Source organism: Notolepis coatsorum (genome assembly GCF_963971535.1).
Source record: "Notolepis coatsorum genome assembly, chromosome: 9".
NCBI lineage: Eukaryota > Metazoa > Chordata > Actinopteri > Aulopiformes > Paralepididae > Notolepis > Notolepis coatsorum.
This window is the reverse complement of record NC_140173.1, coordinates 57849579-58137936: the sequence shown is the minus strand read 5'-3', so window position 1 is coordinate 58137936 and position 288358 is coordinate 57849579. Positions and strand designations below refer to the sequence as shown.

At 45.0% G+C, this 288358-nt stretch overlaps 4 protein-coding genes across 4 annotated transcripts in view; 2 read left to right on the top strand and 2 right to left on the bottom strand.

Annotated features, from left to right (window-relative positions):
* Positions 1 to 103891, bottom strand: part of LOC311234361 (uncharacterized protein) — a 134051-nt gene extending 30160 nt beyond the window's left edge. Inside the window, exons 1-11 of the mRNA XM_084321515.1 lie at positions 103741 to 103891; positions 52203 to 52285; positions 43701 to 43781; positions 32966 to 33022; positions 30800 to 31000; positions 29240 to 29356; positions 25813 to 25858; positions 25544 to 25634; positions 18255 to 18396; positions 17322 to 17426; positions 1 to 19 (exon numbers count right to left, since the gene is read on the bottom strand). The exon at positions 1 to 19 is cut by the window's left edge and continues 75 nt beyond it. Coding sequence (XP_084177641.1) covers positions 1 to 19; positions 17322 to 17426; positions 18255 to 18396; positions 25544 to 25634; positions 25813 to 25858; positions 29240 to 29356; positions 30800 to 31000; positions 32966 to 33022; positions 43701 to 43781; positions 52203 to 52285; positions 103741 to 103798 — 1000 coding nt within the window. The 5' untranslated portion in view covers positions 103799 to 103891. The remainder of the gene's footprint in view (positions 20 to 17321; positions 17427 to 18254; positions 18397 to 25543; positions 25635 to 25812; positions 25859 to 29239; positions 29357 to 30799; positions 31001 to 32965; positions 33023 to 43700; positions 43782 to 52202; positions 52286 to 103740) is intronic.
* Positions 103892 to 144804: 40913 nt separating this feature from the next.
* On the bottom strand, positions 144805 to 221630 carry pyroxd2 (pyridine nucleotide-disulphide oxidoreductase domain 2; the record flags this gene model as incomplete). The annotated part of the gene is made up of 16 exons (XM_084321436.1): positions 144805 to 145057; positions 148666 to 148786; positions 149910 to 150016; positions 193674 to 193828; positions 196160 to 196313; positions 202245 to 202317; positions 204946 to 205080; positions 209453 to 209594; positions 210038 to 210135; positions 210446 to 210507; positions 212066 to 212219; positions 216387 to 216542; positions 216668 to 216741; positions 219583 to 219676; positions 220372 to 220391; positions 221507 to 221630. 16 exons carry the CDS (start codon positions 221628 to 221630, stop codon positions 144987 to 144989), a joined length of 1740 nt encoding a protein of 579 aa, XP_084177562.1. The 3' UTR covers positions 144805 to 144986.
* A 198-nt stretch (positions 221631 to 221828) lies between these two features.
* Positions 221829 to 257512, top strand: LOC311234893 (rho GTPase-activating protein 19-like). The gene is made up of 11 exons (XM_084322159.1): positions 221829 to 221898; positions 222952 to 223202; positions 227091 to 227171; positions 228517 to 228726; positions 230126 to 230352; positions 230579 to 230665; positions 246372 to 246437; positions 247407 to 247646; positions 250723 to 250818; positions 251856 to 251969; positions 257123 to 257512. Exons 1-11 carry the CDS (start codon positions 221843 to 221845, stop codon positions 257165 to 257167), a joined length of 1473 nt encoding a protein of 490 aa, XP_084178285.1. The 5' UTR covers positions 221829 to 221842; the 3' UTR covers positions 257168 to 257512.
* A 27705-nt stretch (positions 257513 to 285217) lies between these two features.
* Positions 285218 to 288358, top strand: part of slit1a (slit homolog 1a) — a gene marked incomplete at its 5' end in the record, with an annotated part of 46812 nt that continues 43671 nt past the window's right edge. The window contains 1 exon segment of the mRNA XM_084321878.1: positions 285218 to 285294. Coding sequence (XP_084178004.1) covers positions 285218 to 285294 — 77 coding nt within the window.

The window sequence follows — 288358 nt, the reverse complement described above, 5'->3', positions numbered from 1 at the left end:
TCTCCTCAAAGCCGAGCTCCTGGGCAGACAGAAGCATACCCGTGTTAGGGCCTTTCATAGAACCCAAGGTCGCTTCACAATCAGCATACAAACGCATACCTGTGTTAGGGCTGAAAGATACTGGGTAACAATACAGAGTGATGCTAGAAAGCTACAGTAAAGAGCGGGGCGGTTGTAACACCTTTTTTGGAGATGTTGAAATGAATGACGTTTGTTACAGTTTTTGTTCTGATCTAGTCAACAGATACCTTTAGCTTTCTAAAGATACCGGATGGAGAGTAGCCTATTCTATTCTAAATCTATTATCTATTAGCAGTGATTATTATATATTAACTTGATCGATGTATAAGTGATTCAATTTGAAGATGATTCTGTTTGAAGAAAACAGTGTTTGGAAAAATTGCTAAGTTTTATTTTTTATTATTGCAATAAAAGGGACCTGATAAGCATATTGCTTCTTACATTTACATTTTACATTTAGTCATTTAGCTGAGGCTTTTATCCAAAGTACAAGTTCTGTACAACAAGACGGCAGGAAGGGCACAACTGTTTCAGCTGAGTAACAATGTTCTTCAAACAGTGATGCTTCTTCCTATTCTTCCAATTCCTTTTCGGACAAAAGACTTGTTTTGTTTACCTTGTTATTTCTTATTCATATTTATTGTTCGAAATAAACTATCCATTCATTCATAAAGTTCCAAATAGCTTATTTAAGATCAAACGTCTTCCAACGTGTTGATGAGGGGAAACCCCCCAGGCGTCGAAACAGTAATCAATAAAACAGTAATCAATAAACCCCCAGATTAGGGCTTTACGGTGGAGAGAAACAAATAATGGGTTTAACAACAACGACGACGACAACAACAACAGCGGCATGCTTGTTTATGAGGAGAGGAGAGATGAACGAAAAGGAAGTAAGGCCAGGGACCTGGATTGTCATTGTTAACCCTTTCTCCGCCGATGACGTGTTAAGACGTCATTCCTCGCCATGCGTAATCTGCCAAATTTCAATTTCAAGAGAAATTCTGCTGAATAATATTATGGGGAAACTTACTCCTTGCTTACAAGTCTTGGTTATAATAGACTCAGGTCTACTGTAAGCTTTAAGTCCCACATTAACAAGGTGACAAAAACATAATTCTTCCACCTTAGAAACAAAGCTAAAGTACAACCATTTATAAAGCAAAAGGATGCTGAAAAACGGATCCATGCCTTTATTCCAAGCCGACTGAAGAAAATACTTCAGCTTATTCAACTCTCAGCTAGGCTATTACATTGGCTTCCAGTAACATTTAGAATTGATTTGAAGGTCCTCCTCCTTATGTACAAAGCCCTAAATGGAACCAGACCAAGCTATATTGGCAATTTTCTTGTCAACTACATGCCCCCAAGAACACTACGATCATCTACTTCTATCATCTTGTATTTTTATTTTCTGCATTGCATAAAATACTGTATAAACAAGTAACACTGTACATTGAGGGGGGGGGGAGGAGACACTGTACAAACAAACACAATTGTACATTGAACTATTGACAAAACCATACTAGGTAAATGACTGTACATTGGAGGGGGTTGGAATGATTGGGTTAGGATATTTACAGGGGCCAGTGTTGAATTGCAGCCTCCCGTAGGTGTCCCTTGAGAGAGGTTTTGAAAGTGGGTAGTGATCCACATTCCTTTACAGCTTTGGGTAGGGCGTTCCACATTGATGTGGCATAATTGCGAAACGTGTTTAGTCCCTTATTTGAGCCGAATCTGGGTTTAACATGATTTGTGGAGCTCCCTCTGGTGTTGTGATCGTGGTATTCACTGACCTTTGGGAAGTATTTTGACATGTACATGGGTACCTTGGTCGTGTAGTGTATCTTGTAGACCAGGCCCATTGCAAGTTGTTGTACTCTGTCGTCTACTCTAAGCCATCCTAGGTTGTCGAAGTGGGCAGGGGTGAGGTGGGTTCTAGGAGTAAGGTCAAGACACATAAGGTCAAGACACATTCTCTCCTATGTCACTTTCACCGTCAAATATCTGTGACAAAACTTCACTGGCAGAAAACCTTTTCTTCAAGGTAATTTTCAAATTAGAATTTAGAAGGCTGCTATGCAAGCTATGTTTGCTCCTCCCCTATGTTGCGTAAAGTTTAGGTAGTCAAAAATCACAAATAACAATAAAAATACAGTCCGGGATATACATTCTAAAATATATACATTCTAAAATATACAGCCAAAAATATACAGTAACATTTACAGTAATGAATGTAGAATTTTTTTTATAATTTTTTTTACGTGTATATGTAAAAATAAGAAGTCAAAAGTCCAGGGCCCTCATTCATCAATGTGTGCGTAGAACATGTTCTATTTCCACACGTAAGCACGGAATGTAGAACCAGTGTACACACAGGGAAGTCGGGATTCATCACACGTGCGTACGCAGGCTCTATGCTCCTCCGTGTTGATGAATACCACTTTGTTCTACCGTCAATGCTCGTGCATGATTATCCATATATGGTCATGAAAGTGAGGAAACACCCCCCATGGGATGTGAAATAATGGACTGACCCGAGCGGAACTGTGAGAAACTCCACGGAGATTGTTCACTGCTGTCGAACCAAGAAGACACTATCGCGTATTATGGGATAAATAAAAGGCGGACTTGTAAACGGTGATGTCAGATATCAACGGCTCCCTAAGACCATTGCTGCAATTCTGCCTGGACAGCTCAAAATACTAATAAAGACCGTTCGTTGACCACTGTTTGGCGTTGGTTGTGTGTCATTATAACCGTGCTGTAATATGAATGCCTTTATTAGTTGTGTTCGATTGGCTATATGATTTTTAGAGGCATCTATTTTGTTGTCGGCTAATAAAGACCGCGCTGGAATATGACTGCCTTTTCCCGTGTTGTTTGATTAATACCCAGGGATTAAAGTTCTCCTCAATTTTATTCCAAATCGCGATGGATCTCCCGTCAATTTTCTACCTGCTGCATATGATTTCTAGAGGCATACTACAATCTATTTTGATGTCAGTATTGGGTAGCCTATATAAACAATAATACGAGAGCATATACAAGAACAATGAATCTCACTGCATGTATGATGTAGCCTGCCTTTCAATATATGAACTTGAATCCCATCATATACATAGTCTGTCCACTATCTGGTGTCATTGCAATGCGTTTTCTATTCTTTCTTATACAGTAAAAAGGGGGAAGAACACTATATTCATATGACTTGTATTCTGCTTACAGCTTCGAAATTCCACTTGTTTCGTTTAACGTAAAGCCTTTTAAATATAATCAAAACATTCCCGTGTTTCGGCGGTCTGTGCGCAAAATAATAACGAGTTGAGCTTTATGATTTATGATGAATTGAAAATGGGGGACCCTGATGTAAACAAGACGAAAGTCTTTCTCTGGTCTGCATCCCCTTAACAATTGTATGTACTGAGCTGTACTGTACTGTACCCATTCTGCAATCTGTTAATAAACTTTTCAATCAATCAATCAATCAAGCTACGCGGAGCGCAGTCAGTCAGTAGCCTACACCCCGTATATTCCGATAACGCTATATAAACCATGCTGCATTCATTCTGAGAGAAAGATCTATTATTCCAAATGCTATTTATAGGGTTTTGACCATAATTACACTACTGTTGCTATTTTACAATGAACTATAATGAATTACGGTTCATACAGAACATCCAGTGTTATTATGCACAGAAGCTCATTTCCTTGTTGTAATAATATATTCTACCACTGGGCGCCAGGTACGCATGGTCCGAGCTGTGCGTAAATATAAGCACGAAGTCAAGTTCAAGTTGAAATTGATGAATCCCACTCTTTGCTTAGAAATGATCGTACGCACAGGGTAAGCACAAATCTGTGCGTAGAACACGTTGATGAATGAGGGCCCAGGAAGATTACCAGAGTTTGTACTGTCACTCTGTGGTGAGGCAGTGAGGCACAGTGATGCGTTGTATACTCTGATGGTTGTTGGAATTAAGGACTTCCTGTGCCGTTCAGTGTTGCATCTAGGGAGTCTTAGTCTAACACTGAACATGCTCCTTCTATCAGCCAAGTCTGTGTATAGCGTGTGGGAGGGGTTGTCCATGATGGCGTGGAGCTTAGCAAGGCTCTTCCTCTCTGACAGAGGAAGAGTCTAGCTCCACTCCCATGTTACTGGCCTTCCTGACCAGCTTATTTGTTACATATAAGGTACATGTACATTACAGTGAAATGCTTGGTTCTGTATGAGCCCCCTGAGATTGTGCTTCAGACAGTAAAAAAGTCAAAAAAATAAAGACCAAACACTATACAAAATATACAAACTAGTACAAGTACACAATGCAAACAAATGCAAAGATGAGTTAGAGAGGTAGTGCAAATCTTTTACTAATAAATAGATACAATATGGTGTAGTGTTAAAAAGTGTTTAAAGTGAATGTTAAAGGTGAGTGTTATTCCATACACATGGAATATGTATCTCGATACGATAGAGGGCACACATAGTGAAAACAAAGAACAATTTACCGCCTAATAGAGGCCTTGTACAGAGTGTTTAGAATGCCCATTTCTCCTTGTTAGGGACCAAGCAGTTAGACAGTGAGGAAACAGGAGTTGTAGATGAAAACTGGGTTTTTATTTACCCACAAGGTGCAAAACCATTGCAAACCAAGAATTTGATAACTAGGACTATAGATGGGTTTCTCGTCCACGTCAGACTCAGCAAGGAGGCCAAAAGGAACGTAATAATCCTGGTCAGAACAATGGGGCAGACTGTATAGAGGATACTTTGTAGGACATGACCTTGAGAACATTTGAAACTGTTTGGGGAGAGATTTCACACAGACCCAACCAGGAATGAGGAAGATATGGATAGTGGTTTACAATTGTATCTCTTTGTTCCTGGATTGTAGCCAGCTCTTCATAACAACTCATCAACAATAGTCTTCCGGGATTCTGAAATCGGGGAGGAGATAGCGGGGGGAGCAAATGAATGAATGTGGATGAGAGCCGTGATGCAAGTGATTGCAGCTACGGCTGTGGGGGTGCTGGAGACATGATCGAAAAGACTTGTATGCGCCCGAATCTCCTGAACACGGATCAGAACTAAATCGGCAGAGAAAAAGACCATTTTTAAGCACCTATTCCCCATGCACATGCGCAGATTGCCCACGGATTGTGACGCCAAGCACACCCGCCCTGGACTGTTCCATCAGAGGGGGGAGCTTCGGTGGTAGTGTGAGTGGCTACAGACCACTGTACTTAAATATAAACATTAGTCTACCTGGAGACTCAATGAGGTAATTGTACAGTAGATGTCGCCATAAGACGCGTCTGGCCATTTAGTGGGATCATTGTTTCATTATCCTGTTCGGCTGAAAGGACACTGGCCACCGAAGCTCGCCCCTCTGATGGAACAGTCCAGGGCGGGTGTGCGTGGCGTCACAATCCGTGGGCAATCTGCGCATGTGCATGGGGAATAGGTGCTTAAAAATTGGCTTTTTCTCTGCCGATTTAGTTCTGATCGATTAGGAATGCAACCACTTACATCACGGCTCTCATCCACATTCATTAATTTGCTCCCCCCGGAATCTCCTCCCCGATTTCAATGTAACGTGGAAGTGTAGTGGTCTATTAGGCGCTCTACAAATTAAAGTTATTATTATTATTATCATTCTGTTTACAATTGAACATTCCATGAAAATTATCTATAAATTCTGCATCTTCTGAAACATTTATAAACAGAAAATTCATAAAAATGGCACCAAAATTTGGTAAATTCCAGTAAATATTGCAATTTTGAAACTTTTTTCTTCTCTTAAGTATCATAACTGGATTCAGTATCCCGGATAACCCCCAAAACAACTCCAACATTGTTGAAATTGATCAAGTAGTTTCTGAGATTTGGCCATTTAGGCGATTATGCAAATGTATGCTAATTATACAAATGAAAAATATATGTTTAAAATAGTACACTCATTTGAGTAGTGGAAAAGGGGTAGGATTAAATAAGTGTATACTTCTTCCTACTCCTTTTCGAACATGCAGATTGAGTTGTTTTTCTTTTTTGTTATTGTTTGTTGTATTCATTGCATGTTCGAAATAAAGACTTCAAATCAAAAATCAAAAATCAAATCAAAAAAGTTGCCCAACATTTACAACTTAGCATCCGGCAGTTTCTGAGTGCTGGGGATCCGTACTATCCATATCCATCATAAAACTTTGGTGGTTCCGAAATCTCCGGGTTCACATTGGGGCTCTATGGGATGGCAAATAGACTATATTCATATTTCACATATTTCACCCACGGATCCTTGACTGGTGCTGTAGGACTCCGCTCAACTCTCCAACACCGCCACCTGGTGGCCGATCGGCGAGTTGCCAAACCAGAAGTGGGGCCGGAAGTGCTTGGTGTCCCCCATATTCCGTCCGCCACTCGCGATAGTTGCCAAACCAGAAGTGGGGCCGGAAGTGCTTGGTGTCCCCCATATTCCGTCCGCCACTCGCTATCGCTCGCGGGACTCCATCTGGACACACTGGATAATCGATCCGTTGCTGTAACTGAGGGGTACAATTCCCTGACTGTATTGTTAAGTATGGTATTATTAAACCACTACCTCTTGTACTTTAACTTCTGGCCATCCAGTACATGATATAGATATGATGAACACTTTCCCACCTGATGAAACGAAGTCCACACAAATGTACAAATCGAATATTTAATATAGCAAAAGGTATATACAACGTTCACTTGTTTACACTTATGATTTGAAATGCACTTGTATGGCAAATGAGTATTCGTAGGTAAATCAATATTGAATGTCCAATCTCTGGTTACGCAGGGAGTAAGTATACAACCTGGTTCTTTAGGGAACTATAGCGATGGTACTTAAATGATTATAGCTGGATACACTAAGGGGGGGGGGGGTCCCGCTGGTTGTAAGACAGTAGGAGGGGGGGTTAGAAGAGCCGCTGGCGGTATCCCATCTGGCCGACGATTTCTTGGGAGAATTCAAAGTCTTGAACACGGTGCCCACAGAACCTCGGTCCGCAGATGAATACAGCTGGACCCTCTGGTGGACGGTAGCTGCCGGTCCACAACGGAGAGACGTGAGGCGACCTCACTGGAGTAGAGCGCCATCTCACCTGGACTCCTCTCCGGGGGGTAGTTCCAACACTCAGCAGTGTTGGCCGTTATCCATGGAATAATCAAAGCACCCAAAGCATAATCCAAGCCGTGGAAGGCTCGCCGTCGTCCGGGTAAAGTAATCCAATGTACAGGTCCGCTCGTCCTGGCCCGGAGCTCCTCGGATGCAAGCACCACTAGTGGTCTGCCCAGCCTGGTTAAGACTCCAGATAACGTCAGGAACGATGGGGGTGCTGATAACTTTATAACTCTAACCGAACGATGCACCATACATAGACTATTATTAGCTTAATAGAAATACGTCCAACTCGACGGTATAGTGCCAAACTATGACAATTCAACTATTAATCCACACGATATCTCAATGCCTATTCTGAGGCCAAGTAGGCCTTACTGCACCACACGTGCGTCGTGGGTGAGGCTTCGCGTCTGTTACTCGGTTGGAGGGTAAAGAACTAATGGACTAAAAAAAAGTTCTACTTTACTTGCGCCATATATATATGCGCTGTGAACAAATAGTATCATTCGTATTTCGCCAGACGTATTCCTACGCGGAACCGGGCTTGCCACGACATGTTGGGCGGCACGATTGAACTTGAACCTAGGGGTATGGCTGCCGGCGCCAGGTTCTCGTCCAATGGTAGAATGAAACTATTATGGGCTGTTTAGTAGACTAAAGGGATATTCAGTGCATATTGTACAAGGAATATACAGGGGATATCAAACGATATACAAATACTATTAAATATATATATATAAATAAATATATATATTCGGTTTAATCTGATCCTTCACAACAGCCGCCCCCTAATTAGTCCCACCTAATTAGCTAAGCAGAGACAGATTAACCGCACTGTCTACCACTCAAGGTCCGCTGTAAGGGTCAGTCAACTCACAAAGTCATGGGGTCATGGTCATCATCGATAGTGTCTGGGAGTCGGGGCAGTTCTATTAGCCTCGCCACAGGTCGTGTGTAAGTTCGCCCCTGGACGAGCACTTCAGCTGCTCGGACCTTGCCATCGGCACCGGTGATCACTTTGCTTACGCGGCCAGCCGGCCACATAGCTCTGGGTAGTGACTGGTCGATAATCATGACGACTGTTCCTTCTGTCAAATTGTCTCTCTCTTTTACCCACTTCTGGCGGGTCTGTAGAGACGGTAGGTAGTGGAGTAGGAAGCTGCTCCAAAACTTGTCAGCTAGTACTTGACTGTACCTCCACATTCTTCGGCCGTTCGCTTCTTCAGGCCTGTACATTGTCTGGGGTAGCGCGGGGTCCAGCCGCCCCATTAAGAGTGTGTTGGGGGTGACTGGGTCGACATCTGCTACATCACTGGAGACGTAACCGAGGGGTTTTGAGTTCAATACTCCCTCGATTTCCGTGAGGACTGTCATTAGGACTTCCTCCGCCACAGTCTGGGCCCCAAGCACGGCGTACAGGGCTGTCTTTATAGAACGTACTTCTCGTTCCCAGGTTCCACCGAAGTGGGGTGCGTTCGAAGGATTAAACTGGAAGTCAATCTGGGATGGAGCTAGGTGGGTCTTAAGTTCTGGGCCCATAGCTTGGAAGCTCTCTCTCAGCTCTCTTTCTCCGCCTTTGAAGTTTGTCCCGTGATCAGACAACAATGTAGACGGTTTTCCTTTCCGTGATGTGAATCTTCGGAAGGCCATAAGGAATGAGTCTGTGCTCATGGTCGGAAGGAGCTCGATATGTATCGCTCTGGTGGTCATGCATTTGAATACAATACCCCACCGCTTCTCGGTTCCTCTTCCTCTCTTTATATACAACGGGCCAAAGCAGTCCATGCCTGTGGAGTGGAATGGCTTGTCGCCGAGTCGGAGGCGACAGGGGGGTAAGTCAGCCATCCGTGGTATGCTGGGCTGCGCGCGCCACTTTCGGCAGTCTAGACAGGTTCGCTGGAAGCGTCGCACCGCTTCTCTTCCTTGAAGTATCCAATAGCGACGTCTGATCTCCGCGAAGACTCTCTCTGCTCCTGCGTGGTGTACATCCTCGTCGTATTTCTTTATGATCAGCTCTGTGACCTTGTGTCGGCTGTTCAAGACTATCGGGTACTTAATGTCATCCGGTAGATCGGGGGCTCTCCGCAGGCGACCACCCACTCTGATGAGATTATGGGCGTCACTCTCGGGTGCCAGGTGGAGCAGTCTGCTGTCTGATGGGACGGGCTTTCCTCCCTGTAGGCAGTCTAGCTCATCGGGGAACGAGTCTCTCTGGGCTCGTTGTAGTAGAAGAAGTTCTGCTTCTTCGTAGTCAGCTGCTGAAATGTCAGTGGTGGACTGAATCTCTGGGTGGTGCCACAGGAATGTCTTTTGCTGCGCACTCTCTAGGGTAATGCAGTCATCTATGTTGGGGTCTGTGGAGGCGACTGTGCTCAGTCCACAGAACATAGGTTTCTTGTTCTCAGCCTCCTCGTTACTTGCTTCCCGTGGGGTGGGCGTAGGCCACTCTTCTTCCGGGAGCTTGAGGAATTCTGGTCCGTCACTGTAGATGTTGCGACGGGGGAGGTCATCCAGAGACATTCCCCGGGTGATGACGTCAGCTGGGTTGTGTTTGGTGTCCACATACCGCCAGCTCGCTGCTTCTGTTAACTCTTGAATCTCGGTGACTCTGACTCCCACGAAGACTTTGTATCTGCATGAATCAGACTTGATCCATGTGAGTACTGTCGTGGAATCTGACCACAAGATTGTTCTGTGCACCGGAATGGTGAGTTCACATTGGATTAACGTGGCTAGATGCGCTCCTGCTAGGGCTGCGCAGAGCTCTAGACGCGGGATAGATTGTTGCTTTCGTGGGGCTATTCTTGAGCGAGCCAGGATGAAAGCAGTGTGTATCTTTCCTCCCTTCTCTTGTGCACGCAAGTAGGCCACCGATCCATAGGCTACTTCGGAGGCGTCGCTGAAGACGTGTAGATCAATCTTGCATGTCTCTGGCCTCACTGTGGATGGGAAGTAGCTGCGGCGTATATTGACGCCTGGGAGTGAGCGGAGTTCCGTCTCCCACTCTCTCCATGTTGAGGCAAGGTGTGCGGGTATGGGGTCGTCCCAGCCCTGGTCCTTGTCCCATAGTGCTCGTACAATCATCTTTGCCCTGGTGGTGTAAGGTAGAATACATCCCAACGGGTCATATTGTCTGGCGAGTGTTCTGTACACACTCCGTCTGGTGGTCGGTGTCGCCGTCGACCTTCCCTGATCTGGAGTCAGGGGTTTGTGTCTATAGTGGAGCGAGTCTGTTTTGAAGCGCCAGACTAGTCCTAGTGTCATTTCTTGGGCTTCTCCTGGGATGGTCGCCATCCAGGTCTCGCTGCTGGCAGCCTTGTCCGCGGGGGAGAGGCTGCGCAATACGTGCGGGTCACTGCTGGCCCACTGCCTGAGATCAAAGCCGCCTTTGATCAGGGAGGCGCGTAGCTTGATTAGGAGAGCCTCGGCTTCTTCTTGAGTCGAAACGCTTTGTAAACAGTTGTACACGTAGAAACTGTTCTTCACACTGTGTCGGACCTCTTCATCTGCTGCTGGGTCCTCTGCGACGTGTTTCTGTAGTGCAAATGTAGCACAGCACGGGCTGCATGTGGTTCCGAAGGGGAGTACTTCCCACTGGTAGATGGCTGGGTTCTCATCTCCGATCCTCTCTCTCCATAGGAACCGCAGCAGGGGCTTGTCCTCCTCCACTAGTCTCACCTGCAGGAACATCCCTTTGATATCCCCGCTGATAGCCACCTTGTCCTGGCGGAAGCGCAGTAGCACGCCTAGTAGGGAGGGGCCGAGTGTGGGGCCGGGCAAGAGCTCTTTATTCAGATTTTGGGATCCGATCTGGTAGCTGCAGTTAAACACAATGCGATCCTTGCCGTTGTGATGGACCTTGTGATGCGGCACGTACCATGATTCGGTCGTCTGATCGGCCTCTTTAATGTCAATCTTTGTCACGTGTCCCGCTGTGATTAGCTTCTCAATCTCAGCGCGGTACACACGCTCTTGAGCGGGGTCTTTGGCTAGGCGCCGCTCCGTGTTCAATAGATAGCGCTCCGTGGCGTCTTTCTTTGCGTGAAAGGTGGGCATTCCCTCTCGCCTCAGGAGTGGAGTTGCGTATCTCATCACTCCGCCGACTGTGACTCTCTTTGTCCCTTGCTCGAGTAGGTTGATGGCGTAAATGTCTTCTTTAGAACGAATATCTTTCTTTTCGTTCTTAAAGGGCATTGTCTCTAGTGTCCATAGCCTCTCGACATGCTGCAGGAGAGTGGTGTCTTCTTCTGTCGTTCTGGAGTGGAGGCAGCTAGTGGCTGCTGTTCGGTTGAGAGATTTAGCGAGGGGGCCTTGTAGTGTCCACCCGAGGCGGGTCTCGACTGCTGCAGGACAGCCTCGGGGTCCTGTATGGACCCGGTCAATCGGGACTATGAGTTCTGCATGGTCGGAGCCTATCAGCAGGGTCGGGGTAGCGCCGTCTATGAGCGGGATAGGTAGTTGTCGCAGGTGCACATATTTATCAATCAACTTGGCGATAGGGTAGGTGTACTGCGATAGTCCTATTTCTTGGCTGGTGAAAGCATTTGTAATCCTATACCGTCGCTCTGGCTGCCCGTTTGCTGCGATAGTGAAGGAGACATTCTCGCCCTTTATCGTCTTTAAATCTCTTCTTATTGTCCGAATCGTCATTTCGTTCTCGCTCCCCCGCAGTCCCAGCTGGGCCGCAGCGGACGCGAGCAGAAGGGTCTTCTCTGACCCGTCATCAAGGACGGCGTAAGTGTCCATGACTTTATCTTGGTAGCTCAATGTCACACGGACTACCTTTAAGAGCACTTGGGCGCCGCTGCTGCTGGCGGGGTCAATGTACATGACACTTGCCTTGGTGCCGCTCGATGGTGCAGGTGAAGGCCGTCTTCTGTTACTGTCGTGTAGTATATCTAGATGGGCTCCGTCGCACCGACTGCACCTTTTCTTTAGGCGGCATTCGGCTGCCATGTGACTGCGCGCACATCGGTAACAGCGCCTGTTGGACTTTATCCATTGACTCACTTCTTCTGCATTCATCTTTGTGAACAGGTCACATTGTGACAGCCAGTGTTCTTTCTCACAGTAGGGGCACGCCATCTTCCACTTCTCTTTTCTCGAGGGGGTGCTGTGGCTCTTACTGCTCGGTACCGACTCCGATTGGTGCATGACAGTCACCGATCTTCTTCCATCATTTATTCTCCTGGGTCCCTCTCTGGAGCTTGGCGTGCTCCGCCCGAACGTATCCAGTCGTAAGCTGCTGACTTCTCTCGCCAGGAAGTCGGCTAGATCAAGGAGGGATGGTTCGGGGCCGTTAGGATCCCGGTAGTCTCTCTGCCGCCTAAAACGCTCTTGTCTTGCGGGTGGCAGCTTCTCCAAAATCCTCTCGACGTTAGAGTTGGCGTATAGCTCATGCATGCCCTTTTCCCGTTGCGCTCCCAGCATCCCTACCAGGGACTGCACTTTGATTGACAGGTCGTCTAATGAGCGATTGTCTGTTGCTGGGGGTAGGCGATCAATATGCCTTATCTCTTGGATTACGTAATCCCATATACGTCCATATCTCTGGTCCAGCGCGGCTAGGGCCGCTGTGTATGGGGTCGTAGAGGTGGCATAGGCTAGCGCTATATTGTGCGCTCGCGGTACTTTCAGGTGCTTCAGTAATATTGCATACTTGTGGCGTTCATCAGCGACATCCACCATCATTGTCTCTAAGCACATCCGGAGCTCCGTGTACTGTGCTCGATTCTCATAGGTGAAGTCTGGAAACGACGGCGTGGCAATGTATGACGCCGTGGATGGCTGATACATCGGCGAGCGTTGGGGGAGAGACCTCCTAGGCGAGTCCCCTCTTGCGCCTCTCTGTGGGCTGGTACCGACAGGGTACCATGGCCCGCTGGTCCAGGTGCTATTCCTCGGGGCTGGTCGTGCGTCGTGCTCACCCGTGAATAGAGTCGGGGGTCTGTAGCGCAGCGCCGCGGGGGTATAGCCTGGGCTGTACTGGACCTCCTGGTCCGGTGGAGTACTGTGCTGTCGTCGGGCTTGGTTCTCCTCCTCTCCCTCTTCTTCCTCTATCAGGTCTTCCAGATCCTGTAATCGTTTATTTAGCTTCTCCGCAGTGTATGCCGCTCCTTCCTTGTAGCTGGGTCTCGCTTGGACCGGTCTGGGAAGGGGGTCTGCGGGGGGTATAGGCTCGGTCTGTTGGTCAAGTTCAGGGTCGCTTGCTCGGTTAGGAGACGCTGCCCTTGACTGTTGTCTCGACGAGTTCCTTGAACCCCTGGCGGAGGGAGAGGGTGTTGCCTTGCGGATCAGCTGCTCCATTAGCTGCGCTTGTAACTTGTCGCGCTCGACTTCGCGCTTGGTGAGATCTGCTTCTCTTTGGGCACCGGCAGCGGCGCGCTGGGCGTCGGCCCGGTCTCTTGCCATATTTTCTTCCGTCTGAAGGCGTCTCATCTCCAGGTGTGTGCGCTCTTCTTCGCTCCGTTGCTGTGCTTGGAGTCGATCGCGTTCGCCCTGAAGTCGGTCACGTTCGGTAGAGGCTGTCAGGCTGACGAGGAACGCCTGTTGTAGCATCCTCTCCGCTTCGCTGGGGGAAGGCGGTTGTGGAGGTGAGCCGCTCCTGGGTGAGCCGCTCCTGGGTGTACTCGTTGGGGAGTCCTGGAGCTCTATTTCCTCGGCGCTCTCCTCCTCTTCTTCCGTGCAGAGTTCTCTCTCTGTAGGGTTGTCTTCCTCCCGGGGCTGGTCGGGGACTACTTCTTCGGTATTGGCGGGGGGTAAAGGCATGTCAGCTCCCTCCTGGTCCCCACCGTGAGCTTGGTCAGTTACATTAGAACCTACTAGGGCCTCTGTGGTCGGGGAAACCTGGTCGTTAAGGTCAGACATAATTTTACTTTCTACTTTTACCGCGTTTACCATTTGTCGAAGGCTAGGTAGTTGACTGACAGCGTAATCCTCTAAGTACTGAGGTGTCTGTCGTCGGCGCCGCGGGCGTTCTACGTTAGGAGGACCGTTTCGTGGAGTGTTCATCATAGGCCATTTTAATATTAATAACACTATATTAATATTACACTAGTTACCCTCCGGCTCGAAGGACCAATTGTAACTGAGGGTAGGGCTGGGCGATATGACGATATTATATAAATATCGGGTACAGTTCATTAACGATACACTTTTTCAACGTATCGTGGATATCGTGATGTTTTGCCCAAGAGGATTGTGTCGCGTCAATCTGTCCACACGTTACTCGTTCATATCTCAGCCCGTGCTGAGATATGCCCATTCCGCGGTCTGTTAATAAAGTTTTCAATCAGACAGATGTATGGAAAGGCTTTTATTATAACATTCGTTGTAGTAAAATCATTATGCCTCATTTAGTCATCCTGTTTAGCACTGGTCTACTACTCGACGGCCGCGGGGAGCTAACGATAGTAGCTTTGTTGACGTTGTTCAGCCACAGGACATTCAGGAAGTAAAAAACTAGGAGCTTACCGATTGGTGCTAAGAACAGCAGGGCGGGTGCAAGCGCTGTGACGTAATTGGCAGACTTGACTGTCAATCAAAATTATATGTTTCCGTCAGAATGAATGAGTGAAGACTTTGTTAAAGGGTTGCAGAATGGGTACAATACAGTACAGGAGGATGAAGACCAGAAAAAGACTTTCGACTTTTTTACATAAGGGTCCTCCATTTTCAATTCATCAAAACATTTAGAGACATACATATATACAGTAGTTTCATTAAAATGCTATTGATTGATTGATTGATTTAAAACTTTATTAACATATTGCAGAATGGGTACAGTACAGCTCAATACATACAATTGTTAAGGGGATGCAGACCAGAGAAAGACTTTAGTCTTGTTTACATCAGGGTCCCCCATTTTCAATTCATCATATTTCATATCTAAATCATATAATATCTCATTGCTAAATATATGCAATATATAATCTAATAATCTAAATCTAATATATAATATAAAAATGCTAAATGCATGGGTATTTTATTTTGTCTTTAATGTTAGCTTGCAAAATCAAATACTGTCTTGGTAAGCCTCATAATGAATTGTTTGGGGTAAAAAAGAAAAACATCGTGATGTGTATCGTGTATCGCCGAAAGGTCAGAACTCAGAAAATATCGTGATATCATATTTAGGCCATATCGCCCAGCCCTAACTGAGGGGTACAATTCCCTGACTGTATTGTTAAGTATGGTATTATTAAACCACTACCTCTTGTACTTTAACTTCTGGCCATCCAGTACATGATATAGATATGATGAACACTTTCCCACCTGATGAAACGAAGTCCACACAAATGTACAAATCGAATATTTAATATAGCAAAAGGTATATACAACGTTCACTTGTTTACACTTGTATGCAAATGAGTATTCGTAGGTAAATCAATATTGAATGTCCAATCTCTGGTTACGCAGGGAGTAAGTATACAACCTGGTTCTTTAGGGAACTATAGCGATGGTACTTAAATGATTATAGCTGGATACACTAAGGGGGGGGGGGGGTCCCGCTGGTTGTAAGACAGTAGGAGGGGGGGTTAGAAGAGCCGCTGGCGGTATCCCATCTGGCCGACGATTTCTTGGGAGAATTCAAAGTCTTGAACACGGTGCCCACAGAACCTCGGTCCGCAGATGAATACAGCTGGACCCTCTGGTGGACGGTAGCTGCCGGTCCACAACGGAGAGACGTGAGGCAACCTCACTGGAGTAGAGCGCCGTCTCACCTGGACTCCTCTCCGGGGGGTAGTTCCAACACTCAGCAGTGTTGGCCGTTATCCATGGAATAATCAAAGCACCCAAAGCATAATCCAAGCCGTGGAAGGCTCGCCGTCGTCCGGGTAAAGTAATCCAATGTACAGGTCCGCTCGTCCTGGCCCGGAGCTCCTCGGATGCAAGCACCACTAGTGGTCTGCCCAGCCTGGTTAAGACTCCAGATAACGTCAGGAACGATGGGGGTGCTGATAACTTTATAACTCTAACCGAACGATGCACCATACATAATAGACTATTATTAGCTTAATAGAAATACGTCCAACTCGACGGTATAGTGCCAAACTATGACAATTCAACTATTAATCCACACGATATCTCAATGCCTATTCTGAGGCCAAGTAGGCCTTACTGCACCACACGTACGTCGTGGGTGAGGCTTCGCGTCTGTTACTCGGTTGGAGGGTAAAGAACTAATGGACTAAAAAAAAGTTCTACTTTACTTGCGCCATATATATATGCGCTGTGCACAAATAGTACCATTCGTATTTCGCCAGACGTATTCCTACGCGGAACCGGGCTTGCCACGACATGTTGGGCGGCACGATTGAACTTGAACCTAGGGGTATGGCTGCCGGCGCCAGGTTCTCGTCCAATGGTAGAATGAAACTATTATGGGCTGTTTAGTAGACTAAAGGGATATTCAGTGCATATTGTACAAGGAATATACAGGGGATATCAAACGATATACAAATACTATTAAATATATATATATAAATAAATATATATATATTCGGTTTAATCTGATCCTTCACAACAGTTGCCATACCTCAATAAACAACATTATTTGGACGTATATAGTATTATACAACCTGGAAATGGATCGCATAGATCAACATCCCATAATAGCGATCTTTTTGCTCCAGTATCATCCCCCATCGCTACGAGGAAGCTGCGGTGAGTTTCAGCGTTTTTGATTATTATTATCCATACAAACTGCTATGATCTATATATCACCCATACTACATGAATCATTTAACGTCGGTCATTGCATTATAAACGACCCCCCCCCCCCCTCCGGTCACCAGCAGATGATGAGTCATGACGTTTAGGACCTTGTACAATTGAAATTTTTAATCTGGCGTCAATCGCTATCAAACTGCATTTGATGATCTGCATAAATGCATACATTTTTGTATGAATGTGTGAATGAAAAAGTTAAACATTCCTACATCCTGAACGATAGATAATCGATGTTGAATGGGCCATAGTAATGTCAATTTAGCAATACAATTTAAAAAGTTATAGCCCTGCAAAGAAGGTGAACATCTCCATAGACAAATAGAGCTGGCAGACTGGATACAAGGATGAGAATAAGCTCCGGCAGATAAAGGGTTAAGAACCAGTTTGGCCCTTTTGGAAGACATATAAAAAGCGTCTCACCATTAACTGCAGCACTTTGCAGTTGAAGAGGTCGTTGACCGCCTCCTCACAGTCCTGGTCCAGCTGGAGCACCTGCTGCATGGCCTGCTCCGCCTCACTGTACCTCTACACTCACACACACATATACATGTACACACACACACACACACACACACACACACATATATACATGTACACATACACACATATACATGTACACACACACATATACACACACATACATATACATGTACACACACACATACACACACACATATACATGTACACACATGCACACATATACATACACACATACAGAGACACACAAACACATACAGAGATACACACACACATACAGAGACACACACACACAAACATACAGACACACAAACACACAGAGATACACACACACACACACAGAGACAAACATACAGATACACACACATACAGAGACAAACACACACACACACACATACAGAGACCCACAAACACATACAGAGATACACACACACACACACACACACAGAGAGAGACACACACACACATACAGAGACACACACACATATACAGAAAGACACACACATCCATACAGAGACAAACACACACACACATACAGAGACACACAAACACATACAGAGATACACACACACACACATACAGAGATACACACACACACATACATACAGAGACAAACACACACATACAGAGACACACAAACACATACAGAAAGACACACACATACATACAGACACAAACACACACATACAGAGAGAGACACACACACACACATACAGAGACACACACACACGTAATGAGGTCATGCACGCCGCCGCGCTCACGGTGAGGTGTGACATTGTACCCATTCCATCGGTGTGGCTTCCTCACACTCTGTGTGCCACATAGTGATGCAGTGACTATCACCACGCCGGGGGGGGGTTAGGGTTAGGTGCCCACCTTCATGCCCATGAGGGCGCTGCCCTTGCGGAAGTGTCCCTTGGGCCAGTCGGGAGCCAGCAGGAGGGAGCGCTCGGCGTCCACCAGCGCCTGCGGGTACTTCTCCAAGCAGCTGTAGCAGTACGAGCGGTTCCCAAAGAACCTGGACGAGGAGTGGAAACAGTTAAATTGTTATTTAACATTTCTTTTCTCTGTTTGTTTGGATTCGTTTTATGGGGTCTGTGCTTTATTGGACAGTAAAAACTTGAGTGTGTGTGTGTGTGTGAGAGAGAGAGAGAGAGAGAGAGAGAGAGAGAGAGAGAGAGAGAGAGAGAGAGAGAGAGAGAGAGAGAGAGAGAGAGAGAGAGAGAGAGAGAGAGAGAGAGAGGAGAGAGGAGAGAGAGAGAGAGAGAGAGAGAGAGGGGGAGATAGAGAGGGGGAAAGAGAGAGAGACAGAGAGAGAGACAGAGAGGGGGGGAGAGAAAGACAGAGGGAACACAGAGTAAGAGAGAGATAATGGAAATTGGAACGCTATTTGGCCCTAAACAGAGAGTACACAGTGGCAGAATACCTGAGCACTGTGACTGTAGCAAAACTAAGGAGAGCCTTGACTAGGTACAGACTCAGCGAGCACAGCCTAGCCATCGAGAAAGGCCGCCATAGGCAGACCTGGCTCCCAAGAGAAGACAGACTATGCACCCACTGCACACAAGACGAGGTGGAAACCGAGCTCCACTTCCTAAGTTCCTATCAACCTGCCCACTATACCAAGACATCAGAGACCTATACTTCCCACAAATTTCAAACACCCAAAGAGACTTTGAAAACATGGGAAATAACTCAAAACTCCCATAGCTATATGTGCAAACACAGCAGCAAGATTTGTGAGCTGCCGTGACAAGAAAAGGACATCCAGCGGAATACACCCACTGTCAATCACACAAAAAATGTATTCTGTACTGTACGGATTTCTTCTGATTTCTCTGTTTTGCTTTGTTTTGTTTGGCAATGTAAACGTATGTTTCCCATGTCAATAAAGCCCATTTGAATTGAGAGAGAGAGAGAACACAGTGAGAGTAACAGTAAGAAGCATTTTGTATGAAAGTATTCTGTACTTCTGTATGACAACTATTAAAGAACTTGAAACTTGAGAGAGAGAGAGAGAGAGAGAGATGAGAGAGAGAGAGAGAGAGAGAGAGAGCAAGAGAGAGAGAGAAAGACAGAGAGGATACAGAGTAAGAGAGAGCATTTCTGTGTGTGTGTGTGTGTGTGTGTGTGTGTGTGTGTGTGTGTGTGTGTGTGTGTGTGTGTGTGTGTGTGTGTGTGTGTGTGTGTGTGTGTGTGTGTGTGCGTGCGTGCAGGGATGTCGACAAACAAATGCTCATACACAGGGCAGCACCGAACACACTTCTTTAACACTGACACGATGCCTAAACGTTGCTTATCAGCGGATACAAAGTACCGGGCTAATCTTTTTGTTCCGGGCTAATGTTAAAATTAGATATTAGCAAATTGTTAATGGTTTAAATAATCAAAAACAGCTGCATACTACATGCGTCATTATGATCAATCTAAAAGCAATAAAACCAGCCCAAGCAAGATCACTTGCATTCATTTTCAATATAACTCAGCATAAACAAACAAACAGCCACTAATGGGGCTGTAAAGTATAATGGCTTGGTGAAGTCAAATTAAGGCACCTTTTCGTCCACACGGAACCGCGTTCTGGGAGCCTGAATACACTATTTTCTGATAATGGGTCCCAGAGCGGACAAATCTGAAGATGCAATAAATCAATCAATCAACGCCACCCTTGTGTTCCCGTCTTTACAAGCCTATAGCATCTTTCCTGAACCGATGACGCGATAGCCCACCTTTCCCTTAACCCGCATGCGCATTATTAACATAGCTACAACACACAGTAACGTTAATAGAATTACATACATCATTGTTTACAATGAATGGGTGGGGCTAGTCGAAAGGACTGGACACAGGGACAAGTTAAACAATCAATACATTTAATACAACAGGTAGTTCGAGCTGCCCTGTCGAGCCTATGACCGCACCATATTATTATACGGCTTTGGCGTGCTCTCCTGCCGATTAAAATCAGCAGCTCTTCCTCCTCATCATCGATTGCCTGTAGCTGCATTTGCGCATGTGAGCCGCAGTGTCTCTCTCCTCTCCTTTGGAATCTAGCGTTAGCTCAAAAGCACAGAACCGGACGACACAAGTTGTTCTGCTAGCGAAAAACAACAATAACCACACTTCCGGTCGGGGGGTTTCAAAATAAAAGAGCGACTAAAACAGGAAAGACGTTTATTTTGTACATTAGTGGCAGCGATATAGCGTTTTCAGTGGTTTAGTTTGGACGCACATATTTCTTGAGGCAATTTCGTGTTTACGGAAAACAATTTTTTAAATGAAAACGAAAAAGATCGGTTCCGTCTTCGTCTGGACAAGGCCTTATATAACCTCTTGTAAGTAATTTTACGGCCTCTGTTGCCGCTTTTCTCAACCCTAACGCCCCCACGACTGTTGTGATTGACAACCTAGGGCAATTGAGAAGTTATAATGGAGGTTTCACTGGATTCATTGTGGTTTATTGCACTTCACGATCTAAAAGATATTAAATGTTACAGGGTATCTGCCGGTTTCAACAAGTTAAATTTAAGACTTTTTAAGACCTATTTAATACCACTTAGAGCCAAATTTAAATAAACACATAGCGACACTGAACTGGCGACCAACTTAAATGCTCTCGCCAGACGCACCAAGCTCCCGGTAGAACCGCAAAAAATTACTTAAATACAAAAACATTTCATACATTTAATATTATTTCATCTCCCGACAGTCGATTGCAGAGAGTACACAGTGGCAGAATAGCTGAGCACTGTGACTGTAGCAAAACTAAGGAGAGCCTTGACTAGGTACAGACTCAGCGAGCACAGCCTAGCCATCGAGAAAGGCCGCCATAGGCAGACCTGGCTCCCAAGAGAAGACAGACTATGCACCCACTGTCAATCACACAAAAAATGTATTCTGTACTGTACGGATTTCTTCTGATTTCTCTGTTTTGCTTTGTTTTGTTTGGCAATGTAAACGTATGTTTCCCATGTCAATAAAGCCCATTTGAATTGAGAGAGAGAGAGAACACAGTGAGAGTAACAGTAAGAAGCATTTTGAATGAAAGTATTCTGTACTTCTGTATGACAACTATTAAAGAAACTTGAAACTTGAGAGAGAGAGAGAGAGAGAGAGAGAGAGAGAGAGAGAGAAGAGAGAGAGAGAGCGAGAGAGAGAAAGACAGAGAGGATACAGAGTAAGAGAGAGCATTTCTGTGTGTGTGTGTGTGTGTGTGTGTGTGTGTGTGTGTGTGTGTGTGTGTGTGTGTGTGTGTGTGTGTGTGTGTGTGTGTGTGTGTGTGCGTGTGCGTGCAGGGATGTCGACAAACAAATGCTCATACACAGGGCAGCACCGAACACACTTCTTTAACACTGACACGATGCCTAAACGTTGCTTATCAGCGGATACAAAGTACCGGGCTAATCTTTTTGTTCCGGGCTAATGTTAAAATTAGATATTAGCAAATTGTTAATGGTTTAAATAATCAAAAACAGCTGCATACTACACGCTTTTCTCAACCCTAACGCCCCCACGACTGTTGTGATTGACAACCTAGGGCAATTGAGAAGTTATAATGGAGGTTTCACTGGATTCATTGTGGTTTATTGCACTTCACGATCTAAAAGATATTAAATGTTACAGGGTATCTGCCGGTTTCAACAAGTTAAATTTAAGACTTTTTAAGACCTATTTAATACCACTTAGAGCCAAATTTAAATAAACACATAGCGACACTGAACTGGCGACCAACTTAAATGCTCTCGCCAGACGCACCAAGCTCCCGGTAGCCCAGCAAAAAATTACTTAAATACAAAAACATTTCATACATTTAATATTATTTCATCTCCCGACAGTCGATTGCAAATGAAATGTAAAATGTTTGAATACCTTTTAAGGGCTTAAATTGAGAATTATGAATGTAATACTTTTTAATACCCCGCAGCTATGTTAGACAGATACTGATAGTTGTCAAGTATGCTCATGTGGTTAGTGGCTCAATATAATGCAGCTGACAGACAAGAGGGGGGGGTTATTGTATATTTGTATAATTTGTACCCATTGTACCCAAGCTGTGAACATCTGCCCTGTTCTGAACCATCCGCTGCACTGCTGTTAGTGGAGGACGACGCTCCAGGACAACTTGGCAGTAGATCCATCGTGGAGTGGACCGCCAGGTGGCCGGTACCCATGCATCACATTTCTCCAGCATCAGCCCCGATTCCCATATTGAGTATCAGATCGGTGTGTTTAGGTTTTCCTTTGGGGCCTCCGTTCACACCTCTTCCTCCCATTCCTCTCCCCTTCCACCACAGCTGCATCATCATTACCCTCTCTGCTTCCACCACAGCTGCATCATCATTATCCTCTCTGCTTCCACCACAGCTGCATCATCATTACCCTCTCTGCTTCCACCACAGCTGCATCATCATTATCCTCTCTGCTTCCACCACAGCTGCATCATCATTACCCTCTCTGCTTCCACCACACAGCTGCATCATTACCCTCTCTGCTTCCACCACAGCTGCATCATCATTATCCTCTCTGCTTCCACCACAGCTGCATCATCATTACCCTCTCTGCTTCCACCACACAGCTGCATCATTACCCTCTCTGCTTCCATCACAGCTGCATCATTACCCTCTCTGCTTCCACCACACAGCTGCATCATTACCCTCTCTGCTTCCATCACAGCTGTATCATTACCCTCTCTGCTTCCACCACAGCTGCATCATCATTACCCTCTCTGCTTCCATCACAGCTGCATCATTACCCTCTCTGCTTCCATCACAGCTGCATCATTACCCTCTCTGCTTCCACCACAGCTGCATCATTACCCTCTCTGCTTCCACCACACAGCTGCATCATTACCCTCTCTGCTTCCATCACAGCTGCATCATTACCCTCTCTGCTTCCACCACAGCTGCATCATCATTACCCTCTGCTTCCACCACAGCTACATCATCATTACCCTCTCTGCTTCCACCACAGCTGCATCATCATTACCCTCTCTGCTTCCACCACACAGCTGCATCATTACCCTCTCTGCTTCCATCACAGCTGCATCATTACCCTCTCTGCTTCCACCACAGCTGCATCATCATTACCCTCTGCCTCCACCACAGCTACATCATTACCCTCTCTGCTTCCATCACAGCTGCATCATCATTACCCTCTCTGCTTCCACCACAGCTGCATCATCATTACCCTCTCTGCTTCCATCACAGCTGCATCATTACCCTCTCTGCTTCCACCACAGCTGCATCATTACCCTCTCTGCTTCCACCACAGCTGCATCATTACCCTCTCTGCTTCCATCACAGCTGCATCATTACCCTCTCTGCTTCCATCACAGCTGCATCATTACCCTCTCTGCTTCCACCACACAGCTGCATCATTACCCTCTCTGCTTCCATCACAGCTGCATCATTACCCTCTCTGCTTCCACCACAGCTGCATCATCATTACCCTCTCTGCTTCCATCACAGCTGCATCATTACCCTCTCTGCTTCCATCACAGCTGCATCATTACCCTCTCTGCTTCCACCACAGCTGCATCATCATTACCCTCTCTGCTTCCACCACAGCTGCATCATCATTACCCTCTCTGCTTCCACCACACAGCTGCATCATTACCCTCTCTGCTTCCACCACAGCTGCATCATTACCCTCTCTGCTTCCACCACACAGCTGCATCATTACCCTCTCTGCTTCCATCACAGCTGCATCATTACCCTCTCTGCTTCCACCACAGCTGCATCATCATTACCCTCTGCTTCCACCACAGCTACATCATTACCCTCTCTGCTTCCATCACAGCTGCATCATCATTACCCTCTCTGCTTCCACCACAGCTGCATCATCATTACCCTCTCTGCTTCCACCACAGCTGCATCATCATTACCCTCTCTGCTTCCACCACAGCTGCATCATCATTACCCTCTCTGCTTCCACCACAGCTGCATCATCATTACCCTCTCTGCTTCCACCACAGCTGCATCATCATTACCCTCTCTGCTTCCACCACAGCTGCATCATCATTACCCTCTCTGCTTCCACCACAGCTGCATCATCATTACCCTCTCTGCTTCCACCACAGCTACATCATCATCACTCGCCGAGCCACCGGGACGAGCCGCCGTCGGGACATTTGCGTCACAGCAAGTGGGTTTCATGTATATTAGAGGAATTACGGTATTTCCCTCAACGGATTTACCATAGGCAATATATTTTGTTATTGTTGTTATATGCTGGCCTGGCTGTGCAGTAAATACCATATAATGGTATGGTGTTAATGTTTACCAAGAGAGTAAGCCTACCTCAGAATTGTATAAAATGAAGTTATTATTATTATACCAGTATTGTGATTGCACTATTTTACTTTATTTAACTTTTTTTGACCACCTGTAATTGCACTGTTTACTACCGTATTTCATACAGTACTTGGTTTCAATAAATGAACCCAGTACATTTTACTGGGTTCAAACTGACAGAAAATGTTGATTTATTCATTATGATCCGTTTGAAAATTAGAAATATAGGCCTCTCTCTTATACATGCTTCCTCCTAATACAAGCCTGGTATCCGCTACAGTTGAAACAAATACAAGCCGGGGTTACTATTAGAGGAATACATTTTTTTTTATAAATATCCTCAAACTAAATCCTCAATTTGAATAAAGTGAATGAACAGAATGAATAGACAATCGAATTTTGATTTAGAATTTGAATGTTAACGTAACGAACGAACGTTCGAACATTCGGGCTCAGCCTTAGTGTATGTATGTATGTGTCTGTGTATATATGTATGTATGTATGTATGTGTGTATGTGTAACGGTTGTTACAACGTCACCTCAAACTTCGATGCCCCGAGTGGGAGTCGAACCCCAGTCTCCCACACTGCAGGCAGCAACACAGACCGCTATACCAAGAGGTGAATCCACTTCTAAGTAATGGGTTTATGCGTCTTTTGAGGATGTGAGAGTGAGTTTAACCCATAGCACCGCTACTCACCCCAGTCCTTCTTGACTGCGCTTCACGATACCATCCGTTACATATGTATGTATGTATGTATGTATGTATGTATGTATGTATGTATGTATGTATGTATGTATGTATGTATGTATGTATGTATGTATGTATGTATGTATGTATGTATGTATGTATGTATGTGTGTGTGTGTGTACCTGTAGTCCTTGGGGTCGTATCTGATGGCCTCTGTGAACATGCTGACAGCCTGGATATACCGACCCTCCTGCACCAACTTGATCCCTTTCTCTAAAGACAAAGAGAAAGTGAGTGATCCGAGTCTTCACACGTGTTTGCACAGAGAGGCGTGAGAGTCCACCTCCCATTAGTCACTGGGGTTTTGGTTTTCACTGTAATGAATAACGTGGTGGACTGGTGCTTTTGTTTCGTTTGCCCCCCCGACACGCCCCCATGCAGCAGACATTACCTGTCAGCGAGGCGCTCCTCTTGCACACGGCGTCCGTTCCGTTCACCTGCAACGAGATTGTTGTCTTTTTCATTTGACGTGCAAGACCGCAATGACACAATCAAGCTCTCAGTGGTGGAAAATAAGGAAGTATTTTGACTCAAGCACTGTACTTAAGTACAATTTCAAGCTACTTGTACTTTTCGGGAACTTTATACTTTTAGGAAAATTAACTGTACTTTTTATTTCACTACATTCATCTAAACCCATCAGTAACTTACTAGTTACTTGGAGAAAAATATTTTGGCATAAAAAACATGGCAAAAAAGTATGAGGGCGCCATACCCGAGATAAGTCGGGTTATCTCGCCATGCGTTGAGCGTCATACCCGAGATTTCTCTGGTTTTGATCCTTTGATCCCTGTTCAGCCGGAGCCCTCTAGGTCTCCCTGGCTCATCTGCCTACGTTGGAATTGCAATGACGATCGAATATCACCAGGTGGTAGTATCGCCTACCTTCTGAACTGGAACAGCATGGTGTGGATACACCTATTCTCTTACAGCGATAGCCTTGAGATTATTTTGCCTGAAGCCTATTTCCCGTATACACGAGTATAGACATATACACGGGTAATCGCAATAGCGATGCAATCACTGGGAATTATTATTTTTGGAAAACCCTCTGGCTAAGGTAAGGTATATTTCTATGTCTATTCTATCTGCAGGTTTCAACAAGTTAAATATAAGACTTTTTAATACTACGGCACTTACAATTTTAATTCTCACACGTTCCATACAAACTCTTGCCAGACGCACCAAGCAATATTTATACCTGTGCAAATTCAATTTAAGACCAATACCTTTTACGGCCTTAAATTGAGAATTATAGATGTTATACTTTTTAAGACTTTTTGAATACCCCACAGATACCCTGCAAACATCCGAGTACATATGCGTACTCCTTTTTGCTACTGCGAACTTACTACAAGTCTGACATAATCTACTCCTACAGGTAAAGCGCCTCACTGGTCCTGTGTGATTTGTGACAGGAGCGCCCAGGTTTCCCCCTACAGTAGAGCAGAGTACAGCGAGACATTCCAAGAACTGTTTACAACGCCACCCACCCAGAGTTCACCTGGCCGTATTCTAGACTTCAGACCTGCCAGAGCAGCAGACTCTGCTGTCAAAACAACCACACGACTCCCACTCATGGATCTACATAGCTGGTATAGTATATATAGTATGAGGTAGGCTGGAAATACCATAGACCACAAAGCAAATGCTCGCCGATTGGGTGCGACGTAACGCAGAGGCGTGAAATTACTTTGTTATCGTGCTACTTTGGTCGCGCAGATGGCGCAAAAGTTGCTATATAATAGTTGATTGTTTGTAAAAACAATGCTGGGATTATAAACATTGCACTTTACCCACGATCGACTGAATATTGCAACTTCCAAGGTAATGTAAGAACAAAGCAGTCAAAGTAATTCCACGTATTTTACGCAACGTCGCGCCCGATTGGTGAGCGTTTGTTTTCTGGCCTATAGTATTTTCACCCAGGCTCACCTCTCTGCTCCTAACTAACCCTGATCTCACTGCTCACCTCTCTGCTCCTAACCCTGATCTCACTGCTCACCTCTCTGCTCCTAACCCTGATCTCACTGCTCACCTCTCTGCTCCTAACCCTGATCTCACTGCTCACCTCTCTGCCTCTAACCCTGACCTCACTGGAGTCTCTGGCGTCCGCTCACCTCTCTGCTCCTAACCCTGATCTCACTGGAGTCTCTGGCGTCCGCTCAAGTTCAAGTTCAAGTTCTTTAATAGTTGTCATACAGAAGTACAGAATACTTTCATACAAAATGCTTCACCTCTCTGCTCCTAACCCTGATCTCACTGGAGTCTCTGGCGTCCGCTCACCTCTCTGCTCCTAACCCTAATGTAAGAGCCAAAGCTATATATATTTCAGTTATTGTATTATATGAATGTTTAATATTAATTGGATTTAGATAGTCATTGAACCGTCGTATTTGTCATAATAGAGCATTCTGGAACCTAGAACCCTATAGAACGTTTGTGGTGACGTCTTAATAGATCTTTCTGGAACATAAAACAGTCTGGAACATGTGGGGTGAGGTCATAGTAGGACATGCTAGAACGTAAAACATTCTGGAACCACCGTATGGACGTCCTGATAGAAGGTCCTGGAATCTTCGTGATGTCACTGTATGAGGTCATAACCGAACATTCTAGAGCCTTTGGGTCTCTATATAAGCGGGCGTTCAGTTAGAACGTTTAGGGGGTGTGAGGTGATGAAGAAGGAGTTTGAGGTGATGAAGAAGGAGGTCGCGGTTCGGAGAGTGAGAAGGACGGGTAAGTTATCGTATGCTGAGGCGGTTAGCAGGGTAGGACAGGGAAGCCAAGAAAGGGTGCAGGGGGTTGGAGAAGGGCATTTGGCAGAGAGGGTAGAGCAGGAGGATAGAGAGAGGGTAAGGGAGGAGAAATTAGGTATTGTGGCCTTCGTGGCAGGGGTAGTTACTGGTCTGGCAGAGGCTAAGGGTAAAACAGAGAGGGTGAAGATGATTGTTAGGATAGCGGTTCAACATTTGGGAATGGAAGGTCTGAAATGGGAGGAGGTGGTTAGGGAATTGGGTGTGGGGGCTGAGAGGGACTAAGCAGCCCAGAATAAGATCGCAGGGGGCAAGGAGGCTCCCGCGGAGGGGAGCTCAGACAGGAAGTAGCAGCATTAGCTGCACTCCAATGGACAATGTAGGGGATGACGGGATCCAGTAGACTGCGGGAAAAGAAGAAGAAGAGCCCATCAAAAGAATTGCGGAGGGCAGTAATACGCCACGATGCATCTACACTGCCGGAAAATCAAATAATAAGAAGAAGAAGAACGGCCTCTTTGCAGCTTCGACCAGACTGGATAGGACCAAACAGAGGACTGAAGCCAGAAGCCAACCAGTGGATTTGCGGCTTCCACCTTGCGAAGGAATTTCCATGTGTCGAGTCGGCGGTGATTTTGGAGACTGGGAAAATACAGTTTTCTTACCTTGTAGTAGTATGTGTATGACTAAGTGACAGGAATATTTAGGAAAGTAGAGCTAGGACCACTTCTGTAAAGAAAGACTTTGCAAATAAACCATTTGAATATCTTTACTATACACACTGGAGCGGCTGTGGACATTGCTTTTCTTTATCAACGGACGTACTACTCACGAGTAAGTAATTTGACCAGTGGAGTGGATCGCCGGCCCTCACACCTAACCCTGACCTCACTGGAGTGTCCGGCGTCCGCTCACCTCTCTGCTCCGAACCCTGACCTCACTGGAGTCTCCGGCGTCCGCTCACCTCTCTGCTCCTAACCCTGACCTCACTGGAGTCTCCGGCGTCCGCTCACCTCTCTGCTCCTAACCCTGATCTCACTGGAGTCTCCGGCGTCCGCTCACCTCTCTGCTCCGGGCCTCGTTCTCCTTGTTCTCCTTGGACTTGCGGTTTGAGCCCTTGGGTTTGATGTGACTGGCGGCGTTGGCAAAGAAGGCACTGCTCACGTCCCACTCCGGCTCCTGGGGTGACGGGGGGGGGGGGGGGTGACAGGGGGGTTACAGAGAGTGGGAGAGAGAGACTGAGAGAGTGACGTGGGGACGGAAGTTGGTATCAATTCAAAAACAAGTGTTTTCTCAGCTGGTTTGGAATAATTGACCATGAAGTCACATGCCGTATAAACACAACTCATTGGCCATGGTCATTATAATGAGTATCATATGTTATTTGATTACAATAATCTGTTGTTGTTGTTGTTGTTGCCAATCAAGATGTCTGCGTTGTTGTTGTTGCCAATCAAGATGTCTGCGATGTTCATGTAATGAAAAACAACCCACTTTAAATCAATATCAATAAATCAATCAATCAATCCTTCTTAGTCTTTTACTATGATGTACTATGATACTATGCCTATACTACTATCTACTATGCCTATACTACTATGCTACTATGCCTATACTATTATCTACTATGCTACAATGTATATACTACTATCTACTATGTACTATGCCTATACTACTACCTACTATGCTAATATGTCCATACTACTATCTACTATGTACTATACTACTACCTACTATTCTAATATGTCTATACTACTATCTACTATGTACTATGCCTATACTACTACGCTAATATGTCTATACTACTATGTGCTCAGAGTGTAGCACTCTGCACTGCTAGACGAACAATGCCACAGAGGTGTACCCCTCGCTTTGGATAAAAGCTTCAGCTAAATTACTAAATGTAAATGAGATATAAATGTAATATTGTGGCTTATGTCGGACGACACACTGGTCCTGTAAGTTCTTCAACCAAAAGCATGTGAGAATGTCTAGTAGTGATCCACGTTTGGGTCACAGCCGACCCGTGGGGGACAGACGCATCTATTCACCCGCAGTGCTCCATTGACCGGTCTCAAACCCCACCCTCTTTTCTTGATCCTCCAATCACAACTGTTGCTTTACCGTCCCGGGTCGCGTCTATTCGTTTCCTAACGCATTTATGCTTCCGCGTTCGCGCTTTGCGAATCCGATTGGCCACTGCCGTTTCTGGTGCCATCTGATTGGCCACTGCCGTTTCTGGTGCCATCTGATTGGCCACTGACGTTTCTGGTCATGTGACATGTGCGCCCAATCGCGTGACGCGCCCATTTCCGCCGCGACCAGCAGCAAACTACCTAACGCCTAGTTTATCACTGGTTAAGCTTAGGCGACTCTTTCGAAGTTGGTTAAGGTTAGAGTTTGGAATCAGGGCTGGCGTTCTATCGGCCTGCTCTAAGACAAACTCTAACCTTAACCAACTTCGAAAGAGTGCCTAAGCTTAACCGGCGAAAGAACTTGCCGTCACACGATTGGTGCGCCCAGAAACAGCAGTGGCCAATCAGAGCGCAAAACGTGAATGCGGAAGTATAAATGCGTTAGGAAACTAATAGACGCGTCCCGGGTCTCTCCTCTCGTCCCTACCTCTTCACTGGGTCTGGCTGGGGTCTTCTGGGGCCCTTTGGTCCCTGAGGGGGCTGGGGCAGCAGGAACACACTTGTCACGGGAGACGGCTGGTTTCTCCTCCTTTCTCTCCACCGTTTCTGCCTCCTCCTCCTCCACTTCGGACTCGCTCTCTTCCAGTTCGGACTCGCCGACACCGTCCTCCTCGTCGTCATCATCCTCCTAAAGGTTAAAGGTTAAAGGCGGCGGAAGACAAATGGTTTCTGACCAAATACACCGGAGGACAATCAGTGCAGTGTATTCCTCAGTAGGGCTGGGAGGCACAGGCTGCCTTGCCTTGTTTTTAAATGTACACAGCCATGGATCCACACAATGGTGTGCGTTTTTACAATACCGTCATCAACAACATATTTGATCAAATATATATATAAAATTGCACATTGCTGCAGTAACACTATTATATTTGCCCATATACTATATTTGTTTGAGTATACTCTTCATATTTTCTGCACAATTGCACAGCCCTATTACATGTTCTGTTCCACTGTCTTTCTATTCTAATTTAGTGTATATACTCAACTACAATCCTGCACAATTGTACAGCCCCGACCTATATTCTATTGTATATTTTATTCAAATTCCTTGAATGTGCAAAGTAAACTCACTTGGCAACAGGGGTGTAAAAAGTACCCAGAAATTATACTTAAGTGAAAGTGTGGGTACCGTCTAAAAGTTTTACTCAAGTAAAAGTCAGAGTATCTGGCTAAAAACACACTTGAGTAAAAGTTAAAAAGTTTCTACTTACTTAAACTCTACTTTTAAGTACTAAAAAGTAAAAGTAAAAAAAGAAATCTGACTGTCTATTCTTCTAATAGCAGGTGTTTAATCAAAGCTCCCCGTGTTCTAGTCTTGCACAAGGACCAATCAGCATGGGTTTTTAAATAATTGGCCCAGCACGCCTGAGATACACACACACACAGAGCTTGGTCAAGGGGGAGGGGCTAGGCCCAATGTGGAGTGACGCTAGCGCTAGCGCCAATCAGCGCGCGCCTGCCACAGCGTCTAGAGGGGCTCGCTCCGCGGTTGCAACTGGAGGCTACTCGATCTTTCACATGACCGACCAGGATGTTCCACCGGTGTCCCTTTGAGACTTCATGAGGTAAAATCAAGGATAAAGCTTTATAATTATGGAAATTTCCAGAACATGTAAAGTACATGTGACACCTGTGTCACTGTGGGTCCTTATGGGTTAAAAATGAGCACGGTACAGCCTCCGACAGCGGTGTCAGTAAATTAGACAGACGGGCAAAGAATAGACGTCCAGATACGAGTGGATGAGATCACAGGCAGTACCACAGTCTATATAAGCTAGTAGAGGAGTCTGCAGAGTCTGGATCAGAAATTAAAACAAAATGTATCATTGTGAATCAATATCAGTGTTTCATCATATCCAGATGGTAAAGAGGGCAATTGTAGTCCCAACATGATTTACAAGTAATGGAACGTAGATGAATTGAAAATGGGGGACCCTAATGTAAACAAGACGAAAGTCTTTCTCTGGTCTGCATCCCCTTAACAATTGTATGTATTGAGCTGTACTGTACCCATTCTGCAATCTGTTAATAAAGTTTTCAATCAATCAATCAATCAATCAATCAATTCGACAGCCAATATGGGCGGGTTCATTTTCCATTGATTGGCTGTTTTTAAATAAAGTGCGGCCGCAGGATTAATAACGTTAATGTTAGTTCGGCCAGAGAAACAAATAACTAAAATTGTTTTTAGGTCTGCATTTTAAATGTAAGGAGTAAAAAGTATGTTTTTTTTTCTCTGAAATGTAATTGAGTAAAAGTACAAGTATACAAACCTAATAATACTTGAGTTAAGTACAAATTCCCCAAAACAGTACTTAAGTATTGTAACGAAGTACAATTACTCAAGTACTTTACACCCCTGCTTGGCAATAAAGACTTTTCTGATTCCGATTCTGATTCTAGTGAATTTGTGATGGTTGGAATAAAGTAGACAATCGTATACAACATAAACACATCAAAAAGATATCATATCATATCGTAAATAGGTGCTGGAAATTAAACACCCGTCAAAACCAAGACAAATATGGTGCTATGATATTTCGTCCATGTCGCCCAGCTCTGCTCTAGTGCTCTGGTTCCAGCGTTTTCTCACCTGCTCCACGTTTTCACTCTGCTTCACCTGCTCCTGCTTCTTACGGTGTCGCTGCCGCTGAAACAAGACGCATCGCACCTCAGCAAAAACACCAGGGCACGTCACACAGCATCACACCTCAGCAAAAACACCACGGCACGTCACACAGCATCACACCTCAGCAAAAACACCACGGCACGTCACACAGCATCACACCTCACGTCACACAGCATCACACCTCAGCAAAAACACCACGGCACGTCACACAGCATCACACCTCACGTCACACAGCATCACACCTCACGTCACACAGCATCACACCTCACGTGTGATGATCACGTTGACTGTAGTTTACTAGTCAGTAAGCCAGGAAGTACCGTGCAACATACAAACATGTCCGTGTAGCAACACAAGCCAATACCTTTACAGGACAGGGGCCCGGGGAGGGAGCTCCGGGGTGTGTGTGTGTGTGTGTGTGTGTGTGTGTGTGTGTGTGCGTGCGTGCATGCGTACGTGCGTGTCTCTGAAAAAGACAGAGAAGTCAGAGGAATAACGACCTGTTGAATGCAACTACGGTTCAATAGATTAAATTAGTTTAAGATATTGAACTGTAGTTACATTCAACAGGTCGTTATTCAATAGATTAACACTTTGGTTGCCTAAGGTTAAATTAATGATATACCATAGATTGCCAGCGCTATTTGTCTATGGAGAAAGTCCCCTTCTTTGCAGGGCTATAACTTTTTAAATTCTATTGCTACATTGCCATTATTAGGGCCCATTCAAAGTCCTATATGTATTGTTCATTGTGTAGCAACGTTAAACTTTTTCATTCACATATTCATAGTAAAGTATGGTCTAATGTATAAGTATGTTTTCATCTCTTTCTGCAGCTTTCTCCAGAACGTGATATATAGCCCCAAATGCATTATATTGATGATGAAATACAGTTTGATGGCAATCAGCGCGATATAAAAAATTCCAACTAGACGTACTTCTAGAAGTTACTACACGTCATCTGATGTTGACCGGATGGGCGAGGGGGCGTTTATAATTCCGTGGGCAGCGTTATACCAATCATCTAATGTGGGTCAAATGTTGATAATATCAGTTATTATCGAAGACGGTAACGTTACACGCTGAAACTCACCCCAGTCTCCGCGCGCCGTTGGGCGATCATCGTCGAGTAGAAATTTTATCATTATGGGATATATTTTTACCCGGTCCATCTCCAGCTTGTATAATGGTATATACGTCCAAATCATGTTGTTTATCGAGTTATTGGCAATCGATCACCGTGTAGCGTGACGAGCCAGAGTCACATGAACTATAGCGAGCGCCCGGAAGTACTACGGTCGTCATGACAACCTCTATTCAACATCCTGTTTTGGCGATTGCGCCGATCGGCCACCAGATGGCGCTCCTGAACCGCCAGAGAGCTCAGTGGGTCCTGCTGGTGGATCTCAGGCCAGTGGAGGGACATTATGAATCCGATCGCAGATTTTTGAAATATTGATATAAGGACGCTGTACAGCGTCCCCCGGCAACTTTAGCATGGCCAGCAAAGACGTGAAAAGACGTGTCCCGGCACTCAAAGTGTTAAATTAGTTTAAGAACAAAAAAAATAAATACATTTTAAGAGAATCTCAAATACATTATTTTATTTAAGTGTAGGCTATAGTTAATGTTTAATTGTTTACAGTTTTTGTATTTTTCTGACATGGGGGCTCAACAATAAATGACAATCAGAAATGTCAAGTTGCATGTTGTTATTCTAACTAGCTTAGTTCTGTTGCATTTCCAATTTATTTATTTAAATTATAAATTGATCAGGAATCGATAAGGGAATCGATAAAGAATCGGATCGATAAGCAGAATCGATAATGGAATCGTATGGATAGAATCCTATCAATTCCCATCCCTACTCACGTCACACAGCATCACACCTCACGTCACACAGCATCACACCTCAGCAACACCACGGCACATCACACAGCATCACACCTCACGTCACACAGCATCACACCTCATGTCACACAGCATCACACCTCATGTCACACAGCATCACACCTCATGTCACACAGCATCACACCTCACGTCACACAGAATCACACCTCACGTCACACAGCATCACACCTCACACAGCATCACACCTCACGTCACACATCACCACACCTCACGTCACACAGCATAACACCTCACGTCACACAGCATCACACCTCACGTCACACATCACCACACCTCACGTCACACAGCATAACACCTCACGTCACACAGCATCACACCTCACATCACACATCATCACACCTCATGTCACACAGCATCACACCTCATGTCACACAGCATCACACCTCATGTCACACAGCATCACACCTCACGTCACACAGCATCACACCTCACGTCACACAGCATAACACCTCACGTTAGGGGTGGACGGTATGGTCTAAAATTTATATCACGGTATAATTTGAAGCATAGACGGTAACGGTATATATCACGGTATCATCGTTTTTGATAAAAAAAAAATTTTATTTTATATAATTTTCTTTTTTTTTTTATAAAATATATATATTATATAATTAGACTTGTACTTGTATTATCTGCGAGACATCGCCACCACGCAACAAGCTCCACTGTCTGTGTGTACTCTAGTAGCCTCCAGCTACGGCCAGGATTCTCCAGAGCTGCACCTGGACCTATACTCTAGTAGCCTCGAGCAGAGCTACGGCCAGGATTCTCCGGCGCTGCACCTGGACCCTATTGTATTGGTACTATAACGTTAGCAAGCCCTCAGCTCGAATACGCATCGAATCAGTGTTATAAGACATTGATATCAGGAGCTATCTGTAGCTACTGCTAGCCGGATATATAACGTTAATACAACGCCTCAGTGAATTATTTAGTTCAATGGGACATTTCGTTTTGAACGGTGAACTAATTTGCGTTAACGTGAGCTAACGGCTAACGGAGCTATCATACACGTCTACTCTACTAGACTTGATGGAGCGTTTGTTGATGTCAGGAGCTATCGGTAGCTGGCCGACTAGATACCGTTCGGTTAGACAATGCCTCATCATGTATTAAACTAAAAGTGAATAGTTGACTGGGTCATTTTGTAACGGTAGCTAAGCTAACGTTAGCTCAGGGAGACGTCCCGTCCCACTAGACTACTAGTAGACCCGTGTTTACATGCGTGCGGGAGGGGCTGGCACGCCCACTGCGCGAAGCCTCCTAAATAACTTTTTCTAGTTCGCACATATCTATTATCTATGACTAATTCTATCTATTTTTAGGGGCAAATGCGAGTGAAATAGTCGCGCTGTGGTTACATGACGTCATTGCTATTTTAGAGCTGCACTACCGGTTATACGGTATAGTCAAAATCCATACCGTAGAGCAAATTCATACCGTTTATACCGTATACCGTTTATACCGTCCACCCCTACCTCACGTCACACATCATCACACCTCACGTCACACATCACACCTCACGTCACACAGCATCACACCTCACGTCACACATCATCACACCTCACGTCACACATAATCACACCTCAGCAACAACACGTCACACAGCATCACACCTCAGAAACAACACCACGGCACGTCACACAGCATCACACCTCACTTCACACAGCATCACACCTCACGTCACACAGCATCACACCTCACGTCACACCTCAGCAACAACACCACGGCACGTCACACAGCATCACACCTCACGTCACACAGCATCACACCTCACGTCACACAGCATCACACCTCACGTCACACATCACCACACGTCACACAGCATAACACCTCACGTCACACAGCATCACACCGCACGTCGCACATCATCACACCTCAGCAACAACACCACGGCATGTCACACAGCATCACACCTCACGTCACACAGCATCACACCTCACGTCACACATCATCACACCTCATGTCACACAGCATCACACCTCATGTCACACAGCATCACACCTCATGTCACACAGCATCACACCTCACGTCACACAGCATCACACCTCACGTCACACAGCATAACACCTCACGTCACACATCATCACACCTCACGTCACACATCATCACACCTCACGTCACACAGCATCACACCTCACGTCACACATCATCACACCTCACGTCACACATAATCACACCTCAGCAACAACACGTCACACAGCATCACACCTCAGAAACAACACCACGGCACGTCACACAGCATCACACCTCACTTCACACAGCATCACACCTCACGTCACACAGCATCACACCTCACGTCACACCTCAGCAACAACACCACGGCACGTCACACAGCATCACACCTCACGTCACACAGCATCACACCTCACGTCACACAGCATCACACCTCACGTCACACATCACCACACGTCACACAGCATCACACCTCACGTCACACATCATCACACCTCAGCAACAACACCACGGCATGTCACACAGCATCACACCTCACGTCACACCAGGGGCGGGGCTAGGGGGTGACTACTTGGGCTCAAGCCCTGAATGTTTTCTAAAAAGGCCTGAATCTATTTTAAAAAAAATATATATATATATATATATATATATATATATATATTAGATTTTTTTTTTTTTTACAATTAATCATTGTTAAATGAAAATATGTTTGCACCAGATTTAGCAGAAGCTAATTTACATCTGTAGTCTATCCAGCTGCTAACTGTATTTGAGTGAGTTAAGTCTTGGTGTTATGGTAGACTCAGACCTAAGCTTTAAATCACAATCAACAAGTTGACAAAAACATAATTCTTCCACCTTAGAAACATAGCTAAAGTACGGCCATTTATAAATCAAAAGGACGGTGAAAACCAGATCCATGCCTTTATCTCAAGCCTCTCGACTACTGTAATGCACTCTTTACCGGCCTCCCGAAAAAATACAATGATATCTATTTTATTGCAATGCACTATTGCATTATTTTATTCTATTTTACTAACTATTTTATTGCACTGCACTATTTTACTTTGTATCAGTGATAATCAAACCATAAACAGACACATATTAACACTTTCTGTTTACTGTTACTGTTGAAAGGCCAGCGCCTTTTAACATGGGGATACGTGGCTGTGTTGGCAGGCCTAAAGCTATATTATATATTATAGCTATGGATCTAATAATATAGTCGATTGTCATTGAGTTTCTTCCGGTCAAGATGCAAAAAACTGATAATTTTTCCATCCATACATTTCCGTTTTATACCGTCGTGAATATGAGTGTAGTTTCAGGGTGGTCTGGTGTAATTTCCAAAATGACAGACACCAAGCCACATCGTTTGAAATGGAGTGCAATAGCGGCCGCAAGGTGTTAGGCGGCGGTATTGGACTTTTGAGATCTCAGACCCATCCCCAGTGATAACACAGGCTGCCGGCATGTCTTTATGAATGGAAATATCGAATAAAAGAAACAACGATGAAAACCCGACTATACTCTGGTTTTCGGGGGTCCTGGCGCTCAACGTTCGGCGAGTTAACCCTAGATCTTATATCCTAATATGAAAAATGGATATGATTTAGCTCAACACGGGCCGCTGCTAGGAATAGCTTTAATTTCGAGGAGGACTTGGAGATCTTACTAAGGATACATGGTATCGAGAAATGGTGTTATTCCAACGAGATAAATAGATACAAAATGTATCACACACGTCGTCATCGATGGTACCGAATGTTCATCATCTTTTCTGTCTAGTTTCAAGAAGGATCTCAATGTTCTGGTGGCAAACCATTAGGCGTTTCCAGTAGATGAGGGGAACATGCCATTCAGTCCCCAGAAGGTGTCATCAAAGAGGGAAAGTGGGGGTACCATCAAGAGGTATGAGTTCCTCCCCCTTGTCATGGGGTATTTCCTAGAAAAGCAGGAAGTACCCTTTATGGGGCCGTGGACTGGACGACCCTTGTATTGACCCATCCACCAACAAGAAGACGACATTCAAGTGTGAATGCAGCGCGGCTACACAACTGTTACTAAACGGGGCCCGCTTGGCTAGTACTTCTGACCTTACGCCATTTGGTCAAGTCATGTTACGGACGCTCTCCAGAGATGAACTACAATCAAGGAACGACGTTTTCCTGTCCAAACAGGGTAACTACTTCAGGACATCCGTGGAAGAATGTGTCGCCAAAGGTGTTGTGTGCCAAGAGGACGTCCGAAAGGTCCTACCATCAATTTACTTCAACAGCATGGCTAGAGGACAGTATGTCCTCAATAATATAATCCAGGCCTCTAAGATCGAGATCATAGAAAAGAAGGCGGCCTCTGACTATCTCATGGATACATGGCATATAGGCAGCCCACCATTATGGGACAAGTTGCCATGGCCGAATGTCCTAGCTGATATCGTTAAGTATCAGGGGTATGCTGTTGACTACTTCTGCCGTGTATTCCACCTCTGGGCTAGGAATAAGATGGGGAAACGTAATACATTTGCCATATAGGGTGTGGCCAATGCAGGGAAAACAATGTTTCAAAAGGCCATGACCTTGGTAGTACCACTATGTGCATCAGTGAGTAAGCAGAGCGATACCTTTCCATTCAATGATTGTGTCAACAGTCTGATGATTATATGGGAAGAAGGCCTTATGAGGGGGTCTGTGGTCGAGCAGTGCAAAGGGATCATGGAAGGTAGTAATACCTGGGTTGATGTGAAGGGAAAGGGTGGGGCTATGGTCAGGCCTACTCCAGTCCTCATGACCACCAACTTTGATACAAGTATTGTGACAAATGGCAACACGACAACCCATGCTTACAAGGGGCCGTTGTATGCTAGAATGACACAGTACCACTTTGAAAAAGCAGTGACATTCGACACCCCGGCGTTCCCCTACGCCTATCCCACAGACAGCAAGTTAAGGCTCGCTATCATAGAGTTATATCTGTGGGGCGGTTATGCTAAGTGTAAGGAACACACGATCCTCACAGACAGTCATAATCCTCTGATAAAAAAGGCATAATAGGAACATGGGTAATAGCATTGGAAGTGCATGTATTGGTGCGGATGCAAGGGCCCCTACATCATTCATACACAGGGGTAATGGACGCATAATACCGGCACACAATTACCTAGGAACAGATAGTTCTGTGGACAATGAAGAACCCGTGACTCTCTATGAGGCCGCTAAGGAGCATGATATACCAGATAGTAAGTACCTTAAGTATGGCATTATACTAGGGATGCACCGATATGAAAATTTGCCACAGATACCGATTGTTCAACTAACACAATCGGCCGATACCGATACCGATTCCGATATTTGTGGCAACAAATTTTTTTTTAATATTTTTTAAATATTTCTTTTTTTTTAACTACTGTATATTTGTGTTACAAATTGTGCTCACCGATATGAACATAGGCCTCTTTACTTACTTAAAAAAGGAAACATCAAGAAATAGCACTATCTCTCTCAGTATGTTCTGCAGGGCTGCAGCTAGATACTAGTTCTCCCAGCATGGTCTACCTGCTGGGCTGCAGCTAGATACTATTGTCTCAACCAATGAAATTTTGATTGACAGTCGATTCTGCCAATTACGTCACACACCGCTTGCACCCGCCTCTGCTGTTACCACCAATCGGCAAGCACGTATACATTTTTTACTTTGGCTTTTGTCCGCCATTGATTTTGAGTTGACGAGAGCTTTTCTACAACAACAACAACAATGGCGGTGCAGCTGACGTTTAGCTTTTAGCTCCGCAGGATGACTTAAATGAGGCATAATGATTTTACTGCAACTGTTATAATAAAACAAAGCCTTTCTATACATGTGTCTGATTGAAAACGTTATTAACAGATTGCAGAATGGGTAAAACTCAGGGCTCTGTGAGCAACGGAAGGAACTGAGCTAGTATGAACGCTTGCTACGTTCGGGTAAATAATATGCTGATGTTATTGAACGTGTAACACTAACTATATAACGTTAATGCCACAAAACGAATGCCTTGTTAATCATAAGTAGTAACTTTGATGCAGTACTAGCTTGTGTGTGTGCGTGTGTGTGGGGGGGACTGGGGACGGCGTTGTGCAGGTCGCGAGTGAACTTTTTTTTGTCTTGACGCTACACAAATTGATGGATATTTATCGGCTACTGCCATCGGCACATTCGAGCTTATCGGCCGATACCGATACCCGACCGATACATCGGTGCACCCCTACATTATACCCTATATATCTGTTATTAATAACTCAGACATCATACAAAATGAATACGTGGTGAGGCAGTGGGCCCAGAGGGAGTTGCAATATATCAGATTCCTCAATAAGGGTATCGTAGAATCGGAATGGATCTTACCCAGGACAATACCTGCCGTGAAGGTACAGATGTTATTGACATTGGCCCGGGACCGGCCATGGGACATGTAGGAGACCAATCTGGAGGTGGGTGTGCAATACCACATTTATAACCCCTATGGCCTCATTGACAGACAGTGCCAGGAGGACTAACATTCTGTTCCCATTTGTCATGACAAGATACCAGATGGAATAGGACACTGTCAAGGTCGAATGGAAAACTATCAACCAACAGAGTACCGTGATATTCGAAAACAGGACACCATTGATGATGAATGTAACAGTCTGATATCATTATATTGTAATAAAGAAACATGACACAAATGGTATTTGTCTGTATTTTATTCTGCCATGAAATCGATCCTACGCCTTACATTCCTCCTCATATTTCTACTAACAGCTGGAATAACAGGTGGGAACCAATCTTCAATATCAGTTGAGTCATCATCTTCGATATATACCACGCCCATGTCAGTAGATGTTGTAGGTCTCATCACATCAGCAGGCAGCACGTCTACAGGAGAAAGAAGAGAAGGACAACAAGACGGGCTCAGTCCCATTTCCACATCATACACCCATCTTCTCTCCCGGGTGTAGGCCTTCACTGTACCAGATGTAGGACATGGACGTACATACCAATATGCTTGCCTATATTGCCAATCATGCTTCTTGTATCCATAACTCTTCTTCCTGGATTTGCCTCTGTAATGGCTATCGTTGTCAGACCCAGAGTCATCACGATACGAACAGTCCTTAGGTACAGCGTATTTTATCCTGACCTTTTCGATACGTTGAACTTCAACCATGTCGGTGAATTCATCCAGGTGTGTGATGGTCACCCGTTCTGCCAATATGCCCAGGGCAGCCTCTACGGTCTTCTTGCCACAGAAGAACTTTGTCTGTGTCCACTTGAAACGGGAAGGTGGAAGGTGAGATTGCGTTGCCCCATCCTGTTCATCTTCGGAGTCAATATCAAGGGTTTCCCATTCACCTCCCCATTTACCCACGATCAAGGTATTCATGTCCGCAGACTTTTCCTTACGATCGGTCTCATTATCAGGAACGTAGCTGAACAGATAGGAGCAAGAACGGCCTTTGCCTGTGTTGGTAGACATGGCCATGGTGCAGTGCAATCAATTTAAGTGTTCTCTAGTGGCTTTTGACCGCTTTAAGGTGGTGGTATAAGTTAAAGGTTGTGGTGTCGAAGTAAAAAAATCCTATCTGGGCTAAGCCCCGGATCTCCTACAATCCTAAATCCGCCCCTGCGTCACACAGCATCACACCTCAGCAACAACACCACCACGGCACGTCACACAGCATCACACCTCACGTCACAGCATCACACCTCACGTCACACAGCATCACACCTCACGTCACACAGCATCACACCTCACGTCACACAGCATCACACCTCACGTCACACAGCATCACACCTCACGTCACACAGCATCACACGTCACGTCACACAGCATCACACCTCACGTCACACAGCATCACACCTCAGCACGTCACACAGCATCACACCTCAGCACGTCACACAGCATCACACCTCACGTCACACAGCATCACACCTCACGTCACACAGCATCAGACCTCACGTCACACAGCATCACACCTCAGCAACACCACGGCACGTCACACAGCATCACACCTCACGTCACACAGCATCACACCTCAGCACGTCACACAGCATCACACCTCAGACACCACGGCACGTCACACAGCATCACACCTCACGTCACACAGCATCACACCTCACGTCACACAGCATCACACCTCACGTCAGACAGCATCACACCTCACATCACACAGCATCACACCACACAGCATCACACCTCACGTCACACAGCATCACACCTCAGCATGTCACACAGCATCACACCTCAGCAACACCACGGCACGTCACACAGCATCACACCTCACGTCACACAGCATCACACCTCACGTCACACAGCATCACACCTCACGTCACACAGCATCACACCTCACGTCACACAGCATCACACCTCACGTCACACAGCATCACACCTCACGTCACACAGCATCACACCTCACATCACACAGCATCACACCTCAGCAACACCACGGCACGTCACACAGCATCACACCTCACGTCACACAGCATCACACCTCACGTCACACAGCATCACACCTCACATCACACAGCATCACACCTCACGTCACACAGCATCACACCTCACGTCACACAGCATCACACCTCACGTCACACAGCATCACACCTCACGTCACACAGCATCACACCTCACGTCACACAGCATCACACCTCAGCACGTCACACAGCATCACACCTCAGCACGTCACACAGCATCACACCTCAGCAACAACACCACGGCAAGGCACACAGCATCACCTAATATCCTCTAGTTAAAGAGCTGTTTGTGTCGTCTGGTTGACTTTTGGATCACAGGAAGGAGCAGCTGTGTTCTCACCTTCCTCTTGGCTCTGCGTCGCTCTGCTCGCCGTTTGACCTTCTCCTCCTCAGTCAGACCCTCCTCTCCATTTAGTGTATCCTGCACACACACACACACACAAATCTTCACTTAGGCCAAGCAAAATAAATTGTTTGGTTCCGGTTGCCAACCGACCCTGCCGATTTAGGTGCAACCGAAATGTATTTTACGAGTTTAAAAAAAAAAATATATATATATATATATATATTTTTTTAACAATAAAGTTTAGTGGGGCGCTCCAGTAGCACACCATAGCGTGCTGAGTCGCGAAGCGGTCGCCCCTAGTTCGTTTCCCAGTCCCGGTGGCCATTTGCCGCATGTCTTCCCTACCTCTCCGCCCGTTCTCCATCTCTCCTCTATTGGTCCTGCATGGCCAGAAAAAGCTGTGAAATGCTAATAAAGATAATAAAAAAAATAATAATAATAAAGTTTAGTTAAATCTTAGTAAAAAAAGTGCAGTCCATGTCAATAATGAGAATATATAAAAAGCAAGTATTTCACAATATTTGCACAGCTCTCTGACGTCAGGATATTCAGTGAGTAGTATTTAGGGGTGGCATTTTTAATACTACTACCTTTGTACATTGTACTTTTGTAGTACAGTGTCTTTGTATTTTAACCTTTAGTATTATGGATATTAAACATGCATCCATGTTGTCGTGAACATTTTTATTAAATAAAAAAAATTCCCTATCCATAGTCGCAGTGGGAAAACATTTAATAAAATTAATTCCCTACCTACCCATGGCCTTAACTGACAACCAACAGGAACCAAACTATTTATTTTGTTAGGCCTTATATACCACCCCCCATAATGAGGGATTCATACAGCATAGGCTGGAGAGATGAGGAGTTGTTGATTGGCAGGGTTGACAATTAAATTAAGCAATAATGACAAAAGGAAAGAAAGAAATATTAAATATATATTCATGACGTTACATAATTTTATTCCAGGGCTTTCTCCCTAAACAATTGCATGGGGGCGCAACTTCACCATGACAACACGCCAGCGCCACAATGTGTTTAATATTTTTTAATAATGATATATATTTTAGACTATGAGAAGTGTATGTGTGTGTCTGTGTGTGTCTGTGTCTGTGTCTGTGTGTTAGAGCTGTCCCTGAAGCCTGTTTTTGGGATTCGAACTTCGCCAGGGTTTTTCGAACGGACGTTCGAACCATAGTTTTTAATCGTGCAAAGAAATTTGATTGATTAATTTCCTGATAATGTAATTATGGTGACCCCCCCTCCTCATTCTCGACTAGAGACTGTGTTGTTGCGTCTGTGTTTGTGTGTGACTTTCGAATTATTGTAAACACAACATAGTACTGTGATATTCTGATATATATCACATTCTGATATATATTTTGTGTAATTTCTTTTTTTTAAACAAAAATAAATAAATTATTTTTTAAAAAGCAGAGGTTTTAATTAAGATTCGAATGCCAACGGAACGGAACGAAGGTCCGAAAGTTCGAACGTTTGGGCTCAGCCCTAGTGTGACTGTGCGTGCATGTTTTTGTGTTCAACATTAACACTTTGACTGCCATGAAACGTGTTTTGACGTCATTGCTGGCCATGCTCAAGTTGCCGGGGGACGCTGTACAGCGTCCTTATATCAATATTTCAAAAATCTGCGATCGGATTCATATGTCCCCTCCGCTGGCCTGAGATCCACCAGCAGGACCCACTGAGCTCTCTGGCGGTTCAGGAGCGCCATCTGGTGGCCGATCGGCGCAATCGCTTTAACAGGAAGTGGCATAGAGGTTGTGCTAAGTCCGTAGTACTTCCGGGTGCTCGCTATAGGTCCCGCGACTCTGGCTCGTCACGCTACACAGTGATCGATTGCCAATAACTCGATAAACAACATGATTTGGACGTATATACCATTATACAAGCTGGAGATGGACCGGGTAAATTTACATCCCATAATGATAAGATTTCAACTCTACGATGATCGCCCAACGGCGCACGGAGACTGGGGTGAGTTTCAGCGTGTAACGTTACCGTCTTCGATACTAACTGCTATTATCAACATTTGACCCACATTAGATGATTGGTATAACGCTGCCCACGGAATTATAAACGGCCCCTAGCCCATCCGGTCAACATCAGATGACGTGTAGTAACTTCTAGAAGTACGTCTAGTTGTAATTTTTTATATCGTGCTGATTGCCATAAAACTGTATTGCATCATCAATATAATGTATTTGGGGCTATAGATCACGTTCTGGAGAAAGCTGCAGAAAGAGATGAAAACATACTTATACATTAGACCATACTTTACTATGAATATGTGAATGAAAAAGTTTAACGTTGCTACACAATGAACAATACATATAGGACTTTGAATGGGCCCTAATAATGGCAATGTAGCAATAGAATTTAAAAAGTTATAGCCCTGCAAAGAAGGGGACTTTCTCCATAGACAAATAGCGCTGGCAATCTATGGTATATCATGAATTTAACCTTAGGCAACCAAAGTGTTAAACTCATTCTCGTTTTTTGGATCCTTTGATATTTTTCCTTTGATCCCCGTTCTAAACACTCACTCGGGAGCTGCCTGTGTCTCCCTGGCACAGCTGCCTACGTTGGAATTGCAATGATGATCGAATCCCGCCAGGTGGCAGTATCGCCTACCTTTTGAACTGGGGATATCAGGTGTCTTCCAGTACAGAGTTACCTCCGGCTGCTTCCTCCTCGGAGTGGATCAGGACATAGAAATCGGTCGGAGATTTTGTGCCTCAGACCTAATCTTTCCCGTATGATAGCCATGCCCAATATACACGAGTAATTGCGATCGCCATGGGACGACTGGGATTTATTCATTTTGGAATACCTTTTGACTGAGGTAAGGTCTATTTTAGGTAACCTGCTGGTATTTTTTTTTTTTACCTAAAACATGCTTTTGTACCGATCACTGTGTCGTATTTTACCGGACCTATTTTACTTGATGATTTTGTGAAGACACATATGTTGGTATTCTATTTACCTTTGATTTGGAAGTATTTGGGGTTTCAGGCGAGCAATGCATAATGGGCATAATGCATATAACGAGTCATATCTCGCGATCTATGAAAAAATACTAGATTATTTTGGAAAGGGGCAATGTTTAGCATGGAATAGCACACAAACTAAAGTATGTAGAGATGAACTGGTTAGTCAGTGTTGGACTATGAACAATGCCTGTCAAATGAGCCATACTATTGTCTGCATAGCTATAATACAGAACACACCATGGGTCCGCAAACATCGCTAAAATGGTCAATAACACTGGCGCTATTGAGTAGAGATGGGAAAACAGTGTGGCGGTCAATGAGTTAAACTACTGTGCAACCTTATGCACTGTACTTAAATAACATAAAATTATTTGGAACCTACCCTTGTGTTTGCTATTTTATTGAAAAGAAATGTTTAAGAAATTATAGCAAATGTCTTTCTTTATTGCAAATTTTTTGGGGGGCACAGCCCCCCTCCAGACCACCCCCTGGTTGAGACTCGTTTGAAGATCCTGGGTAAAGCCCTGTCTTCCATGCCCTCCCATCATGAAGGACTCACACTGTATAGGTTTGAGTATAGTGCTAATCAGATGTATGTACAGAGTTGTAGTATTAATACAGTACAGTGATACAGGTATAAAAAAGACACTATGGTAGCAAGTCATACTGGACAGCAGCGTAACTAGTAAGAGTAGGTAATGGATATACAGATATAGATATATCAACAGATATGTAAAAGTATTATGTATATACAGTATAGTGTTGTCACGATACTGGAATTTCGACTTCGATACGATACCTTGAAAAGTATCGATACTTCGATACCATTTCGATACCAAAAAATAATATATATATATATATATATATATATATATACATTTTTTTTTTTTTTAAACAAATTTAGCTTTTGTTGCTGGTTGATTCTCCTCAGCTTCTCTCTGGTACTATAAGAGAAGATAAATATAACACTTTTAAAACCCTTTGTTTATCTTTAGATCACACATTTAAAAATAACTGTTCATCTCACTTCAATCATTTTTATTGCAGAACATGGTATTTTCTCAAGCAGACAGATGTAAACACTGTAATCTGTGTTGCATGTACCTGACAAACTGAACTGTTTGTATTACAGTTAGTAACAGTTTCGATTTTTATTGAGAGAGAGAGAGAGAGAGAGAGAGAGAGAGAGAGAGAGAGAGAGAGAGAGAGAGAGAGAGAGAGAGAGAGAGAGAGAGACTATGCTCTGAGCATTTAATAACGTTACATTTTCAACAAGATTGCTGCTATTTAAACACTTCATGGAAACGGGGTAACGTTAACCTTATGTCGACTGTAGTATTGTATGACCTCGACATAACGTTTAAACGTTAACGTTACTCCGTTTCCATGCAGTAATTATAAAAGTGGCCAGCTAAGCTAACGGAGCTAACGGCTAGCAGTAGCTAACGTTAGCTGGTAGCTGTAACGTTACTAACAACGAATCAGCTGTTGATATTATGCGCCATCAGTAGACAACGTATCATGTATTAAACTAGAGTTAATGGTTTAATGCTTCAGTCACAGTGACGTTGAAAGAGCAGCTGTCACGAACCTCTTTCATTTCTTTATGGAGATCCACGTTGCTCTGTAACACCGCTTGCAAATAGCATTGGGGCATCATTAGCTTGTCCTTCGTTGTTTACTACAAACCCGAAGTACCTCCAAACAGCACTTCTGCTGTTTTCTTTATCCACAAGCACAAGTTGCGGAGGCTCTGCATTTGCCATCTTCAGCTAAAATGTTTGTTTACTAACTGAAGACGGCTCTGTGAGGGGGAGGGCTGGACTCGGAGGAGGCGGAGGGGCAAGCGTCAACAACTTTCGGTAGAACACTCGCCAGCTGGTACCGATACTGCAGAAAGTATCGGTATTTCGAGAAATGAGTATCGAAACCATTTTAAATATTCAGTATCAATATGTATCGATACTTTGATATTTTTGACAACACTAATACAGTATGAATAAATATGGTATATACAGCATTATTGTAGATAAGGATTATATGCAGGTATATTCAGACATATATATATATGCGGTAAATTATATGCTATATAAAGCACTACTGTACATACTCCTCACTAGGGCTGACCTTCGAAGCTTTTTTTGGCAATCGAAGCTTCGGGGCCGAGCTTCGGAAAAACATATATATATATATATATATTTTTTTTTTTGTATCTTATGTTGTGGGACTTGTACAGCACTTTGGTAAACTTTGTTGTTTTTAAATGTGCTCTATAAATAAAGTGGATTGGATTAATTAATTAAGTAGCCCCTTTCGTGACTGTGACGCAGCCAACAAGGTTTCACTCGGCTGCGCTGCCTGGGTGCAGTGGGGCTGCTCTCACAGCCAACGACATGACATTACATAATTATGTTGCAACCTTCGTCTATCAAGCAAACAATTATATAAATATTTATATGTAGTTGATAAGAGACAAAGGCAGAATTCGACTTAATTAAGCACGTTTTATTAAGACATATTTTTATATGGGTCGGGACACTTTAAAAAAGCAGCACAATGAACACAAATCTGTCCGACATAGTCTTAAATAACAAACGGCATTGCTTCGCTTCTTCGTCGACATGTCTGCTGCACATGTCCTTGTTGTTTTCAACACAGATAATCTCCACGTGCTTGTTGTAGAGAGGTGGAGTTGAGGCGCCGCTTACTTTCGTTTCATTGGAATGGAGGCGGGAAGGCGCCGCTTACTTTCGTTTCATTGGAATGGAGGCGCAAGATTTGAGACAAATAAGTATTTTATTTTATTTATTTTTTAAACTTCGATTTCTTTTTAATGTTCGTAGCTTGTGCCATCGAACGAAGCTTCGAAGTATTTAAGACAGCCCTACTCCTCACTAACCTAGTGGCTTTGTAGTGTGTGGGTCCGGGCGTGTGTACGTGAGATGTGGGTGGACTAATGATGCGCAGGTGTATTCTATCAGTACTAATCAGCTACCTAATTGTCTCTACTCCTTCAGTGGCAAAAGTATCTCCCATCCTTCACATATCCATGAGAGAGCCACAATACTATCTGTTGTGAAGGGCCAGATTAAACTGAGAATCTACCTTTATTGTTTGATATACTTTGTATATTATTTATATATATACACGGAATATCCCTTTACCTGCGTTCAAACCAGAGTAATATTCGCTCTCCTATTGGACAGCGCCCCCAGGCGCCAGCGCGCAAGCCCCCAACGGCAAGTTCAAAGACAAGTGCAGGCATGTCGGAACATGCCCGGAGTCAGCGTAGTGATACCAGACAAGGACTGAGGTTGGGACTAGATATTCACTTAAGTATAAATACAGCGCAAGGTGCGCACACCGTGCTTAGCTTCGTGTCTTCGTTCAGTACCTTACCCACCTTCACCACGAGTCAACGTGCAGTGAAGTGAGCAACCTTGCGTCTAACAGAGCATTGAGAACCGCGTGCGAATAGAATAGTAAAAGTGTCAGAGTTTAATGAAGTAACGTTGAGTTCGACTTAATCTAATGTGAAGTAAATAGTCGTTCATTTATTGTATATCGTGCGGCCACAGTTCGTTCGTGTGTAGCATTACCCAGCGGTTCGTCGTGTCTTTAGCTAGTGTACTTAACCAGGGTGTGTGGCCTAAATACGTCGCCCACACCCGAGGAGTCCTAGGCGGAGAATCGTTGGACATGTACACAGGAGAATCGGCGTCGGCGATTGCAGAACCATTACTGGTTGGATTATATTGATTTGGAACGTGGTACCCGGAGAAGAGCATCGTTGATTTCCACTATCGTTTGGGATTCAACCTTGTGAGGATTACAACTCGGGCCGGCCTCGTGGACGGAGGCTGGCTAGCTGTCATCAATGCCGTCGAGCATTTGGATTACAATTATTACTTTGCTGCTGATCAAGGGATTTACAAGGACCGACTCCTGTACCTGGAGTCTCTTTATTCCTCATTGAATCAGACGGAGTACCCGAACATTCCTCTACCCTCCAGGCCTTACACCCCCGGAGGGAACCCATTGTCTCCCGGCGGTACCAGTGTTGCCCTATATAGTTGCTACTATACGACAGGTGGTGTCAACTTAGACCCATCGTAGGATTTAGGCCTGCCGCGATAAGCAATAAATCGATTAATTGCTGCGATAATTAAAATGAATGCAATGATTTTGACGGGCGCGATTAATTGCTATTTGCGCGTTTGTTTTAATGAGGCGGAACCAGTGCCGCTTGTCAGTCACTGTCCGTGTTGGGAGGCGGGTCGCTGACGTTACTAGAGTACAGCACGGGAGCCCCGTGGGGCAACGCCACAGCTTAACTACATTTCTCAATAGTGTGGCTCCTTTTAACCAAGTAGCATTATTTGTAGTGTAACGTTAGCTATTTTTAGACCCAAGTAGTTACTCGCTACTGCCCGGAGAAACTGGACTGCTAAATAAAGATGAAAGATAGAGCTTTGATTCTCATTCCATGCTAACAACATTAGCTAACAAACGAAATACAACGTATAGCATAGCTACAAGTACAACACAGAATAACGTTAATACAATTACATGGGTCATTGTTTACAATGAACGGGTGGGGCTGGTCAAAGGACTGGACACGGGGACAAGTTAAACATGAATACATTTATTATAACACTCCGGTAGTTTCGAGTCGTGCTGCAGTGCCTACGCACCGCAGCTATTCTATTATATACTGCTTTGACGCTTCCTCCTCATCGTTGATTGCCTGTAGTAGCTGCATCTAACGTTAGTAGCTAACGTTAAAACTAACCTAAAGTTAGTTGTTCACCAACAATCTCAACATTTGTCATTAGCTCAAAAACAACCGGACGAGACATGTTGTCGGCTCATATGTTCTGCTTAGGATAATCGCAACAATACTTCCGGTCCGGTCGGTGGGCTTCAAAATAAAAGTCTAAAACCGGAAAAGACAGAGCGGTGGGCTTCAAAATAAAAGTTTTGGGAAATAAATTTCTCAAAAAAAATTCTCTAACCGGTCGCAATAATATCGCTTATCGCGATATTTTCGGGGGCAATTAATCGCCCAGCAAAATGTGTTATCGTGGCAGGCCTAGTAGGATTCCTGCTATTCTTAGTGACTCATGCTATTGACTGACTTTACGTATATTCTTCGCCATACAAGCGCGACCCTAATTCTCATTCTGTAACCTAACGTTGCCTAATAATAATAAATTACCCTCAAATACTATTTCTTTGTCAATGCCGTGTTCTTGTGGGTGTTCACCATCTATATTTGATGTACTGTCTGGCCAGTAATTAAAGTACATAACTAGCAGTGGTTTAATCTATCACAATCTTTAATACAGTCAGGGTTTTGTAACCCCTCAGTTACACTATCATAGTTATATGGTTTATGATGTGGTGGAGCACATGTAACCATACACACACACACACACACACACACACACACACCTCTGTAGTAATGTCAGTCAATGTTTACCTGTGACAGAGTGACATCATCAGTGGGGTCAGGGGTCGCCACACCACAGTCCATCTGTTCCTCCTGCTGCTGGACACTGGGACCTGTACACACACAAACATCAGCCTTCCAACATAATTTCTGACCTTCTTTTACACAGGGCTGGCAGTGACAGACACACACAAATTAACACTGAGTGCCAACTAGGGCTGACCTTCGAAGCTTTTTTTGGCAATCGAAGCTTCGGGGCCGAGCTTCGATTTTAATTCGAAGCTTCGATTTTTTTTTTTTTTTTTTATATATATTTTTTTTATCTTATGTTGTGGGACTTGTACAGCACTTTCGTAAACGTTGTTGTTTTTAAATGTGCTCTATAAATAAAGTGGGTTGGATTAATTAATTAAGTAGCCCCTTTCGTGACTGACGCATCCAACAAGGTTTCACTCGGCTGTGTGATTTAATTCAAGGTGGATCGCTGTTGTCGTTTGAACAACTTCAGATTTCATGGGAACTACCAATCCCCCAAATCAAGAATGTTTAAGATGAATGAAGTAAGATTTTGATTATTTGAAATATGGCCTGTGTAGACTAAACTATGCACAGAATTATGTCAGTCTACAAGGTCCGGATTCTACATGGTCCGGCAATGTAGACCTTGTAGACTCCACTACAGACCAATTATCAGTGAATGTTCATGCATTTTTAAGAAGGGCAACTTCCACAAAAAAACAAAGAACTCACCAAAACATCTCAGTAGCACCTTATCTAAATGTTATATTTCATATATGGAGATTCATATTTATTTATGTATTGCATGCATTTCTACATTTTATTTCCTATTTTGTTTATTCATCCCAGTATCTTTCTTTCTTATGTGTGGAATTCTACAAGGTGCGCGCACACACACACACACACACACACCTACATACACACACTTACATTTAGTCATTTAGCTGACGCTTTTATCCAAAGCGACTTACAAGTTCTGTACGACAAGACAGCAAGAAGGGTACAACTCTATCAGCTGAGTAACAATGTTCATCAAAGTGTTGCGTGTTACAGTGTAGGTTAGTTTATTAGGACAAGTGCATGACAGTAAGGTTAGTCACGGACCCACGGTTAGATTTTTTTTTTTTTTTTTTTTATCATTTCAGATAATGGTTGAAGAAGTGAGTCTTTAGTCGACGGCGAAAGATTGGACGGGATTCGGCTGTCCTAACTGGGATGGGTAGTTCACACACACACACACCTACACACAAATCGAAGTAAAAAAAGAAAAAAAAAAAAAAATCTTTTTTTGAAAAAAAAATTATAATTTTTTATTTATTTTTTTAACTTCGATTTTTTTTTAATGTTCGAAGCTTGTGCCATCGAATCGAACGTTCGAAGCTTCGAAGCATTTAAGACAGCCCTAGTGCCAACGACGCTATATGTCGTTAGTTCATGCGGACCGTTGAATGCCAGCGACGCTATATAGCGTTTGTTTGTCTTTTTTTTTTATTAGCGATTTGAATTCATATTTTATCAATCTAGCCTCACGTTAGTGCAGCAACCTCTCTCTGAGCTCCATTGGGAAAATACCGCCCCCTATCGTCTCTCCCTGTGTAACTGCACCCCGTTGGATTAGACTGATGGGGGGGGGGATCCAGTTTCCTCATTTTACTTATCCGGCAAGCCATCCGAAGAGATCGAAGTGATTGCAGAGCCGGAAAACAGCGTGGAATACATATTTCCAGTACGCAGCAGTGAATCAATAAACACGATCGATATTTGGAATGGCGATCAGGAATTGGAATAATCTTTTTAGAGAACATCTGATCTGAGGTAAGGAATCTATTTTACCAGTCTTAGGATAATCGGATCTGTTTTCACTGAGATATCAGCGTTTGCCCTATGTGTGTGTGTGTGTGTGTGTGTGTGTGTGTGTGTGTGTGCGCACGCTGATCAGGAAATGAGAATAGATTTTTCAGCTCGCTTCTCTAGCGTGCATAAGTACACATATACTATCGATAATCTAGCGTTTATTTGAAAATGATTCATAAATAGGCTGAAAAATGACAGTTTTTTGTGTATTCCAGAATATTCCAGTAAATGCCGTTTATCACGGAATCTTTATATTTTCCTGAAACTTTCAAGAAAACGAGGGCTTTTCAAAATGCTATAAAACGGAAATGAACCGATTAAAAAACAATCCGTTTCGACAATGTTGACTGCAAACAAGTCATTGATAAGCGACGGCCAGATTAGACACATAGCCATAATTTAAGACATAGATTACGCGTTCACAACGCTATCATTGAAGTGGGTGCTGGCATTCAACCATGTTTTACCATGTTCACCAGTGGCATCCAAAGTGTTAATGAACGAACCAACAAACTACAACCAACTAATCAACCAACCAGCAGAGTGCAGTGGTTATAGAGGTGAGCAGCTCATAATAGGTAAATGTTGAGTAAATAAGATGGCTTCACCATAGACCCACAGACCACTTCCTTTTAAAGAATGTAGATTCACCATCGTTGTAAACCATGAATAAAGGTAAAACTCTTAGTCTCAACCTATACAGAAGTTTGAGCACAGCGAGGCAGAAATGTATTCTATTCAAATGTGTCGTCATCATACAGCACAAGTACACTACAACAAAAATAAGTTTGGCATCCAACCAGAGTGCAAATGTAACAGTAAAGTACAATAGTAATATACAATGCACTAGGGGTGGGGGGGGGGAAATCGATACGTAGTAGTATCGCAATACTTTGCGTGGCGATACTGTATCGATACAGGGACGCCAAGTATCGATATTTAATCATTCATAAAAAATAAAAATAAAAATATTTTTTTTTGTATAAGGAAGTTGCATTGTTAATTTCAATACCTGTAATAGTACAGTAGTCCACACACACACACATGTGCATTCAGTTAAGTTGGAATATGACTAATACAATATGACTGTAATACAAACAGTTCAGTTTGTCAGGTACATGCACAGTGTTTACATCTGTCTGCTTGAGAAAATACCATGTTCTGCAATAAAAATTATTGAAGTGAGATGAACAGACTGAACTTTATTTTATCAGATAAAACATGTTGACAAAGTTTTACTTTGCAGTTGAAAAAAGGTAATAAAATAAATGTGATCAAAAAAGAATATTAAAAAAAAATCCGCAATACTCAGCGTATCACGATATATTTAGTATTGAGATACTATCGTATCGTGACGCAAGTATCGCGATAGTATCGTGAGGTCTCTGGCGATTCCCACCCCTACAATGCACACAGGTGATTAAACTGGGTATTAGGGATGCGTCTATGCCAAACGCAACGCAGTTCGGTTTCCGGGTTCCTCTGATTGGCCACGACGCCCACGTGCCCCCTTATCCACTGCTGCCGCTACAGCTCGCCTGTGTGTTGCAGCACGCGCGGCAGAACGGCTTTAACGCTCGCTTCCTGAGTCAAGAAACGCGCTGTTGGTAACACCACCCACTTCAATGACAAAGCTCTCTTGTTTAATAATATTGGCGCGCCGCCACTCTGAGTCAAGAAACACAGTCATCTTAATATGCTGCTTATGCAGTTATCAGCTGTATTTGGCATAGACACCTGAGTCAAGAAACGCGCTGTTGGTAACACCACCCACTTCAATGACAGAGCTCTCTTGTTTAATAATATTGTCGTGCCGCCACTCTGAGTCAAGAAACGCAGTCATCTTAATATGCTGCTTATGCAGTTATCAGCTGTATTTGGCATAGACGCCTGAGTCAAGAAACGCTATTGTTGCGCCGCCACTCTGAGTCAAGAAACGCAGTCATCTTAATATGCTGCTTATGCAGTTATCAGCTGTATTTGGCATAGACGCCCGAGTCAAGAAACGCTATTGTCGCGCCGCCACTCTGAGTCAAGAAACGCAGTCATCTTATTATGCTGCTTATGCAGTTATCAGCTGTATTTGGCATAGACAACTGAGTCAAGAAACGCTATTGTCGCGCCGCCACTCTGAGTCAAGAAACGCAGTCATCTTAATATGCTGCTTATGCAGTTATCAGCTGTATTTGGCATAGACACCTGAGTCAAGAAACGCGCTGTTGGTAACACCACCCACTTCAATGACAGAGCTCTCTTGTTTAATAATATTGTCGTGCCGCCACTCTGAGTCAAGAAACGCAGTCATCTTAATATGCTGCTTATGCAGTTATCAGCTGTATTTGGCATAGACGCCTGAGTCAAGAAACGCTATTGTCGCGCCGCCACTCTGAGTCAAGAAACGCAGTCATCTTAATATGCTGCTTATGCAGTTATCAGCTGTATTTGGCATAGACGCCCGAGTCAAGAAACGCTATTGTCGCGCCGCCACTCTGAGTCAAGAAACGCAGTCATCTTATTATGCTGCTTATGCAGTTATCAGCTGTATTTGGCATAGACGCCCGAGTCAAGAAACGCTATTGTCGCGCCGCCACTCTGAGTCAAGAAACGCAGTCATCTTAATATGCTGCTTATGCAGTTATCAGCTAGCTGACTAAATGTAAATCTTATGCAACGCCAGTTAAGAAACGACCGCCTCAGCAGCATCACGCATCAACTGTAATGTGGAGTGGACTTAAACATATTTACAATTAGCATTTTATAAAGTAGAACTGTAATGTTTACTTTCTCAGTCAGCGCTAAGTGCAGCATCTCTGCCGCGCACGCGTCAACACACAGGCGAGCGTCAACACACAGGTGAGCTGTAGCGGCAGCGGTGGATAAGGGGGCGTGCTAGCGCGGGTCACGTGGGCGTCGCGGCCAATCAGAGGAACCCGGAAACCGAACTGCGTTGCGTTTGGCATAGACGCATTAGGGATGGGTACCGAATTCGGTACTTTTAAAAAGGTACTTACCGAAACACGTCGGTACTACCGAGTATCGATTCATGTGAGATACCGTAAAAAAAATTTATATATATTTTTTTGCACTTAAAAAAAAGCTGACGTTCCACTCTACTGGTTAAAGTTGCTTACTAGTGAGTATTACGTTCGTTGATAAAAGATAAATAAGGTCCACAGCTCCGGTGTAAAACAAAGATATCCAAATGGTTTATTTCTCTTCTACAGCGAAGTCTTTCTTTACAGAAGTGATCCTAAAGCTATTTTCCTAAATATTCACGTCACTACTAGAAGGTAAGAAAACTGTATTTTCCCATTCTCCAAAATCACAGCCGACTCGACACATGAAAATTCCTCCTCACCTGAAATCCATAAATCAACTTGCCGGCTCTTTCCACAGCAAAACGGTAGGCAAGGCATCCTGGTCTAGAAATGCAGGCTTCAATCTATGTTGTTTAGTCTATCTGTTCAGTACTGCTCAGCACTGTCTCAAGATGCACAATGAGATCTTCAGAGAGAATCGTTGAATATATATAGATACACAAATGTTCTAGAATGTTTGATTACGACATCATACTGTGACATCACGAATGCTCTAGAATGTTCCATTATGACATCATACTGACATCACAAATGTTCTAGAATGTTTGACTATAACATCATACTGTGACATCACGAATGTTCTAGAATGTTCTATTATGACAAATAATACGGTTTAAATGACTTTATCTAAATACAATCAATATTCCTAATGCCGTTTCAATGTAAGGTTATAAAAATAAACATATAAACATTCATATAATACAATAACCTAAATATATAGCTTTGGCTCCTCTACAATACGCTTACCTAGGATTTGAATTGATTCAACAACAAAGCAGTCGGGGCAATGGCAAGCCGAAAACGGTCGAAAGTGTAGTTATTTGAAGTTTTGATTATTTTTTTCACGACTGGAGTAGGTAGATTACATTTTTAGAGACTAAAGTACCAAAAAAGGGTACCGTTGGTACCGGTATAGATTCACAGGTACTGGTACCGGTACCGTATCGCTTCAAATGTGAACGGTACCCATCCCTAACGACGACGCGCGAGCAGCTAAAGCTGCTGCGAATCCAAAGCCAGCTGCAAAGGAACTGGCGGGGCTTGTATTGACGAGGCGTTTGCAAAATTAAATAAGTTTGACAGAAGGGCTCAAGCGATCTCTAACTTGATCACAGAAATGAATGATGGCACTTGACGATCAGCCCTATTCCCTCGTCGAAGACAAAGGATTCTGTCGGCTAGGGATGGGAATCGAAAACCGGTTAATTGTTCGATTCCTGGAATCGCATGCCTCCGTGACTATCGCTGCCAGGTTTTTCCTACAGTTGCGCATAACGTTAGCGTTAGCATGCAGCCATAGAGCAGACTATTTTTATTCCTTAAGGGCTCATAATTGCCTGGGTTTTGATCATATGCTCCCTAAATGCTCCCGCTGTTTGGCTGCTTCTATGTGCAGTGAAAACTAGTCCAATGTTTTAGAACGTAGTCATAGCTAACCAAGTGGATACAGAGTCGACACACCAATCACGCAACAGAGAGATAACAGCTGACTGGACTCAAGTAGGGTGGGGGCGAGCGGGACTCGGGGGAGGGAGCAGTCTGTGCGTGTGTGCGTGTGCGTGTGTGTGTGTGTGCGCGCGAGCGCTGGTCTTCAGAAAGAACAGATGACAGAGGAGTCAGGAATTACGACCTGTTCAATGCAACTACAGTTCGACAATAGATTAAATTAGTTGAAGATATTGAACTGTAGTTGCATTCAACAGGTCGTTACTTTTTTTAATCTTTTTCCCCCCTCCTTTTTCCAATTTTTCTCCCATCCCACTGTTAGTCGTTATGCCAATTCCCAACCCCCTTCCTGGTTGTTGTGCACTCCCCCCTACTGTTGGTCCGGGAGCCGGAGACTGTCACATGCTTTCCTCCGACACATGTGCAGCCAGCCGGCCTGGCAGCGCAGATTCTCACTGGGAGAGTGTAACGTGTGGAAGGTCACACTACTCCCTCCAGATCCTTCCCTCGCTGTGCAGGCGCCCCGACCGAACTGTGGGGGTCGCTGTCCACAACGCCCAGGACCCACCCATCAGCTTTCCCACCCCTAACACTGCCAATTGTGTTAGTATGAACGACCAGCCAAGCTGATAGCAACGCAGAGAGCTGGATTCGAACCCAGCGTCTCCAGCGTTGATGGCGAGCGCCTTGCCCACTACACCACCTAGCCGCCCAACAGGTCGTATAGATTAAATTAGTTTAAGAATAAAAGAAATTAGAAAAAAATTATAAATAAATAAATTAGTTTAAGAGAATCTCAAATACATTATTTTATTTAAGTGTATAGTTTTTTTTTTCTGACATGGGGGCTCGACAATAAATGACAATCAGAAATGTCAAGTTGCATGTTGTTATTCTAATGGACCTGTGATGTTAACTTTGTTTGGTTTATTTAATTCTTTTTGAGGCGTGCTGTCCTATAAATGCCAAGTAATCGTTGTTTCATGGACCAAGACCACAACAGTCTCCTCTCCTATAGCGTCAAATGTTTTATCTGCTGACAAAGCACAATACCTGTTGGTTTTTAGTTGACTCATTGTTCAGGGAAACACATTGTTAATGACATTGACGGATTGTGAATTTTGTGATTGACTCAAATTATATTTATTTGGAAAAATAAATATACAGTAGTCACTTTATTTGAAGAGTCAAAACTGTTCTCTTGGCTTTGTATAGTAGTAACGCTCATGTCATGATAAATCTGGTTAGGTCAAAACTACAAGAATATACATAAAAAAAAAGAAATTATAATACAATAAATATATATATATCGGTTATCGGTATCGACCTTGAGGAGCAGAAAGTTATCGGTATCGATATCGGGGTCAAAAAATCAATATTGTGCACCCCTAACTGAAACATATATAAATTGCCCATATTATTAAATAGCATTGCATTACATCAGATGGACGGCTTTGGACATCTTTACCTCCGCAAAGCGGACCATGAAATGTAGGGCAGGGTGAGCGAGCGTGTCAAACAAAAGGAAATATTCCTCGGATGACTAGCAGTGAATTGACCTCGCCTTCCTCTTCCTCTGATTACCGAATAGCAAAATCTGATACAATATTGGGTGGGAGACAGGAAGCGGTGATGATGTCATAGTTTCTTAAAAAGTACAATAACAGCTGAGCCGAGACAAAACACTAGTTGGGAGGGTAAAAGGAAAAACTGCTCGGAATTCCAAGACAAAGTCTCGGTCTGTGGCATCTTTCTGGTCTAAAAGGAGGATGTTTACCAACCAAGGCCGTTTTTTTCCACTGCCACGGGCACAGTTCACGCAGCCTGACTCTCTCTCTCTCTCGCTCTCTCTCTCTCCCTCAGTCTCCCGGGCACGTCTCTATCAGAACACAGCATCTCTTCTCAACCACTTCCAAAAGGCTGAATATGGACAGAGAAAACAAGCATGGCTCAGAATAGGAGGAGGGGGGTGGAGATGGAACCGGTCTCCCTGGAGTTGAGTCAGGCTCGTCTGGGTGCAGGGGGAGCATGTCTATGTTCCCCGGGTCCTATGTTCCCCGCTTGATTGATTGAAAATTTTAGACCACCAGCCCTGATTCCAAACTCTAACCTTAACCAACTTCGAAAGAGGGCCTAAGCTTAACCAGTTCGAAACAAGGCGGACATTAATAATTAATAAAATAATAGAAATTAATAAATTTTTCAATCTATTAATCAATCAAGCGGGGAACATATGCCCCGGGGAACATAGGGATGATCCCGGTGCAGGGAGAGACAAAACAGTCCCTGGACCAGGAACTGCTGCAATGTCCAGTTTCTGTTCTGTTCAGCTGAGATTTCCTGATGAATGACACACACACACACACACACACACACACACACACACACACACACACACTCGTACTCTGTGACTCATCTCACACAAGACGGTGATGATGGAGCAATCGTAGCTCATTCCTCTGCCTCCAATGCAGTACTTCTGTCAATGCAATGTCTCGATATGCGGTAGGAAGGAAGTCACAACAACAACACAAAACGCTCTTCTTCCCCTTTCTCTCTCTCCACTCAAAACAGGTTTTCTCTCCACGCTGGGAGATTCTGTAAGGTGTTTGGCTGAGGCCTATACTGCACAAGCTTACCTTGTTTTTTTTGCTATGTATTATAAGTGAAATATCTGTTTTATCTTGTGACAAGGGGTTGTCAGGAGTTCAACCTTGCTCTGTTTTAGAGAAGAAAGCGTATAAAGAATTGCAGTAACAACAAAGTCACTGGATATGGATAGTCAAAGAACATTAAAGCCATTTTTCTCAAGTTTCACTGTTTGCATAGTCACTGCGGTTAGCTTCTGCAGGACAGCATACAATTCACTAGGGGTGGGGGGGGGAATGTATACGTAGTAGTATCGCGATACTTTGCGTGGCGATACTGTATCGATACAGGGATGGCAAGTATCGATATTTAATTATTCGTAAAAAAATAAAAAAATAAATTTTCTTTTGTATAAGGAAGTTGCATTGTTCATTTCAATACCTGTAATAGTACAGTAGTCCACACACACACACATGTGCATTCAGTTAAATTGGAATATGACTGTAATACAAACAGTTCAGTTTGTCAGGTACACGCAACACAGATTACAGTGTTTACATCTGTCTGCTTGAGAAAATACCATGTTCTGCAATAAAAATGATTGAAATGAGATGAACAGACTGACATTTATTTTATTAGATAAAACATGTTGACAGTTTTACATTGCAGTTGAAAAAGGGTAATAAATCGCAATATATCGCAATATTAATATCGCAATACTCAGCATATCGCAATATATTTAGTATATTCGCAATACTATCGTATTGTGACTCAAGTATCGTGATAGTATCGTATCGTGAGGCCTCTGGTGATTCCCACCCTTACAATTCACATACACTGGCACTGCATGTCTTTAGTTTTAGCTGCGTCCAACTGCTAGTAGGCCATTTGCCACAATGGTAGATCTTGACGTGGAAAGGCACCACAACAAGTAGCTCATCACATCAGTCAGCCAGATGGTGACGCTATAATAAACAGATGGAAAAGCCATGACATCTACACTGCAGGTCCGAGTGACGCAACACTTCAGGATTGCTTGCCCTACTCCTCTATCCTAGGCTGTTTGCCAGATTTCAATTCTGGTCTGAACAATTGACAGGAAGAGAGTTGAGCATAATTAAAACATTAATACCAAGAAAACAGTCATGGGTACAAGAGACTGTGTATCCAATGGCATGAAACGCAAAAGAATAGCCTACAATTTCCATTGCACATTTCAAGGCCAATCCTTGGCTACTAAGGGGTGTAACGGTACGTGTATTATTCGTCCCGCGAATTTACGGTACGGCCATCACGGTGCGGTGTTTAAGTTTAAGTTCATTTGGATCCCCATTAGCCACAGCAATGCTGGGGCTATTCTTCCTGGGGTCCATAACACATAAAATACAGTTACAGACTTATACACTCACAACATTTACATGTCATACAGACAATTAAAACAACAATAAAAACCCTAATCAAATTCATAATACAATTAAAACAACAATAAAAACCCTAATCAAATCCATAATACAATTAAAAACAACAATAAAAACCCTAATCAAATTCATAATACAATACAACAATATATACGCCTTATGAATTCAATACAATAATACCTACTCATAATTATTTCATAATACAATACAGCATAATATACTATTTAGCTTTTACATACCAGCCAATTATACAATATTTTAATAATATATCTGATATATATAATATATCAGACACATGCCTTTTCATCCATATATACCTATCTCTTTATCAGACATTTTCATTTACGTACACACTATCTATTCGGGAATGTCAATTTCTTTGGTTGAAAATGTTGTTTTACCACGATTTTGAAACGACATTTACTATTCTCCTGCTTAACATGTCTGGGAAGAGAGTTCCATTCCTGCATACCACTGAACATGACAGTTCGCTTCATTGCATTCGACCTCACTTTTGGAAGTGTAAAACCTCGTGCAGAAGCATGTCTGGTGGAATGGTTGTGTCTGTCAAGACTTATAGATAAATTGTTATATAAAATTGAGGGGATCTTTGTAACAAGAATATTCCTAATGAATACAAGGAGTGAGCAGAGTAATTTATGTTTGACAAGTAACCAAGTTAAACAACTGTGCATGGCTGCAACATTAGTTCTGTACTCGCAGCGAAGCGCTATACGTGCTGCTTTGTTTTGTACCATTTGTAATTTTTTCAGTTTATTCGTCGTTACATTCGACCATACTGCAGGACAATAGTCAAGATTTGACAAAACCAGAGCTTGAATTACCTGTTTGATAGAATTTAGTGGTAACAAATGAGCACATCTTTTAACAACAGAAATCCCTCTTCCCATTTTCACTACTATATTGTTTATATGGTGTGACCATGACAATTTACTGTCTAATGTTACCCCTAGGAGTTTAGTCTCCTGGACTTGATTAATTACCACATCACTTATCAAAAGTTTCAAGACTGGGTTCGTTCTTAGAGTATGGTTTGAACCGAAAATGATGCTACTTGTCTTTGATATGTTTAGAACTAGTTTGTTATTCTTTATCCATTCCATCACTGATTGCAACTCTGCCTTTAGGACCGTATTTAATTCATTGGCTGTTGAGGCTGATGTGTAAATCGTTGAATCATCCGCATACATAGAAATATAGGACTTTAGGACAAGAGGCATGTCATTTGTAAATATGGTGTAGAGCAAAGGCCCAAGGCAACTTCCTTGGGGTACTCCACACCTTACCGTTTTAACTTCTGAGTAACTCCCATTAAAAAAAACTATTTGTTTCCGGTTTGCTAAATAAGTTTGCATCCAAGATAGTGCAGATGAGGAGAAACCGTAACATTCAAGTTTTTTAAGTAAGAATTTGTGATCTATGATGTCGAATGCTGCAGTAAAATCAAGCAAGACAGCTCCAACCATTTTCTTTTTATCCATCTCTTTCAGCCAATCATCCGTCATTTGGGTTAAAGCAGTCGCTGTTGAATATCCTTCACGATATGCATGTTGAAAATCTGTGGTCAATGTGTTAAAAGAAAAGTAGCATTTAATCTGTTCACTTACTATACTATGTGCAGCCATACGAAGAATACGCCTCACAGCGCAAACACACCAGTCGCACATGCACGCACTCGCGAGGTCCGTGCGAGAACAGCGCACGTGGCCGGGCACACCGAGGCACGTTTACATTGGAACAGCTGCAGGGTCATTACAATTTTACAGTTTTCTTTCGTTTTCTTGTTTGCCCAATAATGTTAACCAAATGAAACCAATGGAAAGAAACACACCAACAAACACACCAACATTCTCCCCCGCCGGACTCGAGTAGGGTACATCTGCAGTGCCGCAGCTAGGGATGGGAATTGATAGGATTTTATCGATACGATTCCATTATCGATTCTGCTTATCGATTCGATTCTTTATCGATACCCTTATCGATACCTGATCAATTTATAATTTACATGAATAAATTGGAAATGCAACAGAACTACATTTACATTTAGTCATTTAGCTGACGCTTTTATCCAAAGCGACTTACAAGTTCTGTACGACAAGCCATCTGGAAGGGCACAACTCTATCAGCTGAGCAACAATGTTCATCAAAGTGTTGAGTGCTACAGTGTAGGTTAGTTTATTAGGACAAGTGCATGACAGTACGGTTAGTTAGGGTTAGATATATTTTTTTTTATTCAGATAATGGTTAAAGAAGTGCGTCTTTAGTCGACGGCGAAAGATTGGACGTGATTCGGCTGTCCTAACTGGGGTGGGTAGTTCATTCCACCATTGTGGGGCAAGGACTGAGAATAGGCGACTTCTCTTTGATGACCCTCCCGGAGCTTGGATAGGAGTAGGTCTGAGGCGGCCAGAAGATGCAGAGCGTAGGGGTCTAAGCTGGTTAGAATAACAACATGCAACTTGACATTTCTGATTGTCATTTATTGTTGAGCCCCCATGTCAGAAAAATACAAAAACTGTAAAAAATAAAACATTAACTATAGCCTACACTTAAATAAAATAATGTATTTGAGATTCTCTTAAAATGAATTTATTTTTTTATTCTTAAACTAATTTAATCTATTGAATAACAGGTCGTTATTCCTCTGACTTCTGTCACACACACACACACACACACACACACACACCTACCTACCTACCTACCTCCCTCCCTCCCTCCCTCCCTGGGCCCCTGTCCTATAAGGTATTGGCTTGTGTTGCTACACGGACACATTTGTATGTTGCACCACCTTGGTACTTCCTGGCTTACAGTGTACAGACTTGTAAACAAACACTCCGCCTCTTATTATATGTGAACTAAAGAGTACAAGGTTTACACAACAGCCCCCACCTGCTGTTTTATTGTATTTGTACCTGTACTATCCGCTGTCAGCTGTTTATCTCTCTTTGTGAGCTTGATTAAATAGCGTTAGCTCACGTTACCTAGCGTTAGCTCCGTGGCTAATTTGAGCTCACCCTGAACTAAATCAATGACTAGGTTCTAAAGCATTCAAGTAGTTTTCACTGCACATAGAAGTAGCCAAACAGCGGGAGCATTTCGGGAGCATATTACCAAAACCCAGGCAATTTCGAGCCCTTAAAGGGGAACTCCAACATTTTGGGAAATTAGCTTATTTAACATCTTCCCTGGAGTTAGACAAGAAGATACATACCTTTTTTGTCTCTGTGCGTGCATTTTACCTTTGGGAATAGACGCTCCGTTAGCATAGCTTAGCTTCATCACTGGAAGTGAGGCAGGACAGTAGCCTTACAGTGCCTTACAGTGTATTGCAAGGTCTGACATTGACCAAATTTGATATGCATGACCTTGGTGGGCTCTAGGTCAACTCCTGAAAAGGGGGTCAATGTCAGACCTTGCAATCAAAAGTTAGGGGGCGCACTGAAATTATGGCAAGGGTTATTAGCCCCCTAACTTTTGATTGCAAAGTCTGACATTGACCCCCTTTTCAGGAGTTGACCTAGAGCCCACCAAGGTCATGCATATCAAGTTTGGTCAATGTCAGACCTTGCAATACACTGTAAGGCTACTGTCCTGCCTCACTTCCAGTGATGAAGCTAAGCTATGCTAACGGAGCGTCTATTCCCAAAGCTAAAATGCACGCACAGAGACAAAAAAGGTATGTATCTTCTTGTCTAACTCCAGGGAAGATGTTAAATAAGTTAATTTCCCAAAATGTTGGAGTTCCCCTTTAAGGAATCAAATAGAGTCTGCCATGGCTACATGCTAACGTTATTGCGCAACTGTAGGAAAAACCTGGCAGCGATAAGGGAATTGAAAGTCACGGGAGCCACACGGTTCCAGGCATCGGCCAATTAGGAACCGGTTCCCAACGGTTTTCGATTCCCATCCCTAGCCGCAGCCCCATACATTGCTGGACTCACAGGCACAGCTGATTAAATAAAAAAAAAGAAACATACTTTTCCTATTGAAAATCATTCTATTTAATAATAATAATTATAATAATTATCATAAATATAATATATAAAAAAAAAAACGTTTTAAAAAAGTTTTAAAAAATTATATTAATAATAATTATTATAAATATTTTTTTTCTGCTGTACCGAACTCGTACCGAACCGTGACCCCAATACCGAGGTACATACCGAACCGTGGCTTCTGTGTACCGTTACGCCCCTATTGGCTAGGATATCCAGACCAAAACGGCGACAGTTCCCGGTTCGATTCCGGCTCCTCCCGGGAGCGTGTCGAAGTGTCCTTGAGCAAGACACTTAATCCGTAACTGCTCGCGATGAGAGGATTGGCACTTTGCACGGCCACCTCCGCTGTCGGTGTGTGAATGTATGAGTAAATGTGTGAATGTGAGGCATAAGTTGTAAAGCGCTTTGGATAAAAGCGCTATAGACCACTGCACTTCCGCATTACATTGAGCTCATGGAGGAGAGTGGGGAAGAAAATGAATGAATGTGGATGAGAGCCTCGACATTAAGTGGTTGTTGCTAAGGCTGTGGTTAGGGGTGGGACGATACATCGATCCAGATCGATATATCGATCTATTATCAATCATCAATTATCAAATAGGATCGATGCAACGTAAAAAGATCGATTCATATTGCAATACTCTTATTTTGAAAATCCCCTGGCGAGCATATCCGCTCGGCCCCAACAACAACAGTAGCTCATGTGTAGACATTAGACAGCATTGGTTCAGAGTCCGCCTATTTTGCGACCCGAAATAAGTGCCTGTTTTTTTTCCTTCACAACGGGTCAAATGCATCTAACATGCTTTGCATCCTCGCCATTCCTTTATGCCCACGTTGCGTTAAATAACTAAATTAACGTTGCGTTAGCATAAGGGAACTGCTTTTTCTGCGGATGGTTCTCAATAAATCTTCAATTAATGTGTTTATTGTATAGCAATAAGGTTGGATGAATGCGCCAGTTGTATAAAAGCCATTACACCACGTGCAACCGTGGGTTGTGAGAATTAAACCATTTCTAGGGGGGTCTCTAACGACCACCCTAGGAATGGTCTAATTCTCACAACCCACTCCTGCACGTGATGTAATGCTTTATTCAGTACCGTTTCAAGATGCACAATGAGATCTTCTGAGAGAATTGTTGAACAGATACACAAATGTTCTAGAATGTTTGATTATGAGATCATACTGTGACCACAAATGTTCTAGAATATTCTATTATGACATCATACTGTGACATCACAAATGTTCTAGAATGTTTGATTATGACATCATACTGTGACATCACAAATGTTCTAGAATGTTCTATTATGACATCATACTGTGACATCACAAATGTTCTAGAATGTTCTATTATGACATCATACTGCAACATCATGTTCGAGTCCCATTTGAATAATATAAAAATAATATGTTTGGTAAGGCTGTCCCCGAAGCCTGTTTTTGGGATTCAAACTTCGTCAGGCTTCTTCGAATGGACGTTCGAACCTTCGTTTTTATTTAAGGATGTAAATTTAAAAAAAATAGACAATTAGACAAATAGACAAAATAGACAATTCCGCCCGGGAAATTGTGAAAGTGTGGGTGATGCCTGTGCACCGCCAGCCAACGGGAGAGGGTCTGTATTGTCTCTATGACAAACAGTTCAAAAGATACAAAAAGGGGGTGCGGCCTAAGGATGTGGTCAATATAGACCAATGAAAGAGGATATCCCTACTGAGTACAATGGTACAACCAGCAAGTATCACGACAAACGGTTCAATTTAGAGGAGAGTCTAACTTCAAGAAACAGGCTGTTCATTCAACAATGTATATTTCAGTTTGTGGCGTGAATATGAGTTGCATAAGATAATAGAGTGTGAAGGTATACTGAATACTGTCTATCTGTATGTCATGTATGTCATTATATGTTATGATGAATTGAAAATGGGGGACCCTGATGTAAACAAGATGAAAGTCTTTCTCTGGTCTGCATCCCCTTAACAATCGTCTGTATTGAGCCGTACTGTATTGTACCCATTCTGCAATCTGTTAATAAAGTTTTCAATCAATCCTTTTTTTTTTTTTGCTAAATCAACTCTGCCTCTCTTTGTTAACTAAAGCTATGCCTATAGCATGTAGCCTGGAATACTTTTTGGGACGCTGAATTCAGTATGCAGTAAAGGAATATAGCATCAGCCAATGGACATATCGATCTACCAGATGGCGATCGATAACTGAGAAATCCTGTTTGGGATCCAACCGGCCCATGGTAAGAGCTTTTTCACGTAAATTACAGCCCGATCGGGCCTTGCTTTGATAGCCATCCACCCGGTCAGTGAATGAGGTTAATGAGGCTAATGCCCAGGGACCGAAACTAAAGCCCGCCGCCCGCCAGGGGCGCTGTTTTTACCTTTGGCGCTTGACACTTAGAGGGCTGCCCGCCGTGTGGCGTGTAGACGTGTGGTTCATAACGATACTCTTGTGCGAGTACAGATTATAGCCGCGCTCGTCTTTTTTTTCTCCGCCGCGAGATCGTTAAAAAACTACAAGTCCCACATTGCACTCAAGTCAACGGTCCAATCACAGTAGAGCGACGTGACTGGTTTCATGAGAAAAAAAGCAAATGACCAATCGGAAGCTCTTATTTGGCTTGTTTACTTCCTGAAACGCCACCATTGCCGTATGCGGGCAGTCTGCTCTAGCCAGCTACCGTTACTGTTTAAACAATGACCCAGTCAACTATTCACTTTTAGTTTAATACATGACGAGGCATTGTCTAACGGTATCTAGCTGGCTAGCTACTGATAGCTGCTGATATCAACAAATGCTCCAGCAATAGTCGACTCGAGTGCACAATACCTCCGTTCCCTCGCTAGCTAGCTTAGCTAGCTCACCATCTGTCCCAGTAAACTAAATTGTCTTAACGTTATCTACCGGGCTAGCAGTAGCTACAGATAGCTCCTGATATCAATGTCTTATAACTAGGGATGGGTACCGAATTCGGTACTTTTGAGGTACCGAACCGAAACACGTCGGTACTACCGAGTATCGAATCAAGTGAGAAACCGAAAAAAAAATTAAAAAAAAATTAAAAAAAATATTTTTTATTATTTTTTTTTTTTAGTTTTTTTAGTTTTTTTTTTTTTAGTTTTTTCTTTTCATGTCAACGTTCACACGCACAATATATGCTTACCTAGGATTTGACTTGATTCAACAACAAAGCAGTCGGAGCAATGACAAGCCGAAAACTGTCGAAATTGTAGTTATTTGAAGTTTGGATTTTTTTTTACGACTGAGGTAGGTAAATTAAATTTCGACAGTTTTCGGCTTGTCATTGCTCCGACTGCTTTGTTGTTGAATCAAGTAAAATCCTAGGTAAGCATATATTGTGCGTGTGAACGTTGACATGAAAAGAAAAAAGTAAAAAAAAAAAAAAAAAAAAAAAAAAAAAAAAAATTTATAGTACCGAAAAAAGGTACCGTTGGGTACCGGTATCGATTCACAGGTACCGGTACCGGTACCGGTATCGGTATCGGTTCAAATGTGAAAGGTACCCATCCCTACTTATAACATTGATTGAATGCGTATTCTAGCTGAGGGCATGTTGAATGTGATTTGACAATAGAACCGTAACGTTATAAATGGGGTCCAGCTGCATCGCCGGAGAATCCTTGCATGCTGAATGTAGGGTCTAGCTGAATATAGGGTCTAGCTGCAGGGCCGGAGAATCCTTGCTGGAGCTGGAGGCTACTCAATTATAGACAGTGGAGCTGTTTGCAGATAGCAAGCATTTTGACTTATTGCGTGGTGGCGATGTCTCGCAGATAATACAACTACAAGTATGCTTATATAATATATATTTTATTTAAAAAAAATGTATATAAAATATATACATATTTTTTTTTAATCAAAAAAAAATTTTGGCAGGTAAGAAATATGCTTGGCGGGTAGACTCTTCCCATCTACCCGCCACTGGCCGGTGAGTCAAAAAGTTAATTTCGCTCCCTGCTAATGCCGTTATTGGTAATCAATAATCAGAAACGACGTCCCCCGCCCCCCCCTTTCATGCATTCATGGTGGACCATGATACAGATAATATGCATTTTGAGTTTTAGCTCTAGCTTGTGTATAGCCGAAACGGCAATCAATTTAACGTTATTAGCTTAGCGCTCTGTATCTCGCCTTCCAGGAAATACCCCAGAACATTGCGGTATATAGTTCATATTCACGATGCTATAAAATGGGAACGTACTGATGAAATCTTTTTTTATTTAAGGCATATTGAAGGGACGGTTTATAGTGTCAATTGACAATGGACAGATAGCAATAATATAAAGTATAGATTTAGCTCTGCAAACAGCCTCACGCACAATGAAAGGTTGTTATGATAAGCTGGCCTTATAGAGTGAGATTAGACGGATCCCAGTGGCCGCGAAAGTGTTAAATACAACAAGCAGCCATTTGTTATTTAAGATGAGGTCGGACTCGGCACTGACAGATGTGTTCATTGTGCTGCTTTTATAAAGCCTCAAATACAATATTTCATGAAAGCAAAGTGTTTTGTTTGTCTAAGATTTAAAAAGGTTTCAACTTTACAGCACTGACAAAGTTGAACAAAGTGCTGTACAAGTCCCACAACATAATTATTATATATTTTTTTATTATTATTAATTTATAATTATTATTATTATTTTTTTTATCTCGAAGCTTCGAATTAAAATCGAATCTCGGCCCGAAGCTTCGAATTCCAAAAATAAATTCTATGGTCAGCCCTAGTTGCAACTTAACACGACTTAGGGACGCACCGATCCGATATTGATATCGGCCCCGATATGACTAAAATAGCTGGATCGGGTATCGGTAAAGATATATATATATATCGGATTATAATACTTTTTTTTATATATATAATACGAAATAAAATAAGAAATAACAATTCAGTACATTTATATCTATGTGTTTATTTGTTACATTTTGTTTCACTAAGTTAGGAAAGTAATTGCACAAAATAATGATCCCAGTCTCTCTCTTCCACACAGTGAGGCATACAGTTTATTAATTGAACAATGGGTATCGGATCGGTACTCGGTATCGGCCGATACCCAAAGCCCAGGTATCGGTATCGGGACTGAAAAAGTCGGATCGGTGCATCTGTAACAGGTACAACCTAGTACCTGCCACGAAACTTCGACCGCGCCTTGAGTGGGAGTCGAACCCCGGGCGTCCGCACGGGGGGAAGCAACACAAACCGCTGCGCCAAGAGAGGAACTCCTCTCTAAGCGCTCAGTTTGGATGCCTCTGGGGAGTGAGTTTCACTTCCTGGTACCGCTACCGTGCCTCAGCCACTTCTCAACGTCGGAAGTTCTTCGTGACTGGGCTTCGCGGTACCATCCGTTACATTCACCCCCCCTGAACTCACACCACCCAAGGCATCCGGGTCACGGCACCACTGTAACAGGTACAACCTAGTACCTGCCACGAAACTTCGACCGCGCCTTGAGTGGGAGTCGAACCCCGGGCGTCCGCACGGGGGGAAGCAACACAAACCGCTGCGCCAAGAGAGGAACTCCTCTCTAAGCGCTCAGTTTGGATGCCTCTGGGGAGTGAGTTTCACTTCCTGGTACCGCTACCGTGCCTCAGCCACTTCTCAACGTCGGAAGTTCTTCGTGACTGGGCTTCGCGGTACCATCCGTTACACATCCCTACTTTGCATGCTTGTCTAACACGATGTCTAAAAGTAGAGGTCTGCACCATTGTTTTATGCAGATAAAAAGGCCCAGCAGGGCTTCATCAGTGTCAATGACACATTATACAATGGCATGCAAATTTCTCGATTCTGATCAGCCAGTCAAGTTACACGTGGTTATTTGTCATAACCCCACGCTCTTGGTCCCAGGACCCGCCCACAACCGAATTACTATCACTCCACCGTGCAAGTTTTTAGAAGTGAAAGCAAGATGGCGGGCAATAAACGTTACGAATGTATATGTTGACAGCGTCATAACGACTAAATGAAAATGTGTTAGTTTCTTACACAATGTTGGATTATGTAATTAGTGGGTCATGAGTCATTGTGGAACAAAATAAAAATTGCGCGAATTGATTGATTGATTGATTATTATTGATCGAAGTTGGTTATGCTTAGAGTTTGTCTTTAGAGCAGGGCGATAGACCACCAGCCCTGATTCCAAACTCTAAGCATAACCAACTTCGAAAGAGGGTGACTTCGAATGAGTCGCCAAGCTTAACCAGTTGGAAACAAGGCGGACAGTAATAAAATTTGCAATCAATCAATCAATCAAGTCAATAATCCATGCTCACTTAAAACAGCGCGCCTCCCAGCTGCTTCTATATTAAGTAGGTTAAAAAAAAGAATTTCCTCCTATAGGGCAAAGAAAACTTATTTTAATTTCTTTTTACCTACTTTCTATAGAAGCATCTAAGAATGAAGTTCTATAAAAAGTAGGTTAAAAAAAAGTTGGATGTGTTAGTTTGTTGGATGTATTAGTTGAGAGACAGTTGGATGTGTTAGTTTGTTGGATGTCTTAGTTGAGAGACAGTTGGATGTGTTAGTTTGTTGGATGTGTTAAGTTGAGAGACAGTTGCACTTCCAACTGCTCTCTTTATTTTTTTGGGAACTACTTTTTCTGCGGATGGTTGTCAATAAATCTTCAACTAATGTGTGTTTATTGTATAGCAATAAGGTTGGATGAATGTGCCAAAAGCATTACATCACGCGCAGGAGTGGTTTGTGAAAAATAAACCATGCCTAGGGGGACCACCCCTAGGCATGGTTTATTTTTCACAAACCACTCCTACAAGTGGTGTAATGCTTTTGGCACATTCATCCAACCTTATTGCTATACAATAAACACATTAATCGAAGATTTATTGAAAAAACCATCCGCCAGAAAAAGTAGTTCCCACAACAACAAAAAAGAGAAGTTGCCTCCATGTGGAAGCAGCTCGGAAGTGCATCCAACAAACTAACACATCCAACTGTCTTTCAACTAAGACATCCAACCAACTAACACATCCAACTGTCTTTCAACTTTTTAACCTACTTTCTATAGAACTTCATTCTTAGATGAGTCTATAGAAAGTAGGTAAAACAAATTTAAAAAAGTTATCTTTGCCCTATAGGAAAAAAAACGTTTATTTATTTTTTTAAACCTACTTTATATAGAAGCAGCTGGGCGGTGCGCTGTTTTAAGTGAGCGTGAGTTATTGAATTGATTGATTGCTAATTTTATTACTGTCCGCCTTGTTTCCAACTGGTTAAGTTTAGGCCCTCTTTCGAAGTTGGTTAAGGTTAGAGTTTGGAACCAGGGCTGGTGGTCTATCGCCCTGCTCTAAAGACAAACTCTAACCTTAACCAACTTCGAAAGAGGGCCTAAACTTAACCAGTTGGAAACCAGGCGGACAGTAATAAAATCAGCAATCAATCAATCAATTCAATAGGCCATGCTCACTTAAAACAGTGCACCTCCCAGCTGCTTGAAAGTAGGTAAAAAAGAAATAAAGAAATTGCAAATTAATCAATCAATCAATCCGCACGATTTTTATTTTGTTCCACAATGACTCATGACCCATCAATTACATCATCCAACATTGTTTAAAGAACTAAGACATTCGCCGTGACAGAATCGGTTTATATTTAGTCGTTATGACGCTATCAACATATCCATTTGTTAAAGATTATTGTCCGCCATCTTGTTTTTTCCTAAAAAGCCGCACGGCGGAATGATAGTAATTCGGTTGTGGGCGGGTCCTGGGACCAAGAGCGTGGAATTATGAAAAATACATATGTGTAAATTGACTGTTTCAGCCAATCAGAATCGAGAAATTTGCATGCCGTTGTATAAAAGCCATTACACCACGTGCAGTCGTGGGTTATGATAATTAGACCATGCCTAGGGGGGGGGGGTCTAACAACCCTCGGCTGCGCCTCGGGCCTAACTACCACCCCTAGGCATGGTCCAATTCTCATAACCCACTCCTGCGCGTGATGTAATGCTTTATTTGACTGCACTAGGATCAATGCACCACAAAAGGATTCAGAAGAAACCTAAGTGTCCAGGGTTTACACCCATCTCTGCTACTATTCACATTATAGGCTCATATAATATCATATATAATTATCCCTCGCATTCCTTTGTTGAATTTAACAAGCTCCCATCTGGGAGGTGTTACAGGACACTGTGACACAAACAACAGAAGAATGATTTTATAAGTGTCACCTGATAGGAGTATACTACAGTGTCCATTACAGGGATGTTACAGAAGAGTATGCCAGGGGAGGAAATTAGGCCACTTTACTGGCCAAATGCTAGTATTTTTTACGTTTGGCTGGTAAAAAAAAATCAGATACCCGCCAGTTGGCTGGTAAGCCAAAAAGTTTGTTTCCTCCCCTGCTGGCGAGTATACAAAAAAATAAAACATTCTGCAATCACTGCACTGGCAAACGGTGCGCGTCTTCTGAGTGTTCGCTTTAGTTGACAGTGCCACGAGAGCACTGCACAAGACCACCCGCGGACATATAATGTTTAATAAACGTTTGCGCAGTACTGGCCAACCCGCGGACATATAATAATAAAAGTCCCGCGGTACTAGGCTAGCCATCAGGAGCACTCGCAAACAGATAACGTTAAACACAGCAGAAGATGGAAAACAGACAGACTGACCAACGGGGAACTGCATCCAACCCTAGTACAACCCTTGAGTATAAGTTACTAAGGACACATTTAAATCACAGAGATGTAATGTTAGTCTACTGGAACTGTATACAGTAGTTAGCTTCTAGTTAGCGTTTTAGCTATAGCTGCTTGCTAGCTAACGTTAGCCCCGTGTGCTCAAAGCAGCCAGCTAGGTGTATCTGTTATGACTATAATGTTTCCAAAAAAGCACCGGACTACAACGTAAGGTTAGACATTTTATTTCATGCTCAAAAGCCCCTGGCTTGCACATCGCAGTCACGAAAGGGGCTAGCTCAACCAGTGCACTGTGCACAACAGCAGACCAACCCAACTGACGTTACCACAACACTTGACGGTACTTCACAGCACTGTCGTAAGACCACCGTGCTGTCTTAAAGGCACAGTGTGCCTACCCAGATGCATACACAACATTGACGCGGCTTGACATACAAAGAAGTAATTATCACAATTAGCGATTTTTTTTTGTCTGGTAAAAAATCTGTTTGGCTGGTAAAAAAAATCAGATACTCGCCAGTTGGCTGGTAAGCCAAAAAGTTAGTTTCCTCCCCTGAGTATGACGTTAGAGATACAGGAATGTTACAGAAGAGTATGATGATAGAGAGAGTATCTGTCTGGTACAGGAATGTTACAAAACAGTATGATGATAGAGAAAGTATCTATCTGTTAACAGTATGATGATAGAGAGAGTATCTATCTGTTACAAAACAGTATAACAATAGAGACGAGAGAGTATCTATCTGTTAACAGTAGGGGTGCATGATATTGATTTTTTGACCCAGATATCGATAACTTTCTGCTCCTCAAGGTCGATACCGATACCGATATATATATATATATTTATTGCATTATAATATTTTTTTTTATGTATATTCCTCTAGTTTTGACCTAACCAGATTTATCATGACATGAGCGTTACTACTGTGAACAAAACAAAGCCAAGAGAACAGTTTTGACTCTTCAAATAAAGCGAATTTGAGTCAATCACAAAATTCACAATCCGTCAATGTCATTAACAATGTGTTTCCCTGAACAATGAGTGAACTAAAAACCAACAGGTATTGTGCTTTGTCAGTAGGGATGGGTACCGTTCACATTTGAACCAATACGGTACCGGTACCTGTGAATCGATACCGGTACCCAACGGTACCTTTTTTCTGTACTTTAGTCTCTAAAAATGTAATCTACCTACCTCAGTTGTGAAAAAAAATATCCAAACTTCAAATAACCACATTTTCAACAGTTTTCGGCTTGCCATTGCCCCGACTGCTTTGTTGTTGAATCAAGTCAAATCCTAAGTAAGCATATATTGTGCGTGTGAACGTTGACATGAAAAGAAAAAAGTTAAAAAGAAAAAGAAAAGGCATGAGCGGTCAGGTGGCGTAGCGGAGATTGCGTTCATCACCAACACCAGAGACGCTGGATTCGCCTGTTCGAATCCAGCTCACAGCTCCGGCGTTGTCACCAGCTTGGCTGGCTGTTCACACTAATACAATTGGCTGTATTAGAGGGTGGGAAAGCTGGCGGGGTGGGTCCGGGTCGTTGTAAACAGCGACTCCTACAGTTCGGTCGGGGCGCCTGCTCAGCGCGGATAGGATCTAAGGGGGGTAGTGTGATCCTTCCACACGTTACTCCCTCTCAGTGAGAGTCCGCGCTGCCAGGTGAAAAGAAGCGGTTGATTGGCTAGACGTGTGTCGGAGGAAGCACGCGATAGCCTCCACTCTCCCAGACCGACTGTGGGGGGCAAGTGCGCAGCGACCAGGAAGGGGATTGGGAATTGGCATAACGACTAACATTGGGATGGGAGAAAATCGGAGGAAAAAGGAGGGGGAAAAAAGATCAATAAAAAAAAGAAGAAAAGAAAAGTGTAAAAAAAATATCTTTATTTTTTTAATCGAAGCTATCAATACTTTTATCGGGTTTATCGGGATGACGTCATAATTACTGATATCGGCCCGATAATTATCGTGCATCCCTAGTTAACAGTATGATGATAGAGAGAGTATCTATCTGTTACAAAACGGTATGATAGAGAGTATCTATCTGTTACAAAACGGTATAACAATAGAGACGAGAGAGTATCTATCTGTTACAAAACAGTATGATGATAGATTAGAGAGTATCTATCTAAGAACAGTATGATGATAGAGAGTATCTATGTTACAGAACAGTATGATGATAGAGAGAGTATCTACGTATCTGTTAACAGTATGATGATAGTCAAGTCAAGTCAAGAGTTTTATTTGTCACGGCATACGAGTATACAATGAAATGCGGGTGGTCTTGCCCGCAACGATGTGCATAATACAATAGTAATAACATATAATAGAATCCAATAGAACGACATTGTGCAATAAAACAAGTAAACAGAGTAGGGCATATCGGTATATGTACATAAGTTATTTACAGAGCATGGTAGGACATGCTAGGTCCTGTGGTAGTGCAATACACTGTTAGCTACGGATGAGGCACTCAGTTATACTATACTATTCTTAAAGTGACCTTTCCTTAGTGGCCATAAGTGTGGGCGTGTGCAGCATGAGTGTGTGCTTGCTCATGTTAAAGTGGCTGCTAGTGTGTGAGCGTGTACAGTGTGTGTGTCGTGTGTGTGCTCATGTGTGCTTGTGTGTGGAGAGTTCAGTGTTCAAGGCTCTGATGGCCTGGGGGAAGAAGCTGAGCCGAAGTCTCTCTGTCCTAGTAGCTGGTGTTCGCAGGCGTCTGCCTGACCTCAGCAGCATGAACAGGCTGTTGTTGGGGTGGTAAGGGTCTTTCATTATTCTGCAGGCTCTGGATTTGCACCTCTTGTTGTATAGAACCTGCAGGGGTGGTAGTGCATAGGCTTGGGCGGTATTACGGTATACCAGGGTATTTAGAAATCCCGACGGTATTGAAAATCAATACCGTCCGTCACCGTCAAAATCACAGATGCGCTTCAGTTTCTTTTACAGTGAAACAGAGTTTTGAGTGTAGTGCACACACGCGCCAGCAGAGGGCGAGACCAGTCTAGTGGAGCGAGTGGGTCACAACGGTGTTCACGTTTTACGGTAATGTTGCAACAGTGCTGTGAAAATACCGTAAAGCGTTGTGACGAGAGTTGGTGTGTGTTGTGGTGCACTAGTGGAGCAAGCAAATAATCCGTCTCTTATTATATGTGAACTAAAGAGTACAAGGTTTACACAACAGCCCCCACCCGCTGTTTTATTGTATTTGTACTGTCCTGTACTATCCGCTGTCAGCTGTTTATCTCTCTCTGTGAGCTTGATTAGCTAGCGTTAGCTCACGTTAGCTAGCGTTAGCTCTGCGGCTAATCTTAGATTACCCTGAACTAAATCAATGACTAGGTTATAAAGCATTCGAGTAGTTTTCACTGCACATAGAAGTAGCCAAACAGCGCGAGCATTTCGGGAGCATATGACCAAAACCCAGGCAATTTCGAGCCGTTAAGGAATCAAATAGTCTGCCATGGCTAGGCTACATGCTAACGTTAACGGTACAGGCTTCTACCATTCTGAGACTGAGAGCTAACGATGATTTGTTTACTTGGTAACACGGGTTTCCCCCCCCCCCCCCGCTGATGAAAATGAAAGTCATACCGTCATATACCGGGGTATTATGTCATCAAAATATGACTGTGAAAAAAAGGATACCGCCCAAGCCTAGTAGTGCAATACCCGTGGTACGCTCGGCTGAGCTCACCACTCTCTGTAGGGCCTTCTTGTCCTGTGCCGTGCTGTTTCCATACCAGGCAGTGATGTTTCCAGTCAAGATGCTCTCGACAGCTCCGGAGTAGAAGGACTGGAGTATCTTCCCAGATACTCTGAACTTCCTTAACTGTCTCAGGTGGTAGAGGCGCTGCTTCGCCTTTTTTACGACTGAGTCTATGTGTGTTGTCCATGTCAGATCCTCTGAGATGTGGACCCCCAGGTACTTAAAGCTGCTCACCCTGTCCACGGTAGCCCCGTTTATCCTCAGTGGTGTGTGTGTCTCCTGCTGTCCTCTCCTATAATCCACGATCAGCTCCTTGGTTTTACCAATGTTGAGGAGCAGGCTGTTGTGCTGGCACCAGCATTCCAGTACCTCAACCTCCTCCCGGTAGGCCTTCTCGTCGTTGTCCGAGATCAGCCCCACCACCACTGTGTTGTCCGCAAACTTCACTATGGAGTTGGAGCTGAACTTGGCCACACAGTTGTGTGTGTATAGTGAGTACAGCAGGGGGCTCAGAACACAGCCCTGGGGGGACCCGATGCTCAGGGTGATGGTGTTGGAGGTCTGACCCCCCACCCTGACCGCCTGGGGCCTTTCGCTCAGAAAGTCCAGTATCCAGGCGCTCAGAGCGGAGCTCAGACCCAGCTCGATCAGCTTGTCCACCAGTCTGGTGGGGACTATGGTGTTGAACGCTGAGCTGTAGTCAATGAACAACAGTCTCACATAGCCCCCCCTTCTGGCGGTCAAGGTGAGAGAGGGTGCTGTGCAGTACTTGGGAGACCACATCATCAGTGGACCTGTTTGGCCTGTATGCAAATTGCATAGGGTCAATATCACTGGGGAGGGAGGCACAAATGTGATCCTTGACCAGCCTCTCGAAACATTTCATGGCCACAGAGGTGAGTGCCACCGGTCTGTAGGGCTGTCTTAAATGCTTCGAAGCTTCGAACGTTCGATTCGATGGCACAAGCTTCGAACATAAAAAAAAAATCGAAGTATAAAAAAAAAAAAAAAAAAAAAAAAAAAAAAAAATCTTTTTTCAAAACATTTTTTTTTCAATTTTTTTTTTACTGCGATTTGTGTGTGTGTGTGTGTGTGTGTGTGTGTGTGTGTGTGTGTGTGTGTGTGTGTGTGTGTGTGTGTGTGTGTGTGTGTGTGTGTGTGTGTGTGTGTGTGTGTGTAAACTACCCATCCCAGTTAGGACAGCCGAATCCCGTCCAATCTTTCACCGTCGACTAAAGACTCACTCACTTCTTCAACCATTATCTGAAATGATAAAAAAAAAAAAAAAAAAAATCTAACCGTGACTAACCTTACTGTCATGCACTTGTCCTAATAAACTAACCTACACTGTAACACGCAACACTTTGATGAACATTGTTACTCAGCTGATAGAGTTGTACCCTTCTTGCTGTCTTGTCGTACAGAACTTGTAAGTCGCTTTGGATAAAAGCGTCAGCTAAATGACTAAATGTAAGTGTGTGTGTGTGTGTGTGTGTGTGTAGGTGTGTGTGTAGGTGTGTGTGTGTGTGTGTGTGCGCGCACCTTGTAGAATTCCACACATAAGAAAGAAAGATACTGGGATGAATAAACAAAATAGGAAATAAAATTGTATGCATGCAATACATAAATAAATATGAATCTCCATATATGAAATATAACATTTAGATAAGGTGCTACTGAGATGTTTTGGTGAGTTCTTTGTTTTTTTGTGGAAGTTGCCCTTCTTAAAAATGCATGAACATTCACTGATAATTGGTCTGTAGTGGAGTCTACAAGGTCTACATTGCCGGACCATGTAGAATCCGGACCTTGTAGACTGACATAATTCTGTGCATAGTTTAGTCTACACAGGCCATATTTCAAATAATCAAAATCTTACTTCATTCATCTTAAACATTCTTGATTTGGGGGATTGGTAGTTCCCATGAAATCTGAAGTTGTTCAAACGACAACAGCGATCCACCTTGAATTAAATCACACAGCCGAGTGAAACCTTGTTGGATGCGTCAGTCACGAAAGGGGCTACTTAATTAATTAATCCAACCCACTTTATTTATAGAGCACATTTAAAAACAACAACGTTTACGAAAGTGCTGTACAAGTCCCACAACATAAGATACAAAAAATTAAATTAAAAAAAATTAAAAAAAAAAAAAAATCTTTCTTTCGGAGCTTCGAATTAAAATCGAAGCTCGGCCCCGAAGCTTCGATTGCCAAAAAAAGCTTCGAAGGTCAGCCCTATCGGTCTGTAGTCATTGAGACATGTTGGGGAGGTTTTCTTTGGTACAGGGATGATGGTAGACATCTTGAAACAGGCGGGGACCACTGACTCCGCCAGGGATCGATTAAATATGGCGGTGAGCACAGGACTTAAGTATGCGTCCCGTTATTCCGTCTGGGCCAGCAGCTTTTCTGGTGTTCACCTGCATAAATGCTCTTCTCACACTGTGTACCGACAATGAGAGAGCGTCCCCGCCCCCCCACGGATGCCCCCTCCACAACAGCCAACGCGCCAGTGACTTCACTAGCCGTTGAGCTAGCGGCGCCACTGTCTGCACCAAACCGAGCGTAGAAAGAGTTGAGTTTGTCCGCGAGAGGCGTCGTCGCTCCCCATTGAGGGGGTGCTGACTTTGTAGTCAGTTATCGTCCTCAATCCCCGCCATAAGCCTCTTGTGTCATTCTGTGCCATTTGTGTCTCCATTTTGTCAGCATACGTCCGTTTTGCAAGTTTAACAGCCTTGCGCAGAGTATAGACTGTAGCCTTATACTCCTCCATGTTTCCTGACTCTCTGCCCAGGTTGTAGGTAGTGGTGCGAGATTTCAGAGCTGCTCTGATAGTACTATCCACCCACGGTTTCTGGTTTGGGAACACCCGCACCTTCTTTGTGGGGATAATACTGTCTGCAAGTGATGTTATGAAACTCACGACCGTGTCTGCGAACTCGCTGACGTCACTGGCGCTGATAGAGAGAGTATCGATCTGTTACAAAACAGTATGATAGAGAAAGTATCTACGTATCTGTTAACAGTATGATGATAGAGAGAGTATCTATCTGTTAACACAGTATGATGATATGATGATATAGAGAGTATCTATCTGTTAACAGTATGATGATAGAGAGTATCTATCTGTTAACAGTATGATGATAGAGAGTATCCATCTAAGTACAGTAGGATGATAGAGAGAGTATCTACCTAAGTACAGTAGGATGATAGAGAGAGTATCTACCTAAGTACAGTAGGATGATAGAGAGAGTATCTATCTGATACAGAACAGTATGACGGTGACCATTGGTTTGGGGTCACTGGACAAAAGTGCCAGAAATAGAAAAATACATTCTTCAGATCAAACATCTTCCCTCTATTATGCTTTGATTTTGGACATGTTACAAATGGCTCATCATCATTGACCACACGGAGCGGCACGACATGAAGAGCAAAATAGCCACTGTGTGAAGAATGACGGTCAACGATGTTGCATTTTTTTATTTGTGGAAATCCTCCCGATACCTAGTTTCTCCGAGGTATTGGGTCTGGTATCAGATAACAGTAGTAGCAGTACATCCTCGTCCCGCGGAAGGAATCTCAGCTGTCAAAAGAGTCTCTGGCCCACGACTCAAATGTCAAGACAGGAAGTTCTCCTGAAGCACTGTAACTCCAAATCCCCATTCGCTCAAATCGGGGGCTTTGCCTTCATCCTTCATCACAGCGGAATGTGCACTTTAACAAATAGCCTTTAATGATCCCGATCTGTGGGACAACAGCAACAAAAGACACTCTGTTTCCCCCACGTCCAAGGACGCCGGCTGAATTAGTGTCGGCCTGAAAGGTGAGCTCTCTCCACAGGAATGTCAAAATACAACAGTAAGTTAAGTACAGTAATATCACCGTGGTGAACCCTGCCGCACTAACTATAACTGGGGCTGAACAACAGGCCTGGCCTGTGTCTAATTCGTATCGATGTCACAGTAGTGTGAAAGATTATCCATGTTGCACACAACCGTTTCGAGAACGGGACCGGCAGTGATGTTTCAGGCACACCCAGAAATACTAGGTCCACATAGACCCTGAATGGCTGCAAGGCAGGGCTGTACGCTAAGCTTTTTCACTAGGGGCACAGATGCCCCTAAATGAAAAATTTAGGGGCACATAATCTTTTTTAGGGGCACTTTTTTTTTATAACAAAACCCATTTTTATTTTATTTCTTTCTTAATGAAAGTACTGTATATTTGTATGTCTCTAAATGTTTTGAAAAGATGAATTGAAAATGGAGGACCCTGATGTAAACAAGCCGAAAGTCTTTTTCTGGTCTTCATCCTCTAGTCTTAGCAGTTGTTGTATTGAGCTGTACTGTATTGTACCCATTCTGAAATCTGTTAATAACGTTTTCAATCAATCAATCAGACAAATGTATAGAAAAGCTTTTGTTATAACATTCTTTCATATAACAAAAGATTATATTATTGTTTAAGAAAATGTTTTAGCCCTATGCTAGACTATTATTTTAGGCATGGCAACAAATAATACAATACATTTTATAATAATAATAAAATGAATAAATAGAATATTAATAAATAAATAGGCTACACGTCTCTTTTTGTTTTACAAATTGGGCTCACCGATATGAACAATTGAACATAGGCCTCTTTACTTACTTAAAAAAAGGAAACATCAAGAAATATGTTTATGGTATTCCACCATGCCATGTGTGTTTTATTTTATAATGCTCATGATTATTGCTGAAGTCTGAGTCATACAATACTCACTGGCTTTCATAACAGACTAACTTGTCTTGCTCAAGACTTGTTTGAGTTTTAAGAGACGGCACTGTATCTCTCTCAACCAAAGCCCCATGTTCTCCAGTGTTCCCATAATATCTGTTCAGGAAGGGACAGCACTGTATCTCTCTGAACCAAAGCCCCATGTTCTCCAGTGTTCCCATAATATCTGTTCAGGAAGAGACAGCACTGTATCTCTCTCAAACAAAGCCCCATGTTCTCCACTGTTATCCCATAATATCTGTTCAGGAAGAGACAGCACTGTATCTCTCTCAAACAAAGCCCCATGTTCTCCACTGTTATCCCATAATATCTATTCAGGAAAAGACAGCACTGTATCTCTCTCAAACAAAGCCCCATGTTCTCCACTGTTATCCCATAATATCTGTTCAGGAAGAGACAGCACTGTATCTCTCTCAACCAAAGCCCCATGTTCTCCACTGGTATCCCATAATATCTGTTCAGGAAGAGACAGCACTGTATCTCTCTCAAACAAAGCCCCATGTTCTCCACTGTTATCCCATAATATCTGTTCAGGAAGAGACAGCACTGTATCTCTCTGAACCAAAGCCCCATGTTCTCCAGTGTTCCCATAATATCTGTTCAGGAAGAGACAGCACTGTATCTCTCTCAAACAAAGCCCCATGTTCTCCACTGTTATCCCATAATATCTGTTCAGGAAGAGACAGCACTGTATCTCTCTCAACCAAAGCCCCATGTTCTCCACTGTTATCCCATAATATCTGTTCATGAAGAGACAGCACTGTATCTCTCTCAAACAAAGCCCCATGTTCTCCAGTGTTATCCCATAATATCTGAGTTTGCAATGCATGTCAGGTACCACAACAGAACAATTTTGATTGACAGTCGATTCTGCCAATTACGTCACACCGCTTGCACCCACCTCTGCTGTTCTTACCACCAATCGGCAAGCGCTTATTTGTTTTTTTACTTCCAGAAAGTCTGCCATTAAAGGAAAACTCCATCATTTTGGGAAATTAGTTTATTTAACATCTTCCCTGGAGTTAGACAAGAAGATACATACTTTTTTGTCTCTGTGCGTGCATTTAGCTTTGGGAACAGTCGCTCCGTTAGCGTAGCTTAGCTTCATCACTGGAAGTGGGAGAGATCCGGAGCTTCATCACTGGAAGTGGGGGAGATCCGGAGCCTGACGTTCCCTTACACTGTATACAGTCACGAAATACACTCCAAATACAACTCCAAAACGTTCATGTAAACATGTTGTGACCCGTGTATTCACCACGTGGAGAAATAAAAAATAATTGAATTAGACAATTACGTTTTATAAGCAAATATACTCGGAACAATTTTTTGCCTAACCACTCCTCTCTGAGCGCAGCCAGTGATTTCAACGTGTTGCCGTGTTTGTTGACATTCTCATTCATTCAAAGGATCCGAACCGATTGAAGTTTATGGATACCATGACTTAAAACCTAAACTAACGTTACAACTAACCTAAAGTTAGTTTAGGTTCGTGTTAATGTTAGATAATGTACAAAATAAACGTTTTCCGCTGCTATAAACGTTGCACTTTTATTTTGAAAACCCCAGAAAGGAAGTCATTATATATGCTTTACCATCCTGATCTGTGTTAGCTCCGGTTAGCTCAGAGCGTCCGGTATAACAATACCAGCCATTGATTACTGTTTTCTAAATTGGGGAGGCTTTTAATCGTCAAGGTAAGAGGATTTTAAGTCATGGTATCCATAAACTTCAATCGGTTCGGATCTAATGAGAATGTCAACAATCACGACGACACGTTGAAATCACTGGCTGCGCTCAGAGAGGAGTGGTTAGGCAAAAAATTGTTCAGAGTATATTTGCTTATAAAACGTAATTGTCTAATTCAATTATTTTTTATTTCTCCATGTGGTGAATACACAGGTCACAACATGTTTACATGAACGTTTTGGAGTTGTATTTGGAGTGTATTGCGTGACTGTATACAGTGTAAGGGAACGTCAGGCTCCGGATCTCCCCCACTTCCAGTGATGAAGCTCCGGATCTCCCCCACTTCCAGTGAGGAAGCTAAGCTACGCTAACGGAGCGACTGTTCCCAAAGCTAAATACACGCACAGAGACAAAAAAGGTATGCATCTTCTTGTCTAACTCCAGAGAAGATGTTAAATAAGCTAATTTCCCAAAATGTTGGAGTTTTCCTTTAACACATCCTGCGCCATTCACGTTGTACGACGTGTTTCAAGTTCATGCGAATTCTGCCAATCCACGGCGTATGACGTTATTGAGATCATATTTCATTTTTTCGCCATGTTATTCATAATTCCCTCACGGAGCCTGGGCTGATGCAGTGGGAGCATGCACAACTCTGCAACGCTTCAATACTGCACCCTGGTGGATGATCGGCGAGTTGCCAAACCGGAAATGGACGAGTCAATCTCGGTGCGTCTTGGAAATGCGTCCGGCACTCTCATATTGTCGCGGGACTCAAGATACACACCGTGTATATGGATCGCTGCCATAACTCAATAATCAACATGATTTGGGCTGTTATTATTATTATACAAACCGGAAATGGATCGACTCGATCGCCGCCAAATAAGTGGGATATTTTTGCTCCAGTCTCACCGGCCAACGGTAAGAGGATGCTGACATAATTTTCAGAGCGTTTGTTTATTATTATCCATGCAAACTGCTCTGATCAATATATCACCCATACTACATAAAGCATTTACTGACTAGCACAGAATTATAAACGACCCCCCCCCCCCCCCCCCCCCCGTTCACCCGCGCATGATCAGTCATAACGTTTAGGATCATGTACAGTTGACATTTTTTATATAGCCTGTATCGCCAACAAACGGCATTTGATAATCTATATATGCGTTTATGCCTATATCTCACGTTCTAGGAATTACTGCAGAAAACGATAAAAACATATTTATATTCTAGACGGTATTTTCGTATGAACCTATGAATGAAAAAGTAAAACGCTCCTACATCCTGAACGATAGATAATCGATGTTGAATGGGCCATAGTAATGTCAATTTAGCAATACAATTTAAAAAGTTATAGCCCTGCAAAGAAGGTAAACATCTCCATAGGCTTAGACTGGTGGCAGTGATCAAACATTGATGGATACAAGCGTGGCAGGGAATGTGTTAAGCTACACGATAAATCAAAACAAAACTACAGAAGCTCACGCTAATAACGTTAGCTCCCCGCTGCCCACGAGTACCAGCGCTCCGCAGGAGGAGGACCAAACGAGGCATGATGATTTTACTGCAAAGAGCTTTTCTATACATTTGTCTAATTGAAAACTTTATTAAAGGTCCCGTGTCTTATAAATGGCCTTTTCCAGTGTTTAGCATTGTTTTATAGCAATGGGGGGTTAGTATCAATGGGTCTGTGTCTCTAATTACCATTTTGGCGGATTGCTCTAATTCAGTTGAGACAATCTCCTCCCCCAGTGAATTAGGTCATTCTGATTTGACTGTTTTGCTAACGTGAATAAGGCACTGATCTGCATAACTAACGCCCCCTCTATGGTTGTAGCGCAACCATTCGCTCAACAGCAGAGCGAGTAGAAATACCCGACACTTCCTCAGGCGGGTTTTGACAGAGAGAGGCAGAGAACGAGCGAGCGAGAGGGAGAGAGAGAGGGACAGGAGCTTCTGTCTGGGAAACAAACGCTCACGCATTTTACACACAACCTGACCGGCGTTTACACACAATCTGACCGGCGTGCGGGGAAACACTAGGGCTGACCTTCGAAGCTTTTTTTGGCAATCGAAGCTTCGGGGCCGAGCTTCGATTTTAATTCGAAGCTTCTAAAAAAAAATTAAAACTTTTTTTTTTAATATTTTTTTTTAAATATTTTTATTTTTATTTTATTTTTTATCTTATGTTGTGGGACTTGTACAGCACTTTCGTAAACTTTGTTGTTTTTAAATGTGCTCTATAAATAAAGTGGGTTGGATTAATTAATTAAGTAGCCCCTTTCGTGACTGTGACGCATCCAACAAGGTTTCACTCGGCTGTGTGATTTAATTCAAGGTCGTTTGAACAACTTCAGATTTCATGGGAACTACCAATCCCCCAAATCAAGAATGTTTAAGATGAATGAAGTAAGATTTTGATTATTTGAAATATGGCCTGTGTAGACTAAACTATGCACAGAATTATGTCAGTCTACAAGGTCCGGATTCTACATGGTCCGGCAATGTAGACCTTGTAGACTCCACTACAGACCAATTATCAGTGAATGTTCATGCATTTTTAAGAAGGGCAACTTCCACAAAAAAACAAAGAACTCACCAAAACATCTCAGTAGCACCTTATCTAAATGTTATATTTCATATATGGAGATTCATATTTATTTATGTATTGCATGCATTTCTACATTTTATTTCCTATTTTGTTTATTCATCCCAGTATCTTTCTTTCTTATGTGTGGAATTCTACAAGGCGCGCGCACACACACACACACACACCTACACACACACACACACACACACACACACACACACACACTTACATTTAGTCATTTAGCTGACGCTTTTATCCAAAGCGACTTACAAGTTCTGTACGACAAGACAGCAAGAAGGGTACAACTCTATCAGCTGAGTAACAATGTTCATCAAAGTGTTGCGTGTTACAGTGTAGGTTAGTTTATTAGGACAAGTGCATGACAGTAAGGTTAGTCACGGTTAGATTTTATTTTATTTTTTATTTTTTTTATCATTTCAGATAATGGTTGAAGAAGTGAGTCTTTAGTCGATGGCGAAAGATTGGACGGGATTCGGCTGTCCTAACTGGGATGGGTAGTTAACACACACACACATCGAAGTAAAAAAAAAAATTGAACTTTTTTTTTGCTTTTTTTTTTAAACTTCGATATTTTTTTTAATGTTCGAAGCTTGTGCCATCGAACGAAGCTTCGAAGCTTCGAAGTATTTAAGACAGCCCTAGGAAACACACGCATTTTACACACAACCTGACCGGCGTTTACACACAACCTGACTGGCGCACGGGGAAACACACACGCATTTTACACACAACCTAACCGGCGAGCGTGGAGGGTCTTCTCCCTGGGATAACTCTCATATCAGTCAAAATATCTTTGACTCCCACGCACACGCCCATATTCCGATCCGTGCAATAATATTCACAGCGATATATATTGTCATTTGAAACAAGTTACCAATGCATTGTCCCGTGGGATTATGCCCCCCGCGGCGAAATTTATTAGTATCCCCCTCAATCTTTCTACCTCTCTCTCTGTCTGCCAGTCGCAGACTGTGGGCGACTGTCACTCAAAGCGCTTATGGGCGGAGCCCAGCCCAAACAGCTTGGAATCTTGAAGTTGAAAAATGTAAATATAAAATAATGAATTAAAAAAAAAGATACTTTACAGATATTAGGGATGCCCCGATCACGTTTTTTGCCACCGATACCGATCACCGATCGTCGTGAGCCATATCGGCCGATACCGATCCGATACCGATTGTTTTTGATTAAAAAGAAATTAAAAATTATTTTATATAAAAAAAAAAAAAAAAAAAATTTATAAAATATATATATTATATAATTAGACTTGTACTTGTATTATCTGCGAGACATCGCCACCACGTTTAAGTCAAAATGCTCGCTATCTGCAAACAGCTCCACTGTCTGTGTGTACTCTAGTAGCCTCCAGCTCCAAAAAGTATTCTCCGGCGCTGCAGTGGGACCCTATTGGTAACTTACTGTGCTTTGGTCATTTCACATTCAGCAAGCCCTCAGCTCGAATACGCATTAAATCAATGTTATAAGACATTGATATCAAGAGCTATCTGTAGCTACTGCTAGCCGGCTAGATGACGTTAAGACAACTTTAGTTCAATGGGACATTTCGTTTTGAACAGTAAACTAACGTCAGCTAACGCAAGCTAACGCAAGCTAACGGAGGTATGAACATGGACTACTAGATTTTCTGGATCATTTGTTGATATCAGGAGCTATCGGTAGCTAGCCGGCTAAATACCGTTAGACAATGCCTACTAAACGTGAATAGTTGACTGGGTAATTTTGTTTAAACAGTAACGATAGCTAGGTAGCTAACGTTAGCGCAGGTCTGCACTACAGACTCGAGCAGAGGAGCCGCCTCTCAGTCCAAGTGTTTACAAACTCTACACGGGGGCGGGCGGGGCTAGGGAGGAGGAGCAGCGGCAGTTTGCAGGTTGTGTGTGTCTGAGACAGACAGCGAGTGAGAGCTTCGCTTGATCGGTTTCCGCTATCGGCGAATATGCCTCATTATCGGAATTCACAGATTGCATATTTATACTGAGTATCGGCCGATAACGATCGGTGGCCGATCGATCGGGGCATCCCTAACAGATATGTTCCATAGTAGGGCTGGGCGATATGGCCTAAATATGATATCACGATATTTTCTGACCTTTCGGCGATACACGATACGCATCACGATGTTTTTCTTTTTTTCCCCCAAACAATTCATTATGAGGCTTACCAAGACAGTATTTGAGTTTGCAAGCTAACATTAAAGACAAAATAAAATACCCATGCATTTAGCATTTTTATATTATATATTAGATTTAGATTATTGGATTATTAGATTATATATTGCATATATTTAGCAATGAGATATTATATGATTTAGATACGAAATATGATGAATTGAAAATGGGGGACCCTGATGTAAACAAGACGAAAGTCTTTCTCTGGTCTGCATCCTCCAGTCCACTGTTGACTGTTGTTGTATTGAGCTGTACTGTATTGTACCTATGCTGCAATCTGTTAATAACGTTTATATTCATTCAGTCGGCAAACAGAATCATTTTGATTGACAGTCGCGTCTGCCAATTACGTCACATCGCTTGCACCCGCCCTGCTGTTCTTAGCACCAATCGGCAAGCGCGTATTAATTTTTTACTTCCGCTATTGGAGAGCTCAATGAAAACAACAATGGCAGCGGTAGCTTGCCGCGGCCGACTTTTACCTTTTAGCTCTGCAGAATGACTAAACGACTGGAGGCATAATGATTTTACTGCAACGGATGTTATAATAAAAGCATTTCCATACATCTGTCTGATTGAAAACGTTATTAACAGACCGCAGAATGGGCACAACGGAGTCAGCACGGGCTGAGATATGAACGGCTAATGCTTGCTATATCTAGGTCGACCTCGGTCGTTGCTATGTAAATACGCTGATGTTATTGAAAGTGTAACTATATAACGTTAATGCCACAAAACGAATGCCTTTGTTATCATAAGTAGTAACTTTTGATGCAGTAGTGTGTGTGTGGGGCGGCGCTGTTCAAAAGTGTCAACGTGTGGACCAGATTGACGCAACACAAGCCTCTTGGGCAAAACATCACGATATCCACGATACGTTTAAAAAGTGTATCGTTAATGAACTGTACCCGATATTTATATAATATCGTCATATCGCCCAGCCCTATTCCATAGACTCACAGGAATTGTGTAAAGTTGCCAAAATAGTGAAAGGAATAGCAATGCATGTCCCCTTTAACCGATTGCAGAATGGGTACAATTCAGTACGGGCTCTCTGAGCAAAAGGAAGGAACTGAGAGATATGAAGAGACCAATGCTTGCTATGGTCGGGTAAATATGCTGATGTTATTGAACGTGTAACTATGTAACGTTAATGCCACAAAACAAATGACTTTGTTTTTTCTTTTTTTTATCTTTTTCCCCCTCCTTTTTCCTCAGATTTTCTCCCATCCCAATGTTAGTCATTATGCCAATTCCCAATCCCCTTCCTGGTCGCTGTGCACTTACCCCCCACAGTCTGTCTGGGAGAGTGGAGGCTATCACGTGCTTCCTCCGACACACGTCTAGCCAATCAACCGCTTCTTTTCACCTGGCAGCGCGGACTCTCACAGAGCGTGCAGGGAGCGAAATTAACTTTTTGACTCACCGGCCAGTGGCGGGTAGATGGGAAGAGTCTACCCGCCAAGCATATTTCTTACCTGCCAAAAAAATTTTGATTAAAAAAATATATATTTTATATAAAAAAAAATTTTTAAATAAAATATATATTATATAATCATACTTGTAGTTGTATTATCTGCAAGACATCGCCACCACGCAATAAGTCAAAATGCTTGCTATCTGCAAACAGCTCCACTGTCTGTATGTATACTTGAGTAGCCTCCAGCTCCAGCAAGGATTCTCCGGCCCTGCAGCTAGACCCTATATTCAGCTAGACCCTACATTCAGCATGCAAGGATTCTCCGGCGATGCAGCTGGACCCTATTTAACGTTACGGTTCTTTTGTCAAATCACATTCAACATGCCCTCAGCTAGAATACGCATTCAATCAATGTTATAAGACATTGATATCAGGAGCTATCTGTAGCTACTGCTAGCCCGGTAGATAACGTTAAGACAGTTTAGTTTACTGGGACAGATGGATCTAACGTGAGCTAGCTAAGCTAGCTAACGAGGGAATGGAGCACTCGAGTCGACTATTGCTGGAGCATTTGTTGATATCAGCAGCTATCAGTAGCTAGCCAGCTAGATACCGTTAGACAATGCCTCGTCATGTATTAAACTAAAAGTGAATAGTTGACTGGGTCATTGTTTAAACAGTAACGTTAGCTCATGGAGGTCCGATATAGACTAGAGCAGACGGAAGTAAACAAGCCAAATGAGAGCTTCCGATTAGTCATTTGCTTTCTTTCTCGTGAAACCAGTCACGTCACTCTACTGTGATTGGACCGTTGACTTGAGTGCAATGTGGGACTTGTAGTTTTTTAACGATCTCGCGGCGGAGAAAAAAAAGACGAGCGGCTATAATCTGTACTCGCACAAGAGTATCGTTATGAACTACACGTCTACACGCCACACAGCGGGCAGCCCTCTAAGTGTCATGCGCCAAAGGTAAAAACAGACCGCCCCTGGCGGGCGGCGGGCTTTAGTTTCGGTCCCTGAGAGCGTGTAACGTGTGGAAGGATCACACTACCGCCCTTAGATCCTATCCGCGCTTAGCAGGCGCCCCGACCGAACTGTAGGAGTCGCTGTTTACAACGACCCGGACCCACCCCGCCAGCTTCTCCCACCCTCTACTCTAATACTGCCAATTGTATTAGTGTGAACGGCCAGCCAAGCTGGTGACAACCCCGGAGCTGTGAGCTGGATTCGAACAGGCGAATCCAGCGTCTCTGGGGTTGGTGACGAACGCAATCTCCGCTACGCCACCTGACCGCCCAACGAATGCCTTTGTTAATCATAACGTTGATGCAGTAGCGTGGGGGGGCGGGGGTTGTGCAGTTCGCTTGACTGAAACCCCATGGTACGCTACTGAAATGTTGTTTTCAAAGTTTGAACATGTGGACTGGACAACACGTTAGCTTAACGTTACATGTAAGTAGTAGGGATGCACGATATTGATTTTTTGACACCGATACCGATAACTTTATGCTCCTCAAGACGATAACCGATATTTATTGTATTATAAAAAAAATTAATGTATATATATATATTTTTTATCAAAAAAAATTTCAACATGAAACAAAACATATCACAATACAATAATAATACATAAAAAGACTTCCCAGGACAATAACTTAACACCAACTTAAATGTGACCTAACCAGACAACAGAAACAAAAGCCAAGACAACAGTTTTGACTGATAAAGTGACTATATTTATTTTTCCAAATGAAAATTCACAATCCGTCAACAACTTGTAATACATCCAGCCTAAGACGCTCAAAGCTTTTTGTTCTTTTTTCAAAGCGGAGCCTTGAAAAAAAGGCTTTGAGTGGACACATCACCACCACAACAAGTCACCTGCGGCATCACCACCGCTATGATGGCGTTAAAAGCCTACGACGCTAGAAGCTAGAAGCTAGAAGCTGCTGTGAATCCAAAGCCAGCTACGAGTCGTTTGCTAAATTAAAGAAGTTTGACAGAAATGACCCAAGGGCTCAAGCCGCTAGCTTTTAAGCAGTCCTTGGTGGTGCAAATTAACCTGGCTACTACGGAGCAATAAGTGACTGCGTTCAACCGAGGGTTGCATAACAGCCATGGAAGGGGCTAGCTTTGCTTAGCTCCTCGCGTCGTCGTAGGCTTCTAAGTTAACACAATAACACACCGTCGTAGCGGTGGTGATGCCGCAGGTGACCCGTCAGGCTGGATGTATTACAAGTTGTTGCCCTTTTCCCTCCTTGTGGAACTTCTGCATTGCATTTATTACAAATAGCAAGCAAACTTTTTCCTCTGAAATTCCGAGTACCGACGCGGCAATCTTTGTTTTAACGTCCGCGCCGATTCAGAAACTTACGTGGCTACGTCACAGCCAAGAAAGGGAGCGCTGGATTTGTGTAAACGCCCTGTTCCTAAACCACACGCTGTCAGTCCTACCACAGTACTGGCAAAACGGGATGAGCCTACAGTCAAAACAAACGCACTTCATTCCAATTCACCCACACGGAATTTTTTTTTACCAAAAGATATATTATATTATCGGAGCTATTAATAACGTTATCGGGTTTATCGGGATGACGTCATAATTGCTGATATCGGCCCGATAATTATCGGCCCGATAATTATCGTGCATCCCTAGTAAGTAGTAGAACGAATAATCTAATTCAGATTCAGGGTATGGTCACCCAGGTTCTGAATTAATTTAGGAGTGAAATGCGAATGAAAGGGTTGAAATCAGTACTCGCAACGCAAGGGTGCCCCCAAATATTTTTTTCTATTCGCACAGGCTATTTTTAGGAGCAATATGCGATACCCTCATCGCACAGTACCTGCAAGGAGATCGACCGTTAACCCTTTCACCGCACTACAAAGGGTTAACCTTTCACTACCACACTACAGAAGGTTAACCCTTTCACTACCACACTACAGAAGGTTAACATTTCACTGCCACACTACAGAAGGTTAACCCTTTCACTGCCACACTACAGAAGGTTAACCCTTTCACTACCACACTACAGAAGTCAAGTTTCTTTATTAGTTGTCATACAGAAGTACAGAATTGGTAACCTTTCACTACCACACTACAGAAGTTTAACAGTTACACTACAGAAGGTTAACCCTTTCACTACTAGGGATGGGAATCGAAAACCGGTTCCCGTTGGGAACCGGTTCCTAATTGGCCGATGCCTGGAACCGTGTGCCTCCCGTGACTTTCGATTCCCTTATCGCTGCCAGGTTTTCAAAACAACGTTAGCGTTAGCATGTAGCCATGGCAGACTTATTTGATTCCTTAAGGGCTCGAAATTGCCTGGATTTTGGTAATATGCTCCCGAAATGCTCCCGCTGTTTGGCTACTTCTATGTGCAGTGAAAACTACTTGAATGCTTTAGAACCTAGCCATTGATTTAGGTCAGGGTGAGCTAAAATTAGCCGCGGAGCTAACTCTATTTAACGTGAGCTAACGCTATTTAATCAAGCTCACAAAGAGAGATAAACAGCTGACAGCGGATAGTACAGGTACAAATACAATAAAGCAGCAGGTGGGGGCTGTTGTGTAAACCTTGTACTCTTTAGTTCACATATAATAAGAGCCGCAGTGTTTGTGTACAAGTCTACACTGTAAGCCATGGTGGTGCAACATACAAATGTGTCCGTGTAGCAACACAAGCCAATACTATAGGACAGGGGCCCGGGGAGGGAGCTCTGTCTCTGTGCGTGTGTGTGTGTGTGTGTGTGTGTGTGACAGAAGTCGGAGGAATAACGACCTGTTATTTAATAGATTAAATTAGTTTAAGAATAAAAAAATAAATACATTTTAAGAGAATCTCAAATACATTATTTTATTTAAGTGTAGGCTATAGTTAATGTTTTATTTTTTACAGTTTTTGTATTTTTCTGACATGGGGGCTCAACAATAAATGACAATCAGAAATGTCAAGTTGCATGTTGTTATTCTAACCAGCTTAGACCCCTACGCTCTGCATCTTCTGGCCGCCTCAGACCTACTCCTATCCAAGCTCCGGGAGGGTCATCAAAGAGAAGTCGCCTATTCTCAGTCCTTGCCCCACAATGGTGGAATGAACTACCCACCCCAGTTAGGACAGCCGAATCACGTCCAATCTTTCGCCGTCGACTAAAGACGCACTTCTTCAACCATTATCTGAATAAAAAAATATATATCTAACCCTAACTAACCGTACTGTCATGCACTTGTCCTAATAAACTAACCTACACTGTAGCACTCAACACTTTGATGAACATTGTTGCTCAGCTGATAGAGTTGTGCCCTTCCTGATGGCTTGTCGTACAGAACTTGTAAGTCGCTTTGGATAAAAGCGTCAGCTAAATGACTAAATGTAAATGTAGTTCTGTTGCATTTCCAATTTATTTATGTAAATTATAAATTGAGCAGGTATCGATAAGGGTATCGATAAAGAATCGAATCGATAAGCAGAATCGATAATGGAATCGTATCGATAAAATCCTATCAATTCCCATCCCTATTCACTACCACACTACAAAAGGTTAACCCTTTCACTGCCACACTACAAAGGGTTAACCCTTTCACTACCACACTACAGAAGGTTAACCTTTCACTACCACATTACAGAAGGTTAACAGAAGGTTAACCTTTCACTGCCACACTACAAAAAGGTTAACCCTTTCACTACCACACTACAAAGGGTTAAACCTCACTACCACACTACAGAGAGTTAACCTGTCATTACGGCTGTCTTAAATACTTCGAAGCTTCGAAGCTTCGTTCGATGGCACAAGCTTCGAACATAAAAAAAAAATCGAAGTAAAAAAAAATTGAAAAAAAAATTGATTTTTTTTTTTTTTTTTAACTTCGATTTTTTTTTAGTATTTAGTATTTTTAGTATTTAAGACAGCCGCTTTGTGTGTGTGCGTGTGCGTGTGCGTGTGCGTGTGCGTGTGTGTGTGTGTGAGAACTACCCATCCCAGTTAGGACAGCCGAATCCCGTCCAATCTTTCGCCGTCGACTAAAGACTCACTTCTTCAACCATTATCTGAAATGATTAAAAAAAAAAGAAAAAAAAAAGAAAATCTAACCGTGACTAACCTTACTGTCATGCACTTGTCCTAATAAACTAACCTACACTGTAACACGCAACACTTTGATAAACATTGTTACTCAGCTGATAAGAGTTGTACCCTTCTTGCTGTCTTGTCGTACAGAATTTGTAAGTCGCTTTGGATAAAAGCGTCAGCTAAATGACTAAATGTAAGTGTGTGTGTGTGTGTGTGTGTGTGTGTGTGTGTGTGTGTGTGTGTGTGTGTGTGTGTGTGTGTGTGTGTGTGTGTGTGTGTGTGTGTGTGTGTGTGTGTGTGTGTGTGTGTGTGCGCGCATGGGGCCATTGGGTGGGGCCGGGGGACAAATACACTGGAGGAAAGTAACCCAGCTCAGCACTGCCCAAATTATATCATCACTATTGCCTGTTTGAAGGATATCATCCTCAAATACATATACACCTACATGCCTTGTAGAATTCCACACATAAGAAAGAAAGATACTGGGATGAATAAACAAAATAGGAAATAAAATTTAGATAAGGTGCTACTGAGATGTTTTGGTGAGTTCTTTGTTTTTTTGTGGAAGTTGCCCTTCTTAAAAATGCATGAACATTCACTGATAATTGGTCTGTAGTGGAGTCTACAAGGTCTACATTGCCGGACCATGTAGAATCCGGACCTTGTAGACTCACATAATTCTGTGCATAGTTTAGTCTACACAGGCCATATTTCAAATAATCAAAATCTTACTTCATTCATCTTAAACATTCTCGATTTGGGGGATTGGTAGTTCCCATGAAATCTGAAGTTGTTCAAACGACAACAGCGATCCACCTTGAATTAAATCACACAGCCGAGTGAAACCTTGTTGGCTCAGTCACGAAAGGGGCTACTTAATTAATTAATCAAACCCACTTTATTTATAGAGCACATTTAAAAACAACAAAGTTTATGAAAGTGCTGTACAAGTCCCACAACATAAGATAAAAAATAAAATAAAATAGGAAAAAAAAAGAAGAAAAAAAAAATTTTTTTTTCGAAGCTTCGAATTAAAATCGAAGCTCGGCCCCGAAGCTTCGATTGCCAAAAAAAACTTTGAAGGTCAGCCCTAATTACCACACTACAGAAGGTTAACCTTTCACTACCACACTACAGCAGGTTAACCCTTTCACTGCCACACTACAAAGGGTTAACCCTTTCACTACCACACAACAAAGTGTTAACAATCTCACTACCACACTGACACTACAGAAGGTTAACCTTTCATTACCACACTAGCGTTAACCTTCTGTAGTGTGGTAGTGAAAGGTTAACCTTCTGTAGTGAAAGGGTTAACCTTCTTGTGTGGTAGTGAAAGGATTAATGGGAAATCCAATAGGAGATGGCGCCGGTGTTTCACTTACATACAGGTAAGCCTATATTGTATCCCAAGAATGTGAGTGATTGTGAACACTGATCTTTCCACGAACCGGTGGTGAAATGAGACACATTTTGTACAGTGACATAACCTGGCTAATAACTGTGTATAATTAAAGGAACACAACAACATTATGGGGAAATGCGGAGTCAGACAATAAGATGGATACCGATTTCTCTCTGCAATCAGTGGAAAGCTATCCGGCTGCAAGCTAGCCTAGCTTAGCACAAATTAATGGAAGAGGATACAGACCACTAGCCTAGCTTAGAATTTCGGGAGATGTGTTTTTGGCCAACAGCTAGACTAATGGTCCGTATCCGCTTCCATTCATTTGGCTAGCTTGCAGCTGTAAAGCTTTCTACTGAACGCAGACAGAGGAAATTGGTATCCATCTTCTCGTCTGACGTTGGAGAAGACGATAAGCACATTTCCATAATGTTGGCATGTTCCTTTAAGCCCCCTCATGGAGCAGGGACAGGGACAGGGCTGTGAGATACAGTGTCTGTGAAAGGATTCCAGTCTGGGCAAAGGCAGCAGACACCAAGCATTCTAAGAATTAGGCTACCTTGTAAACACCACTACTCAACATGGCACAACACATTTAGGGAGAGAAGCATAAAGCAGAACTGCCACAAGGAGGAAGCACCATACAGACAGAACTTGAACACTACAACGATAATAACACTTATTGAGTGTTGATACTAAGTCAGGACTACACTTTAAGTGGGCCGATCAGTAAATATGGTATTGAATCTTTGGTATGTAGAAGCATGGTAATGGTTAATTGGATATGGATTAGGGTACATCTCTATAATTTTTGTCCAATGACTCAAAACTAAATGTCTAAATTTAGCCTATACTATTCATTAAAGGAACACGCCAACATTAGGGGAAATGCGCTTACCGTCTTCTCCAGTCAGACAAGATGATAGATACCAATCTCCTCTCAGTAGAAAACTATCCGCCTGCAAGCTTAGCACAAATGAATAAACTAATATACAGACCAGCCGGCCTAGCTGGTAGCCAAAAGCACCTCTCTTCCGGTGTTTTAAGCTAGGCTAGTGGTCTGTATCCGCTTCCATTTGTTTGTGCTAAGCTAGGCTAGCTTGCAGCCGGATAGCCTTTCTGCTGAACACAAGAGAGGAAATTGCTATCCATCTTCTGGAGAAGACGGTAAGCGCATTTCCCATAATGTTGGCGTGTTCCTTTAGGGCCCGCGTCCACCTAGCGCATATTTAGGACCGCACGCGTCTGTTTTCAATGTATTACAATGGGGAGGGAGCGCATGCGGCCGCCTCTAGGAAGTGCGCTGCCCTCGGCGTCTTTTCTCAGCGTTTTTGTGCGGACGAAAGTTGAAACTTTCTGAACTTTCAGAGCGATGCGCTGAGCGCATATTCAAACAACCAATCACAGCCAGTCATCTACCACTCTGTTTGTAACCTGACACCGGAGCTGCCTGCCTGTCTGGCTGTCTCCCACAGACCATTGAGATTCGCGACAAAACTAATAATAATAACTACACGAATACACTACTAAAAAGCTAATAAAAAGCAAAGGGCGAACTGTGGTGTCAGGCAATAACTATATATATAATTAATATACAATAAAGTTATTCAAATATGCTATAATATGTGCAAAACCGCGGCATGGCTGTAGATTTCTTTCTGTCATGCGCGTCAAGCCAGCTCTGCCGGCGCACTCCCAGCATGTTTCACGGAGAAATATGCGCTAGGTGGACGCGGGCCCTTAATGAACAGTATAGGCTAAATTTAGACATTTTGTTTCATTGGACAAAAATGATAAGAGATATAGTATACCCTAATCCATATCCATTACCATTAGAGACAACCACTATGTGTCGTCTACATACCAAAGATGCAGAAAATCAAGTCATTCTGATCTGGCTTCTAATGCGTTACACATGGCTCTTCTAGTTATTATCAGATTGTGTTACTAATCTGCAATACGGCCCTACTCCTGTTATTTTAGGCTGATGTTGGCCTCCAACAAGAAGGGCTACAACAACAGTATCCAAAACACATGGACGTGTGTTCACAATCAAAAACCGGTTAGCACGTCACAGCAATTCCATCTTGTACCTATTGCATAAATAATACTTCCATCCCCCCGGGCAGGAAATCAAACTGCTCAAAGATAAATATAGGCAGGTTGCGCACTAACTGGGGTTTCTGTATACAGGCCAGAAGCCGTTGGCAGGGCCTAACAAAAATAATGGTTTGGTTCCGGTTGCCGACCGACCCTGCCGATTTAGGTGCGACCCAATTTATTTAAAAAAAAAAAAATTGTTTTTTTTAATTACAATAAAGTTTCATACAAATCTTAGTCAAACCTTTAGTATTATGGATATTAAACATGCTGGCAGAGTACATGCATCCATGTTGTTGTGAACATTTTAATTAAATAAAGAAATTCCCTATCCATAGTCGCCGTGGGAAAAAATTTAATAAAAAATTTAATAAAATAAATTCCCTACCTACCCAACTGACAACCAACAGGAACCAAACAATATTTTTTGTTATGCCCAGTGGCTTTTCCTTTTTTTTTTTTTTTAATTAGTTACTATTTCCGATAGACAAGGAATTTTCATTTCCGGGGGAATTGAAAGGGGTTCCGACCCTCAGGTTAGACAGGTTTAGCCTGGCTGACCTCACTTAGCGTTGAACATACAGTAGTGTATTATTCTTCGGGGGGGGGGGGCATTGTATTGGTAATAGCTGGAGGCTGTACAAAAGCAAATAGGAATATTAAAAGAACAGATAACAAAAGAAGCAGAAACAAACAGGTAGAGACACGTTTAGGTGCAGAATTCCTACACAGGCCTACATATTAGATTAAAATGTATTGTCATCATACAGCACAAGTACTGTACAACGAAAAGAAGCTTGGCATCCAACCAGAGTGCAAATGTAACAGTAAAGTGCAATAGTAATATACAATGTACAGGTGATTCAACTGGGTATAATAAGACATATTAGTACTACTGAGTAATAGTGCTAATCAGATGTGTACAGTTGTAGTATCAATATGTACAGTGATACAGATATAAAGACACTATGTAGTCATACTGGCCAGCAGAGTAACTAGTACGAGTAGGTAAGGGATATGTACAGATATAGAATCTACAGGTAGGCTATGTAAAAAGGGTTATATGTACAGACAGGTGTGGAGATATATATGTAACGGATGGTATCGTGAAGCGCAGTCAAGAAGGGCTGGGGTGAGTAGCGGTGCCAGGATGGTATCGTGAAGCGCAGTCAAGAAGGGCTGGGGTGAGTAGCGGTGCCAGGATGGTATCGTGAAGCGCAGTCAAGAAGGGCTGGGGTGAGTAGCGGTGCCAGGATGGTATCGTGAAGCGCAGTCAAGAAGGGCTGGGGTGAGTAGCGGTGCCAGGATGGTATCGTGAAGCGCAGTCAAGAAGGGCTGGGGTGAGTAGCGGTGCCAGGATGGTATCGTGAAGCGCAGTCAAGAAGGGCTGGGGTGAGTAGCGGTGCTATGGGTTAAACTCACTCTCTCATCCTCAAAAGACACATAGACACGGACACGGTACAAAGAAGTGAATTCACCTCTTGGTATAGCGGTCTGTGCTGTTGCATGCGGCGTGGGAGACCCGGGTTCGAAACTCCCTCGGGGCATCAAAGTTTGAGGTGACGTTGTCACAACCGTTACATATATATATATATATATATATATATATATATATATATATATATATATAAGAATAAATCTATTATTTTACATACTTATGATAAATGTGTGATATACGTAAGAGATAGGCTACATGTGTACAAGAATAATAGAGTAGCCATGCAGAATACATGCTTGTGACAACTCCCCAGGTTTACTGATGGGGCTGGTTTACATAATGAGAGAGAAAGCGTAGCAATTAGCCTACATACCAAGCCCAACCGCTGTCCGTGTGTGCCACGCAAAGAAGCTGTGATGACCCGTTAGATACACTTGTTGTCACAACACTTGTTACCATACAGCACTGTCATCAATATCAAAAGCAACACGTGGTTGAAAAGTGATGTGAATGCACTGCAGCCATTGAAGTGGTGTAAATACTTGACTTAAGTAGTCTTTAGTTGACTCACTTAAGTCGCTAACCTCGTCTCCACAAAAGAGCCACACAGAACATACAAATAGCCCGAGATTACCCGTGTTGTGGTGGCGTAGGGGGAAAAATACCCATCTGTAATATTCTCAAATAGCCTAATCCCATTATATTATGTGGGTAGGCCTTTTGCAAACCGGCTGATGCATATAGTTGGGGAACACTTTTTAACTCTACACACCATATTTAATCTATGTATCACTAAAGATTTGCACTACATCAGTGCATTTACATACATACATACATTTATGATGAATTGAAAATGGGGGGGGACCCTGATGTAAACAAGACGAAAGTCTTTCTCTGGTCTGCATCCCCTTAACAATTGTATGTATTGAGCCATACTGTATTGTACCCATTCTGCAATCTGTTAATAAAGTTTTCAATCAATCAATCCTCCCTACCTCATTCTTGCATTTGGGTTCATTCCACTTCATTTTGTACGTTTGTATATTTTTGTATAGTGTTTGGTCTTTATTCTTTTAACTTTGTTTTACTGTATGCAGCACAATCTCATGGGGCTCATATACAGAACCAATCATTTCACTGTAATGTAGTACATGTGCCTTATCATGCGAGTGACAAATAAAACAAAACTTGAAACTTGAATAGCCGGGTACATCATAGCGGAGACATTCCTCATAATACATTCTTCCATGTCAGTGTTAAGATACAGATTGATTGATTGAAAACTTTATTAACAGATTGCAGAATGGGTACAGTAGTAGTACAGCTCAATACACACAATTGTTAAGGTGATGCAGACCAGAGAAAGACTTTCGTCTTGTTTACATCAGGGTCCCCCCCGTTTTCAATGCATCAGGAAAATTGGATTGGAAAATTTACAGGATATGTCCTGTAAAAGAAAAACAACAGACACTGGCTCTCTTATGATGTTGACAATAAACTTTTTCAAACTTTGAAAAAGGTTGTTTTAGATACACGCTGGTGTGTGTTAAACTAATGATTAGTTCGCCTGTCTTGTGCCAACACCTCGAAGAGCAGCGGTCAGCAGGGAGGGTGGATATTTCTATGCATATTTTTGTACAAGTTTTAGTTTATAAAAACAGGGGAAGTTCTTGGTAAGCCTCTCTAGGCTTCTAACTTCTCCTTCACAATCGTTATAACTTATTGTGTATCGTTTTTACTTCTGTTTAACTGTGTTAATAAACAAACAAACAAACAAACAGTGCAACATTGTAGCCGATCGATCACCAAGTGTTTCATTGTTTCAATTCACTTTGAACGCAACAATCAACGGAAACCTAACGGAGTAGCGAGTAACAACAAAACAATAGCACAACAATTATTTTCCAGCCTGCATTATTGGTTATTATTATTATGCGGAATCATTGTGACTTTTTGTGTGGACCGGGATGAAAGTTTTTCAAAGTTGAAGAGAAAAGTAAAGTTTCTTACCGCTCCCGAGTCCCAAGAGCCTGCAGATATCCCTGGTGAACTTCATGAGTGCAACCATCCAGCATTATATTCACTCAAATATCCACAATTAAAAAAATGTGTGCATTCGTATTAACACGTTTGTAACATGGGGGACAACAATCGGTATCGAATCTACGGGAATCTTGGTGGTTTTTTTAGTCCGCTTCCTGAGCGTCAGGCGTCGCCATTGGAACCACCACCCTTACTATAGCGTCTTAAAGGCACAGTCCGCAGCGAGCAGCCACAGAGGAGTAGGGGATATCTGCAGAGCCGCAAGCCCTGGGCGTCTGGGCGGGGTTTCGGGGCTTGTACTCGGTTTGAGGCGGGTCTTCGGGGCGTGTACTCGGTTTGATTGATTCAAGTTTCAAGTTTCTTTAATAGTTGTCATACAGAAGTACAGAATACTTTTATACAAAATGCTTCTTACTGTTGCGCTCCAGAGACTGTGCAAGACAAGATAAGTATGAAATAAAATAACATAGTAAAATTAGAAGTAAAAAAAATGAGGTCACAGTGTTCAGTTTAGACATATGTACAATGTTCGATGCAGAATAGACATAGTTACCATACAATATACAATACTGTGCAGTGTACTAATATACAATACTATATAGTGCAAGGCAGAAATGGAGAAATGGGACGAGGTGCAATTTAGGTACAATTCACAGTAGGTGTACGAGTTGTAGTGCAAATCCTTTATCAATAAATATAAAGTGTAAGTGTGTTTGTGTGATCTAAAGTGTGGAGAGTGGGTGCTGCAGTGTGTTGTTTGTTTGAGTGAGTGTGTGCGTGTGGGTGTGTGTGCTGTGTGCATTTGATGGTTGTTGCATAGTGATTATTGTTCGTTTAGCGATTATTGTTCGTTTAGCAGCCTGATGGCCTGGGGATAGAAGCTTCTTCTGAGTCTTTCTGTGCTCGCCTTAAGACTCCGGTATCGCTTGCCTGACCGCAGCAGTTCAAAGAGGCAGTTGTTCGGGTGGCTCGAGTCCTTAATAATTCTCTTAGCCTTCCCCTTGCACCGCTTGTTATAAATGTTCTGGAGGGTGGGAAGCCCCCCTCCAATTGTGCGTTCGGCTGAACGTGTCACTCTTTTTTTTTTTTTTTTTTTTTTTTTTATTATTTTTTAAACAAACATATAAACAAACATGACAACACACGATAAGATATACAAGCATTAATTGTCAGGGCACATCCAATAAGATCACCTTTTGGTTAGTTGTTTTATATAAGATATACCCATAATACCTGTTATCTAAAAAAAAAAAACCTACACACATATGCTCAGCTCGAACCCCCCCCTTCCGGACCCCACCTTGAGAAGTACCTCCACTATCCCTCGCACCTAACCAGACACTACCATTATAAGCTAGCTTTTATTCTCTCCACCACTTCTAACCACATTGACATTTTGGATTCATTGAGACCCAGAATTCTTGCTGTAGATATTTCATGGTAAATTACATCGAGATATGTAAGAAACCAAACTTTACGGCACATTTTTTCCGGTTGAAACCAGCGTGATGCGATCAGCTTTTTGGCTACTGTGATACCCGATAAAACCAATCTCTTTAGCTGTGGATTCACTGCAAACTCAAAAACATCATTCAACAGCAATACCGAGGGGTGTACAGGTATATTCCAAGATACGAGTTTTGATATTTGTTGGGTCACATCTTTCCAGAATGCCTTAACTGGTGAGCAGTCCCAATACATGTGCATAAATGTCCCTTCGTCCCCATTTGTACATTGGGTGCATTTGGAATCTTGTTTGAGCCCCATTCGGCACAGTCTTATAGGAGTCAAGTATGTCCTGTGAATATAGTTAAGATTGATTTGTTGATGATCCGGGTTCCTTGATGTAAGTCGGACATTTGCCCAGGCTCCTTGCCAATCAAAGTCATTTTCCAGGTCTGGTATATCCCTCCTCCAGACAGAGTCAAGTTGGAGGGTTTCATACGAGGACGTTAGTAATTGATGATAAAATTCTGAAACAAAACCTCTCGATGTCTCTCTTGAGTAGAAGAATTTGTGGTATCTGTGGTGTTCAATTGGTCTGTCTAATGGAACACCGTGAGACTTCAAACATAGCTCTAACTGTTTGTGAAAAAGCCATGTGGACTTGGTGAGATTAAATTTTTTGCGTATTTCTTTATCACTACAAAAACCCTGTTTGTTAAAAACATCCCCTAATGAGTGTATGCCTTGCTCTTCCCATATAGGGAATCTTATAGGTCGTTTTCCAATTAAGAGAGCATTGTTATTGAATAAGGGAGTATGATTGTGCCATTCTTGTGGGTTAGGATTTTTTTTTTGTGATTCACGCCATATCCGGATCGCATGAGTAATTATGGGGCCAAATTTTCGTTCACAGTGCTTGATTGGTAGTTTAGTGTATGCTATGTCCTTCAGTCTATGTGGGGCTACTATGTTTTCTTCTATTTTTCTCCAAGATGCTAATGCTTGGGAGTCAAACCATGTTGTCAATGGACTTAATGAGTACGCCTTAAAATATAGGAAAAAATCTGGAAATGCCATGCCACCATCTGCTTTATTTCTCTGTGCGGTGGATCTTTTTATACGTGGTGGTTTGTTATTCCAAATAAATTTGTATGTGGAGGAGTGTAATCTTTTCCAGTAACCCTCTGGAGGGGGTAACGGTAGCATTGAACAGAAGAAGTTGATTTTAGGTAGTACATCCATCTTAACTATTGATATCCGTGCTTGTACTGTGTTCTTAAGTTTTGCCCATCTATCAAGGTCGTCTTTGATTTTGTTTTGGATTTTTGTGTAGTTGTGCTTCACCGTTTGTCTTATGGTAGGGAATATTTCCACTCCCAAGCATCTGAAATGTTTTACCATCGGTATCTGTCCTGGGAGGGTTGTATCTTTTTTTGCAGGGGTGTTAAGTGGAAGGAAAGCCGACTTCGGCCAATTTATCTTAAATCCCGATAAATCACCAAAGTCCTCAATCAACTTGAGCAGATGAGGCAATGTGGTGTTGGGGTTTTTCATGAACAATATTACATCGTCCGCATATAAACAAATTTTTTGTTGTGTGCCCTTGATTACGATAGGTTCTATGGATTGGGATTGTCTTATATATTGTGCTAAAGGCTCTAATGATAGATTGAACAGTCCGGGACTAAGAGGACAACCCTGTCTGGCAGAGCGTGATACCGGAAATATTTCAGAGATGATTGTGCCTGTTGTAATCATGGCCGATGGGTCTTTGTATAATACTTTAATCATATCGATGAATCCTTTTCCTAACCCCATCCTTTCTAGCACTGCCCACAGATACGACCATTCCAGCCTGTCAAAGGCCTTCATAGCATCCAGGGACAGCATCGCCTTAGGTATGGTGTCCTCCTTGTCGGCATCAAGTACGTGCAGTATACGTCTTATGTTCTCAGTGATCAGGCGGCCTCCTATGAAGCCAGTTTGGTCCGGGTGAACTAAAGACGTCATATGCTTTTGTAATCTGATGGCTAATACCTTAGAGTACAGTTTGATATCTGTTCCGAGGAGGCTTACAGGTCTATAACTACCGCACTCGTTGGGGTCTTTGTCTTTTTTAAGGAGGACTGTTATGAGTGCAATATTGTCAATTTTATGGAAGTTCCCCTCCTTGACTGAGTATAAGATCATATTTAGTAATAAGGGGCCAATTATGTCCCAACAAGAAAGGTACATTTCTGATGGGAAACCGTCTCTTCCTGGAGCCTTACCACTTTTCATTGCGGTTATGGCCTTCTTGAGTTCCTCTAGTGTGATCGGTATTTCTAACTGTTTAGCGTCATCCTCTGAAAGTTTAGGGAGAATAATTTGATTAAGAAATGTGTCCATTTTGTTTTGATCGAAGGTCATTTCTGATTTATATAAATCGGAGTAGAATACTTTGAATGTATCGTTTATTTTTACAGGATCTGTTACAAGTACTTGTTGTGCTCTAATGGTAGTTATATCTGCAAATGTTGCATTAATTCTTAATCGCATGGCTAATAGGTGGCTGGGTTTGGAACCATGGGAGTACTGCTGTTGTCTTGTGCTGCGTATTTGTATTTCCGATTGTTGTCTGTATATGGCATTGATCTCTATTTTTAGTACGTTAACTTGATTTTCTAGTCGAGTTGAGTTGTTGTATTTCAGAGAATTAAATAACGTTGAGTAAAGCGTTTCCAGCTCATCCAGTTTTGTGCTTTGATTCTTGCGCATTTTGGAGGAAAAGCTATCCGTGAAGTCTTTGATCATTCCCTTTACCGACATCCATATTATTCTGGGGTCTTGCACCGAGTTTGCATTCTCCCGTTGGAATACTATAAGAGCTTCTTTGAGTTGTGTAATGAATTCCTTGTTGTTAAGCAGCAACGAGTTAAATCGCCATCTTGGGGCTCGGGAGGATAGTATACCAAATGTACCTTTAAGGAGTAAATAACAGTGATATGGGTATCATTTCCACTTCATAATTATCAAATAGTCTCTGTGATGCAAAGACATAATCTATTCTGGATAGTGTCTTATGTCTCGCAGATCGACAAGAGTACTTTCGGGTCGTGGGATTAAGTAACCGCCATAAGTCCTTTACACCTGTAATCTTTGACCAATCCTTTAATGCCTTCGATGAATTCTTTTGTTCGCTGGAAAAGGCGAGGTAAGATTTGTCTATCCTTGGGTTCCAGATGGCATTAAAATCCGCTCCTATTATAAATGAGTAATCGGGAATGTCTAACATTGCATTGGTTAGTGTAGTGAAGAAATCTTCTTCGTACAAATTTGGGGCGTATACCGCTATCAACGCTATTTTCCTGTTCTTATGTTCAATCTTAGCTATAGTTATCCGACCTTCTACATCAGACCATACTCCCTTTAGTACAATATTCAACTTACGTTTAACGACTATTGCTACACCCCGAGTTCTCGTACCAATAGAGGAGTGACTGATATTATGGTATATGTTGTCCGCTAATTTACCTATGTCTTTCCCTAGAATGTGTGTTTCGCTTAGCAGAGCAATGTCCACATGTTCTTTTTTCATCAGTGTGAGCACGCTTTTGCGTTTGAGTTGGTTATTTATTCCCCCGGTGTTCCATATCATTATATTCAAACTAGCCATAGTCTATACATGTTGCATTGTAATTTTTGGTAATGCTTCTAGAGTGCGAGGCAATAATAGATATACATCCCACTAGTGAGGTCCCGTTGAGAGCCGAGCTTAAAAACATACATATATACAAATAAAAATCCCCTACCCTTCCCTCCCACCGAGAGTCGTACAGGATTGTGTTCCATGAACACAACCTTTGCGTATGACTCTCTCCCTTGCACCACCGGATATCCCAGAATGATCCAATTATCCTTAACATTCCTATGTATACCATAGGATCTAACACTCTAAATTCTACCATAAGTAGAATGTCGACTGTGGCTTGGCCACTTACCCGTAAAAAATAAATAAATAAAAATTTAAATGAGATAAACTAAAAATAAAGACCAAAAATAAGCTTCAATTGTCATGCCTTAATCACTTACATTTTATATGAACTTGTAATTTATAGTAATTTATAGTAACCCATGAATAATATGAAGGTATTGAACTGAAGAGAGAGCCTCAATAAATCAGAGAGAGCGGATGAAAAAAAAAAAAAAAAAGAAAAAAAAAGTAAAAGGAAGAGAACATTAACTTAGATCTTAAAAGAGCATTGCTATGCTTAAACATCTAAAGTATAAATTGGAGAAGTAGTGAAATTATTTCCCATTAATAAAAAACAGTTTTTAAATACGTATATGCAGCATTTCCCCCGACCGGGGTGGGCGATGATCGTTGTGTAGAGTGATCTTACAGCCGGCCGGCTATGATGGCTCTGTGGTTCTGCATCTAGATAGCTGTTGATTATTTCCCCGAGGGGTTTCTGGTAGAGTGAATGACCACGTATTGCTGATATTCCAGAATGCTCCATATATCAAAGAATGCTTCGATGTTCTAGATTATTCCAATATGTCATTTTTATATTGTCTGAATGTTCCAGTATGTTCTGGAGTGTTCCAATCTTAAATCCAATATGTCCGCAATAATATAAACACGTCGGGGAAAGCATTCAAAAACTCTGAGCACGTAGGTCTCTCTGTCCCAAATCCTCGGTTATTAAAGGTTGTACTATATGGTGACCTTGCATAACTGAGATTTAAAAGGCCATTTATACACTATTCTGCTCCTGTTCAGACAGGAATTTGGCTGCATCTTCAGGCGAGTTGAGGAGAACCTTTGCTCCTTGTTTGTCGACGACGCGAAGTATTGCAGGGTATATTAGTAGGGGTCTGTATTTCCCCAGGTATAGTTGAGACATCACCGTCTTGAACTTGGCACGCAGTTCCACTACCTCACGACAATAATCTTCAAAGCAGTGTATTGGTACCTCCATGTATTTCAGATTGCCTTTCATCCTGCGAGTTTCACGCATAATCATTTCTTTTATTCTGACTTGGCGCAGTATAACTAATATCACTCTGGGCTTAGCGTTATTGCCAATGGAGCGGGGACCCAATCTGAAGCACTCATCCACCTCCGGTATTTTAGGAAGGATTCCTGTTCCCAAGATTTTCTGTAATTCTGTGGCAAACTCTTCAGGGTTTTCACATCTCACTGATTCGTCCAGACCGACAATACGAATATTCAGCCTGCGTTTTTGATATTCCATCTCGAATATTTTGGCTTTCTGTTCTTTATTGATTCGCGTGAGCTCCAACGTTATTTCGCTGAGCTCCGTCTTGATTTCATTGTAGTTCCCCTTCATCTCAGCAGTTAGGTTAACTGTGTTAGCCTCTACTTCCTTGTAGATGTGAGTGAAATTGATTCCGTGGGCTTCCACTACTTTCTCCAGAGCCTCGGTGCGTTTATTCTGTGCGTCGGCGTCCGCTCTCAGCGCATCAATTTTGCCTTCAATAGATTCTTTAATAGCATCTACTTTTTGAGTTATTATCTTCTCCGACAGTTGTGATTGGTGGATAATTTCCTTCATTATTGTCTTCCCCATTTCCTCCATTTTCCGGATGATATGTTCGGTATCTGCGGAGGTGTTTGATGGGGATGAACTTGAAGCGGCCTCTGTCAAGTCAATATTTTCTGCTGTCCGCTGTACGAATCCTGGGTCCCGCGGCGGGACCTCTTCGACTGGTTTTGGTTTCGCTGTGTCTTTCCTTGTGTTTGGCATCTCGATTCTTTTGGTAAATATAGTTAGTTGATAGTCTCAGTTGATATATGCGTCAAGTTTTAAATGCATTAATGGTTTAAAAATATGTTTTTAAAACGAAAAAAAAAATAACGGGTGAGCAGCTGTGTCACATGCGACCTACTCCATTCTAACGCTAAACGTGTCACTCTTTGTAGTCTGCTACGGTCTTGTGCAGTGCTATTCCCAAACCAGGAGGTGATGTTGCCGGTCAGGATGCTCTCTATTGTACATGAGTAGAAGTTCCTAAGGATCTTCTGACTGACTTGGAACTTCCTTAGGCGCCTGAGGAAGTAGAGGCGTTGTCGTGCCTTCTTCACAACACTGTCAATGTGTGTGGTCCATGTCAAGTCCTCGGATATGTGGGCTCCGAGGTACTTGAAACTGTTCACTCTCTCAACCGGTGCCCCGTTGATGCTGAGGGGGCTGTAGTCCTTGACCCCCGACCTCCTGAAGTCCACAATCATCTCTTTTGTTTTGCTGACATTCAGGGAGAGGCAGTTCTCCTGACACCACTGTGACAGGTTCTCTACCTCTTCCAGGTAGGCCCTTTCGTCGTTGGCAGAGATCAGGCCCACCACTACTGTGTCATCAGCAAATTTGATGATGGTGTTGTTGTTCCGCTGTGCTACGCAGTCATGTGTGTACAGGGAGTAGAGGAGGGGGCTCAGAACACAGCCCTGGGGGGCCCCTATGTTGAGCGTGATGGATGAGGAGGTGCAGTTGCCGGCTCTTACCACCTGGGGTCTGCCCGTCAGGAAGTCCAAGACCCACTGGCAGAGGTCAGAGTTCAAGCCCAGGTCCCTGAGCTTGGCTATGAGTTTGGAGGGGACTATGGTATTGAATGCTGAGCTGTAGTCGATGAACAGCATTCTCACATAGTTCCCCTGCCTCTTGTCCAGGTGTGATGCTGCTGTGTGCAGCACATGGGCTATGGCGTCCTCCGTGGACCTGTTGGGGCGATATGCAAATTGCAGAGGGTCCAGGTTGATGGGGAGGGAGGAACAGATGTAGCCCTTCACTAGCTTCTCAAAGCACTTCATGGCTATGGAGGTGAGGGCTACAGGGCGGTAGTCGTTGAGGCAAGCGGGGCGTAGATTTTTTGGGTACAGGGATGATGGTGGACTTCTTCAGACAGGTGGGGATGACAGCCTGTTCCAAGGACAGGTTGAAGATGTCAGTGAATACCGGGGCCAGTTGGTCGGCACAGACTTTTAGGACGCGGCCGGGGATGCCGTCCGGTCCTGCTGCCTTCCTGATATTCACTTTTTTAAAGATCCGTCTCACCTCATGCTCTGTTACCCTGAACACTGAGTCTCCATCAGCAGACCCCCCCCCCCCCATTGCCGTGGTTTGTAGGCTGGTGTTGTTATTCACAGCCTTAAACCTCGCATAGAAGGAATTGAGATCATTTGCTAAGGAGATGTCACTGTTCAGTTTGAGGGGGGTGCCTTTGTAGTCTGTCATTGTTCTGAGGCCCTGCCACATGCCTCTAGAGTCAGCCTGTTCAAACTGAAGTTCAACTTTATCCCTGTAACGCCGTTTTGCCTCTATTACTGCTCTCCTGACGTTGTATCTTGCCATCTTGTGTTCTTCCATGTTGCCTGTCACCAGCCCGGTGTTGTATGCTGATGTGCACACTTTCAGAGCCTCACGGATGGATTTGTCTACCCAGGGCTTTTGATTTGGGTAGATTTTAATGATTGATTGATTGATTGATTGATTGATTGATTGATTGATTGAAAACTTTATTAACAGATTGCAGAATGGGTACAATCAGGGATGCACGTCCTAGTAGTTTGCTGAGCAGAAGTACACGCAATCGCGCACGGATGTGTACGCGCAGTCGCGCACGGATGTGCACGCGCGCGCACACGAAAATGCGTTCACAATTTCCACTGAACTCGTCGCCGTGCGCCAACTAAGTACCCGGCGGCCGGCACTTATCTATCACCTAGACTTTGCATAATAATAGGATACCGATAGCATAACAAAGAACGAGAAGAGCCAAACCAAAATACAAGCCCTGTACCAATTGGTGGGGGGTTGCTTGAGCTGTGGAACCTCTCACTATGTGACAAATGGTCCCGCCTGGAAGGATCAAGGATGAGTTAAGTTGTGCTTCAGAAGGAAACTGTCCTTCTGTAAACTAAGTTACATTGTTAATTTAGTTTGTATTTACTTTTCTAGTTTAAGTTCATTCAATTAAAGAAATTGTAACTACAATTACATTTAAAACATTGTTTGTTTTTCAACCATATCTGTTGACAATATAATTTCTTTATATATTGAAGGCTACATCCTGATACCTTTTTCAGCTTCTCTATTTCAAGGCAATATTTACAAAAACTAAACTAAAACTAGTAATTTCCTATACAAACATGTTTCCTACTATTTATTCTGCATAATAATCATCTGTTATGTGCGCATGCGCGCGCGTGCACGTGGCGTCCGGGCAGTTCGCATATTACGACTGCACCACTGGGTACAGTACAGTACAGCTCAATACACACAATTGTTAAGGGGATGCAGACCAGAAAAATACTTTCGTCTTGTTTACATCAGGGTCCCCCATTTTCAATTCATCAAGACATTTATGACATACATGACATACAGGTTCTTACGTACTAGAGGCTGGTCACTCCTGTGTCACCAAGGCATGCACGTGAGGGATGCCAATTATCCAATTAGTGCTGATTGGTTACCTGCTGGGGAGCTTCAAAGGCAGACCCAGTAACACACATGCACTGTCTGTGCCTAGTGAAAGAGCTGTCAGGTTCTTACAGTCCTTGTCCGTTGGGTTACCAGTACATTAGTTTATAGTTATATTAGTAGTTCCTTGTTTTAGTAGCATTTTTGAGTTAGAGCACAGGGTTTTGGTGGTGATTACACATAGGTTGCGTACCCATGAGCCAGGGTCGTAACAGTTGGGGGCTCGTCCGGGATCTTTTACCCCTAGAACTTTGTTTGGTGATTTTTTTTTGTGTTGCACGGGGTGTCATCATATTATGGTTTGGGTGGTGTTCGTTACACATGGTGTAACGTGGGGGCTGAGCCATTTTCATCAAACAGGTGAGTATGCCGTATTTGTTTGTAATTTGATGTGACTACTTATGCTGTTAAAATATATAGTTTAGTAGGCACCACATGTAGATAGGGAAATTATTTTCTGGTTGTGGGTTAGCATCCGGTGCACCACGTACTCCTGGGGCGGTCAATGAAATGATTGTATATGATCTTTGACTGGTAGCAGGTGTGGTTGAAGAAAGTTAGGTCTACAGGGCATTAGTTTAAGGGTAGGTAGGTTAGGGCGGCCAGGAAACACAGGTAGTGTGGTAGGGCTTGATTTAGTGTTTCTTAGGGTAGACATGTGGTAGGCCGGGGTTTTCTGCAGTTTAGACGTAGAAGCATATGTGGTCACATCAGGTTAGAAGGCGCACCTGTTTGGAATATTTTGTTGGATTTATTTTGTTTGTTTAAGTGTTTGGTGAGCATACCTGGTAGCACCTAACACCCTTTAACACCACACGTCTATTTAGGGTGGGTGTGTTTTTTTTATTTTTTGTTTGTTTGTTTGTGCAACCTGGAAAGGTGCGCTCCGTAGAGCTCACATTTCCACTGCGTTCCCTTCTGGTTGTTATTGTTGGCAATTAGCATTATTCATGGTTCTTCAGTGGTTCTTCGTTGTTCTTCAGTGGTTCGTTGGGGGGGTCTTCGTGGTTCGTTAGTGGTTCTTCGTGTCTGTGAGGTTGGGTGTGTAGCTTGGGGTGTCTAGTTCAGTGACAATGGCTTCCATCAGGGACTTTGTTGTTCGCCCGTCTCATGACTTATTAGAAAAATTTTCCAAAGAACAACTGCTCGAGCTTGCTGTGCACTACAAGGTCGAGCTTACTCCCAGTGAGAAACATTTGAAACCATCTGCCTTGGGTGCTTTGAGGGGTTTGCTCATTAGGGGACAGGTGCTTGAGGAGAGGGTGGAGGAGCCTCCTTTGTCTGACGTGTCTCCGCTATTACCTGGTGTAGAGGGTGAGTGGAGGATTAGGGAGTTGGAGTTTAAAGAAAGGCAGCTAGAGCGAGAGCGTGAGGAGAGGAAAGAGGAGCGTGAGCTTAAGGAGAGAGAGAGGAAAGAGGAGCGTGAGTTTAAGGAGAGACAAATGTTGCTGGAGCATGAGCGTGCGCAGAAGGAGCTTGAGTATAAGCATGCTGCCTTACAGGCGGGTGTTCTGCATCCAGAGTCACGTTCCGGTTTTGATGTAGGCAGGAATATTAGGATGGTGCCTCCGTTTTTTGAGAAAGACGTGGAAAGATATTTTCCCCTTTTTGAACGGGTGGCAACCACATTGAAGTGGCCTGATACCGCCTGGACACTGCTGCTACAATGTGTTTTGGTTGGTAGGGCACAAGAAGCCTACACTGCTCTGTCCCTTGAACAAAGCGCTGATTATGAACTTGTTAAAGCTTCCATATTGAGGGCTTATGAGTTGGTCCCTGAGGCCTATCGTCAGCGTTTTAGAGGTTATCGTAGGTCCGAGGGGCAGTCTTATGTTGAGTTTGGAAGGGAGAAGGAGAACCTGTTTGACAGGTGGTGCACTTCTCAGAAGGCAGAGTCAAGAGAGCAGCTTAGGCAGTTGATTCTCCTAGAGGAATTTAAAAGATGTGTTCCTGATACCGTTTCCACACATCTAAATGAGCGTGGGGTATCGAAGATAAGCGACGCCGCTGTCTTCGCCGATGAGTTTGTGTTGACACACAAGTCCGTGTTTTTGGAGGACTACCGTGTTGAGTCCGGGGATAGGCGTCCTGTTCAGGGGGGCCGTTTCCCAAAACCGGTGTCTGCTGGTCATTTAACTTCACCTCCTAGGCGGGGTGGTTCTGCTGGTGCATTCCCAGAAGGGATTATCTGTTTTTACTGTAAGGAACCTGGTCATATCGTTGCTGGATGCCCGGTGCTTGAGCAGAAAAATGTCAGAACCGTGGCTCTGGTAGAAACCATATGCAGGACGCCTATGCCAACGTTAGATGGGGATGGGGAAGGTATCAAACGTGTGGACAAAGAGCTCGAGGGTTCCCCGAGGTTTATGATGAATGGATTTGTTTCCCTGACTAATGCACTAGAGTCCAAACAGGCTATAACAATTTGGAGAGATACCGGTGCTTTTCAGTCCCTCATTCTGGAGGGGGTTTTGCCGTTTTCAGAAAACTCTTCTTTGCATTCCGATGTCGTTGTTCGGGGCTTTGGGGGTGGGTTTGTGGATGCACCTTTGCATGAGGTCACGCTCAATTCTCCCTTAGTATCAGGCAATGTTGTTGTGGGGGTATGTTCTCACATTCCCATAAAGGGGGTGTCCTTCATTCTAGGGAATGATTTGGCTGGTGACAAAGTGTTGGCTACTCCGGTAGTAACGTTAGGTTATGACTATAACCAAGTTCTGTTAGTTAGGGGCGATGCTTGGCATCGCCTTCTGCACTATCTCGCGTACGTGCACGCGTACTGAATAAACCACAAATGTACCTCTAATACCAGTATTAGTCTGACCACACCCCTCATCAGCTTACCTTCATAAGCAGGTGTGTGGTCACCTGCTCTCCTCCTTCCCAAGCTTTCACCACAAGGTGAGGACAAGGGCTGCAGCGGCGTCCGATGCCAAGCATCGCCCCTAACTAACAGAACTTGGTTATAGTCATAACCTAACGTTCTGTATCGTTAGTGGCTTAGCTTGGCATCGCCTTCTGCACAAGGGAGGCCAAGCGGAGCCACTTGGCTGACAAATACACCCCGCTGACAGCCCCCCAAAACCATCAGAACAGGGAGGGCTGAGCCCCCCCGACCCCCCCTAATGGAGGGTAGCCCCCCTATTAGGGACGTCACGGGAGGGCGACGGACCCGACCGTGCGAAGAGGCACTCAAGCAACTCAACGCACAGGGTGAGCAGACCGTGGCTTGACCCACGACTACACACACGCACAACCCGCATGCCACCCGGGAACGAACGGAGGAACAACCTCGTTACTGCCCCCAGAATCACGGGGTCAAGGGCAAACCCAACCCCGTGGCAAGGCCGTAGCAGCGGAGCACGAAGGAAGACCCAGACCCACCAAAAGGACTGGACTCCCTGGAATGGGGGCCCGGAGAAGTCCATGATGCCAGCATCAAGACCCCACCAGGTGGGCACGTAGTGCCCCGCCCCCCACATCGCCAGCGTATTCGGACAAAGGCCCCTCAGTTACTGCACCTGGTATTCCCAGGCGGAACCAACCAGGCCAGTAAGCCGAGCGGGCCCCGTCCCCCCAATAGTACACCGCCTGGCACACTGACCCTGCAGAATAGGCAGTCAGCATGGCCGTAAGCACACAAAAAAGGTTAACCAACGGAAGCAGGCAGCGCACCGGGGAAAAACCAGGCAACAGGCTGTTAACCCTAGCCTGGAGACTGCGGACGAGACAGGCGCCAGAGGGGACAGCTGAACACAGCCGCCCCGGCGGAAGGAGCGTAAGCTGGCGGTGTTGCATGACCAAGCCTCCATTTAACAACCCCCACCCAGAGGGGTCGAGGCAGAGAAGGCTGACACGATTGGCAGACGTCATGAACGTGCAGGGGCACCCTCAACCGGTGAACCCGGGAGTTGACACTGCTCCAACACACCAGGGAATCAACCACCTCGGTGTTACCCAATGCGGTGGTTGTTCCTATAACCCCTCAAGAAAAAACTCCAAAACACACCTGCGGGTATACACCGGCTATACCGCAGTACAAGTGTTTCAGTTTCCAAAAAGGGTTAACCCAGGCCTACGGGTCGCAAACATCACTTCGGACCGGGCCTGGCGGTACGGGAAGCACAGGGTCACCAGAGGAGGTCAAAAAACCACCCCCACAGGCCCCTCTCCGCCATGCGTGAGAGAGGAGCGAAAAACAATGGAGAACCAGCCCCTAAGCACACCGTACCTGGTATTCCCCGGCGGTCTCCCAACCAAGTACTAACCAGGACCAACCTGTGTAGCGGCCGAGATCCGACGAGATCGAGCGCGTACAGAATGGCATGGCTGTAAGCCATGACGACAGTGCTGAGTAAAAACATACCCAACCAGGGTCTCCATAGCGCTTAACCCTGTGACACCCAGACCGACCTGGCATTTTTCCCCCTGAAAAAAGCCCAAGTCCCTCAGGGTACCAGAACAGCAGATCTGCATCCCCGGCGGACAACGGGTTCAACTGATCTGGACCAGCGTGACCAGAACCAGTCCCGTGCCCTAACCACGCCGACATGCCTACTCCAGGAGAAGGGCAGATATGCGTGTTGATCTTAACATGAAAAGAAGGCGCCACCCAGACGTCGGGACGAACCGCGCCTGGTGGCCCACCCCAAGGGCGTGAGACCCCACTACATATGTTCAGATCCATCCCGTCATCATCCCCCAGACATGAACGAGGATCCGTCGACAACCCACCCAGGTCATGGGATGTGGTCGCCGGAAGAGGAAAAACCCCCATCTCAGTTGCTTTATAAAAACGCTGTTTCAACCACAAGCAACTAAGGCGTGCCAGTCAATCGCCTGTTTACAGCGAGCTAGCACTATACGTGCGTCGGGACACACCCCCATCAATGAACAGGCTATTTAGACCTGTCATTGAATCCCCAAGGCGCCCAGGGGAACGACAAGAGGGGTGTGACACTCCCTAACTCCAACACTTCTGGAATAGAAAGAAGGAAGCATCAACAGTATGTATCCCAGTCTACACAGCCGGGGTAAAAAATGTTCACATTTTTACATCCCACCACCCTCCCATAGGAAAGAGACGGGGATCCCCAGAGAGACTTCCCACGCGAGCTGTACAGATTGAAAAGAATATATTGCACCTTGAGCCATGTAAAAAACTGGTTTTAGGGCCTCCGGGGAAGAGGCACCGAACCCATACACACTCAATAAACGAATTGAATCGAATATACATACAATAGAAAAGGACCCTTCTAGAGGGTCCACTCACTTTGACAATCTGAGGAGGAAGGCTCTGTACTCTGATGGAGGCTTCCTCACATGGATCACATGGAAGAAGGAGTCCGAACTCACAGAAGGCCTGAGTAGGCGCTTGGTGAGGAGGAGCCCTGACCACCCCCCCTGAAAACAGATCCATCACATGGACCTGAACAGCACACGGAAGTCCTACCAACAGAGACGCGCACGGTGACGTACTCTATGGCGGGGGAATTCCTGCGGTGCACAGCCCAATATACCAGGCCGTGGGACCAGGAACTCCCCCCCCCCCCCCCCCCCCCCCCCCCCGTAACGTGCCGAACCGCCACGTGACGGGAACCTTGAAGGACAGGGGGTGTACCCCTGACCGACAGAACAATGGGGAGAGGAAAGGTTACCAGTTCACCCCTTTACGACCCCACACCCATGATACGACGTAACGACAAAAAGAGAATATGACACAGTCATAGTCAGCTCTATGAAGCGTTTCACAGCTCCACACAGCGCACGAGCTAACCTGCTATCTGATTTTTACTAAGGAAAAACACAGAATAGAGAGGGCTCTAAGAACCCCGGTCCAACATACACATGTGCTTCTGTGGCCAGTACAACCCAGTTGTAGGTCACATGACACACACAACCCATCATCATCACAATGAGAGAATACATCATTCTTGATTAGTATCGACCACAGGCCTTGCTAAGCACACATGACAGCAACCAAACCAATTTCCCTTTAGGAAATAAGTTTCTCCAGCAGATTTAGCACAACCTCAGCAATCAAGCTGAGAGTTACATCGTATCCCTACCACACAAAAGACACAATTAATGCACAACATGTCTGATAGGAGGTGATAAAGTCCCCAGGGAACCGGGGGGGGAAAAACACAATCCTCCTATTTTACCCTCAATACGGCCAGTTAAAACAGGAAAACCTGTTAATGTGTGAACTCACTGTCCATTGTCATTACAGTCTGAGAAAGAACATTCTTTTACTCACTCGTCACCAAGCATAGCTTCATAGGTTAGTTGCCTTAGTAGTGAGTACACGGTACACATAAACACCATGATGTTTCTCACACAACAACCAGATCAATACATCACGACCTGCACGGAGAAGCTACTGCCAGTGACAAAAACAGCTCACACACAACCCGCAACGTATCTCAAATGCATTGCAACAACACACGTTTTGGGAAAAAACACCGTCATTCACAATACATTTAGCAAGGTAAAACCAGAAGACGTGTTATGAGGGTCTGGCCAACCCCGTACCTGCCCGGAACGCAGATCAGCGAAGTGCAGTCACAAGCCACCGGAGAACACAGCCCTCTTTGTTGACGCAATCCCCGTCTAGGCTCAGGCAGGGTTGACGAACATCCCCTGTCAAGGATGACGTCGTGGTCAAGAGTGTAAAACATGTTAAAAATCAAAGCACGTTCAACAGAATAGCATCAAGCTAACGGCTGCTCCAACCGTTCGGGTGCTATCGCTTCCGCTCGCGAGACGCCGATCTACGACGCACGCGATCAGGAGCGAGCTCCCGGCGGCGCGCGAGAAGCCAAGCTACCCCGCGCCAGGCCACCGACCGGCTAACCGTAAGCTATGAACATGTAAACAATGACATAACACTCACCCAGACAGGCCGCCGTTCTGAACCCTCCTCACTTTTTAAGAGAAAAGAGAAAACAAGACGTCAACACCGCTTCACAACGGTGACATTAACACGTCCGGCGGAATCAGCACAGTACCAACTGGCCTGTATAGCTGACTTTGAACATGAATCTGCCGCTATCGCACATTACATGCACATATCCCCTCGTGAAGGAATACTCTCATTTGGATATGAAAGATGGGGTCTTAACACGGTGACAGAGAGAATCCACTCGTCCAGAACACACAGGGATCACCAGTGTCAATGGTCGCGGCCCACTAGTTAAAACTATAATGGTCGCCAGACCAAGGCCTTCTGTCGCCTAGACGGCTAAACAAAGGACCCTAGCCTGGGGCCGGTTTCCATAAACTTCGTCTAGTAGCCCCCATAGCACTAACAGACAAGTGGAGCCCGCCAGCAAACACTACTCACCCAACCTGGAACGCACCGCTCCTCACAACAGCGGCATGTCCGACAGTTCAGCTGTGGCCTGACAGGTTTCACCCCAACAAACACAGCAAGGAACTGCAGTTGAGAAGCATGCAGCGGCGTGCTCCCAATACGAAAACCGGTGGAGGGTTTGTAGAATGATCATCATCTTCTAGACACTCCAGTACGAAGACAATATCGCCGTATTTTCTCGAAAATAGTGAGAGAGAAAATAAAGATATGATGTCAACGTATCCTTGTTTCCCAAGCTGTTCCTAATCCAATTTCTTCCATCATGGTGTCAAGTGTGGGGATCTACCGAGGCACCTCTTCCTTGTGGTGAAAGCGAGAAGGAGGAGAGCAGGTGACCACACACCTGCTTATGAAGGTAAGCTGATGAGGGGTGTGGTCAGACTAATACTGGTATTAGAGGTACATTTGTGGTTTATTCAGTACGCGTGCACGTACGCGAGATAGTGCAGAAGGCGATGCCAAGCTAAGCCACTAACGATACAGAACTCCCATTCCTGTGGTTTCTGAGGTCTCTAATGAGCTGGCACAGAAACATCCAGGAGTGTTTCCTGTGTGTGCTGTGGCACGAGAAATGTCAAAGGACAGAAGTGATGTTGTTGTGGATGTACCTCTGCATAATGATTCTCTTGATTGTGGTTTTGTGTTAGGCCCGGTGGTGAAACCAGAGTTGACAGGCGTGCCGGAGAAGCATGTTACAGGAGATGATATGGCAGCGCAGTGTCTCAAGGTCTTCCCAGCCTGTACGGTGGCTGAGGCCACGAACGAATTGGAGGAGGAGTGTGGGAAGGATGCTATGAGAGGTGCTGTTTTTTTATATGACACTGTTCTAGTTGGAGGGGCTACTAAGCTTGATTTAGGCTGCCAGCCTTCCCACAATAGCTCTATTGTCCCTAATGTTTCACTTGTGGGCAGGGATGGTCCCAGTATGTCAGTTGATGGTTCTGACATTGATCCACATGTCCACACTGATTCTCTGCCATGCACTAGGTGTGATGGTCAACCTAGTTACCTGTGGAGCAGGAGCCGCCTTCGCGACCTGGTCTGTTGAGTGGCAGCCATTTTGATTTTGATCAGGACAAAGTTATTTTGGGTGACGCCATTTTAGATGGTGTTCCAGACGTTATTGTGACTGTCGTACGGCCAGGTTCCCGGTACACTGGGGCTGTACCTCAGGCGGTACAGCCTACTCTGGATGTTCACGGTGTGCAGTATCCTGAACTGCCAGTGCCAGGTGGGATGGATATGGGTGCGGTGGTGGTATCAGTGATTTATGGTTTTGTTGTGCTGTGTTCTGTTCTGTTAAGCGCAGTTCTCAGGTTGATTTTGGTTTGCAGTATAATTCTGACAGATCGGTATCGGTGGTCATGTTCGACAGGGGCCGACCCGGTTCTTGCCTTGAACCATTTTTATGTTTACGTTGGATCCTCCAGTTTACCCCTTGTTGTGTATACAGACCATAACCCTTTGGTTTTTCTTCGCAGCATGGTGAATTCGAACCATCGTTTGATGCGGTGGAGTTTGTTCCTCCAGGCGTATAACTTGGATATTCGCCACATTCGTGGGAGGGACAACGTGCTAGCAGATGCCCTCTCACGATCATAGTACCGGTGTTTGTGGTACCCGTTATCGCTGTTGTGGTAGAGGCCCTGACACCTAAGGGGTCACAGTTGTTTTTGTTTTGTTTATGGGTTGTTGTGTAGTGGTTGCCTCTTGGGCAACCAGTTTGGTGGGGGAGGTGTTACGTACTAGAGGCTGGTCACTCCTGTGTCACCAAGGCATGCACGTGAGGGATGCCAATTAGCCAATTAGTGCTGATTGGTTACCTGCTGGGGAGCTTCAAAGGCAGACCCAGTAACACACATGCACTGTCTGTGCCTAGTGAAAGAGCTGTCAGGTTCTTACAGTCCTTGTCCGTTGGGTTACCAGTACATTAGTTTATAGTTATATTAGTAGTTCCTTGTTTTAGTAGCATTTTTGAGTTAGAGCACAGGGTTTTGGTGGTGATTACACATAGGTTGCGTACCCATGAGCCAGGGTCGTAACACAGGTATACAGTACTGTTACATTTGTGACATACAAGATATGCAAATATACAGTACTGTACAGTACAGAGATTCTAACAGAAAATATATACATATGAGGGGGAGGAAACTGTACATTTGGGACATTTACAGGGGCCATACAGATATACAGATATATATCATGACATTTATGACAATACATGACATACAGGTATACAGTACTGTTACATTTGTGACATACAAGATATGCAAATATACAGTACTGTTAAACAGAGATCCTAACAGATAATATAAACAGTACTGTTAAACAGAGATCCTAACAGATAATATATACATACGAGGGGGAAGAAACTGTACATTAGGAGGGGGTGGGGGGGTTGGACATTTTACGGGGGCCAGTTTTGAATGTGTGTGTGTGTGTGTGTGTGTGCGTGTGGTGTGAAATTGTACATTGTAGGGGGTTGGGTGGGGGTTTGGACATTTACCGGGGCCAGTTTCTAATTGCAGCCACCCGTAGGTGCTCTTTGAGAGATCGGTTTTGAAGGAGGGTAGGGAATGGGATTCACATTATTTTATGGCTGTGGGTAGAGCGTTCCACATTGTTGTGGCATAATTGTGAAACGTGTTTAGTCCCTTGTTTGAGCGAATTTGGGTTGAACATGATTTGTGGAACTTCCTCTGGTGTTGTGGTCGTGGAATTCACTGACCTTTGGGAAGTATTTCGACATGTACATGGGTATCTTAGTGGTGTAGTGTATCTTGTAGACCAGGCCCATTGCAAGTTGTTTCAAGTTTCAAGTTTCTTTAATAGTTGTAGTAAAATACAGAATACTTTTCCATGAAATGCTTTTTTCTGTATGAGCTCCTGAGAGTGTGCTAGATAAAATAGATAAAAAGTATAAAATAGAAAAGTAAAAAGTACGTAAACAAAAAGTGTTCAGTCAAATCTATATACATATATACAATATACAATACAGAGTAAAAAAAATAGTAACAGTGAGGTACAATGCAGCAATGGTATCAGGTACAACTTAGTGTAAGGTGCAATGAGGTATGGATTGTAGTGCAAATCTCTTTGTTAATAAATATAAACTGTGTTAAAGTGTTTAAAGTGAGTAGAGTGGGTGTTACGGTGAGTGTTTATTTAAAGTGAGTGTGTGTGTGTGGATGTGTGTGCTGTGAGTGTAGATGATGGGTTGTTAAATAGTGTCATTGTCGTTGAGCATCCTGATGGCCTGGGGATAGAAGCTCCTTCTGAGTCTCTCTGTATTGGCCATGAGACTCTCATCCCAATTTAGTTGTGCCAATTCCCCCCTCCCCTGTCTTGATCGTTGCTCGCATGTGCCCCCCACTGGTCGGTCGTAGGGAGGGTTGAAGAATCTATCGCATGTCCCCTCCGATACATGCAGACTCAGGCAGCCACTTCTTTTCACCTGCCAGCACGGACTCTCATTGGCAAGGTGTAACTTGTGGGAGGCTCACACTACCCTCGACATCTCCTGTCCTTGCTGTGCAGGCACCCTGACCGACCTGTAGGAGTCGCTGTTTACAATGACCAGATTACCACCCATCGACACCCCTCCCGCTGACTCTGCCAATTGAGTCAGTATGACGGCCGGCCCAAGCCGGAGGCAACGCTGACAACCGGTGTCTCGCGCGTTGGTGACGAGCGCTTAGACCGCTGCGCCAGCCAGCTGCCCCTCCTGCAACGCTTGTTGTAAATGTCCTGGAGAGGGAAGTCCACCTCCAATTGTGCGTTCGGCTAAACGGGCCACTCTCTGTAGTCTGCTATGGTCTTGTGCGGTGCTATTCCCAAACCAGGAGGTGATGTTACCAGTCAGGATGCTCTCTATTGTGCATGAGTAGAAGTTCTTGAGTATCTTCTGACTCACTTTGAACTTCCTTAGGCGCCTACGGAAGTAGAGGCGTTGCCGTGCCTTTTTCACTGCACTGTCAATGTGTGTGGTCCATGTCAAGTCCTCGGATTTTTAGTCAAGGTTCGGTACGGGTTTTCGGTACAGTGGGGGAAAGTCAGGGGTGATGTAGTGTGCAGTAACTAATTGTACTTGTAGGGCTGTCAACGGATATTCTATATTGAAATTAATAATCGACTTGTAAATCTTTTTTTAATAATAATAATTATATTAGATTGTGAAAAAAACAGCCCCCGTGGGTGGTCGTTTGTGGTTCTCTTTATCTTTATTACGGATCATTAGTCATCACCGCAGCAACAACTAGTCTTCCTGGGGTACACACACAACAAAAACAGTACATACATACATATATTGAAATTCTTTATTTGGAATTACCCCTTGAGATGAACCATCTCATTTTCAAGGGGGTCCACAGTTTACAGAATACATAAATTATTATGTATTAAACATAACAAAACAAAAGAAGCAAACAAAAACCAAACACAAAACAAGATACAATTAATAATAAACAGGTTCAAACAACATCAAACAAGAGGAACATAAGACAACCAAACAACAAAACACAGAGCACATATTCAAGTGATTGCTTCAAAGATCTGTTATACTATTATTGGTGGAAACATGAACAATTAATCTCAAGGTGAGAGGACAGCACAGTTTTAAACAGTTGTGAGGATGTTATAGCTCGAATATGAACTGGGAGATTATTCCAGTCAGATGGACCTTTGAACATGAATGCTTTTTTGCCAACTGAGGTAGTAACATTTGTTGGAACTTTAAAAAATAGCTGTGCACAGTGTCTCAGTTGATGTATAGAGGTGAAAGGGTCCATATACTGTTTGAGATATTGCGGATGATTGAAGTGAATACATTTAAAAATGAACTGTAACCAGTGCTGCTGTCGTCTTACTGTGGGAGCTGGCAAATTAAGATTTTCATGCATGTCTGTCAATGTCAAATATGGGCAGCCAAGAGCAAATCTGCATATGTAACAGAGGCAACTCGCCCCTGTCACGAATTCGACCATGCCTTGAGTGGGAGTCGAACCCCAGGCGTCCGCACTGCGGGCGACATCACAAACCGCTGCGCCAAGAAAGGAATTCCCTTTTAAGCGCTCAGTTTGGATGCCTCTGGGGAGTGAGTTTTACACCCGTTACATTCACCCCCCCTAAACTCACACCACCCAAGGCATCCGGGTCTACGGCACCAGTGTAACAGAGGCAACTCGCCCCTGTCACGAATTCGACCATGCCTTGAGTGGGAGTCGAACCCCAGGCGTCCGCACTGCGGGCGACATCACAAACCGCTGCGCCAAGAAAGGAATTCCCTTCTAAGCGCTCAGTTTGGATGCCTCTGGGGAGTGAGTTTTACACCCGTTACACATAGACGGTTGAATAGTGTGTTTAGTGGAAGAAGGTTGGTTTTAGATGCAGTTTGGTAAACTACGTCAGCGTAATCCATGATGGGTAAAATTAGTTGCTGAACCAGTTTCTTTCTGACAGGGAGTGTGAAACATTTTCTGTTGCGGTAGAGAACACCAGCACTAAAGTTGACTTTTCTAACAATATTATCAATGTGATATTTATATGAGAGTTCTGAATCAAGCCATAGACCAAGGTATTTAATGTTATCAACTCTATGCAGTTGTGTACCGTCCAGACAAGTGATATTAAATGGTTGATTAATGGTTTTGGATGCAAGATTACGGGTGGTCCCAAAGAGCATAGTATTAGTTTTAGTTTTGTTGATTAAAAGTTTATTAGCCGAGAGCCATAATTCGAGTTTATTGAAATTTGATTGCAGTGTTGACTGAATTTGAGGTAAGGTAATTTGAGATGTATATATCACTGTGTCGTCGGCATAGAGTTGAGTATTACAACCTGTGAAAATTGAGGGGAGATCATTAATAAATATTGAAAACAAGACCGGCCCTAATGTTGAGCCTTGTGGCACCCCACATTCCTGTACTGCCAATTCAGATCTACCATCCTGTATAGCAACACATTGTTTTCTGTTGTGCAGATATGAATTAAACCAAAGCAGGGCATTGCGTGAGAGGCCAATAGCGTACAGTTTGTCTAATAGGAGATAATGGTTGACCAAATCAAAGGCTTTTGTTAAATCAATAAATATTGCACCAGTGAGATTACCATTACCAGATGAAGAAAATATATCATTAGTGAGTTTTAATAAAGTAGTAGTTGTGGAATGATTGGAGCGAAAACCAGATTGCGAAGGTGATAAAATATTGTTGTTGCTGAGATAATTAGACAGTTGTTTATAAATTAACTTTTCAAAGACTTTTGCTATGGAACAGATAATTGCTATTGGTCTGTAATTATTGGGATCTAGTACATTGCCTGCTTTGTGGAGAGGAGTGATTTTTGAGTGCTTCCAGATAGATGGTATTTCATGTGATAATAAAGACAGATTATAGAGATCACATAGGGGGTACATCAAAATGTGTGGAGCAAGTTTAAGACATTTGCTTTCTAAACCATCTAGGCCTGGGCCACTACACACTTTGAGGTCTTTTATGGCATTCAGAACATCAATAGGTGAGATTTTCGTGAACGAGAAGGAGCTGTTGCAAGGTGGTGCATTGTTACAGATGACATAAGGATCCGGTATTGTGGGAGTACAGACTGAAGAGAAGTGTTGGTTAAAGGCTTGAGCTACAAGAAGAGGATTATGCAATATGGTGTTATTAACTTTAAATTGATTACATTGAATATTTTTATCAGATGAATTAGTTATAGTTTTAATTTTTTTCCAAAATTGTTTAGTGTTTTTAAAATCAGAGTTGAGAGATTCTTTATAATAATTTGATTTTGCATTCTGAGTCAATATTTTACTTTTATTTCTAAGCTGTCTGTATGTTTCCCAGTTTGCATGATCCTTAGTCCTACGATATGTGGCCCATGCCTTATCTCTCTGCCTGAAGGTGCCGATGAGGTCTGAAGTTATCCATGGAAGGTGACTACCCTTGACTTTGATAGTTTTGAATGGAGCATGTTTGTCGATAATTCTGGTTAGTTCCGTGTGAAGGAATTCCCAGGCTTCATGAACATTTGAGATGATTTGATATCGGTCCCAGTTAACTGAAATTAGATCATTAATGAATTCATCAACATTGATTTTTCTATCTTGCCTAATTTTTATGAATTTTGGGGGAAGTACATAACATTATAGTAGCATACATTAAAAAATATATTCCAATATTCTTACATTATTATTACAATTCTTACACAAATTATTCCAAATAGCATTACAGTACACAAACAGAGTATCAGATCACAGAAAATACAATAAAAGGGATTAAACTCTCAGACAGTCATATCTTTACAGTGTAAACTACAGTATCTGTGTTTTTCTTTAATGTAAACTAATACATTTTTCTCTCAATGCTCTTTCAAATTATTTTTAAAACTTATCTTACTGGTTATCTGAGTAAGATGTACTGGCAGTTTATTCCAATATGACATGGCTCTATATAACAGTTTTCTTTGCTGCATTGGTTTTTGGTAGTAGCAGTGTGACTGTGAACGTTTCCCTACAGGCATGCCTAGTACCATACTTGTGTCGATCATGTGTACATGTTAGCTGTGAATACAAACAGATAGGTTCTCTTGAGATATATATATTCCTCATGAACAAGATCAGGCTACAATCCAGTCTGTCTTCCACCTTCAACCACGACAGCTTGGTATGCATCCCCTCCACACTGTTTCTCATTGAGCAGTTCAGGGCCAGACAGGCCGCTCTGTTCTGAGTGAGCTGGATCTTATTGAGCTCTTGTCTTGAGGCATTAAACCAGACAGCTGGACAGTAATCAAGGTGAGAAAGAACTAATGACTATCACTTGCTTCAATATCAGATCGGCTAGAAAATACCTACACCTTCTGATAATTGAAATACCTCAATTACATACTGTTGTAACATACTGTTGTATTCGTTCGGTACACTACACAGCCGTTCGGTACGGTACAGTACACACTGAAACGGTTCGGTTCGGTACGGATACGTGTACCTTTATACCCCTTAAAGCTGTTCACTCTCTCGACCGGTGCCCCGTCGATGCTGAGGGGGCTGTAGTCCGTGGCCCCCGTCCTCCTAAAGTCCACAATCATCTCTTTTGTTTTGCTGACGTTCAGGGAGAGGCAGTTATCCCGACTACACCGCGGCAGATCCTCTACCTCTTCCAGGTAGGCCCTCTCGTCGTTAGCAGAGATCAGGCCCACCACTACTGTGTCATCAGCAAACTTGATTATTGTGTGTACAGCGAGTCATGTGTGTACAGCAAGTAGAGGAGGGGACTCAGAACACATCCCTGGGGGGGCCCTGTGTTGAGGGTGATGGATGAAGAGGTGCAGTTGCCTGCTCTTCCCGTCAGGAAGTCCAAGACCCACTGGCAGAGGTCATAGTTCAAGCCCAGGTCCCTGAGCTTGACTACGAGCGGGACTATGGTATTGAATGCTGAGCTGTAGTCAATGAATAGCATTCTCACATAGTTCCCCTGCCTCTTGTCCAGGTGTGATGCTGCTGTGTGCAGCACATGGGCTATGGCGTCTGTACTCTGTCGTCTACTCTAAGCCATCCTAGGTTGTCAAAATGGGCAGGGGTAAGGTGGGTTTTAGGTGTAAGGTCAAGCAGTAGTCTGACCAGTTTGTTTTGTGATGTTAGTAGTCTTATTTTTAGGGCCTTTGAGGTGCTTTGGTACCATGAGGTGCATGCATAGTCGTTCTACCCTTGAATGAGTGCTCCTGTTAGAGTCTTCAGTTCTCTCTCCCTTCCTCTTCACCGTCTACACCAACAACTTCCACTATTGGTCAGAGTCCTGCCACCTTCAGAAGTTTTCTGATGAATCTGCGATAGTGGGATGTATAAAGGACGGTGACGAGAGGGAATACCGGGAACTGGTAGTGGACATGGTGCGATAAAAACCACCTGCAGCTAAATGTGGCGAAGACCAGGGAACTAGTGGTGGAGCTGGGGAGGAGGAGGAGTGCACCTGTGACCCCCGTTTCCATCAGGGGAGTCGATGTGGACATGGTTGAGGATTACAAATACCTCGGTGTGCACATCGACAACAAACTGAACGGGTCAAAACACGCAGAGGTACTCTACAAGAAGGGCCAGAGCCGACTCTACTTCTTCAGAAGGCTGAGATCCTTCAATGTCTGTACAAGGATGTTGAGGATGTTCTATGAGTTGGTGGTGGCGGGCGCCTTCTTGTACGCTGTGACCTGCTGGGGCAGCGGACTGAGAGCAGGGGACACAAACAGGCTGGATAAGCTGGTCAGGAAGGCTAGTAGCGTGGTTGGGGTGGAGCTGGACTCCCTAGCGAGGGTGGCGGAGAGGAGGAGCCTTGCTAAGCTCCAGGCCATCAGGGAAAACCCCTCCCACCCACTATACACAGACTTGGCTGACAGGAGGAGCATGTTCAGTGCTAGGCTCACACTACCTAAATGCAGCATTGAACGGCACAGGAAGTCCTTCATTCCAACAGCCATCAGACTATACAATGCATCCCTGTGCCTCACTGCATCACTGAGCACAGAGTGACAGTTACCATCTTCCTGGACTCTTACTCTTTGAAACAGCACTGTTCAATATTACACCTACTGTAGACCTCAGTATATTCTTACTGTATTTATTTACTGTATATTTTATTCCATTTTTATTCAATTTTATTCTATTCTCATCTTAGGCAATTTGATTTGTTTTGTTATTCTTATTCGTGACCTGTTCTGTCTAAATGTTTAATGTTTAATGGTGAGCGATTTGCAGTGTCAAATTTCCCTCGGGATAATAAAAGTATTTCTATTATATTCTATTCTATTCAAGGTATTCTTGTTTACCAGAGAGGAGATCCGGTACAAGAATCTTGTTCGTTGGTTGACTTCTTTTATTACATTGGTTGCCATTCTGTCACAGGAAAGATTTGCCTCTAGGATGGAACCCAGGTAGGTAATTTCATCTTTCCTTGTGACAATATTGTCACCCACTGTAACAGAGAAGCCGTTGGCCTTGCTGAGTTTGTTATTTGATCCAAAGAGAATGGACTCTGTTTTACCCAGGTGTAATGATAGTTTGTTATCAGTGAGCCAGGTGCAGATTCTGCCGAGTTCTGAGCTGAGGGCTAACCTTCTGTAGTGTGGTAGTGACAGGTTAACCTTCTGTAGTGTGGTAGTGAAAGGTTAACCTTCTGTAGTGTGGTAGTGACAGGTTAACCTTCTGTAGTGTGGTAGTGAAAGGTTAACCTTCTGTAGTGTGGTAGTGACAGGTTAACCTTCTGTAGTGTGGTAGTGAAAGGTTAACCTTCTGTAGTGTGGTAGTGAAAGGTTAACCTTCTGTAGTGTGGTAGTGAAAGGTTAACCTTCTGTAGTGTGGTAGTGAAAGGTTAACCTTCTGTAGTGTGGTAGTGAAAGGTTAACCTTCTGTAGTGTGGTAGTGGAAGGTTAACCTTCTGTAGTGTGGTAGTGAAAAGGTTAACGACAGGTTATGTATATAACCTAGTTATATGAGTACTGGCTAAGCGTCCCGCTCTTAAGCCATACCGAGATATACCTCATCTCATGTACTCCATCAACGAATAAAAAAACAAATACACCCACCACCTGCCAGGCCCCGCCCCTTTAGTAGCGTACTATAAAGTACTAGGCGTGGTCACCACTCACTCTTCCTCAGAAAATTTTTTTTTCCAGGAAAAGATTCCCCAAGGGAACTCAGGGCACGCTAAGAGCGGGACGCTTAGCCAGTACTCATATATACATAACCTGTCGTTATATAGCGTACTTGCATCGCGTCCCGCTCTTAAGCCATACCGAGATATGGGGTAGAGCGGACGCGAGGCCCGACAGATGCACCCCCTGAGGACCCGTAAGCCCACATCAAGGGGGAAGGGGAGTCCCGTCACCCCATCCTTCCTAATGAAGAGGGGGCGCAGTCAACTCCACCCGAGTGCGAACAAGAGGGAACTAGAACCCCTTGAACACACAGCACAGGCGGAACCACGTGTGACACAACACACTGTGGCCCATACCCACACACCCCTGCTACCCCACCAAAGGACGGGAAGCAGGAGAGGCCACAGACCCCAGAACTGCCTGGGAGACAGAACCCCCGGTCATATCCATGAGGTTAAACCTTACGAAGGGACCCGGGGAGGACCATGAAGCTGCAGCACAGATGTCCTCCACCGAGGCCCCACCCAGCAGAGCGGCAGAGGCCGCCACCCCACGAGTGGAGTGCGCCCTGACGCCCCCAGGGGGAGCCAGCCCGGCCAACGTGTAGCAGAGGGCAATGCCCTCGCATAACCAATGGGACAGGCGCTGTTTCGATAGTGCCTTACCGGCACGAGAACCACCGTAACAGACAAAAAGCTGATCGGTAGCCCTGAGGCCCTGAGTACGGCTGAGGTAAATCCCCAAAGCACGGACCGGACATGACAGGTGAAGGCCCGCCTCCAACTCACTAGCGTGAGGAGGCGGATGAAACGCCTGAACCACAATATCCCTGGAGCGGAAGGAACTCCGCATATTTTTAGGCACGAAGGCAGGATTAGGCCGCAGAGTGGCACCGCAATCGGAACGAAAAGACAGGCACTCTGGTCGTACCGAAAGAGCACAGAGCTCACCCACGCGTTTAGCGGAGGTGACGGCCAGCAAGAACGCAGTCTTGAACGACAGCCGTCCCAACGGCGCTTGCTCAAGAGGCTCAAACGGGGCCAAGGACAACCGACCGAGGACCAATTGAAGATCCCAACTCGGAGCCAAAGAGCGTTGTACCGGCTTCACGCGTCGAGCGCCAAGCAGGAAACGCTTCACAAGAGGGTGGCTGAACAAAACATCACCCTCAAATCCCTCATGATAAGAGGATATAGCTGCTGCATATACCCTCACCGTCGAAGCCGACAGCCTATCAAGGAGAGACTGGAGGTAACCCAGGACAGGATCCAGGGGGCAGGACACTGGGTCCCGGCCCCCCGCCTTACACCACTCTTGGAACATACACCATCTGCCCGCGTAAAGCAAGACAGTGGAGGGAGCATACGCATTCCGGATGGTATCAACCACAGAAGGGTCCATCCTCTCCAGATTCACCCTCTCACCAGCCACACCATCAGACGTTGGCCAAACACCGGGTACTGAAACAGCGACCCGTGTGCTTGAGAGAGGGCCGTCGCCGACCAAGGAATAAGCCATGGCGGAGCGACCAGTAGCTGGATCAGGACTGGGAACCACACTGCCGTGCCCCGGTCCGGCGCGACCAGGATCACCATCCTGCGCTCCCTCCGTATCCGCTCCAACAGCTGACTCAACAGCTGTAGAGGAGGAAAGGCGTACAGAAGGCCGGGCGGCCATGGAAACATCGAGAAGGCATCCACCCCAAAGGGGGGATGATCTGCCCGACTGACCGAGAACCACAAGGGGCACTTGTGAGAGCGTCGGCTCGCAAACAGATCCACTGAAGCCTCCCCGAAGCGATCCCAGATCTGCCTGACTATATCGTGGCGCAGTTCCCACTCGTCGCAACGAGGACCGCCCCAAGACATCACATCTGCGCCCACATTCTCCATACCAGGGATGTGGAGCGCCCTCAGACTGCGCAGCCTGCAAGATGCCCATAGCCAGAGTTCGACCGCCGCCCGGTGCAGGCGGATGGATCGAGTCCCATCCTGCCTGTTGATATACGCCGCTGCCGTCATACTGTCCGTTCTGACCAGAACGTGCTCGCCTACCACCAGGTGGTCGAACCGTTTGAGGACCAGGAGGACCGCCCTCAATTCCAACACATTGATGTGCAGGGTAGACGGAGCAGCATGGACCGTCCAGCTGCCCCCCACTGCGTTGGTCCGACACGTCCCTCCCCAACCCGTGAGAGAAGCGTCGGTGAAGACCGTGACGTGTGAGCGCCTGCTGCCCATGGGGACCCCAATGGTGAGGATACCCAGCCTCCTCCAATGGGCGAGATCTCCCCATATAGACAAAGGAACCGTCAACCGTTTCCATTTGTCCCTCACCGGATCTATTCCCATACTGAAGAACCACCTCTGTATCCTCCTCATGAACAGGAGGCCAAGAGGAACCACCGTGTGAGCAGATGCCATCATACCGAGCAGGCGCATCACTTGCAGCGCCGTGACCGTCCCTCCCAGACGGAAACCCCCGAGCGCGTGTAGGATAGACACCCTCCGTTGCTCCGAGAGGGTTCGTACTCTTCTTCCAGTTCACAGCAAAACCCAGCCTGGTGAGGAATTCCACCACCAGCCTGGTATGAGACCTGGCAACCTCCTCCGACCGGCTGAGGAGTAGAATGTCGTCGAGATAGAATAGAACCCGTATTCCTCGACGACGTAGAGGCTCCAGCGCAGTCGCTACGCACTTGGTGAATGTGCGGGTAGCCAGAGAATAGCCGAACGGCAACCTCTGGTACTCGTATGCTACGCCCTGAAACAGGAACCGTAGGAACTTCCTGTGAGGAGGGAAAATCGGGATGTGAAAATACGCATCCTTCAGGTCTATGGAGGTGAACCAGTCTCCCCTTCTGACAGCAAGCAGCAGGAGTTTGACGGTCAACATTCTGAATGGTCTTGCTACAATCAGACGATTGAACGTGGACAGATCCAGTATAGGTCTGACCCCTCCCGTTTTTTTGGACACCAGAAAATAACAGGAGTAGACGCCTGACATCGCGTCCTCTCTCGGGACCACGACTATAGCCTGCTTCGCCAACAGAGATCGAATTTCGTCGGCCAGGGCTGTCACTGCTTCTGACCCTGACAATAGGGTCTGCACCACCCACCTGAAAACGGAGGGTGGGGTTGTGCGAACTGCAAACAAGCCCCTCCCTCAACGTTCTCTCTATCCATCCCTCCAAACAGCATTCTTGTCGCCATATGTGAAAATAATCCCACAGCGCACCCGCCGTCAACTGACGCTGGACCGCAAGGAACAGTAGATAGGTGGCCCGGTCCCTCCCGCTGTGCGACGCACTCAAGGGGGGACCCCGACAGAAAGGGCCGGTTTGATACGGGAGAAGCTGCCATCAAACTGGTTGACACAGACCCCCCCCCTGAACACCCCTCTAGCGCATGCCGAGGAGTTGTTCTACAGCTAGACATGCAAGGCATGAGGACCCCATGGGCTCCTACACGCCGTAGCCCTGCAGTGATATTGCTATCACCCAAATCACGCTCGCCTCTTCTTTGCAGACCACTGCCGCTCTCACGGGAGTGGGAGGCATCAGCGTGATACCCCGCCTGGCGAAGGCGAGGCTGGGGTAACCCTTGCTGAGCATTCAACCGAAGAGGCCTCGAGTCCCCCTGCTGACCACTGTAAATAGTGGCAGCCGTAACACCAGGCTCACCATCACACAACGTGTGGTGCATGAGCCACGCGACAGCACAACATTCTCACGGACAGACCCAGGCTCAGCCATCAACTGGGTGTCAGCCCCTGTCTCCATGAGAAGCAAAAAGTGGGGCCGCATGCGCTTCAAAGAAGGTTCGCGGCCTGCAGCCAAAGGAAAACGATCAGAGCCCCGCTTCCGTGGGTAACGGAGAGAGGATTGAACGGGGAGCGGGCTGCTCACGGCAGAATGACTACGGCTTGTTTGTTCCAAGCCGAGTACACCCAAAATGGCCGATCCCTCGGCCGCCAAGGCTGTCGGCCTTGTGGATCCCTGTTGACTCTCCGCCCAGGGTACCACTGGCGGGGGAAACATGGCCGCCTGTCGAGGGCCTCACCACAGTCGCTGACGAGGCCGTGCTCCAACATCTGGCTGCATAGCGTGAGGCGGTGTGGGACCCAGATCAACAACCGCCTGCGCCTCCGCAGAACGACCAAAGAATCCTTCTGTGGAAAAAGGAGCCGTGAGGAGAGAAAATCTATCTTCTTCCCCAAGAGGAGATTGCTCCAACCAGATATGCCTATTAACAAACGTTGATAGAATCCTAATCCTCCCCGCAGTTATAGCTTGCGACTGAGTCAAGATCTCTATAACACCACAAATGTTTTCAGTGTCGGCTGGTCCCGTAGCCCCACTACCCGATGCTAATGTGGACAGGAAAATAGTCAGCTGAGCCATAACACTGGCCGCCGCTAAATACCATCCTGCAGCAGTATAACTCTCATCCGTCCATACTGCCACCCTCCGAGCCGATTCGCTCTCAAGCATCGGCCGGGTGGGACATCGTTCATCCCCGCCGGGGCACAGGATCAAAGCTACCTGGCTACTTAGCCACGGTACACCCGGCCTGCACCCTGTTGTCAACCCATTTACCCGTAAAAAGGGTAAATAGGACTCAGCAAAACCCCCCACATTAGCTACCGACTGACCTTCATTAATGAACCGGGCAAGAGGAGGGAAAAGCGGCAACATCCCACGGCGGGGAACATTAGAACAGCGACCCATTTCAGCATTAGCATTAGCATTAGCAGTAGCATTAGTAGTAGCATTAGTAGCATTAGTGTTAGCAGCATGTTCCAGGATCGCCCGGAAACCGTCCACTTCAGTGGAACGTTCACCAAGCCATCCCGCCCCCGGCGCCGACACACACTTCACAGCATTACTAACACTAACATCAATGCCTGATGACACAGGGCCTACCTGTGTACAAGCCGGCTCGATAGCCAAACCTTGCACGCTGCTCCTCGATCTGCTGCCACAAGATGAGGAAACATCAGCATAGGCCTGACGTGTCGTTGAAACATGCCCCGAAGATTCCAGGGGTAAGCATTCAATATTACGCAATTTCTCTAATCTTTTCATATCACTAGTTGCATAGGGCGACTTGCATCCGCTATGATGGAAACGAAAAAAGAGGAAGAGTGAGTGGTGACCACGCCTAGTACTTTATAGTACGCTACTAAAGGGGCGGGGCCTGGCAGGTGGTGGGTGTATTTGGTTTTTTATTCGTTGATGGAGTACAATAGGTACATGAGATGAGGTATATCTCGGTATGGCTTAAGAGAGGGACGCGATGCAAGTACGCTATATAACCTCCTGTAGTGTGGTAGTGAAAAGGTTAACCTCCTGTAGTGTGGTAGTGAAAGGTTTACCTTCTGTAGTGTGGTAGTGAAAAGGTTAACCTTCTGTAGTGTGGTAGTGAAAGGTTTACCTTCTGTAGTGTGGTAGTGGAAGGTTAACCTTCTGTAGTGTGGTAGTGAAAAGGTTAACCTCCTGTAGTGTGGTAGTGAAAGGTTTACCTTCTGTAGTGTGGTAGTGAAAGGTTAACCTCCTGTAGTGTGGTGAAAGGTTAACCTTCTGTAGTGTGGTAGTGAAAGGTTAACCTTCTGTAGTGTGGTAGTCAGGGGTGCAGTGGTAATATCAGAAGTGGTTGTACTGTTTTAATGACGCCACGTGCATGCACGCACATACATATCCCCTCGCGTGCGCACAGAACAGATGATTATTATGCATAAATAGTAGGAAACATGTTTGTATAGGAAATTACTAGTTTTAGTTTTTGTAAATATTGCCTTGAAATAGAGATGCTGAAAAAGGTAGCAGGATGTAGCATTCAATATATAAAGAAATTATATTGTCAACAGATAGGGTTGAAAAACAAACAATGATTTAAATGTAATTGTAGATACAATATTGTAGTTACAATTTCTTTAATTGAATTAACTTAAACTAGAAAAGTAAATACAAACTAAATTAACAATGTAACTTACAGTTTACAGGAGGACAGTTTCCTTCTGAAGCACAACTTAAGAAATGTCTCATCCTTCCAGTCGGGACCATTTGTCACATAGTGAGAGGTTCCACAGCTCAAGCAAACCCCCACCAATTGGTACAGGGCTTGTATTTTGGTTTTGCTCTTCTCGTTCTTTGCTATGCTATTGTTATGCAAAGACAGGTGAGTACCGGTACTTGGCGCACGGCACGACGAGTCGAGTGAAAGTTGTGAACGCATTTTTGTGTGCACGCGCGTGCATGTGCGCATGCTTCTGCTCAGAAAAGTCGTGGAACGGCGTGGTACCATGTGGCATGACCACTGCACCTCTGGTGGTAGTGAAAGGTTAACCTTCTGTAGTGTGGTAGTGAAAGGGTTAACCTTCTGTAGTGTGGTAGTGAAAGGTTAACCGTCTGTAGTGTGGTAGTGAAAGGGTTAACCGTCTGTAGTGTGGTAGTGAAAGGTTAACGATAGGTTATAACTATAACCAAGTTCTGTGAGTAATGGTGACGCTCGGCGTCACTCTCTGCACTGTACCTCGCTCGTGCACGCGCACTGAATAAAAAAATTCCACAATGTACCTTTACATCCCAACATCCGTCTGGCTACACCCCTATCAGCTCACCTACATAAGCAGGGGTGGGGCCACATACTCGCCTCCTTCCCAAGCTTTCACCACAAGGTGAGATCAAGGGCCGCAGTGGCGTCGGACGCCGAGCGTCACCATTACTCACAGAACTTGGTTATAGTTATAACCTATCGTTCTGTTTCGTAATGGCTCTCGCTCGGCGTCACTCTCTGCACAAGGGAGGCCGAGCGAGAGCCATCGGCCGACAAATGTACCCCGCTGAGGCCCCCCACAACCATCAGATCAGGGAGGACCGAGCCCCCCCGACCCCCCCTAATGGAGGGCACCCCCCCTATTGGAGGATCACGGGAGGGCGACGGATCCGACCGTGCGAAGAGGCACTCAAGCAACTCAACGCACAGGGTGAGCAGACCGTGGCCTGACCCCACGACTACACACACGCACAACCCGCATGCCACCCGGGAACGAACGGAAGGAACAACCTCGTTACTGCCCCCAGAATCACGGGGTCAAGAGCAAACCCAACCCCGTGGCAAGGCCGTAGCAGCGGAGCGCGAAGGAAGACCCAGACCCACTGAAGGGACTGGATCCCCTGGAAAACGGGGGCCCGGAGAGGTCAATGACGCCAGGCATCAAGACCCCACCAGGCGGTCACTTAGTGACACCGCCCCCCACATCGCCAGCGTATTCGGATAAGGCCCCTCCAAGAGCGGGCCCTTTCCCCCCAATAGCACACCGCCTGGCACACTGACCCTGCAGAACAGGCAGTCAGCATGGCCGTAAGCACACAAAAAAGGTTAACCAACGGAAGCAGGCAGCGCACCGGGGAAAACCAGGCAACAGGCTGTAACCTGAGCCTGGAGCACTGCGGACGAGACAGGCGCCAAAGGAGTCAGCTGAGAACAGCCCCCCCGGCGGAAGGGGCGTATGCTGGCGTTGTTGCATGACCAAGCCTCCATTTAAAAAAAACCCACCCAGAGGGGTTGAGGCAGAGAAGGCTGACATGATTGGCAGACGTCATGAAAGTGCAGGGGCACCCTCAACCGGGTAACCCGGGAGTTGACACTGCTCCAACACACCAGGGAATCAACCACCTTGTCGTTACCCAATGCGGTGGTTGTTCCTATAAACCCTCAAGAAAAAACTCCAAAACACACCTGCGGATACACACTGGCTATACCGCAGTACAAGTGTTTCAGTTTTCAAAAAAGGGTTATTCCAGGCCTACGGGTCGACGAACATTACTTCGGACCAGGCCCGGCGGCACGGGAAGCACAGGGTTACCAGAGGAGGTCCAAGACCACCCCAACAGGCCCCTCTTCGCCACGCGTGAGAGAGGAGCGAAAAGAATGGAGAACCAGCCCTAAGCACACCGCACTTGGTATTCCCAGGAGGTCTCCCTACCAAGTACTAACCAGGACCGAACCTGCATAGCGGCCGAGATCTGACGAGATCGGGCGTGTACAGGTTGGCATGGCCGTAAGCCATTACGGTAGTGCAGAGTACAATATGTACCCAACAAGGGTCTCCATAGCGCCTAACCCTGTGACACCCGGACCGACCTGGCATTTTTTCCCCCGAAAAAAGCACAAGTCCCTCAGGGTACCAGAACAGCAGATCTGCATCCCTGGCGGACAACGGGTTAACTGACCTGGACCAGCGTGACCAGGCCAGTCCTGTGTCCTAACCACGCCAACCTGCCCACTCCAGGAGAGGGGGTAGGTATGCGTGTCGATCTAAAACATGAAAAGAGGGCGCCACCCAGACGGTCCTCAATTAGACCGTGCTCAGTGGCCCACCCCAAGGGCGTGAGACCCCTCTACCTATGTTCAGATCTATTCCGTTAACATCCCCCAGATATGAACGAGAATTCATCAAGACAACCTAGTAAACTGGCGCTCGGAAGAGACAAAACTCCATCCCAGTTGCCCTATAAAAACGCTGTTTTAACAAGCTACCAAGGCGCACTTAGCCCCTGTGTGACCCTGAACAGAAACACACCGAGCCAGCACTATGTATGCGTCGAGACCCAAACACATCAATGGATAGTCTATCAAGACACCAAACATTGTTCCTCCAAGTCGCCTGGGAGAACGACACGGAGCCGCCGTGCTTCATGTACCTTCCTCTTTTTATTAAAAAAAGAAAGAACACAGACTGACATGAATCCCTCGTGACGCAGGCTGAGGGTAATTTTTTTTTACATTTTTACATCCCACCACCCTTCCATAGGGAGGAGACGGAAATCCCCAGAGAGACTTCCCACGCGAGCTGTATAGATTGAAAAGAATATATTGCAACATTGAGCTATGTAATATTTGGATTAGGGCTCTCCGAGGAGGAGGCACTGAACCAATACACTCAATAATCGAATTGAATCGAATACACACACAATAGAGCAGAACTCCTTTTCGAAGTTCTACTCATCTTGACAATCTGAGGAGGAGGCTCTGAACTCTGAGGAGGCTCCCTCACAGGGAAGGAGAGTCCTAACTCACAGACGGCCCGAGTAGGAGCTTCGTGAGGAGGAGCCCTGACCACTCCCTGAAACAGATCCATCATATGGACCTGAACAGCACACAGAAGTCTTACCAACAGAGACGTGCACAGTGACGTACTCTATGGCGGGGGAATTCCTGCGGTGCACACGCCCAATATTCCAGGGTGTGGGACCAGGAAACTCCCCCCCCCCCCCCTCTTACCCTGTAACGTGCCGAACAGCAACGTGACAGGAACCTTGAAGGACAGGAGGTTTTAACCCCTGACCAATCAGAAAAGGGGAGGAAAGGATTACCAGTACACCCCTTTACGACCCCACACCCATGATACGATGTAATGACAAAAAAGAGTATGACACAGTCATAGTCAGCTACATGAAGCGTCTAACAGCTTCACACAGCGCATGTGCTAACCTGCTATCTGATTTATACTAAGGAAAAAACACAGAATAGAGAGGGCCCCCTTAAGAGCCCCGGTACCAGACTTACACATGTGCTTCTGTGGCCAACCCAACCCAGTTGTAGATCACAAGATACACACAACCCTTTACCACCACAAAAAATGGCAATACACTCTACAGAGGAACGCCGTTTTTCCATAATGAGAGAATACACAATTCTCGATTAGTATCGGCCACAGGCCTTGCTAAGCACACACGAAAAGTGACCAAACAATCTTTTCTTTTAGGAAAATACAGTTCCTCAAGCAGTTTTAGCACAACCCCAGCAATCAAGCTAAGGGTTACATCGTATCCCACCACACAGTGACACAATATATTGTAACAACATGTCTGAGAGGAAGTCCCCAGGGAACCGGGGGGAAAACACCCCTCATATCTTACCCTTAATATGGCCAGTTGAACAGGTAAACCTGTTAATATGTGAACACACTGTTCATTGTCATTACAGGCTGAGAAAAGAATTCATTCTTCACTCATATGTCACTAAGCATAGCTTTATAGGTTAGTTTAACCCCCTTAGTTGTGAGTACACGGTACATGAACACACATGATGTTTCTCAACACAACAAACCAGATCATTTTCACATCTGTAACAAACAACCCGATTTGCATGGAGAAGCTAATACCAGTGACAAGACAATCCACACATAACTCGCGTCGTATCCTAAATGTAGTGCAGCAACACTCGTTTTGGAAAACATCGTTATTTACAAAACATTTAGAAGGGAAAGAAAGAAGAAGTGTTCAAGGTCTGGTCAGGACCTTTCCTACCGTGAGCGCAGATCAAGCGAACTGCAGTCTCTAACAAGGCACCGATAGTAAACACAGCATCTGTGTTGACAACACGGGCAGCGTCGCTGCCCATCCCGCCGCTACGGTTCTCCTTGTTGACGCAGTCCTCGCCGGCCGGCTCCGGGTAGGTTCGACTAACATCCTCTGTCAAAGATGACGTCGTAGTCAGAGTGTTTCAAGGCATGTTATAGTCATAGCAATGTTCCACAGTGTAGCATCAAGCTAACAGCCGCTCTCGGCCGATAGCAGCAAGCTAACGTTTCCTAGCCTAGTGACACAACGGGCTAGCGCCGCAGCTAACAGCTGACTGGCTAACAGGTAGGCCACAACTAGCACGCAAGCTAAGCAGCTATCACCTGAACTTGTACACAATGATATAACAAGCCACACTCAGACAGGCCGCCGTTCTGAAACCCTCCTCACCTTTTAAGAGAGAAGAGAAACGAGATGTCAACACAGTTTACAACAGTGATTTTACCATACATCCGGCGGAGCCAGCACAAGTCCCATCTGGGCTGTAGCCAACTTGAACATGGATCTTCCGATAACGAACATCCATGCCCACATTTCCTCGTTTAGGGTATACTCTCATTTGCATATGAAAGATGGGGCCTATACGGTGACAGAGAAGTATCCACTCGTCCAGAGAATCCTGGGATCACCAGTTACTGGTCGTGGCCCACTAGTTGACTATAATGGGCTTCAAACCAAGATCCTCCGCCGTCGCCTAAAAAGGCTGAACAAAGGACCCTAATCTGGGGCCGGTTTTCGTAAACATTGTCAGCTAGCCCCCATAGCACTAACAGACAAGTGGTGCTCGCAAGCAAACATTACTCACCAAACCTGGAACCCACCGCTTCTCACAACAGCGGTGCGTCCTACAGTCCAGCTGTGTTGCTGGAGGGTCTTACCCCATCCAGCCGCAGCAAGGAGGATTGTAGTTGGGAGGCATGTCAGCGGCGTGAACTCCTAATACGAAGAAAAACGGTGGAGGTGTAGAATGATCATCATCTTCCAGACACTCCAGTAACGAAGACAATATCGCCGTATTTTCTCGAAAATAGTGAGAGAGAAAATAAAGATATGATGTCAACGTATCTCTTGTTTTCCAACTTTCTTCTACCTAACAACCTCGTCAAGTGGGGATCTACCGAAGGCACTTCCTTGTGGTGAAAGCGAAGAAGGAGGCGAGTATGTGGCCCCACCCCTGCTTATGTAGGTGAGCTGATAGGGGTGTGGCCAGACGGATGTTGGGATGTAAAGGTACATTGTGGAATTTTTTTATTCAGTGCGCGTGCACGAGCGAGGTACAGTGCAGAGAGTGACGCCGAGCGAGAGCCATTACGAAACAGAACCTTCTGTAGTGTGGTAGTGAAAGGTTAACCGTCTGTAGTGTGGTAGTGAAAGGTTAACTTTCTGTAGTGTGGTAGTGAAAGGTTAACCGTCTGTAGTGTGGTAGTGAAAGGGTTAACCCTTTGTAGTGTGGTAGTGAAAGGGTTAACCCTTTGTAGTGTGGTAGTGAAAGGTTAAATAATAAAATAGACATTTAATCAAATTGCACTGGTCGCTGATTTATTTGATAGAGTCCCCACCAGTGTGACACAGACATTATTATTCTAGATTTAGATGTATTATTAATTAGTTAAAAGATAAGTAAATAAAACAAGATAAACAATGAATGTTGTATTAGCCTACAATAATTCCTGCAGCATTGTGGGAGGGCCATATGCATCAGGGGTAATGTCCATAATATTGCAATGGTAATCTCCCACATTTCTCAAAATCTCCCACATTTTACACAATCAACAATAATCACAGTAAAGAATTTGCTATATGGATGCATCATCCATAGAAAAATAAATCTGCAGATTTGGCAATAAGTGAGTTGCATGGATTTGCAGGGGTAATATCATCCAAGGTGTTCCTTGGTATTCCTATAATAATCAGAGCCTATGAGCCCCCCCCCCCCCCCCCATGATACATTATGTACAAAATCCACAACACTCACAAACAAAATACCTAAGTATCACTTGTATCGATGGGATATTAATGTGCATGCCACCACACTATATTTAACATCATCATCAAAAAAATAAAAAAAATTAGAGAGAGCTTTCTACTCCTCATTTGGAATCTGGGCGCTCTGGCCAGGAAATGTTGTATAAATCTGCCAAGGTGTTTTTAATTTTGAACAGCACAGCACGGGTCTGAGCCTGCAACATCTGCTTACAATTTCATCTGGATTTATTCAATCAAGAAATGTTGTACAAAGGTCAACAAAGTATCACGACGACGCTATAAAGAAATACACGTGGAAACGTTTAGTTTGGTCTTCTTCTGGTTCGCGTAATTGGAGTGTCGTGTGTATGTTATGTAAGCATAGTTCTTAAAATGAAGCACTTGGTTTTCGAACAATGGGGACAAGCAATCATCCCTAAAACAAACAAACAAAAACATTATTCGTAATCATCTGTTTTCTGAGGATCGTTGATTCACGGCTGAATAATTTATTAATGAATCATAACTATGCAATCATAACTATGCGTGTGTTCTTATGCACAACAGAGTCTAATATACAATGCTTGATCGGTCGGCCTTCACAGATTCGTTTTTTGATATGGACGGATTCTCAGGAGCCCAAAGCTCTCTCTCTCTCTCTCTCTCTCTCTCTCTCTCTCTCTCTCTCTCTCTCTCTCTCTCTCTCTCTCTCTCATATATATATTTATTTTTTCCCCTGGTCACTTCCCCTTAGCAAAATAGCAATGTGAATAGAATGGTTTGACACAATATGGTGGAAATGATGACAGTTCAGAGAGGTAGCTGGAAATCAATGCCACGTCCTGTAGCTTGCAGCAGTCTAGCACCCGCAGATCTTCACATTCTGCACGTGAGGCGTGCGGGGCCTTGGCACCAATGTGGGACCAGCCTCGTCTCAGCCACGTCTCAGGTCAGCTATGACTGTGAGGGCAGCATTCCAGCCGGAGGATCCCATCACACCGCCACCTGAGAGGAGATTGGGGAGAGACAATACGCTCAACTCTATGTTCACCTTAGATATACACCTGCCATGCAGCGCAACCTCGCTTAAAATATGTAAATAAATGGTAAATGGTGCATTTATATACCGTTTTTATCCAAACGCACTTTACAATTTGTTCCTCACATTTTACCCATTCACTCACACACCAATGGCGGAGGCGATCATCGGTTTAAGTGTCTTGCTCAGGGACACTTCGACACGCTGCCCGGGAAGAGTGGAAATCGAACCGGGAACCTCCGGATTACCAGACGACTGCTCTACCTCCTGAGCCACTATCGACATTTACATTTAGTCATTTAGCTGACGCTTTTATCCAAAGCGACTTACAAGTTCGGTACGACAGGTCATCAGGAAGGGCACAACTCTATCAGCTGAGTAACAATGTTCATCAAAGTGTTGAGTGCTACAGTGTAGGTTAGTATATTAGGACAAGTGCATGACAGTAAGGTTAGTTAGGGTTAGATTAGATTTTTATTTACATTTTTTTTTTTTTATAATTTCAGATAATGGTTGAAGAAGTGCGTCTTTAGTCGACGGTGAAAGATTGGACGGGACACTATCGACTACAGGAAAAAGGTACATATTGTACGTTACATTATAGCCATACGTAATAATATATTTACGAATTGTATCAGCAAAAGCTTTTCTGGTATCCCTTGATCCAATCAGGAGAGATAAATAAGAAATAAAAACTAGTTTTAAGCAAATAATATATATAATATGTGCTTGAAACAAGTAGTATAATCTACCAGGGCAGTAAGTACATTTGGCTTGGTAAGATTTCATGAAATAAGTATATACCTACCTAGGGTTCTCTCTCCTGATTGAATATGCATCTTTAAATATTGAATGCACATACTCTATCTTTGGCATTGTATTCAGACCATTCATTTATATTTCTTATAAGACACCATGAAACATACTATCAGAGGTGCAGCCTCTCTCCTCAAACTAGATGTGTGCTGTCGTTCTCTGTACTGTCATGTGATATCACCCCGCTGTCCATTTCCTTATCACCACTGGTTTGGCTCAGATCTGTTCCAAAGGTCCAAAAGTTCAGTAGCTGTACACTTTTCACCCCAGGCAGAGTGGCGTACACAACTACACACTAGGGCTGACCCCTATTAGTTGATTAGTCGACTAATCGGTCGAAAGGAGCCGTAGTCGACTAACCAACCTCTTAGTCGAATAGTAAAAAAAAATAAAAAAAATAAATAAAAAATTATAATATATATATTTTTTTTCATTCTTTCCAAAAGAAAAGAGGGGCGGGACTCGGCCGCGTAATCGCTCAACTAGAGACACAGCGAGCGAATATTTGAGGGGGGAGCGACATCGCCGCTCAGTTCGCTGTCGCTCGCGGTAGGTCAGGATAGTCTGATTGAAACTAATACATTTTAATCATTTTCGCAATCACGCTCGCTCGCGTCGCTCCCTGTCAGGAACCGTGTAACGCTAATGGCACGCATACCAGAGGCTAACTGCCTACGAAAACAGGCACAGAGGCTCTGAAAGAGGATTTCACCCATCTAATGAACACACTATACTAGACAAATATCAAGATGTATCCATCAGTGGACCAATTGCATGCTTTTGTAGAGGACAAGAAGCCTTCAGTCGACTCCTTCAGACATTAAGCACCCCCCACAGCCCAAATGGAATGATAAAAAAATTAAAGAAAAAAGAAAAAAGAAAAGAAAATCTTAAAATATTATAATTTTTCTTTCGACCAATAGTCGACTAACGGCAAATTTTGGCCAATCATAGTCGACCATCCAAATCCTTAGTCGGGGACAGCCCTACTACACACACACATACGTATGCACACACACACACACACTCACTCTCTCTCTCACACACACACACACACACCCACATAACTAGATCCAATAGTTTAAGTTTAAGTTTATTTGGATCCCCATTAGCCACAGCAGTGCTGGGGCTATTCTTCCTGGGGTCCATAACACATAAAATACAGTTACAGACGTATACACTCACAACATTTACATGTCATACAGACAATTAAAACAACAATAAAAACCCGTATACACTCATACCATTTACATGACATACAGACCATTAAAACAACAATAAAAACCCTTATACACTCACAACATTTACATGTCATACAGACAATTAAAACAACAATAAAAACCCTAATCAAATTCATAATACAAGATAAAAATATCAGACACATACATTTTCATTTACGTACACACTATCTATTAGGGAATGTCAATTTCTTTGGTTGAAAATGTTGTTTTACCACGATTTTGAAACGGCATTTACTATTCTCCTGCTTAACATGTCTGGGAAGAGAGTTCCATTCCTGCATACCACGGAACATGACAGTTCGCTTCATTGCATTCGACCTCACTTTTGGAAGTGTAAAACCTCGTGCAGAAGCATGTCTGGTGGAATGGTTGTGTCTGTCAAGACTTATTGATAAATTGTTATATAAAATTGAGGGGATCTTTGTAACAAGAATATTCCTAGTGAATACAAGGAGTGAGCAGAGTAATTTATGTTTGACAAGTAACCAAGTTAAACAACTGTGCATCGCTGCAACATTAGTTCTGTACTCACAGCGAAGCGCTATACGTGCTGCTTTGTTTTGTACCATTTGTAATTTTTTTCAGTTTATTCGTTGTTACATTCGACCATACTGCAGGACAATAGTCAAGATTTGACAAAACCAGAGCTTGAATTACCTGTTCGATAGAATTTAGTGGTAACAAATGAGCACATCTTTTAACAACAGAAATCCCTCTTCCCATTTTCACTACTATATTGTTTATATGGTGTGACCATGACAATTTACTGTCTAATGTTACCCCTAGGAGTTTAGTCTCCTGGACTTGATTAATTACCACATCACTTATCAAAAGTTTCAAGACTGGGTTCGTTCTTAGAGTATGGTTTGAACCGAAAATGATGCTACTTGTCTTTGATATGTTTAGAACTAGTTTGTTATTCTTTATCCATTCCATCACTGATTGCAACTCTGCCTTTAGAACCGTATTTAATTCATTGGCTGTTGAGGCTGATGTGTAAATCGTTGAATCATCCGCATACATAGAAATATAGGACTTATTTAGGACAAGAGGCATGTCATTTGTAAATATGGTGTAGAGCAAAGGCCCAAGGCAACTTCCTTGGGGTACTCCACACCTTACCGTTTTAACTTCTGAGTAACTCCCATTAAAAAAAACTATTTGTTTCCGGTTTGCTAAATAAGTTTGCATCCAAGATAGTGCAGATGAGGAGAAACCGTAACATTCAAGTTTTTTAAGTAAGAATTTGTGATCTATGATGTCGAATGCTGCAGTAAAATCAAGCAAGACAGCTCCAACCATTTTCTTTTTATCTATCTCTTTCAGCCAATCATCCGTCATTTGGGTTAAAGCAGTCGCTGTTGAATGTCCTTCACGATATGCATGTTGAAAATCAGTGGTCAATGTGTTAAAAGAAAAGTAGCTTTTAATCTGTTCACTTACTATTCTTTCCATCAGTTTACTCAAAACTGGCAGTAAACTTATGTGGCTCTTTCTATGAAGCATTAGAGACTAACCTGGATGTGAGCCACTGCCACACAGATAAAGCCCTTTGATTGGTGAGCGGTAGTCGGAAAGAAAGGGCAAAGGTCGTGCCAGGTAGAGCTGGTCCAAAGACATGGATCCATGGAAGATATTCTGTAAAGATGAGAGAAACAGAAGGTTGTGTTTTCAGTAGGGATGCACCGATCCGATATTGATATCGGATATCGGCCCCGATATGACTAAAATAGCTGGATCGGGTATTGGTAAAAAAAAATCTGATTTCTTTAAAAAATAATTATAATAAGGAATAAAATAAGAAATAACAATTCAGTACATTTATATCTATGTGTTAATCTGTTACATTTTGTTTCACTAAGTTAGGAAAGTAATGTTTTAAGTCACGCCTGATATTGCCTTGCACAAAAGAATGATCCCAGTCTCTTCCACACAGTGAGGCATACAGTTTATTAATTGAACAATGGGTATCGGATAGGTACTCTGTATCGGCCGATACCCAAAACCCAGGTATCGGTATTGGGACTGAAAAAGTCGGATGGTTGCATCCCTAGTTTTCAGTAAAGCCAAACTCTTTAATTCTTCTTTCTTGTTTCCTGCATCGAATCCAATTTCTTCCAGATTTAATGCTCAAAGAAACCCAATCATGTTTTCTTTTTTTTTACTTTGGCCATTCCGCTGGCTCTTTTTTGCGTTTATCGCATTTTCTCTGGTCAAGAATGACCGACAGACAGAAACAGGTTGAATGGGGGTACAGATGGGGGGGAAGACACTCTGAGAAAGGCACGGCTGCAGTCCGGGAATCGAACTTGCTAAACCCCAGATCCGTGACGAGCACGGTTGTCCCCGGCGCCGAAATAGCGCTCGAGGTACGCGGTGAGCTACTGGAGCCCCCCCCCCCCCCCCCCCCCAATCATGTTTTTATAGGAAAGCGGCCCACAGATTTTTAACAATGGCTCATGAAGTCCTAAGCAATAAGCAGTAACCAAATACAACTGTCCGCCGTACGGCAAGCAGTTGAGTTACTTTGCATAGCTTGATATGAACTTTGATTCTAAGGTTGCCGTAAAAGCCTCTGTAACCATTAAACCTCTTATGCAACGGTTCTGCAGCATCGGCAGGGGAGAGAGAGCGGGAGAGGGAAGATAATCCAGGATGCAAACGACTTCCTTATCCAGTGAACAGATAGTATGTGATGGTAAGCAAAACAGCCCCGCGTCACGTTATAAACCCCCTGCTCAACACTGGCAGGTCTACGCACCCCTCCGGTGAGCCCAAAGATCCTCTCCAGGTCAGGGGGAGTCAAGATATCTCTGCCCACAACAGAACTTTTGAACCCGGGGGCATATTTCTCTATCCAGTCGAACACTAAAGAGAGAGAGAGAAAGAGAGAGAAACAGTAACACTTTTATCACAAAAGCACACTTTTATCATAATAACAAGTTAATCAGTTAATAGTTGATCATATCCCACTTCTCCAAAAAACCTTCACAAGATGATTTGCTGCCAAACAGAAATGGAGAACTGGACTCTTAAAGGGGAACTATTTTACTATTTCTTTCACTATTTGGGCACTTTTACACAATTCATTGTTTTGTATTTCTAATCAAGTCCTCAAAAACAGCATTTTTCTACCTCAAGATCTTAAGCCGTTTTGAGCCTGGGCACCTAAACCACTGCGCCGCCTGAACATGCAGCTGAGTCTCTCTGACATCACAAATCAGCACATTTTCAGATGACTCAGTTCAGTGAGAGTGAATATTGTGAGAGGAGAATTGGAAGAATGCGCCAATATGAGAATTAGAGACATAGATCATATTAATATAAGTCCACATAGCTAGGAAACAATGCTAAACACTGAAAAAGGCCATTTATAAGATAGTTCCCCTTTAACGCCTAATTTATACTTGGACATCAAATTGGTTGCGAAGGTTACGGTGAGCCTGCCGAGCTCCGGAAACGCGGCTGGTCAAATTTGTTTTACTGCGCATGGGGACAGCGCAGAGCTGTGATTGGCCGCCGGCCTGGGCCAGGTTGGGCCGTGTACGACGCGTTCCTCTGACGTACATCCGTATTTACCATTTATCATCTCGGGAGCTCAGCCGGAGGGTTGCATTAATCCTTATCATTAACTACATTACAAACATGGATCATATCGAAGAAAGACTTGCAGAGGAAGTCCGGAAATATAGCCATTTGTTTTTTCCCCCCCACTTTTTCTCCTCTTGTTTTTCTCTGATTTTCTCCCATCCCAATTTTTGTCGTTATGCCAATTCCCCCCCTCCCCTTCCTGGTCGTTGCGCGCATGTGCCCCCCCACTGGTCGGTCTAGGGAGTCCTGAAGTCTATCAGATGCTTCCTCCATCACATAGGAGACAGCCAGCAACCTCTTTTCACCTGCCAGCGCGGACTCTCATTGGCGAGGTGTAACGTGTGGGAGGTCACACTACCTTCACCATATCCCTTCTTTGCTGTGCAGGCGCCCTGACCGACCTGTAGGAGTCGCTGTTTACAACGACCAGAATACCACCCCACCGGCTTCCCTCCTGCTGACTCTGCCAATTCAGCCAGTATGACGGCCGGCCAAGCCGGAGGCAACGCTGACAGCCGGATTCGATACCGGTGTCTCTTGCGTTGGTGACGAGCGCTTAGACCGCTGCGCCACCCAGCCGCCAAATATAGCCATTTGTACAACACAACGCAGCACCGCCATCTAGTGGTTCGGTGGTGTACTGCGATCTAGCTCCTGCGCACAAAATATTGGCGACAGCCAACGTTGAAGCATACTTTTACTTAATTTTTTTTTCACAATGTTTTTATTTACATTTTTCATTATGAAACAACAAACAGCAAACAATTCACAGGACATACAGTACATCTAAACCAACTGCATTTATAGGAACCCAAGGAGGACAACCTACACTACCTTAGGCTTACTGCACCCTATGTGGATACTGTGATACTGTGATACTGTGAATAATGTATATTTCAGTGGATACCGTGATACTGTGAATAATGTATACTCAGTAGATAGTAAATTATAACACTACCTCATGCATACTGCACCTTATGTGACACTGTGAATAATGTGAATATTCCTCAGCTAGTCAGATAGTAAATTATATTGACCATATTGATCAAATTGTTTACACTGCCTGTGTTGTTTTTTACTACCTGTATACTGTGTTGTTTTACTACCTGTACCCCCCCCCCCCCTCCCCCCATGCTGCTATGATGCCTGAATTTCCCCAAGGGGATCAATAAAGGAATATCGTATCTTATCTTATCTTATAATCCACACCCCTAGCTAGTCATTCACTTGGTCATCAGATCTTGACATCTTGACTTGACAACATCTGTCTTAACCAGTATGTAGCACTTGGTCTATGTACTTTTTTCCAGAACATTGCAATACACTTTTTGGCGGTGCGCATACTGAGGTCTATAAATGCCTGCTCGTATTTATTATAGTTATGCTTTTCTGGGTATAACCCTAGAAGAAAGAATTTAGGTTCCAATACAATTAGTTTTGAGATTATTTTCTCGATGGTGACTCTTAAAGGTCAACCTCCACGTTGTATTTTTGTTCAATAAACAATGTGGACTAGGCCAACAGTGACTTTCATGAAGAATTGGAAAAAAAAGTATTGAAATTGACCCAGTTTTAGCGTTTTTATCAAAACATTTTGTCTGCCCAACACAATCACCACGCACGTGCATATTTTAATCAATGGTTCATAACGTGCGCGTGTAATGTCGTCACAACAGGTGTTGGTCACAAGGGGGCTCTGTGAGTCACAGGCAGTAGCAAGGAGGCGGAGCATTATTTCCGGCGTTGGGTGCATGATGCGCATGCGCTGTGATCACACCAGGCAGCCAACGCCGGAAATAATGCTGTTTTGAGCAGTTTATAAAAAATATTTAAAATGTTTATTAGCAACGCAGAGCTTTCAAACCATCCCGTATCTCTGTCCGAAACCCTCGTGCAACTGTGAGTACATTTGAAATGTCTCTGTGATACTTGTATAACGAACGGTTCGGCCAGAACCAGTCCTTCATGGTAAATCTAGGTTGGTTTCCTATTAAGGAGCAAGTGACTGTGGATTCACTCGGTGCATCAGTCACGAAAGGGGCTATGATGAGCTTGGCAAGCCAGAGTAAAACACAGTTTTCATTCAATCAATAACAACATTAACCAGACTCTCGTTGTGTCTATTATGCTAACGCTAACGTTACCTCATTGTGTCTATTCTACAAGCTTTAACGTTACCTAGCCTCTCGTGTCTATCTGCTAACGTTAGCATTAGGCTAACTAACGTTACCACTCGTCCCTAACCCCAACAACAAGCGTAACTAATCAGCGATCTTTTTGTCAGACTAAACTCTCCGCTCGGTGGCAAATTGTGTTGATGTCGGTTTTGTTTCATCAATAAATGAGGCAGAATACACAGTGACTGTATCCTTTTTTATTGCACTTGTTTCGTGCTGCAAACATACATAAGACATCCTACGCGAGACATTAAAGATGGCGGCGTTCTGTTTTCGTTCAGACTCTCCAGACAGTGACGCGTCTCTCTTCTGACCAATCAGTGGTCTGCAGTTTTTCACGTGACATTTCTGGAGCTCTCATGCTGATCACCAGCAGCCCCGCCTCCCCACACGGAGACAAACTGAGTACTTTATTTTAGTGGAAAAGCAACATTAGATTCGGCTCATTAATATGCACCTGTGTCCTGTTGTGACGTCGGCGTTTGATAAGCTTTTTTGATTTGCGCGTGCATGTTATTCGTGCGTGGACCTTTTTAACTCTTTCAGAGTGGCATTTCCGGTGTCAAATGGAAAAAAATAAATAATGAAATTATATACCAATGATGTAAACTACCCATAATTGATCAGTAGGGTTTAAGCTGGAGGTTGGCCTTTAACTCTTCCCAAAATGCTTCAATCTTTCTACATTGCCAGATGCAATGAAACAATGTTCCTCTCGCATCCATGCATTTTGTGCATGTCAGGTATGTTTTGGTTATATCTGTTTAAATCCACCTGTGTCACATACCGCATTACCCATTTATACTGAATTAGTTTGATACGCACATTTATAGTTATAGCCACTTCCCATTCCTCTTCCGATAATTCAAGTTGTAAGTCTTCCCTCCAGGCATTTAATTTATACTTTGAGCTTTCTGATGAATGGTCTGCAGTAGGTTGTAGAATTCCAATATGATACCCTTTCTCACGCTATTCCTTAACATCCTTTTTTCCATCTGTGAGTGTTTTGGTCTATCTAGTTTGCCCTCTTGGCTGACTCTTATAAGGTTTCTAATTTGGAGGTATTTAAAGAAATGTTTACCGTCAAGGTCAAAGTTTGTTCTCAGCTCCTCAAAAGACATCATGGTATCAGAGTCTGGCAAATACAGATTTTGGATTACTTTAAGTCCCTTAGAGGCCCATAATTTAAATGATGCATCAGCTCTGCCTGGAGCAAAAAACTCATTACCCCACAGCGGACTAAACTGTGACAGTGGATGTGGTTCTTCTAAATGTTTCTTTACATCATACCACGACCAAGGTACCCATGTACATGTCAAAATACTTCCCAAAGGTCAGTGAATACCACAATCACAACACCAGAGGGAGCTCCACAAATCATGTTAAACCCAGATTCGGCTCAAACAAGGGACTAAACACGTTTCGCAATTATGCCACATCAATGTGGAACGCCCTACCCAAAGCTGTAAAGGAATGTGAATCACTACCCACCTTCAAATGTCCTAACCCAGTTGTACAGTAAATGACCAAGTATGGCTTTGTCAGTATTCCAATGTACAGTGTACAGTGTCCCCCACCCCCCCCTACCCAACCCCCCCCCCCCCACCTCCAATGTACAGCCCCCCACCCAACCCCACCCCACCTACCCAACCTCCTCCAATGTACAGTTTCTACGTCAAATGTATATACACTCTTTTTCTGGACACTTTTTGTATCACAAACAGTACTGTATTTGCAAATCTGGTATGTCATAAATGTATAGATGTAGCAGTACTGTCTATCTGTATGTTGTGTATGTCATATATGTTATGATGAATTGAAAATGGGGGACCCTGATGTAAACAAGACGAAAGTCTTTCTCTGGTCTGCATCCCCTTAACAATTGTATGTATTGAGCTGTACTGTACTGTACCCATTCTGCAATCTGTTAATAAGCTTTTCAATCAATCAATCAAACCATATCTTTATCCTATGTTTTACTATTGGGGTTCTAGTTTTTTTACGTCGTTTTCTTACTGTATCTGAATACATATAGACCTTGAGATTCCATTTCAGTCTAATGAGGAACATTATCTGGTGAAAAATAAAACATAATAGACCTCAGTTGCGCAGCCCAGTAGTAGCACATTAGGTTTGGGCATTTCAAACCGCCTCGATCATATGGTAAGTACAACAAAGTCAGACCAATTCTTGAGTCCTCCTGTTATTCCATATAAATCTCAAAAATGCTTTCCTTAATCTTGCGAACATGTCTATAGGTGGAGGCAGAGGAATGTTTTGGAATAGGTAGAGTAGCTTCGGCAGTATATTCATCTTTAGTGTATTTATTCTCCCAACTATGGATAGTGGCAGTGTCATCCATCTCTCAATTGACTCATTAATTTGAAGCATCAGGGGTTCATATTCACATGCTCTAGTCTAGGCATGATCTGCACCCCTAGGTACGTAAATTGTTCCACGACATTACATTGGATTACCTCAGGAATAGGGTTCCTTCTCTCATATGCATTAAGTAGTAATATAGAAGATTTCGTATTGTTCACTTTATAGCCTGAAGTATCGCTGAAGGATTTTATTAACTGTAACACGGCCGGGATTGATCTATTTAAATTTGACATATATAAAATTATATCATCTGCATATAGGGAAATTCTATGTTCTGTCTGACCTACCGCCACCCCACAATATTCCGGGTGTGTGCATATTTTTATTGCTAGAAGCTCTATCGCTAACGTAAACAATAAGGGAGATAACGGACATCCTTGTCTGCAACCTTTACTGATCTGTATTGGCCTTGAGATATTCCTATTTGTTCATATCTCCGCAGTAGAGTTCTTATATATTACTTGGACCCATTTTATAAAGTTGTTCCCACACCCGAAGCTTTCCAGAACTTTGAACAGATAGGGCCATTGGACCCTGTCAAAGGCCTTTTCTGCATCTAGTGATAAAAGAGCTGTCTGATGCTTCTTTATTAAAATGGATGACGTTCAGTACCCTTCTTACATTGTGAAAGCCTTGCCTATCCATTATAAATACATTTTGATCTCGGTTGATAGGTTTACCTGGTTTTGGTAGTAGAATAATTAAGGCACTATTCATAGAGGGCGGTAGATTGTAATTTTTTAACGATTCTAAAAACATTTCCAAAATTGATGTTAGCTATTTATCTTCAAATTTTTTGTAGATGTCTATTGGAATGCTGTCTGGGCCTGCTTGTTTCCCTGATTGCATGTTGTCGATTGCATCTCCTATCTCTTCCATATTTATTCCCAGCTCTAGTTCCTCTTAATTTTTTTGGGGGATAGATGGTATGGGTAACTCCTCTAAGAAGCTAGTTGCTTTTAGCGTATTACTTTCATTTTTGGCATCGTATAGTTTTTCATAAAATCCTCTAAAGGCCTCATTAATATCCATGGGGTCTATAACAACCTGTCCTTTATAAGTAATGGTTGTGATTGATGTTTTAGATTCTAATTGCTTAATCCGCCATGCCAGCAATCTACCTGATTTATCACCTTGTTCATAGAATGTTTGTTTTAGTCTTAGTAGGCTATACTGGCAGCCCTGAATGCCGATAACCTTTCATATTGAGCTCTCGCTATTAATAGCTCGCTTTCCAGTTGAGGGTTACTATTTTCATTTATTGTCTCTTGTCTCTGCCTGTTCCACTCGTTCCTTGCATTATTTTATATCCTTTTTCATGCTTTCTATCGCTCCCAGCACTTCATCAAACCTTGTCGAGACCTCTGCTTTCATGGAGCGAATAGCCAACAGGATAGCGTCTGCCTTATCACCCCCAATCTCTTCTTCTTCTTCCACGCCAGCCATCCCATCCACGTCTTTTATGCTAGCTTTCGGCATTTCATTGTTAACTCGGTTGTCTCTACCTGGCGCTCTTTTCTGCGTCCAATTTGCTTACTTTTCCTTCTCCCTTGGACATTATGTTTTCTCTTACTTACAAAATGCAACGTTTTATCACAAATAGTAGGTGTTCTTGCAGGAGTTTATAGTAGCTAGCAGCAGAGCGATTTAACTTGCTGTAGTACTTTATCCTTAAAGGGGCATTTCGCAGATTGTTAACTTGAATCCTATCGTTCTGTTGTAAGGACGACATGTGATAATTGATTATAAAAACCTACCAACGGTGTCTCGAGAGGTCGGCTGTGTCGGAGAGACTCCGCCGGGTGACGCCAGCCAGATTAGACAATACTTCCTCAACTATCTTCAACCGTAGTAGAACCAACTTCAGGGAAGTACACAAAATAATTGAGGAAATAGTGTCTGCAGTTCTAAAGTTTCTCGGGGGAGGGGGTGGCTGAGCTGACACAGTTGGTTGGTTTTATGTCCGATTATCATCATGTCCTCCTCACAAGAGAACGATAGAATTCAGGTGTAAGAACTCAGCGATATGCCCCCATTAACCCTTTCACTGCCACATTACAGACGGTTCAACGTCATAGTTTTGTTTTTAACCCTTTCACTACCACACTATAAAAGGGTTAACTCAGTTAACACTTTCCTCTCTGTGTGTTTAGTGGGTACAGACCACTAACCTACAGTAGCTTGAAACTCCGGGAGAGGTGTTTTTGGCCACACAGCTAAGCTAGCCGGTCCGTATCCGCTTCCATTAATTTGTGCTAAGCTAGGCTAGCTTGCAGCCTAGTACATTTTCCACTGGCACAGAGTGAATTCATATCGATAGGTTATGTAGATAACCTAGTTATATTAGTATTGGCTGAGCGTCCCGCTCTGAGCCTTATGAGATACCCCTTATCTCCTATGATACCTAATGTATCTCCCACGAAACAACTACATGCACCCCACCTGTATGGGGCCCCGCCCCTATGGTGGCATAGCCCATATAACCGTGACTCTGGTCACCAAACACCCTTCCTCGCCAAATCCCGTCCCAGGAAAAGATCCCTCAAGAGGGAACTCAGGGCCGCGCAGAGCGGGACGCTCAGCCAATACTAATATAACTAGGTTATCTACATAACCTATCGTTATATACCGTATTTGCTTTCGCGTCCCGCTCTGAGCCTTATGAGATATGGGGAAGAGCGGACGCGAGACCCGACAAATGTACCCCCTGAGGACCCGTAAGCCCACATCAAGGGGTGCGGGGAGCCCTGTCACCCCATCCTTCCTAACGAAGGGGGGGCGCAGTCAACTCCACCTGAATGCGAACAAGAGGGAACCAGAACCCCTTGAACACACCTTACAGGCGGAACCACGTGTGACTCAACACACTGTGGCCCATACCCATACACTCCTGCTACCCGACCAAGGACGGGAAGCAGGAAAGGCCACAGACCCCAGAACCGCCTGGGAGACAGAACCCCCGGTCATGTCCATGAGGTAAAACCTTACAAAGGGACCCGGGGAGGACCATGAAGCTGCAGCACAGATGTCCTCCACCGAGGCCCCACCCAGGAGAGCGGCAGAAGCAGCCACCCCACGAGTGGAGTGCGCCCTGACGCCCCCAGGGGGATCCTGCCCAGCCAACGTGTAGCAGAGGGTAATGCCCTCGCACAACCGATGGGACAGGCGCTGCTTCGACAGTGCCTTACCAGCACGAGCCCCACCGTAACAGACAAAAAGCTGGTCGGTAACCCTGAAGTCCTGAGTACGGCTGAGGTAAATCCCCAAAGCACGGACTGGACATGACAGGTGAAGGCCCGCATCTAACTCACTAGTGTGAGGAGGAGGACGAAACGCCTGAACCACAATATCCCGGGAGCGGAAGGAACTCCGCATATTCTTAGGCACGAAAGCAGGATTAGGTCGCAGAGTGGCACCGCAATCGGTCCGAAAAGACAGGCACTCTGGACGTACCGAGAGAGCACAGAGCTCACCTACGCGTTTAGCGGAAGTGACAGCCAGTAGGAACGCGGTCTTGAAGGACAGCTGTCCCAACGGCGCCTGCTCGAGCGGCTCAAACGGGGCCAAGGACAACCGACCGAGGACCAATTGAAGATCCCAAGTCGGAGCCAAGGAGCATTGCACCGGCTTAACGTGTCGAGCGCCAAGCAGGAAGCGCTTCACAAGAGGGTGGCTGAACAAGACATCCCCTCAAACCCCTCATGATAGGAGGATATAGCTGCTGCATATACCCTCACCGTCGAAGCCGACAGTCTATCAAGGAGAGACTGGAGGTAACTAAGGACAGCATCCAGGGGGCAGGAGACTGAGTCCCGGCCCCCCGCCTTACACCACACTTGGAACATACGTCAGCTGCCCGCGTAAGCGCGACAGTGGAGGGAGCATGCGCATTCCGGATGGTAACACCATCAGGATCAAGAACCTGCGCCCCTCAACGTACCCGTCCCAACAACTGACCTAACAGATGTATGGGGAAGAATCCCTGGCGGCACGGCATCGGTCCCAGACCTGCCTGGCCATGTCCAGACGTAATCCTCACCCGTCAGGATGAGGACCGCCCCGCGACAGTACACCTGCACCCACATTCTCCCTGCCGGGGATGTGGGGAGCCCTCAGGCCGCGCAGATGGAGGACGCCCATAGCCAGCCGCCCGCCGCCTGGTGCAGACAGGGGGAGCGTACTCCTCCCTGTCTGTCGATACACGACACTGACGTCATATCGTCCGTCCTGATCAACACCATTTGTGGACCAGAAGGACCGCTTTCAACACCAACACATTGAACGTAGCGCAGACCGGGCAGCATGGTCTGCCAGCTGCCCCCTACTGCGTTGGCCCGACGCGTCACCAGCGAGGGAGGCGTCTGTGAAAACGCGACGTGAGACAGCGCCGTAACCGTCCTAGGACGGAACCTCCCGAGCGTGTTGACAACACGCTCTGAGATGGATGCCCATAGCCCTCCAACCGTTGACTGGGAAGAGGAGTACTCTACATCCAGTCTACAGCAACCCCAGGCTGGTAGAGACCTGCCTGGTACGAGACCTGACATCCACCTTGACCGCGAAGGACCAGAACGTCATCAGGGCAGAACACTCCGTAACCCCTGACGACGCACTTGGTGAAGATGCGGGGAGCCAGAGAAAACCGAACGGCAGCCTCTGGTACTCATACGCTAACCCTGCAAAGGAAGCGTAGGTAAGCCCTAGGATGGAAGATCGGAGATGCGCATACGCATCCTACAGGTCTATGGGGGAGAACCAGACCCCCACCTGACAGTGTTCAACAGGTAGGAGACGATCCAAAAAATGCTGAACCTTCCCATGGGACAGGTCCAGCCTGGGTCTTACACCCCTCCCTCCCGACTTCTCAGGCAGAGAACACCGGGAGGAGAACGCCACGATGATGGCTTGCTTCGTCCACAGAGATTGGATCTCGTTGACCAGAGCTGTCACTGCTGGAGACCCTGACAATGGGGTCTGTACCAAACCTGAAAACGGGTGGGGTTGTGTAAACACAAGTCCCCGCCTCAGCGTTCTCTCCATCCACCTCGACATATGGTACTGCCGTAGTCATATGTGACGACACTCCCAACGCACCCGCCGTCACGTGGCGCAGGTCCGCCAGGAACTGTAGATAGTTGGCCCGGTCCCCCCGCTGTGCGTAGCCAACCCTGGAACCGTGCGAGCAGCGCGTTCCGTGTCGGAACATCTGACCCTGACACCACCCACGAGGCAATCGCACCCAAGGGGGAACCCCCGACAGAAAGGGCCGGTCTGATACGGGGGGCTTCCGATGAAAAAAGCCCCCCCACTGAACACCCCTCCAGAACATGCTGAGGAGTTGTTCTGCAGCCGGACATGCAAGGTGTAAGGCCCCCATGGGTTCCTACACACCGTAGCCCTGCAGTGATATTACTACCACCCCAAATCATGTGAGCTGCGACCACTTGCCAATATTTCAGGAGTGGGAGGCACCAACATGATACCTGGCCTGGCGAAGGCGAGGCCGGGGAAGCCCGCACTGTGTGCCTCAAAAGGTTTTTCGAGCCCCCCTGCTGACAACACTTAAGTTGACAGACGTAACACCAGGCTCAACCAACACAGTTCAAGGTGTGGGAGCCGCTTGACAGCACAACATTCTCACGGACAGACCCAGGCTCAGCCATCAACTGGGTGTCAGCCCCTGTCCCCATGAGAAGCGAAAGGGGGGCCGCCCGCGCATCAACGAAGGCACGCGGCCCGCAGCCAAAGGAAACAATCAGAGCCCACTTTTTCCGCTGGTGTTGGGGAAGGGAGTGATCGGAGAGCGGGCTGCTCGCGGCAGGACGGTGACGGCTTGTTTGTTCAAGCCGAACCCATCCTACATGGCCGATCCCTCGGCCGCCAAGGCTGTCGGCCTTGTGGACACCTGTCGAATCAACGCCCAGGATACCTCCGGCGGGGGAAAACATGGCCGCCTGTCGAGGGCCTCGTCATCGCCGCTGACGAGGCCGTGCTCTCTCTTCTTCTGGCTGCGCGGTGTGAGGTGGTGTAGGGCCTAGGACAATACCGCCCGCGCTCCAGCAGAAGACCAAAATCCCCTGCGGAGAGGGGAACCCTGAGCGGTTATAGCTTGTGGCTGGGTCAAAGCTAATAACGTCAACAACCTTGCGCGATGTGTCGACGTCGGCTGGCCCTCAAGGCCCCTCCACCAGACACCATTTTTTTAATAGAAAAAAACAGCAATTCGAACACAGTTCTAATCGTTGCCAATTCCATACCGTGGCGGTACAAGCTTTAACAGCCCACCAGCCACTCGCCAGGCCGACCCACCCATGGCGTCGGCCGGGCGGGGCACTGTTTCAATATGTCAAAAACAAAGGACTGATGTTAACACGGAGCACCAGTGGTGATTGCAAACAGCAACCTCCACTGTGGTGTGCACCATGAAAGGGTTAAATGAATAAAAGAACTAAACCACAAAATACTGTAGAATGAGCAAACCCATACACACAAAGTTAAGGGGAGGCGGACCAGAGCGAACTAGTCCCGCCTTCATTCAAAATATTCACAACAGCACACCAGCCCTAGTTTAGCCCATTTACCAAAAAAGGTAAACAAAGCCCCCCCCGCACTACTCCCCCAGTATACCGATTGACCGTCAGTATGAATGGTTGAGAGGAGAGAAAACTGTAGCAAGACAGACCTTCTCATAGCAGAGTGACAGAACGAAACAATAGCCCACTACACAGGGCCGCCTCAGGGGGTGGGGGGCCTCGTGTTTAAATTCGCACAGGGCCTCACATTTCTCCCAGGCGGCCCTGCCCTTATACTACTACAGCCTAGCGTGAGGCGATGTGGGACCCAGATCAACAATCGCCTGCGCACAGACACGCAACATGTTTACCATGTCGGCTGGACCCATAGCCCCACTACCCGACGCCAATGTGGATAGGAACTAGCCAGCTGAGCCATAACCCGCCGTCAAGTCCCATCCTGCAGTAATATAGCCCTACTGCTACACCGCCGAGCTCACGCATCGCCCCAGATGGGGACACCGTTCAACAGACCCCGCCGGAACACAAGGTAACATACCTGGCTAGGCAACCTAGCCACGGCCTACCCTGTTGTCAACCCATTTACCCGAAAAAAGGTAAATAGGACTCAGCAAAAAAAAACACAACAGCTACCGACTGACCTTCATTGATGAACCGGGCAAGAGGAGGGAGAAGTGACAACATCTCACGGCGGAGACATTAGAACAGCGTAGCAGTTAGCAGTAGTAATAGCATGTGGCATTAGCGATAGCATGTAGCATAGCATTAGATGTTTAGTAGCACGCCCAAGACAGCTTGGAAACCGTTCCCTGCAGTGAACGTTCACCAAACCATCCTGCCCCCGGCGCCAATACACAACATGGTTGTGTAACAAAACAAACCAGCATTACTAACACTAATACCCATGCCTGAAGACACAGGGCCTACCTGAGTACAAGCTGGTCCGACAGCCAATCTTGTACAGCTGAACCTCGATCTGCTGTCATCAGACGAGGAACATCAACATAGGCCCGTCGTGTCGCCGAAAACATGCGTCGAAGATGCCAGGGGCCAGCAACCTCCGGTAAGCTTTCAACATTATGACTCTGATCTTTTTCATCCTGCTAGTTACGTATGGTGCACGCAGCCAGTACGCTGGGACGAAAATAGAGGAAGGGTGTTTGGTGACCAGAGTCACGGTTATATGGGCTATGCCACCATAGGGGCGGGGCCCCATACAGGTGGGGTGCATGTAGTTGTTTCATGGGAGATACATTAGGTATCATAGGAGATAAGGGGTATCTCATAAGGCTCAGAGCGGGACGCGAAAGCAAATACGATATATAACTGTATCTTCTTGTCTGTCTAGCTTCTGTAGTGTGGTAGTGAAAGGGTTAACCTTCTGTAGTGTGGTAGTGAAAGGTTAACCTTCTGTAGTGTGGTAGTGAAAGGGGTAGTGAAAGGTTAACCTTCTGTAGTGTGGTAGTGAAAGGTTAACCTTCTGTAGTGTGGTAGTGAAAGGTTAACCTTCTGTAGTGTGGTAGTGAAATGGTTAACCTTCTGTAGTGTGGTAGTGAAAGGTTAACCTTCTGTAGTGTGGTAGTGAAAGGTTAACCTTCTGTAGTGTGGTAGTGAAAGTGTTAACCTTCTGTAGTGTGGTAGTGAAAGGGTTAACCTTCTGTAGTGTGGTAGTGAAATGGTTAACCTTCTGTAGTGTGGTAGTGAAAGGTTAACCTTCTGTAGTGTGGTAGTGAAAGTGTTAACCTTCTGTAGTGTGGTAGTGAAAGGTTAACCTTCTGTAGTGTGGTAGTGAAATGTTAACCTTCTGTAGTGTGGTAGTGAAAGGGTTAACCTTCTGTAGTGTGGTAGTGAAAGGGTTAACCTTCTGTAGTGTGGTAGTGAAAGGTTAACCTTCTGTAGTGTGGTAGTGAAAGTGTTAACCTTCTGTAGTGTGGTAGTGAAAGGGTTAACCTTCTGTAGTGTGGTAGTGAAAGGTTAACCTTCTGTAGTGTGGTAGTGAAAGGGTTAACCGTCTGTAGTGTGGTAATGAAAGGGTTAACCTTATATAGTGTGGTAGTGAAAGGGTTAACCTTCTATAGTGTGGTAGTGAAAGGTTAACCGTCTGTAGTGTGGTAGTGAAGTGTTAACCTTCTGTAGTGTGGTAGTGAAAGGGTTAACCGTCTGTAGTGTGGTAGTGAAAGTGTTAACCTTCTGTAGTGTCTAGTGTGGTAGTGAAAGGTCAAGTCAAGAGTTTTATTTGTCACGGCATACAAGCATACAGTGAAATGTTAACCTTCTGTAGTGTGGTAGTGAAAGGGTTAACCTTCCATAGTGTAGTGAAAGGGTTAACCTTCTGTAGTGTGGTAGTGAAAGGTTAACCTTCTGTAGTGTGGTAGTGAAAGGTTAACCTTCTGTAGTGTGGTAGTGAAAGTGTTAACCTTCTGTAGTGTGGTAGTGAAAGGGTTAACCTTATGTAGTGTGGTAATGGAAGGGTTAACCTTATATAGTGTGGTAGTGAAAGGGTTAACCTTATATAGTGTGGTAGTGAAAGGGTTAACCTTCTAGTGTGGTAGTGAAAGGTTAACCTTCTGTAGTGTGGTAGTGAAAGGGTTATCCTTCTAGTGTGGTAGTGAAAGGGTTAACCTTCTAGTGTGGTAGGGAAATGTTAACCTTCTGTAGTGTGGTAGTGAAAGGTTAACCTTCTGTAGTGTGGTAGTGAAAGGTTAACCTTCTGTAGTGTGGTAGTGAAAGGTTAACCTGTAGTGTGGTAGTGAAAGGGTTAACCTTCTGTAGTGTGGTAGTGAAAGGTTAACCTTCTGTAGTGTGGTAGTGAAAGGGTTAACCTTCTAGTGTGGTAGTGAAAGGTTAACCTTCTGTAGTGTGGTAGTGAAAGGTCAAGTCAAGAGTTTTATTTGTCATGGCATACAAGCATACAGTGAAATGGTTAACCTTCTGTAGTGTGGTAGTGAAAGGTTAACCTTCTGTAGTGTGGTAGTGAAAGGGTTAACCTTCTGTAGTGTGGTAATGAAAGGGTTAACCTTATATAGTGTGGTAGTGAAAGGGTTAACCTTCTATAGTGTGGTAGTGAAAGGGTTAACCTTCTAGTGTGGTAGTGAAAGGTTAACCTTCTGTAGTGTGGTAGTGAAAGGGTTATCCTCCTAGTGTGGTAGTGAAAGGGTTAACCTTCTAGTGTGGTAGTGAAAGGTTAACCTTCTGTAGTGTGGTAGTGAAAGGTTAACCTTCTGTAGTGTGGTAGTGAAAGGTTAACCTGTAGTGTGGTAGTGAAAGGGTTAACCTTCTGTAGTGTGGTAGTGAAAGGTTAACCTTCTGTAGTGTGGTAGTGAAAGGGTTAACCTTCTAGTGTGGTAGTGAAAGGTTAACCTTCTGTAGTGTGGTAGTGAAAGGGTTAACCTTATGTAGTGTGGTAATGGAAGGGTTAACCTTATATAGTGTGGTAGTGAAAGGGTTAACCTTCTATAGTGTGGTAGTGAAAGGGTTAACCTTCTAGTGTGGTAGTGAAAGGTTAACCTTCTGTAGTGTGGTAGTGAAAGGGTTAACCTTATGTAGTGTGGTAATGAAAGGGTTAACCTTATATAGTGTGGTAGTGAAAGGGTTAACCTCCTATAGTGTGGTAGTGAAAGGGTTAACCTTCTAGTGTGGTAGTGAAAGGTTAACGTTAGGTTATGACTATAACCAAGTTCTGTTAGTATAGCGAAGCTCGGCATCGCTCTCTGCACTATCTCGCATACGTGCACGCGCACTGAATAAAGACCACAATGTACCTTTAATCCCAATATTTGTCTGACCACACCCCTATCAGCTTACCCATATAAGCAGGGGTGGGGCCACCCACTCTCCTCCTTCCCAAGCTTTCGCCACAAGGCGAGGTCAAAGGCTGCAGCGGCGTCGGATGCCGAGCTTCGCTATACTAACAGAACTTGGTTATAGTCATAACCTAACGTTCTGTATCGTATCGCTCTCGCTCGGCATCGCTCTCTGCACAAGGGAGGCCGAGCGAGAGCCAACGGCCGACAAATACACCCCGCTGACAGCCCCCCACAAACCATCAGAACAGGGAGGGCCGAGCCCCCCCGACCCACCCTAATGGCGGGCACCCCCCCTATTAGGGGCTTCACGGGAGGGCGACGGACCCGACCGTGCGAAGAGGCACTCAAGCAACTCAACGCACAGGGTGAGCAGACCGTGGCTTGACCCCACGACTACACACACGCACAACCCGCATGCCACCCGGGAACGAACGGAGGAACAACCTCGTTACTGCCCCCAGAATCACGGGGTCAAGGGCAAACCCAACCCCGTGGCAAGGCCGTAGCAGCGGAGCACGAAGGAAGACCCAGACCCACCAAAAGGACTGGACTCCCTAGAATGGGGGCCCGGAGAAGTCCATGATGCCAGCATCAAGACCCCACCAGGTGGGCACGTAGTGCCCCGCCCCCCACATCGCCAGCGTATTCGGACAAAGGCCCCTCAGTTACTGCACCTGGTATTCCCAGGCGGAATCCCATCCAAGTACTAACCAGGCCAGAACCTGCTTAGCTTCCGAGATCGGACGAGATCGGGCGTGTTCAGGTTGGTATGGCCGTAAGCCGAGCGGGCCCTGTCCCCCCAATAGTACACCGCCTGGCACACTGACCCTGCAGAACAGGCAGTCAGCATGGCCGTAAGCACACAAAAAAGGTTAACCAACGGAAGCAGGCAGCGCACCGGGGAAAAACCAGGCAACAGGCTGTTAACCCTAGCCTGGAGACTGCGGACGAGACAGGCGCCAGAGGGGACAGCTGAACACAGCCGCCCCGGCGGAAGGAGCGTAAGCTGGCGGTGTTGCATGACCAAGCCTCCATTTAAAAACCCCCACCCAGAGGGGTCGAGGCAGAGAAGGCTGACACGATTGGCAGACGTCATGAACGTGCAGGGGCACCCTCAAACGGTGAACCCGGGAGTTGACACTGCTCCAACACACCAGGGAATCAACCACCTCGGTGTTACCCAATGCGGTGGTTGTTCCTATAACCCCTCAAGAAAAAACTCCAAAACACACCTGCGGGTATACACCGGCTATACCGCAGTACAAGTGTTTCAGTTTCCAAAAAGGGTTAACCCAGGCCTACGGGTCGCAAACATCACTTCGGACCGGGCCTGGCGGTACGGGAAGCACAGGGTCACCAGAGGAGGTCAAAAAACCACCCCCACAGGCCCCTCTTCGCCATGCGTGAGAGAGGAGCGAAAAATAATGGAGAACCAGCCCCTAAGCACACCGTACCTGGTATTCCCCGGCGGTCTCCCAACCAAGTACTAACCAGGACCAACCTGTGTAGCGGCCGAGATCCGACGAGATCGAGCGCGTACAGAATGGCATGGCTGTAAGCCATGACGACAGTGCTGAGTAAAAACATACCCAACCAGGGTCTCCATAGCGCTTAACCCTGTGACACCCAGACCGACCTGGCATTTTTCCCCCTGAAAAAAGCCCAAGTCCCTCAGGGTACCAGAACAGCAGATCTGCATCCCCGGCGGACAACGGGTTCAACTGATCTGGACCAGCGTGACCAGAACCAGTCCCGTGCCCTAACCACGCCGACATGCCTACTCCAGGAGAAGGGCAGATATGCGTGTTGATCTTAACATGAAAAGAAGGCGCCACCCAGACGTTCGGACGAACCGCGCCTGGTGGCCCACCCCAAGGGCGTGAGACCCCACCACATATGTTCAGATCCATCCCGTCATCATCCCCCAGACATGAACGAGAATCCGTCGACAACCCACCCAGGTCATGGGATGTGGTCGTCGGAAGAGGAAAAACCCCCATCTCAGTTGCTTTATAAAAACGCTGTTTCAACCACAAGCAACCAAGGCGTGCCAGTCAATCGCCTGTTTACAGCGAGCTAGCACTATACGTGCGTCGGGACACACCCCCATCAATGAACAGGCTATTTAGACCTGTCATTGAATCCCCAAGGCGCCCAGGGGAACGACAAGAGGGGTGTGACACTCCCTAACTCCAACACTTCTGGAATAGAAAGAAGGAAGCATCAACAGTATGTATCCCAGTCTACACAGCCGGGGTAAAAAATGTTCACATTTTTACATCCCACCACCCTCCCATAGGAAAGAGACGGGGATCCCCAGAGAGACTTCCCACGCGAGCTGTACAGATTGAAAAGAATATATTGCACCTTGAGCCATGTAAAAAACTGGTTTTAGGGCCTCCGGGGAAGAGGCACTGAACCCATACACACTCAATAAACGAATTGAATCGAATATACATACAATAGAAAAGGACCCTTCTAGAGGGTCCACTCACTTTGACAATCTGAGGAGGAAGGCTCTGTACTCTGATGGAGGCTTCCTCACATGGAAGAAGGAGTCCGAACTCACAGAAGGCCTGAATAGGCGCTTGGTGAGGAGGAGCCCTGACCACCCCCCCTGAAAACAGATCCATCACATGGACCTGAACAGCACACGGAAGTCCTACCAACAGAGACGCGCACGGTGACGTACTCTATGGCGGGGGAATTCCTGCGGTGCACACGCCCAATATACCAGGCCGTGGGACCAGGAACTCCCTCCCCCCCCCCCCCCCCCCCCCCCCCCGTAACGTGCCGAACCGCCACGTGACGGGAACCTTGAAGGACAGGGGGTGTACCCCTGACCGACAGAACAATGGGGAGAGGAAAGGTTACCAGTTCACCCCTTTACGACCCCACACCCATGATACGATGTAACGACAAAAAGAGAATATGACACAGTCATAGTCAGCTCTATGAAGCGTTTCACAGCTCCACACAGCGCATGAGCTAACCTGCTATCTGATTTTTACTAAGGAAAAACACAGAATAGAGAGGGCTCTAAGAACCCCGGTCCAACATACACATGTGCTTCTGTGGCCAGTACAACCCAGTTGTAGGTCACATGACACACACAACCCATCATCACCTACAAAAAATGGCAAAAACACTCAACAGAGGAACGCCGTTTTTTTCACAATGAGAGAATACATCATTCTTGATTAGTATCGACCACAGGCCTTGCTAAGCACACATGACAGCAACCAAACCAATTTCCCTTTAGGAAATAAGTTTCTCCAGCAGATTTAGCACAACCTCAGCAATCAAGCTAAGAGTTACATCGTATCCCTACCACACAAAAGACACAATTAATGCACAAAATGTCTGATAGGAGGATGAAAAAGTCCCCAGGGAACCGGGGGGGAAAACACAATCCTCCTATTTTACCCTCAATACGGCCAGTTAAAACAGGAAAACCTGTTAATGTGTGAACACACTGTTCATTGTCATTACAGTCTGAGAAAGAACATTCTTTTACTCACTTGTCACCAAGCATAGCTTCATAGGTTAGTTACCTTAGTTGTGAGTACACGGCCGTGTTTCTCACACAACAACCAGATCATTACATCCCGTTTGCACGGAGAAGCTAACTGCCAGTGACAAAAACAGCTCACACATAACCCGCAACGTATCCTAAATGCATTGTAGCAACACACGTTTTGGGAAAAACACCGTTATTCACAATACATTTAGCAAAGTAAAACCAGAAGACGTGTTATGAGGTCTGGTCAACCCCGTTCCTACCCGGAACGCAGATCAGCGAAGTGCAGTCACAGACACCGTAGGAAACACAGCCGCTCCTGTGTTGTCCGAACTGGGCAGCGTCACCGCCCCAACCCGCACTACAGTCCCCTGTTGATGCAACCTCGCCGTCCTGGCTCAGGGCAGGGTCGACGAAAACATCCCCTGTCAAGGATGACGTCGTGGTCAAAAGTGTAAAACATGTTAAAATCAAAGCACGTTCAACATAATAGCATCAAGCTAACGGCCGCTCCAACCGTTCGGGTGCTACTGCTTCTGCTCGCGAGACGCCGATCTAACGACGCACGCGATCAGAAGCGAGCTCACGGCGGCGCGCGAGAAGCTAAGCTACCCCGCGCCAGGCCATGGCCATAGCAGCAAGCTAACGTTACCTAGCGACCACGACATGCTAGCCCCGCAGCTAACAGCTGACTGGCTAATAGTAGGCCCTAAGCAGGCCATGCAGCGATCCAGCAGGCTAACGCAGCAGTTAACAGCTGACTGGCTAACCGTAAGCTATGAACATGTAAACAATGACATAACACTCACCCAGACAGGCCGCCGTTCTGAACCTCTCCTCACTTTTTAAGAGAAAAGAGAAAACAAGATGTCAACACCGCTTCACAACGGTGACTTTACCACATCCGACGGAATCAGCACAGTACCAACTGGCCTGTGTAGCTGACTTTGAACATGAATCTGCCGCTATCGCACATTACATGCACATATCCCCTCGTGAAGGAATACTCTCATTTGGATATGAAAGATGGGGCCTTAACACGGTGACAGAGAGAATCCACTCGTCCAGAACACACAGGGATCACCAGTGTCAATGGTCGCGGCCCACTAGTTAAAACTATAATGGTCTTCAGACAAAGGCCTTCTGTCGCCTAGGTGGCTGAACAAAGGACCCTAGCCTGGGGCCGGTTTCCATAAACTTTGTCAAGTAGCCCCCATAGCACTAACAGACAAGTGGAGCCCGCCAGCAAACACTACTCACCCAACCTGGAACGCACCGCTTCTCACAACAGCGGCATGTCCGACAGTTCAGCTGTGGCCTGACAGGTTTCACCCCAACAAACACAGCAAGGAACTGCAGTTGAGAAGCATGCAGCGGCGTGCTCCCAATACGAAAACCGGTGGAGGGTTTTTAGAATGATCATCATCTTCCAGACACTCCAGTACGAAGACAATATCGCCGTATTTTCTCGAAAATAGTGAGAGAGAAAATAAAGATATGATGTCAACGTATCCTTGTTTCCCAAGCTGCCCCTAAACCTTTCTTCCATCATGGTGTCAAGTGTGGGGATCTACCGAGGCACTTCTTCCTTGTGGTGAAAGCGAGAAGGAGGAGAGTGGGTGGCCCAACCCCTGCTTATATGGGTAAGCTGATAGGGGTGTGGTCAGACAAATATTGGGATTAAAGGTACATTGTGGTCTTTATTCAGTGCGCGTGCACGTATGCGAGATAGTGCAGAGAGCGATGCCGAGCGAGAGCGATACGATACAGAACCTTCTGTAGTGTGGTAGTGAAAGGGTTATCCTTCTGTAGTGTGGTAGTGAAAGGTTAACCTTCTGTAGTGTGGTAGTGAAAGGTTAACCTGTAGTGTGGTAGTGAAAGGGTTAACCTTCTGTAGTGTGGTAGTGAAAGGGTTATCCTTCTGTAGTGTGGTAGTGAAAGTGTTAACCTTCTGGTAGTGAAAGGTTAACCTTCTGTAGTGTGGTAGTGAAAGGTTAACCTTCTGTAGTGTGGTAGTGAAAGGGTTATCCTTCTGTAGTGTGGTAGTGAAAGGTTAACCTTCTGTAGTGTGGTAGTGAAAGGGTTATCCTTCTGTAGTGTGGTAGTGAAAGGGTTAACCTTATGTAGTGTGGTAGTGAAAGGTTATTCTGTAGTGTGGTGGTGAAAGTGTTAACAATAGGTCATAACTATAACCATGTTCTGTTAATAGTGGTGACGCTCGGCGTCACTCATGCACTATCCTCACATATGTGCACGCGCACTGAATAAAATTCCACAATGTACCTTTATCCCAGTATTCGTCTGACCACACCCCTCGTTAGCTTACCTTCATAAGCAGGTGTGTGGTCACCTGCTCTCCTCCTTCCAAAGCTTTCACAACAAGTGAGAACAAGGGCTGCATCGGCGTCGGACGCCGAGCGTCACCACTATTAACAGAACATGGTTATAGTTATAACCTATTGTTCTGTGACATAGTGGATCCGCTCGGCGTCACTCATGCACAAGGGAGGCCGAGCGGAGCCACCGGCCGACAAATACACCCCGCTGAAGGCCCCCCACAACCATCAGAACAGGGAGGGCCGAGCCCCCCCGACCCCCCCTAATGGAGGGCACCCCCCCTATTGGAGGTTTCCCGGGAGGGCGACGGACCCGACCGTGCGAAGAGGCACTCAAGCAACTCAACGCACAGGGTGAGCAGACCGTGGCCTGACCCCACGACTACACACACGCACAACCCGCATGCCACCCGGGAACGAACGGAGGGAACAACCTCGTTACTGCCCCCAGAATCACGGGGGGCAAGGGCAAACCCAACCCCGTGGCAAGGCCGTAGCAGCGGAGCGCAAAGGAAGGCCCAGACCCACCAAAGGGACTGGACCCCCTGGAACGGGGGCCCGGAGAAGTCCATGATGCCAGCATCAAGACCCCACCAGGTGGGCACTTAGTGACCCCGCCCCCCACATCGCCAGCGTATTCGGACAAAGGCCCCTCAGCCGAGCGGGCCCTGTCCCCCCAATAGTACACCGCCTGGCACACTGACCCTGCAGAACAGGCAGTCAGCATGGTCGTAAGCACACAAAAAAGGTTAACCAACGGAAGAAGGCAGCGCACCGGGGAAAAACCAGGCAACAGGCTGTTAACCCGAGCCTGGAGCACTGCGGAGACAGGCGCCAAAGGAGTCAGCTGAAAACAGCCGCCCCGGCGGAAGGGGCGTATGCTGGCGTTGTTGCATGACCAAGCCTCCATTTAAAAAAAAAACCCACCCAGAGGGGTTGAGGCAGAGAAGGCTGACACGATTGGCAGACGTCATGAACGTGCAGGGGCACCCTCAACCGGGTAACCCGGGAGTTGACACTGCTCCAACACACCAGGGAATCAACCACCTTGGTGTTACCCAATGCGGTGGTTGTTCCTATAACCCCTCAAGAAAAAACTCAAACACACCTGCGGGTATACACCGGCTATACCGCAGTACAAGTGTTTCAGTTTTCAAAAAAGGGTTAACCCAGGCCTACGGGTCGACGAAACATTACTTCGGACCGGGCCCGGCGATACGGGAAGCACAGGGTCACCAGAGGAGGTCAAAGACCACCCCAACAGGCCCCTCTTCGCCATGCGTGAGAGAGGAGCGAAAAGAATGGAGAACCAGCCCCAAGCACACCGTACTTGGTATTCCCAGGCGGTCTCCCAACCAAGTACTAACCAGGACCAACCTGCGTAGCGGCCGAGATCTGACGAGATCGAGCGTGTACAGGTTGGCATGGCCGTAAGCCATTACGACAGTGCAGAGTACAAAATGTACCCAACCAGGGTCTCCATAGCGCTTAACCCTGTGACACCCGGACCGACCTGGCATTTTCCCCCTGAAAAAGCCCAAGTCCCTCAGGGTACCAGAACAGCAGATCTGCATCCCCGGCGGACAACGGGTTTAACTGATCCGGACCAGCGTGACCAGAACCAGTCCCGTGCCCTAACCACGCCGACATGCCTACTCCAGGAGAAGGGGCAGATATGCGTGTTGATCTTAAACATGAAAAGAAGGCGCCACCCAGACCTTCGGTGCGAACCGCGCCCGGTGGCCCACCCCCAGGGCGTGAGACCCCTCTACATATGTTCAGATATGAACGAGAATCCGTCGACAACCAAAACAGGTCGTCGGAAGAGGAAAACCTCCATCCCAGTTGCTTTATAAAAACGCTGTTTTAACCTCAAGCAACCAAGTCAAGTCAAGTCAAGAGTTTTAATTGTCACGGCATACAAGTATACAATGAAATGCGGGTGGTCTTGCCCGCGACGATGTGCAATACAGTGGTACAACATATAATAGAATCCAATAAAAATACAGTGGTACAACATATAATAGAATCCAATAAAAAAAAAACATTGTGCAATAAACAGGTAACAGGTAACATGGTGTGACATCTCGGTATCTGTACATAGTATTTACAGAGCATATAGGACATGCTAGGTAGCTTTAGTAGTGCAATACATAGGGGTGGGACGATACATCGATCCAGATCGATATATCGATCTATTATCAATTATCAAATAGGATCGATGCAGCGTAAAAAAAGATCGATTCATATTGCGATACTCTTATTTTGAAAATCCCCTGGTGAGCATATCCACCCGGCCGCAACAACAACAGTAGCTCAGCGTGTGTAGACGTTACAGCAGGGATCCAGAGTCCGCCTATTTTGCGACCCGAAATAAGTGCCTGTTGTTTTTTTTCCACAACGGGTCAAATGCATCTAACATGCTTTGCATCCTCGCCATTCCTTTATGCCCATGTCGCGTTAAAGACCAAAAATGAACGTTACGTTAGCGTAAGCTAACTATGCTAAGCTGATCAGAGCCATATGAGAGAACAGCAGAGGTCCATTAGGGACTGGAGATGGGGGCGGGGCATTCTCCGTTTCTGTGTGTGTCTGCGTTTGGAAAGAGGGGTTTTAGGTTGCGTGTTGTAAGTTCCAAAAATTTTACTTAAAGTTTAAAGCTCAATTTATCAAAACGTGGCACTTTACAGTGAACAGGAGGTCTATTTATATTAAAAACAATTAATTGTTTTTCATTTAAATGTCTGGAAGAGCTCAAAAATAAAAATGTCAAATGATATTTCCGTTGCCTTTTTTGAGTTGATCTAAATGTTACTGATTGTGTTAAATGGGCATATAATATCGTCTCATATCGATCGCAGGCACCTGAATCGAATCGAATCGTATCATATCGTGGCAGACTTTGTGATATCGGCAAATATCGTATCATTGTCCAAATAATCGATATCGCATCGTATCGTGATGAAACTGGTGATTCCCACCCCTAGCAATACACTGTTCCTGTTGTTATACTAATTTAAAGTGGCCTTTCCTCTTGGCCATAAGTGTGAGTGTGTGCGGCATGAGTGTGTGCCCGCTCGTGTTAAAGTGTTAAAGTGGCTGCTAGTGTGTGAGCGTGCACAGCGTGCGTGTCGTGTGTGTGCTCGTGTGTGCTTGTGTGTGGATAGTTCAGTTTCTGTGGCACTCAATGTTCATTGTTCAAGGCTCTGATGGCCTGGGGGAGGAAGCTGAGCCTAAGCCTCTCCGTCCTAGTAGCTGGGGTTCGCAGGCGTCTGCCTGACCTCAGCAGCTGGAACAGGCTGTTATTGGGGTGGTGGGGGTCTTTCATTATTCTGCAGGCTCTGGATTTGCACCTCTTGTTGTATAGAACCTGCAGGGGAGGTAGCGCAATACCCGTGGTACGCTCGGCTGAGCGCACCACTCTCTGTAGGGCCTTCTTGTCCTGTGCCGTGCTGTTTCCATACCAGGCAGTGATGTTTCCGGTCAAGATGCTCTCTACAGCTCCTGAGTAGAAGGACTGGAGTATCTTCCCCGATACTCTGAACTTCCTTAACTGTTTCAGGTGGTAGAGGCGCTGCTTCGCTTTCTTTACTACTGTGTCTATGTGTGTTGACCATGTCAGATCCTCTGAGATGTGGACCCCCAGGTACTTAAAGCTGCTCACCCTGTCCACGGTAGCCCCGTTAATCATCAGTGGTGTGTGTGTCTCCTGCTGTCCTCTCCTATAATCCACGATCAGCTCCTTGGTTTTACCAATGTTCAGGAGCAGGCTGTTGTCCTGGCACCAGCGTTCCAGTACCTCAACCTCCTCCCGGTAGGCCTTCTCGTCGTTGTCCGAGATCAGCCCCACCACCACCGTGTCGTCTGCGAACTTCACTATGGAGTTGGAGCTGAACTTGGCCACACAATCGTGTGTGTAGAGTGAGTACAGCAGGGCGCTTAGAACACAGCCCTGGGGGGACCCGATGCTCAGGGTGATGGTGTTGGAGGTCTGACCCCCCACCCTGACCGCCTGGGGTCTTTCACTCAGAAAGTCCAGTACCCAGGTGCTCAGGGCGGAGCTCAGACCTAGCTCGATCAGCTTGTCCACCAGTCTGGTGGGGACTATGGTGTTGAACGCTGAGCTGTAGTCAATGAACAACAGTCTCACATAGCCCCCCTTCTGACGGTCAAGGTGGGAGAGAGTGCTGTGCAGTACCTGGGAGACCGCGTCGTCAGTGGACCTGTTTGTCCTGTATGCAAATTGCATAGGGTCCATATCACTGGGGAGGGAGGCACAAATGTGGTCCTTGACCAGCCTCTCGAAACATTTCATGACCACAGAGGTGAGTGCCACCGGTCTGTAGTCATTTGGACATGTTGGGGAGGGTTTCTTCAGTACAGGGATGATGGTAGACATCTTGAACTAAGGCGTGCCAGTCAGTCGCCTGATTACAGAACACCCCGAGCTAGCACTATACGTGCGTCGGGACAGAACCACATCAATGAACAGGCTATTTAGACCTGTCATTGAATCCCCAAGGCGCCCAGGGGAACGACAAGAGGGGTGTGATGCTCCCTAACTCCAACTCTTCTTAATAGAAAAGAAGGAAGCACCAACAGTATGTATCCCAGTCTACACAGCCGGGGGTACATTTTTTTCACATTTTTACATCCCACCACCCTCCCATAGGGAGGAGACGGAAATCCCCAGAGAGACTTCCCACGCGAGCTGTACAGATTGAAAAGAATATATTGCACCTTGAGCCATGTAAAATTTTGGTTTTAGGGCTCTCCGGGGAGGAGGCACTGAACCCATACACACTCAATAATCGAATTGAATCGAATACACACACAATAGAGTAGGACTCCTTCTTGAGGTTCCACTCACCTTGACAATCTGAGGAGGAGGCTCTGTACTCTGAGGAGGCTCCCTCACATGGAAGGAGAGTCCCAACTCACAGAAGGCCCGAATAGGAGCTTCGTGAGGAGGAGCCCTGACCACCCCCCGAAACAGATCCATCATATGGACCTGAACAGCACACGGAAGTCCTACCAACAGAGACGCGCACATTGACGTACTCTATGGCAGGGGAATTTCTGCGGTGCACACGCCCAATATTCCAGGGCGTGGGACCAGGAAACTCCCCCCCCCCCCTCACCCTGTGACGTGCCGAACCGCAACGTGACAGGAACCTTGAAGGACAGGTGGGTTTACCCCTGACCAACAGAAAAAAGGGGGAGGAAAGGTTACCAGTTCACCCCTTTACGACCCCACACCCATGATACGATGTAATGACAAAAAGAGTATGACGCAGTCATAGTCAGCCCCATGAAGCGTCTAACAGCTTCACACAGCGCATGTGCCAACCTGCTATCTGATTTTTACTAAGGAAAAAACACAGAACAGAGAGGGCCCTTGCAAGAGCCCCGGTACCAGACTTACACATGTGCTTCTGTGGCCAGCCCAACCCAGTTGTAGGTCACACGACACACACAACCCATTATCACCTACAAAAAATGGCAAAAACACTCTACAGAGGAACGCCGTTTTTCATAATGAGAGAATACACAATTCTCGATTAGTATCGGCCACAGGCCTTGCTAAGCACACATGAAAAAGTGACCAAACAATCTTTTCTTTAGGAAAATAAAGTTTCTCAAGCGGTTAGCACAACCCCAACAACCAAGCCAAGGGTTACATCGTATCCCTACCACACAGTGACACAATATAGTGTAACAACATGTCTGAGAGGAGGATGAAGAAGTCCCCAGGGAACCGGGGGGAAACACAACCCTCCTACTTTACCCTTAATACGGCCAGTTAAACAGGTAAACCTGTTAATATGTGAACACACTGTTCATTGTCATTACAGGCTGAGAAAAGAATCATTCTTTACTCATATGTCACTAAGCATAGCTTTATAGGTTAGTTTAACCCCCTTAGTTGTGAGTACACGATACATGAACACACAATGTGTCTCAACACAACAAACCAGATAATTTTCACATCTGTAACAATAACCCAATTTGCATGGAGACCAGTGACAAGACAATTCACACATAACTCGCGTCGTATCCTAAATGTAGTGCAGCAACACTCGTTTTGGAAAACATCGTTATTTACAAAACATTTAGAAGGGAAAGCAAGAAGAAGTGTTCAAGGTCTGGTCAGAACCTTGCCTACCGGGAGCGCAGATCAACCGAATTGCAGTCTCTAACATGGCACCGAAGTAAACACAGCCTCATGTGTTTGACGACACGGGCAGCTCGCTGCTCCAACCCGCCGCTACGGTGCTCCTTGTTGACGCAGTCCTTGCTGGCCTGGCTCTGGGCAGGTTTGACGGACATCCTCTGTCAAAGATGACGTCGTAGTCAAGAGTGTTTAAAACATGTTATAGTCACAGCACGTTCAACAGTGTAGCATTAAGCCAACGGCCGGTCTCGGCCGATAGCAGCAAACTAACGTTACCTAGCCTAGCACAACAGGCTTGGTAAACACAGCGAGCTAGCGCCGCAGCTAACAGCTGACTGGCTAACACAGTAGGCCACAACTAGCACGCAAACTAATTAGCTACCACCGGAACTCGTACACAACGATACAACAAGTCACACTCAGACAGGCCGCCGTTCTGAAACCCTCCTCACCTTTTAAGAGAGAAGAGAAACGAGATGTTAACACAGTTTTACAACGGTGAGTTTACCAACATCCGGCGGCGCCAGCACAAATCCCATCTGGGCTGTAGCTGACTTGAACATGGACTTTCCGTTAATGAACATCCATGCTCACATTTCCTCGTTTTAGGGTAAACTCTCATTTGCATATGAGAGACAGGGCCTATACGGTGACAGAGAAGTACCCACGCATCCAGAGATCCTGGGATCACCAGTTACTGGTCGTGGCCCACTAGTTGCTATAATGGGCTTCAGACCAAGGTCCTCCGCTGTTGCCTAAGAGGCTGAACAAAGGACCCTAATCTGGGGCCGGTGTTCATAAACATTGTCAGCTAGCCCCCATAGCACTAACAGACAAGTGGAGCTCGCAAGCAAAACATTACTCACCAACCTGGAACCCACCGCTTCTCACAACAGCGGCGCGTCCTACAGTCCAGCTGTGTCCTGAAAGGTTTTACCGCAACCAGCCACAGCAAGGAACTGCAGTTGGGAGGCATGCAGCGGCGTGCTCCCAATACGAAAACCGGTGGAGGTTTTTAGAATGATCACCATCTTCCAGACACTCCAGTGACGAAGACAATATCGCCGTATTTTCTCGAAAATAGTGAGAGAGAAAATAAAGATATGATGTCAACGTATCTCTTGTTTTCCAACTCTTCTCCTACTATCACATCACGTCAAGTGGGGTACTACCAAAGGCACTTCCTTGTGGTGAAAGCGAGAAAGGAGGAGAGCAGGTGACCACACACCTGCTTATGAAGGTAAGCTAACGAGGGGTGTGGTCAGACGAATACTGGGATAAAGGTACATTGTGGAATTTTATTCAGTGCGCGTGCACATATGCGAGGATAGTGCATGAGTGACGCCGAGCGGATCCACTATGTCACAGAACCTTCTATAGTGTGTGAGGGATTTGGGGTGCTTTTTCAATGTATGTGATGTATAGATTGGGGGGAGAGGATCACAGCTAAAACGGTGATCGAAATGTGCATGGAAGACGGTGATAGAACGGTGACCAGTGGATTTAATACACTGCCAGCGAGGGTGTTTGTTGACATTCCTTGTAAGAACATCTGAGATTAGAGTGTACTGTAGGCTCAGAGCAGGAGGGAGAGAGGTTCATCTTAATGAAAGTTTAATGGTGTTAAAGGTTATGCAGTTGTCATGACAGCACGTCGCATGACAACCAGAAGGCGGGCCGTCGTTGCTACGGCGAAGATCTATAAGTCGAACGGTGTTTCCGGGTGTAGGGCAGACTAGAATCTGACCAAGAGCGAGTAGGACTGAGATCACACAGAGGACACTCTCTCCTCTCATCACAGAGAGGAGGGGGGGGGGAGAATGCCACATCATCATTAGCTCTGGCTAACGCGAGGAGGGTTAGGCTAAAGACCAGGCCTGAACACTATTGGACTGAATAACAAAAGGACGATAGACGAACACACCGAAAGATCATTAGAATAGACTCTTCAAGGACGATACAATTTGATAACATCTGATAACATCTGATTATGAGGTTCTGTTTATAGCAATAAAACAACGCTTTTCCTCATAAGGTATTTCACGGTGTCGAAGTGTCGAATTCTTACGGAGGTGGAGAATTAGTATGGTTTATGGATTGCACTAACGGGGGAGATAACGATCTTATCAGCCAGTGTCGGAGAGACGTCAGGACCATTAAAATGACGCAACGCAGAGGAATTGGATGGAGAGCCAAAACAGATGAAGACGTGATACTGGCCAGTTTGATCAGGATCTTACAGTGGTAGTGAAAGGGTTAACCTTCTATAGTGTGGTAGTGGAAGGGTTAACCTTCTATAGTGTGGTAGTGAAAGGGTTAACCCTTAGTAGTGTGGTAGTGAAAGGGTTAAATGGTAAGTTCATAATTAGCCCCACTTCCAACTCATGGATGATGTTGTAGAAGGTCCTGTCTGTGGTGCAACCGGACTCTTCAATTATGGTTGTAGATGGACCTTCATGATCAATATAGGTTTAATAGTGACACACAGGGTACAAATGGCATGTAGGTTAACTGAGCTTGGGCTCTTATCCTGGCCAGCTGGGAGACACCGAGGTGGAGAAGGGGATCCAGCTCTCTTGTGGATAGAGAAGGGTGTGGGTCTTGGGGACATTGTCTCTCTAGGTGTGAGATTCAAGCTATTGTTAGCACAGACAAAGGGATTCCTCCATAATACCCATCCCCTCCTCAGTTATCCATAAAACGAATGTAAAGTTAATGGGGCCACTGTTAACAAGCATATGCTGGAGGACAAACCTCTTTGCTTTGGGTTCGCTGTGGAGTAGGTTTCAGGTGGGTCTCACTCTCCGGTATGAAGAACAGCATCGATATGCATGGATAGCATATATGTTATGATGAATTGACAATGGGGGACCCTGTTGTAAACAAGACGAAAGTCTTTCTCTGGTCTGCATCCCCTTAACAATTGTATGTATTGAGCTGTACTGTACTGTACCCATTCTGCAATCTGTTAATAAAATTGTCAATCAATCAATCAATGGATTGTGCTGAGAAAGGACTGTACTGGTCCGACAACATTGATAAGAACCCGTTCTAGTGACTCTGGCTGGTCACCAGATTTTGCTCTGAACAGGGTAAATCTGCATTTTGTTATGATACCTCTAGCTCATGGAATTAACTCCAACAGTCCTTGAGGCTTGAGATTCTCCGCGCTGTTGCAGAGTTCAAAGCACTCAAAAATGCCATTTCTCTATTTTGACCGATTTCTGAAATGCGCGACACATTGGGCATTTCTGAGGAATCCTCTCGGCTGAGACAAGGCGATTTGCACACCTTTGTTCTACCGCATGCGGGAGCAAACAGGAGGTCCGACCCCAGAGGTTTTTAAAACCTTGATCTCCAACCTTTGTCAATCAAGTTGTACGTGTCTTAGTTGATTTGTTATTCTTGCTTTTTGCTTCGTCTTGTTGTCTCATTGTTATGATTTTATATGCTTTTTTTTGTTGCTTATTTCTGTACATACACTCAATGTGACTGTAAATGAGGGAAACCTCAGTTGCCTTTCGAGTTTAAATGAAGGTGTAACATCCCACCTAGTTGTACAGTGTACCCAACCCCCCCCCCACCCCACCCACCCAACCACCTCCAATGTACAGTTTCTACGTCAAATGTATATACTCTCTTTTCTGGACTCTTTTTGTATCACAAACAGTACTGTATTTGCAAATCTGGTATGTCATAAATGTATAGATGTAACAGTACTGTCTATCTGTATGTCGTGTATGTCATATATGTTATGATGAATTAAAAATGGGGGGCCCTGATGTAAACAAGACGAAAGTCTTTCTCTGGTCTGCATCCCCTTAACAATTGTATGTATTGAGCTGTACTGTACTGTACCCATTCTGCAATCTGTTAATAAAGTTTTCAACCAATCAATCAATCAATGGCCCTGCCCTATTCTCCCCACTCATGCATCATGCATGGGCTTCTCCCCCCACCTGTACATGGACTACCCTCGCCTGATCCGACTCTCCTCGTGCATTTATGTTTGTTTAGTATATCTATGTTCCTTTGTGTTCTCCCCCTCTTGCTTTGTCTCCCGGTCTACCTCTTGCCCTTCATGTTCCCCATGTCTGGCTTAGTACTCTTGTCTTGTATTGTGTATTCCGTTTAGTCTGTAGTGCGCATGTTCTGTCCCATGTGTGTGTCTTGTCTGCCATTGTTGTAGTCCTTGTAGTCTTTGTCCAGTCTATTTCCCATCCCAGGTGTCTCTCGTTGTAGTCAGCCCTCCTAGTGTGTCTCGTCTGCCAATTAGCCATGTGTGTATCAGTTCTGTGTTTCCTTGTCTCTGTGTGGGTTCATTGTATTTCGCGGTTGTTTCCTGGATGTTCTGTGCTCTCGTTCGATGTCTCCTGTATCCTCGTGTTTGGTATGTGTTCCCCGTGTTAGTTTTGAGTTTGTTGTGTTACGTGTTAGTCCTTGTTTTGTTATTAATATACCTCCTTGGACTTATAACCTCATCCACCTGTCTGCGACTGGGTCCTGTCCTCACCACCAACCGTAACAAAAGGTTTGAAATTAAATTAAATAAGCAGGGGATAAAGAGCGGCTAAGTGGCGCAGTGGGCAAGGCGCTCGCCACTAACGCAGGAGATGCTGGGTTCGAGCCCAGCTCTCGGCGTTGCTTCCGGCTTGGCTGGTAGTTCATACTAACACAATTGACAGTATTAGAGGGTGGGAAAGCCGGTGGGTGGAGATCGGACGTTGTGGACAGCGACTCCTACAGGTCGGTCGGTGCGCCTGTACAGCAGAATCAGGAAGTATCGGGGGCAGCGTGTCCCTCCCATGCAGACCCCCGCCGCTGAGAGATCGCGCTGTGCAGGTGAAAAGATGCGACGGCTGCCTCCTCGTGTACCGGAGGGGACACGTGATGCAAGGCTTCGTCCACATTGCAGCCGACAAGTGGGAGGCATGGTCTAACAACGTTCGAGACAGGGGAGGGGAGAATTGGATAATACGAAATTGGGATGGGAGAAAAATGGGGAGAAAAAGTAGATAAAAAAAAATAAAAAATAAGCAGGGAATAGGGCTATGGGTACACAATTCTGAACTTACCCATTAAATACTTTGTCCATAGTGGCTATCTCTATTGTAACTGAGGGGTTACAAAACCCTGACTGTATTAAAGATTGTGATAGATTAAACCACTGCTAGGTATGTACTTTAATTACTGGCCAGACAGTACATCGAATAGATATGGTGGACACTCATAATAATACGGCATTGACAAAGAAATAGTATTTGAGGGTATTTTATTATTATGCAACATTAGGTTAGAGAATGAGAATTAGGGTCGCGCTTGTATGGCGAAGAATATGCATAAAGTCAGTCAGTAGCATAAGTCACTGGGAATAGAATGATTCCTACGATGGGTACTAGGCTGACGCCACCTGGCGTATAATAGCAATTATAGAAGGCAACGCTGGTACCGTCTGGAGACACTGGGTTCCTCCCAGAGTTGTAAGGTCTGGAGGATAGAGGAATGTTCGGATACTCAGTCTGATTCAATGAAGAATAAGGGGATTCACGTACAGAAGCCAGTCCTTGTAAATCCAACGATCAGCAACAAAAGCAATAACTGTAATCCAATGCTCGATAGCAAACGATGATAGCCAGCCAGCCTCGGTCCATGAGGCCAGCCCGAATGTAAATCCTCACGAGGTTAAATCCCAAACGACAGTGGAAATTAACGATGCTCTTCTCCGGGTAACACGTTCCACAATCAATATAATCCAACCAGTAATGGTTCTGCAATCGCCGCCGCTGGTTCTCCTGTGCACATGTCCAACAGGTTCTCCGACTAGGCCTCCTCGTGTGCTGGTACTAAGGTATTTAGACCACACGCACTGGCTAAGGTCCACTAGCTAACACGAACGAACCGCTGGGTAATGCTACACACGAACGAACTGTGGTTGGCACGATATACAATAAATGAACGACTATTTACTTCACATTAAACTAGGTCGAACTTGACGTTACTGCATTAAACTCTGACACTTTACTATTCCATTCGCACGTGGTCCTCAACGCTCTGTTAGACGCACTGCTGTTCACTTCACTGTTACCGAACACAGACAGACTTTAGACGAACTGCTGCTGTGCGCACCTGCGCCGTATATATACACTAGGGGTTATCTAGTCCCAAACCTCAGTTCTTGTCTGGAATCAATACGCTGTCTCCGGGCATGTTACGACATGCCTGGGCTTGTCTTTGAACCTGACTTTGGGGGCTTGTGGGCTGGCGCCTACGGGCGTTATCCAATAAGGAGAGTGAATATTACTATGGTTCGAACGCAGGTTTAAAGGGATATACCGTGTATATATAAATAATATACAATGTATATAAAACAATAAATGTAGATTCTCAGCTTTAATCTGGCCCTTCACAACAGCCGCCTCCTAATTAGTCCGCACCTAATTAGTTAAGGGAGACAGATTAATAGTCCAGTCAATTGCTCAATATCTGTTGTGAGGAGTAGGGCAATCTACAAAGTCAGTGGGTCATGGTCGTCATCAGGGGAGTCAAGGAGCTTCGGCAACTCTATCAGCCTCGCCACGGGTCGGGTGTAGGTCCGCCCTTGGACAATAACTTCTGCCGCTCTGACCTTCCCGTCGGCACCAGTGATCACTTTGCTTACGCGGCCGGCCGGCCACATAGCTTGGGGTAGTGACTGGTCTATGATCATAACGACTGTGTCCACTTGTAAGTTGTCTCTGTCCTTTACCCACTTCTGACGGGTTTGGAGGGACGGTAGGTAGTGGAGGAGGAAACTGTTCCAAAACTGGTCAGCCAATACTTGACTGTACCTCCACATTCTTCGGCCGTTCGCTTCTTCCGGTCTGTACACCGCCTGTGGAAGGGCAGGGTCCAGCCGCCCCATCAAGAGAGTGTTTGGGGTGACTGGGTCGACGTCTGCTACATCACTTGAGACGTACCCGAGGGGCTTTGAGTTCAATACGCCCTCGATCTCCGAGGACTTCTTCCGCCACGGTCTGGGCCCCAAGCACGGCGTACAGAGCTGTCTTTATGGAACGGACTTCTCTTTCCCAGGTTCCCCCGAAGTGAGGGGCGTTCGGGGGGTTAAACTGGAATTCGACCTGATAGGGAGCGAGGTGGGTCTTAAGTTCTGGGCCCATGGCCTGGAAGCTCTCTCTCAGTTCTCTTTCTCCGCCTTTGAAGTTTGTCCCTTGATCAGACAACAACGCAGACGGTTTTCCTTTTCTTGACATAAATCTCCGGAAGGACATGAGGAATGAATCCGTACTCATGGTCTGAAGGAGTTCTATATGTACTGCTCGGGTGGTCATGCACTTGTATACAATGCCCCACCTCTTCTCTGTCCCTCTTCCTTTCTTAACGTAGAGCGGGCCGAAGCAGTCCACGCCCGTGGAGTGAAAAGGCTTCTCGCCGAGTCGGAGGCGGCAGGGAGGCAGGTCGGCCATCATGGGTATACTGGGCTGTGCTCGCCACTTGCGACAGTCTAGACAGGTCCGCTGGAAACGACGTACTGCTTCTCTTCCTTGCAGTATCCAGTAACGACGTCGGATCTCAGCGAAGACTCTCTCTGCCCCAGCGTGGTGCACATCCTCGTCGTATTTCTTTATGATAAGCTCAGTGACCTTGTGTCGACTGTTGAGGACGATAGGATACTTGACGTCATCCGTTAAGTCCGGGGCCCGTCTCAGACGACCACCCACCCTGATGAGGCCATGGGTGTCGCGCTCTGGGGCCAAGTGGAGCAGTCGGCTGTCTGAAGGGATTGGCTTTGTTCCCTGCAGGCAGTCTAGCTCATCTGGAAATGAGTCTCTTTGGGCTCGTTGTAGCAGAATGAGTTCTGCCTCTGCGTAGTTCGATGCGTCAATGTCTGTAGTGGGGGGAACCTCAGAGTGGTGCCACAAGAATGTTTTTATCTGCGCACTCTCAAAGGTTAGGCAGTCGTCTATGTTAGGGTCAGTGGGGGCTGGGATGTGCGTCAGCCCACAGAACATAGATTTCTTGATCTCTGCCTCCTCTTGACTAGCCTCCCGTGGGGTGGGGGTAGGCCACTCCTCCTCCGGGAGCTTGAGGAACTCAGGACCGTCACTGTAGATATTGGGACGTGTGAGGTCATCTAGGGACATCCCCCGTGTGATGACATCGGCTGGGTTCTGTTTGGTGTCAACGTACCTCCAGCACGCTGATCCTACCAGGTCTTGAATCTCTGTGACTCTGACTCCCACGAAGACCTTGTATCTACAAGAATCGGACTGGATCCATGTGAGTACGGTCATGGAGTCTGACCACAAGATTGTTCTTTGCACCGTTATGGTGAGTTCACGTTGTATCAACGTGGCGAGTTGCGCGCCTACCAGAGCTGCGCAGAACTCTAGACGCGGGATCGATTGTTGCTTGCGGGGGGCTATTCTTGAGCGAGCCAGGATGAAAGCTGTGTGTACTTCTCCTCCCTCCTCTCGGGCTCGCAAGTAAGCCACCGAACCGTAGGCTACTTCCGAGGCGTCACTAAAGACGTGCAGGTCCATCTGGCACGTCTCCAGCCGCACTGTGGGTGGGAAGTAGCTCCGGCGAATGTTCACATTTTGGAGCGAGCTGAGTTCTCTCTCCCACTCTCTCCAGGTGGAAGCTAGGTGGTCGGGTATGGGGTCGTCCCAGCCCTGTTCCTTGTCCCACAGTTCTCGCACAAGCATCTTCGCCCGAGTGGTGTAAGGTAGGATACACCCCAGCGGGTCGTATTGGCTTGCGAGTGTTCTGTATACGCTCCGTCTAGTGGTCGGTAGAGGGGTCGACCTTCCCTGCTCCGGGGTCAGGGGTGTGTGCTTGTAATGGAGCGAGTCTGTTTTGAAGCGCCAGACGAGGCCCAATGTCATTTCCTGTGCTTCACCTGGGGTGGTCGCCATCCAGGTCTCGCTGCTTGCTGCCTTTGTCTCTGGGGAGAGGCTGCGAAGTACTTGAGGGTCACTGCTGGCCCACTGCCTAAGATCGAAGCCGCCTTTGATCAGTGAGGCACGGAGCTTAAGCAGGAGGGCTTCGGCTTCTTCTGGCGTCGAGACGCTTTGTAGACAGTTGTCCACGTAGAAACTCCTCTCTACGCTTTGTCTGACCTCCTCGTCAGCTTCAGGGTCTTCTGTCACGTGTTTTTGTAGTGCGAACGTAGCACAGCATGGGCTGCATGTGGTGCCGAAGGGGAGGACCTCCCATTGGTAGATGGAGGGTTGCTCATCGTTGATCCTCTCTCTCCATAGGAACCGCAGCAGGGGCTTGTCCTCCTCCACCAGTCGCACCTGCAGGAACATCCCTTTGATGTCGCCGCTGATGGCCACCTTGTCTTGGCGGAAACGTAGTAGTACGCCGAGGAGGGAGGGGCCGAGTGTCGGGCCGGGCAAGAGTAATTTATTCAGGTTTTGTAGTCCGATCTGGTAGCTGCAGTTGAATACAATGCGGTTCTTGCCGTTGTGGTGGACCTTGTGGTGGGGCACGTACCAGGATTCAGTCGTCTGGTCGGCCTCTTGATTGTCAATTTTCTGGATATGTCCCGCTGTGATCAGTTTGTCGATCTCAGCGCGGTACACAGTGGCTTGAGTGGGGTCCTTGGCTAGACGCCGCTCGGTGTTCAGTAGATAGCGTTCTGTCGCTTCTTTTGAGGCGTGGAGGGTGGGCATCCCCTCTCGCCTCAGGAGTGGAGTTGCGTATCTCATCACTCCGTCGACCTCGACCCTCTTTGTCTTCTGCTCGAGGAGAGCTATGGCATAAGTGTCTTCCTTTGAACTAACTAGTTTCTTTTCGTTCTTAAAGGGCATCGCGTCTAATGTCCATAGTCTCTCGACGTGCTGCAAGAGGGTGGTGTCGTCTTCGTTTATCCTCGTGTAGAGGCAGCGAGTGGCTGTCGGTCGGTTGGAAGACCCGGAGAGGGGGCCTTGTAGTGTCCAACCCAGGCGGGTCTTGACCGCTGCTGGACAGCCTCTGGGCCCGATGTGGACCTGGTCCGTTGGGACGATGAGGTGTGCGTGGTCGGATCCTATGAGCAGGGTCGGGGTGGCGCCGTCGATGGGCGGTATAGGTAGTTGACGTAGGTGCACGTATTTCTCCGTCAGCTGTGTGATGGGGTAGGTATACCGTGACAGACCTATGTCGTGGCTTGTGAAGGCGTTAGTGATGCTATACCGCTTCTCGGGCTGCTCGACCGCTGCTATCGTGAAGGAGACGTTTTCACCCTTTATGGTCTTTAGGTCTCTTCTAATGGTACGGATTGTCATTGTTTCTTCGGTACCCCGCAGACCCAACTGGGCTGCGGCGGAAGCGAGGAGGAGAGTCTTTTCTGACCCATCATCTAGGACGGCGTAAGTGTCCATGACCTTGTCCTCGTAGCTTAGGAGCACTCGGACCACCTTCAAGAGCACTCGGGAGCTCCCGCTCTTCGCAGGGTCTATATACATGACATTTACTCTCGAGCTGCTTTGTGGTACGGGTCTCCTCTTGTTGCTGTCGTGCAGGACCTCCAAGTGGGCGCCGTCGCACTTGCTGCATCTTTTCTTTAGGCGGCACTCAGCTGCCATATGGCTGCGCGCGCAGCGGAAGCAGCGGCGGTTGGCTTTGATCCACTGACTCACCTCGTCAGCGGTCAGCTTCTTGAAGGTGTCACATTGAGACAACCAATGTTCATTTTCACAGTACTGGCATGCAGTCTTCCACTTTCCCTTCACGTGGGGGGTGTTGTGGTTCTTGTGCTGCGGCACTGACTCGGCCTGGTGCATAACTGTCACTGACCGGCGGTTGTCATTGAACCTCCGCGGTCCATCTCTAGGGCTAGAGCCACTCCACACGAATGTGTCCAGTCGTAGACTGCTAACCTCCCTGGCGAGGAAAGCAGCCAGGTCTAGGAGGGATGGTTCTGGGCCGTTGGGGTCATGGTGGTCTTTCTGCCGCCGAAAACGCTCTTGACGGGCTGGAGGGAGCTTCTCCAGTATCCGCTCCACGTTAGAATTTGCATACAGTTCATATCTCCCCTTCTCCTTTTGGGACCCCAGCATCCCCACGAGGGATTGTACCTTGATAGAGAGGTCATCCAGTGCTCTATTGTCTTTGGCTGGGGGGAGGCGGTCGATATCTCGTATTTCTTGGATCACGTAATCCCATATGCGTCCATAGCGCGCGTCGAGGGCCACCAGAGCAGCTGAGTATGGGGTGCTTGAGTTCGAATATGCCAGCGCTATGTTATGCGCTCTGGGCACCTTCAGATGCTTGAGGAGGATGGCATATTTATAAGACTCGTCGTGGACATCGGACATTATAGTCTCTAAACACATGCGTAATTCTGTGTACTGTGCTCTGTCCTCGCGCGTAAAGTCTGGGAACGTCGGTGTGCCAAGGTAAGACGCCATGGATGGCTGGGACACCGATGAGCGTAGGGGGAGAGGCCTCCTGGGCGAGTCTCCCCGTACGGGTGGTCGTGGGTTAGTACTGGGTGGGTACCAGAGGCCGGGCCCCCAGGTGCTGTTCCTCGGTGCTGACTGTACATCAAACTCACCCTTGAGTTGGGTCGGGGGTTTGTAGCGCAGTGACTCGGGGCTGAGGTCGGGGCTGTACTGGGCCTCCTGGTCCGAAGTAGGTTCGTGCTGGTCGGCTTGATATCCCTCCTCTTCCTCCGCTAGGTCTTGGAGTCTTCTAGTTAGTCTCTCGGCGACGTAGGCCGGTTCTTCCCGTTGGCTGGGTCCCGTGTAGCTTTGTCGGGTAGGGGAAGGTGCCCTAGACCCGTGTCGTGATGATCTCCGGGAGCTCCGTGTGGAGAGAGGGGGGGTCGCCCTGGCGATCAATTGTTCTATCATCTGCGCCTGTAGCCGGTCGCGCTCCGCTTCGCGCTGTGCATTGGCGTGTTCTCGCTGGATGTTCTCTTCCGTCTGGAGGCGTCTCTCCTCCAGTCTGATGCGTTCGTGCTCACTCCGTTGTTGCGCCTGGAGGCGCTCTCGTTCCGCTGCAGAGTGTTCGCGCTCACTAAAGGCTTGTGCTTGGAGTTGCGCGTGGAGGCGCTCTCGTTCCGCTGCAGAGTGTTCGCGCTCACTAAGCGGCTGTGCTTGAAGTTGCGCGTGGAGGCGCTCTCGTTCCGCTGCAGAGTGTTCGCGCTCACTAAGCGTCTGTGCTTGAAGACGGTCGCGCTCACCCTGGAGTCGGTCTCTTTCGGTTGAAGCTGTCAGCGTGGCGATCAAGGCTTGCGCCAGTCTCTGGTCCGCCTCGCTGGGGGATGACACTGACGGAGGTGATCGGGCGCTGACAGGGCTTGGTGGAGACCTGTTCTCTTGGCGCGCTCCGAGGTCTATCTCTTGGGCGCGGTACTCTTCTCTTGGTTGCGCACCGAGGTCTGTCTCGGGTACGCGCTCTTGGGTTGGTTGTCCCGCTTGGTCCCCCCCGTGAGCTAAGTCAGTTTCGTTTGAACCCACTGGGGTCTCTACTGGAAGGGCCGACAAGTCGATAGGATTGGGCATGCTTAAACTATCCGTTTTATCCGTATTTAACGTCTGTTTAGATAAGCTAGGGGGTAAAACGAAAGCGAAGTCCTCCAGATATGGAGGTGGCTGACGTTTGCGCTGCGGGCGCTCTAGTTTGGGGGAGCCGTTTGGAGAGTGTCCACCGCTGGCCATATCAATATTAATATGATATTAAAGATTACTGATCTTTACCCTCCGGCTCGAAGGACCAATTGTAACTGAGGGGTTACAAAACCCTGACTGTATTAAAGATTGTGATAGATTAAACCACTGCTAGGTATGTACTTTAATTACTGGCCAGACAGTACATCGAATAGATATTGTTACGAAGGATCAGATTAAACCGAATATATATATTTATTACTTGAGATATATTGTATAGTATTTGTATATCGTCTGATATCCCTTGTATATTCTTTGTACATATACACGGAATATCCCTTTACCTAGTACAGACCATAATATTTCGTTCTCCTATTGGACAGCGATCCCCTAGGCGCCACGGCCATACCCCCAATGTCTAGTTCAAAGTCACCGCCAAGACATGCCTGGACATGACCGGCTCTGCGCAAGAATACGAGACAGAAATAAGGCTGGTACTAGATTGTTCACCTAATGTATAAATACGGCGCAGGTGAATACAGCAGTATGTTACCCAATAAGTTGAAGCCTCACACCACGATACAACGTGCTGTGAAGTGGGCCCGTTTTGCCCCAAAATAGAGCCTTGAGACCGCGTGCAAATTGATAGCTGAAGTGTCAGAGTTTAACGCTGTATCGTCGAGTTCGACCTATTCTATTATTAAGTAATAGTCTATTATGTATAGTGTATCGTGCGGCTACCGTTCTACAGTGACCAGCATTACCAACGTTTCATCGTACCGAGCTAGTGTGCTTATCCAGGCTGGGCGGCTTAACCTGGTGCCGTCATCCGAGGAGCCCTAGACGAGAACCGTGTGGATATGTACACTGGATAACCTACACCGGCGACTACAGAGCCCTTTTCGGCTGGATTATATTTGCTTTGGTCCTGTAGCTGATGGAGCGGATAATCGTCTACACCCACAACTGTGTGGGATTTACCCTGTGAGGAGCAACGTCGAGCCCGCCTCTAGGACCCCTGAGGCTGGCTAGCTTTCCTCCATGCGGCACTGCATACCGGAGAATAGCTGTTGTTCGTCTGCGGATCAAGGGAGTATTGCACTGTCTCCTGTACCTGGAGTCTCCTTATTCCTCGTTGACCCAGACTTTCGCTACCGACAAATCCTCTCCCCTGCTGGCCTACAACCGGAGGGACCCTATTAGTATCTCCAGCTGCCCTACTAGTGTACCATATATAATTCTTATGATACAGGTGGTATTAATTATCTCCTGCGTAATATTCTCATGGACTTACGCTCTTGACCTATTCATGCACATTCTTCGCCTTACAAGCGCAACTCTCAATCTTGATAAGTAAAGTAATGTAAGATAATCTTCGTGCTGCTAATAAATATTCTTCTAAACAGTATTTGTTGTGAAGCCGTGTTATTGTGGAGGTGTTCATCTCATATACATGTGTACTGTATGGCCAGTAGTAATGTACATAACTCAGTAGTGGTTTAATGATACCATACTTATTCAATACAGTCAGGGAATTGTACCCCTCAGTTACAGATATGGTGGACACTCATAATAACACGGCATTGACAAAGAAATAGTATTTGAGGGTATTTTATTATTATGCAACATTAGGTTACAGAATGAGAATTAGGGTCGCGCTTGTATGGCGAAGAATATGCATAAAGTCAGTCAGTAGCATAAGTCACTGGGAATAGAATGACCTGGCGTATAATAGCAATTATAGAAGGCAACGCTGGTACCGTCTGGAGACACTGGGTTCCTCCCAGAGTTGTAAGGTCTGGAGGATAGAGGAATGTTTGGATACTCAGTCTGATTCAATGAAGAATAAGGGGATTCACGTACAGAAGCCAGTCCTTGTAAATCCAACGATCAGCAACAAAAGCAATAACTGTAATCCAATGCTCGATAGCAAACGATGATAGCCAGCCAGCCTCGGTCCATGAGGCCAGCCCGAATGTAAATCCTCACGAGGTTAAATCCCAAACGACAGTGGAAATTAACGATGCTCTTCTCCGGGTAACACGTTCCACAATCAATATAATCCAACCAGTAATGGTTCTGCAATCGCCGCCGCTGGTTCTCCTGTGCACATGTCCAACAGGTTCTCCGACTAGGCCTCCTCGTGTGCTGGTACTAAGGTATTTAGACCACACGCACTGGCTAAGGTCCACTAGCTAACACGAACGAACCGCTGGGTAATGCTACACACGAACAAACTGTGGTTGGCACGATATACAATAAATGAACGACTATTTACTTCACATTAAACTAGGTCGAACTTGACGTTACTGCATTAAACTCTGACACTTTACTATTCCATTCGCACATGGTTCTCAACGCTCTGTTAGACGCACTGCTGTTCACTTCACTGTTACCGAACACAGACAGACTTTAGACGAACTGCTGCTGTGCGCACCTGCGCCGTATATATACTTAAGTGGTTATCTAGTCCCAAACCTCAGTTCTTGTCTGGAATCAATACGCTGTCTCCGGGCATGTTACGACATGCCTGGGCTTGTCTTTGAACCTGACTTTGGGGGCTTGCGGGCTGGCGCCTACGGGCGTTATCCAATAAGGAGAGCGAATATTACTATGGTTCGAACGCAGGTTTAAAGGGATATACCGTGTATATATAAATAATATACGATGTATATAAAACAATAAATGTAGATTCTCAGCTTTAATCTGGCCCTTCACAACATCTATGGTTCCTGTAACTGTGTGATAATGATTTAATAAGACAAACGACCTCCGCAGAGATATGCAAGGTTTCTCCTGTGTAAAATGTGATGTGTAAGATGTGATGTGTAAAAAGAATTTGATGTATAAAATGTGATGTATAAAACGGTGTGTGATGGCGTGTCTTCTACTGATGGAACATCACTACTATTTAGTGTGTGTCTAACCCAGGTCAGCGTAGACCTCTCTGTCTATGCAGTGTGTGTCTAACCCAGGTCAGAGTAGGCCTCTCTGTCTATGCAGTGTACTGTGTGTCTAACCCAGGTCAGAGTAGGCCTCTCTGTCTATGCAGTGTACTGTGTGTCTAACCCAGGTCAGAGTAGGCCTCTCTGTCTATGCAGTGTACTGTGTGTATAACCCAGGTCAGCGTAGGCCTCTCTGTCTATGCAGTGTACTGTGTGTCTAACCCAGGTCAGCGTAGACCTCTCTGTCTATGCAGTGTGTGTCTAACCCAGGTTAGAGTAGGCCTCTCTGTCTATGCAGTGTACTGTGTGTCTAACCCAGGTCAGAGTAGGCCTCTGTCTATGCAGTGTACTGTGTGTCTAACCCAGGTCAGAGTAGGTTTCTGTCTATGCAGTGTACTGTGTGTCTAACCCAGGTCAGAGTAGGCCTCTCTGTCTATGAAGTGTACTGTGTGTCTAACCCAGGTCAGCGTAGGCCTCTCTGTCCTGGTCGCTCCACTCCCTGCTTCCCTCCAGATGGTAGGGGGTGTACTGGGTGAACAGAGACACCACATGGCAGCCAGGGGGCGCCAGAGTAGGATCCAACACAGAGGGAATGGTCATCTCCAGCATAGGCCTTATAAGAGAAGAGAACAACATAGGGTAGTAGTAGTGATGATGATGTCACTCTGTCACAGGTAAACATTGACTGACATTACTACAGAGGTGTGTGTGTGTGTGTGTGTGTGTGTGTGTGTGTGTGTGTGTGTGTGTGTGTGTGTGTGTGTGCGTGTGTGTACGTACGTTGAATATACAGAACCGACATACAGGAGATTGTAATTCCTATAGAATTCGGCCTATTCTACACATTACTGCTCTCTGGTGTACAAAAGTGTCTACATATATGTAAAAAGAATTATATTCCGTTATGTAGACAGATATGGATATATATATATATATATATATATATATATATATATATATATATATATATATATATATATATATATATATATATATATATATTAAACTAAATAAGACTCGTGCACATCTGGTTGGACCCCGACTGGAGGTGCAGGTCAGCGCAAGGGAGATATATAAACTAAAGGGAGAATACCTTCAAGGGAAAGAAGGGACCGCACACTCCACAGGACTGGTTTTTGCTTTTTATTGTTGCACAACGCGTTTCGCTATCGCTTCCTCAGGTCCGCGTTATGTTTGACCCCTGTTAAGGGTTTGCCCCGAGTGAGTCTCGGACCCGGGTCTCCCACGCCGCGGGCGACATCGCAGACCACTATACTAAGGGTGCTTTCACATATAGTTTTGGTGGACTCTGTGCGGTTCTGGTGGTGAAGTTGCAACATTGTTGCATTCATCATTTGGTTCGTCTGCATTCACATAGCAATTTGTCAAGCGCACCAAACTTTCTGAGCAATGTCACGCGGTCGAAAAGGGCGCTCGTCTATTGGACAATAGAGAGTGGAAATGTGTGTGTGCGGCTGCGAGCCCGTGTGTGCACGCGCGCGCGTGTGTGTGTGTGTGTGTGGACTGCGAGCCCTGTCTGACTCCAGATCAGCGGAGGCGGAGTTTTTTATTTTGACGTGGCATTGATCCATTGTTCTATTGAAGCCCATTACCACCATCCTCTCGCTAAACAACTTGTACACCGCGTTGTTTTTATGAGTGCCCACAAGTAGCTGTTTTATTTGGTCTTCTGCCCATATGTGTACAGTGTGCTTGTTTTGCAGTGAATCTGCGGTAATAATAATAATAATAATAATAAGCCGGTGTTTTTTTCTTCCTTCTACCCAAGATACAGTTTATCAGGCGACTTCCTATATTTGGTCCGCGTTTGGTCTGATGAAGCAAACCGAGACCTATGTTTTTTTGGCGGACCAGAGTTCGCCTGTTTGGTCCGCGGACCGAGTTCGACGCGCATTCACACAAACCCAAAAAAGCTAATTCTGGTCCGATAGTCCGGACCAAACAGCTCTAGTGTGAAAGCGACCTAAGAGATGAATTCACCTTTTAGTAACGTGTCTGCATGCCTTTTTATGGGTGTATGAGTTTACTTGCAGTACCGCTATCCGCCACAGTCACTTCACAACACTTGAAGTCCATTGTGACTGTGGATATACTCACGGACCTCCGTTACATATGTACAGCATTATTATACATGCCATCATACATACAAACATACATTTCTGGTATTTCGGAAAGGAAGTGTGTGCGTGTGTGTGACTGTGTGTGCTCTGTGTGTGCTCTCTGTGTGTGTATGTGTGTGCTCTCTGTGTGTGTATGTGTGCTCTCTGTGTGTGTGTGTGTGTGTGTGTGTGTGTGTGTGTGTGTGTGTGTGTGTGTGTGTGTGTGTGTGTACGTTTCCACCTCGTACCCCTGTGTGAGTGCATGTGTGTGTGTGCTCTGTGTGTGCTCTTTAAAAAAATAAAATGTATCTACTTTTTCTCCCCATTTTCTATTTTTCTCCCATCCCAATTTCGTATTATCCAATTATTCCCTCCCCTGTCTCGAACGTCGCTAGACTATGCCTCCCACTGGTCGGCTGCAATGTGGACCAAGCCTTGCATCACTTGTCCCCTCCGGCCGTCGCATCTTTTCACCTGCACAGCGCGATCTCTCAGCGGAGAGGAGTAACACGTGGGAGGCTCACGCTGCCCCCGATACTTCCTGATTCTGCTGTACAGGCGCACCAACCGACCTGTAGGAGTCGCTGTCCACAACGTCCGATCCCCACCCACCGGCTTTCCCACCCCCTAAATAATACTGCCAATTGTATTAGTATGAACGACCAGCAAGCCGGAAGCAACGGCGAGAGCTGGGCTCGAACCCAGCGTCTCCTGCGTTAGTGGCGAGCGCCTTGCCCACTGCGCCACCTAGCCGCCCTCGCTCTGTGTGTGCTCTGTGTGTGTGCTCTGTGTGTGTGTGTGTGTGTGTGTGTGTGTGTGTGTACCTAGACGAGTAGCGGCCGTTCATGGCCTCTTTGTATGCGGTCTCCAGCACTTCCACGCTCTCACAGTTGAGGTGAATGGAGCACTGGTGGTGGGGCCCAGGTTGTCCGTCTGGCGTGGGCGCCGCTAGGAAGTCAGGCAGCTTGTCCACTGCCACTTTAAAGCCACCGCCACATGAAATAGAGAACGCTTGGGATTAAGAGCGTGCGCTAGAATTCTCAGAATGCTTAAATTGTTCGAATTCCATCCACCTCCGTTTACCAAATCATGCGCGCACAAACACCGCTAAACACCGCGTAGACTCAGCCCTCTGCGAACTTTGAAGTTTGACCCTGTGAGACTAAACACTATGCAGTGACATCGGCCTAGAAATACAAACGCAGGCTGTCGTGAAGATGAAGTAGTCGCGCCTCAAGCCACAGCACTTTGAATCTTAATTAAAAGAAAGACGAGACGTATATTCCGTACAAACAAATGGTTTCCGTGGGCAGAGAAGGCTTTATTCCAATCGGTAAGTATGGACTCTGTGAACAGGAATGCGTAGGGTAGCTGGAAAACTCCCCCGAATCAAGGCACACTTCTGGCAAAAATGTCTAAATGATTGATTGATTGATTGATTTTATTTTCGTGTCATGCACACAAAGTGTCCTCATGGGTTTATAAGACACCAAACATACTGCAGTGTTCCATTATTACATTACACATTACATTTAAAATAAAATCATATCAAATCTTCTCTCCCAAGCTTGACAAATAAAATCTGCTACAAAGAAAAGTTCCCTTCCTGAAGCACAACTCAAGTTGTTCATATTCATCCAGCTCAAGCCAATCAACTTAAACAGAGGAAATGTTACTAAAAAGTACTTCCCTCACATCCTCGTAAACAGGACAGTAAAACAAAAAGAGGACCTTGTTCTCTATTTCACCTCTAACTCACACACCAAACACCTCTGGGGTGGCATTAACTCTGCCGGTCTCTAGGGCTAGAGGTGATGTCCCTGACCCTATCTGTTTAAGTTTATTTGGATCCCCATTAGCCACAGCAGTGTCACCGGCTATTCTTCCTGGGGTCCATAACAAGTAAAATACAGTTACAGACTTTATACACTCACAACATTCACATGGCATACAGACAATTAAAGGGGAACTATCTTATAAATGGCCTTTTTCAGTGTTTAGCATTGTTTCCTAGCTATGTGGACTTATATTAATAGGATCTATGTCTCTAATTCTCATATTGGCGCATTCTTCCAATTCTCCTCTCACAATATTCACCCTCACTGAACTGAGTCATCTTAAAATGTGCATATCTGTGATGTCAGAGATTTCTCAGCTGCATAATAATGTGGCAGTTGGTGTGGCAGTTGGCACCAGGCCACACAGTGGTTGGAGCCCAGCCTCAAAACGGCTTAAGATCTTGAGGTAGAAAAATGCTGTTTTTGAGTACTTGATTAGAAATACAAAACAATGAATTTTTTAAAATAAAACTCACAGGAATTGTGTAAAAGTGCCCAAATAGTGAAAGAAATAGTAAAATAGTTCCCCTTTAAAACAACAATAAATACTCCTTATCAAATTCATAATACAATACAACAATACATACTCATAATTAATTCATAATACAATACAACAATACCTACTCATAATTAATTCATAATACAATACAGCATAATATACTATTTAGCTTTTACATACATTATCTATGTTCATATCAACCAATTATACAATCTTCTAATAATATATCCATATCAGACACATACCTTTTCATCTACGTATATATCCCTATCTCTTTATCAGACACATACATTTTCATTTACGTACACACTATCTATTAGGAAATGTCCATTTCCTTGGTTGAAAATGTTGTTTTACCAAGATTCTGAACCGACATTTACTATTCTCCGGCTTAACATGCCTGGGAAGAGAGTTCCATTCCTGCATACCACGGAACATGACAGTTCGCTTCTGTGCACATAGGTCTCTATAGGGCTAGAGGTGATGTCCCTGACCCTATCTGTGCACATAGGCATATCTGTCTTTTGTTTACAGTATACTAAACATGGTTCTGCACTGTAGCAATTATTTATGGGACAGTAAGTTCATAATTCTTGTTTATACCATATATCAACAGACCATTTTTCATGAAAAACATTTGACTCCAAATCGTCTGTATCTTGCACAATAATACACTTTTTTTTTTATCTACTTTTTCTCCCCATTTTTCCCCAATTTCGCATTGTCCAATTCTACCCTCCCCTGTCTCGAACGCTGTTAGGCCATGCCTCCCACTGGTCGGCTGCAATGTGGACGAAGCCTTACATCACGTGTCCCCTCCGGTACACGAGGAGGCAGCCGTCGCATCTTTTCACCTGCACAGAGCGATCTTTCAGCGGCGAGGGTCTGCGTGGGAGGGACACGCCGCCCTCGTCGCTTCCTGATTCTGCTGTACAGGCGCACAAACCGACCTGTAGGAGTCGCTGTCCACAACGTCCGATCCCCACCCACCAGCTTCCCACCCCCTAATACTGCCAATTGTATTAGTATGAACAACCAGCCAAGCCGGTATCAACGCCGAGAGCTGGGCTCGAACCCAGCATCTCCTGTGTTGGTGGCGAGCGCCACCTAGCCGCCCCATAATACAATTTAAAAGCCTTTGTTGAGACGGCTATTTCATGGTGAGATTCTTCAAGATATAATAGACAATAGATGTTGAAACAGAACCGGGTCACAACCGACACGTAGCGGCACAAGCAGCTGCTTCAGGGCGCAGCTCTGTTTCCCCTTCAGTACATACAAGATAATTACAAACACCAGGACTAAACAGAAAGCCAATCAACTCACAGATTGACTGTTCTGGTTCTGAGTAGGGATGCACGGATCCAACTTTTTCAGTCCCGATACGATACCTGGGTTTGGGTATCGGCCGATACCGATCCGATACCCATTGTAAATTATTTTTTCTCCCAAAAAAGTAAAAAAAAAAATTATTATCAGTTTTTTTACCGATACGCGATCCAGCTATTTTACTGATATCGGCGGCCGATACCGATACCAATATCGGATCGGTGCATCCCTAGTCCTGAGGAGGAACCTCTGTTTCATGATTTTTTTTTTTTTTTTTTTTAAGATTTTCTTTTTGGCGTTTTTATCGCTTTATTTCTACTGGGCAGTCCAGTAGGGAGAGACAGTGGAGGAATGGGAGACAGAGTGGGGGGAAGACATTCGGCAAATAACAACGGGTTCGGGAGTCGAACCCGGGTCGGCCACTGGGGCGCCCCATGATTCTTTTTTCTAACGACAGAAATATAACATCTTGTATTGAGTGTTGTTGTATTTGAGTCTCTCTTAACTTTACTTACTCATAGTATATATTTAGATTTAAGTGTTATTGGCCATATTTATTGTAATGTATAATATAACTGATAGGGCATCATCTGCACCTTCGATCACACCGCCTACTTGCTCATATGTGTACATTCAGAGTTACATGCCTATTTAAACTACTTTCTACTGTACTATCATTTTATTGCCTGTATTTATGTCTTCTACTATTACCCTGCCCATACCTGTACCCCCCCCCCTCCCCCATGCTGCTATGATGCCTGAATTTCCCCCAAGGGGATCAATAAATTAATATCTTATCTTATCTTAAGAAGATGGCTTCACACACTACAATATATAGGAAGGCAACAGACAAAAGCGCTGAGCTGAAAGCGGATAGTTTCCATCATAACTGGCTCAAGGACACAACATACCTTTTGGACAATTCCAACGTTTTCTATGTGTTTGTGACAAGAGTTTGAAAAGCAGGCTAGAATCTTGTCACGCAGTCTTTCACAGAGAGGCTATGAAACTAAAACTGTCCAAGATGCAAAAAATCTCTAGATCTTCAGTACTGTCTAGCCTCAGAACAATCTTCAGGACTGTCTAGCCTCTGGACTGTCTAGCCTCAGGACTGTCTAGCCTCAGAACAATCTTCAGGACTGTCTAGCCTCAGGACTGTCTAGCCTCAGGACTGTCTAGCCTCAGAACAATCTTCAGGACTGTCTAGCCTCAGGACTGTCTAGCCTCAGAACAATCTTCAGGACTGTCTAGCCTCAGGACTGTCTAGCCTCAGAACAATCTTCAGGACTGTCTAGCCTCAGGACTGTCTATCCTCAGGACAATCTTCAGGACTGTCTATCCTCAGGACTGTCTAGCCTCAGGACTGTCTAGCCTCAGGACTGTCTATCCTCAGGACAATCTTCAGGACTGTCTATCCTCAGGACTGTCTAGCCTCAGGATTGTCTAGCCTCAGGACTGTCTATCCTCAGGACAATCTTCAGGACTGTCTATCCTCAGGACTGTCTAGCCTCAGGACTGTCTAGCCTCAGGACTGTCTATCCTCAGGACAATCTTCAGGACTGTATCCTCAGGACTGTCTAGCCTCAGGATTGTCTAGCCTCGGGTCTGTCTATCCTCAGGACAATATTCAGGACTGTCTAGCCTCAGGACAATCTTCAGGACTGTCTATCCTCAGGACAATCTTCAGGACTGTCTAGCCTCAGGACAAGCTTCAGGACTGTCTAGCCTCAGGACAATCTTCAGGACTGTCTAGCCTCAGGACAATCTTCAGGACTGTCTAGCCTCAGGACAATCTTCAGGACTGTCTAGCCTCAGGACAATCTTCAGGACTGTCTAGCCTCAGGACAATCTTCAGGACTGTCTAGCCTCAGGACTGTCTAGCCTCAGGACTGTCTAGCTTCAGGACTGTCTAGCCTCAGGACTGTCTAGCCTCAGGACTGTCTAGCTTCAGGACTGTCTAGCCTCAGGACTGTCTAGCCTCAGGACTGTCTAGCCTCAGGACTGTCTAGCCTCAGGACTGTCTAGCTTCAGGACTGTCTAGCCTCAGGACAATCTTCAGGACTGTCTAGCCTCAGGACTGTCTAGCCTCAGGACTGTCTAGCCTCAAGACTGTCTAGCCTCAAGACAATCCTCAGAGCAGGTTTACTTTGTCACAGGATGTACAGGTAGTTCTCTGGCAAATCCCATAAAAATGATAATACACTCAGACTGTAATCTCATTAAAAGTAAACCCTATTATTGGGTAGGATTTACAGTAGCTGCCCCTCCTAAGATCAGTTTCTGAAACGATTATTGTAGAGAGAGAAACCTTTTATATATATATGCCAAATGCAGGCCACAGTATACCCAGGACTAAGAAGACATTTGATTAGTTTAGTTTTCATAGTTGTTCTGATGCATGTGGTCTGGTGCATATGTTGCTGTATATAGACATATAAGATAAGATAAGATGAGATAAGATATTCCTGTATTGATCCCCTTGGGGAAAATGTATATATTGTTATCGTCTTCTGTACATACATTTTTTCTTTATTCTTTTGCCATCTAGAGGTCATACTTTGCAATTGGCTTCCTGTTTAGTCCTGGTGTTTGTAATTATCTTGTATTTACTGAAGGGGAAACAGAGCTGAAGGCTACGCCCTGAAGAAGCTGTTTGTGCCGCTATGCGTGAGTTGTAACCCAATTCTGTTTCAACACGCACGTCTAATCGCCTATTTCTTTAAGAATCTCACCGTGAAATAGCCGTCTTAAAGGAACACGTCGACATTATGGGGAAATGTGCTCACCGTCTTCACCAGAATCGGTCAAGAAGATACAGATATTAATCTCTTCTCTCTGTGCCTTCGGTAGAAAGGTTATCCGGCTGCAAGCTAGCCTAGCTTAGCACAAATGAATGGAAGCGGATACGGACTGGCGGCTAGCCTAGCTGTGTGGCCAAAAACACCTCTCCTGGAGTTTTAACCTAGGCTAGTGGTATGTACCTACGGAACATCGTTATCCCCCAGTAAACAGATGACAGTCATCTCTTTTGAGATGTTGAGACATTGGACCATTTCAACAAACTGTGGGTTAAGTCATGTAAAATGGCTTTGAGTAATTCAAATAAAATGTACATGACATACAGTTAATTTCAGTCTATGTTAATTTGCCCGACTGTGATATGAAGCGAGCAAAGCACTAGCAGTACATACACAGCTGGGAACCAGCGAGGGGTGATGTGAAATAAAATGTGAGCCAGCATACCATTGATCTTGGTCACAGGAGAGGTGTAATCAATCTGGTCTACAGCCTTCATGAAGCCTGGGGGTAGAGAAGCCTAGAAGAGAGGAGGGAGGGGGGGGGGGGGGGGGGGGGTAAATTAGAGTTATAGAATAAATCATGTATTAATGTGTTACACCCTTGGATCACCCAGTGACTCTGGGTGTCATATTTTACATTCCAACATATTTTAACAATGCTGTAAGAGTTATCTCCCGCATCTGATTTTTATTTCCACAACGTTAAATAGATTAGGTCATCTCTTTTATTCTATGCCCATTATTGCATATTTCTTTTTTTTATCTACTTTTTCTCCCGTTTTCTATTTTTCTCCCATCCCAATTTCGTATCGTCCAATCCTACCCTCCCCTGTCTCGAACGCTGCTAGGCCATGCCTCCCACAAGCCGGCTGCAATGTGGACGAAGCCTTGCATCACGTGTCCCCTCCGGTACTCGAGGAAGCAGCCGTCGCATCTTTTCACCTGTACAGCGCGATCTCTCAGCGGCGAGGGTCTGCGTTTTGGAGGGACACGCCGCCCCCGTCGCTTCCTGATTCTGCTGCGCAGGCGCACCAACCGACCTGTAGGAGTCGCTGTCCACAACGTCCGATCCCCACCCATCAGCTTCCCACCCCCTAATACTGCCAATTGTATTAGTATGAACGACCAGCCAAGCTGATAGCAATGTGGAGAGCTGGGCTCGAACCCAGCGTCTCCTGCATTGGTGGCGAGCGCATTGCCCACTACACCACCTAGCCGCCCCATTATTGCATATTTAAAAATATTTTTTACATGCTTCTCACTGCAAGTATTGATACGTGCGATTAAATTTGACTAATGAAATTAGATTAATTTATTTTATCGTTTGACAGCACTAATTATAATGTACTATATAAACTATATTGGTTCCAGCACAGTAATTACCTGAAGAGTGAGCTTCTTAAAGGTTCCAGAACAATAGTTACCTGAGGAGTGAGCTTCTTAAAGGTTCCAGAACAGTAGTTACCTGAGGAGTGAGCTTCTTAAAGGTTCCAGAACAATAGTTACCTGAAGAGTGAGCTTCTTAAAGGTTCCAGAACAATAGTTACCTGAGGAGTGAGCTTCTTAAAGGTTCCAGAACAATAGTTACCTGAGGAGTGAGCTTCTTAAATGTTCCAGAACAGTAGTTACCTGAGGAGTGAGCTTCTTAAAGGTTCCAGAACAATAGTTACCTGAGGAGTGCGCTTCTTAAAGGTTCCAGAACAATAGTTACCTGAGGAGTGAGCTTCTTAAAGGTTCCAGAACAATAGTTACCTGAGGAGTGAGCTTCTTAAAGGTTCCAGAACAATAGTTACCTGAAGAGTGAGCTTCTTAAAGGTTCCATAACAGTAGTTACCTGAAGAGTGAGCTTCTTAAAGGTTCCAGAACAATAGTTACCTGAGGAGTGAGCTTCTTAAAGGTTCCAGAACAGTAGTTACCTGAGGAGTGAGCTTCTTAAAGGTTCCAGAACAGTAGTTACCTGAGGAGTGAGCTTCTTAAAGGTTCCAGAACAGTAGTTACCTGAGGAGTGAGCTTCTTAAAGGTTCCAGAACAGTAGTTACCTGAGGAGTGAGCTTCTTAAAGGTTCCAGAACAATAGTTACCTGAAGAGTGAGCTTCTTAAAGGTTCCAGAACAATAGTTACCTGAGGAGTGAGCTTCTTAAAGGTTCCAGAACAGTAGTTACCTGAGGAGTGAGCTTCTTAAAGGTTCCAGAACAGTAGTTACCTGAGGAGTGAGCTTCTTAAAGGTTCCAGAACAGTAGTTACCTGAGGAGTGAGCTTCTTAAAGGTTCCAGAACAATAGTTACCTGAGGAGTGAGCTTCTTAAAGGTTCCAGAACAGTAGTTACCTGAGGAGTGAGCTTCTTAAAGGTTCCAGAACAGTAGTTACCTGAGGAGTGAGCTTCTTAAAGGTTCCAGAACAGTAGTTACCTGAGGAGTGAGCTTCTTAAAGGTTCCAGAACAATAGTTACCTGAGGAGTGAGCTTCTTAAAGGTTCCAGAACAATAGTTACCTGAGGAGTGAGCTTATTAAAGGTTCCAGAACAGTAGTTACCTGAGGAGTGAGCTTCTTAAAGGTTCCAGAACAGTAGTTACCTGAGGAGTGAGCTTCTTAAAGGTTCCAGAACAATAGTTACCTGAGGAGTGAGCTTCTTAAAGGTTCCAGAACAGGAGTTACCCGAGGAGTGAGCTTCTTAAAGGTTCCAGAACAATAGTTGCCCGATGAGTGAGCTTCTTAAAGGTTCCAGAACAGTAGTTACCTGAGGAGTGAGCTTCTTAAAGGTTCCAGAACAATAGTTACCCGAGGAGTGAGCTTCTTAAAGGTTCCAGAACAGTAGTTACCTGAGGAGTGAGCTTCTTAAAGGTTCCAGAACAGTAGTTACCTGAGGAGTGAGCTTCTTAAAGGTTCCAGAACAATAGTTACCTGATGAGTGAGCTTCTTAAAGGTTCCAGAACAATAGTTACCTGATGAGTGAGCTTCTTAAAGGTTCCAGAACAATAGTTACCTGAATAGTGAGCTTCTTAAATGTTCCAGAACAATAGTTACCTGAGGAGTGAGCTTCTTAAAGGTTCCAGAACAATAGTTACCTGAGGAGTGAGCTTCTTAAAGGTTCCAGAACAGTAGTTACCTGAGGAGTGAGCTTCTTAAAGGTTCCAGAACAATAGTTACCTGAGGAGTGAGCTTCTTAAAGGTGACGTATGGAGTGGCGTTAGACAGAACCACTTTACTGTGGATCTCTCTGCCATCCTGCAACACTACACCCTTGGCAGTACCATCTGAGCCCACCAGAACCTGGTCCACAACCTGTTAGAGCACACACACACACACACACACTAGACTCTTAAACATAATTTCCAATATAATATACCTTAACTTTGGCTGAGCAATATACTATATACAACCACAAATCACTTTTATAGGTATAGACCTCATACTATAGTCTACCCATATAACTCTGTATGATAGCATGTACAATAATGCTGTATATATATTTATTCGCACTGTATATATATCTATCCACATCTGTATGTACATACCTGTATAATCCCTTTTACATATCTGTAGATACTACAGATGTACATATCCCTTACCTACTCTTACTAGTTACACTGCTGGCCAGTATGACTTACTACCATAGTGTCTTTATACCTGTATCACTTTACATATTAATATTACAACTTTGTACATACATCTGATTAGCACTATTACTCAGTAGTACTAATTTATATATTTGATACCCAGTTGAATCACCTGTACATTGTATATTACTATTGCACTTTACTATTACAACTTAATTTTGTTGTACTGTACTGTGCTGTATAATGACAATACATTTGAATCTAATCTAATATTAATTTACAGTGCAATCAAGAAAGACTATGCTTATGAGCTCAGTTCAAGTATCTTTAAAGCATTTATTCCCCACAATATTCTTATGAATCATTTAAAAAATGTAACAACACATCAAACAAAAAATAAAAACAAAAACGGACAGCTGTTTTTTACCAGAGGCCCAAGGCCTGCTTCTCTGTGATAGACCACGACCACACACATATTAATAAACACAAAACATCAAAGAAATATCATCTAAATCCTCACAAGACACATTCAGGAGGGTGGGATGTCCAGTTTCTTTCTTATGTAGGCCTACTCCACAAATGGACTCCAATTTCTTAAAAATGTATGAGAGGAGCCCCGACTCTTAATTTTTCAAGTTTAAGGTGCTGCATCAGCTCAGTGGACGAAGATACTTCCAGTGAAGAAGGATCAATCTCTGTGCTAGCAACGTAAAACATTTTGTTACAGTATGTAGTTCCAGAGAGATTGAATGAATGAATGAATGAAAACTTTATTTAACAGATTGCAGAATGGGTACAATACAGTACGGCTCAATACACACAATTGTTAAAGGGATGCAGACCTGAGAAAGACGTTTGTCTTGTTTCCATCAGGGTCCCCCATTTTCAATTCATATAGACATTTATGACATACACAACATACATGACATTTATGGCATAGGGACATATAGGTATTTAGTACTGATACATTTGTGACATAAACGGTATTCAAATATACAGTACTGTTACCCCTAGATCCTGACAGAGTATATACATATGATGGGGAGGGGACTGTACATTAGGAGGGGGTGGGCGGGTGGGAGAGAAATATACATACGGCGGGGAGGGAATATATACATGCGGTGGGGAGGAGACTGTCTATTAGGAGGTGGTGGGGGTTTTGGGCATTTACGGTGGCCAGTTTCGAATTGCAGCCTCCCGTAGGTGCTCTTTAAGAGCGGTTTTGAATGTGGGTAGGGATTCACATTCCTTTACAGCTTTGGGTAGGGCGTTCCACATTGATGTGGCATAATTGCGAAACGTGTTTAGTCCCTTGTTTGAGCCGAATCTGGGTTTAACATGATTTGTTGAGCTTCCTCTGGTGTAGTGGTTGTGTGGTATTCACCGACCTTTGGGAAGTATTTTGACATGTACATGGGTACCTTAGTCGTATAGTGCAGTGGTTCCCAAAGTCGGGGTCGCGACCCAAAGGTGGGCCGCGAGCAGCCACGGGAGGGCCGCGAGATGATTAAAAAAAAAAAAAAAAATCCAAAAAAGTTTTTTTTTTTTTTTTCAGGCCACTGAACTTAGAAGCAGGCCAGGACAGTGTTTCTAGTTGTATTCTAAAATTCTGTTCTATTGTATTCTAAAATGTGACTAAATGGTTTTATATTAACTTAATAAATAAACAAAAACGAAAAATCTACTTATTTCAACGAACATTTCAAACTAAATAACAGATTATGCACATAAAACGCTGAAAACAACCGAAGCAACAATAGTATTTTAATGAGGCTATTATTATTATCATTATTATTTTGCAACAAGTTAGCCCTCTCATAAATAGCACATATAAATGAATAACTAACTTGAACTATCTTAATCGGATTGAAGTGATATTTGGCAAAAAAAATTATAAAAAAAAGCCTGACGATGTGCATTGGGCCGCGGCTCTCCGACGCCTTATTTTCTGGGTCCCGGCCTGAAAAGTTTGGGAACCCCTGTGTATCTTGTAGACCAGGCCCATTGCAAGTTGCTGTACTCTGTCGTCTACTCTAAGCCATCCTAGGTTGTCAAAGTGGGCAGGGGTGAGGTGGGTTCTGGGGGTAAGGTCAAGTAGTAGTCTGACCAGTTTGTTTTGTGATGTTTGTAATTTTGTTTTAAGCGCCTTTGAGGTGCTTTGGTACCATGAGGTGCATGCATAGTCGTAGTACCCTTGAATGAGTGCTCCTGCCAGAGTCTTCAGGGTATTCTTGTTTACCAGAGAGGAGATCCGGTACAAGAATCTAGTTCTTTGGTTGACTTTTTTTTATTACATTGGATGCCATTTTGTCACAGGAAAGATTTGCCTCTAGGATGGAACCCAGGTAGGTAATTTCGTCTTTCCTTGTGACAATATTGTCACCCACTGCAACTGAGTGCCCATTGCTTTCGCGTTTCGCCCATTGCTTTCGCCTACTATGCCAAAAAATAGCTATGATAGGATCAGGCTCAATTACCATTTCAAAGACATCTGACAGCGTTTTCAAAATTGAACTCCAGTTTAAGTGGACAGGTTAGGACACTGCGAAAATGAGTGTGTTAAAGATGCTGGAGAAAGACAGCATCTGTGACATGTGGGATCTACATTTGGGAACATTTTCGTTTTTGAGAAATGCAGGATGTTGGAGAACGTTAAACTGAATAAGTCTGTCTGGCATAAATTGAGGAGGTATGCACCCCTTTCAGGGCCTCTTTCCATTGCTCTGCTGTCAAAGACACCCCTAGATCCCCCTCCCATGCAGAACGTATAATCTCCAGTGATGGATTGTGTAGACAAAAAGAAATCATAGGAAAGATATATTGCATAGGAAAAGGATTACTTCTTGAGAGCTCAAACAAAAACAGTATTAACTTTAATATATTAACTATGAATTTTGAGAGATTTTAAGTGTATTAAATGTATTTTGCAGAAGCTCAAATGTGGGAAATACTTTGTCTATGTAGAGTGTTAACTATACAACTGACAGCACTCTTTGAGAGGGAGGGACATTTGCCTCCAGAAGGCCAACGCTATCCAGATTCCGTTCACTGCATGTGTGCTGGCACAGAGCTAAAGCAGTGTGGAGATAGTTCTGGCAATCTGAGACCAGTGTGCATTTGGAGGTCCATTTGTAGATAATTCTGCTAGTTCATATTGGGCTTTAGCGGCCAAACTAGCAGCCGATGCTGTGGGGAGGGAGAGAGAAAGAGAGCGAGGGAGAGAAAGAGAGCGAGGGAGAGAGATAGAGAAAGAGAGTGAGAGAGCTGAACGAATACCAGAGCTAGTCATCATTCATTTTATTTTATTTTTTTTTTTTTCCTCCGATTTTTCTCCCATCCCAATGTTAGTCATTATGCCAATTCCCAATCCCCTTCCTGGTCGCTGCGCACTTACCCCCCACAGTCGGTATGGGAGAGTGGAGGCTATCACGTGCTTCCTCCGACACACGTCTAGCCAATCAACCGCTTCTTTTCACCTGGCAGTGCGGACTCTCCCTGAGAGGGTGTAACGTGTGGAAGGATCACACTACCCCCCTTAGATCCTATCCGCGCTGAGCAGGCGCCCCGACCGAACTGTAGGAGTCGCTGTTTACAACGACCCGGACCCACCCCGCCAGCTTTCCCACCCTCTAATACTGCCAATTGTATTAGTGTGAACGGCCAGCCAAGCTGGTGACAACCCCAGAGCTGTGAGCTGGATGAGAACAGGCGAATCCAGCGTCTCCGGCGTTGGTGACGAACGCAATCTCCGCTACGCCACCTGACCGCCCGCTAGTCATCATTCATTAACAAATAACACTATAAGTGCACAACAGGACAGTTATCACAGCACACCAGGACAGTTATCACACCAGGACACTTATCACACCAGGACAGTTATCACACCAGGACAGTTATCACACCAGGACAGTTATCACACCAGGACACTTATCACACCAGGACAGTTATCACACCAGGACAGTTATCACACCAGGACACTTATCACACCAGGACAGTTATCACACCAGGACACTTATCACAGTTAGAACACCAGGGTGCCACAGCACCTGCTTTGGGAAGCCCCGCCCTACAGATTGAACTGAAGATCGAAGCCTTACTTGTTCAGTGAAGATGTCCGCGCCAAGGGAGCGGGCGGAGCTGGCAATGGCCTTGGCCACACCCCCCATGCCTCCCTCCACGTAGCCCCACGCTCCTTTCTCCTTCTCCAGCTCCCCCATCACATGGTGCAGGAGCACATACCTACAGGACACACCACCCATGAGTCAGATGTTTAGTTGATTTGGATGGGGAACCATATTTATTTTTCTTTGTTAAAATAATATAGCTCTACACCCCGACAGCCATCACTCTCCTGATTGGATAAAGTGGGAAGGGATACCAGACCATGTATGTTGTGTTTACTGCAGAGGGGAGGGACTGGGAGACCCATGTTACTGACCAGACACTCTGTATCAGTGATGGCTGTTGGAATGTAGAGCTATTTAACACTTATTTTAACAAATGATACCACTTACAGCACCTTTAAGTGTGTGTGTGTGTGTGTGTGTGTGTGTGTGTGTGTGTGTGTGTGTGTGTGTGTGTGTGTGTGTGTGTGTGTGTGTGTGTGTGTGTGTGTGTGTGTGTGTGTGTGTGTGTGTGTGTGTGTGTGTGTGTGTGTGTGTGTGTGTGTGTGTGTGTCTCACCCACTACCAGGATTATTAGGGCTGGTCATAGCTCCTATCACAGCATCAGTAGCCAGTGTTGCAATCAGCGGCTCCGACTCGAACCATCTGTTCAGGATCTAGAGACGCCACATTGGTCAGTTAGCCTTGATTTAGTTATTACTGAATGGTAACTATAATGTTTCTCAAACTCGGGGGTGAGGACCTGTGCTTGTCCCCTGAGATATTGCTGAGTGGTCCCATGGTTGGTTATGTGGGATAGAAATATGCAATTTTGGCTGCATAATTTAGGTTTTAATGAAAGGGATTGATAAAGGTGCCAATATATTGCTTGCTGATGCCAAACAAAAGAAACCAATCATTTGCCAGTTCCGAGATCATGGTTTGAGAGACGCAATGTTAAACCATATACAGTAGGCCATTACAAACCTTCATGATAGGCGCCGTTACGATCTCATAGAAGTCTGGAATGTTCCTGCCCAGTTTCAAGCCTTTCAATACAAGAAAAGAGAACGATTGAAAATACAATTTATCTTTATCAGGGTATCTGTGGGTTTCAACAAGTTCAGTTTAAGACTTTTTAAGACATTTATAATACCACTTAGAGCTAAACTTAATACCAATTCCACGACCATACTAGCAAACAAATAATAAAAACACATAGCGACACTGAGCTGGCGGCTGCACTTGTGCATCAATTTCAATTTGCACACGTTCCATACAAGCTCTCGCCAGACGCACCAAGCTCCCGGTAGCCCTGCAAAAAACATGACCTGAATACAAAAACTATTTTATATATTTAATATTTCATCACCCGACAGCCGGGCTGCCCCCCCCAAAAAGGTAATACCTGTGCCAATGAAATGTAAGACTTTTTAATACCTTTTAACTCTTTGACGGCCACAAGCTTTCCCCATCTGCACTGACTAGCGCCAGCTTTTCTTGACCATCTTCATGATATTTCACGATCTTTGCGGAGCTATTGTATATTCTATATTATAGCTAAGGAGACAATAGTATGGCTCATTTGACAGACAATTTCTAGTCCAACATGTAAAAAAGGGTTTGTTTCTACACACTGTAGTTTGTAGTTTATTACACGCTAAACATCGCCCATTTCCAAAATAATCCAGTGTTTTTCCATAGATCGCAAGATAAGACACGTTATATGCAATAAGCCAAACCAATCGTTCTGGTTGATCCCCTGAAATCCCAAATACTCCCAAATCAAAGGTATATAACATGTACATATGTGCCTTCACAAATTCATCAAGGGGGGGGGCTTGGTTTAGGTCCGGTAAAATAGGACACTGTGATCGTTACAGAAACATGTTTCAGGTACGGTAAAATATACTTATACATATACCTTACCTTAGCCAGAATGTACTCCAAAAAGAATAATTCCAATGATACCATCGGCGATCGCGATTACTCGTTTATGTAATTACACGTGTTTACGGGAAACTATAGGTTTTGAGGAGAGCAGATATCCTAGCGATTGCTCCTCCCCCTCAGAGCGAGTCTTGACAGTCCAGTTCAGACATTGTCTCTACTGATCCCTTTCTATCAGAGTTCAAAAGGTAGGCGATACTGCCACCTGGTGAGATTCGATCGGCATTGCAATTCCAACGTAGGCAAATGAGCCAGGGACACCTAGAGTGATCCGGATGATGACCGTATAGAACGGGGATCAAAGGAAAAAGATCAAAGGACCCAAAAAACGAGTTTACTCGTTATTGCCGCTCAAACGTTGGCGGCGAAACACGAGTTTACTCGTTATTGACCACCAACGAGTTAAGGCCTTAAATTGATCATTATTAATGTAATACTTGTTAACACCCCGTAGATACCCTGTTTATGTAGTGATTCAATATGAATAAATGTTCCGAAAATATCCAAAGTTATTTTCAAGGGCATGATAAGCTTAGGCTTCTTCCTACTCCTTTTTCGAACAGTGATATGTATATTTTTTCGTTGTTTGTCTTTTTTATTCTTTTTTTAATCATGTTCGAAATAAAGATTCATTCATTCATTCCAGTCATAGCGCACCACATTTGATGATGGGCATCAGGGTCTTGGTGGCGGCCAGCCTCCTCCTAAGGGGCCCTCCTGTGATCCCTGGGATGTCCACCGGAGGGGCGTCCAGGAGAGGGTGGATGGCCACCGCCAGCTTCTCCAGGTGGGTTAGGAACTCTGGATATGCCTGAGTAGCAGTGGAAGATGATTTGAACAGCGTTATTTTTTTCCGTAGCCGCATTTTGCGGAGACGCTCTCTGATTGGCCACTGACTGACGCTCTCTGATTGGCCACTGACATGTGCGCCCAATCGCGTGACGAGCTGTGTCTTTGCCCATTTCCGGGTCTAACAGCCTGCAAACTACCTAACGCCTAGTTTATCACTGGTTAAGCTTAGGCACTCTTTCGCAGTTGGTTAAGGTTAGAGTTTGGAATCAGGGCAGGCGTTCTATCGCCCTGCTCTAAGACAAACTCTAACCTTAACCAACTTCGAAAGAGTGCCTAAGCTTAACCGGTGTAGAAACAGGCGTCAAACGATTGGGCGCACACGTCACATGAAGTGGTCAATCAGAGAGCGTCTCCGCAAAATGCGGCTACGGAAAAAAATAACGCATTTGAACATGGTGGGGGGGGCGGGGGGGGGGGGGGTACCCTTTGTCAGGAAAGCAAGCTCAAGCGGCCACTGAGGTGGCTTTTTAAGTTTTTACTAAAATGACCAGGCCAAGAACTGAAGTGGGGGAACAAAATAAAATAAAAATATGACCAAAATATCATGTCATGGTCACGGCCAAAATATATAATATTTTCATTTTCATTTTCATATCATATTTTCTTCTACATGTTTCAATGCTGCATCAAGGAAGGGATTTCTTGATTAACTAAAGAATATATAGTATTTTACAATATGTATATATCGTGGACGATGGTGCAAGTATAGTAAAAATCCATACCTTTGCATGGATCCATGATGGTATTATATTAGATTAGATCTCATTATACAGCATAAGTATAGTACATACCAGAGTGCAAATGTAACAGTAAACAGTCGGGGTGTAGCGGTACGTGTATTCGTCCCCGCAAATTTACGGTACGCCCGTCACGGTGCAGTACGCACAGCCATACGAAGAATACGTCTCATAATACCACTATAGGTGAAAGTAGGGTTGCACTTGCACATTTTACAAATCAATATCTGCTCAATATCTTTACTTTACTTTACTTTACACTGGCTTACATTGATCTTTAACGTTGAATATTAAGCTTGTAATGCCAAATGTAGATGATGAATAAAACGTTGAAGCTTGCTTAGACAAGCGGACAGAATTACACTGCACTCGGCTCTCCCCTCCTCCCTTCCCGTTTTCTACAGCCTATGTGTCCCTAAAACAAAACCATCCATGATGAATTAATTAAATGTTTGTAACACAGCAGGGTCATTACAATTTTGCAGTTTTCTTTCGTTTTCTTGTTCGCCAAATAATGGTAACCAATGGAAAGACACACACACCTGCGCGAGAACACACGTCAACTTTCTCCCACGACCGCGGACTCTCACAGCTGATCGGAAAAAAAGAACAAAAGCACTACATACCACCAGATCATCTGAGCTCCTTTCCAGTTGCTGCTACTGTGTTTAAATCCAAAATATTGATAAATCCTCTGCCATTGTTGTGTAACATCATGTCATCTGTTCTCTACTCTTCTTCAGTCTCGGCTTCACGTTAAGTTAAATCCTCTCTACATTTACATTACATTTAACATTTACATTTACTCTCTACAAGTGAAACTGAAACTAAGTTGTTGCATAAGTTGTTAAAGGGGCAGTAGGCAATTAATTTACTCAGTGAATGCCTGAACAGTGAACACAGAATGACACCATGGAAATAAATGCCCAGTCCTTGAGAGAGACTGGGCATTTATTTCCATTTGCAGGGTTGACAACAGCTCTCTATTCTTAATGTTATTGACTAAAGTTACACACAAATTAAATGCTACCTTTCTCTACCGTTCCCGCGTACACTCTGACTATTATGACTATTCGCTGCTTGCGTAGACCACCTATATATCCCACAATGCATCACTCTTAAAGGAGCAGGCAACACCCTAATCTTACAACCCTACCCCCACTAGAGGTCTACTCTGCACAGGCCTGACATTTCGGCCCCAGCCCGGCCCAAGCCTGTAGCATTCAGGCCCGGCCCTACCCTAGCCCGAAAAGTTACAAAATTATTCGGCCCTAGCCTGACTTACAGTAGGCCCGAGGCCAATATTACGATGTGATGACAGACGTAGGACACATACACACACACACGCTACCTACGTTACACAGACAAATGCTACATTACGACAAAAAATGCACAATGCAATAACGACATAGCTCTGCGGCTAACAACAGCAACAATTACATGCCCACAGACTAAAACATTAATGTCAGGACACTAAAGCATACCGAAAACACTCATAAACCAGCAGCCAATTAATTTTAGTAAATCAGGGTGGACTCACCACTTCACTGTTAGATGAACGTCAGCAACAAAAACTGCGGTACTGAAATATCGCTCACTCGAGCTGCTGCTTGCGGGTAGGGCTGCAACGATTAGTCGACATAATCGACGTTGTCGATTATAAAAAATCGTCGACGAGGAATTGTTGCGTCGATTAGTCATTAAAATAAAAAAAATTTAAATTATTATAATAATATATATATATATTTTTTTGCACTACCTATCTTTGTGAAAGTGGCTTCTCAGCTCTGGTCCAGCCAGCTGAAGACTTCTTAGCTTAACATAACAGACCGACAGTAAGTTTGGGGGAACTAATGGGATAACTGGGGATGTTGTTTGGTCCTGACAAGAGTCTCAAAGCAACTCTGAGGTCATGCTCAATGTCCAATCTGTTCCTCTGCTCTGTCTTCAGCTGGACCAGAGCTGAGATAGGTAGTGCAAAAAATAAAAATAAAAAATAAATTATATATATATATATTTTTTTTTTATAATTGTTTTTTGATTAGTCGACTAATCGAAAAAATAATCGACAGATTAGTCGACTACCAAAATAGTCATTAGTTGCAGCCCTACTTGCGGGTATACTCAACACATAGCACACAAGTCTAGCTAGCAAAGGCAGCTTCTCCATCTCCGACATGCACGCTCTCAACAGTCTAGCTTGCTGCTTTGATGGAAACGCTACGTGACGTGACGGCGCGCTTGTGTGTGCGCGCACGACCCAAACCCTATCTATGCATAAAGAAATCGGCCTGAGCCCGGCCCTAATCAGCAGACCTCTAACCCCCACTCTATACAATGGGGTCATGTTTTTTTTTTGTTTTTTAACTTTTATTTATAACATTTTCAGCTTTTTCTGGCCACGCAGGACCTTTTGGCCACGCAGGACCGACAGAGGAGAGAGGGTGAAACGGGAGGAGAGGAGGGGAAGACATGCGGCATATGGCCACCGGTTTCTGGGAAACGAACCCGGGGCGACCGCTTTGCGACTCAGCGCGCTATGTGGTGTGCTACTGGAGCGCCCCACATTTTTATTTTTATGACCACATTGCTTAGCAGAGTTCAGTGATGTGAATGCAAATTAATGGAAACTGTCAAGTTGATCAACAGATTTTGACTGTAAGAATATGTATGTACTATTTTTCAGTAACTAGCACAACACTACAGATATATAGATATAGTATCTACAGATATGTAAAAAGGATTATATACAGGTATATGTACAGACAGATGTGGATATATATATATATATACGGCAACAATGAATATAAGTATATGGTATATACAGCATTATTGTACATGCTATGAAGAATGAAGAGCACGTTCAGCCTAAGACCCCCCCCCCCCCCCCCCGACACACCACAAACCACCTGGGCCAGTCCTTTATACCGGCAGCCATCAGGCTCTACAACAAAGGGCTCGGGCGGCCAGATCTGCTGCCAGAACTATCACCGTCAGAACTCGGGACTTGAGAACTAGAGACTCACATCATCGTACTACTGACTATCTTGTATTTTGCACTAGAGACTCATATCACTGGACTCTCATCACTGGACTATCTTGTGTTTGTACTTTTTATATTATATTGTATTTGTATCTATACTTTAAGTGTATCTATAGTGTATATAGATACTGGACTGTATAGGACTGTGAAGCTATGCATCCCCCACCCTGTATCCCCCCATGCTGCTTTGACACCCGAATTTCCCCAAGGGGATCAATAAAGGAGTTATGTGTTATGTGCAGGTGTATAAGTAGGTCATATAGAAGGATTCAGTATACCTCCCAGCCCTACAATAAGGTGAATGCTCCGCTATGATGATCCCTGCGGCTGTGCTGCCATACTGTACCTTGGCATCCTTCTGTGAGAACTTGCCGATCTCCCTCTGGCTCATGGCCAAGTCTCCTCCCAGGATGAGTGACCGTGGTGGGGCTCCTCCCACCCCCTCCTCCAACATGGGGGTGAAGGCGTGGGGGTCCCTCATGTAGACCTTCATCCCATGTTTCTGAGCACACGTGCACACGAACACAAAGCATGACGTGCAAAGAAGAAACGTGCACACTAACACACGCACTAGTCAAAAGGCAGCATTGTGTGAACGTAGTTATGACTGTTTTATTTTTATTTTACCTTGAGCTCCAAGTCTCTGCATATATGGGGTCTCAACAGACTCAGCAAATATGAACATCTGGAGAAGTGGAAACCTGCATGTAAGAATGTACGTAGATTGATTTAGGATTGTTTCAGAACTGCTTTTGGATTGTTTTAGGATTGCACAACCGATTATCTTCCATCTCTGTTTCTTTGAGCCTATCCGTGTCTCTCTGTCTCATCTCTCTGTCTCACACTTTTTTATTACTATTTAATTATTAATTCCTTATTACTGAATGAGCTATTAAAAAAGAATGCACCCGTTCTGGTCGTTGCACTGCCATATTGTCAGTCCGGGGAGAGTGTAGACTACCACGTGTCTCCTCTGTCAGTCTGGGGAGGATGTAGACTACCACATGACTCCTCTGTCTGTCTGGGGAGGGTGTAGACTACCACATGTCTCCTCTGTCGGTCTGGGGAGGGTGTAGACTACCACATGACTCCTCTGTCGGTCTGGGGAGGGTGTAAACTACCACGCGTCTCCTCTGTCTGTCTGGGGAGGGTGTAGACTGTAGACTACCACGTGTCTCCTCTGTCAGTCTGGGGAGGGTGTAGACTACCACACCACATGTCTCCTCTGTCTGTCTGGGGAGGGTGTAGACTACCACGTGTCTCCTCTGTCCGTCTGGGGAGGGTGTAGACTACCACATGACTCCTCTGTCGGTCTGGGGAGGGTGTAGACTACCACATGACTCCTCTGTCGGTCTGGGGAGGGTGTAAACTACCACGCGTCTCCTCTGTCTGTCTGGGGAGGGTGTAGACTACCACGGCCACGCGTCTCCTCTGTCTGTCTGGGGAGGGTGTAGACTACCACGTGTCTCCTCTGTCGGTCTGGGGAGGGTGTAGACTACCACATGCCTACTCTGTCTGTCTGGGGAGGGTGTAGACTACCAGGTGTCTCCTCTGTCAGTCTGGGGAGGGTGTAGACTACCACGTGTCTCCTCTGTCTGTCTGGGGAGGGTGTAGACTACCAGGTGTCTCCTCTGTCAGTCTGGGGAGGGTGTAGACTACCAGGTGTCTCCTCTGTCAGTCTGGGGAGGGTGTAGACTGTAGACTACCACGTGTCTCCTCTGTCTGTCTGGGGAGGGTGTAGACTACCACGTGTCTCCTCTGTCTGTCTGGGGAGGGTGTAGACTACCAGGTGTCTCCTCTGTCAGTCTGGGGAGGGTGTAGACTACCACATGTCTCCTCTGTCTGTCTGGGGAGGGTGTAGACTACCAGGTGTCTCCTCTGTCAGTCTGGGGAGGGTGTAGACTACCATGTGTCTCCTCTGTCAGTCTGGGGAGGGTGTAGACTACCACGTGTCTCCTCTGTCTGTCTGGGGAGGGTGTATACTACCAGGTGTCTCCTCTGTCTGTCTGGGGAGGGTGTAGACTACCACATGCCTACTCTGTCTGTCTGGGGAGGGTGTAGACTACCAGGTGTCTCCTCTGTCAGTCTGGGGAGGGTGTAGACTACCACGTGTCTCCTCTGTCTGTCTGGGGAGGGTGTAGACTACCAGGTGTCTCCTCTGTCAGTCTGGGGAGGGTGTAGACTACCAGGTGTCTCCTCTGTCAGTCTGGGGAGGGTGTAGACTACCACGTGTCTCCTCTGTCTGTCTGGGGAGGGTGTATACTACCAGGTGTCTCCTCTGTCAGTCTGGGGAGGGTGTAGACTACCACGTGTCTCCTCTGTCGGTCTGGGGAGGGTGTAGACTACCAGGTGTCTCCTCTGTCGGTCTGGGGAGGGTGTAGACTACCACGTGTCTCCTCTGTCAGTCTGGGGAGGGTGTAGACTACCACACACTGACCAGTAGGAGACGCTATTGCAACGACCAGGACTCATGCCCCACTGGCTTCCCACCAACGTCTGCCCAAGCTGGAACTTATCATTGCCGAGAATTGAACCCGGGCCTCGGCGGTGGTAGGTGAGTGCTTAGAGACCTCTATGCTACCCAGCCGTCCCAATGGCATCTAGTTTTTTACCAACGGATTTCCAGTTCCGCGTTCGCGTTCTGCGATCTGATTGGCCACTGACGTTTCTGGTGCGATCTGATTGGCCACTGACGTTTCTGGTCATGTGACATGTGCGCCCAATCGCGTTACGCCTCGAACAGCCTGCAAACTACCTAACGCCTAGTTTATCACTGGTTAAGCTTAGGCGACTCTTTCGAAGTTGGTTAAGGTTAGAGTTTGGAATCAGGGCTGGTGTTCTATCGCCCTGCTCTAAGACAAACTCTAACCTTAACCAACTTCGAAAGAGTGCCTAAGCTTAACCGGTGATAGAAACAGGCGTCACACGATTGGCGCGACCAGAAACGTCAGTGGCCAATCAGATCGCAGAACGCGAACGCGGAACTGGAAATCCGTTGGTCAAAGTAATCAGGCGTCCCAATGAGGTGTTCCTATTGTTCTGTTTGTAACTGAAGGTGCTGCCGATATCTCAGGTCTCCCTGGTAAATGAGATCCTTGATTTCAGCAGGATTAACCTGGATTAAGTCAAATCAAGTCAAATGTATCTATAAAGCATATTTCATACACGGAGGCAATCCAAAGTGCTGATAAATTGATAAAAGGAAGGCACAGTATAAATATTCTCTGGAGTAAAAAAATATATATATAAAAGGAACACAGAAGGGTATAGTATAAAAGTGGTACATTCTCACAAATAGATTTTCAGTGCATTAAAAAGAGAAAAAAAAAAAAAAAGTAAAGTGCAAAGAAGAGTGCAGTGGTTTAGCAGCAGCAGGCAAATTAAAATAAATGCATTAATTCATAACAACACACAACACACCTTGTCTGAATGTTGCAAACAGAATCACTTCATCACAATCAAATCCCTGTTTTAAACACTTCCATTCTCCTAACCCAGCTGTCTCAAGCTCAGGATCTTCCCCCAGAGAGAGGTCTCCTTACCTGGGAAGATTTCCTCCGACACAGCTGCCCCTCCCAGCACATGTCTACGCTCCAGTACTGCTGTCTTCAGCCCTCCCTTCTGTAGATAGGCAGACTACACATACACACACACACACACACATACTGTATACACAAACATATGCATGGCTGCACGATTAATCGATTTTAAATCGAAATCGCGATTTGTAATGATGCAATTATCAAATCGCAAACAAATTTTAATCACAAATCTTTTTTATTTATTTAACCAGGAAGTCCCATTGAGATACAAGATCGGTTTGGGGGAGGGAGGTAAGGGGTTTTAGATTGTGTGTTGTGAAGTTTAGACTTCAGAGAGGGAGAGTAAAGTACAGAAAAAAAGGTACCGTTGGGTACCGGTATCGATTCCCAGGTAAAAAGAAACATTTTCAAGCTCGGTGCCCCGAAAAGACCCAACGCGTAGGCCAGATGCAAGCCGCATTTTACAATAAACCTCTGTGGGGCTGCTTAAAAAAAATTATAATCGCAAGTTTAATCGCAATCGCAATATCTGTCAAGAAAAATCGCAATTCGATTATTTCCCAAAATCGTGCAGCCCTAATGTGTGGACAAAAATCATCAAAGTAATACACATGGACACACACACACACACACACACACACACACACACACACACACACACACACACACACACTCACTCACTCACTCACTCACTCACTCACTCACTCACTCACTCACTCACTCACTCACACAATCACCAGTATAGTTCACAAAGGTGTTAAAAGTAAGAAGATAGATGGGTTTACTTACTGCCACCAGTCCATTGTGTCCTACAATGAAAAAGAAATCTAGGATATTCTGAAGAAACGGGTTTAACAGCCTATAATATCCAAATGATGGCCTTGCAGAGAATGTTTGTGTAGTTCTCTTTTCTTCCAGTATGTCTGCCTGTAACCACTGGTGGTAACCACATTCAAAAGAAAATTAATGACCTAATTATTTGTGTGCGGTGGTAGAGTAGGTAAAACACTGGAAAAGCATAATATTACTGTCAATTATAATATTTTTGTTGATATATTTATCATATATCAACACGTAGTTGTTGTTTTACACATAGCAACAACAGTTGTCTATTCCATTGCCATGTACAAAATAACGGTTACACAGTATATAACGGTTACAGGCAGGCAGCCATGCTGGAAGAAAAAATAACTACACAAACATTCCGTGCAAGACCTCTATCATGAATGATTGATTGATTGAAAACTTTATTTAACAGATTGCAGAATGGGTACAGTACAGTACGGCTCAATACACACAATTGTTAAGGGGATGCAGACCAGAGAAAGACTTTCGTCTTGTTTACATCAGGGTCCCCCATTTTCAATTCATCATAAAACGCATAAATCGCATAAATCTTATAACCAATTTAGGATAATAAGTATACATATTTTCTTGTATAATTTGGCATGGTGTTCGGACACATTCCTAAATGTTTCCCTGCACGTTGGTATTGTTTAGTAATAATCAATAAGTAGCCTAGATAAGATTATATGATCATCTCAATGATCTCAATGTGCAAAGAGAGAGGGTCACTGTCGCCTAGTAACTGACCTCACCTTGTGAAGCTGCTTGCTGTCTTTACACAGGCAAGTTGAATGAATGAGTCCAAAGTTTAACAATTCAGATGACGCGTAGGCTACAACACAGGCTAATTTTCTCTACATTATTCTGTCATTCGTCTATTCTAAGAGAGCAATGCTACAGCAGGTAGGCTAAGCCTCGGCTACAACTAATTATTATTAATTTTGTAAACTCCCCACTTGCGCAACTTTTTGTCAACATCATTACACAGTGTTGTTGTTAATAACAGCTTAATAACAACTTGTTATGGCGAAAAGCATTAACACTTTTGGTTTTCCTGCAGGGGCAACAACGGTCCTACCTCCTCCGATGATCAACGCGTCATATTGTGACTTTATGGCGGAGTGGTTGGCCCTTGTCGCCACTGTCCCCAGATGTGTCGCAGCCTGCCGACCTCGGCCCCTCCACACCGCTGCTGCTGCCATTATTGCAAAAGATTGACGCGCTTCAATCCCACCCGCGTCTATTCGAAACGGTAGGTGGCGGTAATGCCCCCAAACAGTTGGTGGCCGACCGCCGTAAACCCCCAAGAAGAAGAAATTACCGGAAGGGGAGGAACTTCGCCTATCTATAGCTTTAACCAATCCCAGCGCTGTGGGCGGTGCCAGGGAGAAACAGCGGAAGATTCGATTTCGAAATGAAGATGGCGGCGGCGGAAAAAGACCCACAAAACAATAATAAACAGAACAGAAGGTAGCGTAATTTTAAATACTACGATAATAACAACCACTTCTTATGTTATTATCGTTACGTTAGCTATGCCCCCTAGCTACACTAGTTGCTTGTACCGCCTGCCACGTTTAACCCAGTGGTGGTTCACTGGTTAGCAATAATGACAAACTAGCTAACGCAGCTAGCCCCCTAGCTTAGCATCGTTGGTAGCAGTTAGCTGACAGCAGGGTAAACTACTAACACGTTAAACTGTTGGCATCTGTTTAGAATGCCCTCCTCCTCAAAACTGACTGCAGTGTGTTGTAGAGGCAACTGTGCGTCCATCCAAATTGTCAATAGCCTGCACTGTTGTCTCGACTAGGGGCTAACTTCAGCTCTGAATCGATTGATTGATTGACAACTTTATTTAACAGATTGCAGAATGGGTACAGTACAGTACGGCTCAATACACACAATTGTTAAGGGAATGCAGACCAGAGAAAGACTTTCGTCTTGTTTACATCAGGGTCCCCCATTTTCAATTCATCATAACATATGACATATACAGTTAGACAGTACCGCTACATCTATACATTTATGACATGCCAGATCTGCAAATACAGTACTGTTTGTGATACAAAAAGAGTCCAGAAATGAGAGTATATACATTTGACGTAGACACTGTACATTGGAGGAGGTTCTGCCAAAATCTCACCATATGATTTAGGAGTATTGTATATTTGTACAGGATAGGGGTGGCTATTTATTTTGTACCAGGGGTAGATGATCTGTATATTATAATACCAGGATGGGCTGTACATTATGTGCATAGTGATGGGGTATACTTACACATAATGTCTCACTTGTTCACTCACACAGAAGAGATCCATTTACAGATCAGATATTTATTTTATATTTTTGTATTGCTATTATCCTGCCTTTACCTCCACTCATGTTGCTGCTATGACACCCCCCCCCCCCCCAGGCATGAATAAAGGTCTTATCTTTAATCTTATCTCATGACTCTCTTTCACTATTGCATCTTTATCTTATCACGTCTCTCTCTCTCTCTGCTTCCCTCCTTCTCTGCACCAGAGGCACAGTGTGCATAATCAGCCAGGAGCCTGCGTCCTCCTCCAGCCAGCCGGTCATCTTCAACCCAGACTTCTTTGTGGAGCGGCTGAGGCACGAGCGGCCCCAGGCCTTCACAGACCTGGTGCTCGGTAACATCACCCGCTTGATAGACCTACCGGGGGATGAGTTTGCTCAGCTCACAGGAGAGACAGAGCCCAGGCTGCCCTCCCACATGGGCTTCCTACGCTCCTTCAACTTCCTCAAGCGTAAAGGTTAGGCCCTACTAAAACTAGTTTCAAATGTGGGTTCAGCAGTGGGTTTACAATGAAGGCACAGAGAGACACCTGCTGGTGATAATGGTCCATTACATCCAGGTACTCAAGAGGGTGAACTAAATGAATATGTATAATCCTGCTAGTTTGCAGTATATGTGATGTGCTGCTAGTACAGTATGATGCTACAGTTTATATTTAACCAGAGCCTGAACACATTTGGGTATATATGACCCTCCCCCCAGCCCCACCCAATGAAATTATCACTTTTCTCCAACTAACTTGTCTTTAGATTAGATTCAGATGTATTGTCATTATTCATTACAACTGTGCAGTACAACGGAAAGTCGTTTGGCATCCAACCAGAGTACAAATGTAACAGTAAAGTGCAATAGTAATATACAATGTACAGGTGATTAAACTGGGTACAAAATATTTAAATTACTACTACTAGATGTAGTGCTAATCAGATGTATCTACAGAGTTGTAGTATTAATATGTACAGTGATACAGGTATAAAGACAGTATGGTAGTAAGTCATACTGGCCAGCAGTGTAAATATAGTAAGAGTAGGTAAGGGATATGTACAGATATATGTACATGTGTGTACTTAGAAATTATCTGTAGTTTAGTTGATCATGAATAATCTGTGTTGCATGTACCTGACAAACTGAACTGTTTGTATTACAGTCATATTCCAACGTAACTGAATGTGTGTGTGTGTGTGTGTGTGTGGACTACTGTACTATTACAGGTATTGAAATGAACAATGCAACTTCCGTATACACTTTTTTTTCTTTCTTTATTTTTATGAATAATTAAATATCGATACTTGGCGTCCCTGTATCGATACAGTATCGCCACGCAAAGTATCGCGATACTACTACGAATCGATTTTTCCCCCATACAGTAGGTGGACTGATGACAGTGCAGAGAGTGACGCTTAAATAGTAATTCCTGTACATTTTGCATTATATATCTGGTTCTGATTTCTAGTTATTAGTGAATGAAATTATTAAGATATTCCTTAGTTTGCCCTAGACTATGTTGAACCTCCTCAACCCCCCCCCCCCTCACTTCAGGGACCTCCGTTGAGGGATTTTATTTATTTATTTTCCCTTTATTTAATCAAGCAGGTCAATCAAGGACAAATTCTTATTTACAATGACGGCCTGGCGAGAGGACAAAATGGCCTCTCGAAGGGTAACTGGGAAAGGGGACAAATAAAACAGAGACGGATGATACATACATCACAGAGGGACACGCATCAAAACACACATCAAACAAATCAAATAAAATGACGAGGCACAAAGCCTACTTATTTTCACTATTGGCGTCGTTAATACCTGGAGCTCACATCAAAGGGGCACAGGCCTGTTGATCTTGGCAATGCTGTTTGGGGGCCGTTATGGACCACGTAATACATTTTTAGTGTGTAGTTCCACAGTACAAGGCATGCTGAATACTTTATTTTGGCAATGGCATTGGGTTTCTTCATTGAGTGCTGCTTACCCATATCATTATGGAACAAGTATCTTGTGTGTTCAGTCTACAGAATTACACAAGGACCTTGCTGATATTACATCAGACCAGGTCAATTAGAATCAAGAGGTTTATTTGTCACATACTGTACATACCAGGGCATACAGTGAAATGCGGATGGTCATGCCTGCATCGATTGTGCAATAATACAATAATAAAATAGACATAGAAAAAGAAATGAAGAAAAAAATACTTGCCGAATTGGGGGGGGGAAAGCAAACCCCCTTTGAATTGAAAGAGTTGTAATGGCTTCTATGCTACTGCATCAACTACATCCAGGCCCAATTCCCTTCCCTTGACACTACTCCTCATTTTGGAGTGCCATCGTTAAACTGACATAACGATCGTGTCTGTCCTCAAAAGATACTTAAAACCATGAATGATTTCTTGATTTGGAGCAGTGGAAATAGTTGTATCATCTTTGGAATGGTGTGAGACGGGGAAAAAAGCGACCCATGATTCCTCAAAGGGAAAACAGATTCCTAAGTCCTTACGTTCTCCCTTCTACCCCTCCGTTTAGAGTCAGAATCTGAACACACTCCGTTTAGAGTCAGCATCTGAACACACACTGTTTAGAGTCAGCATCTGAAAACACTGTTTAGAGTCAGCATCTGAAAACACTGTTTAGAGTCAGCATCTGAAACACTGTTTAGAGTCAGCATCTGAAACACTGTTTAGAGTCAGCATCTGAAAACACTGTTTAGAGTCAGCATCTGAAACACTGTTTAGAGTCAGCATCTGAAACACTGTTTAGAGTCAGCATCTGAAAACACTGTTTAGAGTCAGCATCTGAAACACTGTTTAGAGTCAGCATCTGAAAACACTGTTTAGAGTCGGCATCTGAAAACACTGTTTAGAGTCAGCATCTGCACACACTGTTCAGAGTCAGCATCTGAAACACTGTTTAGAGTCAGCATCTGAAACACTGTTTAGAGTCAGCATCTGAAACACTGTTTAGTCAGCATCTGAAACACTGTTTAGAGTCAGCATCTGAACACACTCTGTTTAGAGTCAGCATCTGAAAACACTGTTTAGTGTCAGCATCTGAACACACTGTTCAGAGTCAGCATCTGAAACACTGTTTAGAGTCAGCATCTGAAACACTGTTTAGAGTCAGCATCTGAAAACACTGTTTAGTGTCAGCATCTGAACACACTGTTCAGAGTCAGCATCTGAACACACTGTTCAGAGTCAGCATCTGAAACACTGTTTAGAGTCAGCATCTGAAACACTGTTTAGAGTCAGCATCTGAAACACTGTTTAGAGTCAGCATCTGAAAACACTGTTTAGTCAGCATCTGAAACACTGTTTAGAGTCGGCATCTGAAAACACTGTTTAGTCAGCATCTGAACAAACTCTGTTTGGAGGCCCAGTCGGAGGCCTAGATGATTACTTTTCATAAACCCACAAAATAATCAGAATCTACACTACACAAAAGGAGGGGTAGGACCAAGTAGTAGGGGCGTATTGGGGCCCGCTTGAGGATGATTAGCCCACCGGCACTTTGGCGACCTCTAGCGGCTCGGTTGTGCATATTTTTTAATACAATATATAAATCGAATGAAAGACCTATTTGTTGCCTGTCGATAGCCCTTTCAGGTGACAAAATCCATTCAGCCGTTCTCGAGTTACATGCCGATATGCGAGGCGTGCGCCGAAGTACACAGCAGACTTGTAAATTCTTTCAAATACCACTGCCGACTCTCGGGCCTCTACCTCCGTCAATCATTTGGCAATCTAAAAAACTATTGGACAGGGTTGTAACCAATGAGTAGGGCTTTCCAATGGTACCCCATGTGGGAATGAGCGAATCAGGGATCTAGGTGAAAAGTCACGAGCCAAAACAGGAGAAAATTTGAATCGTTTTCTGAGCTCTCTCACCTTTTACCAAAACCGCTTCTAATCACTAATTTCGGAACGGATTTTTATGAAATTTGGACATGTACTACACAAGACTTCAGGCTAATGACCCAGGGTGTCTTTTCAGCCATACCTTAATATTAATATTAAATACTACTAACTACTACAGAAAAACGTGAGTAACAAGTTTTTCTACAACTCAAGTTCAGACATGTTACTCTATTTCATTAGCAATAAAAGTGAATTTTCTTTATTTTATCAGACACTTCAGAATGTCATCTTTCAAAAGAGACCAGGCTCATGCATGTGCTATAAGTATAAAGTATCGTATTTTGGTTTGCAGAAAAAGTATGCAGTCCTCAAAAATGAAAACTAAAATTACCACTTTTGGGGGCGATTGTTAATAGGTTCAAATGAGTTGTAATGGCTTCTATGCTAACTGTATCAAATACACTGAATGTCAAGGAGTCATGTGATTGTTTTCAGACAAAGGAGTGGTATTTGGCGCACCGCTGACTGAAGAAGGCATAGCACAGATATATCAGCTCATCGAATACCTGAGTAAAAGTGAGTAAGACTTTTTATCACTACATATAATTGCCTATATTTATGTCTTTCTACTATTACTCTGCCCATACCTCTACCTCCACTCCCCCATCCCCCATGCCACTATGATAAGATATTCCTTTATTTACAGAAAAAAGCATTTCATGGAAAAGTATTCTGTATTTTACTATGACAACTAATAAAGAAACTTGAAACTTGATCCCCTTGGGGAAATTCAGGCATAAACAATAACAATATAATTAACTCTGGACATATGGGCAACAAGGTGCAAGATGAGGGTATGTATGCCCTCTCAAGTTATATTTGCCCTACAATAAATATAGTTACAATATATATATAATCTAATCTCTTCTTGCCCCTCCGGAAGTCCACCACCAGCTCCTTGGTCTTACTGGTGTTGAGTTGGAGGTGGTTGCTGTCGCTCCACCCCATAAAGCTCTCCACCAGGGCTCTATACTCTTCATCGTCGTCAGTGATGTAGCTTACGATGGAGGACTCGTCAGAACTTCTGCAGGTGGCACCCGCTTGAGTTGTGGCAGAAGTCTGAGGTATAGAGGTTGAAAAGGAAGGGTGACAGCACAGTTCCTTGGGGGGGCACCGGTGTACATACTGCGGCCTGTCAGTGAGGTAGTCCTTGATCCAGGCCACCAAGCCGTGCTCCAGCTGCATCACAGAGAGCTTCTCCGCTAGCAGTGAAGGCTGGATGGTGTTGGAAGGCGGTGGAGAAGTCGAAGAACATAATCCTCACTGAGCTGCGCGGCTTCTCCAGGTGCGTGTAAGCTCTGTGGAGCATATAGATGATGGCGTCCTCCACCTCGATGTTTGCCTGGTATGCAAACTGCAGGGGGTCGAGGGAGTCATGCACCAGGGGCTTGCGGTGTTGCAGGACCAGCCTCTCGAACGTCTTCATGACGTGTGACGTCGGAGAGACTGGCCTGTAGTCGTTGAGGGTGCCCGGGTCGTATGATGCCCGAATTTCCCCCAACGGGATCAATAAAGGAATATCTTATCTTATAAGTAACCACAACCACGCATGCATTTTCCTTAGCTAATATCGTTTATACCCATAATCCCATAATGACGGTTGCATATTCGGTGTCATTAACTTTTCTGTAACTTAGTTGAGGAGCATGAGCTCATGGTCTATTTCTAGCAGGGCATGATGATGATGTCACTCGCTGAAAGTGGACACTGGGAGCAAACGCTGCAGTCAATAATTTATCTGAAAGCACTTTGCCCCCCCCCTCCATTCTGTCTCCTTCGTCCTCCGTCTGCCCCCCCCCCCCTTCACGCCTCTATCGTTTACATTGTTGTTCCTCCCCCTCCTCCCTCGCGTGTCCCTCAGACCTCCAGTCGGAGGGGCTGTTCCGCGTCCCGGGACACAGCCTGAGGCAGGCGGCCCTCAGGGAGCTGCTGAACGCCGGCGCGGCGATAGACCTGGAGACGGGCGACTTCCACCCCAACGACGCGGCCACCCTGCTGAAGACCTACCTGGGGGAGCTGCCGGAGCCCCTGCTCACCCACAGGCACTACCACGCTCACCTGAAGATAGGAGGTACACTACACACACACACACACAGACACTACCACGCGCACCTGAAGATAGGAGGTACACACACACACACACACACACACACAGACACTACCACGCTCACCTGAAGATAGGAGGTACACACACACAGACACATACACACACACACACACACTACCACGCTCACCTGAAGATAGGAGGCACACTACACACACACAGACACACACACTACCACGCTCACCTGAAGATAGGAGGTACACACACACAGACACATACACACACACACACTACCACGCTCACCTGAAGATAGGAGGCACACTACACACACACAGACACACACACTACCACGCTCACCTGAAGATAGGAGGTACACTACACACACACAGACACTACCACACTCACCTGAAGATAGGAGGTACACCACACACACACACACAGACACTACCACGCGCACCTGAAGATAGGAGGTACACACACACACACACACACACACTACCACGCTCACCTGAAGATAGGAGGTACACTACACCACACACACACACACACACACTACCACGCTCACCTGAAGATAGGAGGTACACTACACCACACACACACACACAGACACTACCACGCTCACCTGAAGATAGGAGGTGTTGACACACACACACACACACACACACATACACACACACACTACCACGCTCACCTGAAGATAGGAGGTACACACACACACTACCACGCTCACCTGAAGATAGGAGGTACACACACACACACTACCACGCTCACCTGAAGATAGGAGGTACACACACACACACTACCACTCTCACCTGAAGATAGCAGGTGTTGACACACACACACACACACACACACACAAACACACACACACACACACACACTCTACCACTCTCACCTGAAGATAGCAGGTGTTCACAGACACAGACACAGACACACACACACACACACACACACACACACTACCACTCTCACCTGAAGATAGCAGGTGTTGACACACACACACACACACACACACACACACACACACACACACACACACACACACACACACACACACACACTCACAGTGGTGGAGTGGAAAGTACAATATTTCCTTTGAAATGTAGTGGAGTAAAAGAAAGTTCCCTAAAATGAAAATACTCTCGTAAGTTACAAGTTACTCGAAATTGTACTTAAGTACAGTACTTAAAAATACTTTCCACCACTACATACACACACACAAATCACACACAAACTATTATATCATTTTTGTTTATATAAAAATTTTCTAATATTCACTAAAAGTAACACATCAAACAGATACTCAGTAGGTATCAGGCGACATTAAAAGGTTTTAACACGTGGAATCGGTGAGAACCAGTAGTTTCCAGGTCCATCTCTAATTCATAACTTCCACCCCGTCTCCTCCCTCCTCCGCGGTGCTCAGAGCTGACTCTTCTGGACGAGCAGGGGAACAGGACCGGCCTGCCGGATAAGGAGCGTCAGATCGAAGCCTTCCAGCTGCTCTTCATGCTCCTGCCTCCAGCCAACCGCAACCTGCTGAAGTTGCTGCTGAACCTGCTCTACCACACCGCCCGCAACCAGGACGCCAACAAGATGTCCGCCATCAACCTGGCCACCATGTTCGCCCCCCACATCATCTGGCCCAAAAACGTAGGCCGTTTCCGTTTCCATAATTCTGTGGCAATTGATTGTCTTTTCAATGGGGATTATATCATGACGTCGAGATATCGCCATACGTCATTTCGCCATGCATATAATTATCACAAATTGATAACGGGTGCATATATTACACATGTATTGATTGAATTACATTTCTCACAAAATTTGTTACGAATTTGAAGAGTTGTTGTTTTTATTGTGTTTTTTGTTTTTTCAGGTGACTGCGAGCAACCTGAGTGGAAACATCCAGAAACTGAATAATGGCGTCGCTTTCCTCATCAAGCACTCCCAGAAACTCTTCAGGGTGAGGGTTCTGAGATTTGTTGTTTTATTTATTTAAATTCTTTAAGAACTTTTACATTTCCTTTTACAAAAGCTTGTCTGAGGATTCAGAATGGTTGTTTCCACTATGTGGTACAACTCTACTCGACTCTTAGGCCGTGTTCACATCTGAAAGTCCACGGATAGTCCGGACTTTATGGTGGACCAAATGTGAGAATACATTGTTTGGTTTGCGTTTGGTTTGAGCGTCCCTAATTTTTAGTTGAGAGCGAGGGAGAGAACGTGCGAGTCTAGAGAGGAGAGACTGTCATTACGCTCGTGGCGCGAGTCTGACTACGGAGCGCACACTGCAATGCACTGTAGGCTACTTTGGACTGTATCTACAAAACCTGTTAATCATCTGCCCTGTTACGACCCTGGCTCAAAGGCACGCAACCTATGTGCAAACCAACACCAAAAACCGTGCTTAAACTCAAAATGCTACTCTAACAAGGAATTACTGGTATAAACTAAAGTACAAGGATTGGAAGAACGTGACAACTCTCCCTCTAACCACAGACAGACCTGCATGTGTGTCTGAAGGCCTGGTTTTAACCATGCCAGCAGGTAACCAATCGGCAGCAATTAGCTAATTAGTAGCCCTCACCTGCATGCCCAGTGACACAGGAATGATCAGGCTCATGGTACATAACACCTCCCCCACCAAACTGGTTGCCCAAGAGGCAACCACAACACATCAAACCCATAAACAAAAAAAACAACTGTGACCCATTAGTCGTCAGGGCCACTACCACAACAGCGATAACGGGCCGGCCCCTGTCGAACACGACCACCAACCGTGTTGTATGCTCCCTTTCAATAGGCCCCTCCACCGATACCGACCTGTCAAAAATAGACTGCAAACCAAAATCAATCTGAGAACCAATCTCACTGCGCTCAACAGAACAGAACACAGAAAAACAAAAACCATAGATCACTGATACCACCACCGCGCCCATATCCATCCCACCTGGCACTGGCAGTTCAGGATACTGCAAACCGTGAACCTCCAGAGTAGGATGTACAGCCCCACCGTCCCTGGAACATGGCAGTACGTCAGTCACAAAAACGTCTGGAACACCATCTAAAATGGCGTCACCCAAAATAACATTGTCCTGATCAAAATGGCTGCCACTCAACAGACCAGGTCGCGAAGGCGGCTCCTGCTCCACAGGACACAGGTAACTAGGTTGACCATCACACCTAGTGCATGGCAGAGAATCAGTGTGGACACGTGGATCAATGTCAGAATCATCAACTGACTTACTGGGACCATCCCTGCCCACAAGTGAAACATTAGGGACAATAGAGCTACTGTGGGAAGGCTGGCAGCCTAAGTCAGGCCTAGTAGCCTCTTCAACTAGAACGGTGTCACATGAATCAACAGCACCTCTCATAGCATCCTTCCCACACTCATCCTCCAATTCGTTCGTGGCCTCAGCCACCGTACAGGCTGGGAAGACCTTGAGACACTGTGCTGCCATATCATCTCCTGCCACATGCCTCTCCGGCACGCATGTCAACTCTGGTTTCACCACCGGGCCTAACACAAAGGCACAATCAAGAGAATCATTATGCAGAGGTACATCCACAGTGTGTTTTCCAAAATTCTCAACAGGTACACTTTTCACTTCAACAAAGAATGTGTCACTATGTGTAATGTCCCAAGTCGAAGTATCAACAACATCACTTTTGTCCTTTGACATTGCCCGTGTCACAGCACACACAGGGAACACTCCTGGATGTTTCTGTGCCAGCTCATTAGGGACCTCAGAAACCACAGGAATGGGAGCTACAACTGGAGTAGCCAACACTTTGTCACCAGCCAAATCATTCCCTAGAATGAAGGACACCCCCCCTTATGGGAATGTGAGAACATACCCCCACAACAACATTGCCTGATACTAAGGGAGAATTGAGCGTGACCTCATGCAAAGGTGCATCCACAAATCCACCCCCAAAGCCCCGAACAACGACACCGGAATGCAAAGAAGAGTTTTCTGAAAACGGCAAAATCCCCTCCAGAATGAGGGACTGAAAAGCACCGGTATCTCTCCAAATTGTTATAGCCTGTTTGGACTCTAATGCATTAGTCAGGGAAACAAATCCATCCATCATAAATCTTGAGGAACCCTCGAGCTCTTTGTCCACACGTTTGATACTTTCCCCACCACCCTCTAACGTTGGCATAGGTGTTCTGCATCTGGTTTCTACCAGAGCCACCGTTCTGAAATTTTTCTGTTCAAGCACCGGGCACCCAGCAACGATATGACCAGGCTCTTTACAGTAGAAACAGATAATCCCTTCTGGGAATGCACCAGCAGAACCACCCCGCCTAGGAGGTGAAGTTAACTGACCAGCAGACACAGGTTTTGGGAAACGGCCCCCCTGAACAGGACGCCTATCCCTGGACTCGACACGGTAGTCCTCCAAAAAAACGGACTTGTGTGTCAACACAAACTCATCAGCGAAGACAGCGGCATCGCCTATCTTCGATACCCTACGCTCGTTTAGATGAGTGGAAACGGTATCAGGAACACATCTTTTAAATTCCTCTAGGAGAATCAACTGTCTAAGCTGCTCTCTTGACTCTGCTCTCTGAGAGGTGCACCACCTGTCAAACAGGTTCTCCTTCTCTCTTCCAAATTCAACATAAGACTGTCCCTCCGACCTGCGATAACCTCTAAAACGCTGACGATAGGCCTCGGGGACCAACTCATAAGCCCTCAATATGGAAGCTTTAACAAGCTCATAGTCGGCACTTTGTTCAAGGGACAGAGCAGTATAGGCTTCTTGCGCCTTACCAACAAGAACACACTGCAGCAGCAGCGTCCAGGCCGTATCAGGCCACTTCAAGGTGGTTGCCACCCGTTCAAAAAGGGGAAAATACTTTTCCACATCCCTCTCAACGAAAGGAGGCACCATCCTAATATTTTTGCTGACATCAAAACCGGAACGCGACTCTGAATGCAGAGCACCCGCCTGCAAGGCAGCATGCTTATATTCAAGCTCCTTCTGCGCATGCTCGTGCTCCAGCAACATTTGTTTCTCCTTAAACTCACGCTCCTCTCTCCTCTCTCTCTCCTTAAGCTCACGCTCCTCTCTCCTCTCCTCACGCTCTTGCTGTAGCTGCCTTTCCTTAAACTCCAACTATCTAATCCTCCACTCACCCTCTGCACCAGATAGTAGCGGAGACGCGTCAGACAAAGGAGGCTCCTCCACCCTCGCCGCAAGCACCTGCTCCCTAACGAGCAAAGCCCTCAAAGCACCCAAGGCAGTCTGTTTCAAACGCTTCTCATTGGCAGTAAGCTCCACCCTATAGTGCACAGCAAGCTCCAGAAGCTGCTCCTTGGAAAACCTTTCCAACAACTCATCAGAAGGGTGATCAACAAAATCCTTCATGGAAGCCATCCCTACTGCACCAGCGCCACAACCTGTTCACTATAGAGCCACCAAAAAGCTGCCAAAAGCACCCTAGCACACACACAATCTACCTAAAGAACCACCAAAGAGCCACTAAAGAAACACTAAAGAACCACTGAAGAACCATCGAAGAACCACGAAGAACCACGAAGAGCCACTAAAGAACCACTGAAGAAACACTACAGAACCACTGAAGAACCATAAAGAATGCCAATGCCAATACTAATAACCAGAATGGGACGCGGTGGAAATGTGTGCTCTACGGAGCGCACATTTCTAGTTTGCAAAAAAAATAAAATAAAAAAACAACCGCCCTGAAATAAATAGACGTGTCATACACGCAGGAGGTCAGGTGCTAACAGGTATGCTAACCAAACACTCAAAACAAACAAAATAAATACAACAAACAAATTCAAACGGGTGCCCCTTCTAACCTGATATGACTACTTACGCTTCTACATCTAACCTGCAGTCAAAACCGGCCCACCACATGTCTACCCTAAGAAACACTAAATCAGGCCCTACCACACTACCTGTGTTTTCTGGCCCCCTATTCTACCTACCCTTAAGCTAATGCCCCGTAGACCTAACCATCTTCAACCACACCTGCTACCAGCCAAAGATCATATTTGACCATCCACCCGTCAAGTATATGGTATGGTACAAGACAAGTGGATGGTACTAATCATTTCTCTGACTGCCCCAGGAGTATGTGGTGCACAGGAAGCTAACAAACAACCAGAAAACAATGTCCCTACCTTAGGGATGGGTACCTTTCACATTTGAACCGATACCGGTACCTGTGAATCGATACCAGTACCCAACGGTACCTTTTTTCTGTACTTTAGTCTCAAGAAATTTAATTTACCTACCTCAGTCGTAAAAAATAAAATCCAAACTTCAAATAACTACAATTTCGACAGTTTTCGGCTTGTCATTGCTCCGACTGCTTTGTTGTTGAATCAAGTCAAATCCTAGGTAAGCATATATTGTGCGTGTGAACGTTGACATGGGGGAAAAAAGTTTTTTTTTTTTTTTTTTTTTTTTTCTTTCTTCTCAGTTTCTCACTTGATTCGATACTCGGTAGTACCGACGTGTTTCGGTTCGGTACCTCAAAAGTACCGAATTCGGTACCCATCCCTACCCTACCTACATGTGGTGCCCACTAAACTATATATTTTAACAGCATAAGTAGTCACATCAAATTACAAACAAATAAGGGCATACTCACCTGTTTGATGAAACGGCTCAAGCCCCCACGTTACACAATATGTAACGAACACCACCCACACCATAGCACCATGACACACCATGCAAAAAAAAAAAACACCAAACAATTTCTAGGGGTATTTGTTTCCAAATTCAATCCCAGACGAGCGCCCAACTGTTACGACCCTGGCTCAAACCAACACCAAAAACCGTGCTTAAACTCAAAATGCTACTCTAACAAGGAATTACTGGTATAAACTAAAGTACAAGGATTGGAAGAACGTGACAACTCTCCCTCTAACCACAGACAGACCTGCATGTGTGTCTGAAGGCCTGGTTTTAACCATGCCAGCAGGTAACCAATCAGCAGCAATTAGCTAATTAGTAGCCCTCACCTGCATGCCCAGTGACACAGGAATGATCAGGCTCATGGTACATAACAGCCCTTTATTCATTTGCTTAGATTTTTTGTACACGTGATCTCAAGAAGGTGCTGAATGCAATTTTTCATGTCTGGTCAGTTTTAGCATGGTGTTATTCACAGTCAAAAAAAATATATTCTCATTTGGTTCATTACAATTTATTCAAGCCTAGATTCAAGAGTTTATTCATCACATACATACCAGGGCATACAGTGAAATGCGGTTGGCCATGCCCGCTACTATTGTGCAATAAAACAATAGTAATAGTAGTAATAATAATAAGATAACTAGAATAGACATGATAAATAGACATGTTAATAAATCACTTAAAGGCACTGGATCCTATGTACACTCCTATACAATGTGCAGTTTTACTTATTTATGTCCCTATGCTATATTTGCTGTTACTAACTATACTATGCAACAATCGGAACAAGTTATTTTCTTAAAGCTTGACCAGGCTGTTGTTGGGGTGGTGAGGGGCCTTCATTATTCTGCAGGCTCTGGATTTGCACCTCCTATTGTATAAGGGTGTCTTCTCATTAGGAACAGGTGCTCCGATCCGTCCTCGCTCCGTCCTTGAGTGCGAACTCCCCCCCTCCCTCTCCCCCCTCTGGTTTGCGTACACACTGCAGTCTTAATTCACTCCCAGCCAGGCACAATTGAGGAGAGCAACTCTCTATAGTCTATATATTTCTGAATTAACCAAAACAGTTACACAGGACATTTTCGCTGTACCTCGGGAAGTAATGTACCAGCTAAACCTACACGATGGCGGGATTTTGGATACTTTTCCTACACTAAAAACATTATGGCCATGCTGCGCGCTAACCACATAGATTACAGACAGATAGACAAAACATAACGAACAACGTAAAAGATAATATGCATATATACTTGATCGCTATAGTCATGCTGAACACAACTAGTCACAACGTCGGGCTCCCAATTGCTTTGGATGGGCTAACCGGCCACATTACTGTGGGTAATAAACGGGGCACTGGTTGGTTTTGGCCGATTATGCTGTCCACTGCATCAAACCACGGAAAAGATATTGAAGCCTCATCTTCTTCACTTTTAGCTCGACATTGTTGACTGATCTGTTGTACCTGCACGCACATTTTCTAATAACAGCATTATTAGACATGCCAAATTGCCAATCCAACGAAAGACGTTCTGGTCACGCTGGAGTAAAGCCAAATCGGATGTTGCGTCTTTTACTTGTTGTTTGTTATTCTAAGATGCTAATTCATCTGTATCTGGATAACCAATGAACGGATTTTGTCAAGGCAGGTAGCGTTATTTCGGGTTATTTTGTCCAGTTGTTGCTGTATGTTTTTATCTGCCCAAAATTCAAGCAAGCATGAAAGCATTATGCTTGCACACCATGCCCCGCTCCGTCGTCGGGGACACTGGCGCGCACCCAAGACCACCTATTCCAACGGTCCAGGTTTGGAGCGAATCAGCGTCCCCGGTGACTGGGGGCAGCGTTCTCATCACACTCTATTTTGGTGCGATCGTGCTCTGATTCGACCCTGAATGTGTCCCCTGCTGTATTCTCCTAAAATCCACGATCAGCTCCTTGGTTTTACCAATGTTCAGGAGTAGGCTGCTATCCCGGCACCACCGTGCCAGTACATCAACCTCCTCCCGCTAGGCCTTTTCGTCATTGTTAGAGATCAGCCCCACTACCACCATGTGTCGTCCGCAAACTTCACTATGGAGTTGGAGCTGAACCTGGCCACACAGTCATGTGTGTACAGTGAATACAGCAGGGGGCTCAGAACACAGCCCTGGGGGGACCCGATGCTCAGTGTGATTGAGTTGGAGGTGTGTCCACCCACCCTGACCGCCTGGCGCCTGTCGGTCAGAAAGTCCAGGATCCAGGCACTCAGGGCGGAGTTCAGACCCAGATAAATCGGCTTGTCAACCAGTCTGGTGGGGACTATGATGTTGAATAAACAGCAATCTCACATATCCCACCTTCTGACTATCAAGGTGAGAAAGGGTGTTGTGCAGTACCTGGGAGACCGCGTCGTCAGTGGACCTGTTTGTCCTGAATGCAAACTGCAATGGGTCCATGTTACTAGGGAGGGAGGCACAGTTGTAATCCTTGACCAGGCTCTCAAAGCATTTCATGACCACAGAGGTGAGTGCCACCTGTCTGTAGTCATTTAGGCCTGCTGGGGAGAAGCTTTCTGGCACAGGGATTATAGTGGACACCTTGAAGCAGGCAGGGACCATGGACTCGGCCAGGGATAGGTTGAATATAGTGGTGAACACTGGGGCCAGCTGATTGGCAAGTATTTGTCCTGTTATCCCATCCGGGCCAGCAGCTTTTCCAGTGTTCACCCCCAAGAACGCTCTCCTCACGCTGTGTTCTGTCAATGAGAGAGTGTGCTCCTCCCCCGCGGAGGACCCCCTCCCCTCCGCGACAACCGGCGTGCCAGTGATGCCATTAGCCGGTGAGCTAACGTCACCACTGTTCGCCCCGAATCTCGCATAAAAGGAGTTAAGATCGTTCGCAAGGGAGTTATCGGCACTCCCGATTTTGAGGAGGGGCTGACCTTATAGTCAGTTATCGTTCGTAGTCCCCGCCATACGCCTCCTGTCTCATTTTGGGCCATACTGTGCCTCCATCTTGTTCGCATATCTATTTTTTGCAACGGTTTCTGGTTAGGAAAAACCTGAACCTTCTTCGCGGCGACATTGCTGTTCGCTAACGTTGCTATTTCTGACACTGAATACATTCCCTGAGATCCATAGATGTCCCTAGATAGGCAGGGACACACTCATCCTGCACATGCCCACACTTATGGCCACTAAGGAAGGGCCACTTTAAAAATAGTATAGTATAACCGGAGATTGTATAAATTAGCATGTACAGAAAGACACTACCAAAGGACCTAGTATGTCCTCCATGCTCTGTAAATAACTTATGTAGATATACCGATATGCCCTAACATGTTACTTGTTTATTGCACAATGTTTCTTGTTTATTGCACAATGTTGATTCTATTATGTTATTTGCACATTGTTGCGGGCAAGGCCACCCGCATTTCATTGTATACTTGTATGCTGTGACAAATAAATCTCTTGACTTGACTTGACTTGACTTGATACCAAGAACATGCAAATGGACCTTGTAGAAGTGGAGCATACATATTTGGTGTTTATATAATGATTTGACCTATTTTTGACCTTCAAATGCAAGATTGCAAATGTTGAGCTCCAAAAGGGATTTTTTTCAAAATCGTCAGAGCCTTCATATTAGGCTCTAATGGAGCGGCCGGGTAGCGCAGCGGACTAAGCGTCTGTCTGCCACCGCATACGAATCCAGCAGTCAGCGGTGCCTCCGGCTTGGCCGGTTGTCATACTTACACAATTGGCAGTGTCAGCGGGAGGGAAGCCGGTGGGTGGTAATCTGGTTGTTGTAAACAGCGACTCCTACAGGTCGGTCGGGGCGCCTGCACAGCGAGGAAGGGATCTGGGTGAGGTAGTGTGCCCTCGCACGCGTTACACTCACCCAATGAGAGTCCTCGCTGCCAGGTAAAAAGAGGCTGCTGGCTGTCTCCTATGAATCGGAGGAAGCATGTGATAGACTTCAGGGCTCCCTAGACCGACCAGTGGGGGGCAAATGCGTGCAACGACCAGGAAGGGGAGGGGGGAATTGGCATAACGACAAAAAATTGGGATGGGAGGAAAATACAAGCAAAATAGGAGGAGAAAAAGTGGATACAAAAAAAATATTAGGCTCTAATGAAAGCTCTGCTCATCATTAATTGAATAATATACAGTGTAAGTACACTGAAGTAATCTCTGAGGTCAATAAAGTCAGTGGCGGCGGCCGCCCCGCCAAGGCAATGGTAGGGGAAACACTGCATACTTAGTATCTATTATTGTAGACTTGCTACATACTAATCAGGCAACAGGTTTGTTCTTTTTGCCTGCAGCCTGCCTTATCCTCTGAACAGCACATGGTGGCAGCAGAGTAGCACATAAGGAGCTAAGACGGCAGCACACCGCCTCTCTATCTGAACAGAGTAACATAAGGAGCTAAGACGGCAGCACACTGCCTCTCTATCTGAACAGAGTAACATAAGGAGCTAAGACGGCAGCACACTGCCTCTCTATCTGAACAGAGTAACATAAGGAGCTAAGACGGCAGCACACTGCCTCTATCTGAACAGAGTAACACAAGGAGCTAAGACGGCAGCACACTGCCTCTCTATCTGAACAGAGTAACATAAGGAGCTAAGACGGCAGCACACTGCTCTCTATTTGAACATAGTAACACAAGGAGCTAAGACGGCAGCACACTGCCTCTCTATCTGAACAGAGTAACATAAGGAGCTAAGACGGCAGCACACTGCCTCTCTATCTGAACAGAGTAACATAAGGAGCTAAGACGGCAGCACAGCGCCTCTCTATCTGAACAGAGTAACATAAGGAGCTAAGACGGCAGCACACTGCCTCTCTATCTGAACAGAGTAACACAAGGAGCTAAGACGCCAGCACAGCGCCTCTCTATCTGAACAGAGTAACATAAGGAGCTAAGACGGCAGCACACTGCCTCTCTATCTGAACAGAGTAACATAAGGAGCTAAGACGGCAGCACACCGCCTCTATCTGAACAGAGTAACATAATGAGCTAAGACGGCAGCACACTGCCTCTATCTGAACAGAGTAACATAAGGAGCTAAGACGGCAGCACACTGCTCTCTATCTGAACAGAGTAACATAAGGAGCTAAGACGGCAGCACAGCGCCTCTATCTGAACAGAGTAACATAAGAAGCTAAGACGGCAGCACAGCGCCTCTATCTGAACAGAGTAACATAAGGAGCTAAGACGGCAGCACACTGCCTCTCTATCTGAACAGAGTAACATAAGGAGCTAAGACGGCAGCACAGCGCCTCTCTATCTGAACAGAGTAACATAAGGAGCTAAGACGGCAGCACACTGCCTCTATCTGAACAGAGTAACATAAGGAGCTAAGACGGCAGCACACTGCCTCTCTATCTGAACAGAGTAACATAAGGAGCTAAGACGGCAGCACACTGCCTCTCTATCTGAACAGAGTAACATAAGGAGCTAAGACGGCAGCACACTGCCTCTCTATCTGAACAGAGTAACATAAGGAGCTAAGACGGCAGCACACTGCCTCTCTATCTGAACAGAGTAACATAAGGAGCTAAGACAGCAGCACACTGCCTCTCTATCTGAACAGAGTAACATAAGGAGCTAAGACGGCAGCACACTGCCTCTATCTGAACAGAGTAACACAAGGAGCTAAGACGGCAGCACACTGCCTCTATCTGAACAGAGTAACACAAGGAGCTAAGACGGCAGCACACTGCCTCTATCTGAACAGAGTAACATAAGGAGCTAAGACGGCAGCACAACGCCTCTATCTGAACAGAGTAACATAAGGAGCTAAGACGGCAGCACACTGCCTCTCTATCTGAACAGAGTAACATAAGGAGCTAAGACGGCAGCACACTGCCTCTCTATCTGAACAGAGTAACATAAGGAGCTAAGACGGCAGCACACTGCCTCTATCTGAACAGAGTAACATAAGGAGCTAAGACGGCAGCACACTGCTCTCTATCTGAACAGAGTAACACAAGGAGCTAAGACGGCAGCACACTGCCTCTATCTGAACAGAGTAACATAAGGAGCTAAGACGGCAGCACAGCGCCTCTCTATCTGAACAGAGTAACATAAGGAGCTAAGACGGCAGCACACTGCTCTCTCTATCTGAACAGAGTAACATAATGAGCTAAGACGGCAGCACACTGCCTCTATCTGAACAGAGTAACACAAGGAGCTAAGACGGCAGCACAGCGCCTCTCTATCTGAACAGAGTAACACAAGGAGCTAAGACGGCAGCACACTGCCTCTATCTGAACAGAGTAACATAAGGAGCTAAGACGGCAGCACACTACCTCTCTATCTGAACAGAGTAACATAAGGAGCTAAGACGGCAGCACACTGCCTCTCTATCTGAACAGAGTAACATAAGGAGCTAAGACGGCAGCACACCGCCTCTCTATCTGAACAGAGTAACACAAGGAGCTAAGACGGCAGCACACTGCCTCTATCTGAACAGAGTAACATAAGGAGCTAAGACGGCAGCACAGCGCCTCTCTATCTGAACAGAGTAACATAAGGAGCTAAGACAGCAGCACACCGCCTCTCTATCTGAACAGAGTAACATAAGGAGCTAAGACGGCAGCACAGCGCCTCTCTATCTGAACAGAGTAACATAAGGAGCTAAGACGGCAGCACACTGCCTCTCTATCTGAACAGAGTAACATAAGGAGCTAAGACGGCAGCGCACTGCCTCTATCTGAACAGAGTAACATAAGGAGCTAAGACGGCAGCGCACTGCCTCTCTATCTGAACAGAGTAACATAAGGAGCTAAGACGGCAGCACACTGCCTCTCTATCTGAACAGAGTAACACAAGGAGCTAAGACGGCAGCACACCGCCTCTCTATCTGAACAGAGTAACATAAGGAGCTAAGACGGCAGCACACTGCCTCTATCTGAACAGAGTAACATAAGGAGCTAAGACGGCAGCACACTGCCTCTCTATCTGAACAGAGTAACATAAGGAGCTAAGACGGCAGCACACTGCCTCTATCTGAACAGAGTAACATAAGGAGCTAAGACGGCAGCACACTGCCTCTATCTGAACAGAGTAACATAAGGAGCTAAGACGGCAGCACACTGCCTCTATCTGAACAGAGTAACATAAGGAGCTAAGACGGCAGCGCACTGCCTCTATCTGAACAGAGTAACATAAGGAGCTAAGATGGCAGCACACTGCCTCTCTATCTGAACAGAGTAACATAAGGAGCTAAGACGGCAGCACACTGCTCTCTATCTGAACAGAGTAACATAAGGAGCTAAGACGGCAGCACACTGCTCTCTATCTGAACAGAGTAACACATAAGGAGCTAAGACGGCAGCACACTGCTCTCTCTATCTGAACAGAGTAACACTGTCACTGAAGTAGAGCTGTCAGTTTATCACGTTAATTAGATTAATTACACAGCAAATTATCGCGTTATGAAAATTAATAAAAAAAATTAAATAAAAAAATCTTTTAATCGCTTTTTTATCATTCATTCCATAATAACGTAGAATAAACAGGCGGAGACGCTGGGCTCGCCTGTTCGAGCCCAGCGCTCCACATTGCTTTCGGTTTAGCTGGTCGTTCATACTACCGTACTTTTCAGACTATAAGCCGCGGCTTTTTCCCCCATTTTTCGACCCTGCGGCTTATATAGCGGTGCGGCTTATATGTGGACAAAACCCGAAAATCGAAATATTGCTTTTTTTACTGCATTGAAATGTTATTTATTTGTTCCCTTATTTGCTAAACTTAATACAACTTGTAAATGAGTTAATGTTATTTGTCCGACAGTATTGTGTCCCAATGGGAGTCATTCTCTGTAGAGGTGGGAACTTAAAGCTCAATATAAGAACGGCCATTCACCACCACTCACAGAATCGAGAAAGAGCAATCAATCTGTCAATCCTTTCCGTGTCCGGGCCGGGTGAGGTTTCCCGTGTTGAGTCAAATTAAGCAGCAGGCTCCACTCCTTACATATGGTAATTAAACATTAAAACACATGCGGCTTATAGTCCAGTGCGGCTTATATATGTACACATCATTCAATTTAGCTGCTGCGGCTTATAGTCAGGTGCGGCTTATAGTGCGAAAAGTACGGTAATACACATTGGCCGTATTAGGGGGTGGGAAACTGATGGGTGTGGATCGGGCGTTGTGGACAGCGACTCCTACAGGTCGGTTGGTGCGCCTGCGCAGTAGAATCAGGAAGTGTCGGGGGCAGCGTGAGCCTCCCACGCGTTACTCCTCGCCACTGAGAGATCGAGCCGCGCAGGTGAAAAGATGCGACTGCTGTTACCTCAAGTACCGGAGGGGACTTGTGCTATGTATGACTTAGTCCACATTGCAGGCGGCTTGTGGGAGGCAAGAAACAGCGTTCGTGACAGGGGAGGGTTGAATTGGGTGATACGAAATTGGGATGGGAGAAAATATAGAAAATGGGAGAAAAAGTGGATACAAAAAAATTACGTAGAATAAACATTACAATTTCTTTTTTTTTTAATGGTCCATTTGCATGTTCTTGGTATCTGATTCTAGGGACATCTATGAATCTCATGGAATGTACTGTATTCCCAGTGTCAGAAATACTGTGTCTGTTACTAGGCTTGAGAAAATTGTAATGAACCAAATGAGAATATCAATTAAAATGTTTATTTATTTATTTTTATCTTTGACTGTGAATAACACCATGCTAAAATTTACCAGACCTGAAAAATCTAAGCAAATGAATAAAGGGAAGATGATTAAACAGAAGGTTTTGTACATACAGTACTGAATTCTGCCATCCGGACACATGCAATTTGAAATAGGATTATAGAATATCGGGCCTAAAATTTTATGCGATTAAAATGTGATTAATTAATTACAAATCCTGTAATTAATTAGATACATTTTTTTAATCGCCTGACGGCAGCACACTGCCTCTCTATCTGAACAGAGTAACATAAGGAGCTAAGACAGCAGCAACTGCCAACTCTCCACATAAGCGAGCGTCACACATCCTGCCATCTCAGTTCAACTTGCAGTGGTGCTGCAGCTGACTCATGGCCTACTACCATTTGTTTCTGAAAATGTTGTTATCCTTTTGGGGACAAAGACATCGCCGGATAGCTTGCTGTTGCTGATCTTGTTAGTGTTGGTTTAGATTCACCGTTTGCAAACTGTATGCAATGTGTTGGCGACATTAGTGCTGGCTAGCATAATGTTAGCTTGCTGGCTCTACAATTTATCCTATTTGCTGCAGTGGTAAATAAACGTTACCATTGCATGAGCGTCTAATGATTATTGATCCCCTTGGGGAATTTCGGGCGTCATAGCTGCATGGGAAAGGGGGAGGGGAGGTACAGGTATGGGCAGGGGAATGGTAGAAAGACGTGAATATAGGCAATTTCTTTATATAAAATATAAATATATAATGAGAAAAAGAAATGGTGTAAACAATATAATAATGTAAACAAAGGTGCATATGAGGGTCTGTATGCCCCATTGGTTATATTATACATGACTCTCAATGAATATAGCAGAGTTCGCACAAGGTCCTTGAACTTGATTTTTTTACCCAAAAAAAGTCTAGGCCTGGAATTCCTTGAACAGCCTCTTTTTTTTTAACAAGGTGATTAAAAAGTCCTTGCAATTCAAATCAACCATTCGCAATTGAATGTTTTGTTCATCTATGATCAAATTGTTCTGAATCAAGAAATCGTTGTTTCTTTGTTCCGTCTCGCAGGCTTCAACTGCTTTCCTCATTTCTTTGTGTGATGCTCTAGCTGGCAAGCAGGCCAAGAAGATGCTTAAAAAACAGCATTTAAAAGTGAATTGTATCCTTCGAGTGACATCCTTGAAAATGAAAAAGATTGTGCTTGGAAAAGTACTTAAAAGTCCTTGAATTTCATTTTGCAATGTCTGGGAACCCTGATATAGGCAATACATTTTTTTGTATCCGAGTATACGGTATACTATGAGTCTCTCTTACAGTTGTGCTCTGTTTAGTTAGTCATGAGTGGTTAAAAAGATCAACACCGGTTTAATTGAAAATACAGAACAATGAATATACTTTACAAAACGGGACAATACAGAATGAAACAACGTTGACTTTACTTTGGCTGCATCCTGGGTAAGCCCCTCATGCCAAGTGGCCTTGTTCCCATGGCAACCTGTGATATTAACTTGGTGCCGGAGGTGAATTTGCATTCCAATGATCTCAAAATAGTCTACATTTTAGGGGTGTGCCGTAACCATGGGCATTTCCAGCTCTGCCTGATGGACTGGTATTCTCAACAAACAAAAAACACCATGTGTTCCGCCTCTGTTGCACCTGCATTACTGCACACATTAATTATACCTTCTCATGTGGAAAATAGCCCTTGGTTTATTTGTTTAAAAGTCCATTATACACACTGAGATCTTAATGGAGCAGAATATTCGAATGTAATATTTATGCATGCTAGTAGGGCTGACCTTCGATTATTTTTTTTTGGAATTTGAAGCTTCGGGGCCAAGATTCGATTTTAATTCGAAATTCTTTCTTTTTATTTTTTTTTATGTTGTGGGACTTGTACAGCACTTTGTTCAACTTTGTCAGTGCTGTAAAGTTAAAATCTTAGACAAACTAAACACTTTGCTTCCATGAAATATTGTAAGCCGTCATTTGAGGCTTTATAAAAGCAGCACAATGAACACAAATCTGTCAGTGCCGAGTCCGACCTCATCTTAAATAACAAACAGCATTGCTTGTTGTAGTTAACAAAGAGAAGCAGAGTTGATTTAGCAATTTTTTTTAATTTTTAATTTTATACATAATCTAATTTTATTTTCATATTCGAAGCCCATGCCCATCGAACGAAACTTCGAAGTATTTAAGACAGCCCTACATGCTAGAAACATGTCCTCAGTGCAAGCGTTGTATTTTGTAAGATGTTTGACTGTATTCAGCAGAATTGACTGATTGATATTTTTTTTCTTCTCTCTCTCTCTCTCTCTCTCTCTCTCTCTCGAAGGCACCCGTTTATATAAAAGAATATGCACGGATATACTTCACAGGATCAAACGCACTCCAGTCGAAGGTCAGTGACGATGCAGATTCTAGTTTGCTTGCTTTTTGTGTGTATAATTGACCCATCTCAAACCCTACCCTCTTTTCTTGTTCCTCCAATCAAGAACAACTAAGTTTGTCTGAGGGAAGCAACTACCTAGTGCTTTCACTGTCTACAACTGCCTTACACTGTAATCATAATAATCACAACTACCTACCTCATACTATAGTCTATAACTTTGTATGATAGCATGTACAATAGTGCTGAATATTCCCTATATATTTACCGCATATATACATATCTGTCTGAATATACCTGCATATACTTCTCATATATACCTACTTATACACCTGCATATAACCCATAACTCTGTATGATGGCATGTGCAATAATGCTGTATATACTGTATATATCTATGTTTATCCACATATGTCGATACATACCTGCATATAATCCTTTTTACTTATCTGTAGATACTATATTATCTGTACATATCCCTTACCTACTCTTACTAGTTACGCTGCTGGCCAGTATGACTTACTACCATAGTGTCTTTATACCTGTATCACTGTACATATTAATACTACATATTACATGTACATACATCTGATTAGCACCATTACTCAGTAGTACTAATTTATATATTTTATACCCAGTTTAAACACCTGTACATTGTATATTACTGTTGCACTTTACTGTTACATTTGCACTCTGGTTGGATGCCAACAGTCTTTTCATTGTACTGTACTTGTGCTGTGTATGATGACGATACATTTGAATCTAATCTAAGTTGCATTGGGAGGATCAGGAAAAGAGAGGCATGGTTTGAGACGGGTGAAAACATACTCACCTCACTCTTACTGCTGACCTCACTCTTACTGACCCCACTCTTACTGACCTCACTCTTACTGACCTCACTCTTACTGACCTCACTCTTACTGACCTCACTCTTACTGACTTCACTCTTACTGACCCCACCGTGTCACCTCCTTCCTCCAGGACGACCTGGCTCTGTGTGCCGGCGCCGGGGACGTGACTGTGGCCGGGAGCGCGGTGCCAGACTGTGCTCCTTCCCCCTCCGTCAGAGCAGGAGCAGGAGGACGTGTGGCGGTCACCAGTACCTCCAGCTCCCCGGGGTCGTCCGGGAGTCAGAGCCACACTGAGACCGCTCTCAAAGAGCTGTACCAGCAGGTCAGCACCATGCCGGAGTCTACCAAGAAGAAGAAACTCATCAGACAGGTGAGTGTTGCCCTACGCACTCTTTAACCATCTCAAATCATTTCAAACCTTTTATTTAAACTCGAAAAGGCAACGGAGGTTTCCCTCATTTACGGTCCCGTTCGAGTGTACGTACAGAAATAAGCCAGAAAAAGCACATGAAATCACACAGCATATAAAAAATCACCGACATGACGAAGCAAAAAGCAAGGATAACAAATCAATTAAAACACGTACAACTTGATTGACAAATGTTGGAGATCAAGGGTTTAAAATCTGCAACAGAGGGGAGAATCTCGAGCTTTAAGGACCATTGGAGTTCATTCCATGAGCTAGAGAGGGGCATCGTAGCAACATGCAGATTTACCCTGTTCGGAGCAAACTCATGTAGAAAGGCCTGGGACTGAAGGGACACGCGGGTGTGTCCATCACTGTTGGAAGTGTCCTTGAGCAAGACACTGAACCTGCTCCAAGGACGCCGCAAACTGTTGATCCTATGCTGTGACCCCCTTGGTGAAGTGCAGATGTTAGGCTGATGTCGCCTGTATTTTCACTATATTATGTAACAACAATCACAAAACGCGGTTTTATATACCGTACTTTTCGCACTATAAGCCGCACCTGAATATAAGCCGCAGCAGCTAAATTGAATGATGTGTACATATATAAGCCGCACTGGACTATAAGCCGCAGGTGTTTTAATGTTTAATTACCATATGTAATTAGCATTGGGACACAATACTGTCGGACAAATAACAAGAATTAACTCATTTACAAGTTGTATTACGTTTAGCAAATAAGGGAACAGATAAATAACATTTCAATGCAGTCAAAAAAGCAATATTTAGATTTTTACATTTTCGGGTTTGGTCACGTCGAGTCACATATAAGCCGCATCGTTATATAAGCTTATAGTCCGAAAAGTACGGTAGTTATATGGTTGCGGTGGACTACAGTAAACTGACCTTCCTTTAGAGGAAATTCACCCACTACTAATGTTAACAATGAAGAGGGACATGTGGAAAACGCTGAGGCGAAAGAAACGAAACAAACCGATATTAAGTACACAGGACGTGCTACACTACTATTGTTAACGTTACATTGTTGACATGACATTGAGCCCGAAAGGAGACCGCCTGCCAACAAAATATTATTTGTTAACGCTACATCAGAGAATGAATTTATTCACAAAAAGGATCACTGTTCAACATTATCAAAGACTCCTGCCTGTGACCGATAATAAGTACTTGTGATTAACGTTACTAGGCTGCAGCTAAGGTTACATCGATCCATTGTCTGTGTACGTCAGGTTTTTATTAATTATCAATTATGTGAAGTAACGTTATCGGTTTGTTGGACATGGTTGATGCTGCGTCCATCTCTGCCAGAGTTGTGTCAGTTTTGACGGGGCAGAAAGGTTCAGAGAGGATAACCGTTTGGAAGTGACGGATAGGTTACCATCCGCAAAGTTGTTGTTTCTGCAAAGGCACGATTACATCAGGTTCTGATTTAAGAAAACGAACAAATGGACGGTAATACCTTCCGTCACATTTCTATCTGCTTCCATCCGACGTATCAATGTAGCCGCAGCCTAACCATGCCTTCCTGCATTTCTCTATGACCCGCACAAGTATTACATGACAGATTATGGCCGTTCATTTCTACATCTGGCCAGTAAGCTGGAATCTTGTCGGTCACGCTGGCCGGCCAACGGAATTGTTAGCGGAAACCGCGTGGAACCGCCGCTGTAAGGTCATTGCTCACCACGCCTAAAAATAATAATATATAATATAATGGAACTTCCATTCTAGCCAAACAATGGTGGTTTTCTGCAACAAGCTGCCAGATGATCTGTCTTGCGTTAAAAAGGCATAACTCCGCTATAATGTAAGTAACATCAATCTAATACACGACGCAGCACTGAGTAGCGTGTGGCTCCTTAGCACTCCTCACCTCCACCTGACTCCCTTACAACACTGTGCTTATCATATGCAAATGAATGCATTCCTAGTTACCAGACCTGCCTAGTTACCATACATTCCTAGTTACCAGACCTGCCTAGTTACCATACATTCCTAGTTACCAAACCTGCCTAGTTACCAGACCTGCCTACTTCGAGAGAGAGAGAGACGGAGAGAGACGAGAGCACAGAGTGCGGACGCGTGTGTGTGTGTGTGTGCTCTAGTCGCGAGTGTGTAAAAAGCAGGGGGAGAGAGCTGAGGAGAGATCCCTCCGAGACTCGCACAGTATGAGCCTCTCTCTCTCTCTATCTGTCTGTAAATGTAACAATCATGTAAATGTAACAATCAAATTCAATGTAACTATCGATAACGTTAGCTAGCTATTTTTGGATCTCGAGGAACCAATTTTATATGACAGCCCCGCCTCCATTCGCTAACCAACCAATCAATGCTGTGCAACATCCACGCAAACGGTTGTGTTGCAGTCGCTAGTTAGATTTTTGTGATGGGTACGCAACACTCTCTGCAACCCACTCTGCGACGGTTGCAGATGTCGCAGAGCCCATGTTGTGTGTCACTGTTGCGTTGCAGTTGCTCGAGCATGCAGAGCCCTTGACTACCATAGTGTCTTTATACGTGTATCATTGTACATATAAATACTACAACTCTGTACTTGCATCTGATTAGCATTATTACTCACTCAGTAGTACTAATTTGTATATGTTATACCTAGGGATGCTCGATATTGGCTTTTTTACCAATACCGATATACATTAACACAACATTATGCATACTTTTGACCATAAATAAAATCAGAATTTGTTCTTACTTGCTTGCCTGGGTAAATAAAGGTTATAGAAATGTAAAAAAATTTAAAATCTTTTTATTTTTATTTATTTTTAACCGATACCGATATTTTCCGATATCACATTTTAATGCCAATATCGGACATCCCTAGTTTAATCACCTGTACATTGTATATTGCTGTTGCACTTCACTGCTACATTTGCACTCTGGTTGAATGGCAAACCTTTTTTCGTTGTACTGTACTTGTGGTGTATAATTACAATACATTTGAATCACATCTAAACGGAAAGCAACCTACAGTTTTTAAATTGCTGTGTGTGCGTGTGTAGTTTGCAAAGCAGATTCCAGGGTTCTCTGCACAGGAATCTCCGACACCTTTCAACAGGAACCATCGCCGCTCGCGCTCCTTTGGGGGAATTATCAAGGTGGGTTTTCTCATCCAGTGTGACCGCGCTTCTGTCTTTTCAGCCACTACCTTCTACTCGGGGTGGGACGATATTTGGCCCTCGATAACGATAATATCACGATATCTGCGATAATCAATATATTGCAATACATTTCATCTATGATGCATCTCGATATCTGGATATAACTGAAGAAGAAAAAATAACCATGAAAAGGCAAAAAGCTGGTATTATGTATTTATTCACAGAGTTGACATGAAATCTTCAGATTCTTGAGTGTGCATCACAAACTGGCCAATTGTACATGAAACAATGTACAACAAAGTGCATAGTGCCTCTTTAACACACACTGCCCACTACTTGATGATTATTAACTATTAATTATGTCCCCAACAGAAAACTGTTACCATCTGTCACCAATAAAAACATGTATATATCATCCGTTTCATCTAATAAGATAACGTTTTCAGTCTGTTCACCTCATTCCAATCATTTATATTGCAGTAAAATGGGGTCGTCCTAATAAAAAATTATAATAAAACGTTTTTTGATTGTGTCGCAAGAGGAAGTGCGACGATATAGTATAGAATAGAAATACTTTATATTCTTATATACGTATAAGGACTATATATCGCTGTGGCGATTTTCTTTGTTCCACCCCTACTATCTATTGGTGAGTAGGGATGCACACCAATATCATACCGATGTGGCTTTGCTGTGATTCCTGACATAATTGGGGCAATTGACCTGTCTCAAACCCCACCCTCTTTTCTTGATCCTCCAATCACAACTGTTGCTTTACCGTCCCCGGTCTCTCCTCTCGTCCCTACCTTTTCGCTGGGTCTGGCTGGGGTCTTCTGGGGCCCTTTGGTCCCTGAGGGGGCCGGGGCAGGAACACACTTGTCACGGGAGACGGCTGGTTTCTCCTCTTTTCTCTCCACCGTTTCTCCCTCCTTCCCCTTAAATTGAGCTCCAAGTGATATTAAAAAAAAGTCTTAAATGGAACAGATACCCTGTAAAACCAACTGATAGTAAATCTTGTGTGTGCTGTGAACCAGAGGAGGGTGTTGGGGAGCCAGTCCTCAGCAGAGAAGAAGGTCAGCAGACCACCGCCTCCTGTACGCAGCGGCTCAGTGGACGGCTATGGGAAAGAGAACGTTGGCTCTGCAGCAGTGAGTATAACCTTCACATTTAGTCATTCATTTAGTTTACATTCATTCAAAGCGACCTTACAAATTGTGTACAACAAGTCAGCAGGAGGGGTACACCTCTGGCAGGGTAAGTGGTATCGTTTGTCTAACGGTGACAAATTTGAGTGCCTCAGTCATTAGATATAGTAGCATAGTAAGTAGTAGTATAACTATAGACATAGTAACATATAGAAGATAGTTTGAGTGGGTTTCAGCTAGGGCTGGGCGATATAACTATAAATATCGCGATATATTTTAATAATTGATATCGAATATCGAAATTAAAAAAAATATATCGAAAAATCTTTTATATATATATATATATATATATATATATATATTTTTTTTTTACCTGCAACAGGGCAGTTTTAAAACCAGAGACAGTGGACAGACTTGTCGTTCTTGCCTGCAACTTAAAGTAATGGCTTTGCTTGTCCAAATGACAATACTGACCAAATTGAGATTTATTTTTCTCTTGTCCATTTATTTTGTTTGCTTTCTAATTTAAAATACAGTTTGAAACTGTCTGTACACAGTAGGCTATGTGTGCTAGCAGAACTAGACTCCAGTCACGGTGCACATGTGCGGTGGTTTGTCCACCAAAAAAGCGCCAAAAGATAGAAAATAAACTAGCAGAGCCAGAACTGTTCAACTCCCCTGGAGCCACAGCCAGCAGAGAAGCCGGTTTACTTTCGCTTTTAAACCAGCTGCAGCCTGAGAACTGGAGTGTGAGGGGATGTAACACTAAAGATGGCGGCAACGACAAAGAATTGCTGCAAAATAAACATACAGCTGTTGTTTAGAAAAAAAGTTTTAAAAAGTTTTAAAAAAAGTTTCAATTTTTTTTTTTTTTTTTATACTTATAACAATTTCGATAATTATCGATATCGAGAAATATGATAACATTATCATATCGTTATCGCAATATGATTTTTTTCCATATCGCCCAGCCCTAGTTTCAGCTGTTCTGACTGGTGCGAAGTTTGCACCACCACCACCGTGGAGCCAGGACAGAGAATAGCCTGCTTAATTTCAGTGACCCCCAGGCAGTGTTGTAGTCGAGTCACTAAGGCCATGTCCAGACGAAAACGATTTTGGTCGTATGAGTCAAAACTATTTTATCGTATGCACCTTTCATCCACACGGAACTGTCTTCTGGTAGCCTGCATACGCTATTTTCTGAGAACGGCTCCCAGAGTGGGCAAATCTGAAGACGCCCCCCTTGCGTTGCTGTCTTTACAAGCCTATACGCGTCTTTTCCTGAACCGATGACGCGATAGCCCACCTCTCCCTTAACCCGCATGTGCAAACTCGGCCAACATCACAACAACAATGGCATCGTACAGAGTAGTTGCGTTCGTGTTACAGAAGCTATTGAGCTTGATCGGGCTTTTACAGCTAAATGTACTGCGTCTGTACTACCACCGTCGACAACAGATCGACATCTCCCTTAATCCGCAAACCCAGCCAACAAAAAATAAACATGATACATATGTCTTATATGTCCTGATATGTCCTGGCTAGAAGTGTTTATTAAACACCGGGAGGCTACTGTGATGAAATACACAATACGATACTAGTAGCTAGAGATTAGCGTCACATAGCGGGCCTTTTTCTGAACCCAAATAAGCTAGCTAAGTAGCCAAGCACATGGACTGTTCCATAGCATACGCCTTCAGTTGATCATGACAAATCCTCTCTTACCTTGACTATTAAAAAGCCTCCATAATTTAGTAAACAGTATTCCCATGGCTGGTGTTGAGATTTACGATGCCAGCTTGTGAGAATTCGTTGTAGCCAGCCAGCTAGAGTTGATGCTATTCAATGCTATCAACATTAGCTAAATAGCTAACCAACTAAATACAAGCACGTAGACTGTTCCATAGCATACGCCTTCAGTTGATCATGACAAATCCTCTCTTACCTTGACGATTAAAAAGCCTACATAATTTAATAAATTGTATTCCCATGGCTGGTGTTGAGATTTAGTATATCAAAAAGCAGGGTAGCCGGACCAGCACTCTCAGGTTCAATGTTTTTAATGGCAGCCTGAATAGGAAACAGACATGTTTCGGACTATGTCCTTCTTCAGTGATATGGCTAGTCCGAAACATGTCTGTTTCCTATTCAGGTTGCCATTAAAAACATTGAACCTGAGAGTGCTGGTCCGGCTACCCTGCTTTTTGATATACTCAACTTTATGGGATTACAGCACCCAGTGTCAGAACTTGAGAGCGCGGTCTAACTTGACTATGGTGTTGAGATTTACAATGACAGTGGTATCCTGAGGTAACGTTAAATACAGACAACTTTTGATTACCAACGATAGCTAGCAAGCTAACTAAATAGCTTTGTTTGTCTGGACTATCATACTAGCTAACATACCCAACTAACGTTAACGTTAATGCCATTCAGAATTTATTAACATAGCTACAACACACAGTAACGTTAATACAACATGCATCATTGTTTACAATGAATGGGTGGGGCTAGTCGAAAGGACTGGACACGGACAAGTTAAACATCAATCAATTAATTTAATACAACAGGTAGTTCGAGCTGCACTGTCGGCTTTGACACGCTCTCTCTCTCCTGCCGATTAAAATCAGCAGCTCTCCCTCCTCATCATGATTGCCTGTAGGCTGTAGCTGCATTTGGCGCATGTGAGCCGCGGTGTCTCTCTCCTCTCCTTTGGAAACTAGCGTCGTTGGCTCAAAAGCACAGAACCGGACGACACAAGTTGTTCCGCTAGTGAAAACAATGATAACACTTCCGGTCGGGGGGGTTTAAAAATAAAAGAGTGACGTCTAAAACACCGGAAATACTTTTATTTTGTACATTTGCGGCAGCGTTTCAGCATTATCAGTGTTCTCATTTGGACGCACTAGTTTTTTTAAAACAATTTCGTGTTTACGGAAAACGAAATGAAAACGAAAAAGATCTAAATCGTTTTCGTCTGGACAAGGCCTAAATCTCGAGGTCGAGTCTCGAGTCCCCAGTGTTCGAGTCTGAGTCCAAGTCTGAGTCACCAAAGAAGAGTTGAGTCGAGTCCCCATTACCCTAGTCAAGAGTCCGAGTTCAAGTCATCGAGGTTGAGTCACCTCCACTCTGGCAGTCAAAGAGCTGACATACCAATGAAAAAAGGTCTACATGATTAAACATAATAATGACACGGCGGTCACCATCTCAAAGAGTTTATTTACTTTGTGACACGATAGCCAAACAAATTCACTAGCCATCGATATCTTATGCCAAATGATTAGGGCCTATTACAAAAATAAATATATAGTATAACTATATCAATTAACAAGTCAAGAGACCTCGTCTGCACCTTCCAAGTCCGAATGCAGTCAAAATGCTAGAGTCGAAGTCATCAGTGCCCAAGTCGAGTCACAAGTCCTGACAATCAGTCCAGGACTCTAGTATTACAACACTGCCCCTAGGAGCCTGAAGAGGAGTGGGTCTTAGGTGGCCAGAAGATGCAGAGCATAGGGATCTTGAGGATGTTTAGTTAGATACCATTGACCGGAGGGGGGGAGCCGTCCCCCTTGTTGCACTGAATATCGGGTCAAGAACCTTGAAGTGGATTTCGTGCTGCAATGGGAAGCAGTCCAGCTCTCTGAGACGTGGGCTGACTAGGCGGGCCACTGTGTTCTGTATGAGTTGAAGTGCCTCGGTGGTGCAAGCCGGTAAACCAGCTAGCAGAGAATTGCCATAGTCAAGACATGACTGTTGATTGCAGGAGGAGTTGGGTAATGCTGGAGTCACAGGAGAACAAGAGGTCCAGGGAGCTGCCAGCCTTGTGGTGGGGGGGCGTGACGGTGGTGGGGTGAGGTCGAAAGACTGGGAGAAGGAGAGAGGCCGAGAAGGGTCAGGTAGGTTGAAGTCATACATTGGCACCAGAGGGTCTTCTGGGAAGGAGCTTAAAAGCATGTCCAGCTCGTCTGGAAAGTGTTCGAGGGCATCTGGAGGGTGACGGAGAATAACAGTGGTGAGATTGAATGGACTATAGATAAAGACCATATACAGCTTGATGTTCAAGGGAGGAGAGGGTGAGATCAGGTGTTGATATTATGCTTGTAGTCCAGGAGGGAGAGGTCAGAAGGCCAGTGCCTCCCTCCACCACGTTTGGACCATCTGGGTGCGTGAGAGAAGCTGTATGCTGTAGATAAGGCTGCAGGTGTTGTGGAGTTCTCCGGTGTTATCCGGGTCTCTGCGAGAGCCAGGAGTTGGAGGTCTATGCTGTTGAGCGTCGTAGGCATTTATGAAGCCTGCTTTCTTCACGGCTGATTGGCAGTTCCATAAGCCCTCTCATATGGAGTCGGGTATATTTGCTGCCATGGACGGGTAGCGCAGGTTGGCGGGATTGCTTCTGGACTGATGTGGAACGGCTTGAAGAAGGAGATTGAAGTAGGGATAGGTAGGAAGTACGGGGGGGGGGTAGACAGAAGATAAAGAGGGGGCGAAGAGGACATCTGAAAAACTAAGTAATTGAATGAGATCTACTTGTGTTCTGTAGGGTGATCTCTCCGGTCAGGGTCGTCCTTCCTCTGAGAACTCCCGCAGGAAAACTCCCTTGTCTTTGTTCGCCTGTCTATACTTGAAAGGGGGTGAAAAGAAGCAGAACTTGTGGGAGGAAAAAGCACAAGTTTGTCTGTTATTCAAACCAAACCAATGAAAGTGTCATGCTGAATAAATGGTGGACTGTATGGTTTCGCTCCTATAAAGCTGTCAGCATCTGGTGACTACAGTAGTCTCTCCCCTGACTACACTGGAGGACTCTCCCGTACCTCTAGTGCACTCTGTGGCTAACCACAGGCTGTGACGGCCACAAGTTTGCTCAATATGGCTTATATTACCGACGATGGGCTAAGCCTGAGTGTCAGAGATGACATATCTACATTTTATTTTCTGTTCTCTCTCTCTCGCTTTCTCTCTCTGCATGTACGTATGTGTGTATATATATATATTTATTTATTTATGTACTGTATCTATCTCTCTCTCTCTGTGTATATGCATCTCTATCTCTCTTTCTCTTTCTGTCTCTCTCAATCTTTCTCGGTTTCTTTCTGTCTCTCATTCTCTGTGTGTGTATATATGTATATATAATCTCTCTCTCTTTCCCTCTCCTGCAGGATTCGTCTTCTCTTCAAAGGATGTGTTTTTCGCCAACTCTTTAGCGTAAAGTTTGGCCGATGGTACTGAAAGTAATCTTCTGACGTGTACGCCAACAGGGAGACCCAAGTGAACTCTCCCCCTACTTAATACCAAACTGTAAATAACGCATCACAGCGTTTTTATGATGGGATTGTTGTGTCGTGTCCAGTTTACGACTTACGGGTTTCTTCACCAAAAAAAAGAAAAAAAATGTTGTTTCTCTCTGTAAGACATAAACAAGATGAGTGTTTTGAGAGATGGTCAATTCCCTTAACTGGAAACAACGCGACATCTCTAATTTAAGATGTGTGCTAGATAGATTAGTATGAGAAACGACTGAATCATTCCCCAGTTTGGTTACTCCTACTGAAGCCGGATACATTTTGATGGGGGGGGGGGGGGGACTGTGTCTGCTGTAGACGTCTGCAGAGGTGATGTCCTCTCCTGGCGCTCAGCCGCGGCTCTGAGCTCTTCCATGTAGCATCTCTCTGGTCTCGCCGCCATTTTAGTTCTCTTTGTTTTTAAATCTTCCTCGTTCCGTTACAGAGGATGCAATTGATATTTGCTCTTAACCCTTTCACTGTCACACTACAGAAGGTTAACCCTTTACTATCACAATAAGATAAGATATTCCTTTATTGATCCCCTTGGGGAAATTCAGGCATCATAGCAGGAAGGGGGGGGGGGTACAGGTAGTAAAAACAACACAAGCAGTGTAAACAAATGGGTCAATATAATTTACTATCTAACTAACTGAAAATTATTCACAGTGTCACATAAGGTGCAGTATGCTTAAGGTAGTGTTATAATTTACTATCTACTGAAATATACATTGTTCACAGTATCCACTGAAATATACATTATTCACAGTATCGCAGTATCCCCAGTATATTACCGTCGGTAGTGTGATAGTAAAGGGTTAACCTTCTGTAGTGTGGCAGTGAGAGGGTTAACCTGCTCTTGTGTGGTCAGTGAAAGGGTTAACTTTCTGTGTATTGTCGCAGTGAAAGGGTTAACTATTTGGTAGTGTGACAGTGAAAGGGTTAACCGTGTTACAATTCCGAATGAATTGTACCGAAACCTTCGCTGACGAGTTTTAACACACAGGAAATCTAAATGCATACAGTGTAACGGTAACAAAGTTATATAATCTGTTGTTCTAGGGAAAGGTATGGTATAGGCCAAAAAAACTTGTATCTGTTGTGCTGGTTTTATTTTTATTTGGCTTAAGTTATTGGTGACTTTTGTGTTGGAGTGATGTATGGATTGAAGTGCTGCAGGGATAAATGATGGTGAATTCAAGAGTATTTTCCGGTGCCTTAAAGTGAACAAAAGCAGTTACTGTATGTTACAACTTTATTTAATTTAACTATTTAAGTGTATGAGTTCAATAGGATCTTCCTTTTTTTTTTTTATATATATATAAATATACTATAGTTTTAAGAGGATTTGACTGGTGATGGGAGGGAGTTCACGTCAGTGTTGGAGAGAGAGAGAGAGAGGGAACCGTAAGGGGGCGAGCAAGGTCCTGAAACGAGGACGTTGTGGTTTAGGACTGAAAGAACACGTGGTTGAAGTCTGAGTCTGTGTTCTTACAGTTGGTGTGAACTCTTTACGAGATTGTTTTATTCTAGTCAAAAGTCTTAAGATGTCAACACTGAGTCTTTTTCAAACTACTGTTTTAGTTCTTTCTGTTTGCTGTGTTTCTTTCTAGGGCTGCCGCTGAGCCAAAAATATTATATTGTGATTATTGTGACCAATACTGCAATTGCAATATGATTCGTGATATTAGAGAATGGTATATTTCATCGAGAGAGAAAAAAGCCCTTGAGATTATTATTATTTGATGTTTTTTGTGGGGAACTATATTTGCTGTCCAGGGCCTCTCTACAGCACCAGAATTTTATTTTTGACACGCATTTAATCTTTATCAAATATTGCAGCTTCCTGTGCGATTTGGATATTGGACTAGCAGGCCATATTACAATTTTTATTCAAATTTTGATGAATTGTTCAGCCCTAGTTTTGTCTTTTCGTGCCAGTGTTATGCTTGTTATGTCTTACATGAGCCTTATTTGCAATTTGATAGCTTGTATTTCTTTTTTTCCCCTCTTTTTTTATAAATGTGAAGCTTTTTTTCTTAATTTTTTAAAATATTTATATATATAATATATATATATACCTGTACAAAATGCCCTGCTATGCAATCTTGGAAGCAATGCTTTAAAGTTAATTGTACTATATTCAAGTTACTTAAAGGTGCTGTAAGAAAGAAAATCTCTACATTCGGACAGCCATCACTGATATAGTGTGTCTGGTCAGTAACATGAGTCTCCCAGTCCCTCCGCTCTGCAGTAAACACAAAATAAATGTCCTAGTATCCCGTTCCCACTTGATCCAATCAGGAGAGAGAACTCCACACTGCAAAAATAAGATTAAAAAAATAGTTTTAAGCAAATTATGTGCTTGAAACTAGTAGAATAATCTATGAGGGCAGTAAACTCATTCGTCTTAAAAATATCTAGGGAAGGGATACCAGGACATTTGTTTTGTGTTTACTGCAGAGTGGAGGGACAGAGAGACCAATGTTACTGACCGAACACTTATCAGTGATGGCTGTCGGAATGTAGAGCTATTTAACACTTATTTTAACAAAGGAATAGCACCTTTAAGCTAATAGGGGTGTGTATACTCTAAATCCCTGAATATGCAAGTGAGTCAGCCAGTCCGGTGTGTTGAAATGGGAGTAGAACACTATGGCTGGAGAGAGTGATTTATTAATGCAGACAGTTTTGGATCTGAAGTCAGGATTTTTTTTATTTTATTTTTTTTACCTTTTCAGTAGTCTGCTCTGACACACTGTTACATTTGATACCCAGATAATATGATACGTGGCAGATGGTCCCATCATATGTATGCATCGTGTTGACTGATGCTACTGTGAAGCCATGTGATACTTCATTAAAGTAATATCTTATTATTATTATTCATTAAAGTACACAAGCCATGCCACTGTCTTGTCTTGTTATTTTATTTCTAAGATAAGATATCCCTTTATTGATCCCCTTGGTGAAATGCAGGCTTCATAGCAGCATGGAAGGGGTCAGGGTACAGGTATGGCCAGTAATATTAGAAGACATGAATATAGCCAATTAGATCTGAATCTAAACATATGAGAAAAATAAACTGTGTAAACAAAGGTGCAGATGAGCGTCTGTATCCAGAGACTGTGCAGTGTTTCCCATTTATTACCTGCAGCTGCCACAGTCTAATTAGATTCACGATATTTATTTGTCATATGCACAGTTAAACAGACCAGTTACACCATACAATGGAAATCTTACTTTGCTAGTCTTTTTGTATCACAAACTACTGTATTTGCAAATCTGGTATGTCATAAATGTATAGATGTAGCAGTACTGACTATCTGTATGTCATATGTTATGATGAATTGAAAATGGGGGACCCTGATGTAAACAAGACGAAAGTCTTTCTCTGGTCTGCATCCCCTTAACAATTGTATGTATTGAGCTGTACTGTACTGTACCCATTCTGCAATCTGTTAATAAAGTTTTCAATCAATCAATCCCCCGTCACACAGAATCACAAAATATAGACTTAACCTAGAATTACAACTATTAAATGTAATGCTAAAATAAAATCTTAAAGATAAATAAACTAGAAAAATAAGGCACAACTGCATAATGAACCGACAATATATTCACACACATCATCATAATATGAAATACCTGATATGCGCGCGTCGCTTCAGCAAAACTACCCCCCCCCCCTCTGTCAACTGGCCAACGTTACCCGGGTGCTTGTCGTGAAATACACAACAGTTAGTGTTGTGAAGGATCAGATTAAACCGAATATATATATTTATTTATATATATATATTTAATTGTATTTGTATATCGTTTGATATCCCCTGTATATTCCTTGTACAATATGCACTGAATATCCCTTTAGTCTACTAAACAGCCCATAATAGTTTCATTCTACCATTGGACGAGAACCTGGCGCCAGGTTGCCATACCCCTAGGTCCAAGTTCAATCGTGCCGCCCAACATGTCCTGGCAAGCCCCGGTTCCGCGCAGGAATATGTCGGGCGAAATACGAATGGTACTATTTGTTCATAGCGCATATATATATGGCGCAAGTAAAGTAGAACTTCCTTTTTAGTCCAGTTCTTTACCCTCCAACAGAGTGACAGACGCGAAGCCTCCCCACGACGCACGTGTGGTGTAGTAAGGCCTACTTGGCCTCAGAATAGGCATTGAGATATCGTGTAGATTAATAGTTGAATAGTCATAGTTTGGCACTATACCGTCGAGTTGGACGTATTCTATTAAGCTAATAATAGTCTATTTATGTATGGTGCATCGTTCGGTTAGAGTTCTAAAGTTATCAGTACCCCCATCGTTCCTGACGTTATCTGGACGCTTAACCAGGCTGGGCAGACCCCTAGTGGTGCTTGCATCCGAGGAGCTCCGGGCCAGGGCGACTGGACCTGTATATTGGATTACTCTACCCGGACGACGGCGAGCCTTCCACGGCTTGGATTATGCTTTGGGTGCTTTGATTATTCCATGGATAAAGGCCAACACTGCGGAGTGTTGGAACTACCCCCCGGAGAGGACTCCAGGTGAGACGGCGCTCTACACCAGTGAGGTCGCCTCACGTCTCTCCGTTGTGGACCGGCAGCTACCGTCCACCAGAGGGTCCAGCTGTATTCGTCTGCGGACCGAGGTTCTGTGGGCACCGTGTTCAAGACTTTGAATTCTCCCAAGAAACCGTCGGCCAGATGGGATACCGCCAGCGGCTTCTCTAACCCCCCCCCTCCTACTGTCTTACAACCAGCGGGACCCCCCCCCCCCCCCTTAGTGTATAAAGGCCAACACTGCGGAGTGTTGGAACTACCCCCCGGAGAGGACTCCAGGTGAGACGGCGCTCTACACCAGTGAGGTCGCCTCACGTCTCTCCGTTGTGGACCGGCAGCTACCGTCCACCAGAGGGTCCAGCTGTATTCGTCTGCGGACCGAGGTTCTGTGGGCACCGTGTTCAAGACTTTGAATTCTCCCAAGAAACCGTCGGCCAGATGGGATACCGCCAGCGGCTTCTCTAACCCCCCCCCTCCTACTGTCTTACAACCAGCGGGACCCCCCCCCCCCTTAGTGTATCCAGCTATAATCATTTAAGTACCATCGCTATAGTTTCCTAAATATCCAGGTTGTATACTTACTCCCTGCGTAACCAGAGATTGGACATTCAATGTTGATTTACCTACGAATACTCATTTGCCATACAAGTGCATATTTCAAATCATAAGTGTAAACAAGTGAACGTTGTATATACCTTTTGCTATATTAAACCTTCGATTTGTACATTTGTGTGGATTCGTTTCATCAGGTGGGAAAGTGTTCATCATACTTATATCATGTACTGGATGGCCAGAAGTTAAAGTACAAGAGGTAGTGGTATTAAATACCATATCTAACAATACAGTCAGGGAATTGTACCCCTCAGTTACAATTGGTCCTTCGAGCCGGAGGGTAACTAGTGTAATATTAATATAGTGTTATTAATATTGAAATGGCCTATGATGAACACTCCACGAAACGATCCTCCTAACCTAGAACGCCCGCGGCGCAGACGACAGACACCTCAGTACTTAGAGGCTTACACTGTCAGTCAACTACCTAGCCTTCGACAAACGGTAAACGCGGTAAAAGTAGAAAGTAAAATTATGTCTGACCTTAACAACCAGGTTTCCCCGACCACAGAGGCCCTAGTAGGTCCTAATGTAACTGACCAAGCTCACGGTGGGGACCAGGAGGGAGCGGACATGCCTTTACCCCCCGCCACTACCCAAGAAGTAGTCCCCGACCAGCCCCGGGAGGAAGACGACCCTACAGAGAGAGAACTCTGCACGGAAGAAGAGGAGGAGAGCGCCGAGGAAATAGAGCTCCAGGACTCCCCAACGAGTACCCCCAGGAGCGGCTCACGCAGGAGCGGCTCACCTCCACAACCGCCTTCCCCCAGCGAAGCGGAGAGGATGCTACAACAGGCGTTCCTCGTCAGCCTGACAGCCTCTACCGAACGCGATCGACTCCAAGCGCAGACGCTTAGCGAGCGCGAACATTTTACCATTGAAAGAGACCGTCTCCAAGCACAGGCGCTTAGCGAGCGCGAACAACTCCAAGCGCAACAACGGAGCGAAGAAGAGCGCACACGCCTGGAGATGAGACGCCTTCAGACAGAAGAGAATATGGCAAGAGACCGAGCCGACGCCCAGCGCGCCGCTGCCGGTGCCCAAAGAGAAGCAGATCTCACCAAGCGCGAAGTCGAGCGCGACAAGTTACAAGCGCAGCTAATGGAGCAGCTGATCCGCAAGGCAACACCCTCCCCCTCCGCCAGGGGTTCAAGGAACTCGTCGAGACAACAGTCAAGGGCAGCGTCTCCTCAACGAGCAAGCGACCCTGAACTTGACCAACAGACCGAGTCTAGACCCCCCGCAGACCCCCTTCCCAGACCGGTCCAAGCGAGACCCAGCTACAAGGAAGGAGCGGCATACACTGCGGAGAGGCTAAATAAACGATTACAGGATCTGGAAGATCTGATAGAGGAAGAAGAGGGAGAGGAGGAGAACCAAGCCCGACGACAGCACAGTACTCCACCGGACCAGGAGGTCCCATACAGTCCAGGCTATACCCCCGCGGCGCTGCGCTACAGACCCCCGACTCTATTCGCCGGTGAGCACGACGCACGACCAGCCCCGAGGAATAGCACCTGGACCAGCGGGCCATGGTACCCTGTCAGTACCAGCCCACAGCGAGGCGCAAGAGGGGACTCGCCCAGGAGGTCTCTCCCCCAACGCTCGCCGATGTATCAGCCATCCACGGCGTCATACATTGCCACGCCGTCATTTCCAGACTTCGCCTATGAGAGTCGAGCACAGTACACGGAGCTCCGGATGTGCTTAGAGACAATGATGGTGGATGTCGCTGATGAACGCCACAAGTATGCAATATTACTGAAGCACCTGAAAGTACCGCGAGCGCACAATATAGCGCTAGCCTATGCCACCTCTTCGACACCATACACAGCGGCCCTAGCGGCGCTGGACCAGAGATATGGACGTATATGGGATTACGTAATCCAAGAGATAAGGCATATTGATCGCCTACCCCCAGCCACGGACAATCGCTCATTAGACGACCTGTCAATCAAAGTGCAGTCCCTGGTAGGGATGCTGGGAGCGCAACGGGAAAAGGGCATGCATGAGCTATACGCCAACTCTAACGTCGAGAGGATTTTGGAGAAGCTGCCACCCGCAAGACAGGAGCGCTTTAGGCGACAGAGAGACTACCGGGATCCCAACGGCCCCGAGCCATCCCTCCTTGATCTAGCCGACTTCCTGGCGAGAGAAGTCAGCAGCTTACGACTAGATACATTCGGGCGGAGCACGCCAAGCTCCAGAGAGGGACCCAGGAGAATAAATGATGGAAGAAGATCGGTGACTGTCATGCACCAATCAGAGTCAGTACCGAGCAGTAAGAGTCACAGCACCCTCTCGAGAAAAGAGAAGTGGAAGATAGCGTGTCCCTACTGTGAGAAAGAACACTGGCTGTCACAATGTGACCTATTCACAAAGATGAATGCAGAAGAAGTGAGTCAATGGATAAAGTCCAACCGGCGCTGTTATCGATGTGCGCGGCCACACATGGCAGCCGAATGCCGCCTAAAGAAAAGGTGCAGTCGGTGCGATGGAGCCCATCTAGATATACTACACGACAGTAACAGAAGACAGCCTCCACCTGCACCACGGAGCGGCACCAAGGCAAGTGTCATGTACATTGACCCCGCCAGCAGCAGCGGCGCCCAAGTGCTCTTAAAGGTAGTCCGTGTGACATTGAGCTACCAAGATAAAGTCATGGACACTTACGCCGTCCTTGACGACGGGTCAGAGAAGACCCTTCTGCTCGCGTCCGCTGCGGCCCAGCTGGGACTGCGGGGGAGCAAGAACGAAATGACGATTCGGACAATAAGAAGAGATTTAAAGACGATAAAGGGCGAGAATGTCTCCTTCACTATCGCAGCAAACGGGCAGCCAGAGCGACGGTACAAGATTACAAATGCTTTCACCAGCCAAGAAATAGGACTATCGCAGTACACCTACCCTGTCACCAAGTTGATGGATAAATATGTGCACCTGCGCCAATTACCTATCCCGCTCATAGACGGCGCTACCCCGACCCTGCTGATAGGCTCCGACCATGCAGAACTCATAGTCCCGATTGACCGGGTCCATACAGGACCCCGAGGCTGTCCTGCAGCAGTCGAGACCCGCCTAGGGTGGACCCTACAAGGCCCCCTCGCTAAATCTCTCAACCGAACAGCAGCCACTAGCTGCCTCCACTCCAGAACGACAGAAGAAGACACCACTCTCCTGCAGCATGTCGAGAGGCTATGGACACTAGAGACAATGCCATTTAAGAACGAAAAGAAAGATATTCGTTCTAAAGAAGACATTTACGCCATCAACCTACTCGAGCAGGGGACAAAGAGAGTCACAGTCGGCGGAGTGATGAGATACGCAACTCCACTCCTGAGGCGAGAGGGAATGCCCACCTTTCACGCAAAGAAAGACGCCACGGAGCGCTATCTATTGAACACGGAGCGGCGCCTAGCCAAAGACCCCGCTCAAGAGAGTGTGTACCGCGCTGAGATTGAGAAGCTAATCACAGCGGGACACGTAACAAAGATTGACATTAAAGAGGCCGATCAGACGACCGAATCATGGTACGTGCCGCATCACAAGGTCCATCACAACGGCAAGGATCGCATTGTGTTTAACTGCAGCTACCAGATCGGATCCCAAAATCTGAATAAAGAGCTCTTGCCCGGCCCCACACTCGGCCCCTCCCTACTAGGCGTGCTACTGCGCTTCCGCCAGGACAAGGTGGCTATCAGCGGGGATATCAAAGGGATGTTCTTGCAGGTGAGACTAGTAGAGGAGGACAAGCCTCTGCTGCGGTTCCTATGGAGAGAGAGGATCGGAGATGAGAACCCAGCCATCTACCAGTGGGAAGTACCCCCCTTCGGAACCACATGCAGCCCGTGCTGTGCTACATTTGCACTACAGAAACACGTCGCAGAGGACCCAACAGCAGATGAAGAGGTCCAACACAGTGTGAAGAACAGTTTCTACGTGGACAACTGTTTACAAAGCGTTTCGACTCAAGAAGAAGCCGAGGCTCTCCTAATCAAGTTACACGCCTCCCTGATCAAAGGCGGCTTTGATCTCAGGCAGTGGGCCAGCAGTGACCCGCACGTATTGCGCAGCCTCTCCCCCGCGGACAAGGCTGCCAGCAGCGAGACCTGGATGGCGACAATCCCAGGAGAAGCCCAAGAAATGACACTAGGACTAGTCTGGCGCTTCAAAACAGACTCGCTCCACTATAAACACAAACCCTTGGCTCCAGAGCAGGGAAGGTCGACGGCGATACCGACCACCAGACGGAGTGTGTACAGAACACTCGCCAGACAATATGACCCGTTGGGATGTATTCTACCTTACACCACCAGGGCAAAGATGATTGTACGAGCACTATGGGACAAGGACCAGGGCTGGGACGACCCAATACCCGCACACCTTGCCTCAACATGGAGAGAGTGGGAGACGGAACTCCGCTCACTCCCAGGCGTCAATATACGCCGCAGCTACTTCCCATCCACAGTGAGGCCAGAGACATGCGAGATTGATCTACACGTCTTCAGCGACGCCTCCGAAGTAGCCTACGGATCGGTGGCCTACTTGCGTGCCCAAGAGAAGGGAGGAAAGATACACACTGCTTTCATCCTGGCCCGCTCAAGAATAGCCCCACGTAAGCAACAATCTATCCCACGTCTAGAGCTCTGCGCAGCCCTCGCAGGAGCGCATCTAGCCACGTTAATCCAACGTGAACTCACCATTCCGGTGCACAGAACAATCTTGTGGTCAGATTCCACGACAGTACTCACATGGATCAAGTCTGATTCATGCAGATACAAAGTCTTCGTGGGAGTCAGAGTCACCGAGATTCAAGAGTTAACAGAAGCAGCGAGCTGGCGGTATGTGGACACCAAACACAACCCAGCTGACGTCATCACCCGGGGAATGTCTCTGGATGACCTAACCCGTCGCAACATCTACAGTGACGGACCAGAATTCCTCAAGCTCCCGGAAGGAGAGTGGCCTACGCCCACCCCGCGGGAAACAAGTAACGAGGAGGCTGAGAACAAGAAACCTATGTTCTGTGGACTGAGCACAGTCACCTCCACAGACCCCAACATAGATGACTGCATTACCCTAGAGAGTGCGCAGCAAAGAACATTCCTGCGGCACCACCCAGAGATTCAGTCCACCACTGACATGTCAGCAGCTGACTACGAAGAAGCAGAACTTCTTCTACTACAACGAGCCCAGAGAGACTCGTTCCCCGATGAGCTAGACTGTCTACAGGGAGGAAACCCCGTCCCATCAGACAGCAGACTGATTCACCTGGCACCAGAGAGTGACGCCCATAATCTCATCAGAGTGGGTGGTCGCCTGCGGAGAGCCCCCGATCTACCGGATGATACTAAGTACCCGATCGTCTTGAACAGCCGACACAAGGTCACAGAGCTGATCATAAAGAAATACGACGAGGATGTACACCACGCAGGAGCAGAGAGAGTCTTCGCGGAGATCAGACGTCGTTATTGGATACTGCAAGGCAGAGAAGCAGTACGGCGCTTCCAGCGAACCTGTCTAGACTGCCGTAAGTGGCGCGCGCAGCCCAGCATACCACGGATGGCTGACTTACCCCCCTGTCGCCTCCGAATCGGCGACAAGCCATTCCACTCCACAGGCATGGACTGCTTTGGCCCGTTGTATATAAAGAGAGGAAGAGGCACCGAGAAGCGGTGGGGTATTGTATTCAAATGCATGACCACCAGAGCGATACATATCGAGCTCCTTCCGACCATGAGCACAGACTCATTCCTTGTGGCCTTCCGAAGATTCACATCACGGAGGGGAAAACCGTCTACATTGTTGTCTGGTCACGGGACCAACTTCAAAGGCGGAGAAGGAGAGCTGAGAGAGAGCTTCCAAGCTGTGGGCCCAGAACTTAAGACCCACCTCGCTCCATCCCAGATTGACTTCCAGTTTAATCCCCCGAACGCACCCCACTTCGGTGGAACCTGGGAACGAGAAGTACGTTCTATAAAGACAGCCCTGTACGCCGTACTTGGGGCCCAGACTGTGGCGGAGGAAGTCCTAATGACAGTCCTCACGGAGATCGAGGGAGTATTGAACTCAAAGCCCCTCGGTTACGTCTCCAGTGATGTAGCAGATGTCGACCCAGTCACCCCCAACACACTCCTAATGGGGCGGCTGGACCCCGCGCTACCCCAGACAATGTACAGGCCTGAAGAAGCGAACGGCCGAAGAATGTGGAGGTACAGTCAAGTACTAGCTGACAAGTTTTGGAGCAGCTTCCTACTCCACTACCTACCGTCTCTACAGACCCGCCAGAAGTGGGTAAAAGAGAGAGACAATTTGACAGAAGGAACAGTCGTCATGATTATTGACCAGTCACTACCCAGAGCTATGTGGCCGGCTGGCCGCGTAAGCAAAGTGATCACCGGTGCCGATGGCAAGGTCCGAGCAGCTGAAGTACTCGTCCAAGGGCGCACTTACACACGTCCCGTGGCGAGGCTCATAGAACTGCCCCGACTCCCAGATACTATCGATGATGACCATGACCCCATGACTTTGTGAGTTGACTGACCCTTACAGCGGACCTTGAGTGGTAGACAGTGCGTTAATCTGTCTCTGCTTAGCTAATTAGGTGGGACTAATTAGGGGGCGGCTGTTGTGAAGGATCAGATTAAACCGAATATATATATTTATTTATATATATATATTTAATTGTATTTGTATATCGTTTGATATCCCCTGTATATTCCTTGTACAATATGCACTGAATATCCCTTTAGTCTACTAAACAGCCCATAATAGTTTCATTCTACCATTGGACGAGAACCTGGCGCCAGGTTGCCATACCCCTAGGTCCAAGTTCAATCGTGCCGCCCAACATGTCGTGGCAAGCCCCGGTTCCGCGCAGGAATATGTCGGGCGAAATACGAATGGTACTATTTGTTCATAGCGCATATATATATGGCGCAAGTAAAGTAGAACTTCCTTTTTAGTCCAGTTCTTTACCCTCCAACAGAGTGACAGACGCGAAGCCTCCCCACGACGCACGTGTGGTGTAGTAAGGCCTACTTGGCCTCAGAATAGGCATTGAGATATCGTGTAGATTAATAGTTGAATAGTCATAGTTTGGCACTATACCGTCGAGTTGGACGTATTCTATTAAGCTAATAATAGTCTATTTATGTATGGTGCATCGTTCGGTTAGAGTTCTAAAGTTATCAGTACCCCCATCGTTCCTGACGTTATCTGGACGCTTAACCAGGCTGGGCAGACCCCTAGTGGTGCTTGCATCCGAGGAGCTCCGGGCCAGGGCGACTGGACCTGTATATTGGATTACTCTACCCGGACGACGGCGAGCCTTCCACGGCTTGGATTATGCTTTGGGTGCTTTGATTATTCCATGGATAAAGGCCAACACTGCGGAGTGTTGGAACTACCCCCCGGAGAGGACTCCAGGTGAGACGGCGCTCTACACCAGTGAGGTCGCCTCACGTCTCTCCGTTGTGGACCGGCAGCTACCGTCCACCAGAGGGTCCAGCTGTATTCGTCTGCGGACCGAGGTTCTGTGGGCACCGTGTTCAAGACTTTGAATTCTCCCAAGAAACCGTCGGCCAGATGGGATACCGCCAGCGGCTGCTCTAACCCCCCCCCTCCTACTGTCTTACAACCAGCGGGACCCCCCCCCCCCTTAGTGTATCCAGCTATAATCATTTAAGTACCATCGCTATAGTTTCCTAAATATCCAGGTTGTATACTTACTCCCTGCGTAACCAGAGATTGGACATTCAATGTTGATTTGCCTACGAATACTCATTTGCCATACAAGTGCATATTTCAAATCATAAGTGTAAACAAGTGAACGTTGTATATACCTTTTGCTATATTAAACCTTCGATTTGTACATTTGTGTGGATTCGTTTCATCAGGTGGGAAAGTGTTCATCATACTTATATCATGTACTGGATGGCCAGAAGTTAAAGTACAAGAGGTAGTGGTATTAAATACCATATCTAACAATACAGTCAGGGAATTGTACCCCTCAGTTACAGTTAGCCTGTATTGCAATGAAAGCATAGACTGAATCAGACCGGACAGCTTATTAATTGACAGCATAGTGTACATGCCCTCAGGTCAGGTCGCTACAGGTCCGGACTCCATCCTAACCAGACACACGTTTCACAAACAGTTTTTTCCCCACAGCAGTCCGAACACTGAACACCCTGGCCCGCCCGGCCGCCCCCCTTTGCACAAACGGGCAAGCATCTGTCACCGACCGACACTGTTACCGTGACTGTCCTATATGTATTTATGTATATGTTTTGACGTTTTTGATGTTTGATGTCTGTTTCATGTTTGATATAACCAGTGCTCAACATCTGTACCGAAAACAATTACCACCAACCATCGTTGTGTGGCATTAAAGTATCTTGTCTTGCTTGTTGTGCTTTCATTTAAAAGTCTAACTCAACCAGCAGGACGCTCCATCTCTGCAGTTAACTTTGACAAATGTAACATTAACTCAGCCAGATGATTCAAACTAAATGATTTCAAAATGAACTCTGGGCCATACAAAATGTATTTGGGATGCTCATATTTGTCATTTGGGTTCCTTCAGGGACGATAAGAGTAATGTTATTAAACAAACATTGAGAGCTGGCCATACTGTATCTGGTCAAAACTGATATTATTAGGGAAAACAAATACTTAGTTAAAGATCCAGTACAATGACGTTTTAATTCATTCAAAGTCATAAATTGATTATAATGGGACGTTAATGTAATTCGTATAATTTTTTCAGCTTAAGTAAGTTAAGATGTATCATTTCATTTGTTATAACGTTGTGTTTTAGTTCACCCTCATTGGGGAGGTGTAGTGGTTACGTCATTGTTGTTTCCAGCCGGTCCACCTCGCTTGAAATTGCAATGTATTTCCAATGGACACATTTGTAAATAGTCTCGTTTAAAACAAATAAAGCATGAACATTGTCATGGTGTAACTTTCTGTGTGTATTCATCCACAATCTATAGCTCAACATGAAACAATAAAATAATTACGTTGAATTTTATTTCAACCAAAAATGCTTAAAACCAGAGACAGTGGACAGACTTGTCTTTCTTCTGCAACTTAAAGTAATGGCTTTGCTTGTCCAAATGACAATACTGACCAAATTGAGATATCTTTTTCTCTTGTCCATTTATTTAGTTTGCTTTCTAATTTAAAATACAGTTTGAAACCGTCTGTACACAGTAGGCTATGTGTGCTAGCAGAGCTAGTCTCCATTTGCGAGTCACGGTGCACATGTGCAGTGGTTTGTCCACCAAAAAAGTGCGAAAAGAAACTAGCAGAGCCAGAACTGTTCAACTCCCCTGGAGCCACAGCCAGCAGAGAAGCCTGTTTACTTTCGCTTTCAAACCAGCTGCAGCCTGAGAACTGGAGTGTGAGGGGCTGTAACACTAAAGATGGCGGCAACGACAAAGAATTGCTGCAAAATAAACATACATCTGTTTATTTTTTTACTTTTTATTTACATTTTTTTAATACTTATAACAATATCGATATAGATAATTATCGATATCGAGTTATATGATAACATTATCATATCGTTATCGTGATATCTTTTTTAGCCATATCGCCCAGCCCTAGGTTTTAGGTTGTATGTTGTGAGTTCCAAAAAAAATTACTTAAAATGTAAAGCTCAATATATCAAAACGTAGCACTTTACAGTGAACAAGAGGTCTATTTGTATTAAAAACAATAGATTGTTTTTCATTTAAATGTCTCTAGAAGAGCTCAAAAATGTCAAATGATATTTCCGTTGCCTTTTTTGAGTTGATCTAAATGTTACTGATTGTGTTAAATGGGCATATAATATCGTCTCATATTGCAGGCACCTGAATCGTATCGTATCGTATCGTGGCAGACTTTGTGATATCGGCAAATATTGTATCGTTGTCCAAATAATCGATATCGTATCGTGATGAAACGGGTGATTCCCACCCCTACCCCATGGTGTTCCCCAAGTAGTCAGCATCCTGTAGGCCCAGGTGACATTTCTTTGGGTTAGCAGTTAGCCCCGCTGTCATGTACAAAAGGTTTGATAACCATATAAATATACCTGGAGCTGGCTGTACATGAAAACCAGCCCGTCCAGTCAGGTGCCTTAGCACAGGTCCCGCTAGGCAAGTAATAAACAAAGGCGTTTTTCAAATGGTAAATGATATTTATTTGTAGCGGGGATTGAAACCCACTGTCTTTCAAATGGTAAATGATATTTATTTATAGGGGATTGAAACCCACAACACACACACAAACAGGGTAAAAGGATAAGGGGAGAACAAACAGGTAATATAGGAAACACAAGTATTGGCAAAGGCCAACACAGTATAAAGTTCCCCACGGGGAAAACAGTGGCAAGAATGGCCTAAAGGCCAACAATATATATGTAGCATCCTGAATATTCTACTAAGTATTCAGAAGTGCTGACTAACTGTTACTTTCCCTGTGTGTGTATAAAGTGTGATAGACAGTGTTCCTTTTGATATCTCGCCCGGTCTAATAACGAGGTGAGGTGCTACTCTTCTCCGGCTTCATTATGGATCACTAACACTAACATTGAAGCAGCTTTCTCCCGTGCTGAAGTGGTCCTAGAGTGGGATCAGTGGCGGTTGCCAGCAGGGGGCAGGTGGAGCGGAGGAGAGAGGGAAGCAACGAGGAAGAGAGGATTACCTGGGAGCCAGAGCACCAGGAAGCTCTCTTCGGCAGTGTACTCGGACATGAACAGTCGCAGCGGGCATGTGCTCAGGAAGAGCCCCGTTGAAGAAGTGATGTTGAAGAGCCCAGTTGGAGAGCGACGGGTGATAAGAAGTACTTGCTAGTTGACGTGTTATCCTAGAAGTACCAGCGATAGTGTGTGAGTAAGCGATACAGAACGAAGGACTAACGTCCATAGTTAACGGGTTATAGTAGTAAGTGTACGGTGTATTAGCATGCTGCTAACGGCTCCATCTGACTCCAGTAGACTACCGGGCGCGCAGCGCTGAAGACCGGTGGTACAGTCAGCCACGTTGCGTTAGTAGTACAACCGATATAGCAGGAGGGTGCATTCAGACCCGCAGTTTAGCTGTGTTTAGGGTAGCCAACAGTATTAGCTCGCGCGACAGCAGCAACCAACAGCCAGCAGTGGACGCCGCAGAGGACACCTCTTCCCACCAGCAGAGGTCGCCATCGCAGCACGCTCCTCCAGTTCACCACTGCCCATGCTGTTCACCCCAGCCCGCTGGCTGTGCTCGCGGGATCGCCCGACGCCATCTTGTCACCTGGACGAGAGGTGATAAGAGTGGGTCCGCCATCTTGGCTAAGTACGAACGGTACCTCGTGTATCCACATCAATGTCCATTCAAGCGAACGCTAACGACCAGTGTCTAAGGGGTACCCCAAACAATATAAGCCGGCTTTAGAGTAGGTTTTATTTTGGTAACGTGGGCCCACATTTACTTGGTTTCTTTTGTATTTTTTTTATTATTATTGTTGTTTGAATTCCCAATGATTTCTCTACTTTATGCCTGGGTCTCCCCTAATCCAAGCGGGGTATTATTAATGTATTGAGCACGTGGTGCCTATGATGGGAATAGTGTTCCCCTACATTACCAGTGAGAGCACCCGGTGCCATTTATGAATACGTGCTATCTGAATAAATCTGAAGTACAACCTGTAACTGATAAACTGCCCAGGCTTCAATATAAAGTAGATAGAATTGGGAGCACTGTGTGTGTGTCTGTTTCTTCCATTTGCTAACCTAACCCCTGGGTAAATACTGTGACTGCATAATTATTTAACCCTTCCACCCCATTCACAGCATATTAATTAAAGGGTCTATACAGGTGGTCAAGGAAGGGTACTGCTTAAAGGGAAGCCCAATAACACTATTGAACTGACAGTCACCGGGTGTGGGAGGGCTGTCGGAGGTACTGGGGGAAGTGAGAGTGTGTGGGGAGCTACTGCTGACCGCCTTGGAAGGCGAGGGAGACCAGAGTACCATTCCCCAGGTTAGTAAATCCTGGGCCCCATCCACTCCTGCTGCAAGCCCTCCAGAACGACGTTCCGGGCCAAAGACGGGGGTACATATAGATCCAATTCTATAGTATCCTGCTACCAGGTGGCTGTGTACTACTACTCCCATAAGCAGGGATAATCCACTCTTCTACCTATATATATACCCCCCTTAATGGAGGTGAATAGCGCAGAGGCCAATAATATATATAATAATAATAATCCCACCTGTTGGGGAATCCACACAAAGTGGTAGATAAGGCCAACACAATAAGATTTGCCCACACAAAAGTGCTCAATAGCATCCACTCAATAGTGGCAAATAGCGGCCACCTCTACGCTCCACTCTGGTCGGTGGCAGTGATTCAAATGAGGCGTGCCGGGTTTAGAAGGTGACACACACGGGCGGCTGGGTGGCGCAGCGGACATTGCCCTCTTCACCAACGCAAGAGACACCGGGTTCGAATCCGGCTGTCGGCGTTGCCTCCGGCTTGGGCCGGTCGCCATACTAACTCAATTGCCAGAGTTAGCGGGTGGAAGTCGATGGGTGGTAATCTGCACGTTGTGGACAGCGACTCCTACAGGTCGGTTGGGGGACGCTTGCACAGAAGAGACTCCCACATGTTACCCCTCGCCAAATGAGAGTCCGCGCTGGCAGGTGAAAAGATGTGACAGGCTGCCTCCTCGTGTATCGGAGGGGACACGTGATGCAAGGCTTCTATCCTCCCTACAACCGGCCAGTGGGGGGCATATGAGAGCAACGTTCAAGACAGGGGAGGGGTGAATTGGCACCGTGAAATTGGGATGGGAGAAAAATATAAAAAGAGGAGAAAAAGTGGATTAAAAAAAAAGAAGGTGACACACACCAAGTACAAATAACACATATTACATATACTAACCTGATGTTTACATGGTGTTACAAATATGGCAATAATGATAATGAACAACCCACGTACGTGACACCTGCCCCTCTCAAATCCGTGACCTGTCGTATATGCGTTCCCCACTCCTCGCCGTGAATGATGTCATCGATGTAGGCCGCTGCTTACTCTCGGTGGGGTCGGAGGACCTGGTCCATCAGCCTCAGAAATGTGGTGGGTGCGCCGTGTAGACCAAAGGGGAGAACAACATATGGAATAACCCATCTGGGGTGGAGTTCTAAGGTGGCAATGAACCTCGCCTTTCCTAGCCTTTCAATAAGTTCATCCACTCTGGGCATAGGGTAGGCGTCGAATTTGGAGATGACGTTGAACTGGCGGAAATCATTACAGAACCTTGGGGTTCCGTCTGGCTTAGGGACTAGTACGATGGGGCTACACCATCCACTATTGAACTCCACTATTACTCTGTAACATGTCCTGCACTTCTTTTCTCACCGCTTCTCTTCTGGCCTCCGGGAGGAGGTAGGGACGAAGTTTCACCGTCCTCCCTATGACAGTAGGAATGTGGTGTTGTATTACCTCGGTTCTCCCTGGTTCCGTGGAGAACACATCCCGAAGGCGTTCCACCAGCTCTCATAGGTCGTTCTTCTGGGGGACGCTGAGTTGGTCTCCCATGGGAACTTCAAGCGGTTGGGTCCGGACTAGGGATGCTCGATATTGGCTTTTTTACCGATACTGATATACCGATATTGTCCAACTCTTAATTTCCGATACCGATATCAACCGATATCAACCGATACCGATATATGCAGGGTCCCCCCCCCCCCCCCCCCCCCCCCAAAAAACGGAATAATTTCCGGTAATTAACATTACATATCTCTTGTTGTGGAATTAACACAACATTATGCATACTTTTGACAATAAATAAAATCAGAATTTGTTCTTATTTGCTTACCTGGGTAAATAAAGGTTATAGAAATGTATATCGGTAGGCCGATAATATCGGACATCCCTAGTCCGGACTGGTATCTGTGGTGGGGTGAAAGAGTACAGCTAAGGGCTTTTTCAACCTGCAACTTGTCCCTGTCAGAGATCAACAGGGCAGAGTTGTCCGCGAACAGGAACAAGTTGCAGTCACAAGCTGATGACATGTCATTTGCATAAATTAGGAACAGTAAAGGTCCTAGTATGCTTCCTTGTGGAACACCACAGCTCACTGGAGGGTGTACCGTTTACCTCCACCATCTGTTCTCTCCCCTCCAGGTAGGATTGCATCCAGCTCACTGATGAACTATCAAAACCAATTGCTTTTAGCTTATCAATCAGAATGGAGTGATTGACAGTGTTGAAAGCCTTTTGGAGGTCCAGCATGACCATGCCGCAGTATTTGCCCGCATCCACCTCGTGTTTGATGTGGTCGTTCAAATAGAGAAGGCATGTGTTTGTGGAATGGGATGTTCTGAAAACCAGATTGGAATTCGTAGATTACCTTTTTTCCCGCAAGGTACTTTTCAACCTGTTCGTAGAAAATGTTTTCCATAACTTCCGAGATGGAGGTAAGAATAGAAACAGGTTGCCTAGGTCTAATTCGCTGGCTTTTTTGTGCAGGGGTTTCACTCACAATTTGGAAATCTTTGGGGACGTGTCCCTGTTTTATGGAGAGGTTTATTATGTGGGTGATGGTGGCTCCTGAGTCTCTGATTGAATTGAATTGATTGATTGATTGATTGAAAAGTTTATTAACAGATTGCAGAATGGGTACAGTACAGTACAGCTCAATACATACAATTGTTAAGGGGATGCAGACCAGAGAAAGACTTTCGTCTTGTTTACATCAGGGTCCCCCATTTTCAATTCATCATAACATATATGACATACATGACATACAGATAGACAGTACTGCTACATCTATACATTTATGACATATCAGATTTGCTCTGAGGAATTTGGAGGGGATATTGTCATGGCCAGTGGCCTTGTTAGGTTAGAGGGCGCTCAGTTTTTTGAACACCTCATCAGTTGTTACCATTTCGAGTTTGAAATCGTCTTTGCGAACCCCTAGGTTTTTGTAGAAGGCTAGGATGTGTTTTACACCAAAATGCCTAGAGTGGGAGGGTAGTTTATTAACCAGTGTTGTGGCTATGTTTGTAAAGAAGATGTTTAAGTGATTGGCCACATCCAACTTGTTTTATACACAAGGTATACAGATTAATTAATGGTCCGTGGATTTGTTGGCAACAGCACCTGTTGTCAGAGCTGAGAGACACTACAGGATGACAATCTAGTACTACAGTAAGCGATTGATTTGCTTGTTATAAGATAGCCCACATTTGTTATAAGGGTTGCATTTGCTAATGGGCTAGATAGCCTGATAATCAATTAAGTTGGTTTACGTTAACAGGATTTCAAAAGGTAGTAATCATTTTACGGATGAGGAACTACCATTCATTTGTTGGTATTTTTGTAACATAATGTTGCTGCACTTGTGTGTGTGTGTCCATCATGTGCGTTTGTCTGTGCTTCGTTCCATCAAGCTAAGATCAACTAGGGTGTCCAAATGTCCTGATTTGTGCAGGACAGTCCCCCATTTTAGATCTTTGTCCCGCGTCCCGGCAACAGAAGAAAAATGATGCTTAAAATTAGTCACCATTATCAATCAATCATATTTATTTATATAGCACATTTAACATGACACGTGTCAACCAAAGTGCTGTACAGAGGGTAGATACACATAGATACATATTGACAACAATCACACTCCGTTTTATGGGAGGGCACACAGGAAAACAGGGCATGAGTCAGTGAACGGGAAAGGCTAGTAGGTAGAAGTGGGTTTTGAGCCTAGATTTGAAGGCATCTATCGAGGGGGCAAGCCTAATGGAGGTGGGGATGCTGTTCCATAGTTCAGGGGCTGCGACAGCAAAGGCACGGCCCCCCCTGAGCTTGAGGTTAGATCTCCGGACCGTCAGGAGCCTCTGATTGGCTGACCTGAGGGACCTGGTGTTGGAATAGGGGGATAGGAGGTCTGAGATGTAGGAGGGGGGTGACCATTAAAGGCTTTAAAAACAAATAGGAGAACCTTAAAATCTATCCTGTAGCGTACTGGAAGCCAATGAAGGGAGGCAAGGACAGGGGTGATGTGGTCTCTCTTGCGGGTTCCGGTCAACAGTCTGCCAGCAACGTTTTGTACCAGTTGTAAGCGGGACAGGGAAGACTGGTTAATGCCTATATAGAGGCATTAGGGGTGTAACGATGCATCGATTAATCGAAATGCATCGATTCTAATGTGACGATTCAACTGCATCGATTTGAATATGTTAGAATCGATTATAATCGAAATTAATCCAAATAAAAAAAGTATTATTATTTTTTTTTTAATGTATTTTTTTGTGTGTATTGTTTTTATTGACCTTTATACAACGGCATGCAAATTTCTCGATTCTGATTGGCTGAAACAGTCCATTTACACGTATGTATTGAGACCATTCTACGCTTCTGGTCCCAGGACCCGCCCACAACCAAATCACATCACTCCGCCAGGATCACTCTTTAACAAATGGATATGTTGATAGCGTCATAACGACTAAATATCAAGCGATTCTGTCACGGCGAATGTCTTAGTCTCTTACACAATGTTGGATTGTGTAATCTATGGGTCATGAATCATTGTGTAACAAAAGAAAAATCGCGGATTGATTGATTAATTTTCAATTTTTTTTTCAATTTTTTTTCCCTTCTCTGCAGCCCTCACTCTCACACTGTCCGACGCTGGCTCAGTCTCCACCCACCCCCACACACCCCCACACACACACACACACACGCACACGCACACACACACACTCCTGTCTGCAACGCGGGGGATAGTCAGACTGAGAGAGAGCTGGGTGCTGCGCTGTTCTAAGTGAGCATGGCCTATTGAGTTGATTGATTGATTGCTAATTTTATTACTGTATGCTTGGTTTCCAACTGGTTAAGTTTAGGCCCTCTACAGTAGGTTTAAAAAAATAAATAAAAAAATAGGGCGAAGAAAACTTTTTTTTCCTATAGGGCAAAGAAAACTTTTTAATTTGTTTTACCTACTTTCAATAGAAGCATCTAAGAATGAAGTTCTATAGAAAGTAGGTCTGCATCCCCTTAACAATTGTGTGTATTGAGCCGTACTGTATTGTACCCATTCTGCATCTGGTAATACAATTTTCAATCAATCATTCCAATAACCACTAACTTCATAATTAAAAACTAAAGAAAAGTTGGATGTGTTAGTTGGTTGGATGTCTTAGTTGAAAGGCAGTTGGATGTGTTAGTTGGTTCGATGTCTTAGTTGAAAGGCAGTTGGATGTGTTAGTAGGTTGGATGCCTTAGTTGAAAGGCAGTTGGATGTGTTAGTTTGCCAATAACGCACAGTTGGATGTGTTAGTTGGTTGGATGCACTTCAAGCTGCTTCCACATGGAGGCAACTTCTCTCAATCATTCCAATAATACACAGTTGGATGTGTTAGTTGGTTGGATGCACTTCAAGCTGCTTCCACATAGAGGCAACTTGTCTTTTTTGTAGTTGTGGGAACTACTTTTTCTGGCGGATGGTTTTTTCAATAAATCTTCGATTAATGTGTGTTTATTGTATAGCAATAAGGTTGGATGAATGTGGCAGTTGTATAAAAGCATTACACCACTTGCAGTCGTGATTTGTGAACAATAAACCATGCCTAGGGGGGTCTAACGGCTCTCGGCTGCGCCTCGGGCCTAACGACCACCCCTAGGCATGGTTTATTGTTCACAAACCACTCCTGCGCGTGATGTAATGCTTAACTACACACCAGTGCACACATACTGGCTCGAGCTGTGTTGTCTGCACCCCCACACTTTGATCACCGTGGTTCTCACTCCTGCCGCCTGCTATCACGGTGGCGCTCGTGAAGAGCGAGATTGCAGGCTAAACGAATTTCTCGCAGGCCTTTTCCAAATAGTCACACGCCAGCCTTGTTTAGTCCAATTGAATCGAACCCTGGAGTGTTTACCCCCGTGCTGCGGTTTTGTTTGGGGCTGGTGTGAACACAGTAATCAAACTCAGATCATCACCAAACAACCCCAGCCTGGTCCGCCCGTTTGGGGTGGTCTCGGTCCACCTCCAAGTGAACTCTGGAGCGGCTCGTTTGAGGTTTGAATGCAAACCCAACCAAAAGCAAGAATAGGCCTGAGAAGTCGCGCATGTAATGAAGCCGATCGACAGGTTTTGTTCGCATTTCCCGTATATTTTCCAAATGTGTGATTTCTCATTAACATAACTTTATTATTTTCACAGCTGGTATTGTTCAAAATAGCCAAATAATGTGATGATCGAAAACCTCATATGCATAATTCAGGTCACTCAGTAGCTCATAGTGGTGCATAATTAATCACTGACAGTGAATTGGAAAACGTATAGTAGCCTATTTTATAACATTTGTGCAACAAGCCAAGTTGGAGATCACATAATCTATTGTCCACATATACAGTATAATCTTCCATTTACTAAAAGAAAATGTATCCCAAATATCCCTCAAAGTCGACATGCTGTCCTGCATTTGAATCATACAGATGTAGTCACCCTCATTTTGACACCTTACTGATAGATCATAAGAGCAGGCTGTGCGATGCTAGTAAATTAAGATATATTCCTCTATTGATCCCCTTGGGGAAATTCGGACATCATAGCAGAATGGGGGAGGGGGGGAGGTACAGGTATGGGCAGGGTAATAATAGAAAGACATGAATATAGGCAATACAATTTTATCTGCATATAAAAATATGACAAAGAATAAACAGTTTAAACAACGGTGCAGATGAGGGTCTGTATGCCCTATCGGTTATATTATACGTTACAATAAATATAGGCAATAACTCATTTGAATCTGAATGTATACTATGAGTAAGAGTAAAAGTAAACCGTATACACAAGGTACCCTAAGTAAGTAAGCTCCCACAGTAAGCATAATGTTGACTTACACACACACACCACTTGAAAACGAGGTACCGTTATTATAAACGGTTAGTCATTAAGTCCTGTTGGACTTAATGAGGAAATGTTTCATTGAGAAGTCAAAGTGTTTACTTTATGTTTACGGCCATTGTGTTCAGAGAAATCCCACATTAAGGTTAGTGTGATTTGGTGGGAGTGTAACTGTTGCCATTATGGTTTACAACATTTATGTTCTTTAGGTTTTTCTAAGCCTAATGTAATATTTAAGAATGTATTTAGGTTGCATTTCTTATTTATACATTATTTAATTTGCTACAAGTAATAGTACTCGGCTCAAAGTTATGTACAGTATCCTGTTGGGCTGCTCTCGTGTGTTATAAGACTAGACATGACAAGTGATATTTTATATTCTATAATCATATTTCAAATTGCATGTGTCCGGATGGCAGAATTCAGTACTGTATCTACAAAACCTTCTGTTTAATCATCTTCCCGTTATTCATTTGCTTAGATTTTTCAGGTCTGGTAAACTTTTTGCATGGTGTTATTCACAGCAACAAGTTTGAGAGTGAATCAGTGTGGGACGATTTTGCGACGGTGGTGAGAAAACTAAGTATTGAGCAAGATGGTATTTCCTTAACACAATCGGCGGCAGAAACGAGTTAACTCGTTATTACCCGCCATGCGTTCAGCGCCAGAAACGAGTTAACTCGTTTTTGGGATCGTTATTTAGTTTATTCGCTATATCTATACATAATACATAGCTGCAGCCAACACCGCCCTCTACTACCATGCGGAGCTATTGCATCTCATTGGAAATGGGTTGGTGTGTTTTAGGAGCCGATCTAAGCCGGGCGGGGTTTAAATACTCAGGCGAGCCAGTTCTATACAACGATGGCATCGAACAGTAACCCCGCCCGCCCATATCTAACGGTCGGTAGTGTGGTACGGACCTCCACAAGCAGTATTTGGAATGGGGATCAGATAATTGGATTATTTCTTTTGCATTACATCAGATACAAGGTAAGAACACTATATATAAATTTGGTCGTTGATGTATTTCTACCGCGATCACAGCTATCTGTGTGTAAGTGTATGTGCTTGTTACCGTTGACTGCGGTGGGGGGGGGGGGGGGGGGGGGGGGGTAGCGCCCCGCTACGACGGTCATTTCATGTATGCACAACGAGATATAATAATGATAATATAGTGTTGATTTCAGGATGATTAGATAATCAGCCGAAAAATTACAACGTGATGACTGGATTACAGTCAAATGCCTTTTTCTCGTCTTTTTCCTGGAATTACTCAAAAGCACCCAAACCATACTCTATTCAAAACGGTATTAAACGGAAATGTACGGATGAAAAAACAATCTGTTTCGGGCATGTTGACTGGAAGCAACTCACTGACAGTCGACGGCGTTATTAGACCCATAGATATAATATAAGATATATAAGCACTCGCAAATGTCGCAGTCTAAAACTATATCCATTGAATAAAGACCTGGCGATGAAGGGGGATCAGCGCCCCCTGCTGCTGGCGGTCAATGTGTTAAAGGTGAGGTAGGCAAATCTTTTGCTGTGTCATCACATTCATATACAACCAATGTGTTTATGATTAAATAGTTTACTAGATCATACAACTGTGTACAAGAGCACAACATTGTTTACAAGAGGAGCGCAACGTTCTTAATAGATACATTTTTAATAGCCTCTTAATTTTGCTCTCAACGTGCAGCATGTTGATGTTTTAACTTAGCATACCACCCTCCACAGTCTTGCATAGGCCTGTGGGAAACACTGCAGTGTCTTGTGTTAAGTAATTCACTTGTAGATTTCTAAATCTTTCTGAAAAAAGAAACTTTTTCTGTGATTCTCCCTCCCTTTTTATTTGTGTGATTTGTGTGGTATGATGCAGTTCCATATACAACCACAAGGTGATGCTGTTGAGAAGCAAATACATGGTTTACTTTAAGCATCCCCATTGTCCTAGACCTAGAGACATGCTTCTTACCATGTCTAAAAGCCCAGAGCTGCTCCATGGATACAAACATATAGAAGTATTGAATGTTAATAGCCACACTTTCAAATTATTATTATTATTTAGATATTTTGGTATTTGTGACCTGTTCCTGGGAGCCTCGCTGTAGGAAACCGAGTGAAAAATAGGCACCCCGTAATTCCCCCCCATTCCCCCTAATTTACCTGATTGATTGATTGATTGAACACTTTATTAACAGATTGCAGAATGGGTACAGTACAGTACAGCTCAATACATACAATTGCTAAGGGGATGCAGACCAGAGAAAGACTTCCGTCTTGTTTACATCAGGGTCCCCCATTTTCAATTCATCATAACATATATTATGACACACACACGACATACAGATAGACAGTACTGCTACATCTATACATTTATGACATACCAGATTTGCAAATACACTACTGTTTGTGATACAAAAAGAGTCCAGAAAAGAGAGTATATACATTTGACGTAGAAACTGTACATTGGAGGAGGTTGGGTAGGTGGGGTGGGGTTGGGTGGGTGGGGGGGAACTGTACATTGGAGGTGGTTGGGTGGGTGGGTAGGGGGTGGGTGGGGGACACTGTACACTGTACATTGGAATGTTGACAAAGCCATACTTGGTCATTTACTGTACATTGGAAGGGGTTGGGTTAGGACATTTGCAGGGGCCAGTTTCTAATTGCAGTCTCCCGTAGGTGTTCTTTGAGAGTGTTTTTGAAAGTGGGTAGTGATTCACATTTCTTACAGCTTTGGGTAGGGCGTTCCACATTGATGTGGCATAATTGCTAAACGTGTTTAGTCCCTTGTTTGAGCCGAATCTGGGTTTAACATGATTTGTGGAGCTCCCTCTGGTGTTGTGATCGTGGTATTCACTGACCTTTGGGAAGTATTTTGACATGTACATGGGTACCTTGGTCGTGTAGTGTATCTTGTAGACCAGGCCCATTGCAAGTTGCTGTACTCTGTCGTCTACTCTAAGCCATCCTAGGTTGTCAAAGTGGGCAGGGGTGAGGTGGGTTCTAGGAGTCAGGTCAAGCAGTAGTCTGACCAGTTTGTTTTGAGATGTTTGTAATTTTGTTTTTAGTGTCTTTGAGGTGCTTTGGTACCATGAGGTGCAAGCATAGTCGTAGTATCCTTGAATGAGTGCTCCTGCCAGAGTCTTCAGGGTATTCTTGTTTACCAGAGAGGATATCCGGTACAAGAATCGAGTTCGTTGGTTGACTTTTTTTATTACATTGGATGCCATTTTGTCACAGGAAAGATTAGCCTCTAGGATGGAACCCAGGTAGGTAATTTCATCTTTTCTTGTGACAATATTGTCACCCACTGTAACTGAGAAGCCGTCGGTCTTGCTGAGTTTGTTATTTGAACCGAAGAGAATGGACTCTGTTTTGCCCATGTGTAATGATAGTTTGTTATCGGCGAGCCATATGCAGATTTTGCCTAGTTCCGAGCTGAGGGTTTTTTCAACCTGTAACTTGTTCTTGTCAGAGACCAGCAGGGCTGAGTCGTCTGCAAACAGGAACAAGTTGCAGTCACAAGCTGATGACATGTCATTTGCATAAATTAGGAACAGTAGCGGTCCTAGTATGCTTCCTTGTGGAACACCACAGCTCACTGGGAGGGGGGGGATAGGGTACCGTTTACCTCCATCCTCTGTTCTCTCCCCTCCAGGTAGGATTGTATCCAGCTCACTGATAGACTATCAAAACCAATTGCTTTTAGTCCAGCATGACCATGCCGCAGTATTTGCCCGCGTCCACCTCTTGTTTGATGTGGTCGTTCAAATAGAGAAGGCATGTGTCAGTGGAGTGGGATGTTCTGAAGCCAGATTGGAATTCGTAGATTTGATTTTTTTCCGCAAGGTACTTTTCGACCTGTTCGTATACTATTTTTTCCATGACTTTCGAGATGGAGGTAAGGATAGAAACCTATATCTCAAACCCCGCCAGCTTCTCTCCATCCTCCAATCACGACCGTCACAACAGGTGCGGATCGGAGGACCGCGAAAAGAGGCTGGGGGTTTGCATCAGTCCCGTCGGCTTTTCCGTAACTATGTTTTCCCAGTAAATAGAAAAGTCACAAATACGGCACAAAGCCGTGGATGAGTGGGCCGACAGAGAATCACAGAAAGATTTAGGGGGGGAAAAGAAAGAAAAAGAAAGCCGCACTCCACAATAGCAAGGAATGTCCCAGTGTGTCATTATGGTGTCCATGTCAATGCATGTTTGGTATTGTAAGTATATGTTGTACTCGTCTGTAACAGACCTCCACCAGGGTCCTGCTGTCTGTCTCTCTCATGTTCTGTAAATACCCCTGCTGCACACAGCCGGCCTCCACTCTGTATTGTTCTCTCCAGTCAAAAAACTACAAGTCAAGGTGTTTTTATTTAGCGTGCCAGTTTCTCCAGAAGCAAGAATTGTGTGACTGTGAAACTACTTTAGACATACTACTGCAATCAGCGATGCATTTTCCCCAGAGCGCGTACGAAACCACAAGTGTACGTATTGAGTGTGTATGGCCAGGTTTCTTTTTTTAGATTGATTCAGAATGTGTGTCTCAACACCCAAGTGTTGCTGTCTGTTCCCGCATATAGTAGCTAGACTAGGGTTATTTCCAGTGAAGCCAAATAGCAGATGTTTAGTTTTTGTCTTCCCCCCACCCCCCATGTCCACCGACGGTTTCTTTTGGTGAAAAGTTACTGCTGTCTCCACTCTGGTGGCCAACATCCTAGAGCTGGAGTTGGATATCTTGCCCTTCTTCTTACTCTGATTGTACGCAGTCCATTGAGAATGAAGTTGCAAAAGATGACTGCGAGAGAGCGGCCGGGGGAATTCTCCGGGTCTGTTAGCACTGGGCTCCTCTAATTCGGTACCGTTGGCGCTGCTATAATAGAATAGAACTCATATGGTTTTAAAGAAAATACATTAAAGGAACACTCCAACATTTTGGGAAATTAGCTTATTTGCCATCTACCCGGAGTTAGACAAGAAGATGCATACCCTTTCTTCTCTGTGCATGCAGTAGGAGTAGGAAGACGTTGGAACTAGGCTAATGGAGGAACCTACTTCCAGTGACTGACGCTAAGCTAGGCTAACGGTGCGCGTCTTCCTACTCCTACTGCATGCACAGAGAAGAAAAAAGGTATGTATCTTTTTGTCTAACTCCAGGGTAGATGGCAAATAAGCTAATTTCCCAAAATGTTGGAGTTTTCCTTTAATAATAATAATAATAATAAAAGTATCTCTCTCTCTCTCTCTCTCTCTCTCTCTCTCTCTCTCTCTCTCTCTCTCTCTCTCTCTCTCTCTCTCTCTCTCTCTAGTTCACAAAGTCAGCCTCACCATTCATAGTCAATGGAGCGTTCCCTGGCCGTACATTTAAATGACATCACAGATTAGAGCCTCAGGGTCTCTGGTTTCCTGCTTTGGACGAGCGTTGTAAGCAGATATTGATTGAACTGTCCCAGTTTACAGGAATAATACGGGAAATTCTTAAACGGAGCTCTAGACTCCCTTTTTCAAGTGTCGTTCCATTCTGATGAGAGTCTACATGATGGCTAATGAGATGTGCTGTCTCGCCAGCGCTCCTCTCCTCCTCCGTCCAGACTAATTGCGGATCGCGGTGCGATTGTCTTCGAGAAAGAGCCTGAATAATTCCCGCAGCAGCGTATTTGCGTGCATTCCTTTTCACGGCTCTACTGTGAGAGTGGAGGGACATTACATTATCATCACCCCCCCATTACCACTAAACACCACTGTCTCCTCTTCAATTAGCCAACCCAGATCTACACTGCACTGACACTTTTACTGGGCCAGATGACGCTCTATCTGAGAGGTGTGTGTGTGTGTGTGTGTGTGTGTGTGTGTGTGTGTGTGTGTGTGTGTGTGCATGTGAGAGAGTGTGTGTTTGTCTGCATTTGCATGTGCATACAATCCTTTTACATGTCTGTAGATACTATATCCACTATATCTATATACACATCCCTTGCCTACTCTTACTATAGTTACGCTGCTTGTCAGTACGACTTACTACCATAGTGTCCTTATAGCTGTATCACTGTACATATTAATAATACAACTCTGTACATACATCTGATTAGCACTATTACTCAGTAGTACTAATTTATATATCTTATGCCCAGTTTAATCGCCTGTACATTGTATATTACTGTTGCACTTTACTGTTACATTTACACTCTGGTTGGATGTTAAACTTATTTTCGTTGTACTGCACTTGTGGTGTATAATAAATACATTTGAATCTAATCTAATCTCATTTGTGCATGTTTGGTCAGAGCTGGGGCAAGGCAGGAGAGAGAGAGAGAGCATTCAAGAGGGCATTTTCACTGTCTCTGCACGCACTGCTCTCTGCTCTCTCTCTCTCTTCTCTCTATCGCTCTCTCTCTCTCTCTCTCTCTCTCTCTCTCTCTCTTCTCTCTCTCTCTCTTCTCTCTCTCTCTCTCTCTCTCTCTCTCTCTCTATCCCTCTCTCTCTCTCCTTTGTCAACCAGAGAGATTGGGGTTCCGGGGCCCTTGTGACCTTGTGACCGCGCGGTGCTGTGTTTACGTTGGGATGGTTCCACGCCGCAAGTGGAATCCCCTGTGGAGTCGGAGAGGAGCCTGCGTGGGCCGCGCTGTGAGCCGTAGAGAGCTGAGGAGCCGCGGGCGCGTCACACGGGGGCCGGACTCATAAAAGTACATGTCGACGGCGCTTCTCCGTCCAGCCAGACTCAGCTCAGACAATTTAGCCTCTCCTCACTTCCTCAGGCTGCCCTGGGCCGCTGACTCAAGTGGCATTAAAACTGTGCAAACATTTATCTTGTTGGGGAATCTATAGCGGAGCCTTGTGGTGTCAGCTGTGGTCCAGTCGAGTCCTCCTGCTGCTCTGATTAGATTAGATTCAAATTAATTGTCATCATGCAGCACAACGTACAGTACAACGAAAAGAAGTTTGGCATCCAACCAGAGTGCAGAATAACAGTAAAGTGCAATAGTAATATACAATGTACAGGCGATTAAACTTGGTATAAAATATATAGATTAGTACTACTGAG

Excerpts from the sequence above, each read along its gene's own strand:
- LOC311234893 (XM_084322159.1), top strand. The coding sequence starts at position 221,843 with ATGAAGATGGCGGCGGCGGAAAAAGACCCACAAAACAATAATAAACAG. Across the intron at positions 230,353-230,578 it reads ACATCATCTGGCCCAAAAAC|GTGACTGCGAGCAACCTGAG; the intron begins GTAGGCCGTTTC and ends TTGTTTTTTCAG. Across the intron at positions 246,438-247,406 it reads CAAACGCACTCCAGTCGAAG|GACGACCTGGCTCTGTGTGC; the intron begins GTCAGTGACGAT and ends TCCTTCCTCCAG.